This window comes from Carex rostrata, chromosome 4 (genome assembly GCF_964058835.1).
Source record: "Carex rostrata chromosome 4, lpCarRost1.2, whole genome shotgun sequence".
Taxonomy (NCBI): Eukaryota; Viridiplantae; Streptophyta; class Magnoliopsida; order Poales; family Cyperaceae; genus Carex; species Carex rostrata.
In genome coordinates, this window is record NC_135921.1 from 1,717,764 (window position 1) to 2,006,121 (window position 288,358).

Consider the following 288,358-nt stretch of genomic DNA (forward strand, 5'->3'; position numbering starts at 1 on the left):
TGCCTTATTATCTTGCCATCTGGAGATACTACTAGAGTGCTCCAAAAACCTTCAATTGGAGTGTTGTATTTGTGTAGTAAATGCTGTATTATCTTGCCTTATAGAGACACTACGAGAGTGCACCAAACACCTTCAATTAGAGTGTTGTATTAGAGTTGTAAATGGCCATTTATCTTGTTATTTAGAGAAACTACTAGAGTGCTCCAAACACCTTCAATTGGAGTGTTGTATTACGGTACTAAATATCACATTATGTTTCCATATAGAGACACTACTAGAGTGCACCAAACACTTTCAATTGGAGTGTTGTATTTGGGTCGTAAATGCCCTATTATTTTTCCATATAGAGGAGAGTGCACAAACACCATCAATTAGAGTGTTCTATTTGGGTTGTAAATGTCCTATTGTCTTGCCATTTGGAAGACACTACTAGAGTGCTTCAAACCCCTTCCATTAGAGTGTTGTATTAGGGTAGTAAATACCGTATTATCTTGCCATCTGGTGACAGTACCAGAGTGCTCGAAAATCCTTCGATTGAAGTGTTGTGTTAGGGTAGTAAATACCCTATTATCTTGCAATATAGAGACACTACTAGAGTGCTCCAAACACCTTCAATTAGAGTGTTGTATTAGGGTTGTAAATGCCCTATTATATTTTCATTTAGAAAATACTACTACAGTGCTCTAAAAACCTTCAATTGGAGTGTTGTATTTGGGTAGTAAATGCTGTGTATTATCTTGCCTTATAGACACTACGAGATTGCACCAAACACCTTCAATTAGAGTGTTGTATTAGAGTTGTAAATGCCCATTTATCTTGCTATTTAGAGAAACTACTAGAGTGCTCCAATCACCTTCAATTGGAGTGTTGTATTACTGTACTAAATATCCCATTATGTTGCCATATAGAGACACTACTAGAGTGCACCAAACACTTTCAATTGAAGTGTTGTATTTGGGTCGTAAATGCCATATTATCTTTCCATATAGAGGAGAGTGCACAAACACCATCAATTAGAGTGTTGTATTTGGGTTGTAAATGTCCTATTGTCTTGCCATTTAGAAGACACTACTAGAGTGCTTCAAACCCCTTCAATGTTGTATTAGGGTAGTAAATACCGTATTATCTTGCCATCTGGAGAAAGTACCAGAGTGCTCGAAAATCCTTCGATTGGAGTGTTGTATTAGGGTAGTAAATACCATATTATCTTGCAATATAGAGACACTACTAGAGAGCTCCAAACACCTTCAATTAGAGTGTTGTATTAGGGTTGTAAATGCCCTATTATATTTTCATTTAGAAAATACTACTAGAGTGCTCTAAACACCTTCAATTGGAGTGTTGTTTTAGGGTAGTAAATGCCTTATTATATTGCCATCTGGAGACACTACGAGAGTGCACCAAACACTTTCAATTGGAGTGTTGTATTTGGGTTGTAAATGCCCTATTATCTTGCCATATAGAGACACTACTAGAGTGCTCCAAACATCTTCAATTAGAGTCTTGTATTAGGGTTGTAAACCTATTATCTTTCCATATAGATATCCTACCAGAGTGCTTCGAACACCTTCAATTGGAGTTTTATATTTGGGTTGTAAATGTCCTATTAGCTTGCCATATAGAGACATTACTAGAGTTGACTAACCACCTTCAATTGGAGTGTTATATTTTCGTGGTAAATGTCCTACTATCTTGTCATTTAGAAGACACTACTAGAGTGCTCCAAACCCCTTCAATTAGTGTGTTGTATTAGGGTTGCAAATGACCTATTATCTTGCCATTTAGAAGACACTACTAGAGTGCTTCAAACCCCTTCAATTAGAGTGTTGCATTAGGGTAGTAAATACCGTATTATCTTGCCCTCCGGAGACAATACTAGAGTGCTCGAAAATCCTTCGATTGGAGTGTTGTATTAGGGTAGTAAATGCCCTATTATCTTGTCATATAGAGACACTCCTAGAGTGCTACAAACAGCTTCAATTAGAGTGTTGTATTAGGGATGTAAATGCCCTATTATATTTTAATTTACAAAATTCTACTAGAGTGCTCCGAACACCTTCAATTAGAGTGTTGTATTTGGGTTGTAAATGCCCAATTATCTTGCCATAGAAAGACATTACTGGAGTGCTCCAAATACCATCAATTAGGATGTTGTATTTGAGTTGTAAATGCCCTATTATCTTGCTATTTAGAGAAACTACTAGAGTGCTCCAAACACCTTCAATTGGAGTGTTGTATTACGGTAGTAAATACCCATTATATTGCCGTATAGAGACATTACGAGACTGCACCAAACACTTTGAATTGGAGTGTTATATTTGGGTCGTAAATGCCCTATTATCGTTATATATAGAGGAGACACTACAAGAGTGCTCCAAACATCTTCAATTAGAGTCTTGTATTAGGGTTTTAAATGCCCTATTATCTTTCCATATAGATATCCTACCAGAGTGCTCCGAACACCTTCAATTTAAGTGTAGTTTTAGGGTTGGGAATGCCATATTATCTTGCCATGTAGAGACACTTCTATAGTCCTCCTAGCACCTTCAATTGGAGTGCTGAATTAGGGTTGTAAATGTCCTATTATCATGACATATAGAGACACAACTGGAGTGCTCCCAATACCATTAATTAGAATGTTGTATTAGGGTTGTAAATGCCCTATTACCTTGCTACTTAGAGAATCTATTAGAGTGCTCGAAATACCTTCAATTGGAGTGTTGTATTACGGTAGTAAATACCCTATTATCTTGCCATATAGAGACACTACCAGAGTGCTTCAAAACCCTTCAATTAGAGTGTTGTATTAGGGTAGTAAATACCGTATTATCTTGTCATCTGGAGACACTACTAGGGTGCTCGAAAATCCATCGATTGGATTGTTGTATTAGGGTAGTAAATGCCCTATTATCTTGCCATTTAGAAGACCTAGAGTGCTCCAAACACCTTCAATTAGAGTGTTGTATTAGGGTTGTGAATGCTCTATTATATTTTCATTTAGAAAATACTACTGTTGTGCTCCGAACACCTTCAATTGGAGTGTTGTATTAGGGTTGTAAATGTCACATTATCTTGCCATATAGAGGCACTTCGATAGTGCACCAAACACCTTCAATTGAAGTGTACTTTTAGGATTTCAAATGCCATACATATTATCTTGCCATGAAGCAACTTTACTAGAGACCTTCAATTGGAGGGTTGAATTAGGGTTGTAAATGTCCTATTATCTTGCCATATATAGAAACTACGAGTGTGCACCAAACAACTTCAATTGGAGTGTTGTATTTGGGTTGTAAATATCCTATTATCTTGCCATACACTATGAGAGTGCACCAAACACCTTCAATTGGAGTGTGGTATTTGGGTGCCCTATTATGTTGCAATCTGGAGACACTACTTGATTGCTCCAAACACTTTTAGTTGGAGTTTTGTATTAGGGTTGTAAATGCCCTATTAATGCGCCATATAGAGATAGTATTAGGGTTCTCCAAACACTTTCAATTGGAGTGTTCTATTAGGGTTATAAATGTCGTATTATCTTGCTATATGGATACACTAGGAGAGTGCTCCAAAAATCATCAATTGGAGTGTTGTATTTGGGTTGTAAATGCCCTATTATCTTGCCATATAGAGACAATATTAGAGTGCTCCAAACACCTTCAATTGGAGTGTTGTATTTGGGTTGTAAATGCCCTATTATCTTGCCATATGGAGACACAACTAGAGTGCTCCAAAAACCATCAATTGGAGTGTTGTATTAGGGTAAATGTCATATTATCTTGTTATATAGAGACACTACGAGAGTGAACCAAACACCGTCAATTGGAGTGTTGTATTTGGGTTGTAAATGCCCTATTATCTAGCCATATAGAGACACTACTAGAGTGCTCGAAGCACCTTCAATTGGAGTGTCGTATTTGGGTGGTAAATGCTATTATCTTTTCATATAGATATACTAGTAGAGTACTCCGAACCCCTTCAATTGAAGTGTAGTTTTAGGGTTGCAAATGTCATATTATCTTGCCAGATAGAGACACTACTATTGTGCTCCCAACACCTACCTTTGAAGTGTTATATTAGAGTTGTAAATACCCTATTATCTTGCCATATAGAGACACTACGAGAGTGCACCAAAAACTTTCAATTGGGGAGTTATATTTGGGTGGTAAATGCCCTATTATCTTGCCATATAGACACCACGAGAGTGCACGAAACACCTTCAATTGGAGTGTTGTATTTGGGTGGTAAATGCCATATTATCTTGCCATTTAAAAGACACTACTAGGGCTGTCCAAACCCCTTTAATTAGTGTGTAGTATTAGGGTTGTAAACACGCTATTATCTTGCAATATAGACACTACGAGAGTGCACCAAACACCTTCAATTGGAGGGCTGTATTTGGGTGGTACATGCCTTATTATCTTGCTATTTAAAAGACACTACTAGAGTGCTTCCAACCCCTTCAATTAGAGTGTTCTATTACGGTAGTAAATGATCTATTATCTTGCCATATGGAGACACTACTAGATTGCTCCAAAAATCTTCAATTAGAGCATTGTATTAGGGTTGTGAATGTCCTATTATCTGGCCATATAGAGCCACTTCGATAGTTCACCAAACACCTTCAATTGAACTGTACTTTCAGGGTTGCAAATGCCATACAAATTAACTTGAGTGCTGCCAACACCTTCAATTAAAGGGTTGAATTAGGGTTGTAAATGTCGTATTATCTTGCTATCTGGAGACACTACTAGAGTGCTGCAAAAACCTTCAATTGGAGTGCTGTATTAGGGTAGTAAATGTCGTATTATCTTGCCATATAGAGACACTACGAGAGTGCACCAAAAACTTTCAATTGGAGTGTTGTATTATGGTAGTAAATGCCTTATTATCTTGCCATATAGAAACACTACGATAGTGCACCAAACACCTTCAATTGGAGTGTTGTATTATGGTAGTAAATGCCTTATTATCTTGGTATATAGAAACACTACGATAGTGCACCAAACACCTTCAATTGGAGTGTTGTATTTGGGTTGTAAATGCCCTATTATCTTGTCATATAGAGACACTACTAGACTGCTCCAAACACCTTCAATTAGAGTCTTGAATTAGGGTTGTAAATGTCGTATTATCTTTCCATATAGATATACTACTAGAGTGCTCCCAATACATTCAATTGAAGTGTAGTTTTAGGGTTGCAAACACCATATTATCTTGCCATGTAGAGACACTACTAGAGTGCTCCCAACACCTTCAATTAGAGTGTTGAATTAGGGTTATAAATAACCTATTATCTTGCAATATAGAGACACTACGAGAGTACACCAAAAACTTTCAATTGGAGTGTTGTATTTGTGTAGTAAACGCCCTATTATCTTGCCATCTGGGAAGACTACCAGAGTGCTCCAAAAACTTTCAATTGGAGTGTTGTATTATGGTAGTAAATGCCTTATTATCTTGCCATATAGAAACACTATGATAGTGCTCCAAACACCTTCAATTGGAGTGTTGTATTTGGGTTGTAAATGCCTTATTACCTTGCCATATAGAAACACTACGATAGTCCACCAAACACCTTCAATTGGAGTGTTGTATTTGAGTCGCAAATGCCCTATTATATTTCCATATAGTTATACTACTAGAGTGCTCCGAACACCTTCAATTGAAGTGTAGTTTTAGGGTTGCAAACGCCATATTATCTTGCCATATAGAGACACTACTAGAGTGCTCCAAACTTCAATTAGAGTCTTGTATTAGGGTAGTAAATGCCCAATTATATTGCCATATATAGACAACACTAGAGTGTTCCAAATACCATCAATTGGAGTATTGTATTACGACTATAAATGCCCTATTATCTTCCCATATAGAGGCACTACTAGAGTGCTCCAAAAACCGTCAATTGGAGTGTTGTTTTGGGCCCTATTATCTTGCCATTTAGAGACACTACTAGGGTACTCGAAACACCTTCAATTGGAGTGTTGTATTTGAGTAGTAAACGCCCTATTATCTTGCCATCTGGGAACACTACTAGAGTGCTCCAAAAACTTTCAATTGGAGTGTTGTATTATGGTTGTAAATGCCTTATTACCTTGCCATATAGAAACACTATGATAGTCCACCAAACACCTTCAATTGGAGTGTTGTATTTGGGTTGTAAATGCCCTATTATCTTTCCATATAGATATACTACTAGAGTGCTCCGAACACCTTCAATTGAAGTGTTGATTTAGGATTGTAAATAATCGATTATCTTGCCATATAGAGACACTACGAGTGTGCACCAAACTCCTTCAATTCGAGTGTTGTATTTGAGTTGTAAATGTCCTATTATCTTGCCATATGGAGACACTACTAGAGTTCTCCAAAAATCATCAATTGGAGTGTTGTATTAGGGTAGTAAATGTCCGATTATATTGCCATATATAAACACCACTAGAGTGCTCCAAATACCATCAATTGGAGTATTGTATTAGGGTTGTAAATACCATATTATCTTGCCTTATTAGAGACACTACTAGAGTGGACCAAACACCGTCAATTGGAGTGTTGTATTTGGGTTGTAAATGCCCTATTATCTTGCCCTATAGAGACACTACTAGGGTACTCGAAACACCTTCAATTGGAGTGTTGTATTAGGATAGTGAATGCCCTATTATCTTGCCATCTGGGAACACTACTAGAGTGCCTCAAAAACTTTCAATTTGAGTGTTGTATTATGGTAGTAAATGCCTTATTATCTTGCCATATAGAGACACTACAAGAGTGCACCAAACACCTTCAATTGGAGTATAGTTTTAGGGTTGTAAATGCCCTATTATCTTGTCATATATACTAAAGTGCTCCGAACATCTTCTGTTGGAGTATTGTATTAGAGTTGCAAATGCCCTATTATCTTGCCTTAGAAAGACACTACAAGAGTGCACCAAACACCTTCAATTGGAGTTGGAGTGTTGTATTTGTGTTGTAAATGCCCTATTAGCTTGTCATATAGAGACACTACTATAGTGCTCCGAATACCATCAATTGGAGTGTTGTATTAGGGTAGTAAATGCCCTATTATGTTGTCATATAGAGACACTACGAGAGTGCACCAAACACCTTCAATTGGAGTGTTATATTTGGGTGGTAAATGCCCTATTATCTTGCCATTTAGAAGACACTACTAGAGTGCTCCAAACCCTTCAATTAGTGTGTTGTATTAGGGTTGTAAATGCCCTATAATGTTGCCATATAGACACTACGAGAGTGCATTAAACACCTTCAATTGGAGTGTTGATAGGGTTCAAATTTGTCACGATTTTCTCTATTACTTAGCCTAAATTATTGACATTTATCATATTACAATTATGCATTTTCTTAAGAATCAGATTACTTTTGTCATGTTACCCTAATTCTGGAGAATTGCATATTTCTATTACTTTAGGTCTAAAACAGGGGAAGAAAGAAGTATTCTGGACAACAAGTATTTGCCATACGGATTTGACGCAAACCATGCACAATTGAAGCAAGGAATTGGAGGAAGAATCTGAAGATTCTCAGTAGCACACGGATGAGCCAAACCGCACGCCCAACCGCACGTTACTAAAGAAGTCATCTGCATAGAAATGACACAGTATATTGACTTTGGATCACTTCCTGATACCTATATATTCCGAATCTGAAATTTAATACTTCATGAAAGTTGTAGATCTCATTGTCTAGCTTCCAACCCAACTTGAATCAACTCAATCAGAGCTCGAATGACGATTCTGTAGCCAAAATACTAAAGGTCGACGAGTCTGCGCGGTTCAACACATCTGTGTGCGTACCAGTACGCAGTAGCATGCGTTTTAGCATGCAACCGCATGCGGTTCAGCCAGATTCGCATGGACTGCAGTTTCCAAAAGGAATGACGGTTATAGAACAACTTGGACTCTAAGTTACTTGCTCTCCAAGTACCAATAACTCCAGAATGCGTCCCCCTCTGCCCCAATAAGTCCAGGAAGCCTGTAAATACCAATCCCTTTGTATCAATCTCTCATCTTTCAATTTAGCAAGTTAGGGTTAGTTATAAGACATATTAGAGCAGCGCAATTCTGCCTAAGGGCAGAATTGGTCAAGGACAGAGGCAAGACAGCAGTAAGAAGGCAGATGAGACTCTCAAGGTGTACTTCTTTCATTTCTCTTCTTCCCTTTTGTTGTATCATGTCTCTTCTATTTATTTTCTTTGTGTATTTGCCCATGAGAGGCTAGATAGAACCTTTTTAGGGCAAAGGCTTGTAATCTTGAATTCTTATGAGCTTAATCTAGTTGTTCATTTATAATTATCTTTGCACTATGATCTGAATTCTTACTGAGATTTTATGCCTTATGATCTTGCTTATTGTGTGCTTAAAGTGACCTCGTATGTGTGGAGTGCGTGATCCACTCATACCTAATTGGGGTTAACCAATATCCGAAGAACATAAGTTATCTTGGGTACAAGTAGAATAGACTACCCGTTGACTGCTTGTATTCGAACCACAGTTAAGGGACCTATTAGGATATGGTTTACCAGACGAATGTCACATTCCATGACCAGTAATGGGGTAATATTGATTATTGGCATCGTGAGATATTAGTAATAAGAACTTATAATTAATCTTAATGCAACTGAGCCTTAAAAAGTATCTGACAAGCACTTCCTCAGTACCCAATTATCTTGCCCATATAGAGACACTACTAGAGTGCTCCAAATAGCATCAATTAGAGTGTTGTATTAGGGTTGCAAATCCCGAATTATCTTGCCATATAGAGACACTATTAGAGTGCTCCAAATACCATCAATTGGAGTACTCCAAATCCCGAACTTATAATTAATCGTAAATGCCTTATTATCTTGCCATATAGAGACTTTAACAATTTTTGTTTGCATCGCTGTGTTGAATTAATAATATATATAATAGCTATATTGTATTCTATATTTTTGAAAATTACCGTATCCTCGTATCCGTATTTTATTTGATATGATATCAACCTGTATTCATGCAATATAGTCTACAATGTAAATATTAGTACATAAATGCATAGGTCTGAATACTTTCCATATTACGTATTAATAGAATTAAGAACCAAATAGAGTAATTTGTGAAAAATATTAAATTAAGATACTTTTCAACGTAACAATTCATACTTCAGTTATAAGTATAAGTACTTACATTACGAGGTATGAATACTTACAATACCTGATATTAATACTTTCAGGACGATGTATAAATACTTGCAATACTTTACATTAATACTTTCATATATCATCCAGTGCTATATGAAAAAAAAATTAATAGAATTTGTTAGATACATATATTTGATGTATAAAATATTTACACTTACAATAGGAGGTATGAATACTTGATATTAGTACTTTCAAACGTCATCTGATGTCATAAGAAAAAAAATTATTGATAAAATCTTTTAGATAAAATGCTTGATACATAAACTATTAACATTTGCATGACGAAGTATGAATACTTGCAATATTTGAAATTAATACTTTCATACATCATCTCGTGCCATATGGAAATAAAAATAAAATTTTCATAGATTCTGTTAGTTACTCACACTTGACATATGAACTATTTACACTTGTATGACGATGTATAAATACTTGCACTACTTAATATTAATATTTTCAAACGTCATCTTTTGTCATATGAAAAAAAAATGATAAAATATGTCAGGTACAAACACTTCAGACATGCATTATATACACATGTATTACGAGATAACTTGAACAAGAAGGTATTAATACTTGCTCGACAAGATATGAATACTTACACAACAAGGTATTCACGACGATGTATGAATACTTGTATGACGAGTTATGAATATTTGCACGACAAGGCATGAATACTTGCATGACAACGCATGAATACTTGCACGATGGACAACCCAAAAATACATCATCATGGATCTCATTTGAAAGAAAAAATTACGTAGAAGACGTCTATGGTTTTAGATTTGCAAATTTTCTCACAGATTGTCAGAAATATTGACGAGATTGAACGGAGAAAAAAAACTCAACTCTAAAAACGTGTAGAAGATGTGTATATGATGTGCCCAGTTTTTTATTTCTAAATACTTAAAATCTTAGGTATGAATACTTGATATATTATATATTAACACTTGTGCGCATAGGTATCCATATTTGCACGCGTCAGTTATAAAATCTATTAAATATTAGGTGGTCCCCAAAGTAATTAATGAAGTACAGTTAGTTGATGGTCCCCACAAGTAGTTATTGACTGGGGGATGAATAGGGGAAATTGACTGGGAGATAGTTAGTCGATTCCAAAAAAATATGGTATGTATTTTGACATTATCTTAATAAGGATAAAACGCTAGAGAAAACAATATCTAAAAAATTGCAACATCGAGATAAAATACAATCTTTTAATGTCAATCTAAACAGATCGACATATCTTGTTTTTAAATGTTTTCATTAAACGATGTAGATTACAATTAAAGGATTCATTTTAAAATTTTAAAATTTTAAATTAAAGTCATCAAAATATTAAATTATAAAAATATTTAAGGTACTAAAAATAAAAACAACTACACCCACCTTTATTTTAAACGTCATTGAATTGTTACGGTAACCGCAAAATACAATCCTTGTACAATTTCAATAAGAACTAGACATTCAAGCACTTCAAAAATACCAAATAAATTTAAACTCGTACTTTTAGTCTTTTAGTTTTTACCATTCTACCTAAATGAATTTACTCTTACCTCCAAAATGTTATCAATTAAATATTTATGGATGTCCATGTTACAACTCTCCTGAGCAATTACTTCAAAACTTCTCTTTAAAGAAGTATGTTTTTCTCCCATATTTATCAATAGAGTTAATATTAGATGACTTGTTATTTATATTTTCTAGCCTATAAATAGAGATTTTGTATGGATGTATTAGACACAACAAAATCATATGAACTGCTTATATTCTAGCCTTCATTAGGATTCGCACGGTGCTCAAATCTAACGGATCAGGTAAGTTACACTTTTGATCAAATAATCAACTACTTATATTCTATCACATGTAGGGCTTGTTAATTTTATAAGAAACAAAGAGATGAGAGAAGTTGATTTTTTTTTTTCTTATATTTCTCTAAAGCATATACTGGGGGGTATATATACCTTCCTTTCTATTTTACCGTTGACATTCCAACGGTTCATTTCTAACTATTATAAATTACAATTTTACCCTTTTCTTTATTTTACAATTTAACCCTTCTAGTTTATTCTATTCTTTAACACTCCCCCTCAAGCTAGAATTATAAATGTCAATTAATCCTAGCTTGCTTGTTATTTTTTTCAAATATTCTCAGAATTAGTCCCTTAGTGGAAGATGTCAACTAATTGGTCTTGACTCTTCACATAAGGTTTCAATCTCCTTTGCTTGTACTTTCTCTCTTATGAAATGACAATCAATTTCAATATGCTTTGTTCTTTCATGAAATATGCCGCATTGTTATCACAAAATATCTTCATTGGCTTGTCAATTTTGAAGTTCAACTCTTCAAGCAATTGTTTAATCCACGTGAGTTCACTTGCGGTGGATGCCATGGCACGATATTCCGCTTCCACGCTTGATCGTGCCACGGCATTTTGCTTCTTGCTTTTTCATGTGACTAAGTTTCCGCCTACAAATGTGCAATAGCCAGTTGTTGATTTTCTATTAAAGCTCCTAGCCCAATCTGCATCGGAATAGCCACACACATTATTAGATTTATTGTTTTTCATCAATACACCATTTCTGGGTGATTTCTTTAAGTATCTTAAAATTTATCGATTGCATCCAAATGGGGTTTTTTTGGTGCGTGCATGAATTTGCTAATTTGGCTTACCGCAAATGATATATCTGGTCTTGTTACCGTTAGGTAAATTAGCTTACCTACAAGCCGTTGGAATTGGTTGATATCTTCCAACAGTTCCCATTCTTCAAAATTTAACTTACAATTGCTATCAATTGGTGTTGAGGCTGATTTGGATCCTAATTTTCCCGTTTCTTTTAGAAGGTCAATGATATATTTTCTTTGCGAAATAAATAATCCCTTGATAGAATGAGTTATTTCAATTCCTAAAAAATATTTAAGTCTACCAAGATCCTTTATTTCAAATTTTTCTTTGAAGTGTTTTTTAATATTGTCAATTTTTTCATAATTATTTCCGATAATTATTATGTCATCAATATAAACAAGAACAATAGTTGAATCATTATTTTCATGTTTTGAAAATAGTGATGTATCGAATTGACTTACTTTAAAATCAAGAAAAAATAAACGTTGAGAGAGTTTTTCATACCAAGCTCTTGGAGATTGTTTGAGTCCATAAATTGATTTGTTTTAACCTACAAACAATTTTATATTTTTTTCTTTTATATGACCTGGCGGTAGGGTCATGTAGACTTCTTCCTCAAGTGTTCCTTGAAGGAATGCATTTTTAACATCTATTTGGTATAAATTTTACCCATTATTTACCGCTATTGAAAGCAAGATTCTTATGGTATTCATCTTTGCTACCGGAGCAAAGATTTCTTGGTAATCAATACCATATGTTTGGGTATACCCTTTGACATCTTTGCTATGGATCCATTGCTTTGATATTTTATTTTGTAAACCCATTTGCATCCAACGGGTTTTTTTATTTTTTGGTAATGTTACAATGGTCCATGTGTCATTTTTTTTCTAAGGCTTGAAGTTCTTCTTTCATAGCCTTATACCACACCGATTGATTAATGACTTCCTCAAAATTTCTTGATTTTTTTATTCTAGAAATTGAACTAAGAAATGCATGGTGGGATTTTGAAATATTTTTATATGAAATACAATTTTCAATAGGATATTGAACATTATATGTTACAAAATCTCGTAACCTTGTTGATGGTTGTCTATGATGAGTTGATCTCCTCCTAGGTTCTGCTTTCATATTCTCGCCTTCTTCATGAATTTCATCTTCTTCCTCCCCGGCTCCATTTTGAGGAGTGTTATCTTCTTCTTCTTCTTCTTCTCAATTCTTTGCTCAATAATTTGATTAGTAGACATTGGAATGACAGAATCATTTGTGATAATTAACGTTACATCTCTAGAGATGTAAAATTTTTTATTTATAGGATCATAGCATTTATAGTCCCTTTTTTGAGATGAATATCCTAGAAAAATAGTTTTTATAGAAGAATGATCTACTTTATCTCGTTTATTTTGGTGTACATAACATGTACATCCGAACATTCTCAAGTGATTAAAAATTATTTTTCTTTGGTAAACAATTTCTAATGGACTTTTATTTTTTAAGATGATACTTGGCAATCTATTTATCAAATATGTCGTGGTAAGAACAACATCCGACCAATAGACTTTTGGAACATTAGTTTGAAACATAAGTGCTCTTGTCACTTCAAGTAAATGATGATTTTTCCTTTCGAAAATCCCGTTTTGTTGTGGAGTATAAACATAAGTTGTTGGATGTATAATCCCTTTTTGTTTCAAAAATCTTGAAAATTTTTTATTCACAAATTTTGTTCCATTGTCGGTTCTAAGAATTTTAATTCTAGTATTGTATTGATTTTCAACAAAATTTGAGAAGTCTTGAAAATAAGAAAAAACTTCACTTTTATTTTTTAACAAATATAAGTATGTTATTCGTGAATAATCATTTATAAATGTAACAAAATATTTGAAATTATTGTATGAGTCTACGGGAGCGGGTCCCCATACATCGAAATGAACAAGTTCAAATATTTGACTACGTTTTGAATTTGAGCTTGCAATATGGAGTCTTGTATGCTTAGCCAATTTGCATAATTCACAATTATAACAATCTAAATTGGAAAAATAAAAAATGCATTTTAAAGTTCTATCGGAAGGATGCCCAATTCTTCTATGCCATAAGTGTCCCATGTCTTGCACTTGGGTGTTGAAATTGTATTTTTCGGCTATACAAAAAATATAATCCATTTTTGAAAACACCTATGTGATTGGTTGCACCGGAGTCTAAAATCCAATCTAAATTATTTTTGGAAAAATTGTTACTTAAATTTCCTAAGTTTCTACATTTTATTTGCTTCACTTAATTTCTTTTATTTGGTATAATGTACACATTCTGATTTGGGCTTCTGTTTTCAAATGAAATTTGAGATTTAAAGAAACCTGGATTGGGCCCTCTATTTAGAAGCCCACTTAGTTGAGAGAGGATGGCCCCCAATTCGGATCGGTTTGGACCAGGCCCAGTTGGAGCCGCCAGAGCAATGCAGACGGATCTCCTCTGCTGGGTGGGTGTCGGACCCGTTAGGATGAGAAGGCAGACCCATTAGCAGCGCTATTGGTTCATTTGGAGCAGATATAATACGTTGGGAGGCGGACCCGACTTCATAATTCGCTGCATCGTTTCCTTCTTCGCGAGGCAGAGTCTCCCTAAAGGAATGTAGTTGTCTCTCCCCCTTAGGGTTTTTTTTTTTCCTTTATCATTGTTGCCCCACCATTTTGGCCTTAATTCGGGATGGAGAAACCAACACTTGCTCTTCTCATGCCCCTCTTTCTTGCAATGTTCACACTTTTTGGTGATTCCTCCTCTTTTCTCTGAATTAGGGTTTCGGCCAGAATTTTGGAAAATCGATTTTTTGGCCATGGCAAATCTGTGGGTCTCGTGTCCCTCATAAACAACTTGTGAACCTCCCATAGCTTCTCTCATACTCTCTTCTTGTTGGATCATATTTTTGATTTGGAAATAAGAAGGAAGAGCGATCGTATTCATAATCTGAGCTCTTACGGTCTCATAACTCGGGTTTAATCTCGTAAGAAACTCGAATATGTGATCTTCTTCTTCTTATTTTTTTTATTATGGCCAGATCAGTGGTTTGCGACCGATACAAGCGAAGCTCGTCTTTTTTCTTTTGAAGAGCACCGAGGTACTCTACAAACTTTCTCTCACCTTGTTTTTCTTGCTGAATTTCTTGTTTGAGTTGGTAAATGCGAGAGTAATTATTTTCTTGACCATACATAGCTTTGACGGCTTCCCATAGTTCAAAAGTCGTGTCGGGAAGGAGGAATAGCTTCGCAATGGATGGCTTCATTGAATTTGTGAGCCATGTTATGATTTTATCATTTTGGGTTCTCCATTTTCTCATCGTTTTTTTTTCTGCTTCGGTCAACGACATCAAATTTGCGACCTCGGACACTTTATTATCTCCTGTGATGTATTCTCGTATTTCTCGACCGCTGAGCGCTCTCGTCGCAGCCTTTGCCCATGTGAGATAGTTTCTGCCGTTGAGCAAAGCATTGGTGAGCTTGGAGGCATTATTGGAACCCTCGTGAGCCATTTTTCTCTCTTCTATTTTTCTTTGCTGTTACGGGTTTTTGTGTGTATTTTTTCTGATCTCAGGAGCTTAGAGCTCTGATACCATGTTAATTTGATAAGAAATAGAGAGATGAGAGAACTTGAGTTTTTTTTATTTTTCTTATATTTCTCTAAAGCATATACTGGGGTTATATATACCTCCCTTTCTATTTCACCGTTGACATTCCAACGGTTCATTTCTAACTATTATAAATTACAATTTTACCCTTCTCTTTATTTTGCGATTTAACCCTTCTAGTTTATTCTATTCTTCAACAGGGCGGCAAACAAATCAAACTTACCCTAGTTTGAGTTTGAGTTTGAATAAGATTTGAATCGAACTGGTTTTATTTGTTTTAGAAAGAACTTCAACCGAATGAGTCAATAACAAATTGGCTAACTCGGACAAGTCAAACACTGTTAAACCGAGTTTTGCTGTAAAATCGTATCGGACTCGGGTGAAAATCGTATTAGACCCGACCGTTACCGAGTTGACTCGGCCGAGTAGACTTGGAATCCGCAGAGTTTCCAAATCATGCTCAATATCTATTCACTTCTCCCTGAAAGAATGCTTAAAATACTAATTGAAGCCTCAGATCCGTAATACATGGAGCCTGAAAATTCCTGACCGAAAACAGATATTCATATCTGTGAGCAGTTGGTGACCCTAGTATGAATGCATGGCAATAATAATTTTCTAATATTGACAATTAATGAAATTTATTTTGGGATTGGTTGCTTATTTAAGGAATATCGAAAAATATCTTCCTAATTGTGTTCTTGTATTGTTGCAGAAAAAACAGAGCAGGAATTCCATTGCATTGAAATTTCGAAGTCAATACGATAATTGAATATTCCAGTTATCCAATTCAAATATATGCCAACAGTTATGATTAAAAGATTAAATTTCGGATTTAATATCAGCCCTACAATCAAATAATATGCCTTCTTTTGATTAAATACATCTTTTTTACATGTAGAAGTCTAAATTTAGTTAGAAACATACTCGTCACACATACTGCCACACGATATGTTACAATATTGAATAGAGAACAAAATTAGAGAGAAAATCAATTTATTCATTTTCTTATTTCTCCTCTCTAGGTATATTCCATTCCTTATTTTCTTATTTAAGAATCATGATGGATGTTTAATTTATTTTTAAGAATATCAAATGACATCTTTTAAAAATATTTTATCAGCATTTGATATCTCCAAATTTAATATAATAGTCAATTTGAGCTATAATGAATCCTTTTACAATTTTACTTTTTCAATTTTGATAAGATAAATTTTTATTTATTAGTATGTCTAGATTCAATCTTAATTTCAGTTGTTAATTTTATAAAGAACATATATTGAGGAGGCATTTTAGACATTTTAGTATGGCAAGGAAATGTCACCAACCGACAGCAGAGTAGATGCAATTAAAGATTTTGCTCAAAATTCAAACAGTCAAAATCAAGGAATTTAAAGCTGCTAATCGAATTTCCATGTCTCACAATTTCTGGTCACTTCTCACTTCTTTTTAATTCCTGTTCATTCAACGCCATCTCAGAGCTTTCCTATCTCTCTCCATCGATCCCAAGCCTCGATTCCTCTTGATATTAGGCCAAAGAGTAACAAAAAAGGAAAAAGAAAAAGGACAAGTCTGCATCAACAACTGGTGCGGTGGAAGGGCTTCTAACTTACTCTTTTGTTTCTCCAGATCTAAGTTGGTAATCCCATTTTAGTTTTATTAATTTGCATTTTTTATTTAATTATGATTTCTATAATATAACTTCTTAAAACGATCCATCAGCTGGTACTTTGACTTCGCACCTTGCTTTTTGAAATATGATATTATAAACGATCAAATGTTATGAAGGGCTAAGTTTTATATTTATTTATTTATTTTCTTATCATATATACTTTTGGAGGAAAAAATATAATTATTTTTATTCAATGGTTATTTTTTAAATTAAATTATATATATCTATCCCAATTCTTAAAAGATTGTAAAATATTTTACATTGATAAAAAAAATCTAATTTTCATACAAAAGTTCAATATATTAGTTATAGCAATCTTACTTGTCTAAATCATTATCAAATACCATATTGGAAGTGGCATATTAGTTCCTGCATCGCAAACCCTGGTTCAGTTAGGTTAGCACCAGTTCAAACTATATTTTCTTGAACAGGATACAAATAAAATCTCACTCACAAATTTCCTCGAATACCTATTGCGCACTACATCGGGACGTGACCTTGCCTATAAATTACCCACCATAACTACTATTGTATTAAGCAATTGAGCATAAAGTTTTGTTAAAGTAACACCATGATGGACAGATTAGCGTCAGTACTTTTAAATTTATAACTCGGCTGTACTAGATCTGATTGCAAGTGCATAATTCTATCAAGTAGTATAAACGAGTGTCGATCCGTTGGAAATAAGATTTAATGTCTTGAGCAATTAAATCACAATCGTTCGAAAGACTAGACAAAATCTTAAATCAAAGAGTTGTTGTTGTGATCAAAGTGTTGGGAAATGGTCTAGGCTAGCAGATACATTTCTAAAATTTCTTTAGCGATCTAGACCAGATCTTGCCATAAACGGTTGAGCGTTAAACGGTTGCCTGTGCCTTTGTCTCCCTTGATGAAGTTTTCAAACAGGAAACCTCAAGTTTCGCACACCAAGGTGTTGTCAAGAACAGGAGGAGATCAATGCTAGTTGCTTGGATCCTCATGCCATTGCGAATTTGAAAGCTAGTTCACTACTTCAAAACACTTTGAATAGATCTCACGTAGCACATCAACACGATCTCGCACGCTTCTCGATAATCCAAATCTCAACTCGAATTGAGGAGGTAAGGAGAGATCAAGATCAAGATCGAACAGATCTAGATCAATCTCGAAGGAGAATGAGAGAGAGATTGATCTCAACCTCTACACCAGGAGAGAAGAGAGAGAGAGAGGGGCGGCTGATGGCCACTAGGTGGCACGGGTTCGAATTGGATCTTAACCAATCAGACGGTGAGCAGCGGTGGCGCACGGCCCGAGGCGAAGCTCGGGTGGCGGACTCACGGCGGGGCTAGACTCCAAGTCGAATCAGCGACGGGTGGAGGAGAGGCGGCCGGCGGGTCCTAGTGGCGGCGCGGCCAGGAGGAGGGAGGGGTGACGACCTCGGCTTGGGGCGTGCCCTTGCTCACTTGCTCCTTGCTACTTTATCTTGATTTGATCAATGGAAGAGAAAGAGGAATAGAAGAGGAACTTTTTAGGAAATAGATCTTGTCAACTGAATTGTGTTAGTTTAGAATGGAGGGATACCCTTCTTAAATATATTTTATGAATTATCTAAATGTCCTCATAAATACCTAACTCCTAGTTAAATAGAAGAGGCTGATTTAGTAATTATATCTTTTATTAGTACAATTGGCCAATAGCCCATTTAAGAATGTAGCCAAACATTGCTTAAAACTCCAAGCAACCTCTCTCCCTCACATTTGATTGACCAATCAACCAAATGCCACCTCATCTTAGTCAAAACGTGTTTGACCAGATTTGACCTGAGTTTGACTCGGTCAACATTCTTACATCTTCACTAAAATGACTATATCTTTTGAACTGTAAGTCCAAATCGCAACATATCCACTCGCTCGTATGATAATCCTCTATTTCATGGTATCATTACATCAACCAAAATAGTAGGATTAAATCATCTCACATAATCAAAACATCATTTGTACAGCTGGTTACAAACTGCTTTGATTATGTCATCATATCTCTCATAGTGTTGAACAGTATAATAACTTGTATTATATAATTCGTTGTGCATGTTGTTTCCAACATATCTACACAATGTCATAAACCCATATAACATCTCGACCAAGGGACCTTATAGGTGTGACTGGCTTGGATCTGTATTATGTTGGCAATCTAGAACAGCTGGTTTCCAGTTGATAAAGGTTATGCCTTGACTATCCACTTATACATACGATATGTATCCTAACAGTATCATAGATCCAATATAGGCAATGCATAACACTACCTGTGTTGTTTCCAATATCTCACGATTATTAAATGATGAACGCGAAACATAATGTTTGTCATTCTAGTTGTATCATCGAATATGTTTCCTAACACGTGAGCATCATATTATAATACATGATTGCTGCTAGTCAATCATGTTATGCACATATAATATAATCTCTATCAAGGGGCCCAAGGATATCGTAGCTTACTCAATAGACACCAGGATGTGAATAAAGGATATTAGTCCCGTTGACATATGTGTATTATCTAATGTAAGTAGTGTACATAGAGAAGATGTCTTTATGGGTCCTTTTTACAGAGAGCATTGGACACCAATCACTGATGCACATTCCCTAAGCAGGCATACCATAGTCTCAGACATAAGACAACAACACTGTGAGCCATCAATGATAAAACACAAAATCCATAGTGATGTTCACGTGTGGTCAAATCTGATGACATGCACCTGTGACATTGAACCGGCAGCTAGTTTGAGTTGATTTGTGTTAGCTTAGATCACAACATTCAATCGTCACACTAGCCTCACATGCAATCAGTGTTCCTTACTGATTACCTTGGCCAGTGATACTTTAAAGTTCATTACTTTTATCATTTAGTTGCTACACAATCTAAGCATTTAGATAAACCATAAGCAATGCAACTTTAAGCAACATATTGTAAACCGTGTCGGTCAAAGGTTCAATCTAAGTGTAAACCGTGTAATCTCAAGGACTTGCTACAAATTAAATTAGAACTTTGGTTTGCTACAGATGATATGGTCATGCAAAAATTTTGAACTTCAAAATTATTCATGATCTCTCCCTTGAACAATTTATTCACCCCATGGTTGATCTTATTATTCTCTCTTTAGAATAATTACCTTGAACAATTTATCCCACAAATATCCCTAAATCCAAGAGTGTTAATTTCTCCTTCGATTATAAATTGATCCCTTCCAACCAATAGGAATTCTAGTGATATAAATTTTAATTTTCATTTCCAATTGATTGGAGCAAAGTATGACAACTAAGTGTATTGGTATATGTGACGATTTTTTCAGAAAAATAAACTTTGTACAAAAACTAAGATTTGGGAGGTTATGTCGAGCCTATTGGTAACCAGTCTTGTGTAGGCACCCATACTCATTTTTCTAACCTCCATTCTTTATTTTATTTATTTTTTTTTTTTGCCTCTTCTTGGTTTTCTATTTTTTTTTGTATTTTTGTATTTTTCTGAAAATTTAAAATTTGCAAGAAATAAATATTTTTGTCTCACAAGTACCATGATTACACACAATTTCAAGTATTTATTCATATGAGGAATTATTGTATAGTTTCGCTAGGGGTCTATCCATAATAAATGATTATTCTAAAACACTCTCAAACTTAGAAGACTTTGTAAAATAAATTACTCAAAAATAATTTTCTAAGGTTATCTTTTTTTATCAACATTCATGGTTAGCAATTAATTATTCACTTTGAGATCACTAATTATTTTTAAAAATTCAGAATTTTCGTACCATGCTCAATTGTCTAAACCTTAGCCTAAATTGATTCAAGCAATTCCTTATTTCATTATCTACTATAAAAATGGAAAATGCGGAAGCTAGCTAAAAGGCTCAATTAATCCTTCAAGAATTTTTGGTGAAGTCTCTAATTCTAGTCATAATTGAGTAAAACTACTAGCACCTAAGAAAGTAAATATGCGAAAAATTTAAAGATACATGGTTAATTTCCTTACCGGCCCCTACCCCTAAGTTAAAATTCAGCATTGTCCTCAATGCGTGAAAAATGTAGCGGTTGGCTTCATGTGTCGCGGGCCTTTCTTCTTCTGCCTCGGCTTTAAGCTCCTCAAAGTCGACACAATCATCACTACTATCCTCTGCACCTGGGTTGACGGAGGTTGCTTGTTTCCCTGTTTCTGACCGTTTGAGATTGAGGGGCTTACAGAGCATCAGAACTTTGATTCCCCTGGTCTTGTATTTGTATGGTCCGGGGCTCTGCCGTCAATTATGTCCATCGCTGCAAGACACTTGATATCAAGAGATGTCATACCTGTGCTCTCCATAAGATGAATATATAAGCATTTTTTGAAAAAAAAAAAATGTACCAATATCTTGCAAGTATTATATTTAATTAAGTTCTAATAGTAAATTAGTAAAAAAAATTAATTTATTACTATGTTATTACTACATACTATATTACCCATGTTCCCTCAGCCGATTTTTTTATTTTTACCCAAAAATATTATTATTTTAATTAAAATATCCAACTTTTCGCCGAAATTTTAAAAATACCCAACCCGTGGAATTTTTCCACGGGTTGAAATTTGAATTCCCACCGTGGAAAAATTCCACGGGCCAGACCTAAATTTTTTTTTTTTTTTTTTTTTTTTTTTTTTTAAAACAGAAATTTGTATTTATTTTTTATTTTTTGTATTGAAATATTAGAAATATTGGATATATTTCTTTGAAAATAGATGGAATACAATATAATTTGATTTATTAGAATGACTGCAACAAATAACCCGGATCAATATTTTTCAGATCGGATTTTTCGCGGCTGTAAGAAAAATTAATATATTTCTTTATGTGTTATTGGAAAAAAATAAAAATGCTTAGATTCCGAGTTATTGATCCCGGTTCAAAAGTCACTTCTATGTAATCTAGAAAATATTATGATCTTTCTAGTACATTTAATTTATTAAAAGTTATATCTATTTTGAAAAAAAAACAAAAACTTTAATTTATTTAATTATTATTATTCAAAAGTTATATCACGGGCCAGACCCAAATTTTTTTTTTTTTTAAAAAAAAACAGAAATTTGTATTTATTTTTTATTTTTTGTATTGAAATATTAGAAATATTGGATATATTTCTTTGAAAATAGATGGAATACAATATAATTTGATTTATTAGAAAGACTGCAACAAATAACCCGGATCAATATTTTTCAGATCGGATTTTTCGCGGCTGTAAGAAAAATTAATATATTTCTTTATGTGTTATTGGAAAAAAATAAAAATGCTTAGATTCCGAGTTATTGATCTCGGTTCAAAAGTCACTTCTATGTAATCTAGAAAATATTATGATCTTTCTAGTACATTTAATTTATTAAAAGTTATATCTATTTTGAAAAAAAAACAAAAACTTTAATTTATTTAATGATTATTATTCAAAAATAATTCTCAAAATAGATAAAACTTTTAATAAATTAAATGTACTAGAAAGATTATAATATTTTCTAAATTACATAGAAGTGACTTTTGAACCGGGATCAATAACTCGGAATCTAAGCATTTTTATTTTTTTCCAATAACACATAAAGAAATATATTAATTTTTCTTACAGCCGCGAAAAATCTGATCTGAAAAATATTGATCCGGGTTATTTGTTGCAGTCTTTCTAATAAATCAAATTATATTGTATTCCATCTATTTTCAAAGAAATATATCCAATATTTCTAATATTTCAATACAAAAAATAAAAAATAAATACAAATTTCTGTTTAAAAAAAAAAAAAAAAAAAAAAAAAATTTAGGTCTGGTCCGTGGAATTTTTCCACGGTGGGAATTCAAATTTCAACCCGTGGAAAAATTCCACGGTTGAATATTTTTAAAATTCCGGCGAAAAGCTGGGTATTTTAATTAAAATAATAATATTTTTGGGTAAAAATAAAAAAACCGGTTCCCTCAGTCTGCACACTAAACTAAGCTGGTGGGCACCCTGGAGAAGGGTACAATTTGATACTCTATCTAGGGAAGGGTACCATTCGGTTCACCAAACTAGTAGATTGTATATTGTGTTGTAGTATAATTTATTTGTTGTGATCTTATTTATTCTATATTTTAGGTAGAGGTTTGCTCTCGGGTAGGGTACGGGTATCTCGGGTAAATCCGGGACGGGTAACGGGTATGACGGGTACAGGTAGGTGGGTTTTTTTTTCAAAAACTCTACCCTACCCGTTTCATACCTATGCCCGTCTCGGGTAGGGGTAACGGGTATCTCAGGTACGGGTAACGGGTACCTCGGGTAGGGTCCGGATTTTTTATTTTTTTCTGTTTTTTTTACAGTGTCGTATGAATATTATTACGTGTTTATAATTCGATTTTTAAAATCTGAATAGTTCAATATCAAATAGTGTGTGTATATATATATATATACATGAAATTATCAAGTCGCATCTTTATAATTTCTAAATAAATAAAATTTGTAACTTATATATAAAAATTATTCGTGCGAAAATTTGTATATTTATACGGCTAAGTACAAATTTATTTATTTATTTATTTACATGAGTCATTTTATTTTATTTTCAAATTCTCATTATAATTAAAACAATAAAATATAATTCAAATTTAAAAAAAAAAAACGGGTAGGGTACGGGTATCTCGGGTAAACCCAGGACGGGTAAACAGGTAGGATACGGGTGGGGGGGTATAGGGCTGTAAAAAACGCTCGCGGCTCGTGGCTCGCTCGTGGCTCGCCTCTAGCTCGCTCGCTAATAGCTCGCTCGGTAGTGGACAGAGCTGTTAACGAGCCAGCTCGGTTCATGCTCGGGCCAAAATAAACGAGCTGAGCCAGAGGTCAGCTCGGACCGGGCCAGCTCGGCTCGTTAAGCTACTGTAGATTTAGGGTTTAGCCCCGTATAATTTTAAGTCCAATCCCATTTTCAAAGGCGCAATTATACAAAATTGATGTATTTTTGGTTTGAGAAGAAATGATATGGGCTTTAGTTGCTTGAAGATGTGCCTGCTGAACGATTTCTTAAATTTTTTGAATGAGTTTTCTTATTTTTATATTTTTGAATTTGTATAATAGCAGCCTAATAAAGCTTAGCCAGCCAGCTCATCAGCTCACGAGCTAGCTCGGACTGGCTTGTCACGAGCGAGCCAGGGGTTTTTGGCTCGGATGACCTAGGTCCAGCTGGCTCGGTCCAGGCTCGGGCCAAAATAAACGAGCCGAGCTAAGGCCCAGCTCGTTTACACCCCTAGGCGGGTACGTCCGTAACGGGTGGCGGGTACGGGTATGGGCGGGTTTTTTTCAAAAAAGGTGGATCCGACCCGCCTCATACCCGTTTATACCCGACCTCGGGTACGGGTACCCCGGGCAGGTACGGGCGGACCGGGTTTAGGTAACCCGTTACAGGTTTTAGCAAACCACTAATTTTAGATAAAACTAGCTAATTTTTATTTTTTATGTCATTTAAGGAAAATAAAATTATAAAGCAAATAAAATTCAGCATCCAAAACAAATTTCAAAACAAAATTCAAAATTCCAAAATAAAATTCATAATTCCAAAATTGCAAAACTAAACATAACGTAACAAAAAAAAAAAAAAAATAAAGAGTTGGTGCACACTCTGAGAAAGGGCACCATTTGATACCCTTTCTCAGGGTGCACACCATCCTTATTTAATGTGCGGACTGAAAAAGCGTGGATGGTAACTCTGAAAATAAGTTAATTAGCTAGGGTAGTATTTTTTTAATTAGAAATTAACTAGGTGGTAATAAAAAAAATTCAGTTCTTATTGTACTTGTGAAAAATAATTATTATTTTAAACGGACAAATTTAAAAAAAAAAAATGATCTGTCTATATTCTTAAAATATTATAAAACATATTAATTAATTTGTAAAATTTGATTTTTTTTTATACAAATATTTATAGGGCACTAGGCGGCTCAGATGATTTGAATTTTGAAATATCAAATTTGGGAGTCCAAATATTGTCGATCTATATTTTGTAAGTTATATTATAACGTAACTAGCTCTTAATCAAAGTCAGGCTGGCCCTAAGTCAGGGCCTACGATCGAGGACCAGCGGATTAATTAGGACAGATGTTCATTGACCATTTTATGCATGGTGATATTTCCTATTGTTACTATTAGTTTTGTTTCTTTAGCACAACTCCTTTTTAGTCCAGTATCAATATATATCTATAATTGTCAAGAAAATTAGAAATACTATGCTATTGTTATGAAAATTATGTAAGCATTGTTTTTATTTATTTTTTTATGTCAAAAGAAAAGTATAATTGTTGCTTGCAGATGGAATAATTTGAGATTGGATTAAAATTCTCTATACTAAATTTTGCAGATATGACTGTTGTGCTCGACCTTCCATTCTTTTCTTGGGCTTGATCTTCACATCAAAATGTTAGCAGGGCCTCCATAAAAATTCATACCATCACATATTGGGATCTTCAACACATCTTGGTTTCGAGGTACCTCAATTAAGTTCTTTGATTTCGTTGCTTTCTACTATGTTTCCTTTTTTTCATTTTTCTATTTTTAGATTTATGCGACATCTATAATTAATATGGGGGTAGATATAATAAATATTTTTTTCTATATATTATGAGTAGAACTAGAGTGTTTTTAAGCTCATCAAATGATTAGTACAGCTAACTCTAAAACTTATTGGAATAATTTTAAATGACGAATCCAAACCTTTGAAACCGATCTATATATCAAATTTATAAATTTTTGAATTAATTTAGTATAAAATCAAGTGGTAAAAAAAAAGGTTTATAAGCAAATTTCTTCTTTTTTTTGGAAGTTAGTGGCTTTTATGCGTACTAATAATTCAATTGATAAAAAATAAAGAGTGAGTCTATGGTACTATGCATATCACGGGTTGGTCCGTGCTACGGCTCAATATTAGAATTTTCAATATATATATATATATATGAGTAAAGCTAGGGTGTGATGTGCTCACCAAGAGAGTTTGGTAAGCACAACTCTAAAAGTTCATCAGATCGATTTCAAACGTCAAATTCAAACCGTTAAAATTCATGTATTTCATGAGTGATGCATGTGCATGCAAAATTTTGAAATTTTTGAGTTTATTTGCTACACGGTCAAGCGGTCAAAGAAATAATAAAAATTGATTATATAAAAAAACTTATAAATTAACTTAATAAAATGTTCATTTCTTTGACCGCTTGACCGTGTAGCAAATGAACTCGAAACTTTCAAAATTTTAAATATTTTGTACCTTATAAAATTTCTATTTATGACGTTTCAATATTTACTTGTAAATATTTTACAAATTGAAACCAATAAACATATTTTATTAATCAAACAAAACTTCTAAATAATCAGATTCATAGTAACAAATTTCAAAGCAACTTAATTATCTCACTAATATATTAAAAAGAAATGCCACTTGTTCTTTGAATGTAACATATTTGACTGAAAAATATATCCAGACATTTTGTACTTTATTTTCATATATTAATCTCATATACGTATTTTGCGTAATGTTACAGTGAGCCACCCGCACTGGGCTTAAAACAGAACTTTCAGAAAATTGACTAAGTCCTCAGTGCGAGGGGTTCACTCGCACTGGAAGCTCAGTGCGTCCGCACTGCACTCGGACTTTTTCTTTGCATTGTTCTGAAGTTCCCAAAAATTGGCTAAGTACTGAGTGCGTCCGCACTCAGATCCAGTGCGGGTGAGCCACCGACACTGGGCTCCGAAAAGCTCTCCAAAATTTGGCTAACTCCTGAGTGCGTCCGCACTCAGATCCAGTGTGGGTGAGCCACCCGTACTAGGTTCTCAAAAGACAGTTTTCTCAATTGGAAATTTCATAATCAGTCTATCAATGATTTGATTTTTGCCCAAATTGTTCTACACATTTATGGACCACATCCTATTGAATACATTGATTGTCTAATATCTTAAATCCATATTATATCACTTTAATTGTGACAATCTTATATGACAGTAAACAATTCATAATTATATTACATATATGCTCAACGTTGGATTAAGATCCAACATTAAACCTATAAACCTCTAGCTAGTTTTTCAAGTGAAGAAACAGGAAAGTACAATTAACTTACATAATTCATCTGATGCATTAATTGCTGGTGATATACGGAATGGGATTTTGGAATCGACAAAGTAATTTATTGAACCCATACTCTGTTGGTATGTATTGGAAATTTAATGAAAAGAATGTTCGGTTATACCTTGGAAATTACATGAGTATACTCAGTCCTCTAACATTGGGATAGTACAACTTACTCGGACATTATTTTACAGACTAATTACAGCAAGCTAGCCCATTAAGTGCCTACAGTCCTAATTCCTAAATTGTCAATATATTTAGCAGCAAGGCCAAACGTACAGTGAAAGCTAGGCAGTCAACGATCCATCCGGCTCCGTATTAATGCATCTAAAAAGTATATCCAGTAATTAATTTATTAAACCCGTACATAATTCTTGAAATATAAACTATTTTATTTGTTGAATTTACTTTTAAATCTTATGCGATTCAAATCTGAAATCTATGTAGGATTTGATATGTCATACAATTAATTAAGCTACTTGAAAACTAAATTATATAGTATAAAATAATTATATTCACTCGTATTATGTATATATTATTTTATTCAAAAGTTTTTTTTACTAAAATATCTTATATATATATGATTCAAATACAATCCAAAATTTGCTACCATAATGAATATAGATGCACACTTGGATCCTCAAATTCTTATCTAATGCATATGCATTACACAAGAATCTGATCCGAATCCTAATCCTAATCTGATTCATTACCAGCACTGAGAGCACCCATAAAACAAAGACAATTTATTATAACAAAATACTAGAACACAATACCAGTAATACTGGACACTAAGAAAGTGCTTAAATTACATAAGATATTTCGAGTTACATTTTTGGTTTACTTGCAATTAATACCATAGACAAACTTGACAAGAAGTCTGTGATGAACTTCAATGCAAGTTATCAGATCCATTAGTATGCATCTGTAAATTTTATAATTCATGTCCTTGTAATACTTGAATTTCTATTTTTCAAACAAGACAAAAAAAAGCTCTTAATTTAACTTGATTGGGAACATAAAACAGGTCCTAGTTTATTTCAAAGTAACGGCAAAAAACAAAGCCCGTTATGACAATAATGTTACAAATTAACTAATCCCAAAAAAATGTCATCTGAATATTATTTATTAATCAGTACACTCAGGGAGGGTGTCAACAAGCAATTTAACAAAAATTATATTTTGATTATACATTGGTCCATATTTTAGTTTAATTAAATTTATTTTGTTCATTAATTATGTGAGTAAAGACTTTCAAGTTAATGATTCTATTCAACTTCCTTTTTTCTCTGAATGCGATGCACTTCTGTATGTTAAGCTATGTACAAGATTTGTTAATAAATCTTTCTCCAAAAAAATTGAGCAGATTTTTAATTAAAGCCTTCATGTACGCCAACTAGTGTGTTGTTGTGTCTATGTATGGCTTAATTATATGCATAGAAGTGTAATTCAAACCCTCATAAACCTGGCATGCTAGACTCATTCATGAGTGAATTTTGTCAATAGAAGTTTTACTGCATGGCCTTACGATTGTTTCTACTTTCAACAGCTCAAAAAATTGTGCATCATATATGAAGTAGTAGTTAAGCCAGTTACGATAACGCGCAAAGATTGAGAACCATGGCTGAGGCTGCTAACGAATTAGTGAGGCTAGCAGTCTCACAGACTTCCAATATTAGCCTCACTTTCACAGACCTCAGAGAAAGCATCAACAACATCAGTCGAGAACTCAGGGTGATGAAAGGGTACCTTAATGAGATAGATGATGAGGACAGTGAATCTCATGAAGCCTGGGTAAAAGAGGTACAAAATTCAGCAAACTATATTGAAGATATAGTGTCTGAATTTTCATACATAGTTGGTAACAAGAAATTTAACGGAATATTGTTTCATGTGAGAACAATGGCAACAAAGCCAAAGGTGTTCATTAAGTTGAAACGGATTGCTTCTGAACTGTCAGAAGTAGAGAAAAGTCTTAACCATCTTGCCACATTAAAAGAGCGATGGGTGACAAAAAGAAACACCACGATTCGCAAGAACTTAGAGTCTAATAATGTAGCTGTCTCTGCTCATTTCATTGATGAAGATAATATTGTCGGAATCGAAGAAAATAGACTGGGTAATTTGTGAGAAACCACAACTATCTGTAATATCAGTTTGGGGAATGGGTGGCGTAGGAAAAACTACATTGGTTACCAATGTTTTCAGGAGAGAGAAAAAAAACTTTGATTGTAATGCATGGGTTTCTATATCTCAATCATATTCCACTGAAAATATTTGACGGAATATAATCTTTGAAATTGATTTTGTTCCACGAAACTTTGATTGTGAACCGAATCTTCCTATAGACACAACTAACATGGATTGCAGAGGATTAAAAGAAAGATTAAGGAAACTCTTGAAAGAAATGAAATATTTGATTGTCTTAGACGATATGTGGAATCCAAATTCATTTGAGGAAATAAGAGACACACTTATTGATAACCATCGAGGCAGCCGAATTGTGATTACTAGTAGAAATGCTGTAGTAGCTAACCTCTCTCTAAAAAACAATAGGCTGCAACTAAAACCTTTGTCACAAAAGGAATCATGGGACTTGTTTTGTAGAAAGGCTTTTCATCTTGAAAATAATAATGAATGTCCTCCTCCCCTACATAAGTGGGCAACTGATATTGTTTCAAAGTGTGCTGGCTTGCCTCTGGCTCTTGTTTCATTGGGTGGTGTATTCTCATTGATTGAAAATACAGAACCAGAATGGGAGAGGGTATGTGGTCAACTTAGTTGGGAGCTAGCCAAGAACCCAAACTTGGATTCATTGAAGAACATATTAACTCTAAGCTTCAAATACCTTCCAAGATACCTAAAAAATTGCTTTTTATATTGTTGTATATTTCCCGAAGATTCTTTGCTTGCAAGAAATAGACTTGTAAGGCTTTGGATAGCGGAGGGTTTCATAGAACAAAAGGGAAGAAGCACATTGGAAGAGGTGGCAGAGGGATACCTCCAAGAGCTCATACAACGCAGCATGTTACAAATTGTAGAAAGAAATACATGGGGTAGGGTGAAGAAAATTCGAATGCATGATACATTGAGAGAAGTGGCCACTAATCTATGTAGGAAAGAAAACTTTAGATTGCTACAAGAGGATTGCGAGATAGTAGATTTCAGCAACTCTGTTCGTCGGCTCTCAATAGTCAAATTAAGAGCAGAGATCAGCCATGAAGTTTACTTACCGCGACTCAGAACTTTTATGTCAGTTGACCCTAATGTACCCTCATCTCTTTTGAGATCTTTTATTTGGGATAAGTCCAGATATCTTGCTGTTTTGAATTTAGATGGCCAGAAAATAAAAAAGGTAACGGATGCAATTGGGGATTTGTTCAATCTCCGTTATCTAGGTCTGAGGGATACAGAGGTGAAATTTCTACCAAAATCTATAGAAAAACTTACAAACTTACAAACCCTGGATCTCATGATTTCTAAAATACAAAAACTACCAGATGGCATAACAAAGCTAAAAAAACTGCGTCATCTCTTTGCTCAGGTACGAGTTGATCCCACATATAGAATATTTCAAGCTCTTGCTGGAATCTCTTTGCCTAAGGGCATATTTTACCTGAAAGATTTGCAAACTCTTCAGGCCTTGGAATCAAATGCTATTGTTGTGAGAGAATTGGGAAATTTAACTCAGCTGAGAAGCTTCCGAATATTGAATGTTAAAGAAAACCACTCAGCAGAGTTATGCAGATCATTATCAAATATGAAATCTCTTTCCTACTTATCTATTCATGCGAGCAATGAGAATGAACATCTTCAATTAGAAGGTTTGGAAAACCTGCAACAACTTCAGAAGTTACGTCTCTTTGGGCGATTGAATGAAGAAATACTTAAATCACCTTTGTTCGAAAGTTCTGGCAAACCTATTCAGATAAGGCTCGCATGGTCTCAACTACAAAAAGATCCCCTGCCCTCTCTTTCACATTTGAATAACCTTACGTGGTTGACCCTCCAAAAAGCATTTAAAGACCCAAAACTAAATTTTAGAGCTGAGTGGTTCCCCAAACTGAAGTTTCTGTCATTGATGCAAATGCCAAATCTGGTTCAAGTGGAGATGGAGCAGGGCACCATGGTGATCCTGGAAAAAATTCAGCTATGGGAACTGGAACAGCTAAAGGATATCCCAAAGGGCATCGAGCACCTCATAAACCTCAAGAGGATGGTCTGCAAAAACATGCCTGCTGATTTTGGAAAATTGGCTAGTGGAGTACACCAGCTATTTCATTTCAAATGTCAAGTTATCCCGCTTGAAGCCGATACCACATAAATAAGGTTTGCCTGCATATATTTACTATCATTCTTTATTTTGCATTCTGAAACTTGTACTTTGAATATCTGAGTCCGGCACTTAGAAGAAAAATTATGAATTAGCACCAAATATGCTAGCAACACCAAATGAATAAAAAAGCCTTTTATGTTGCTCAATTATGCAAGCAACATAAAATGCTCAAATTAGCTTATGTTTAAATTGAATGAGAGTTGATTCTTTGTGCTTGCAACGATTCCACCTATCAATGAATATTTGTTCTTTTTCTTCTGGAAAATGTACTCATTTTCCATTCAATTTTCCATTAGACAATGTTTTTAATAAGATTATGAGAATTAAAGAAACAACAAAAGACAGCTTTTAGGTTGACTTGCTTTTAATAGATCCATGAAATATACTAATATGTTCCATTTTACCTAGAAGTGGCCTGGAACTAGGTAAATTAATGTTTCTAATATTTAAATCTTATATCCTTGTGATTAGTACTCTGAGACTGATCAGCAGACCAACTGCAATCGCTTCATGCTTTTTTTAAACATATCGTTATATGTTTTCATCCATTAGCTATTCTTCACGCAAGAGGTTCCCATAGAAAATTGTTTACTATCCTGGATGTATATCATCTTTCAGAATGGACGAGAATGTATATTGAACCTTTTTCATCTTTATGATAATATTTTTGAGTTTATTATTATAAAACCTGGTCGATTGTAAAGTATCTTCTACTTTTCATTGTTGAAAGTTCCCGTAAAACTCTTTGATTGACAAAATATGTAATCCATTTCATATCGTAGGCTCTTCAGATATGCAAGCGGCATCTATATATCGTCTAGGAGCACAGTTGGAATGTTGTTGTAACGTGATGGATATTTCTTTTTTTGCTTTTTGTGGCTTAATTTCTTCCAGTACGTGTCGAACCTTGTTTTTGTTTTCTTTTTATACTTTTATTATTTGGACTTGGATTTGATTATTGTAAGTTTAACTGTCATGCTTATGTACTGCGCATGCTAAACATTGGTTGTGTTGAACATTTTGTGTTTGCTTCCTATATTTTTTTTCTTTCTTTTTTTTTTTTTTTTTTGGGACTTGGATTTGATGATTGCAAGTTTAACAGTCATGCATATGTACTGCACATTTTAGTGCTTGTGATAAACATTTGTTTGTGTTGAGCCTTGTTTTTGCTCTCTGTATTATTTTTATTTGGACTTGGATTTGATGATTGTAAGTTTAATTGACATGGATATTTACTGTACATGCTTTGGGATGCTTGCGATAAACATTTGTGTTACTACTACCACCACCACCACCAGTACTACTACTAATACTACTACTACAATTTTGAATATAAAGTGAGGGTGAGGTCATCGATCTGTTTAATATCACAGACTACTTTCATGAAAAGCTCGATCTGCCAGTACCTCAGGCTGCACCAATCTCCCTCCAAATAAGTCCCTCAAGTTGAGACCTACATTTTATACAAAAAATGAAAACACACTATGTTCCTCCTTACTAGGGTATGAAATTTGCATGTTTGAAATCTTGTTCCCCTTACCAGGGATTGAATATTGTTGTCTGACATATAATTTAACAGCACCGATCTTTATATGGTTAATGTTGAATAATAAAATCCTAACACAGAGGGTGCTCAGCAACAGAGGTTGCAATGTACAGGCAGGTTGTCACCTCTGTGCAGGAACAAACTTAGAAACAAGAGACCACCTAATGTGGGATTGTGCCTACGCAGTGAATTTTTGGACAGGGTTGCAAGCGCAGCTAAATATCATGCCTTGTGGGGGTGATGCGGTGGGGCAGGCATGGATCAGGGCGAGAAGGCCTCTAGGGAAAATGGGTCGGAGGCGCTGGGATGTCATATGGGCTGCAGAAACATGGGCATTATAGAGAGAGAAATAGAAGGTTCTTAGCTAATAAGAGGAAAATGGTGCCGCATTTGATAAACGATACAACACGAGATACAGATGTGGCTAGCAAATGGCTAAGCTTTTTAGTATAATATTATAGACGTGTAAATTAAATAATTATTACTGTAAATGTATTTGTATTTGTAATGTGCACAAAGTTTGGAAGATGAAGGTGCCCCCAAGAATGAAAATTTTTGCTTGGCTTGTATTTTACAACAAAATATTGACTGGGGACAATCTTGCTAAAAGGGGATGGCAATTAGCAAGTATATGCTTCTTATGCAGAGATGCTTGTGAAAACATTAAACACATGTTTTCTGAGTGTACTTTAACTCTGGAAGTATATGACAAGGTCTCTTTTCATTTCAAGTTTCCACAAAGGGATTGGAGAAGAACATTGCAGGAAATGCAAGCTCAAAACTGGATTGTCAGAAAAGGAGGAGGAAGTAAGATGGAGGACATAATTTTAATTACAATGTTTATTTGTTGGAGGGAGAGATGTAGAAGAATATTCAAGGAAGAGTCTAAATCTACAGAATACATGAAGCAAGAAGTGATAGATCAAATGTCATGGTTGAAATGACAGAAAAAATAGTAACAGCTGTGATTTCAAGGCTGGTTACTCAGAAGAGTTTTAATTTTTAGAATTTTATTTAAAATTTTCAAAGCTAAGGTCAAGATTCAGTATTTTGAATCTGTTTAGTTTTGTAATCTGTTCAATTAGGTTCCAATTTGTAACCTAAAACCTTCTTATCATCAATAAAGTAAATAAGGACTTTGATCCTTATTTTTTTCTCAAAAAAAAAATGTATTTGTATTTGTATTTGTAAACAATTTTTTATCAATATATCATGTTGACGGCATTTGCCGTCAACCATCAAAAAAAAAAATTAACAGCACCAATTCACTCACTGGGCTTCCATACGCCAAAGAAATAGGAGCTCCAAATTATATAACAGTATCTTTTTCCATACTTATTATAATTTGCAAATTCTTTCCTATTGAAACGAAAGATTTTTTCACTTATTATAATAATAATAAATTATTTCTTCTTATTATTCTTATTCTTATTCTTATTATTATTATTATTCTTGTTCTTATTCTTATTCTTATTCTTATTCTTATTCTTATTCTTCTTTTTCATCTTATTCTTATTTTCATTATTATTCTTATTATTATTCTTATTCTTATTATTATTCTTATTATTATTCTTATTCTTATTATTATTATTATTCTTATTATTATTATTATTCTTATTATTATTATTATTCTTATTATTATTATTCTTATTATTCTTCTTATTATTCTTCTTATTCTGATTGTTATTCTTCTTATTCTTCTTATTCTTCTTATTCTTATTCTTATTATTCTTCTTATTCTTATTCTTATTCTTATTCTTATTCTTATTCTTACTCTTATTCTTATTATTGTGTTTTTGTTGTAATGGTGAGGAAAGAATGTATAAATATTGTAACTTTTTCACTGCGATGAGGAATTTATTGACTGGAAGGGGAAAATACTATTGAACTTCATAACAATATAATTCTTGCAAATATGCCCTCAGAGTCTGAGAAATAACAAACTCTATTTGCCCCCTTACCAAGGTTTAAAATTTGTACGAAAGAGTATTACGCCTACTACAGAACTTTAATTAATGTTGTTGCCTAGTTCTATTTAACTTTTTCAGATTGGGATGAAGGGTTAAATGGCTGGTAACAAGCTTGTTATTTTTATTTGCTTTGTGTATTATTATTTGGAGTTAGCTTGGATTTGATATTTGCAAGTTTAACAGCCCGTTCACATATACTATGTATGCCAAACATTTTTAACTTTTGGTGATAATTTCAGTAGATTATCCTTAAAAAAATATCATTCATAATTTTTTTTTCTTTTTTTAAATGCGAAGGAGTACGAATATTAATATAAAAAACCTTGGAGACTTTCTTAACTGTGATGAGAAAGTGAGTCTGGAATGAAAACAAAATTGTTGCAGTGAACTTCATAACATTGTAGTTCATAAAAATAGGGCCCTAAGGTTGAGGCCTACATTTTTATAAAAAAAAATCAGAGTTTAAGAAATAAAAACACAATATGTTCCTCCTTACTAGAGTTTGAAATTTGCATGCATGATTGAAGTCTGGTTTACCTTTCCAGGGTTTGAATATTGTTTGGCTGACATAAAATTCATCAGTACTATGCATGGGAAATAGGATCTCCAAATTACATAGGAGTAACTTCTTCAATTTTACTACTGTCCATGAGATTGCCTATTACAATTTGAAAATTCTTTCCTCAATTAGTTCAAACGGAATTTTTGCAATTATACGCACTATATTATATAATGAATTTGTGAAAATTTTCTAATTTGTTTGATGCAGTAGTGCTACATGATAAAATATGTCATCGGTAAATTATAATTCTTGATTTTTGAAGAGGAATTATTATGTTGTTTTCATTCACCATCAAGTATCAACTAATTAACTGTAATTTTTGAAGATGAACTGTAATTATTTGTAAATTTAGATTTAGAGGAACTGTAAGTACTTTTTATCTTGGTTTAATATAAATCGTTGCTAGGGCGGCTTGCCCAGCAACCTTCAAAAAAGAAGTATCAACTAATTAACAAAATATAAGAAACATCTTCATTATTTTGTTATATTTAAAAGCATAATAAACTTTACCAAAATACAGCATTATTGAGTATTGACAATAGTACTACTGCAGCTTTGTTGATAAAATTAAAGTAGTGCTTACTTCTGTATTTCGTTACACATTAATGATCAAAATTGAAATGCAGAACGTTTCAGGTTGTTTTTTTTTCCGAAACATGTCAGTGGTCTGTTCTCTGGTAGTTTACAGTTTAACTGAGAATAAAAATTAACATAATTACAATCAGAGAACACTGAAAATACCAGATATATGGAACTGCCATTGAAGTTGGGCCTTTACATTGGTCCGGAATTCTTCATTGTTTCTTGAAGTTTCTTTAAACACCTGCCGTGCATTAGAGCTGTTTTATCATACCAGTAAATACATGCCAAAGCAACTGCAAGTTCCATCAATTCACAGGGATATTAAACCAACCGATTCATCATCAATCCCAACCAGATGTCTTTCTACCAGATTGCATGCCCAGTGACAAACTTAGGGGAAACTGTTATCGCTGGATAGCAAGTAAACAACAGAGATACTTAACTGCCAAATTTAAGGGCTCTTCTCAGTTGGGAAGCTTAGTGATGCCTTTAGACGTGGATAAGGCTTAACAAAAACAGAGCAAAAGCACACAAAATACTTTTGGTTGAGACGGACACAGCGTGAATCACAATAGCAGCGCTGATGGGGTGGATGTATTTCCTCTGGACCAAAAACAGAGCAAACCAACTGGCATTGAACAGAACAAAAGGTCAAACCGCTACAAAGAGTTGAAGCAGATGGTCAAATGTGATTTAATTCTCATCGACCGTCTTAGCTCAATGGCCAGCTGGAATCGTACATAGGCAGGTGTTGGATCATTTGCTTCAGAGAAGGAGAGAATTAAGCTATGCGTTCAGCAAGCTTTGATCATAGTAGGAAATATCGGCCGATACTGATCCGTATCGGTATCGGCCGTGACCCATCCGCTACTGGTCCGATACTCGCGATAGTGTGTTAAGCTTCAATCCATAGTAGGAAAAATCGGTATCGGTATCGGGATCGGTCCCGGCCGATACCGATACGGGATCGGAGGATCGGATCAGAATCGGCTCAGGATCGGCTTAGAATCGGGTTTTTTTTTCTTTTTTCTTTATGATTTGCTATGTGAGGATTGGCTCAGGATCGGATCGGGGCCGGCCGATACCGATACGGATCGGCCGTATCGGATCGGTATCGGCCGATTTTGCCTACTATGCTTCAATCTATGGTATTGGCCAATACTGGTCCGATACGTATCGGTATCGGCCGTGACCGATCCCGATACCGATACCGATATTTCCTACTATGGTTTTAATGCATTTAACATGGACCCCGCTCATCTGAACTCACATGCCCCGGTAACACATGCATCATCATCTTTGTAACTATGTTATCAAGAGGAAACAAGGTCTCAGCCGCCTGTAACAGATCAGGTATATGTAGCCACGACATGACATTGAGCATCAGCTCATATTGGCCCAAATATGGTAATGTTTACTACCAGGTAAAGATCGTAATAAAACCAAAGACATTTTTTGTTTCCTGACCAACCGTCCATATCGGCCTGATACTCCTATTGGACTTGGCCCAAATTTGTGGAAGATGTTATAATACCAGCAAGAGAAAACACACAACAATTTTTACTTAATATGTAGTTATGCCCTGTATGTTAAACCGGTTTTAAAAATTAAAACGAACCAATTCATTAACTGGAAAAATATTCACAATTCATCATGGACCAATATTAGACTACAAGTGGTACTTTTATCTATTCATAACAAATCCAGCTTTGATATGATTGACAACATTTCGAACTAATACTTTCCGGATCCTAACACAAACAGAAACCTCCCATGGAAAATACCTTGAATGTTTTCTCTGCATTAACATAAGTGAAATTAATTACAAGTAAAGTACATGCCACAACCTACTGTAAATTCCAGAAATTCAGTGGAAATCTAATCTAAGTGGTCATCCTTATACCAATTTGCTTGCCCAGGCATGAACCTACGTGATATCTCCCCTACTGGATTGTAATAAAACAGTAGTTATGTCTATTAGTCAAAACAAAACCTTCAGGTTTTTCTTTTGGCAAATAGCCCGTAGGCAAACCTTTAGGTTGATTTCCTTATGAGTGGGTGAGTAGTGTGTTGGGGTCAGCTCAATCCAGTCAAAGCCACTGAGGGGCAAGATATAAGGAGGAAACTCAGACAACTTGCTACTAGTTAAGTAGCCTTAGGAACATTAAGAACCAATACCACACTAAATGCAGCACATTAATCCTTGTATATTAAATCAGCTTCAGTAAGATTGGCACCAGATCATAGTTATACTTACAAGACCAGCAAGTACAGGCCAAAGCTACTGTAAATTCCCTCAATTCACACGGACATTAAACCAACCAAAACAGCATCAATCCCAGGAAGATATCTTTATATCATATTGGATACGCAGTCACGAACTTAGGGGAAACTGCTAGTGCTGGATTGAAAGAAAAAGCACACATACTTATCTGTCAAATCTGAGATACCTTCTCAGTTGGAAAGCTCCCTGATGGCTTTAGACGTGGATAAGGCTTACATACTTTTGATTAGAGTGCACACAGCGTGAATCACAATATATAGCAGCGCTGTTGAGGTGGATGCATTTCCGCTGTACCAAAAACAGAGCAAAAGAACTGGCATTGAAAAGAGGAAAATCTCAAATTGCCACATAGAGTTGAAGCAGATGGTCATATGTGATTTATTTACTATTCTGTAGGTCATCACCAGATGTCTTAATATTCAAAATTTACAAATGTAACATATGATGATGATGATGATGATGATGATGATGATGATGATTAATAATAATAATAATAATAATAATAATAATAATAATATTGATTTATTTAAAATTTCAGGCCCATTGCAATATAATATATTTATATAAGTTATTCATTACATTTTTATTATGTGATTATTACGCTAACTTTGAACTTTTTCCAGAAAATATATAGACTATTTGCCCATAACATTGTACTATTTTGTTACTAAAAAACAATAATTATTAAATATTCAATTAAATATTTGAACTAAATTAAATGATATATCAAAATTTTGTAAATATATCCTACTTAAATTAAAATAACATATCTATATTTCTTATTTTGATAAGTTATATGTTGGTTGTAATGGGATGTTTTGTTATAAATTGAAAACTCTATATTATTGAAAATTTTATGGTAGAAATAGCTACATGACCTCTGGTAAATAAATTTAGATCATTTGGCAAAAATTGAAAAGTAAAATATTATAAAATAAATTAAAGAAAGATAACAAAATTTGTACTTTGTAAAGTGCCAAATCTAATCCATTCCGAGCTAAATGTCATTTATTTATTTTCATGTGTTTTGTCATGTCTTATTTTGGAATAAAATTGGTTGGGACACTATGTGCTACCTATTTCTTAGAATTACTCATAAATAATTTCTAAAATAATATATTAGATTGTTAGCAGGAAAGCGGGTTTGACCTTAGAATTGGACCATAAGGCCCGTCAACCAGCCCAATCCCATCTGGTCATCTCTTGAGAAACCATGTTTGAGAACTTTTGTTTGAGCTTGCAAATATAAATTATTTTATAAATATTATCTTATGTAGATCACTACATGCATAAGAAAATATCAGATCCATCTCAATTATTATTTCATTGCAACGAGTGCCATATTAACTTGTCATTTTGCACAAAAAAAGGAAGAAACGCAGAAGAAAATTAATTTTGTTCGTCTAGAAAATTTTCATTACAAAATTAAGTATAAAGTATGTAAAAATATTAATTAATTATGAACTTAATTTTAAATTCAACTTTGTAAAAGATCCATCTATATATATTGACACTACAGCAAAACCAACTTTTTGGGACCGGCATTTGGGATCAGTATGTTAGCTGGACGCAGAAGATCCACCGGAAAACCAAAAAAAAAAAAAAAAATTCAGCTGGGACGGATTTGGTGCACAACTTTCTGGGACCGGCACCCACACCTTCTGGGACCCATTTGGCCCGGTCCCAGAAGGATCCCCTGAAATAATACACGCGACCATATTTCTCTCAATAGTCAAAATAAAGAACGAGAGGACAGCATTTATACTTGTGTATTGACATGAAGCAAGTGTTCTTAAAAGACGAGAAAAGAATAGAACAAACTTGAAGCAAGTGTCACCCCTCCGACAGCAGAGAAGATGCAATAAAGAATTTTCATTTCCCCAAACAAAAAGATGCTTGTATGTATATATATATATATCAGTATGTTTGAGCTTGTTATATATTTTAAATACTACAAAAATAACGGATTCATGTGATTAATTATGGCTTGTACGATGAATATCATATTAAGTCCACAGCTTGTTCAAAATTGGAGGAAGTACGAAAGAAAAATAATATTGTTTGTGTGAAAAAGTTTTTTTGTAACATAATTAAGTATAAATTAAATTAGGTACAAATATAATTATGTACGAACTTAATTTCTATTTCAAAATTTTATATCATTTATATATACAGAAGAAAATATGAATTGACAACTGTAACTGTTATATCATCTCTCCTATGTAAAAACAAATACAATATTATATATGAGAGTAAAGCATCTATACTTGTGTATTGGCGTCAAGCAAAGCGTTCTTAAAAGAAAAGAAAAGGATCAAACATAAAGCAACTCTGGGGTAATAGATCAGAATCTGAGCTCTTCTTTCTTCAAAGTTCACACCCCATGACTTCAAATTAAAGAGTTGTAATAGTTAAGAATTCCCAGCAAGTCTGCAAGGCTGTAGCAACACCTGGTGTGGTTCAAGAGCTGGCTGCTAGTTTATTACTCTCTCTCTTTTTTATCTGGATGTAAGTCGCTTATCCCATTGATTTATTTTTATTAATTTGCATTTTCAATTTATTTTAATTAAATAGTTGTGCTATAATATTGTTTCGCAAAGTGTTCTAGCTATCTGCTATATATTACTTTGAATTCGCATCTTTATGTTTGAAATCATATACGATGAAATGTTATCCATGGCTAATTTTTAATTCTTTTACCTTTTGTTATTATACTTTTAGAGTGAAAAAGAATTATTGTTATTCAATGGTTAGTTATTGAAATTAAATGATCTGTCTATATATTCTAATTCATAAAAAATTGTAAAATATTTTTAATTGACAAAATTTTAATGTTTATACAAAATTTAATATTTAGCACATTAAGCGGCTCAGATGGATATATAGTTTGAATTTAAAATTATGAAATTTTGGAGTCAAAACAATATATGCTGATTTGTATATATTTAACACATCAAGCGGCTCAGATGAATGATTTTAATTTCAAATTATCAAATTTTGGAGTCAAAATATACTGTCAATCTGTATTTTGTAAATCACTATAACATAACTCTTAATTTATATAATTAAGTTGATCAAAGTGAGGGCCCAAGCTAGGCAACAGGACCAGCGGATAATTAGGACAGGTGTTCATTGAATGTTCTATGGAATGGGATAGATTCTTATATGTGGATTCATGTTCCTCCTTATCATCACCATCATCATCATCATCATCATTGTTATTATTATTATTATTATTATTATTATTATTATTATTATTATTATTATTATTATTATCATTATTTAATTTTGCAAAAATAAGTCATATTGCCAAAATCAATTGTTTTGTTCTATAAAAAAAGGTATAGAAGTTGGAAAACATAAAATTTAATTTTTAACAGGATTAGTTTATAAATCACATTGAACGGTTGAATTGGTCAATCAAAACACTAACATTGAATTTCATAACAGCAACACCGGATGATTGCTATATTATAATATTGTTATGATAATTATATAAGAACTTTTTTTTAGGTAAAAAGGGAACTATATATTTTATCGTTAACTTGCAGCTGGAAAAAATTGAGACTCAACTAAAGTTCGCATATATACTAAAGTTTGCTGATATGGTTGTCGTGATATCAAATAAAAGATATATCAAAACAACAAGGTTTACTGCCAATCCTAAAGTGCAAGAACAATCGAACAATAAAAGACTAAACAATGATCAAATAAAATATATATCAAAGCATCATGAGTAACAAGATTTATTGCCAACCCTAAGCACTATACTTAGCTGCTGAACGACATGTTTACAAGAGATAAGAGGAGCAATACAACTATACACAAGTACCTGCCTACTTAGTCTCTACACACTCCTCTCTACTAAACTATTGAATATGAAATACAAAAATGATAAGATGAGTTCTCTTTAGTCCAGAGGGCTTATATAGGAGTGAGGGGGCGCTTGGAGATGAGTGGAGTCCAAGTTATCTTATCTAGGTACAGCTGAAGAGTTATTCACCAAAGGGCGCCTCAGTTACGGACCTTATGGAGTCATATGGCTTGCACCCATATGGTGTCGCTGTTGGATTTGGCTATCTCCTGGTCCGTATTGGGCTTGGGTCCGTATGGGGTCATACGGCCCATAATAGAACCCTAAAACCGATTCTGCGCTTTTCCAATCAACCCGATTCTTGCTTCACATGATGTTAAATAGTCCCAAAACATGGTTGCTGCACTAAAACACAAACTTAGGCAATAGTAACTTGTTTCATTAATTAATTAAACATAAAGGTGAGAAAACAACTAGGCTAAAACCCTACGTAATTTATTAACAAAATTAGCTTGATCACGCCTCCCAACTTGCATTGTTGCTTGTCCTCAAGCAGCAACCTAACTGGTCAAAGGTCCGATCTAAGGGTAAATCGTGTAATCTCAATGACTTGCTACAAATTAAATTGGAACTTTGGTTTGGTACAAATGATATGGTCAAGCAAACATTTTGAACTTCAAAATTATTTATGATCTATCCCTTGAACAATTTATTCACCCCATGATTGATATTATTATCCCTAAATTCAAGAGTGTTAATTTCTCCTTCGATCATAAATTGATCCCTTCCAATCAATAAGAATTCTAATGATATAAATTTTGATTTTCCTTCCCAATTGTTTGGAGCAAAGTATGACAACTAAGTGTGTTGATACATGTGACGATTTTTTTCAGAAAAATAAACTTTGTACAAAACTTATGATTTGGGAGGTTTTGTTGAGCCTATTGGTAACCAGTCATGTGTAGGCACCCATACTCATTTTTCTAACCTCCATCTTTTTTTTTTTTTTTTTTTCTGATTTTTCTATTTTTTTTTCTCTTCTTGGTTTTCTAATTTTTTTTATTTTGTATTTTTCTGAAAATTTAAAATTTGCAAGAAATAAATATTTTGTGTCACAAGTACCATGATTACACACAATTTCAAGTATTCATTCATACGAGGAATTATTGCATAGTTTCGCTAGGGATCTATCCATAATAAATGGTTATTCTAAAACACTCTCAAACTTATAAGACTTTGTAAAATAAATTACTCAAAAATAATTTTCTAAGGTTATTAATTTTTTATCAACATTCATGGTTAGCAATTAATTGTTCATTTCGAGATCACTAATTATTTTTAAAAATTCAGAATTTTTGTACCATGCTTAATTGTCTAAACCTTAGCCTAAATTGATTCAAGCAATTCCTTATTTGATTACCTACTCTTAAAAATGGAAAATTCAGAAGCTAGCTAAAAGGCTCAATCAATCCTTCTAGAATTTTTGGTAAAGCCTCCAATTCTAGTCATAATTGAGTAAAACTACTAGCATCTAAGAAAGTAAATATGCAAAAAATTTAAAGATACATGGTTAATTACCTTACCCCTACCCCCAAGTTAAAATTCAGCATTGTCCTCAATGCGTGAAAAATGTAGTAGATGGCTTCATGTGTCGCGGCCCTTTCTTCTTCTTCTGCCTCAACTTTGAGCTCCTCGAAGTCGACATTATCATCACTACTATCCTCCACACCTGGGTTGACGGAGGTTGCTTGTTTCCATGTTTCCGACCGTTTGAGATTGAGGGGCTTATAGGGCATCAGGACTTTGGTTCCCATGGTCTTGTATTTGTATGGTCCCGGGGCTCTGCCATCAATTATGTCCATCGCTGCAAGCCACTTGATATCAAGAAATGTCATACCTGTGCCTTCCATAAGGTGATTCACCCGGATGTTGAGCTGGTTGGCGAAAATTGTTGCAATCGGACCAATTGAGATTTGCCCCCTGGCTTCTTGTTATGGCTGATAGAGAGGATGTGGTTGCAGAGGAAGTGATCAATGTGCGGCCTGTCCTCCTCAGGGAAGAGCATGCACTTAAGAATGGAGAGCTCGGGGAAGGTCACTTTTGAGGTAGACTCACCTCTAGCAAAGACTGAGTTGCTCAGAGCCACCTGCAAGTAGCGGAGCACGAGATGAATGATGTGGCTCGCTAGCCTCCTTTCGCAGTCCCGGTCATTAGTGATCATGGACCATAAATCACTCTCTTCGTTATGGCCTTGAGCTCCATCATTCTTTAGGCAGAAGAGAGTGCAAAAGTTGTCCATGCTGATGGTTTGATCTTCATTCATGAGCTGGACTTTAATCATGTCATTTTCTGATGAGAAGGAGGCTATGAATTCTCGAGTGAGGTCCTGGTAGACCGGCACTCCAACTAGCTTGTTGAGAAAATCCCAGATGTGTACCCTCTTGGCCAATGCCCTGAACTGGCTGAGTAGGCCGAACTCGGTGAGGGTGTCAATGTCTATGGCCTTGTGGTTGATGATTTTGCTGAAATCCAATTTGTCCCAGAGTCTTGAGTGAGACAACCTCGAGAATTTGATCGCATCGGGATCATGCTCGGGTTAGTTCTGTTGACATGCCGGCATTACTGGTTCAGGTTGTTCCAGTATCTCGTTATCGGATAGTTCTTGTGTCGGGTTTCAAGAAGTGGACTCTCATTTCCTCTTCTTCCCTTTTCCTGTTAAAGCACTGAGAAGGCCTCGTGTTTCTGGGGCCATTAGTGTAGGTTTTACCCCTCTGTTACGGACCGTATAGGATGATACGGACCTGATACGGAGTGGCTAACCAGCAGAATTGGCTAAATACAGGACAGGTTACGAACCGTATGAACTGATACGAACCGTATTCACTGGTGCTACAAGACTTAGAGTATTTTTGGGTTTTTCTGGTATTTGGATGCGGACTGTATTGGTTGATACATTTCGTACTGGTACTGGTAAACTAGTAATTTGGTATTATTTTTGTGTTTTTGTGAATCGAAATATTTTTTTATTTTAGGATTTTTGAAATTGAAATTTGAAATTTAAAAATTGAAATGAGATTAAAAGATAAATGAAACCGAAAAGATGAAGAGTTGCGAAGCTTGTGGGCCTGGACTGTGTGTAGTCCGTATCGCAGGCATTGGCGGAGATGATGGAGATGGAGTGGTGAGGAGAAGGCAATGATGGAGGCGGATCACGTGAGGCCAGCGGCTTCGGTTGGTTGTGCTCGGTTCGTTCAAGAGGGAAGAAGGGAAAAGAAAGAAAGAGGGTGGAGAGGAGAGAAAGAGAGCAAAGAGAGAGAGAGAGAGAGAGAGAGTCGGGAATGGGGTTAGAAACGGGGGTTTCTAACGGTTATAAGACGTGATTCCTGCGGGAATCAAACATCTCTTTGCTAACGAGTTCGCATCCCCCCAGATTGTGCTTGGTTATGGACCGTATGTGTTGATACGGTCTATATGCAATCCGATAAGCTGATTTCCCGCTAACTCCTTTTGTCTCTATCTCTTGGTTACGGACCGTATGGAGCCATATGGTCCGTATTCAACACTAAGCTTCTTTTTGGCTTCTTTTTTGGCTCTGTATCCACTAGTTAGGTCCGTATAGCGTCATACGGACCATAACAGAGGTTAATTTCCTGTCTTCCGTAGTGTTTTTTATGAGCCCTTCCTCTGACATGTCCACCCGGTCATAAGAAAAGGGTATGCATGAGTTGTTTCCCATTTAAGGTTCTAAATTAATTCTAAATAAATAATTACTAGAAAATATTAAAAATGGCCTTGGATTGCCTCCTAAGAAGCGCTTGTTTACAGTCTTTAGCTTTACTTTGTTGCGTTGCTATCCTTCTTTGGACTTTCCCTTGTAGCTGCATGTCTCTTTTTTTAAGGTTGCACCTACAGGGGGTGTCCCATCAAGAAGATAAATCACTTCTTCATGGGTTTCTCCCTTGAACCGCTCAATGATGAGTTGCCTATATTCGATTTCTCCTTTAATGGTCTGCACAGATATGAAGGTCTCCTCCCTTGAGTTGAGTTTGGTTGAGTTCTACTCTTCATCTTCTTCATCGCCTATTGCCAAATTGTTGTGGTTGTGTCCAATTGTCAAGTCATTTATGTATCCTTTGTCTCTACCGCATAGGGTCCTAATTAATAAGTTCAGTTCTTTTCGAGTCTCTCAAATTCTCTTGACAGTCGAATAGACTTGTTGGCTTGAATGGTAGGGAGTCACTAGTACCATGTCGGTCTTCCCTGGCCCGAGGTACATGAACCAAAGGTTAGGTGACGAAGGTTTCTTCATGGTTTGATCATGGAGAATGTATTGGATCACAAGTTTTGATCGAGACGAGCCAAAAGGTTTTATCAGCTAGTATATTGACTTCGAATCTTGATTTTTGAAATGTGATATATATATATATATATATAGAGTGACCAATATGCTTTCGGTAGCATATGGACCGAAGTGCTACCGGTTCAAATTTGAAATTTCAAATTCAAAAAGTCAATCTGAACCGTTAGATGTGATCTCTATATTGAAATGTGCCTGGAGACCAAATTTTACATTTTTCTGAATTTTTTTTGCTATTTATTAAGCCACTTTGAAAATTGATGATCCAACGGTAGCTTAACAAAACAGTAAAATCAGAAGTCACCGTTGGATCGGCGATTTTCAAAGTGGCTTAATAAATAGTAAAAAAATTCAGAAGAATGTAAAATTTGGTCTTCAAGCACATTTCAATATAGAGATTATATCTAACGGCTCAGATCGACTTTTTGAATTTTGAAATTTCAAATTTGGACCGATAGCACTTCGGCCCATATGCTACCGAAAGCATATTAGTCACTCTATATATATATATATATATCTTCATTCTTATATTAAGTAATACTTAGATGCCACTATCAAGGTTTCACAAAAAAAATATTTATATATATATATATATATATATATATATAGAGAGAGTACGGCTAACGCGGTTCCTCTAGCATATGGGCCGAAATGCTTCCGGTGGAAAGTTGAAATTTCAAAATCCAAAAAGTCGATCTGAACCGTTCATCTTCTTCTCCATATTAATATCTGCTTGGAGACCAAATTTTACATTTTTCTGAATTTTTTTACTATTTATTAAGCCATTTTGAAAATCGCTGATCCAACGGTAGCTTCTGATTTTTACTGTTTGGTAAGCCACCGTTGGATCAGCAATTTTCAAATTGGCTTAATAAATAGTAAAAAATTTCAGAAAAATGTAAAATTTGGTCTCCAAGCAGATATTAATATGGAGAAGAAGATGAACGGTTAAGATCAACTTTTTGGATTTTGAAATTTCAACTTTCCACCGGAAGCATTTCGGCCCATATGCTAGAGGAAGCGCGTTAGCCGTACTCTATATATATATATATATATAGAATGGTTAATATCAAAATATTTGTTTTTGGATTTTGGAGCAACCAAGTGTTAAACCGTTTGATCTCATTTTAGATTTGTGCTTGATCAGATTTAATGGAGCGCTGATATGAGAAAACGAAACTGAGAATTTAAAAATTACGCTATGTTAGGTCTAGGTTTCTCCTATCCATCCCACCTCCAGGCCCGGCCCTGGTGCTGTGCAGCCAGGGCAATCGCCTTGGGCCCCAAATTTCAAGGGGGCCTCCGAAAAAAAAAGTTTGTATATATAAAAAAAAAAGATGAGGAATCAAGTTACAACAATTTTTGAGTTATAACAAATTACCACAACCATTTTCTACATTTCCAAAGTCTAAATCGTCGATCCAAACCATTAGATATGATCTCTACAGTAAAATGTGCTTGGAGACCAAATTTTATATTTTTTGAAATTTTTTTACTATTTATTAAGATGGGTACAAAATTCAATGGTCTGAATTTGACTAGTTTTTGTACTCATCTTAATAAATAGTAAAAAAATTCTCAAAAATGTAAAATTTGGTCTCCAAGCACATTTTATTGTAGAGATCACATCTAATAGTTTGAATCGACGATTTGAACTTTGAAAATGTAGAAAATGATTGTGGTAACTTGTTGTAACTCAAATATTGTTGTAACTTGATCCCTCCTCATAAAAAAAATTGTATATATAAAAAATAAATAAAATATTAGAGCTCAAATTTTGTACATATAAAGGCTCAAATTTGTCTATAAATAGATATGATTTATTGGCATATCAATAAAAAAACAAGATCAGCTAATCGGTTTTAGGGGTGTTCATTGGGTCCGGTTTAGTCGATTTTGAACCAAACTGAATTAGTTTGGACTAAACAGTTTGGTTTTTTCGATTTAATGGTTTGGTTCGGTTTGCTTTTTAAAATTGAATTATAACTTCGGTTCGGTCTGAAAATTTTCAAAATCAAAATAACTGAACTGACCAAATTTTTATATATTCTGAATTTAGTCTGAATTACCTCGGTTTATTTCTTGATACCCCGCTTTATTTCTTAATCAATTGCTTTAGATACTTTGGTTTATTTCTTAATATCCTGATTTATTTCTTAATACCCTGGTTTATTTCTTAATATACTTCAGTTTGATCCGAAGAAACTAAATAAACCAAAATAAAACTTTAGTATATTTTATTATAAATCAATTGCCTTAAATAAACAAATTAGTATATTTCGGTTTGATCCGAAGAAACTGAATAAACCAAAATAAAACTTTAGTTCAGTTAGGTTGTCACACCCCAAATCCACCGGGGGTCTGACAGCCTGCCGCGTGTATAAATCAAGCGTCACATATACACGCAAGGCAGTGGATCTTTTATATGCATTTCCAATATCCTCATTCGCTGCGTCCGAGTAACAAACCTGAAAAATAATCGGGAGGGTGGGGGTGAGAATAAATTCTCAGTGCGAATTTGCCACAGTTGAATTATTGGACTTGCAATCAAACTCTATATTCAAAAATGAAACCCAAACAATAAACAATTCAAACAGATATATATTCATAAACATAAATAACAGAATGCCAATGCACGACAACAATTAAATCAACCTGCAACACAGTTTACGGAATTTCCAAGATGAATTTCAAACACAACATATATTTTGGCTTAACTCGATTCATAACTCAGTTCATTAGGGCTTGTAGCAATTACAAATGTTCTTTCGAGCTGAACCTTTATCAAACCCACATCTGTAGGGTTACTGACACCTACAGATGGCCAACCGCTGGACCCTTTATCTGACACCCATTTGCAATCGCTTGGCTTAACAGTTTATTAAGGTCTGGTTCGAATCATATAAAGAAAATCCACTTTGGAATCATTCCAATAGTCGTAATATTCAATTGACCTTTCAAATGCATTAACACGTAGGAAAATGCCACCGAGCCATAGACGTTACACATGTCACCCACGATTTCCAATCACACATCTCATAACATAATCACCCTCCCTCGTCCCAACCGGTACTGGGAATATCGAGGGCCGTTCACCTAAGGCCATTAGGATCCTGGGAATCCAAGTCAGCATACAGCCCGACTTGGCAAATTCATTGGATCCAAGTGCTTAACTTCGTAAATCCATTCACATACATTCACATATTCAATCCAATCGTGGTGACTTTCAATCAAGATCAGATCACAATAGATCAACATAACCTATAACCATACCAGCATGCAAGTCATTCAATTCAGATCAATTCGAGTTTAATTTGATTGGGCTATGCACATGCTTTACACAATTCAATGATGCAATCAATGATATTCAACATGACAAACGAATACACAGTTTAATTCCTGAAAATAAAGTATCAAACAAGTCCAAGAATCCCGCACCTTATTATGACGAGCGTACCGCTTAATTTAAAGATCAGGCGTCTCGAATTGCCTCGCGAAATCTGGCTCGACTGAGCCTACACCTATATTATACGATTACTTGGTTTAGTTCGGTTACATTCTCAAAACTTAAATTCCAAAAGCCGTCTTTCAATTCGTCAATTCTTTTATACCTTTCGGCTCATTTATAATCATTTTAATTCAAGTCCAATTCCAAGTTTACATATACACATCATGTCATATTCATTTCAATATTTCAAGGCTTATGAAATTACAAGCCCAATTCACCTTATTTATCCAATTAACCACTCAAAGGCCCAATTTACTCAATTATTTCACTTTGGCCCATTTACGGATCAATTATTTATTTCCAATTCAATTTAATTAAAGACCCATAATTTAGTAAAGGTTTAAGCCTCTTATTTAAAATTTACAATTCATTTCGAGTTCATTATAACTCTTTTCACTTTCAAATCTCATGTATAAAATTCTCATGCATGTCTTACATTTTTAATCCAATGGCCTACTTATTTAATTTATTTACATTTTTGGTCCCTGTCAAGTCAAGGTCTGGTACATAACAATTCAGCACAGTACCAGCAGTTCACTGGGCTGGTACCCACACAAAGTCAGCACCATAAAACCAGCAAAACAGAGACAAGCCACAGGTCAGATCAGAACAGGCACATCAGAAATTAATAACACGACTCAAGCCTCAAGTCAGCACCATTTACCGGGAAAATCAACAACCCGAGCAAAGGTGTAATTAACTATAATTCCCTTTACAAAATCCTAACTACAATTCCCTTTAATTCATACAATCACTATGGTCATATATTTTACCATTCCGACCATTAATAAAATCATTTTGCAATATAACCCCTTATACTTAATTTATTCGAGCAATTCGATCGAGTCGGGAAAATCAACAACCCGTACTCGAAACTTAACAAATTCACATCTTTCGACATTAATCAATTCATCAATACACACAATTCACGAATTTTAGAAATTAACCGCAAGAGAGGATGTCAAGAAAAGTGATCGGTTCTGAGGGTTTCGCCTCGCCTCGCGGTCGTCTAAAATCAGCGAGCACCACATGAAATGAGCACTTCCAAGTACCGGGACAGCACCAATCGAACCGAGGCACCACCAATCCTAAACCCTAGTTTCTAGGGTTTCAAGGAAGGGGAAGGGGGCAGAAACCGAGAGAGAGGATGGGGGCGGGCTGGGGTCTTCCGAACCGAGAAAGAGAGAGAGAGGAGAGCAGTGGGGCGGCAGCGGCGCTGCTGGCCGTGGCAGCGGCGGAATGGGAGGGGGCCGCCCTGTTTTTGGCGGAGAAAAGAGGAGAGGGGGCGGGGGCTGCAGCCCTCACGGCCAGAGAAGAGAGGAGAGCAAGGCGGCGGGTTTGGTGGGGTTAGCCGGCGACGGGAGGGGGCGGAGGGAAGAGGGGGCGGAGCCCCTCTGTTTTCTTCTTTGGCGTAGAAGAGAGGAGAGGGGACGGAAATGGGGAGGGGCTGTCACGGGTAGGAGGGAAGGAGAGAAATAGAGAAAAGGGGAAGGGGTTGGATTAAATGGACTGCTTCGAGATTCGTGCTGGATCAAGATGAGGGGTTCTTATAATTCCAGCATTTAAATTACAATATTTTAAGATCCGTGTTAGATTAAATCCAAAGGTCCAAACAAATCCAGAATTTCAACAAGGTTATTTAATTGGTTTAAGAAATCTGTTTCTACTCTAATTCGAATCGAAAGTTCATAATATTTTTTTGTAACTATATTTGTACATAGAATTCGTATTTTTATTCTCTTATTTAGAATTAAATTATTTATTTATTTACACGGATCTAATTAAATAAATTTCTTCCTTTCTAAAATTTCAAAGGAAATTCTTTTAACGGGTTTTCTGAGTTGCTATTTTACCGAGTAATTATAATTTTATTCATATTGCTATATTTTATTTTATTTCTAAATCTCTAAATTTTATTATACATAATTTTATACATTATTTATATTACGAAATTTTACTTTCGTTTCAGTCGGTCAGAAAATTTCTGAACGATCGTTAAGTTAATTAAACTTTTTATTTAAGCCAAATGATCGATTTATCAATTTAAAAAAGTTTTAAAATTTCAGAATGTAACATAGGTTCAGTTGCAATGCTAAATCGGTTCGGTTCTATTTTTGAAACCAAATTATAACTTTCGTTTGCTTAGTTCAGTTCAGTTGAAACCGAACCAAACCAATGAATAGCCCTAATCGCTTCTATAAATACTTCAACACCATATGCTTATAAGTAGTTTTTTGCATTTTAAAAGTCCAAATAGTCGATCCAAACCATACATGATACCATATTAAAATGTGCTTGGAAACCTAATTTTACATTTTTTGAATTTTTTTTTACTATTTTTTAAGGTGAGTAGAAAATCATTGTTTTCTATAATTCAGAATCTTCTGAATCAACGGATTTTCTACCTATCTTAAAAAATAGTGTAAAAAAAAAATTCAAAAAAATGTAAAATTTAGTCTCCAAGCATATTTTAATATGGATATCATATTGAATGGTTCGGATGGAATTTGAAAATGCAAAAATGACTCGGGCCCAAATTTTTTTCTGCCCCAGGCCACAAAATCTTCAGGATCGGCCCTACCCACCTCTCAAACTCTCTTCCTCCAGCTCTTGCCCCTCGCTCTCTCTCGTTCTCTTTTGCACCGCCTCCGCCCAGCTCGATCCGACGCCAGCGCCCTTCATGTCTCTCTCCTTCTTTATATTTCTCCTGCTTGCTGGGTTCGAGCCACCTCGTTACAACCACACTCTTGTTGTTGACCTTCCCCCTCGATCCAACGCTAGTCCCCTCCTGACATTCTCCTTCTCTCCTTCTGTAGCTGAGGACACTTGCAACTTGGTTCTGCAAGTATTTTAAATCTTTGATTTTGTTCTATTGAGTCTTACAAAATGGGAAAGTTTGGAGCTTAGTTAGTTGTTGTTATTCATATTTAGTGTTCTCAAGTCTTGAATCACTTCACCTGTATCCAGGGGCTGGTCCATAAAGACCCATGAGTAGGCAAGTGTATGCCCCTCAATTGGAAAAAAAATATTGGCCCAGTGCAGTTTTTCTCTTGTGCCTATCCTAATCAAGAATTGTGCCTACCCGTGGGCCCAAAAAAAATTAACAAGGCCCATGCTCTCTTCTATTCCTGCTGGCTTGCTATTGCGCTGGAATTTTTGCCGCTACTCCACTTGGTAGTGGACTGGGACTAGGGCTGTAAATGAGCCGAGTTTGAGTGAGTTATTCTCAACTCGAACTCGGCTCGTTTAATAAACGAGCGAGCCAACTCGAGTTGAGATGGTAATAACTCGGCTCGTTATCAACTCGAGTTGGCTCACAACTCGTTTAACCAGTGATAGTATTACAACACAAGTTCAAACTCAGCTCGTTATCAACTCGAGTTGGCTCACAACTCATTTATAACTCATTTAACTAATGATAGTATTACAACACAAGTTCAAACATATTTTGCACGAATCTCAAAGCACAAATAATAGTCTAGAGATTCGGGTTTGATTATTTTGGAATTTATTATGACCAATAATTTGCAACTCGAGTTATAAATGAGCAAGTTGGGGCCAACTCGAACTCGGCTCATTTATTAAACGAGTTGGCCAACTCGAGTTGTAAATGAGTTGAGCTGTAAATGAGCCGAGTTAAACGAACTGTAAATGAGCGAGTTACGAGTTCGAGCTTTTTTGTCCAGCCCTAACTGGGACAGGCTTGGATTTGGTCTGGTTCAAACCAACTATAAGTATTTTATGCAATTTTTTTCTGACGGGACATTTAATAAAGGTGAATTGTTGCCTTTCAGGCCAATATAGTTGAAGTCTATTCTATTGGCTGCTGAAACTTTTTAACTGCTCCACTTCGCTGAATTTTTGGTCCAGTACAAACTCTAGAGATGACTAGGGTGGCAATGAATCAAACCGAATCGAACTAATTATCTAAGTTTGAGTTTGAATAAGATTCGAATTGAATTAGGTTTGATTTGTTTCGAATCGATCTAATTGCGAACTACACAATTTTCGAATCGAATTCCGAACTACAATTTTTTTTGGCAACTCTAGTTATACCGATAGTTTATGCATTAGTTTTCTTCTCGCGGAACAAAATTCACACGGTTTCTCTTTACCTTTCACGAATTCACACTAATGGATTATGGGCCAATTCAAGATTTACTTACCTTTTACGCTGCTGGATTGATTAAAATCATGGCATAGACTTAGTCAAATGGAAGTTATTCCATTGTTAATTTGTTACGCTGCTGAAACATTTTCCTATTATAAGTTACCATTATGTTAACAATTTTGAGCTGTGATATAAGTTTGGTTCCTACATTATTAAAGATTAATGGTTGAATCCATTAGTTGTATTATTTGATATTCGAACCTAAATAGTTCGTGAATCAATTTCGAACAAATTTACCCAGTTTGAGTTTGATTTGAATAAGATTTGAACCGAACTTGTTTGATTTATTTCAGAACGAACTAATTTTGAATCAAACTAAACTCAAATCAAGCTAAAATCGAATCACGAACTACGAATTTTTTTGCCACCCCTAGAGATAACTGACATTCATCGTTTTTTTTTTTTGGTAGATCTCAAAGTATCTCGTTCCTTTTATACACTATTTGATGAATTGGTTATATGTATATTATTGTAACGAATTACTATTATGGTTGAATTTTCTTTTTATTCTTTTGGTCTTTACATGTTTTATCATGTTAATTGTTTTAAACAAGGTTTTAAATAGCGATTATAGCGGCATAGCGGGGAGACAAAAAAAAAAAGCTATTGCGAATAGCGTAGCTATAGCGAAAGCTATCACACATAGCGATTTTCCCTTTTCAAACTTTATATTATATATTTCTACTAATTATCAACATAATCAATATTAGAGAATTGATGTAACAACTAAATGACAACTAATCTAAGTCTATATTTTTTATCAATTATGCAAATAAGAAGGAAAAAAATCTAAAAAGTAACATTATTTAATAGTTTATACTTCATGGTATTACATATTATAATAGACAAAGAGCAATTAATTTTATAAGGTAAATGAAGTCAAAATACATATTTAAATATTTTATAATTATAATAATAATCAAAATCAGCTTTCAATTGAAATGAACGATAATAATTTTACAAATTAATACTATAAAAAGAGTAATCAAAATGAAGAATTAGTATTTGAATATTTCTCGATATAGAATGATAGAATAAATCACAAATAAAAATAGAAGCATATAGTTTGGTTTAGTATACTTATCGTAGAAGACCATGTAGCATTAGAAATAAGAATATAAGTACAGAAGTCCATATAAATTGCAAAAAAAAAAAAACCATGTAGCATAGCGGTAGCTATAGCGGGTCTCATATAGCGGTAATAGCGGTCAGCTATTATAGCTATAGCGGTCGTAGCTGAGTTAGCGCAATTTTATCTCATAGCTTAGCGTTTATGGTCCGGAAAAGCTATTGCGTAGCTATAGCGCTGCTATAGCTAGCTATTTAGAACCCTGGTTTTAAATCTAATATCCAATAAGTTAATAGATTTGAACCCATTTAACTATTAGAATCCGATTAGTGCCCTACACTGATGAAAATTCTGAATCCGCCTCTATTTGTACCTACTATAAGCTGGTTCCACACTGGTTTAGCATGCAAAGCTTCGACGCCTCTTGATATTAAGCAAAAAGTTAACAAAAACGAAAAAGATAAAATTAAAGACAATAAAAGACGCGCAAGCTAGTCTGCAGCAACACCTGGTCCAGTTGAGGGCTGCTAGCTTACTCTTTTCTTTCTCCAGATGTAAGTTGGTAATCCTATTTTATTTTTATTAATTTGCATTTTTAATTTAATTATAATTTTTTTCTATAATATTACTTCTTTAATCGATCCAACAGCTAGTATTTTGGCTTCGCATCTTGATTTTTGAAATATGATATTATAAACGATCAAATGTTATCAAGGGCTAATTTTATATTTATCTATTTTACCTTTCATTTTTATACTTTTGGAGGAAAAAATAATTATTGTTATTCAATGGTAAATTTTTAAAATTAAATAAAACTATCTATCGCAATTATTAAAGAGTATGGCTAATATAACATCAGTGTCATTTCAGTCTACATAACACCAACTCCAAAACTTATCAAATCGAGTTCAAATGGTGAATCCAAACCGTTCAAACCGATCTACTTCATTAGTTGTGCGTGTACATGTAAAATTTATAAGTTTTTGAGTTTATTTGGTATCAAGTCAAGCGGTCAAAAGTGTGAGTTTTTAAGTTAATTTTAATACATTCATTTTAAAATATTTTTACCGCTTGATTTGATATTAAAATAACTCGAAAATATAAAAAAAATTGTATGTAAACACATCACTCGTAATGTAAATCGGTTTGAACGGTTTGGATTAGTCGTTCGAAGTCGATTTGATAGATTTTAGAATTGGTGTTATATAGGTTAAAATGACACTGATGTTATATTAGCCAAACTCATTATTAAAATATTGTAAAATATTTTAAATTGACAAAAAAAATATAATTTTCATACAAAAGTTAAATATCCTAGTTCTAGCAATCTTACTTATCGAAATCATTATCAATTACCCTATTAACCATTGCATTGCAAACAAACTCTAGAGATGACTAACATTCATCGTTTTTGTTTCTCGTAGACCTCAAAGTATCTCGTCCCTTTTATACACTGTTTCATGAATTGGTTATATGTATATTATTGTAACAAATAACTATTTGGTTGAATCTTCTTTTTATTCTTTTGGTTTTTACATGTTTTATCATATTGATTGTTTTTAATCTAGTATCCAATAAATTAATAGATTTGAACCCGTTTAACTATTAGAATCCGATTAGTGCCCTACCCTGATGGAAATTCTGAATACGACCTTGCCTATACCTACTATAAGCCGGTTCCACACTGGTTCAGCAGGCCAGTAATCAAAATCATTTTAATTAGGGCATATAAGTGTACCAACCATTTCATTTTTTGGCATGTTCATTTGGGCATATATGAATATGTGTGTGTGTGTGTTCACGTGGGCGCGTGTCAGGGTTTCAGATTGAATATCAACTCTCCAATCAAACAATCTGACATTTCAGATTATATGTATCTTTTTGATGTTTTTTTACGTGTAGAAGTCTAAATTTATTTAGACAAGTACTCGTCACATACAAATTGTATTATCTTTCTGATTGGTTATGATTTTTTCTATTTTTGATATGTCATTTAAGAAATTTTTTAATTGATTGATCATGTCTACATTTATTTCTATTTTTTAATATCATTTAAAGAATATTAGTTGTCATTTAATATGTCATTTTGTATGAGATTTTTAATGAAAATATGTCAGAAAAAGACATGTGTCATCTAATATGCCATTTAAAAATATTATATACATTTAAATAAATATAATAGTATTTACATGTAGATGTTATTTAAGGAATGTTATTTGTTATTTAGTCTAATTTTTTATATGAAATTATGTCATTTTGTATGAATGTTTTTTTGTTCTCTTATAATATGTACCTGTTGCAATTACTATTATTAGTATTACTATTACTATTGTTAGTATTACTGTTATTATTATTGTTACTACTACTACTATTATTATTATTGTTATTGTTACTGTTATTTTTATTGTTTTTATTGTTACTATTATTACTATTACTATTACTATTATTATTATTATTATTATTATTATTATTATTATTATTATTATTATTATTATTATTATTATTACAGTAATATTATTATTATTGCTATTTTTAATTATTACTATTGTTATTGTTATTAGTTTTATTTTTTTCCAAAATAAATGTTTTTTTTTTGTATAAATGAATAGGTTTTCTTCTATCTGAAAAATAGTAGAGAAGTACAAAATTATATGTACATATAATTTTTAACAAGACTAATCTATAAATCTAATTGAACAGTTTGAATTGGTCAATCAAAACTCTTTACATTAAAATTTGGAGCATCTCTGTTTATCTCAGCTGGTAGCTTCTACCATACTTTCAAAAAAAAAAAAAAATTGGAGCATCAACGCCCGATGATTGTTATTATTTGTTGGAGCATTAGCACAACCATTTTAAGTCTAGAATATATCTGTAAATTGTCAAGAATATACTATGCTATTATTATGAAATTATATAAACATTGTTTGTTTCTTTTTTGAGGTAAAAAGAAAAGTATATTATCGTTACTTGCAGCTGGAGGAAATTGAGATTGAACTAAAGTTCTATATACTAAAGTTTGCAGATATGGCTGTTGTGATCGGGCTTCCATTCTCTTATTGGGCTTGATCTTTTAGCTAAGGCCTCGATTGCAATTCTTATCATCACATATTGGGCTTCGAGGTACCACAAGTTCTCTGATTTTGTTGTTTTCTACTATGTTTCCTTTTTCTTTTTTATTTGTAGATTTCTATAACATCTAATTAAAATGGGGTTGATATAATATACAAGGGTAAGGCTGCGGTGCTATGGGTTGCATAGAGGGCTACGGTGCTACGGCTCAATATTCGAGTTTTCAAAATTATAACGGTGGATCCGAACCGTTCATCTTGTTCTCCATAATAATATGTGTTTGGAGACCAAATTTTACATTTTTTGGAAATTTTTTACTATTTTTTTTAGATAGGTAGAAAATTAAATATCTGAATAGTACAGAATTTGTTAGATCAACTGATTTTCTACCTATCTAAAACAATAGTAAAAAAATTCCAAAAAATGTAAAATTTGGTCTCCAAACACATATTAATATGGATAACAAGATGAACAGTTCGGATCGATCGTTAGGATTTTGAAAACTCGAATATTGAGCCGTAGCACCGTAGCTCTCTATGCAACTCATAGTACCGCAGCCTTACCCAATATATGGGTAAGGCTTCATTGGTGTGAACAAATAAATGAATTGTGATTCTGACCTATGTAATTGTGCACATACTATCTGCCAACTAAATGAATTATATACAATTCATTGTTGTGAACATCTGGCCTCGATAAATGCATACTTCCAAATAAATGAGTTGTATACGAAATTTATTGCAAAACATAAAGAAAAAAATTGTTGCGCATACCCAGTCATCGCACCGAATTGGTGCGCGTCCCCAGTCTGGGCACCATTTCAATTTGGTGCGTCGACTGGATATGAATGGGTGGTATGATTTTAAATATGACTTATTGGATGAGATTTTAAATATGACTGATTGGATAGTAATTGTTTAATTCAGATTTAATGAGGTGTCAATTAAAAAAAATTCGGCCCGAATGTCGAGGGGACAATGGGGGTGGAAAGAATTAGAATTGCCCCTAAAAAGGGGGAATTTCACATATAGCCTTATAAACTTTGAAATTATCTACTTTCTCCTTTCTCTAATAGCAAACTTTCACATATATTCTTATAAACTTTTAAATTGCAAACATTCACAAATTTACCTATTTTATTATTTTTTTCACTAAAATTCATTTAAATTTATAAAATATACATTTTACTATTTATTAAAAAAAAGTTATGTTTAAGATAATTGTCTGTATTTTAATTTATCAGTTTTCAAGAAAAAAAATGTTCAATTGTCTACCGAAATGTTAGTATACACAAGTATATACCTAAATAATAGTATGTATCCGTCCAAAGTAGAGAGACAGACCATTTGCTCTCGGATACCAATCAACATTTATCTTAAAGAGACTACATATTTTTATTTTATTTGTAATGAAGGGTATAATGGGTAATTATATATATAATATGAGTTTTAACAGAAAAGGCAATAAATTTGGTAAATTTATGATTTTTACTTTAGAAAGGTAAATATGATATTATGAACTTTGGCGGGGCAGTACGTAATTTCGAAGCTTTTAAAGGATATACATGAAATTGCCCCTACAAAAAAAAAAAAATAAGTCTGTCGCTTATTATTTTTATGAACATATGCTCGGGAATAATAGCAATTTTTATTTTAGAAAAAAATATCTCTAAGTTATTTCCGTGATAAAAGAGAATATTAGTGTCAACTACAACACCTTTTTACTTTTTAATTTATGAGGTCCACTTACACTCTTTTTTTGTGACAGCAGATTACACTCTACACTTTCAAAGTCCAAACCGTCGATCCAAACCGTTTAACATGATGAATATATTAAAATGTACTTGAAGATCAAATTTTACATTTTTTTTGAATTTTTTTTGCTATTTATTAAAATGGGTACAAAAACTCAATGGTTTGAAAACAACGATTTTGAAAAATACTTAATAAATAGTAAAACAAATAAAAAAAATGTAAAATTTGATCTGCAAACACATTTTAATATATCCGTCATGTTGAACAGTTTAGATCGATTGTTTGGACTTCAAAAACTTTGAAAATGTAAGATGTAATTTGGTGTCACTAAAGAAGGGTGTAAGTGGATCCCTCCTCTACATAAAACTCCAACAATATTTGTCTTAACATATATTTAGAATAAAAGTTATTAGTTTTTTAATGAATAGAAAATCAATTTTCAGTAATAGATAAACTTGAAAATTGTGTATATAATGAAATGGTAGGTTTAATTCATACGATTGCCTAATTTTCATATATATTTGCTTTGAACAGCTGACGAATGAATGAATAAATAATAGTACAGTTGAACCCGCGGATTAACTGAGCATGGCTGAGGCGGCCATTCTTGCAGCCCTCGGGGTCCTTGGAGAAACCTTAACTAATGAAGGAGCCAAGCTGGCAATCTCAAAATTTTCAAAGTTTTCCTCAACTTACAAAAACCTTGAAGCAAACATAAACAATATTAAGAGTGAACTTCGGGTGATCCAAGGATTTCTTGATGGGATAGAAATGGATGATCAGAGCAATAAACCTCAAGTAGCTTGGATAAAAGAGGTACATGAGTTAGCAAATCACATTGAAGATGTCGTGTCTGAATTTGCATACCTAATTAACAATCAAAAGTTTGATCGAACATGCATTTATGTTACCAAACTTTTTAAATATCCAAAGCTATTGTCAGACCTTAAACGAGTTGCCTCTCAATTGCTCGTAGCAGAAACTGGGCTTGTGAATCTTGTGAGGGCAAAAGCGATATGGGTGCAAACAACAAATGTCAGTATTGGGAAAAACTCAAACTACTTAAATGAATACTCATATAAAATGGCCATCTCTGCCCATTTCATTGATGAAGATCAAATCGTGGGAATAAAAAATAATAGCGGAAAGTTGACGAGCTGGCTAAATTCTGAAAATCTAGAACTCTCTGTGATATCTGTTTGGGGAATGGGTGGTGTAGGCAAAACAACCCTTGTTACTAATGTTTTCAAGAGAGAAAAAGATAACTTTGATTGTCATGCATGGATTAATATCTCTCAATCTTATACTGTGGATAATCTTCTCCAAAATATGATCTCCGAGATTTCTAAAGATAATTCAATCAACACAGGCAATAAGGATCTCAGAGAATTAAAAGAAATCATGGTCAAACTCTTGAAAGAAAAAAAATATCTAATTGTGTTAGATGATATGTGGGATCTAAAAGCGTTTCAAGATATAAGGGACACGCTTGTTAATGACCATCGAGGAAGCCGAATTATGATTACGAGTAGAATTGCAAATGTAGCATCTCTTGCTCCAGAAAGAAATAGGTTAGAGCTAAAACCTTTACCAGAATTAGATTCATGGGACCTGTTTAGTAAAAAGGCGTTTCCTAATGAAAGAAACCATGAATGTCCTCCTTTCTTGAAGAAGTGGGCAAAAGAGATTGTTTCGAAGTGTGACGGGTTGCCATTAGCACTTGTTTCATTGGGTGGTGTATTATCTTGCTCTGAGAAAACGGAATCTGAATGGAGACGTGTACATGATCAACTAACCTGGGAACTAGACAACAACCCAAATTTGGATCCACTGAAAAATATTCTTAATCTAAGCTTCAAGTACCTTCCAAAATACCTCAAGAATTGCTTTCTACATTGTAGTTTGTTTCCAGAAGATTTTCGCCTTCCGAGAAAAAAACTACTAAGGCTTTGGATAGCCGAGGGCTTTATACAACAAAATGGGAGAAGCACATTAGAAGATGTGGCAGAGGGTTATCTTATGGTGCTCATACATCGCAGCATGTTACAAGTTGTACAAAAAAATTCTTTTGGTCGAGTAAAGTGGTGCCAAATGCATGATATATTGAGAGAGTTGGCCATCTCTTTATGCAAAAGAGAAAATTTTGGATTGATACATGAGGACAACAAGTCAGAAAGTACCTATGGTTCTACTCGTCGGCTCTCAATAATCAATCTAAGGGAGACAGTCAAGCATGATGTTTGTCTACCAAAACTCAGAACTTTTTTGTCATTTGACAATCATGTGCCCTCATCTTCTTTGCTATCCATGATTTTTGATAAGTCAAGGTATCTCACTGTTGTGGATTTAGAAGATTTGCCAATTAAAACGGTTCCAAATGCAATTGGGGATTTGTTCAATCTCCACTATTTGGGTCTGAGAGGAACAAAGGTGAAATGTTTACCAAATTCTATCAAGAAACTTCAAAACTTGCAAACACTAGATCTCCAATTTTCTCATATACAAACACTACCAGATGGTATATCTGAGCTAAAAAAGTTACGACATCTATTTGCTGAGGTGGTGGTAGATCCTACATATAGGTCATTTCGGACTCGTGCTGGAATCTCTTTACCTAAGGGCATATTTTACCTGAAAGATCTGCAGACTATACAGGCATTAGAATCAAATGCTATGGTAGTAAGAGAACTGGGTAATTTAACTCAACTGAGAAGCATCCGAATATGGAATGTGAAAGAAAACCACTCAGTAGAGTTATGCAAATCATTATCAAAGATGAGTTCCCTTTCCTACTTGTCTATTTATGCAAGCGATGAGAAAGAGATTCTCCAATTGGAAGGCCTGAACCACCCACAACTTCAGAAGTTAGCTCTCAGAGGGCAACTAAAAGAAACCATGCTTGAATCACCTTTATTCAAAATATCTGGGAATAGCATCCAATCGCTATGGCTTTTGTGGTGTCAACTACAAAATGATCCTTTGCCATCTTTTTCCCATTGCAGAAACCTCACGTTCTTGAACCTCACAAGAGCATATAAAGGGCAACGACTAATTTTTCAAGCAGGGTGGTTTCCTAAATTGAAGAGACTGGAATTGGTACAAATGCCTAATCTGATTCATGTGGAGATGGAGCAGGGCACCATGGAGGGCCTTGAAGAGATTTGGTTGGATGTACTGGAACAGCTAGTGGAGGTCCCAAAGGGCATCGAGCACCTCGTTTCCCTCAAGTTGTTGGGCTGCACTGATATGCCTGTTGATTTTGGGGGGTTAGCTGAAGGAACTCACAAACTATTTCATTTCACCTGTCGTGTTTTCTAGCTGGCAGCCAATATCACATTCAATGATTCTAGTGCAAGGTATACCTCCACTTATATATATATATATATATATTTTCATTTTGCATTCTGAAACTTGTGCCTATAATTTTTTTTGTCCATTAAATGAAAAAAAGTTGAGGATTTGTACCAATTATTAATGTGTCAAAATAAATAAAAAATTGTTGTGTCCTTATTTTTTTTTATTGATTTAATTATGAAAGTAAAGTAGAGTTAGCTTCTTTATGATTTTAATAGTTCTACTTATTATTTATTCACTATTTGTATTTTTTTTTTTTTTGTTTCTGCACGCAGCATTTACCCCACTGCCATTTATTTTTTCATCATGAATATTTTATGTAATGAGATTACAAGAGCCTGTGAAACCACAAAATAACTCCTTTTGTTATTATTTTGCAAAATATATATGTTGTATGTTTTTGTAATAAATAAGTTTTGCCACAAATAAATTTTAAATTACCATGATCTATTTTATTGCTACAAATTAGTTTTAGATTTTTTTTTTTTTTTTGCTATTTTGAATATACTCAAACTGATTAAACCATGTTGCAATTCCACCATGTTTTTTTCTTTGAAGTTTACCTTCTATATTTTTTCACCCATGCATTAATTAATTAAACACATGAGAGATACTCTAGCTTAGAAATTATTATTGGCTGTATATTAAATAATCGGTATAAAATAACCACTATTTTACATTTATTTTTCAAGTTCCCTTAAAACTCCTTGATTGAGAAATATGTGCTCAATTTCATATCGCAGGCCTTTCACACATTTAAATTTCGTGCAGCATCAATCAGTTCGGAGCTATTTGTTTAAGAAGGTTGTTATTATGTAATGAATAATATTTTGTTGTGTGTTTTTCCTTCCAGTTTGGATCAAAATAAGAGTCTTTGTTCCTTGTAGTGCTTATTTTTGGCAAACATATGTGATTTGCTAAGTTGTAGGCTTCATACTACCATAGCAACTTGCTATATAGTTTTCAATTCTAAGCGCACTATTCAGGAAATTCATGACTCAAGGAACCTTGTTTTGTGTTTGCTTTGTGTATTATTTTTATTTGGAATTGAATTTGATGATTGTAAATTTACTACCATCCATGGTCTGCGTATGCTATTGGTATGCTTTACTAATTGGTGATAAACATTTGGAACTTTTATTTGCTTGTAACAATCTTGTAATTTTTATTTGCTTTGTGTATTATTATTTGCTTTGAGTATTATTATTTGTACTTTGATATTGATATTTGCAAGTTTAACAGCCCGTTCACTTATACTATATATGTATGCATGCTATTGTACAGCTTTAATGTGGTTGTATGCTAAACATTTTTAACTGTTAGTGATGATTTCAGTACATTATCCTAAAGAAATAATCATTCATCATTTTTTTTTCTTTTTAGTAATGATAAGGAGGATGAATATTAATATATATAACATGAAAACTTTCTCAACTGTGATGAGGAATTGATAGCTTGAAGGGAAACTAAATTGCAGTGAACTACATAATATTGTGATTCATGCAAATAAGCCTCTAAAGTTGAGGTCTACATTATTTTATAAAAAAAAAAGAGTTTAAGAAATAAAAGCACATTATGTTCCTTAATTCTTAATAGGGTTTGAAATTTGCATGATTGAAGTCCGGTTTACCTTACTAGGGTTTAAATATTGAAATTTGCATGATTGAAATCTTTGGACTGTCTTTCATATGCATGGGAAATAGGATCTCCAGATTACATAGGAATAACTTAATTCTTCCATTTTACAACTGTACCATGAGATTACCTATTATAATTTGAAATTCTTTCTTGGAATTCAAATAAAAATGTTGCAATTACCTTGACTCTATATAATTTGAAATTATGAGAATTTCTAATTTGTTTGTCACGGTAGTGCTACGTGATAACATATGTCATATTTTCCTTATATATAGTTTTTGACTTTTGAAGGAAGTATTGTCTCTTCCTCTTCTTTCACCATCAACTATAAACTAATTAACAAAACAAAAGAAACTTCTTCATTAATCATTATTTTGTTATATTTAAAAGCACAATAATATTTACCAAAATACTGCCTTAGTTGACAATGGCACTACTACAGCTTTGTTGACAAAATTAGAGTAGAGTTGATTTCTGCAATTCATTATTTATAAAGGGTTGTATTATCCATTTTGTTGAGGAGTACAAATTACAAATTCAGATTAAACTAGTGGCATCGTTGTTGCGGCTCCGCCGCAACTATTTTTTTAATTTAAGTTGACGTATACAGGAGATAATTTTTTGTTCTTCTATATGATGGTGCCACATATATCTCAATATTAAAAAAATATTTACATATAAATGTTATTGCACCTAACATTATCTAACATTATCTAGCATTATATTGATTGCCCAGTTAAAAAGAAATATCAAACAACTTGATACTTTACAAACTCATCCTGACTATTTGATGTTGCCGCTCTCTTTGCCATCGTTTATGTTTCTCTCCATCTCTGGAACATTAGAAGGCATATACAATCTCTATTATTTTCCTTTAATTATACTGTTAGATAGAGAGGAAAAGAGAAGCCCATGGATCAAACAAAAGATCACCAACCTCTTGAATAATCACAACTCCTGCAACAATGTCCCTACATAACCAATGAAATCAATTATTGCTCTTCACAAACAAATAGTACAAAATAGATTTTAAATAATTGTAAAATCCAATCCCATAGCATAGATCAAGCCTATTGCATGAAATATCGAGTGGATACCAGTGGTATGCATTTCGCTTTACTGGTAAATCCTTAGCAGATAACTGAATAGAAAAGCTGGTACAAATTTTATTTTTTCCCTTTATTTTTTCAGGATTTCAAAATCAAAGAAGGATTATTGTTAGTGTGCCTTAGTGGTAGCAACGAAATAAACTAAAATCATCACTGTGCAATCTAATAATTAGTGCATTTTGACATCGTAAGAGTCAAACTAAGCAAACAGGAAAATCAAAACCTAGTAAAGCAAAACAGGGAAAAAATTCAGTGGAACTTTGCAGCAACAAAAATCAGGAGGCAATAAAACACAAAGTATAAAATGCATTGTGAAGATGTACTTTTCCTAGGTTGTGAAAAAAAAAATCCCGACAGAGATGGAAATTGGTAGTGTGTGTTTCAAATCCTCAAATATTTTTATGAATCCCAGTTTATAAAGTGTTGTATTGGAAATAGTAGAGAAAACAATTACCTTGAACACTGTGGCAGTTGTGGAGAATAACATTGCTCTAACTGTTACCTACCAAACCATTGGAAGGTCGATGCTGGGAGAGAAAGAACCAAGAAAGATACAAATAATCAATTACTTTTGAATTTCTTTGTTCTCCCAAATATGAAGTAAGAAATAGAGACACAATTATGTAACTAATACCAGATTTTAGTATCAAAAATAAGGGAAAATGAAGACAGGGATGAATGATAGAAAATTGAAAGCAAATCCTTCACTTTTTTTTTTTTTTTTTCAATTACGAGTAGACTGAATTTTGACATCTACTCTCTTTAGGAGGAGTTATTTGAAGGAAGAATATTAAAAAAATATATATAGTAACTGTTGAAGAAAAGCCAGCTATACATTACAAAATATGCACGGGAAATTTTATATTCAAGGTCTTGTGCATTTCAGGTGTGTGCCAGCACGTAATTCACACTGTAATTTTTCCTTTTTACATGTATGGGATTCAACAGATAATTAGAAAGGTATAGAAATTCCAATAAATGGGAAATCTTAAACGTAGATAATTGGCACGTTACACCCTAGCTACATGCACAATTTGGGGACCTTTTATGGTCAGCAACTGCATTTTTCAATTTGTTCTCTCTTAAGTCTATTTTTTGGGTAGTACAATGTACCAGTGAGATACCTACAACATCTCTCTTAGCCATATAGGCATGAGATGACTGATACAATGGCTTGAAGTTGATATCAATGTTTTACACAGTACCTAACACCTATTCTCAAATTCAAACACAAATTCAAAGAAAGCAGTATACCAAAAAAAAAAGGATAGAAAATTATAAAGAGAGGTGCAAATCTACTTTTTGTCTGACTCAATAAGTGTAACTATGCACTTTAGTCCTTGCTTATGAATATGTGACTTGTTTTATCCATGATAGTAGGCTCAAAGTGGTGAAATAAAATTCACACATGACATTCATTGCCATGGCAGAAGGTTTTCCATGAGGGAAGCTATGCTGTTATGCATAGCACCAAATTGGTATGTACTACGGATAAATATTTTTCTTCCGAGAATCGCAACGGTCGATCCGAACTGTTCAACATGGTCTCCATATGAATATGTACTTGTACAACAAATTTTACATTTTGAGAAAAAAATTGGTAATATTTTTTGTATGGGTAGGAAAAACACTCAATTATGTAGACTGGGCTGGAATGGAAAAAGAGAGTTAACTAAACTACCTCTCAGGGATGCAGTCAGCCAGCTTCGTACTCTACTGTTCGGTAGTGCAACACATCATTCAGCCTTAATAACATTAAAAAATATATTATGTAAGCCAGCTATAATTGGTATTTTATTTTATTTTATTTGAATGAAAATGATAATAAATCGATACATTGTAACATGCATTGGCAATTTGTCGTTTTTTCTTTCAGTTAAATTCAATTTTGTTCTTATATATATGCACCCCTACCAAAAGCAATAGCAAGTGAGAATGAGACAGTGAATAAGGGTGTATTACCATACGGCAATGGCCTAGACACTTCAGTTATAGTCAGATAGGTCCAGCTAAAAAAAATAATGGTGCTTCTAGATCTGTCGCTTCCACTTCGGAGACAGTGGCTCCAGTTTCTCCCCTACCCGTTCTCCTGCTCTGCCTTCTGTTCTCCTCTTAGTGCAATAGCTCATTGGTGTAGAGCAAATCTTCGCCTACAACTTCTCTGGTGTCCGTTTCAATCGTCTGGTAAGATTCTCCCATTCTAGCATCGATTTGTTTGCTCATTTCCTATTTAACTTTGGAAATCCTACCACTTCGGAGACAGATGTCAATACACAACCTCCACAATTGTAATTGAACCCAAATTAGAACTCCGACATATCCCTGTTTGTTCCTATAAATCCTCAGCTATCCAATTAAGCGATGGCTAAAATTTAAAACATGAGATACGGAACCAATTACAGTTTAATTTAAATTCAACATTTAGTTCAAATTTTATTCCCCAAATTGATAAGAAACTAATTATGCTTGGCTAGTTCAATATTTCAATTTGTGTGTTGTTTACTGCTTATTTAACCAAATTTGAATAAAAAACAAAAAAGCTAGAAAAAAATTACAAGAACGAAACCAAATATATAGCTACAACCGCAATTAATGGTTATAAGAATCGGCATGAACATTTATTTGAACTTAGCTATAAGAATTATGAAATTATTCTCAATCCATAATTGACAAATTTGTGAGAAATCATACCACCGGGAAGAACAGGAGCCAGCAGAGGTGGGAAGTGCCGATCGCAGTGAGAAGCGAAGGCTCTGAGCCGAATAGCGACAGAGGAGATAAGAGGAGCGGAACTGAAGCGGTCGGGGTCACTAAGAGAGGAGCAGGAGTGGAATGAGGGAGAGGAGTAGCTTTAAAGAGGTCGTTTTGTACTCCGAGAGACTGGAGCAAGAGCAACACGTAGCGGCAGAGCGGAAATAGGTGGCGCGCCAAGAAAAAGGGGGCGAAGGACAGGTAGCGGGGGAGGAGGTTGAACCTGCGTTTGACAGTAGATGGAGAGGAAGTTCATCGAACCGCAGGAGAAGAGGGGAAAATGCACACCGAGCAGAAAAGGGAAAAACGTGGAGGGCGGAAAGGGAAACACACAGCGGGGAGGAAACACGTGGCGAGGGAGAGTGAGCCTGGACGACCTTGTAAGCTGAGGAAGCAGTGTGGTTTCCTTTTTGCGGAGAAAGACGGTCTAATATTTGGGTTTTTTATTTTTTTTCTCTGCGGAGTGACGTGAGCTGACATCAGCTGAAAATTGATTGAGCCATCCATCTTGTATCAGACGGTAAGGAGAGGGCGTGACACTGTTCATCCCCGCATCCAAAATTAAGGTATTATAATAAGCCCATGTGTCCCAATCGAGTTAAAGTTTAACTTGGCCCAACCTGCCTTAGGGTGTGCTCCGCAATTGAGAGTGAAAACCTTCATTAATGGAAGGGGAAGGAAGACGCTCACTCCCGAACAGTAATCTTTACACTCCGATTTGGGGTGAAGATTGTCGCTAAAAATCACTACGCATTCACCTCCGCACAGTACGCGTTCACCTCCGCTTCCTCTCCGCTTCTTCAGTTCTGGAGCAGGTGAAACCTTCGGGCAGCTGCGGTCTGAGGCACCGTTCACCTCCGCACAGTGTATTTTCCTTCCTCTCCCTCTGCGTAACCTCAACTGGAGCACACCCTTAGGTGGAAACCACTAATAGATTGTACGGGACTCCAATAAATTATAAAAAGGTGAAACATTTAGCAGTTATAGGAACTATATGATATTTTGTAAAGCATACATATAGCTATGTGTGTGTGCTATTACTATACATGCAAAGATGCACACATAGCTTGAATATGAAATCCAGTTCAGAAAAAAAAAATATATATATATATATCTCATGAAAATAATAATTGGAACTTTCAGTAGGTTAACAAACAAAAACATTGATAAAATGCATATTTAAATTTCCAGTTATTTAATTAATAATCTAGGTTATTGTGCCAACCTAATTTTTGCAATGGTATCAGTGTCACAGAGTACTGAAAATTAATTTATGTTCAGTACTGAAAATTGTTTTATTTTTCTTTATTGTGATAAAATTCTCTGAGCTCAAATTAGTACTTTCAAGCCATGACGGTCAAAAATACGTTGGTGGTTTGATCATATAAAATTTTCATGCTGTGTATGAGATCAATTTTGCAGTATATATCAATAGTATTTTACTATAAACTGTATAAAAAATTACGTATAAGTACATAAATTTTGAAAATAAATAGAGGTCAATAACCCTTTTCAATCTACATGGATCCGTCTCTAAACTAAGAGCATCATATATGGGACCAGTTGATGACCCTAGAATCAATGCATGGCAATAATAATTTTTCAATATTAACAATTAATGAAAAATTATTTTAAGACTGGTTGCTTATTGAAGGAAAAATATATTTCCTAGCTAATTGTGTACTGATATTGTTGCAACAAAACTGCAAAACAGAGCAGAAATTCTTCATTGCATTGAATGCCAGTTATCCAATTCAGAGATATCTGCACAAATTCTTCCAAATTAGTACGGTACTCATTAACCTTTCCAAATTCTAGTTTCACAATGCAACAACTTTTTTAGTTTTTCTAAGTAATTGAGGGTTAATACTCAAAAAATTGTATGAACAGGTTGTTCCATGGTAAACGGATGTCAGTTTCTATCACATTTTTTTTTCCAAACAAAAAAATGTTAAAATAAAAAACATCCCATCTCAGAGGACTATACAATATTATCATGAAACTCTATGATTAATAGTCCAACTAAAATTAGATAGCAATAATAGGGACCCAAATAAACATTCTTAGTGCATTGCATACAGCAAAGGTGTCAAGTTTCTTTTTACATAATTAGATGAACCTGCTGCAATCCCTGAAACTTGTTTTCTTCTTAATAGGAGTGAACATTGTCACATGCACCAACAAAAATTGGAAGGGCCCATTTTTTCTAGTGTACTAGCTGTCCCCATACAGCATATAATTGCATATGACCCTCTGGCCTCTGCAGTTTATTGTACTATAGAGAACCAAATCACCAGTAGTTTTTATTGAAAAAATGTATATATATATATATATATATATATGAGGAGGGATCAAATGACACCGTTTTTTGGTGACATCGGATGACACCGTCCATTTTCAAAGTCCAAACAGTCGATCCAAACCGTTCAACTTGATGGATATGTTAAAATGTGCTTGCAGATCAAATTTTACATTTTTCTGAATTTTTTTTGGGTTTATTCAGAGGGGTTCAAAAATTCAACGATCTGAATATAGCGATTTTGTTAAATACTTAATAAATAGTAAAAAAATTCAGAAAAATATAAAATTTGATTTCCAAGTTACTCTTAATATATCCATCATATTGAACGGTTTGGATCGACTATTTGGATTTTGAAATTTCAAAAATGGACATTGTCACCCGATGTCACCAAAAAACGGTGTAATCCGATCCCTCCTCTATATATATATATATATATATATATATATATATATATCAACAAATTTGACTATAAAATTTGTATTTTTATTGATTTAGAGTTTCTTTGGTTGTAGAAGAATTACATCATATTTTGACAAAAATGATATATAATTTGGTTTGGTTTATTCCTTTTTCTTTAGCATTGTAATGGTTGAGCAAGTTGCTTTTTGAGTATGGTTATCATTCCATTATCTCTTCCACAAAATAGATCCACTTGGAATATGAGAGAGTTGAAACTAAACCAATAAATGTAGGCCTTGTGTCACATAGCTCTGGAAAGTCTAGGCTTTCTGGTAATAAAAAAAAAAGAAAAGGAAAGGAAATTTTTCTTTTTTGTATTAAGAGATCCCAGAATCTTCCAACCTGGTTCTGCAACTGGTGCGGTGGGTCTTGTTGCAATTAACTATATATGATCGCAAGCATTTATTGAATGAACCTGGTGTCTGAGTTTTGACTAACGGAAACATCTGATTCCTACTCTAAATAGTGTGCTCTTGTTGTATCAAGTGATGGTATTATTTGAGAGGCATGAGTCAAATACTCAAATCACTAGGCTGAGTGACTGAGTGATCTATTTTTGTTTTAATTTAATTTCTTCTTTTGAGAGCCTTAGTACCATCATGTATTATTTTTTAATCATCTCCAGTTCCTATAATATTTCTTCAGTAAAATCCACCTAGAATCCTAATTTTTTTTTATTCACTACAATTAATACAGCAAATCAAATATTTTTAGTAAGAAAAGCATAATTGGTACATTTCTATATTTTTCAAAATTTGCTAGTTATTCCCCCATTTATTATTTGCAATGAACTATCAATGTAAACTTAGTTATAAAAAATGTAGTGAATTGCAAGTGGTTTCTACAAATTATGATTGTAGAGGGATTAGACAAATATCCCAAAATGATGGCGTAATGGTCGGTGATGCTGCCAGATCAAATGAGAAATCATTAAAATACAAAATGGAGGTACTAACTTCTATTTACTGTTCAGTATTCTAATTTTGACACTAGCTCACTGTTACAAGTTGACCCAAAAATTTATACTCCTTTGGTTTTTGTGTAACATATAGAAATGATATTATTTCACTGTTTTTAAGTTAAATGGAAAATAATAGTGTACTAAAAAAATATTCATTTTATTCATTTTTCTTTTCGTTTTCAATGAATGGGTTGCTAATTATCAATTTGGAATTCAGGCTTAATTTATAGACTTCTTATTCTGTGGAAATTAAGCCGATTGAAGTTTCAGACATTAATGATACTTTTTATTAAAAAGACATTAATGATATAATTGAATAAAATTCAAAAATGCCTCTATGACCGTTATAGCTGACCTTTAAAGCCGATTGCAAATTGCAATGGTCCCTTCGTCCTTTTTTTTTTTTTTCCATTTTAATTCTAAGGCATGACACATATAACTTCATATCATTTTTCAAACTTCAATACGATGTGTTTTTATGTAATCAAGCTTGGCTTTATCTATAACACGATTAAATTACCAATTAAACTTTTAACCGCAATTTTCTATAATTTTACACTTCCTTTGTTGCATCTTGCATTGTCTATCTCTGTCATGGTCACAGCGTACATTGAAAATTAGAGTGAGACTATAGTACTATGCATAGTGCATATTAGTCTATAATATATATAGATTAATATTTTTATTTTTAGAATTCAAACAATCGATTTGAACCGTTCAATATATATGAATCTCCATATGAAAATATACTTGTAAATAACATTTTATATTTTTTAGGATTTTTTTTCTCTTTTTTTAAATAAATTGAAAATTACTTGATTAATATTAGACCACTAAAAAGTAGCGATCTCTACTTAAAGAGATAGTCAAAAAAATTTATTAGTATGTAAGTAGTAAGTACATTTTCATATGACAATTATGTTAAATGATTGCAAACAATTAATTCAATTTTAAAATATAAATATAAATTTTTAGTACGGACAATTAATGTGCTGTGCATAGTAACATAGCCTCACTCTGAAAATTATTATATTTCATTTCATGCATCTTCCTATTAACACAACTGATCGTCACCCTTAATCAGAAGATCTAAAACTAAAAAGCTAATTTTGAAAGCAATGATAGAATATAATATTAAATAACTACTAATCAACTTGACGGCTTTCTTATGGTACTTCATCAGCTACAAATTAATATAATAAACTAAATCTCAAATCATCAGCATATCATTTTCAATTACTTTTGTTATCTATTACAAACTTGAAATTTGATGTAATTTAATATTTCAGATCAATGTTTAAAGCATATATCTTAATAAAATATGTTATGTAGGATAATTTTCATGATATTCCGGCTGTTGCTATATATGTTTGTCAAAATTTCTAACAGCTATCTGCAATGTTCTAAATAGCTAGCTATAGCTACGCTGTAGTTTTTCCGGACCATAAACGCTAAGTTATGACATAAAAGTGTGCTAATTCAGCTACGACCGCTATAGCTATAATAGCTAACCGCTATTACCACTATATGTGACCCGCTATAGCTATCGCTATGCTGCATGGGCTTTTTTTTGCAATTTATATGAACTTCTGTATTTCTATTCTTATTTCTAATGCTACATGATCTTCTACTATAATTATACTAAACCAAACTGTGGTTCTGTTTTTATTTGTAATTTATTCTCTCAATCTATATCAAGAAATATTGAAATATTAATTCTTCATTTTGATTGCTCTTCGCATAGTATTCATTTGTAAAATTATTATCGTTTGTTTCAATTGAAAGCTGATTTTGATTATTATTATTATTATTATTATTATTATTATTATAATATATAAAATGTTTAAATATGTATATCGACTTCATTTACCTTATAAAATTAATTGCTCTTTTTCTATTATAATATGTAATATTATGAAGTATGAACTATTAAATAATGTTACTTTTTATATATATTTTTTCTTCTTATTTGCATAATTGATAAAAAAGTATAGATTTAGATTAGTTATCATTTAGTTGTTACATCAATTTTCTAATATTGATTTTGTTGATAATTAGTAAAAATATAGAATATAAAATTTGAAAAGAAAAAATTGCTATGTACGATAGCTTTCACTATAGCTACGCTATTCGCAATAACTTTTTTTTTTGTCTCCCCGCTATACCGCTATAATCACTATTTAGAACCTTGGCTATCTGTGATGTGACTTATCATTGCAAAATAAAGCAAAAGACTCTTTTTGAAAAATACTTTCAATGAAAACTTTATTGTTATATATAAAAATTTTCAAACCATTGAATGACCTTTCTACAGATGTTGAAAATTGACTTATCATTGCATTGTCTAAATGAAACAAACCATTGAATGACCTTTCTACAGATGTGATATATTTTGGCAAAAATGTTCTTTCCTTCTTCTCTTTCCAAATATTTTTTGGTAATTAATTATCTCTCAGTAAATTATAAATTATAAGTGGAGTTTCATGCATACTCTTTAAAAACTCAAAACTTACGTATTACCCTCTACATTTTATAATATCATATTTATCCTTCTAAATTTAAAAAATTCACGAATTTATCCAATTTACTGTATTTTTATTAAAACTCATTTTAAATTTATAAAGTACCCATTTTACTCTTTATTAAATATACTAAAAATATGTATTACGTGTGAGGAAATTGTAAAGCCTTCTAATTGATCGATTTATGAGGACAAATGGTTTATTTCTCTACTTGTGAAGCGGGCACAGTGCAATTTAGTTATGTGAAATTATATTTAACAAATTTTTATAAGAATATATATTGTCAAATGTAAATTAATAATATTGAAATACAAATTATGCCATTAGAATTCAAATTACTAAATAAAAACATGAAATGTTACTACATATTAATTTTACAACATCATAGAAAATAAAATTACTAAATAAGACTAGAATTGTCACTACTATAAATTGAAAATGCAATAACATAAAAAAATAAGAAACATCATCGTTGGTGTCTGTTTGAAAAAAGATCCTCTTGCAAAAGAAGATATCTTCTTGCTGATCTTCTTGAGAAAGATATTTTTGTTTCTGCTTGTCTTGTTATTTCCTCTATATTATAGGTATAAAACATATATAAATTAATTAATATTTGTTAAAGAGAAAACCAATAAAATTAGTATATGTAAATAATTAAATTATACATTTTACCTGCTGCATTTTTATCAATAGTCTCACGATGAGCTTGATGTCTGAGACTCCGACCTTATATACGGTCCATTTTCATCGGTATGCGGTTGTACCGTCTCATTCCCTTTTTAAATAGAAAACCCTCTTCTCTTCTGCCGAGATCCATATTTTATAAAACAAACCCCTCTTTCCGGAAAATAATTTTTCGGAACTGCTGATCTGAAGAATTATTCTTTGGAAAGGGATTGTTTGGAACCGGAGAATTATTTTTCAGCAAAAGGCCTACATCCGGAGAATAATTCTCCAGTTTGGGCTGATTTGGAATTCTCTAGTAAAAGAGTGCAGATTGTTAAATTTTTTATTTTATTCTTAATATTAATAAAAATTTCGGATCCATTCAGCTATGCAAAAAGGCTGAATTTTATTTTTGTATGTCGATAAATAAATAGACTGAACATAAGGCTCTGAACACGTGTTCAATCCCTTGTATTAGTTTCTTAGTATACGAATTCAATTTAACTACTAAACGAACATATTTAAAATTATACATATAGTTGTCAAACTTATTAGATCAAATTTATTGTTTTTAAAAATTAACTACTAAATGCATGCACATATTAGGTTGTGTACAAGAAAAAATATAATTGCACGGGTTGTGGAAAGTTCGGGCTACAAAAGATCAAATCAGTAGGTTCATGTTTTTTTTTTTTTTTTTTAATAAAAGATGCAAGAATAGGCTGGTAAAATAAATCGTTATCCACAGAAGGAGTCTCGCATCTAGTAACCCAGATTATGAATGAATCTCCAACATATTTTCACAAAAAATTATGGCACAGAGAAATTTTGCTTGATTTTATCATACATATGTTGCTTCATTTTTTATTAAGTATTTTCTAAAACTTACTTCATTTGTTCCATCTAGAAAATTTCAACAGCTCAATTCTTTTCTTAGCAGTCCAATTTGAACATTTTTAAAATTCTTTACAATAATTAAACATTTGTATTATTTTTATTTAATGTTGAATATTAAAAAAAATCGGATAATTTTGACTAGTTTCCATTCAACAGAGGACACAAGCATATCAACTTTGAATTATGCTAAAGAGCACACAACTCCTCACTTAAGAGCTTCTCAACTTTTGCATGATAACGGAATCGACTTATTCTTGCCAGGGCCATATTGCCTGTGCTGTTGCCCTGTTACAAATTCTAGTTTCAAACAAAATTTTATTGGCCATCTGATCAAGATTCTAGAGCCCGACATGAAATATAGCAAATATTTGCAATTTTTCAAAACCAAAACCTGGAACGTCCGATGAAGTTCCAAGATGCGAAATTTGCTGAAACAAATTTAAATTTTCGGCAACACAGAGAAAAACAAGGGAAGCGTTACAGAAAATTTCTGAAAATTGTGATACCTTGAAAATAGTTGAAATAAATCACATGGGATCCACCACATGTTAAACTTATTCTGCTTTTATTTTCTGCGAAAGAGAAAAAGGAACTGGATCGGAGAAACTTATGATTTTTGGTTTTAAATAGAACAAGGAGATTTACTCACAAAAAAATAAAAAAATAAAAAAAAAATAGAAGAAGGGTTCAGCTGTTATTTTCTGTGTTTGGCCCCCCCAACTTTTTCAGAAAACGTAAATGAAACATGGTTATCTACTACTTTCTACTTAAAACAAGTTTGAACGAAGTTCCTGTTTCCCGTACACAAAGATGTATCTATTAACAAGTGCGGATTAATTGCTTATGCTCCCCGGACTCCACAGTGCAGACCGATTAAAATTGCCCCTCTACAGAAAAAAGAAAGAAAAAAAAAATTAAAATTAAAGAATCCGCGATTAGTCGTATAGAATTTTCTATGCCTGTGAAACAGAGAATCTGAAGCTTTCTTATTTGACACCCAAATTACCCTAACCGCGCGTTGACTTAATGAGAGCTTAATTAGCAGCTGCTAATCAAACTTTCGTCTCTCATCACTCTTCACATTTTTATTGTTTTCCTGTTCATACAACGCCATCTCAAAACTTTCCTCTTTACATCGCTAGCTGCGATATTACTCGAGATACCGATCGATCTCTTCCGATACATAGCGAAAAGGTGAAGAAAGGAGGAAAATACACAAAAGTCTGCGAGACCTGCTGGGGGTTAAAGCCTTAAAGGGCTGCAACCTTACTCTTTTGTTTCCCCAAATTTAGGTCGGTAATCCCATTTTATTTTTATTAATTTGTATTTAATTTAATTTTTAAATTATGCTCCGGTGCTTCGCAAAAGATCGATCAATGGTAGTTTGACTTTACATCTTAAACGGTTCATTCAAGATTCGGTATTATATGATGTTTACGGTCAAATATTATAGAGTGCCAATTTTTATATTCCTTTGCATTTCTCTTATATATTATACTTTTAAATGAAAAAAAATGTTGTGAGTTCAATGGTCTAAATTCTTTTAAAATTAACTGATTTTCTGTCCATCCTAAAAAATCTTAAAAAATAAATTAATTTGCAAAATTATATTATTTTTTACACAAAAATTCAATATGTATAGCACATGAAGTGGCACATATTGAATCGTCATTGCTGATCTGCATTTTGTAAATCACTATAATGTAAGTCTTAATTTTGATAAGTTAATCAAAATTAGGGCCCACCAGGGAATAAGAACAATGAGATAAGAATTAAAACATTACCGACCAGTCGACGGAGTTTATAATAAAGTTGCTTCAGGCTCCTTAATTATTTTTATCTGGTTGTTTGAATTATTATTATTATTATTATTGTTAATATTATTTTGTGAAATTAGGATCATATTAGCAAAATCAACGGAATTTAGTTTTTGACAAGAACAATCTATTTATGACAATTAAACGGTTCAGATATTTAGCTGATCGAAATTCTTAACATTGAAATTTGGAGCAACCATGATTTCTATCTTAAAAACCTCTCCCAAGATTTTTAAAATGAATATAAGGAAAAAAAAAAATTGGAGCAAGCACACCGGATGATCCGTGTATTAGGCTTAACTCCTTTTAAGTCCAGTACCTGTAATTGTCAATAAAATATTATGATATTGTCATGAAAATTGTGTAAGCACTTTTTCTTTTTTTTAAGGGAAAAAAGTTTATTATTGTTACTTGCAGATGAAATAAATTAAGGATAAACTGAAGTCATCTATAAAGTTTTGCAGATATGTATGGCTGTGTTCTGATTGGGCTTCTATTCTCTTTATCCGACTTGATTTTCACTTCCAAATGTTAGCAAGGCCTCGATAACGATTCTTATCATCTCAGGTCTATTGGCATCCTTAACAGATCTTGGTTTTCAGGTAACTTAATTTTTCTTGTTCTGTTGCTTCTACTATTTTTTTTTTTTTTTTTAATGTCAATTTGGTATTAGAACTCTACAACATCTATAATTTGGGGTAGAATATATCCGAAGCACCATATATATTTTTTAACTATATATATCATGGCTGGCAGAGTCTTTAATTGACTATTTATTATTTACAGATGTCTAAAAGATAAAAGAAAAGCCCACATGAATCATTTCAACCCAGCGTAGTGTAAAGTCTTGTTGAAATTAATGCTTTTGATACATTGTGTGTGTTAAGTTACTATTTTTGTTAGAGAGATCTATGGATCGGATTTTGTCCATGCTAATTAATTAGTTGGGGTGTCAATAGAATTCAGATCCTCCCCAGTACCGTAATAGGGAATCTTTTAGGCTTATTGGATCTGGATCGTTCTTTCTAACTTTGCATGAATCTCAAAGCCCAATAACACTGCCCCTGTGCTAGCCCGAATCTCAAAGCGGCTGAGAGTTAATCTCAATCAATAAAGTGAAGGGAATCTTTTTTTTTTTTTTTTGAGAGAAAACCCGTAGGTATATGTATTAAAATTGAAAGCAACAAAACCTTATATTGAAGACTAAATTAAACTAGAAATGATAAACGGAACTACTTGAAAAACATATAAAATTGTCCTATCTTAACTTATCTAAACTACCAAACTGGAATTTAAATCTCCTAGCTAGCGCCCTTTCTATTTTGTGAATAAAGAAAGGATGAGGAGCTCCTGGTAAAAGGTTCTGCCCCCATTTTCTGACAAGCTGATTCCTTACCAGTATCTTCGAAAATGCCCATTTCCTTCTCCGTTGAAACTGGTTAGCTTGACAGTATCACCCATAGCCTTCTGAAAGCCCCTTGTCTCTAGCATACACCTTGTTGTTTGAAGAAACTTGCATTGATTATGTGATGAATCTGCATCTGTGCTGTGATTGCTGTGATGCTTATTCCTGCTCCCCTTTGGCTATGCATCTGGCCCAGTTTGCCAACTTGTGTGAACCCGTTAATGCCTCCGATGTAATGTATGTAAGTGACACTATCTCCCTTAACTCTTGTATCAGATTGATGCATTCTGCCACCGTTTGAGCCGCCTCCCATGATGGTAACGACTGAGTATTCTTGTCATGTACTGCATTCACTAAAACCTTGCAATCCGACAAAAACATAACCTGGTTTCTTTGACCCCTTTTCACCCTTTCTTGTCCCTGTTGCAGCACCTGTAATAACACCATAGCCTCCACATGAAAAGGGTCTGACAAGGTCATGAAGTCAAAAGCCAATTCCCTGAGACATCCTGTTTCATCATAGAAAATAGCTCTCCATCCTGCTTTCCCCCCACCTGCCCATGAGGCATCAATTAACAGGATCTGAGTACAGTTGGTACCGGTTCCATCACATGCCTTGCCCGAATTTCTATCTTGTCAGATGCTGACGGCGGTTCCATATGTTTTGCCTTTATCAGTATTGATTGTGGTGTGCTCTTCTTTCCTTGAAATATTTCTTCATTGCGAACCTTCCACAAACACCATAGAATATTACAGAAAACTGCCATATCCGTATTCTTTAGAGTATCTGTGATTGCTAGGAAGGCTCTAGTAAAATCCAGAGGAAGGAAATCTGTTCGGAGTGCAAAATTGGAGATGTACAGGTGGCCCTTGATAACTCACAGGAGAAAAGTACATGGACCAAAAATTCATTTTCCTTCCCGCATCTTGGACAAAGCACACTGATTGAATTTATTCTCTTGTGCATTTCTCCTGCTATTGCCAATCCCCCATGCACTGCATGCCACAAGAAAGCTTTCACCCTTGGAATTATGTTTTTCAAAGCCCAAATTCTGTGCCATGCCCTGACCTTAAACTCACAGACAACCATTGGGATATTGTTTTGCTGAACCAAAATTGCATATCCTTCTTTTGTCGCATAGTTTCCTGTTTTACTCTCCTTCCATATTAACCTATCACTAAGAAGTGCATTCCGGTTTGGTTTTTGTCCTGTGGCTCTTATGTTTTGCAAAGCTTGTGTTCCCAACAGGCTTGTGATCATCTCTATGCGCCATTCATCTTGTTGCTCATCAAAAATTTCCGCCACTATTGTATCTCTTTGCAAATTTGTAGTTACCCTTTGAATCTCATATCCAGGGAACCAAGGTTCGTTTATGGCCTTGATCTTGATACCTTGTCCCACATGCCATCTGATTTTGTTGTTGAAAAAATGCTTTAAGTCTTGAATTGCACGCCACAGAGGGCTTGCATCCCTCTTTCCTTTAACTGCCCAGAATTCCCCTTTAGAAAAATACTTATCCTTGAAGATTTGTACCCAAAGTTTATCACTATTGGATGCAAGTTGCCAAACCAATTTAGGGATGAGTGTCTGGTTAAAGATTTGACATCCCTTATTCCTAGGCCTCCATTTTCTATGCTTTCACATACCTTTTTCCAGGAGATAAAGGACATATATCTCTCATGTCCAATTTTTCCCCATAAAAACCGCCTTAGCATTGAATTGATTTTCTCGATGGTCTTTGCTGGTAACACCGAAACTGACATGTAGTACACTGGTATTGAGATCAAAACAGATTTAATTAAAGCAACTCGACCTGCCATTGATAATGAAGGGAATCTTTTACAATAATGTAGAGGATACTTGTCCATGTCAATAAGACCTTTTAACCATATTGTAGAGGATACAATATTGTACCGGATCTGTATTGTATCCAATGACACCAGTAAGAGTACGAATTTTATGTTGTGAACTTTATGGATATGGGTAAGAAAAAAATTTCATTAGTTTATCAAGTACAGATATTAGTAAGAGATATTTTAAATCTGTTAACCTATACTATAATTGATAAATTTAAAATTTAAAATCCATTAACCTATAGGATAATTGATAAGGATTAAATTTTATATGATACTTTTAATTATGCTGTTAACTAACTATATAATTAAAATTTCTTCATAAATCATCAATTCCCAAAAGTGCTGTGATAATGAAAATCTGTGACCAACCAACTGAGAGATATAAAGAACGAGCAATGGGGTATCCAGTGAACAGGTGACTTATATTTTCATTATCTTGGTTGCATAGCGCAGCCCCTTTTCACCAAATTTTCTGCCACTAATATTTTCCCAATACAGAGCAGCCACGCGAAAACCTTCACCCTTGTAGAAGCATTTAAATCCCAGATCATGTGTATCCTTGAATCAATACGCGGGCTGTCCTTCATGCCTAGAACACCGACTGTACTGAGAAAGCCCCTGCTGCTGTTAACCTCCATCCAACATCGTCCTATGTTGTGTGCCTGTTTGCCCCCACTCTGTACCTTTCCGGTTTCATGTCCATCTGCCTTAATTCTGAAAAATGCCATAGACCCATTTGTTAAGAATAGCGCCGATAACACTTATTATGTTAAAAGTATTTACTATTTAGGAGCGTAGGAGGTAATATTATTGAATTTAAATATTTTAATTTGATTGAAATGTATGTATGTAGAAACATTTTGTTAGTATTTGTGAATGCCCATAAGAGAGTACTTAGACTAAGGATCGTATTACTATATTATACTTGACGCAATAGTTTCATGTGAGGAGTCGCTTGATTCATGGTTGGGTTCACGAGCTCTGAACCGTTTGCTTCACACTGAACCAACTTAATGCCCCGACAACAGAGTAACCTAATAGATGCTCTTGATCTTTGACCGAAGCATAATAGTGCAAACTACAATCCTTAACTGAACCCCTTTTATTTTAAAAAAAAAAAAATTGTTCCTGATAGAGGCTGCCAGATTATGATGGCACATTTTGTTCCATACCCGGAAATCAATCAGTTTAGACATCAATCCAAATCAGTTAGAAATTAGTGATTTAGAGTATTAGAAAATACATCCCATACCCAAAACTCCAACAATATTTATCTTGATATATATTTAAGAGTAATTATTATTAATTTTTAAATAATAGAAAAAATTGAATTTTTTATATAAAAAAATGTAAATTTTTAAGATTGCCTAATCTTTATGTTTGTTTTGAACAGCTCACGAATGAATGAATAAATAAGAATTATATTTGAAGCTGATTAACTAAGCATGGCCGAGGCAGCCATTCTTGCGGCCCTCAAGGTCCTGGGCGAGATCTTGGCTAAAGAAGTAGGGAACCTAGCAATCTCAAATATTTCAGAGCTTCGCTCAACTTACGCAAACCTCGAAGTGAATATTAACAACATTAGTAGTGAACTTCGGGTGATGAAAGGATTTCTTAATGAGATAGAAACAGACCATCCGAGCAATATGTCTCATGTAGCTTGGATAAAAGAGATACAAAAGTTAGCAAATCATATTGAAGATATCGTGGTTGAATTTGCATACCTAATTGGTAACCAAAAGTTTGATCGAATATCATTTTATGTGACAAAGCTTTTTAGAAAGCCCAACTTATTGGTAAACTTTAAACGAATTTCCTTGCAACTGCTCGAAGCAGAGAAAACCCTTAAGCATCTTGCAGAAATGAAAGAGCGATGGGTGCCTACTACAAATGTCAGAATTGGCAAGAATTTAGACTACTCAAATGGATACTCACACAATGTGGCTGTCGCTGCACATTTCATAGATGAAGATCATCTTGTGGGCATCAAAGAAAATAGGGTGACATTAACAAAGTGGCTAAATTTTGAGGAGCCGCAACTCTATGTTATATCCGTTTGGGGAATGGGTGGTGTAGGGAAAACCGCATTGGTTACCAATGTTTTCAAGAGAGAACGAAAAAACTTCGATTGTCATGCATGGGTTTCTATATCCCAATCATATGCCATTGAAAACATTTTACGTAAGATAATCACTGAAATTAGTAAGCATGAGCAGAACCTTCCTATGGACACAACTAACATGGATCTTAGAGGATTGAAAGAAAGTTTAAGGGGTATCCTAAAAGAAATGAAATATGTGATTGTCTTAGATGATATGTGGGATCCAAAAGTATTTTTGGATATAAGAGACACATTTGTTGATAACCATCGAGCTAGTCGAATTGTGATAACAAGCAGAATGGCAGAAGTAGCTAACCTTGCTCCAGAAAGAAATAGGCTAGAACTAAAACCTTTGCTAGAAAAGGAATCATGGGACTTGTTTTGTAGAAAAGCTTTTCATCTTGAACAAAACCATGAATGTCCTCATCCCCTAGAAAAATGGGCAAGACAAATAGCTTTCAAGTGTGATGGCTTACCACTAGCTCTTGTTTCCATAGGTGTCATGTTATCCTTGTTCGAGAAGACAGAATCTGAATGGAGACGATTATTTGATCAACTTAGCTGGCACCTAGACAATAACCCAAGTTTGGGTCCATTGAAAAATATTCTAAACCTTAGTTTCAACTATCTTCCAAGGTACCTAAAGAATTGTTTCTTGTATTGTGGTTTATTTCCTGAAGATTCTCTACTTGCAAGAAAAAAACTTATAAGGCTCTGGATAGCTGAGGGTTTTGTAGAACAAAAGGGAAATAGCACATTAGAAGAGGTGGCAGAGGGTTATCTCATGGAACTCATACATCGCAGCATGTTACAAGTGGCAAGAAAAAATTATTTTGGCAGGGTGAAGAGGTGCCAAATGCATGATACATTGAGAGAGTTAGCCATCTCTTTATGTAGAAAAGAAAATTTTGGATTGTTACATGAGAATAACATGTTAGAAAATATTGATAGTTCAACTCGTCGGCTCTCAATGATCAAACTAAAGGAGAAGATCAAGCAAGATGGTTATCTACCAAAACTCAGAACGTTTCTGTTAGTTGACTATGATGTACCCTCATCTCCTTTGCTATCCATAATTTTTGACAAGTCAAGATATCTTACTGTTTTAGATTTAGAAGGCTTGCCAATTGAAATGGTTCCAAATGCAATTGGAGATTTGTTCAATCTCCACTACTTGGGTCTGAGAAGAACAAAGGTGAAAGTTTTACCAAAATCTATTAAGGAACTTCAGAACTTGCAAACACTAGATCTCTGGTGTTCCAAAATACAAAAGCTACCAGATGGCATATCAGAGCTAAAAAAGTTACGCCATCTCTTTGCTGAGGTAGTTGTTGATCCTACATATAGTACATTTCATTCTATCATTGGAATCTCTATACCTAAGGGCATGTTTTACCTTAAAGAGATCCAGACTATACAAGCATTAGAATCAAATGCCATTGCTGTAAAAGAATTAGGCAATTTAACTCAACTAAGAAGCTTTCGAATAAGGAATGTGAAAGAAAATCAATCAGCAGATTTATGCAGATCATTATCAAAGATGAATTTCCTTTCCCACTTATCTATCAATGCAAGTGATGAGAAAGAGATTCTCCAATTGGAAGGCCTGAATCTCCCACAACTTCAGAAATTAGAGCTCTACGGGAGATTGAAAGAACAAATGCTTGAATCCCCTTTGTTCCAATTTTCAGGAGAAAGTATTCAGAGTCTAATTCTCAGTTGGTCTCAACTACAACATGATCCTCTGCCATCTCTTTCCCATTGTAGAAACCTTACATTCTTGTACCTAAGAAGCGCATATGTAGGACACCAACTAACATTTCAGGCAGGGTGGTTCCCTAAATTGAAGTGTTTAATGTTGGGACTAATGCCTAATCTGATTCAAATGGAGATGGAGCAAGGCACCATGGTGAGCCTTGAAGAGCTTTACCTTTGGGAATTGGAACAACTAGTGGATGTCCCAGTGGGTATGAAGCACCTTGTTTCCCTCAAGATGATGTTCTGCACAGAAATGCTCGTTGATTTTGGGGGTTTAGCTAAAGGAAACCACCAACTATTTCATTTTACCTGTGTTGTTCGCTAGCTCATAGCCAGTAACACACTCTCCTTAATTAATTTGACTGAAAGGTATGCCTGCACTTAATTTTCTCCAACTGTTATTCTAAAATTTGAGCTTATAATTTACTTTTGTTTGCCAACAAAAATTTGAGGATTTACATTAATTGTTACTGTGTCAAAATGTATAAAAAGCTTGATGTGTCCTTATTGCTTATTTATTATTCAGAAAAAGACCAATTGCAATTTCACCATTTCTCTGAAGTTCATTTTTTATATTTTTTCCAACCTTAAATTAATTATTGTTATTCAAACGAGGGGTTTCCTCGCTAGGAAATTGGTTTACTGGGTGCATACTTAGAAAATCAGTATAAAATAACTATTGATTTACATTTTGTTCAAGTTTTCTTCAATAGAGAAAATATTAAATTCATTTTATATTGCAGGTCATTTGAATTACAGGCAGCACTAATAATCCGAGAGCACTTTTGTGTTGGAAGGTTGTTGTTATATAATGAATAATTTTTTGGTTGTGTTGTTCCATCCAATTTGGATTGATATGAAGTTGAGCCTCAGTTCTTTGAACTGCTTGTTTAGAGAAAAAAAAAATGTGTTTTGCTAATTATCTGTAGGCCTCATACTACCTTTTGCAACTTTGTGACACCATTTGCAATTGTACGTAAGAGCACTACATCCTGGTATTTCATGACTCACGGAACCTTGTTTGTGTTTAGCTTTGTGTATAATTTTTATTTGAATTTGGATTTGATGATTGTAAGTTTAACTGAATTTCACATGCTATTCGGGTACTTGGTGATAAACATTTGGAACTTTTGGTGATAAAATTCAGTTTGTGTCCTTTTTTATTAAATGGTTCGTCCTGCTACACCCATCATCTTTAAGATGCTATCTTCGAGAATCAAACCTGTATTTCTTTCTAGAGAGACAGAGCTCGTGAAATTGTGCTAAGTTCGCAGTTTCTGTCCTTATAAATAATAATATTTTGTTTACTAATTTTTTTAATTGTTGTTGTTGCTTATTTGGTAATGGTGAGGACATATTGTACAAACATTGGAACTTTCTTGCAGGGATGAGGAACTTAATGGCCGAAAGGGGGGGAAAAAAAAAACACTATTACAAAGAACTTAATATAACAGTATAACTGTTGCAGATATGCCCGCAGAGTATGAGAATAACAAATTCTATTTGCCTCCTAACAAGGGTTTAAAATTTGCTTGAAGTATGGTGCCTATAGTACGCAACAGAACTTTAATAATGTTGTTACCTAATTCTATTTAACAAACTTTCAGACTCTAACGAGGAATTGGATGGAATGAAATAAATTGTAATTAACTTTGAAAGCACGCCAGGGCCGGTCCTAAAGTTTTTGGGGCCCGGGGCGGGATAAAATTTTGGACCCTTTATATATACAATTTTTTTTATGAAACCATATGTCTATTAAGTTATTTTTGTATTTTTAAAGTCCAAATAGTCGATCCGAACCGTTCAATATGATATTCATATTAGAACGTGCTTGGAGACCAAATTTTATATATTTTTTTTGGATTTTTTTAGTATTTTTTAAGATAGGTAGAAAATCCATTGATTCAGAAGATTATGAACCATAAAAAACAATGATTTTCTACCTACCTTAAAAATAGTAAAAAAAAATGTAAAATTTGGTCTCCGAGCACATTTTAATATGGATATCATGTTGAACGGTTTGAATCGACTATTTAGACTTTTAAAATGCCAAAACGACTTAGAAGCATATAGTGTTAAAGTATTTATGGAAGCGATTAGCCGGTCTAATTTTTATAAAAAAAATCATACTTATTTATAGAAAAATTTGAGCCATTTATACATACAAACTTTGGGCCTTAATATTTTATTTATTTTTAATATATAGAATTTTTTTTTTCATATATACACAAACATTTTTATTTTTTGAGGCCCCTTGAATCTTGGGGCCCGGGGCGGTCGCCCTGGCTGCCCAGCACCAGGGCCGGCCATGAAGCACGCTGTACAAAATAACCCTCTAGGATATTTTAGAAATTCTACACTCTGTATTACCCTTGCCACTTGGCAGGGTTCCGAATTTGCATGGAAGAAGTCTATTATTTCCTCAATAGAATTTAATTTGAATGAATGCGATTTCCTAAAGTAAATATCTAAGGACATACCCAGATTAGGTAGTACTCAGTATTCATTTCTGGCATTTTCCTTTCATGCATGACTAACCATCATGATTTCAGTTCTTTCATGGTGTTCAAATGGAGAATTTATAAACTATATATGTTGTTTTAATAAGTGTATGCCAAGTCTATCACTAGAATTTGTGATGTGTTTGGCAGAATAGTGTAGAGAAATAAACTATATATTTGCTCTCATAAAACTGACCAATTAAAAAATTAATATTTTTCTTACACATATTACATATATATTTTTTTAATAAAGAGTAAAATAAGGACTTTATAAAATTAAAGAAAATTTTAATAAAAAAAATGCAATCAAATTTTCCTCGTGTGTTTTCAAAATATGAGGTATTGTATGCGTTACACAAGGATTACTGTGCCGTATGTACCAGTTCATTGCGGGTACCATAATATCTTCTACAAGATTTGGGCCAAGTCCAATAAAAGGATTTTTGGGTTCGTGACTGTGATCCATTATTCTTGGGTCTGATTTGGGCCAATATGGACGGTTGGTTAATGGTTATAGAAGAAAAAATGTGCAAATTAATTTCTTGTGAGGGGCGTGCTCCCCGGGTGCATCAATTCCAGTTAATTTTCCATTACGAAATAATGCTTAGTTTTCCCTATCTATTTTAATTATCTTCTTGTAATGTGGTATGTCATGTATGGGGTGTTACACGACTCCTTGCCTGGGCCGTTACCCTGATGCAAATTTTGCATCTGTTCAGGTTTCAGAAATCACGGGGATTAATAGTAGAGTAGAAGGATGTTTTTTGCAAAGGACAAAAAGTAACAATTTCTAGTTTCAAACAAAATTTCTTGGCCATCTGATCAAGACTAGTAGATCAAGACATGAAACTAGACAAAATTTTGCAATTTTTTAAAGCCAAAACCTGTTGAAACAAACTTAAAATCTTCAGTAACACACAAAAGAAACCAGGTTGGGAGAACTTTTGTTTCATCTTGCTACGTGCTTCAAATAATATTTTTTGTACATCACTACATATATATATAAGAAAATATTATAAGAAGAAACATAAAGAAAAATAATTTTGTTGGCCTAGGAAATTTGGATTACAAATGAAAGTACGTATTAGTTAAGTATAAACTCAAATTTAAATTTAAATTTGTACAAGATTTATACATAGAGATGAAATGACAGACGACGTGATCTCCATGAGCATTGTTATCAACTCTCAAAAGTCAAAACAAAAATTAGAGGAGAGCATCTTGACTTCTTATAATAACATCAAGTGTGTTTTTAAAAAATAATATAAGAAAGAAAGAACAAATTAAAAAGAATCAAGCAAGGCTGCAAGTGTCACCATCCGACAGCAGAGAAGAAGCATTCAAGGATTTTTTTGTTCCCAGTAAAAAAATGCTTCTATGGACCAGTTAAATATGCCCCTCTACGAAGATCCATAAATATGGTCCAATCGTATTAAAATTTCTTTTCAAGAATCCGTGCAGCGGTAATAGAAAATCTGAACTCATCTTACTTGACAGATCAATAATGTTATAATTAATGTTGCTTCCATCAGCTAGTACTTTGACTTGGAATCTTTATTTTTTCTAATATGATATATATATACGACCAAATATTATCGAGGGCTAATTTTTATATTCTTTTACCTTTTCTTATTATACTTTTAGAGTTGAAAATAATTATTTCTTAATCTTAAAATTAAATGACCAAGCAAATCTTAATTCTTACAAGATTGTAAAATATTTTAAATAGATAATTAAAATTTAATTATCGTACACAATTTCAATACATTATTTTTAGCAAGCTCACTAATTATCTAAATTATTATTAAATACCATATTACAAGTGACATTTTAATCCTTGTATAGCAAGCTCATCAGCTTCGATATTTTGACACCAGTTCGAACTATACTTTCCAGAACATGATACAAACAAAAATCTCATTCATGGTTTCCTCGAACACCTTTTGAGCATTAAATTAAACAGGGTGACATTGCGAGCTGACCTTGCCGGGAAATTACACACCATAAATTACTATAATTTTATGCAACTCCACATAAAATTAAATGAAACAACACTAATTAACACCCGGCCCAATCAGCCATCATTTCTGAATGCATCACGAACTCATAGTAGAGATGTGTCAATGTAGTGAACACTGCATGCATTACAATTTTTCTTAATTTTTGTCACGATCCCACTGCCGGGCCGAAGATCACGACAAGAGAGGCACCCTCACATTCATCCATTGTCCCGTCAACCTACGTCGTCACAAAAAAAATAAACATAAACAATACGGAGTCAGCTACAAAGCTCGGTAACCGGTTATTTAACAACGCGCTTCTCTATAATTGACTTAATTAAACAACCATTCAAACAGACTGGATTAATCCATACCAATTCACAACAAATTATGAATACATATTTAACCGGCAATATCACTTACGTCTGAGTTATCAATAAAACAAGTCACACAATATCCGTATCATTTCATTTCACAAATTCTCATAACACACAATCATATCATTTCACAATGAAATCCGAACCTCAGATCCGCTATCTTGTTAAATATGCCTTTATAACTCAATGCTCAATTCAAAATCCAATTCAATCAAACAAAACGGAAACACAAATTATAGAGAAGTCCGGTTACCTGGTATAGAGAGACATTCAAAAATCCAAATCAAACTGCAACAATTGTTCAGAATCACCGCGACGTAGTTGAAATTCCAATCGAACATAAAATCAAATATTAATCAATATCAAAATATTTAATCACACTATTTCTTTTCGTTCCCTCATTTTTTTCTTTTGTTTTTTTTTTTTTTTCCGGTTTTCTTTTGTTGTCTGCTGAGTTGAATTAGGAGAAGAAGGCTTTTAATTAGAGGGGCTAATAGGGTGGGGGCATCATGCATGGCCACGTTACCCTTTTTTATTTATATATTTTAAAGGTTGTTATTTTACAGAATGCACCTTAAAATTTATAAATATCATATTTAAATCCGAAATAAATTTCAAAAGTAATATAATATATATCGGATGTTACAAATTTTTTTTTCCAATTAATTTGTTAAATTCCTCTCATCTGAATCGAGAAGTTCATTTCCTTTTGTACCAAGAACATGTCAAAACAGAATATTTTTACGATACGTTGACAAGAAAATTAGGACACTTTCTCGGAAAGATCTTTTGGGCATTTTGAATTGGGCAAAATTGTCCGAATAAAGAATCTGACCTTTTGCGAAGTAGTTTACAATAAATAATAGAAATAATATAAGCAAACAATAAATTGAAAACTCTTTTGCCTAGGCATACACGTTATTTCAAAGTCAACGCTTTCTATTAGACCCAATTCACCTTCTCACATTTCCTCTTCATATCTCCTTTCTTGGCTTTCATTTCTGTTCAATACAACTGTCATACCAAATCCCCAGTTTTGGAGTTTTCTCATCTACACCCTCTGGTTTTTGTTGCTTTCTTCATACACTGAGCCATAAGAAAAGGAACAACGGATACACAATAAAGCGTGCAATGGGTTAGCTGCAAGTAAGCATACTCCTTATTTCCCTACATATTGATTGGTAATTGTCCCCCCCATCCCGACTTTATTTTAAATAACCAATCCACTAAATTTTTTGATTTAATTTTGTAGGTATTGTTTGTATTTTGTATTTAATTTTAGCTAATTTACTCCAATTTGTGAGAGAAACTAATAATCATATATATGTTTCAACTTGCCCTACAAGTTTTATAACATTTGAAATTTATGGCTTACTTGAGATTGAGTCAGTTGGCTCAAACTGTACCCGTTTGCAATTGAAGTACTATAGGTAAATTTGTTTATTTATAATTGTGAATTCAAGTAGCATTTATTCGCAATCAGAAGCCAATTTACAATGCATATCTGGTTTTAATTAAGATTAGTTGATTATTTGCTTAAATTCTTTCAGGGTATTTCAAGAAAACTTAAATGCAAAATATTCATGTTGCCAAGTTGATCGAGTCGGCATGCAGAATCGGACAAGAACCGGGCAATAACTTGTTTAATTTGACAGTCTCTAGCTCAGGTATGTGTGCACTCACTTTCCAATCTTGAACTTTTCGATTTATATTAATAGCTCATTAAATATTACAGATAACTAGTTAAACATTATTAAATCGGATAGGAAAATGTTGAATGAAGCAAAAAACTAGCTCGTTAATAATAAATATAATAACTTCAAATTTATAGGTCATACATATTTGTTAATTAAAAATATATTTGTATATATGATAGACAGAATGTCATATATGTTAAAAAAAATTATTTTGACATAGATTTCTTAATTGAAATTTATTTCGGCGATGGAAAATGAGTGGCGACCTCGGCTAGATGGCACTACTTCTTTAGTTCGGTCAAGGAGAGAAGAGAAGGGAGAGAGAGGGTTAGTACTTGGTACTATATTCATATTTGAAACTAACAAAATAATTTGGACAAAGAGAGAGAAAGCTCTACTTGAGATTATAAACATAGTAGGAAATATCGGTATCGGTATCGGAATCGATCACGGCTGATACCGATACGTATCGGACCAGTATCAGCCAATACCATAGATTGGTATTTAACACATTATCGCGAGTATCGGACCAGTATCGGATCGGTATCGGCCGATATTTCCTACTATGATTATAAAGGCATGAGATCCAATCAACACGTGTAATTACCATCATATCGTTTTAATCAACGAATGCGATATCATATACAACAAGAATGAGACACTTTTCGCGAGGATAAAAAAGTGACTTTTTGCGACGGACTACTCTCATTGTTCAGCTTTTTCTTTTTGCGACGGACGACCGTCGTAAAAGCGCTTTTTCTCTCGCAAAAAGTGTCTACTTTGTTGTATATTGGAAAGACACTATGATAACTTTACATGAGGATGGTCTAGTAGACCATTAGTCTATCCAAAAAGAAAAAAATCAATTAGACTCAATATTGACTAATTCAATTACTTCCTCTTAAGTAAATTAAGTCATTCTCTCTAAAAATGTTGACCAAGTCAATATATATTTCTCTCATCTATTTACTGAAACCGGAGTTTATGACGTTTTACCACGGTTAAATTAACATCCTTGAAATAGGCATAACTTTGAATTTACATGTCCAAATCACAGGTTCCACATATTGATGCGCTCATCTACTAGTCCTCTATCATTTGACACAATCCAATTAGCGGTGACCGGAATTCCATTTTTTTTATTTCTCATATCTCCGTCGTTGATGCTAGCTCTCTTGTTTATATTATATCTCTAGGTAGTTTTTCTCGTGTAGTCTTCCAGTCTCCAACTGAACAAACAGGGAAGTACAACTTAGTATCTCTCTTGTTTATATTAATTGAACCTCTAGCTAATTTTTCAAGTGTCCAACTGAAGAAACAGGAAAGTACAATTAGCTTACACAATTCATCTGATACATTGCTGGTGATATACGGAATAGGATTTCATGAGTATCAGAATCGACAAAGTAATTAATGAAGAATGTTCAGTTCTACCATAAAAATAGTTGTGGAAAATCCTGATTTATTTTTTAAAATGTGTGTGTGTTTGTGTGTATATATATATATTAAAATTTATTATTTATATTGGTATTAAATTTACTAGAATAAAAATAATATATTTTCAATTATGTTACAATGATTCAAGTAAAAACAACCGAATTTTAAATTAAATGATGCAACATACAAATTGAAACATTAATTAGTAATTTTCGTATGAAGTATGTGAAAGAAACAATCATATTTGAGAAAAATAGAAGATTAAGCAAACTTGAAAACAATGGACGTACGAGAGAGATTAGAGTTGCGGTCCATGTGGGACAGTTTTCTTAATGTGACATTCAAATTAAAGATAACACTTTGTAATTTTTTTTACAAGAACAGTACAATATTATTTTAGCAGATCACTAGATGTCTACATCAATGAAATATACAGATATGATTAGTGTATATGTCAGTTGGTTAATTTAGGTTTTTCCCTTTAGCAATGAACTAGTATTAGTTTTAAACCTCTTGCATTGCAATATCTCATGGCATCTTTCTGGTTGGTTCCGGGTATATATTCATAACTGACTCAGTCACCTTCAACTTTTGCACCAGACCGCTTATATCACTGACTCGTCCTCTAACATTGGGATAGTATAACTTACTCGGACATTATTTTACAGACTAAATACAGCAAGCTAGCTCATTAAGTGCCTACAGTCCTAATTCCTAAATTGTCAATTTAGCAGCAAGGCTAAACATACAGTGAGAGCTAGGCAGTCAACGATCCATCCGACTTCTAAATTTTGTGCGATTCAAATCTGAAATTCATGAAGGATTTGATATGTCATACAATTAATTAAACTGCTTCAAAACTATAACTATATAGTATCAAATACTTATATTCACTCGTATTATGTATATATTATTTTATTCAAAAGTTTTTTACTAAAATATCTTAAATATATGATTCGAATACGATCCAAAATTTTCTACCATAATGAATATGGATGCACACTTGGATCCTCAAATTCTTATCTAATGCATATGCATTACACGAGAATCTGATCCGAATCCTAATCCTAATCTGATTCATTACCAGCACTGAGAGCACCCATATAAAAAAAACAATTTATTATAACAAAATACTAGAAGACAATACCAGTAATACTGGACACTAAGAAAGTGCTTAAATTACATAAGATATTTCGAGTTACATTTTTGGTAGTAACATATAAGTTACTCGTATACAGAAGTCTATGATGAACTTCAATGCAATTAATACCGTAGACAAACTTGACAAGAAGTCTATGATGAACTTCAATGGAAGTTATCAGATCCATTAGTATGCATCTGCAAATTTGATAATTCATGTCCTTGTAATACTTGAATTTCTATTTTTCAGACAAGACAAAAAAAAGCCCTTAATCTAACTTGATTGGGAACATAAAACAGGTCCTAGTTTATTTCAAAGTAACAGCAAAAATCAAAGCCCGTTACGACAATAATGTTACAAATTAACTAATCCCAAAAAAAAATGTCATCTGAATATTAGTTATTAATCAGTAGACTCAGGGAGGGTGTCAACAAGCAATTTAACAAAAATTATATTTTGATTATACATTGGCCCATATTTTAGTTTAATTAAATTTATTTTGCTCATTAATTATGTGAGTAAAGACTTTCAAGTTAGTGATTCTATTCGACTACCTTTTTTCTCTGAATGCGATGCACTTCTGTATGTTAAGCTATGTACAAGATTTGTTAAAAAATATTTCTCCAAAAAAATTGTGCAGATTTTTAATTTTTAATTAAAGACTCCATGTATAGTGTGTTGTTGTGTCTATGTATGGCTTAATTATATTCATAGGAGTGTAATTCAAACCCTCATAAACCTGGCATGCTAGACTCATTCATGAGTGAATTTTGTCAATAGAAGTTTTACTGCATGGCCTTACCATTTTTTCTACTTTCAACAGCTCAAAAAATTGTGCATCATATATGAAGTAGTAGTTAAGCCAGTTACGATAACGTGCTAAGATTGAGAACCATGGCTGAGGCTGCTATTCTTGCCGCACTCAACGTCATTGGAAATGTGCTGGCTAGCGAATTAGTGAGGCTAGCAGTCTCACAGGCTTCCAATATTAGCCTCACTTTCACAGACCTCAGAGCAAGCATCAACAACATCAGTCGAGAACTCAGGGTGATGAAAGGGTACCTTAGTGAGATAGATGATGAGGATAGTGAATCTCACGCAGCCTGGGTAAAAGAGGTACAAACTTCAGCGAACAATATTGAAGATATAGTGTCTGAATTTGCATACATAGTTGGTAGCAAGAAATTTGATGGAAAAGTGGTCATTGCATTGAAACGAATTGCTTCTGAACTGTCAGAAGTGGAGAAAAGTCTTAGGCATCTTGCAGAAGTAAAAGATCGATGGGTGACAAAAAAAACCAACACAATTCGCAAGAACTTTGACCACTCAAATGAACATTCATATAATGCAGCCATCTCTGCTCTTTTCATTGATGAAGATAAAATTGTGGGTATCGAACAAAATAGACAGGTGATAACAAACTTGGTAAATTGTGAGAAGCCACAACTCTCTGTAATATCAGTTTGGGGAATGGGTGGTATTGGAAAAACTACATTGATTACCAATGTTTTCAAGAGGCTAAGAAAAACCTTCAATTGTCATGCATGGGTTTCTATATCTCAATCATATACGATTGAAAATATTCTACGAAATATAATCTTTGAAATGTGTAAGCATGAGCATAATGATCCTATAGACACAACAAATATGGATCTTAGAGGATTGAAAGAAAATTTAGCGAAACTCTTGAAAGACATGAAATATTTGATTGTCTTAGATGATATGTGGGATCCAAATGCATTTCGGGATATAAGTGACACATTTATTGATAACCATCGAGGCAGCCGAATTATAATTACTAGCAGAATAGCAGAGGTAGCTAACCTTGCTCCAGAAAGCAATAGGCTAGATCTAGAACCTTTGTCAGAAAATGAATCGTGGGATTTGTTTTGTAGTAAGGCTTTTCATTTTGAAAAAAACTATGAATGTCCTACTCCCCTAGAAAAGTGGGCAAAGAAGATTGTTTTAAAGTGTGATGGCTTGCCTCTGGCTCTTGTCTCCTTAGGTGGTGTATTGTCATTGGTTGATAAGACAGAATCCGAATGGAAGAGGGTACATGATCAACTTAGTTGGGAGCTAGACAACAACCCAGGCTTGGGTCCATTGAAGAATATTATAATGCTAAGCTTCCAGTACCTTCCAAGGTACCTAAAAAATTGCTTTTTATATTGTGGTTTATTTAAGGAAGATTCTCTGCTTACAAGAAAAAAACTTATAAGGTTTTGGGTAGCTGAAGACTTTATTGAACAAAAGGGAAGAAGCACATTAGAAGAGGTGGCAGAGGGATACCTCCTGGAGCTCATACATCGCAGCATGTTACAAGTGGTAAAAAAAAATTCATGGGGTAGGGTGAAGAGATGTCGAATGCATGATACATTGAGAGAAGTGGCCATATGTTTAAGTAGGAAAGAAAACTTTGAATGGCTAAAAAAGAATAGCAGGATAGTAAATTTCAACAATTCTACTCGTCGGCTCTCAATACTAAAACTAAGAGAGGAGATCAGCCATAATGTTTGTTTTCCACAACTCAGAACTTTTATGTCATTTGATCCTATGGTATCCTCATCTCTTTGGATAACTTTGATTTTGGACAAATCAAGATATCTTGCTGTTTTGAATTTAGAAGACCAGCTGATCAAAACCATACCGGATGCAATTGGGAAATTGTTCAATCTTCGTTACCTAGGTCTGAGGGGCACAAAGGTGAAATTATTACCAAAATCTATTGGAAAACTTAACAATTTGCAAACACTGGATCTCATGGATTCTCAAATACAAAAAATACCTGATGGCATATTAGAGCTAAAAAAATTGCGTCATCTCTTTGCTCAGGTACGGGTTGATCCCACATATAGAACATTTCGAGCTCTTACTGGAATCTCTTTGCCTAAGGGCATAGTTTACCTGAAAGAGTTGCAAACTATTCAGGCCTTGGAATCAAATGCTATTATTGTGCGAGAATTGGGAAAGTTAACTCAGTTGAAAAGCTTCCGAATACTGAATGTGAAAGAAAAACACTCAGCAGAGTTATGCAGATCAATATCAAAGATGAGCTCCCTTATCTACTTATCTATCTATGCAAGCAATGAAAATTATCTACTTGAATTAGAAGGTCTGAAATTCCCACCACAACTTCAGAAGTTAACTCTGTTTGGGCATCTGAAAGAACAGATGCTAAAATCACCTTTGTTCCAAAATTCTGGCGAAGGTATTCAGACACTAAGGCTCGGATGGTCTCAACTACAAGAAGATCCCTTGCCATCTCTTTCGCATTTGAAAAACCTCACATGGTTGAACCTTCAAAAAGCATATAATGGCACAAAACTAAATTTTAAAGCCGAGTGGTTCCCGAAACTAAAGTATCTGTCATTGAGGCAAATGCCTAATCTGGTTCAAGTGGAGTTGGAACAGGATACCATGGTGATCCTTGAAACGATTCAGCTATGGGAGCTGGAACATCTAGTGGAGATCCCAAAGGGCATCGAGCACCTCATAAATCTCAAGTGGATGGTCTGCAAATACATGCCTGTTGGTTTTGGAGAATTGGCTAGTGGAATCCACCAGCTATTTCATTTCAGATGTCATGTTGTCCAGCCGGCAGCTGGGATCTCATAAATAAGGTTTGCCTGCATGTACTATCATTCTTTATTTTGCATTCTGAAACTTATATTTCGAATATCTGAGTCCGGTACTTAGAAGAAAGATCATGAATTATCACCAACTACGTACCAAAGTGCGAAAATGCAAAAAAAAAAAAAAAAAAAAATTGTGCAAATATTTTTCTTTAGTTTGTTCCTTAAGAACAATTTGACCAATTTTTATTTGCTTCTGAAACTGATCTAGAGTTGCTTTTTTACGATGGTAACGATTTTGCTTATGTCTGTTCCAATATTGCCATTTTTTTCATTATGAATAGTTTCTGTAATCAGATTACAAAAGCTTGTGAAACAACAAAATTACTGCTTTTTTTTTTGTCAAAATATATGTTGATGTATGTTTTTGTTTAGATTGTCACGAATAATTAGTTTAAAATTATTATCATCTATATATCTTTTAAATTCTTTTGTAGTTTTGAATACACTTAAAGTACTTATTAGACCTATTGCAATTCCACCATGTATTTTCTCAGATGTTTGCTTTTATGTATTTTTCCAGCAATTAATTAGTTAATTAAGGTTATTCTAGTGATTCCCTGGGTTAGAAATTGATTTATTGGGTTTTATTAAATAATCGGTATAAAACAACTACGGTTTTACATTTTTTTTTAAGTTTCTTTAAAACTCTTCAATTGAGAAAATATGCACTATATTTCATATCGCAGGCCTTTCAGACATTTGAATTACTGGCAGCATCAATCAACACGGAGCACTTCATTTTAAAATATTGTTATCATGTAATGAATAATCTTTCAGTTGTGTGTTTTTCCTTCCAGTTTGGATCGAAATAAAGTTGAGCCTCAGTTCCTTGTAGTGCTATTTATGGCAAAAGTATGTGAGTTGCTAATATGTAGGCCTCATACTACCTTAGCAACTTGCCATATAATTTGCAATTCTAAGCGCGCGCACTATCCTGGAAATTCATGACTCAAGGAACCCTGTTTTGTGTTTATTTTGTGTATTATTTTTGTTTTGAATTGGATTTGATGATTGTAAATTTAACTGCCAACTTATGTGCATGCTATTGGGGTGCTTGACTACATGACGATAAATTCAGTCCAGTGACCTTATAAATAATCATTTCTCATTGATATTTTGTTATCGTTGTATTTTTTGTTGTTGTCGTTGTTGTTGTTGTTGTTGTTGTAATTGCGAGAATTTGTTATTGTATAAAAAAAAACTATTACTGTAAACTTCATAACAACATAACTCTTGCAAATATTTCCCTCAAAGTCAGAGAAATAACAAGCTCTGTTTTCCCCCTTACCAAGGTCTAAAATTTGCATGAAAGAGTATGATGCCTACTACGCAACAGAACTTCAATTAAGTTGTTGCTTAATTCTATATAACATTTCCAGATTGGGAAGAAGGGTTAAATGGCAGCAAAGAAATAAATTTTAATTAACTTTGAAAAAGGTACAAGCTTTTTATTTTTATTTTCTTTGTGTATTATTATTTGAACTTGGATCTGATATTTGCAAGTTTAACAGCCCGTTCACATATACTATATATGTATGTATCCTATTGTACAGCTTTAATAATGTAGTTGTAAGCCAAACATCTGTAACTTTGCTGATGATTTCAGTTCATTATCCTAAAAAATAATCATTTATCATTTTTTTTTTCCTTTTTGGTAATGCTGAGGAGTTTGAATGCATATAACATAAGAACTTTCTAAACTGCAATGAGGAAATGAGTGGTTGGAAGGAAAACTAAATTGCAGTGAACTACATAGCAATGTAATTCATGCAAATAAGTCCCCAAAGTTGAGGCCTAAATTATTTAAAAAAAAAAAAACAGAGTTTAAAAAATAGAAACTCATTATTATGTTCCTCTTTACTAGGGTTAGAAATCTGCATGATTGAAGTCTAGTTTACTTTACCAGGGTTTGAATATTGTTTTCCGGACATAAAAATTCAACAGTTATTGGAGATCCTCTACTATTTATTAGAAGTTATTGTTTTCCCTTGTTCGATCATCAACAACTTGACAAAAAATAATATTGACGCACCAAGGATACTAATTTTTGGGTTTAAGGTGGTTAGCAATCCAATAACAGAATATTGATGCATGATAACTTGATAAAAAGAGGATGCAGAATTATCAGTGGATGCACCCTTTCCAAGGTAGATCTAGAAACAATTAATCACCTATTTCAAGTGTACATTCACAATACAACTATTTCATGAACAAAAAAATCAGGAGCCATCCAATGCAAGGCTGGCATTCCCAATAATCGACATCGCAGACACGGACAGCATTGGAGCACTCATCAAAAAGGTACAAACTACAGTAGATTCAGAAATTCAGTGGAAATCTAAGCCAACCAACACAAACATAGATCCTTAATGGTCATCCTTGTACCAAAATTGCATGCCCAGGAATGAACTTATGGGATACCTCTCCTACTGGATTGCAATAAACCGGTCCAGTTTATGTTTCTTAGTCAAACTAAAACCTTTGGGATGATTTCCTTATGAGTGGGTGTAGGTTTCTCTTTTTGTGTTTCGGTGTGTGTGTGTTGTGGTTTGTTAGTCGGTGGGTCAACTCGATCCAGTCAAAGCCACTGAGGGGCAAGATCTAAGGAGGGAACTCGACAACTCGCTACCAGTTAAGTAAGGTTACAAACATCACAAACCAATACCAGACTAGCTACATGTAGCACGCTAATCCTTGCATAATAAATCAGCTTCGGTAACATTGGCACCAGATCATAGTCATTCTTGCAAGGTTGTGATATCCAACAAAATCTCATTCAAAAATTTCATTGAACACCTGTTATGCATTAGAAATGTTTTACCTTAAATTCTGTAAATTCCATCAATTCACAGTGACATTACTCTAATTTACATAACATCAATACCATGCTTTTATCTTTATACCAGATTGCAAGCCAAGCGACGTAAGTAAATCGCTAGTGCTGGATTGCAAGAAAACAGCAGAGGTACTTAACTGCCAATGTGAATTTTCTTCTCAGTTGGAAGCATTTCCTCTGTACCAAAAACAGAGCAAAAGAACTGGCATTGAAAAGAGGAAAAGATCTGACCATTAAAAAGAGTCAAAGCAGATGGTTACATGTGACTTAATTCTCTTCGACTGTCTCAGGCTCTTAGCTCAATGGTTACATGTGACTTAATTCTCTTTGACTGTCTGAGGGCTCAGAAGCTTTGCAAATTCAAGTTATTATTTTTTAACAGCTCAAAAATTTGAATTGCCATCAGTTTTTCTTTTTGATAATAAATAGTCAGTGCCTATATTTTTGTTAGGCTTGGGCAAAAAAGGTTCAAATAAACTAAAATTGATTTGTTCTTCTCGGAATCTTTGTTTTTAACTTTGCTCTTGTCCAATAAATCAGAACTAAACATTTCCTTGGGGAAAAATTGGCATCGCACCTCTTCATTAGCCTGTCCGTTATTCTCTCTGTTATGTCCATTAATGGAATCATGCCACTGATTAAGATCGAGTTTAAGACTGTACCAATCATCAATATCTCTCATGCTATCCATCATGTAATCATGTGATGGAGAGAATATTTATGAGAATTAAGGAGTAATTAATTTTCGAGATGCAAGTCAGCTTAAAACACAAGTACCAGACCAATGGAAATAGCATAATGATAAAGAAATGAAAATTAGTTGAATTTCATTACTTGCATAAATATATTCTTATAATAATGTCCCAGTTTATATCCTACAAAACATCATAATAATTACAGAAAAACCATTTGCCAGTTGTCTATGAACATACACAACTCTATCCTTCATAGCAAACCCAGCCGCCGTAAGGTTGGCAACAGTTGGAATTATATATACTTTTCAGGACACGATACCAACAAAAATCTCAGTCAAGAATTTCCTCGAACACCTTTAGAGCATTAAAACCGGGTGACATTGCGAGCTGACCTTGCCAGTAAATTACACATCATAAACTGGAGCCTCAGTCATCTCGACAACATTCTCCCTTGCATCCATGAATCCGCCTTTGCATTTTCTCAATTAGAGGTAGGAAGACATGTCTACTCGGCTTCTTAATCGCAAGTGGCATTCTGAGATATGATATAGGCATTCTTAATTATCAAAAATAATATTGAAAGTGTAGTAAAATATATTTATATATTGAACGCATTTGGGTATAGAAAATAATATTAACATATTGCTATGCAGAAATCATTACATATATTTGATCGAAATTCTAACATATACATTACGGACGTTCGATCTAATTACAGTATTACACTTGTTGCTGTGAGATAGCCGTGAATTATATGGCCGTGAATATATTTTTTATTCAAAGCGAAGCTCCAGTATTAAAAAAGAAATGGTCAAAGCATTGGACAAGAAGAGAGCCCTATCCCATGCGTCTTTGTTCTCGGACTGAACTTGCCCACATCTGATCCAATATGAATTAACTTTGCCACATCTATCCGGATTTTCAAATCCATTTCCAGGTAAATATAAAAATAAAAAAAATTCATGTCTTATTAGTATAAAATAGGTTGTTTAATTTGTCCTACTTATTTCTTAAACATATTAAATACAAAAATTCCAACAATCCGGGATGTGGTTTCTTAAACTTTTTTTCATGTCTTATAGAGATGAATAGCGGGCTTGACCAGGTGGGCTTTTACCCACTTTCTATCTATTTTTTTTAATTACGGTACAAATAATAATTTCGGCTTTTACCCACTTACTACTTTTCCTTTTTTTTCTTTTCTTTTTTTATTTGAGAACAATAACCTACTTTCTCCAATTTTTGTTCCCGAAGACCCAAGTCAAACCGAGTTTTTTAAAAATATCCAAATTTAAAAATATTTTATTATAAATAACCACATTTTTGTCAAAATTTTATTTTTGCCCAAACCATACAGATTATTTACGGTTTCAATTAAAAATTCAAACCATAAATATTCCTTACAGTTTGAATTTTTTTTTATTTAAAAATTCGGACCGTATATATTATTTACGGTCCGATTTTTTTTTTTTAGCCCAACTTTGCACCTCTGGTTAACATATCAAAACACCTTCAAAAATCATGAAAAATTACCGACATGCATTCTTGACATCATAGAACAAGACTGTGAAGTTTCATACAAAATCTCAGAACAGATCGTGAGATATCGGCTCTCAAAAATTGTCTGAACTTCTGAAGGAGTACTTCTGAGCCCAAATTTGCACCTCTGATTAACATATCAAAACACCTTCAAAAATCATGAAAATTTACCGACATACATTCTTGACTTCATAGAACAAGACTGTGAAGTTTCATACAATATCTTAAAACAGATCGTGAGGTAATGAAACATAACAAAACTGAAAACTCAAACATAATAAAACATAACATAGCTAAACTGAACTAAAACTCAAACATAATAAAACATAACATAGCTAAACTGAACTAAAACTCAAACGTAATAAAACATAACATAGCTAAACTGAACTAAAACTCAAACATAATAAAATATAACATAGCTAAACTGAACTAAAACTATATTAAAAAAAAAAAAAAAAAAAAAAAAAAAAAAACGCTCTATCAATGGTAATCCAAAGGGCTATATCGGTTAGGTGCTTGACAGGCAGAGTGGAGGCATGTAGGCAGGACACTGCAAGGATACCAATTAGTTTCGTTATATTTTATTATGCTTTGAGTTGAGCTATGTTATATATTGTAATCGTTCTTGGGAAGTATTTATACAACAAAAAAACACTACACTAAAACAAGAAAATTAGGAATAGCAATACGACTTGTTCAATATTGGAATGAAATATAATCAGGGTTGAATGCTACATACCTCGACTCTACTTGTCAGTAGTGAAACAGAGAGGACGGTGGCCCTGTTGTCTACCTTGCATTTCATGATTTTTGAAGGTGTTTTGATATGTTAATCAGAGGTGCAAATTTGGGCTCAGAAGCACTCCTTCAGCAGTTTGGGTAATATTTTAGAGTTGATATCTCACGATCTGTTTTGAGATTTTGTATGAAACTTCACAGTCTTCTTTTATGAAGTCAAGAATGCATGTCAATAAATTTTTATGATTTTTGAAGGTCTTTTGATATGTTAACCAGAGGTGCAAATTTGGGCTCAGAAGCACTCCTTCAGCAGTTCGGGCAATTTTTGAAAGCCGATATCTCACGATCTGTTTTGAGATTTTGTATGAAAATTCACAGTCTTCTTCTATAAAGTCAAAAATATATGTCGGTAAATTTTCATGATTTTTGAAGGTGTTTTGATATGTTAACCAGAGGTGCAAAGTTGGGCTCAAAAGCACTTCTTCAGCAGTTCGGGCAATTTTTGAGAGCCGATATCTCACGATCTGTTTTGAGATTTTGTATGAAACTTCACAGTATTGTTTTATGAAGTCAAAAATGTATGTCGGTAAATTTTCATAATTTTTGAAGGTTTTTTGATATGTTAATCAGAGGTGCAAATTTGGGCTCAGAAGAACTCCTTCAGCAGTTCGGGCAATTTTTGAGAGCTGATGTCTCACGATCTGTTTCGAGATTTAGTATGAAACTTTACAGTCTTCTTCTATGAAGTCAAGAATACATGTCGGTAAATGTTCATGATTTTTGAAGGTGTTTTGATATGTTAACCAGAGGTGCAAAGTTGGGCTAAAAAAAAAAAAAAATCGGACCGTAAATAATATATACGGTCCGAATTTTTAAATCAAAAAAAAAAAAATCAAGCCATAAGGAATATTTACGGTTTGAATTTTTAATTGAAACCGTAAATAATCTTTACGGTTTGGGCAAAAATAAAATTTTGACAAAAATGTAGTTATTTATAATAAAATATTTATAAATTTGAGTATTTTTAAAATAATCTGCAAGTCAAAGATTCTTTCATGGATTAGTGTGTAATTAAAAATGCCACTTGCAGAAAAAAGAATTAAAAAATCAATATAGGCCGACCAACCAATTGTATTGAAGATTAGTTTCATGCATCAAATATTGTAATAGAGAGTGGGGACGCTTCTTACTTTACAGTTCACATCACTTTGACACCCACAGACCTTAAAAATAGTTTAATTAGATTCGCAGCTGCTAATCTAACTTCCGTCTCTCTCAATTCATGGTGACTTTTCACTTCTTTTTCTTTCCTATTCACACCTCGCCCCATCAGATTCAGAGTTTTCCTCTCTACATCGATCCCAAATTTTTATTTCTCTCGATATGGCCGATAAATAACCAAAACATAGACAAAAAGAAAAGGACAAGAAAAGACGCGCATGTATGCAACATCTGGTGCGTTTGTAGGGCTGCTATACTAGCTTGCTCTTTTGTTTCTCGATCGAGAGGTATGTCCGTAGTTCCATTTAATTTTTTTTATTTTGCATTTTTATTTAATTAAAAAGTTGTGCTACAATATTGCATCGCAAAACTTTCCATCAGCTGACTTCGCATCTTGATTTTTGAAATATGATATATACAATCACATATTATTGAGGGCTAATTTTCATATTCTTTTATCTTTTCTTAATTCTTATTATACTATTATAGTGACAACAAATTGTTATTGAATGGTTAATTATTAATATAGCATGGTCTACCTATATATCCCAATTCTTAATTAAAAGATCGTAAAATATTTTAAATTTGACAAAATATAATTTTCATACAAAACTTAAATACAATAATTTTAGCAAGCTTACTTATCTAAATTATTATCAAATATCATATTGCAAGTGGGATTTAATCCATCCATGCATAGAAAACTCAGCTTCAATAAGGTTGGCACTAGCTAGGGGCTCTAATGGGCTAACCTTTGAGCCAAATCATAACCAATTAAGAAATTTAAACAACATAACCGGGCCCTGTCCAAACTGAATGGTAGGAGGAAAAACCCGGACCCTTCTAAACCAAACTCAATTTGAAAAGTTCGGACAAAGAAAAATGTCAATATTTTAATTTGTCAGTTTTTAAGAAAAAATTGTTTATTTCTCTACCTAAATGTTAGTATACACAAGTATATACCTAAAAAATAGTATGTATCTGTCAAAATTAGAGCGATAAACCATTTGTTTTGGATGTGGACCAACATTTTTCTTAAAGAGACTATGTATTTTTAAAATTTTTTTAACGAAGGGTAAAATTGGTAATTATAAATTTAATATGAGTTTTAAACTTTTATTTGGAATGACAATAAAATTGGTAAATATGTGATTTTTTAAGATTTAGAAAGATAAATATGACATTATGAAATTTAGAGAGGAAATACATAATTTCGAAGTTTTTAAAGGATATACATGAAATTTGTCCCTAGAAAAAAAAATATAGAATAAATCTGCCGCTTATTATTTTTATGGACATGTGCCAAGGAATAATAGTAATTTTTATTTTAGAAAAAAAATATATCTAAGTTACTTCTGTGATAAAAAAAAAATATATATATATTAGTGCCAAGTACAGAACTTTTATACTTTTTAATATATTTTGAACCGATATATATTATCGCTATAGTTATAGAGGTATTTTTGCCGAGACAATTTTTTGGGAACTATGGTTGCCTTATCATCGTTGTAATTCCAATATCTTACGGACTTAAAACATTTTCTTATAATCGTGCCCTGATAACCAGACACTGACTGCAACTCAAAATCTATTAATTTCTCCTCGATCAGATGCTTAAATGATCAACTGATCAAGCTCTAGATCCTTGATCGAGCCTCAAAATTCCTTATGGATCATGCCACCCTTTATTTGAGTCTTTCAAGCCTATGCCAATCCAACTCATCTGACATCAATACAAATCAGTTGAGATTTTTTAAAGCTTCCAGTAAACACATCACCAATAGGGATGTTCAAACGGTTCGGGATGATTGGTTTTCAACTGAACCGAAAAATTTTGATTTAAATTTTTCGATTTTTCGGATTAAATTAATCAATTCGGTTTAGATTTTTCAAAACCAACTAAACCGAATCGATCAAATTATAATAATTCAAGTATGATTTATATTTTATTTGGTTCAATCATCATTTTCTTTCTTTCATTTTGGTTTGAATATTTTAGAAAATTTAATATTCTGTATAGAATTGAAGAGCTTGTGTAGTAAAATATATATCTTTTGTTAATAATGGTGTCAATAGGTTTAATTCAGTTTGAATCAAAAATCTAAAATTTACTTCGGTTTGTTCAGTTCAATTCTATTTTTGAAAACTGAGAAAAAGTTTGATTTAATTTACTATTTTACTTCGGTTTCAACTGAACTGACGAACACCCCTAATCACCAATTGGTTCCATACATACAATTCCAACAATATTTATGTTAACATATATTTAGAATAATTGTTGTTAATTTTTAATGAATAGAAAACCAATTTTCATAATAGAGAAAATTGAAAATTGTTTATAAAATGATATGGTAGGTTTTATATGATTGCCTAATTTGGATATATATTAACTTTGAACAGTTCACGAATGAATGGATAAATAATAGTACAGTTAAACCCAATTAACTGAGCATGGCTGAGGCGGCCATTCTTGCAGCCCTCCGGGTCCTTGGAGAAACCTTTACTAATGAAGGAGCCAAGCTAGCAATCTCAAAATTTTCAAGGCTTTGCTCAACTTACAAAAACCTTGAAGCAAACATAAACAATATTAGTAGTGAACTTCGGGTGATGCAAGCATTTCTTGATGGGATAGAAATGGACGATCAAAGCAATAAACCTCAAGTAGCTTGGATAAAAGAGGTACATGAGTTGGCAAATCACATTGAAGATATCGTGTCTGAATTTGCATACCTAATTAATAATCAAAAGTTTGATGGAATATCCATTTATGTTACCAAACTTTTTAAAGATCCAAAGTTACTGGTAGACCTTAAACGAGTTGCCTCTCAATTGCTCAAAGCAGAAACAAGGCTTGTGAATCTTGCAAGGATGAAAGAAAGATGGGTGCCGACAACAAATGTCAGTATTGGGGAAAAATCATACTCAAATGAATACTCATATAAAATGGCCATCTCTGCCCATTTCATTGATGAAGATCAAATTGTGGGAATAAAAAATAATAGGGGGAAGTTGACGAGCTGGCTAAATTCTAAAAATCTAGAACTCTCTGTGATATCTGTTTGGGGAATGGGTGGTGTAGGTAAAACAACCCTTGTTACTAATGTTTTCAGGAGAGAGAAAAATAACTTTGATTGTAATGCATGGATTAATATCTCTCAATCTTATACCGTGGATAATATTCTCCAAAATATGATCTCGGAGATTTGTAAAGAAGGGAAAAATAATTCAATCAACACAGGCAATAAGGATCTCAGAGAATTAAAAGAAAACGTGGTCAAACTCTTGAAAGAAAAAAAATATCTAATTGTGTTAGATGATATGTGGGACCTAAAAGCATTTCAAGATATAAGGGACACGCTTGTTAATGACCATCGAGGAAGCCGAATTATGATTACGAGTAGAATTGCAAATGTAGCATCTCTTGCCCCAGAAAGCAATAGGTTAGAGCTAAAACCTTTACCAGAATTAGATTCATGGGAGCTGTTTTGTAAAAAGGCGTTTCCTATTGAAAGAAACCATGAATGTCCACCTCCCTTGAAGAAGTGGGCAAAAGAGATTGTTTCGAAGTGTGACGGGTTGCCATTAGCACTTGTTTCGTTGGGTGGTGTATTATCTTGCTCTGAGAAAACAGAATCTGAATGGAGACGTGTACATGATCAACTAACCTGGGAACTAGAAAACAACCCAAATTTGGATCCACTGAAAAATATTCTTAATCTAAGCTTCAAGTACCTTCCAAAATACCTCAAGAATTGCTTTCTACATTGTAGTTTGTTTCCTGAGGATTTTTCCCTTCCAAGAAAAAAACTACTAAGGCTTTGGATAGCCGAGGGCTTTATACAACAAAAAGGGAGAAGCACATTAGAAGAGGTGGCAGAGGGTTATCTCATGGAGCTCATACATCGCAGCATGTTACAAGTTGTACAAAAAAATTCTTTTGGTCGAGTAAAGTGGTGCCAAATGCATGATACATTGAGAGAGTTGGCCATCTCTTTATGCAAAAGAGAAAATTTTGGATTGATACATGAGGACAACAAGTCAGAAAGTGCCTATGGTTCTACTCGTCGGCTCTCAATAATCAATCTAAGGGAGACAGTCAAGCATGATGTTTGTCTACCAAAACTCAGAACTTTTTTGTCATTTGACAATGATGTGCCCTCATCTTCTTTGCTATCCATGATTTTTGATAAGTCAAGGTATCTTACTGTTGTGGATTTAGAAGGCTTGCCAATTGAAACGGTTCCAAATGCAATTGGGGATTTGTTCAATCTCCACTATTTGGGTCTGAGAGAAACAAAGGTTAAATCTTTACCAAAATCTATCAAGAAACTTCAAAACTTGCAAACACTAGATCTCCTTTTATCTCATATACAAACACTACCAGATGGTATATCTGAGCTAAAAAAGTTACGACATCTATTTGCTGAGGTGGTGATAGATCCTACATATAGGTCATTTCGGACTCGTGCTGGAATCTCTTTACCTAAGGGCATATTTTACCTGAAAGATCTCCAGACTATACAGGCATTAGAATCAAATGCTATGGTAGTAAGAGAACTGGGTAATTTAACTCAACTGAGAAGCATCCGAATATGGAATGTGAAAGAAAACCACTCAGTAGAGTTATGTAAATCATTATCAAAGATGAGTTCCCTTTCCTACTTGTCTATTTATGCAAGCGATGAGAAAGACATTCTCCAATTGGAAGGCCTGCACCTCCCACAACTTCAGAAGTTAGGTCTCAGAGGGCAACTAAAAGAAACCATGCTTGAATCACCTTTATTCAAAATATCTGGGAATAGCATCCAATCGCTATGTCTTTTGTGGTCTCAATTACAAAATGATCCTCTGCCATCTTTTTCCCATTTCAGAAACCTCACGTTCTTGAACCTCACAAGAGCATATGAAGGGCAACAACTAATTTTTCAATCAGGGTGGTTTCCTAAATTGAAGAGATTGGAATTGGTACTAATGCCTAATCTGATTCATGTGGAGATGGAGCAGGGCACCATGGAGGGCCTTGAAGAGATTTGGTTGGATATACTGGAACAGCTAGTGGAGGTCCCAAAGGGCATCGAGTACCTCGTTTCCCTCAAGTTGATGGGCTGCACTGATATGCCTGTTGATTTTGGGGGTTTAGCTAAAGGAATTCACCAACTATTTCATTTCACCTGTCGTGTTTTCTAGCTGGCAGCCAATATCACATTCAATGATTTGAGTGCAAGGTATACCTCCACTTATATATATATTTTTTTTTTTCATTTTGCATTCTGAAACTTGTGCCTATAATTTTTTCATCATGAATATTTTATGTAATGAGATTACAAGAGCTTGTGAAACAACAAAATAACTCCTTTTGTTATTATTTTGCAAAATATATATGTTGTATGTTTTTGTAATAAATAAGTTTTTCCACAAATAAATTTTAAATTACCATGATCTATTTTATTGCTACAAATTAGTTATAGATTTTTTTTTGCTATTTTGAATACACTCAAACTGATTAGACCATGTTGCAATTCCACCATGTTTTTTTCTTTGAAGTTTACCTTCTATATTTTTTCACCCATGCATTAATTAATTAAATGTTCTTCACATGAGAGATACTCTAGCTTAGAAATTATTATTGGCTGTATATTAAATAATCGGTATAAAATAACCACTATTTTACATTTATTTTTCAAGTTCCCTTAAAACTCCTCGATTGAGAAATATGTGCTCAATTTCATATCGCAGGCCTTTCACACATTTAAATTTCATGCAGCATCAATTAGTCCGGAGCTATTTGTTTAAGAAGGTTGTTATTATGTAATGAATAATATTTTGTTGTGTGTTTTTCTTTCCAGTTTGGATTAAAATAAAGTTGAGTCTTTGTTCCTTGTAGTACTTATTTTTGGCAAACATATGTGATTTGCTAAGTTGTAGGCTTCATACTACCATAGCAACTTGCGATATAATTTTCAATTCTGAGCGCACTATTCAGGAAATTCATGACTCAAGGAACTTTGTTTTGTGTTTGCTTTGTGTATTATTTTTATTTGGAATTGATTTTGATGATTGTAAATTTACTACCATGCATGGTATGCTTTACTAATTGGTGATAAACATTTGGAACTTTGATTATAAATTTAGTTCAGTGACCTTATAAATAATCATTTCTCGTATATCAATAGTAGTAGTAGTAATAGTATTGTTGTTGTTGTATTTTTTTTGTACTGGTGAGGAAAGAATGTATAAATATTGTAACTTTCTCACTACGATGAGCAATTTATTGACCAGAAGGGGAAAAAACTACTAAACTTCATAACAATATAACTCTTGCAAATATGCCCCTCAGAGTCTGAGAAATAACAAACTATGTTTGCCTCCTTGCCAATGTTTAAAATTTGCATGAAAGAGTATTACGCCTACTACAGAACTTTAATTAATGTTGTTGCCTAGTTCTATTTAACTTTTTCAGATTGGGATGAAGGGTTAAATGGCTGGTAACAATCTTGTAATTTTTATTTGATTTGTGTATTATTATTTGCTTGGAGTATTTTTAATTTTACTTTGATATTGATATTTGCAAGTTTAACAGCCCGTTCACATATACTATATATGTATGCATGCTATTGTACAGCTTTAATGTGGTTGTATGCTAAACATTTTTAACTGTTAGTGATGATTTCAGTACATTATCCTAAAGAAATAATCATTCATCATTTTGTTTTCTTTTTAGTAATGATAAGGAGGACGAATATTAATATATATAACATGAAAACTTTCTCAACTGTGACGAGGAATTGATAGCTTGAAGGGAAACTAAATTGCAGTGAACTACATTATATTGTGATTCATGCAAATAAAACTCTAAACTTGAGGTCTACATTATTTTATAAAAAAAATCAGTGTGTAATAGAAATAAAAACACATTATGTTCCTCCTTAATAGGGTTTGAAATTTTCATGATTGAAGTCTGGTTTACCTTACCAGGGTTTGACATAAAATTTAACGGTACTTTCACTCTTTGGACTGTTTTCCATATGCATGGGAAATAGGATCTCCAATTACATAGGAATAACTTAAATTCTTCCATTTCACAACTGTACCATGAGATTACCTATTATAATTTGAAATTATTTTCTGGAATTCAAACAAAAAAATGTTGCAATTACCTTGATCCTATATAATTTGAAATTATGAGAATTTCTAATTTGTTTGGCACGGTAGTGCTACATGATAAAATATGTCATATTTTCCTTATATATAGTTTTTGACTTTTGAAGAGGAAGTATTGTCTCTTCTTCTTATTCACCATCAACTATAAACTAATTAACAAAACAAAAGAAACACCTTCATTAATCATTATTTTGTTATATTTAAAAGCATAATAATATTTACCAAAATACTGCCTTAGTTGACAATGGCATTACGTACTGCAGTTTTGTTGACAAAATTAGAGTTGATTTCTGCAATTCATTATTTAGTGATGATCAAAGATTCAAAATAAAATGCAGAACGCTTTAAATTGATTTTTCCAAAACATGTCAGTGATATGTTCTCATCAGGTAGTTTACAGTTGCTGAAAAAAAAACATATATATATATATTATAATCACAAACAGAAAGAGCTGAAATATCAGGTCTTTACATTGGTCCTGAATTCTTCATTGTTTATGAATGGGTGTGTTATCCATTTTGTTGAGTAGAGAATCGAATTAAATAAGCCAATGTGGCTCAATCGATTCAATGTTCAACTTGGCCCAGCCTGCTTGAGGTGGATGTGGAAACCACTTGGAAACAGTACGGGGCTACAATAAACTATAAAAAAAGGTGAAACATTTAGCAGTTATAGGCACTATATGATATTTTGTAAAGCATACATACAGCAGTTATAGGCACTATAAGTTGGGTCTTTACATTGGTCCAGAATTCTTCATTGTTTCTTGAAGGGTTGTGTTATCCATTTTGTTGAGAAGTATAAAATGCAAATTAAATAAGCCCATGTAGCCCAATCGAGTTAAAGTTCAACTTGGCCCAGCCTGCCTTAGGAGGAAACCACTAATAGATTGTACGGGACTCCAATAAATTATAAAATTCTCTGAGCTCAAATTTAGTACTTTCAAGTTTCAAGCCGTTGCGGTAAAAAATACGTCGTACGGGACTCCAATAAATTATAAAAAGGTGAAACATTTAACAGTTATAGGCACTATATGATATTTTGTAAAGCATACATACAGCTATGTGTGTCCGTGACTGTGCTATTAGCCTATTACTATACATGCGAAGATGCATATACAATTAAACCCGATTTTTTTATTAATATCCAAAAAATAAATAAAATTTTAAAAAATATCCAAATCCCGAGTGAATTTTGAAAACTATCCAAACCGGTTATCCAATAACCGGATTTGGGACCAATTTTCAGTTAATGGATTCCCGGACTCAAAACAATATATCCTGTTAACCATTAACCGGAAAGTTATTTTTTTTTTTTTTAAAATAACATATCCGGTTAATGGTTAACCGGACTTGTATTTTTTTTTTTTTTTTGTATTGAAATATTAGAAATGTTGAATATATTTCTTTAAAAATAGATGAAATACAATATAATTTGATTTATTAGAAAGACTGCAACAAATAACCCGGATCAATATTTTTCAGGCCGGATTTTTCGCGGTTGTAAGAAAAATTAATATATTTATTTATGTGTTATTGGAAAAAAATAAAAATGCTTAGATTATGAGTTATTGATCCTGGTTCAAAAGTCACTTCTATGTAATCTAGAAAATATTGTGATCCTTCTAGGACATTTAATTTATGAAAAGTTCTATCTATTTTAATAATTCTTTTTAATAACAATATTAAATAACTTAAAGTTTTTGTTTTTTTTCAAAAATAGATACAATTTTTCATAAATTAAATGTCCTAGAAGTATCACAATATTTCCTGGATTACATAGAAGTGACTTTTGAACCGGGATCAATAACTCATAATCTAAGCATTTTTATTTTTTTCCAATAACACATAAAGAAATATATTAATTTTTCTTACAGCCGCGAAAAATCCGGCCTGAAAAATATTGATCCGGGTTATTTGTTGCAGTCTTTCTAATAAATCAAATTATATTGTATTTCATCTATTTTGAAAGAAATATATTCAACATTTCTAATATTTTAATACAAAAAATAAAATAAAAAATTTCTGCTTTTAAAAAAAAAAATACAAGTCCGGTTAACCACTAACCAGATATGTTATTTTTAAAAAAAATAATTATATATATATATATATATATATATGAGTACGGCTAACGCGCTTCCTCTAGCATATGGGCCGAAATGCTTCCGGTGGAAATTTGAAATTTCAAAATCCAAAATGTCAATCTGAACCGTTCATCTTCTTCTCCATATTAATATCTGCTTGGAGACCAAATTTTACATTTTTCTGAAATTTTTTACTATTTATTAAGCCATTTTGAAAATCGCTGATCCAACGGTAGCTTCTGATTTTTACTGTTTGGTAAGCCACCGTTGGATCAGCAATTTTCAAAGTGGCTTAATAAATAGTAAAAAATTTCAGAAAAATGTAAAATTTGGTCTCCAAGCAGATATTAATATGGAGAAGAAGATGAACGGTTCAGATTGACATTTTGGATTTTGAAATTTCAAATTTCCACCGGAAGCATTTCGGCCCATATGCTAGAGGAAGCGCGTTAGCCGTACTCTATATATATATATATATATAGGGCTTGGCTACGGTGCTATGGGTAGCTAAGAGGCCTCCCATGCTATGGCTTAATATTTGACTTTTCAAAATTCTAACGGTTGATTCGAACCGTTCATCTTGTTCTCCATATTAATATGTGCTTGGAGACCAAATTTTACATTTTTTGGAAAATTTTTACTATTTTTTTAGATTTATTGAAAATCGCTGTTTTTCAGACAAATCTGGACCATAAAAAACAGCGATATTCAATAAATCTAAAAAAATAGTAAAAAATTTTCAAAAAATATAAAATTTGGTCTCCAAACACATATTAATATGGAGAACAAGATGAATGGTTTGGATCGACCGTTAGGATTTTGAAAAGTCAAATATTGAGCCGTAGCACGGGAGGCCTCTTAGCTACCCATAGCATATTAGCCAAATCCTATATATATATATAACTTTCCGGTTAACCGGATATATTTTTTGAGTCCGGAAATCCATTAAGCGGAAATTTATCCCAAATCCGGTTAATGGATAACCGGTTTGGGTAGTTTTCGAAATTTCCTCGGGATTTGAATATTTTTAAAAAAATTATTTATTTTTTGGATATTAATAAAAAATCGGGAATTAAACATAGCTTGAATATCCAGTTCAGAGAAAAAATTAAATATGTCATTAAAACAATAATTGGAACTTTCAGTAGGTTAACAAACAAAAACATTGATAAAATGCATATTTAAATTCCCAATTATTTAATTAATAATCTAGGTTATTGTGCCAACCTAATTTTTGCAATGGTATTAGTGTCGCACAGTATCGAGCCTAACTACAATATTCAACTGTTGGAGCACAAAACAGACAAACCAGCCATCAGTGTAGAAATGAACCAAATATTTATGTTCAGTAATGAAAATTGGTTTTATTTTTCTTTACTATGATAAAATTCTCTGAGCTCAAATTTAGTACTTTCAAACCGTGGCGATCAAAAATACATTGGTGGTCCATCATATAAAATTTTCATGTTGTGTATGAAGTCAATTTTACCGTATTCATAGCAGTTTACTCTAAACTATATAGAAAATCACATATAAGCACATAAATTTTGAATATATATGGAGGCCAATAACCCTTTTCAATATACATGTATCCGCCTCTGAACTAAGAGCATCATATATGGGACAGGTGCTCATATTGATAACACTATTTCTTTTATTAACACAACACCTTCAAATAATTTTATTGTTTAGACAAATTTACCCTTCATTAATTATTTCCTTTTAAAATTAAATCTTTCACTTATATTGATGTCTATCAATATTTCCTTCGATATTTATTTTTCTTTTGTAAAACTATAAATTGTAGATGCATTACCATATATATGGCTTTATAGTAAAAGTAAAATGATTAACAATAAATTCATTAGATGAAATATCATGTTTTGTATGTGACCTTCTATTCTGTTCTTTCTCCACAAAAACAATTGTCTCGATTCTTCAATCAACACCATAATTGAATTATTGAACTTCAATCCCGTCCAAAAACAGAAATTATATATTTTTTTTCAGTTTTATTGAGATACACGTATAGATTTAAAAGTGCATAATTAGAAGAATAACTAAAATAACCTCAAGCAATATAACTGTGTTATTTCGGATCAAATAAAATACAAGAGTAGAACTAGGTTGTTCTTAAGTTTGTCAAAAAATTTGATGAGCTTAAATTCAAAATTTATCAGATTGTCTTCAAACGACGAATTTAAAGTTCCAAACCATTAACACAGATCAACTTCACAAGTGATATATTTAATGTCAAATTTTAATTTTTCAGATTAATTTAGTATAAAGTCAAAAGGTAAAAAAAATAATTTATGAGTTAATTTTTATTATTTTTGTATTGCTTGACTTTATACTAATTTAATTCAAAATGTTATAAATTTGATATGGAAACGCATCACTCGTGAAGTAAATCATCTTGAACAGTTTGGACTTATTATTTGAAGTCAATCCGATAAGATTTGGAGTTAAACTTACCAATAGATTTGGTGAAGTTAAGATCAGCTAGTTCTACTCAAAATACATATACTAAATTATTTATTAAATTTGTTAAAAAAAAAAAAGAGCAAGATAATAGATTGGTTCATTCTCCTGTCAATCAATACTTACGATTTTAGATAATTTTTTTCCTCTTTTAAAAGGTTAACAAAATTAGAAGAGACGATTCAACAATTATAGAAATTAATAAGTAATAAATGATCATAGCATATAATTTGCATAAAGAAAAGATATAACAACTACAATAATAATTATGAGGGGATAAAATTGACCATTCTATAAAGATATTTGAAAATGTTGTGTTAATAAAATAAAAAAGTGGTGTTAATATCACTGCCCATATGGAACCAGTTGGTGACCCTAGTATGAATGCATGGCAATCATAATTTTTCAATATTGACAATTAATGAAAATTTATTTTAGGACTGCTGGTTGCTTATTTAAGGAAAAATATCTTTCCTAGCTGATTGTGTACTGGTATTGTTGAAATTCTTCATTGCATTGAATGTCAAATTGTCAATATGACAATTGAATTTTCCAGTTATCCAATTAAGAGATATCTGCACAAATTCTTCCAAATCAGTACGGTACTCATTTAACCTTTCCCAATCTAGTAACTAGTTTCACAATGCAACAACTTTTTTTAGTTTTTCTAATTAATTGAGGGTTAATATTTAAAAAATTGTATGAACATGTTGTTCCATGGTAAACAAATGTCAGTCTCTATCATATTTCTTCCACATATAATAAATTAGTTATGATTAATAATCCAACTAAAATTAGATAGCAATAATAGAGACCCAAATAAACATTCTTAGTGCATTGCATACAGCAAAGGTGTCAAGTTTCTTTTTACATAATTAGATGAACCTGCTGCAATCCCTGAAACTTGTTTTCTTCTTAATAGGAGTGAACATTGTCACATGCACCAACAAAAATTGGAAGGGCCCATTTTTTTTCTAGTGTACTAGCTGTCCCCATACAGCATATAATTGCATATGACCCTCTGGCCTCTGCAGTTTATACTTTATAGTACTATAGAGAACCAAATCACCAATAGTTTTTATTGAAAAAATATATATATATATCAACAAATTTGACTATAAAATTTGTATTTTTATTGATTTAGAGTTTCTTTGGTTGTAGAAGAATTACATCATATTTTGACAAAAATGATATATAATTTGGTTTGGTTTATTCCTTTTTTCTTTAGCATTGTAATGGTTGAGCAAGTTGCTTTTTGAGTATGGTTATCATTCCATTATCTCTTCCACCAAATATATATATATATTGAAAAATCCACTTGGAATATGAGAGAGTTGAAAAGGCTTTCTGGTAAGAAAAAAGAAAAGAAAAGGAAATTTTTCTTTTTTATATTAAGAGATGCCAGAATCTTCCAACCTGGTTCTGCAACTGGTGCGGTGGGTGTTGTTGCAATTAACTATATATGATCACAAGCATTTATTGAATGAACCTGGTGTCTGAGTTTTGACTAACGGAAACATCTGATTCCTACTCTAAATAGTGTGCTCTTGTTGTATCAAGTGATGGTATTATTTGAGAGGCATGAGTCAAATACTCAAATCACTAGGCTGAGTGACTGAGTGATCTATTTTTGTTTTAATTTAATTTCTTGTTTTGAGAGCCTTAGTACCATCATGTATTATTTTTTAATCATCTCCAGTTCCTATAATATTTCTTCAGTAAAATCCACCAAGAATCCTAATTTTTTTTTTTTATTCACTGCAATTAATACAGCAAATCAAATATTTTTAGTAAGAAAAGCAGAATTGATACATTTATATATTTTTCAAATTTTGCTAGTTAAGATTCTAATTTTTTTTTATTCACTACAATTAATATAGCAAATCAAATATTTTTAGTAAGAAAAGCATAATTGATATATTTATATATTTGTCAAAATTTGCTAGTTATTCCCCCATTTGTTTATTTTCAACATATACTATGGGCAATTAATTAAGACAACAATCATAACATTTATTTTATTTGCAATGAATTATCATTGTAAACTTAGTTATAAAAAATGTAGTGAATTGCTAGTGGATTCTACAAATTATGATTGTAGAGGGATTAGACAAATATCCCAAAATGATGGCGTAATGGTCGGTGATGCTGCCAGATCAAATGACAAATCATTAAAATACAAAATGGAGGTGCTAACTTCTATTTACTGTTCAGTATTCTAATTTTGAGTTTTTGACACTAGTTCACTGTTACAAGTTGACCCAAAAATTTATACTCCTTCGGTTTTTGTGTAACATAGAAAATAATATTGTTTCACTGTTATTAAGATAAATGGAAAAGAATAGTACACTAAAAAAATATTTATTTTATTCATTTTTTTTTCGTTTTCAATGAATGGGTTGCTAATTATCAATTTGGAATTCAGGCTTTCTAGACTTCTTATTCTGTGGAAATTAAGCCGATTGATGTTTCAGACATTAATGATACTTTTTATTAAAAGACATTAATGACGGCCATTTTTATTAATACCCCAAAAATAAAACATTTTTACCAAAATAACCTGAAAATTGGTTTTTTTTTTAAATCTAACCAGACTGCCAGGATCACTGGCGGTCCACTTCCATATCAGACCGCCAGGGATCTGGGCGGTCCACTATGGACCAGACCGCCAGTGATCCTGGCGGTCCACTATGCTGCATATAATCCCTCTCTCCAGCACACAGTATCATATTAAACCACAGAGAAGAAATATTTTGGCGATTTTGGCGATTTTGGCGATTTTGAAGCGATTTTAGGCGATTTAGAGGCGATTGTTACAGGTATTTTATTTTTTATTTAATTATTTTCTGTTTAATTTTTAATTAAGAATTATTATACCCGCAGTCTGTAAAAAGTATAAATTAGTCTTTAATTAATATTATAATTAACTTTTAAATTGCAAAAAATAATGAATCTATTATACTGTAATTCTTATGAATGTTTTTTTTTAAATGTAGTTTGTTAAGGACAAAATGCTGGTTGCACTGTACGTGGGCGGTAGGCTAACTAAGGGTGTAGAGGGCGTGTATTACTCGAAAGATGCCTCATTCGGCTTGCAGGTTAATGAAAGAACCACATTTATTGAACTTAAGCAACTAGTATATGAAAAGACTGGTGTGAATCCCAACCGGTATGACTTAGAATTGGCTACCCGAATTGACACACAACGGGCTGGGGCGGGTAGACCTTACTTTGTGAGTTTTCCTATAACAGATGAGGAGTTGTGGAAGGTTGTGTACCAACAATTTGAGTCTAGGGGGGTCGCGATGATAGACTTATATTCCAGGAGGGTTCCCCAGGCCGGGGCTAGACCTTTTAGTGCGACTGGGGCTGGACCTTCTAGGGCTCCCCCTGCTGGACCTTCAGGTTATGACAACTCCCCTCATGACAGCCAGGGGTACCACCACTCCCCTCATGACAACCCGGGGTACCATAACTCCCGTGAGTTAACTGAAGTTGTACCCCCACCACCACCACCCAGACATGCGCCCATAATCCCTACATTTCCAGCTATACCAGAGTCAGTACCAATACAGTTATCCGTTAATCGAAATGATACTAATATTGATGTTGATGCTATTGATGCCATACCGGAAAGAGAAATGGAAACTGGAGATGAATACCAAGGAATTTGGGAATCTGATGACTTATCAGATGGTGATGCAAATGTACCAGGTTTGTCCAGGGAAGAAAAATTCCCAATCAGGGGTCGGGGGAATAGGCATCATGTCGCCACATTCAACGATACCACAGCTTTTGAAGAGGCTGACATTAGTTTCTTTGGTCCTCGTGTTGTATACAATCGTGAACTTGCCCCAGGGCAAGTCTATACCAACATAGATGAACTTGTAAAGAAAATCTATGAGACTCATGTTCACAGCAACTGGGAATGTATATTACAAAAAAGGGAATCAAAAAGATTGGTTGTGATATGCAAAAATGCCCCTCGTTGCGAGTTTCGCCTTTATGCAACCCCTGCGGGTTCGAGGGAAGCATGGATAATTAAAAGAGAAATTTATATATATCCCCATCAAAACTTCTCTTTTTAGATATATCCCCATCACAACTCTAAATTTAGTTATATCCCCATCAAAACTAAATGATTTTATTTATATCCTCATTTCTTCATTTAATCTCTTAAAATTTAAAATAAATATTAATAAAATATTTAAAAGACTGTTTTGCCCTTTATCAAAATTACAGTCCTGATTCCTCATCTTTCTTTCTCCCGCCAAACCATTTCTCTAGGTGACGTTGCCCCTTCCTCTCAATTCTTCTCCGCACACTCTAATTCTTCATCTACGGAATGAACTTTTTCTTTGGGTTTTCTAAATTTAACAACAAATAATTCATCTACGGTATGCATGGGTTGCTGTGCTTCTAAGTCTCAAAAGCAATTCCTGTCCAACTTGCCTCTCAGACTACTAGTAAGTTCAGAAACATTATTTTGTTATGAGTTTCAATTAGACAATTTACTATTTACCGAACTTAGAAGCCAAAAAAAATTGGTTTGACCGTTTGCTGTCGTCCTTATTCTGAAAATTTCTGTCTCCTAATAACTATCTGTCTTTACCTGATATTAATCAAGTCAATTACATCTATTGGGTTGAATTGTTCTAATGCAATTGTCAATGAAATACGAAAGAGGGCTGGATTTATCAGAATTATTTTTGTTCATGGTTTATTGAAGTAATTCATGTTCTGAGCTCCGGCAATTGAAGGCTTATTGAAGCAGTTCATGTTCAAATGCCTATTTGCAGGAGGAGTTTTATCTCGCACTGTTTAAGGACAAGAAAAAAAAAGATAATCTCTTTGCAAATAGGGTGAATTTTGAGTCTATTTGTACCCTTTCGTTTTTCTAAATTTAACAGCAAATAATTCATCTGCGGTGTACACTTATTTATATCCCCATTTTTTTTTTTGTACTAAATCCAACTTTTTCATTATTGTCACAGCTTTTTTTATATGATCGAGATTATAAGAGTAAAACTGGAACAAGAATTTTTCTGTTTTATTTGAATTTCACAACCAGGTGAATTTCAAAGGGTCAAGTTGTTGTCATTTGACTCTACTTTTCTTTGAATTTGATGAGGAACAAGGTTTTTAAATGTGAGAATCATACAAGAGTACAGATGATTTACCTCGGAGAATAATTAACATGGGCTACTGGTATTACAAGACACAGTACTAATACGGCTATGATCGGTACTGAAATAACATGGCATGTGCTGGAGGCGGACTGGGATTTTACTGATCCAATTCACAAATCACCAATCAGATGTGAAATGATAGTGCTGGTACAAAAATTGTTTTTTTGTTTGTTTCATGCAAAATGTAAATTTCTGTTTTTTAAGGTGTCAAACTAGAAGATAGGCAAAAAACAAAGGGACAACTTGTTATACCAGTCACACTATATTGTCAGCACTACCAACAAAAAAAAACAGAATGGATTACTTCCTAGCACCTAAACAAGAGAGATAGAGACAGAGGCATCGACCATGCTGGTGGTGCCAGCAAATAAAAAAAATATTCTAATGATATTGCAATATCATTATAAAAACAAATTAAGGATCATCAAGAGAGCACATAATCTGACATGAATGTCAACCTAATATCCAGATAAATGAATTCTAGCAATTAGACCAGATGTAAGAAATGAACTTCATATTTTGTGATTTTTTTTTTTGTCCGAATTTTTTTTTGGAAAAACATTACAGTTCATCCTTTTATTGGCCTAATAAGTGAGCTGATAGACAAGGGCTCAATATGGCACATGTGCTTTGTAATTGATCAAAGAGCGCAAGAACTGAACAAAAGAACAAACAAACTCAATTGATTAAAATCTCAGAAAATCGATACAAATGGCGTAACTGTCAAGTCTTAGGTGGAACTCATACAATCACTTCATAATTCGCTAAATTGACTCCACAAGTACATTCCTTATTTATACACGATCCTAATGCAACAAAAATCACTAAATTTGGTTTACTACGTCTCTCTATTTAGTATTTACTGATAGGAGTCTGACCAGCCGTCTCCAGCCCCTTTCCTCATCTCCTTCAACGATCTCTGACTGGATCTTCTATTTTTTTTTTTTTGCGAGCTTGGTAGTGACTACGATCTCTGACTGGGTCGAAATCAGAAGGGAGATACTGGAGATGTAGTAACGATACTTTCCGTATGGAATTAGTGGGAAAGAAAGATGAGTAGTAGGACAGTAATTATGATGAGGGCAAAACAGTCTTTTAAATATTTTATTAATATTTATCTGAAATTTTAAGAGGTTAAATGAAAAACTGGGCATATAAATAAAATCATTTAGTTTTGATGGGGATATAACTAAATTTAGAGTTATCATGGGGATATATCAAAAAAGAGAAGTTTTGATGGAGATATATATAAATTTCTCTAATTAAAAAGTGTGAACCACCTCATACATGCAAGTCTGCCTCCACAAGGACAGACCATTCAAATCTGACAGCATCACTAATTGCCGATGCAATTGAGGCAGACATTAAGTTGGACCCATCGATGAGCATCAAGGCGGTGGCTATGGCCGTCAGACACAAATACATACATGTAATCCCAAAATATAACAGGTTGTGGAGAGGTCGTGAACTTGCGATTTGCAGAATATTCGGTAGTTGGAAGGATTCATACAACTATCTGGCACCATTGCTCCAGGCTATGGCAAGTACAAATCCCGGCACTGTATTTCAGCGGTGGCATGACCCCATTTATGACAAGAATGGAGTACTAATAGAGGGAGTTCAACAATTCAAGGGCATAGCATGGGCTTTTGGTCCTTATATCCAAGCTGTGCCATTCATCTGATTCTGGCAGAAGTGAGCCCGGAGTGACTTCAGAGAAATACAGTAAGTAGAAGACCGGGCCTCTTCCTCCTCCCCCTTCTTCTTGTTGAACTTCTTCTGCAGCTGATTCGGATGACACCCTAACAACTCTGGTATCATCCTCTGCAGGTCTGGATGGTCTGAGACGCCACCTATGGGCTCGCCATCGATAGGCAATCCCCACAAGGCGCTCACATCGCCGAGGATGACTGTCATCTCCCCAGGCGGGAGATGAAATGTATGCGTCTCAGGTCGCCATCTCTCCGCTAGACCGTGCTTCAGATACGGATTGATATTACTCTGTGGCATCATGGCAATCTGATACAACCCAAGCTGCAAGAGGCATTGGATCATCAACGGATGGGGAACAAACGGAATCTCAGACCTGCGGTGCCTCACCGTAAGTAAGCCATCGTCCTGTATTTATTATAAATTTCTGAGACTCAAATCGTGTTATTTTTTTACTAATGTGTACATTACGCATAATAATCACGTACCTCAAGAGATGCCAATGAGACACGGTGCTTGACATGATGGGTCCACATAAGAGGACTGAAGGTGTCAGGATCGTGGCAGCGATAACTAGGCTCGGCCTCAGACGACTGACCCGCTGCAGTCGGATGCTCAAATCCTGCTCCATCTCCAGCCATATCCTCATCAGACGACGGGCCCACTCCACCCGGACCCGCTCCAGGCGTAGGCCGTGGTCCCCACCGTCTAGATCTAGGCATACTACATTTACAAAAAAAAAATATTAAACAGTTCAAAAAATAAAATATTATGCATATGTGTATGGGTATGCCAAAAAATAAAATATTTGATATATATACGAAGTGATGTCGTAAATTTTTATAACTTTGATTTTTTTTATTTTTATTTTTTTGGTGAACTATATGTATAATATACGCATACACAAACACTTATTTCTAGCATATTCAAAAATAATACAGTACTAAATAATACACATACCCATGTTCAACCTAAATACCAGGAATTTAAAATTCATAAAATCCAAATACATTACTAAATAATACAGTACCGTCGAGTCCATAGAATAAGGTAACATAAAATTCATACAGCAACAACCAGTTCACATAGCAATTATACAAACCGTTACAGTTAAAAACATAAAATACTACAATAACATACAATTGGGGTCTAAGCCTTACGAGATGAGGAGCTTGCTCCCTTTTTTTCCTCAGCCCGACGGACGCACGCAGGACACTCCCACGTAGTGAGACGAGCGTCATTCAGCAGATCTGCATGCGGGTCCATGCAATTGGGATGAACAACTTTGCCACATTTATAACAGAAGAACATATCCACCATATCTCCCTTCACCTCACATAAGCAGCACTGTCCCCATCCAGGTGGAGGGACCCTGTCCACCCAGCCTTCCATCAGCATTTTTCTAATTTATGGATCAAGAGTGCTCAGAAATTCTTTATTATTTTTGGGTGAAAACAATATTTCCAAATTCCTCATCGCGTAGGCTTCAGCCGTCCAAAAATTATTAATGAGTGCTATTTTTGCTTCGCGTTCGGTTTCAGTTCTTCCTCTATTTTTCCCAACTTTGGGTGCCATTATAACTAGGGTTTCAAGTGACAGCAATTGATTAGGAAGGCTAATTATGTGCGTAATTAAATACTAACTGTACAGTAATCAACGACTAATTAGAAAATAATTAGAAAATATTTAAAAAATAATCGACATAAATATTTTAAAAATAATTAAAAGAAATATTTAAAAAATAATTAACTAAATAACATACTTACAATTTTTAAATTTTTAAATTCAAACAACAAGGTTGCATAATATAAAAAAAATTATGATTTTGTTCATCAAAATTCTTAAAAATTATCAATTTTGTTCTTCAAAATTCTTAAAAATTATCAATTTTGTTCTTAAAACCCTAAACTATCAATTTTAGTTTTTAACCGTAAACCCTAACCCTAAATTTTTATTAATAATCCAAAATTGAACCAATTCGACAAATTCGACCATAATTTTACAATTCTAAAGCCGATATCCAATTAATTTTATTCAAATATAGCCCAACAACAAAGTCATGGCCCCAATTCCATACAAATTCGACCAACAACAATCTTACGAACTAAACCAATTAATTTACAGATTCAACCGATTAATTTACAAAACCAACCAATTAACACAATTCATTTACAAATTTAACCAATTAACCCTAACCCTAAACCCTAATCGGGTCGCCTTCCGGGAAAATCAACAACCCGGGAAGGTCACAAGCAATTCATAACGAGTTTTGATTTAGATAATTACCTGAGAGAGCTTGAACACACAACGAGTCAGCGGGTTGCAGTCGGTTTCGAGATCCTTCGCTTCGCCTCCAAACCTTCCCAAAATCACCAAATCACGAACAATGTACCACAAAGACACCACTACGAGAGAGAGAGGGGCAAAAATAGTCAAAATGGGTTAGAGAGAGAGAGGGAGAGAGAGAGGCAGAAAGAGAGAGAGAGAGGGAGAGAGAGAGGCAGAAGAGAGAGAGAGGGAGAGAGAGGGGTTCACCTGGGCGGAGCTGGGCGCGGCGCTGGGCGGATCGCCGTTTTTTTTTTTTTTTTGGGTCTGGTCTGGTTCGCTAAACAGAGAAGAAAGGGAAAGGGGGCGGGGCGGATTCGGATCCGCTGCATTAATCCCCACTGGACCGCCAGGGATCCAGGCGGCCTGGTCCCTACTGGACCGCCCAGGGTCCTGGCGGTCTGGTATGGAACTGGACCGCCAATAATCCTGGCGGTCTGGTTAGATTTAAAAAAAAAAAAAAATTTCAGGTTATTTTGGTAAAAATGTTTTATTTTTGGGGTATTAATAAAAATGGCCGCATTAATGATATAATTGAATAAAATTGAAAAATGCATCTATTTCTGTGACCGTTAAAGCCGATTGCAATGGTCCCTTCGTCTGAATTTTTTTTTTTTTTTTACTTCTAAGGCATGACACATATATCTACATATCATTTTTCAAACTTCAATACGATATATGTTTTTATGTAATCAAACTTGGTTTAACTTTAATCTATAACACAGTTTAAATTACCAATTAAACTCTTAACCACAATTTTCTATAATTTTACACTTCCTTTGTTGCATCTTGTCCATCTCTGTCATGTTCACGTGTATATTGAAAATTAGAGTAAGACTATAGTACTATTGCATATTAGTCTATAGTCCGAGATTTTTATTTTTACCCAAAAAATAAATAATTTTATTATAAATAACCACGTTTTTCGAAAAATTTTATTTCTACCCAAACCGCATATATTTTGTGCGGAATTAAAAATTCGGACCATATAGAATATATGCGGCCCGATTTTTTTTTTATTTAAAATTTTGGACCGCATAGAATATTTCCGGTCTGAATTTTTTTTTTTTGCTTTTTTCAAATGGTCGAGGCAATTTTTGAGTGATAATATCTCACGATCTATTTAGAGATTTTGGATAAAACTTCACAGTCTTGTTCTACAATGTCAAGACTACATGTCGGTTAATTTTCATGAATTTTAAAGATGTTTTCCTATGTTAATCAGAGATGTAAACTTGGACTCATGAAAATTGACCAACATCTAGTCTTGACCGACATCTATAATCTATACTCTATATATCAATATTTCCATTTTCAAAATCCAAACAATCAATCAGAACCGTTCAATATAATCTCCATATAAAAATGTACTTGTTGATAACAATTTACATTTTGTAGAACTTTTTTATATTTTTAAATAAGTAGAAAATTACTTGATCTAAAAATATTAGACCATTCAAAAGTAGCAATCTCTAGTTAAAGAGATAGTCAAAAAAATTAAAATTTAGTCTGTAAGTACATTTTTATATGAAAATTATGTTGAATAGTTGTGAACAATAAATTCAATTTCAAAATAAAAATTATTATATTTCATTCCATGCATCTTCCTATTAACACAACTGATTGTTACCCTTAATCAGAAGACCTAAAACTAAAAGGCTAATTTTGAAAGCAATATGATGGAATATAATATTTAATAACTACTAATCAACTTGACGGCTACCTTACGGTACTTCATCAGCTACAAATTAATATAATAAACTCTCTCTCAAATCAACAACATATCAGTAATCATTTTCAATTACTTTTGTTGTGTCACAACATTATTTGCCAATGTAATTCCTAGTTAACATATATACCTGTCATTATTATACCACGCTGTATTGATATTTTTTTTTTTATCATTTTGCACAATAAATATAGCAATGTAAATAAGGATAATAGCATATTTCATCTGTTATGATTTTTCAGTACAAGCTTTATGTTAATTATCTATTCAAAACTTGAAATTTGTTATATAATTAATATTCTAGATCAATGTTTAAAGTATATATCTTAATATAATCTGCTATATTGTAGGATAATTTTCATGATATTCCGGCTGTTGCTATATATATATCTTTGTCAAAATTTCTAACAGCTATCTGTGATGTGACTTATCATTGCAAAATAAAGCAAAAGGCTCCTTTGGAAAAATACTTTTAATGAAAACCTTTATTCTTATAAATATTTTCAATTAACTAACTTAGAACAAAGTCGGTCTAAATGAAACAAACCATTGAATGACCTTTCTACAGGTGTGTATATATTTTGGCAAAAATGTTCTTTCCTTCTTCTCTTTCCGGAAAAAAAGTGGTAATTAATTAATTATCTCTCAATAAATTATAAGGGTTTTATGTATGAATAATTGCGCATTTCCCCTCTAGATTTCATAATATCATATTTGTCCTTCTAAATTGAAAAGATTCGTGAATTTACCCAATTTATGTTTTTTTTATTAAAACTCCTTTTAATTATAAGGTACACATTTTACTCTTTATTAAATAAAATAAAAATATGTATTATGTATAAGAAAATTGTTCAGCTTTCTAATTGGTCGATTTATGAGGACAAATAGTTAATTTCTCTACTTGTAATGTGTGCACAATGTGATTTAGGTATACGCTCGGTTGTGCGTTACAAGAAAATGAACTACTTGTATTCACAAACTGGCTAATTAGAAGACTGGACATTTCACTTAATCATGCTACATATTTTTTTTTATTTCTTTAATTAAGAGTAAAATAGGTACTTTATAAATTTTAAAATGATTTTTAATAGAAAAGATGATTAATTGGATAAATTTGTAAGTTTTTAAAATTTAAAGGAAAAATATGATACTGTTAATTTTATATGAAGAAATACGTTAATTTCGGAGTTTTTTTTTTAAATTCGTGTTTACGTCATTACAATTACTCCACATTTTTAAAAATGAAAATTACAATTATTACATCAACATTTACAATTACCATACAAATAAAATAAAAATGCTTCTAGCACCAAAAAATTTGATTTGAAATTACTTCTATCAGTTGCATTCCGATAACTTTTCTTATGAAGCAATCAAACAATTTCCTAACAACTCAATTTTCATTCCCCAAAAGTATATGCTTCAAAAGGAAGAAACAAATTATCCGGTTGATACCATTCAATACAAATAATAAATAAAATCCTCTACATTACTAATATCAAGACAAGAGCTGGTTTGACTTTTGACAAAGTACAAATTTTCTCCTTGTTTTCATTCAATTTTGGAATTTGGAAACAAACCAAACCAAACATGTCTTATTTTGTTTTGTATCTCAAGTAACTTCGGCCACAAACCACAAGTTAAAAGGCAAATAAAAGCAAGGCTCCAGCTGTGGTTGCATCTACCTTGCATGTTCTAGACAACCTCACAGTTATCTCCAGTACGTCACCACTGGAGGTGTCCTGTTCAAGTCTGTAACAGCTAATTTATACCAACAAAAGTACACAGATGCGATGCCATGTACAGTTGTACTTTCTACCTTAAAACATACTTCATTTTTACTCAGAAGTTACGCTAAAATAACTTGCGTATCCTTTTCAAATTTTAAAAATTAACAGTTCATCTAACAGTCTAACAGTCATGTGAAAAAGACAATTTATTAAGCACTAACGGTCAATTTTCCACGTGAGATTTCAGGTTTGGAAAGAGCAATTTTTTATTATACATTCAATTATATTAATATTATTTTACAAAGTGCATACCGTAAATAATGCAAATAATCCTTGTGTTTAGCTATCAAAGTTAAATTAGGCCAAAATATAAATGCCAAATTACTTTTAAATTTCTTAAAATATTAGTGTTTGATAGTAGAAAAAAATATTAAATAAAAAAATTATCTTCATGTATAATGTTAGTAAGTGAATTATTTGAGATTAAAATCACTGACAATTAAATTGGTCTTACCAATATTCAAATTCAACTTCTTTATATATTAAAAAAGTGTTAATGTTAATCCTATGTGTGTTAAGAAATGCCATGTCAAAGGGGATAATTTATGTATGTTCTTTATCAAGGCGGAGGCAAAAGTTTATATGGAGTAAGAAAAAAATATTATATTTTCATTATGGAACATAATTTTTATAAAAACTTTATTTTGCAAAAAAATAAAAATAAATTCAAACAGTCATATATTCATGATAAATTTGACTAGTATTGTTGATCAGTCAAATTTAGGTTGGATGTCACTCGAATCATTTGTCTCAAATCTCAAAATTGACCGATCTTTTTAAAAACTATCAAACATTTATTAAACAGTTTGAAATTATTGTCTATCTAAAACAGGTATGTACTTCAACAGACTTCCTATTAATTAATGAGCTATTAATTAATTGGATTTTAATTAAGCTTTATATACTACACCATTCATTATTGTTTGAGTTAAAAGAAAAAAAATATTATATTTTTTATAATGGATGTGTTTTATGTGAATTTATACAATATTTCATAGGAATTTAAAGTTTGGTTAACCCTTCAAGTGGCCAAAAGATTATTGATCTCTCCATGTGCAGAAGCCAACAAAATTGCAAACTATTAATATTTAATTTAATTTAGATAATTATAGACTTGGAATGGTTCACTGATAAGGGATACACCTAACCAATCATTTCTCTCCTGTCATTATTTAAAAAAATATTAATTAGTTCTGATTGTTACCACTTGTTTTATCACTATCACCAATATTTTTTTATATTTAATACGTGTAGCTCTCCGCAAGGTGATACGTTACAATCCCCAACGGCTAGTATAATCAACATTTTGAAAAAACCATGTGATACAGATTTCAAAAAATATATATATAACAATAACGAATTTTTTTTATAAACCGTAATTAAAAAAAATTATGAAACCAACATTATTATTATTTTTTTTTTACAAAAATCATAAGAACGAAAATATTATTTCGGTCCGAAATTGTTTTTTGGGGGGGACCGAAATGGCAATTTGGTCCGAGATATTTTCACAAGTTTTTAATGTATTTTTTTCTCAAAATCTGTGAAAACGGTGGAACCAAAACGGTAACTCGGTTCTTATAATTTTTGTAAAAAACAAAGCACAAGTTGGTTTGGTAACATATATTTTTTTTATTTATGATTTCTAAACAATCAATAACATGCTAAAAGAGTACCTAGAATAGTTATATTAACCACTTTTAAAAAGGAATAAGGAAGATCTAAGAAAGATAACTTTCGGGGTTTAAATTGGAAAAAATGTAAGAGGATATCAATTTCCTTTTTTTATATTGAGGGCAAGAAATTTTGCTTTAAAATAAAATTTTCACAAAATTTTTTCTTTAAAAGTACATTGCTTGTAAAATTAACAATTTTGTACTCTATATTTTATAATTTTTATAAATACTTAAAATTCTTAGCTCTCTTTATGAAACAAAATTATATTATAATAACTTATTTATTTTCTCCAATTTTAATTTTCTAATTCCGTCCCTAACATTATTTTGTATGACATTTTTTATTTTAAAAGTCACACTAAATTATCCTCTCTCTCTATTTGCGGTAAAGGAATATTTTTCATCCAACGGTTGTCTGTACTTCCATCTTATTATTGTATTGAAGTCTTGAATATTAGCAATTTATGTGGATGTAATTTGTAGTATTAAATACTTCAGATAATGTATTAAATTGTTTGAAATAAATTAATAAAAAAATTGGGTTGGTGAAAGCAAGGCCAGCTTTCTAGCCAACCACCGAGCAATTGAACAATTATCTCGTCTTTATTTAATCGTGCATTTTGTGCATTTAATCATGTCAATTTTATCATTATCTGTACGTTTACTAGTTTTAAAAGTAAAGAAAAAGAACGCACGAATTTATTAGTCCAAAACCAATTATGTTCTCAAAAATTATAATTAATATTCAGAATTCGAAAATGATTTTGTCACATTGACAATTCATGATTCAAATGTGTTGTAAATATAAGTCAAAGATAATTCAATTTTTTCTATAATTGCTAAATAGTACATTTAACAATGACATTTGTATAAAATACATTTGGCAGTCACTGTCAATATATTTTTAAAAAATATATATTTCTATTAAATAAATCAAATGTTTTACAAAAATTAAGAATAATGTGGGACAAATATAAAAATACGGCAGTTATTCAGAAGTAAATGGTAGGGGGTCCCAATGTCAGTAGCACGCTTTTCCCGTTAAAGATATTAAGTCATTTGGTTCAACACGGAACTGAAAATCAAAGAAACAAACAAAGGAAACCACCGCAAACAACACACACCACAATCCTCTCCAGCGGTGGAAGCACGTCCCTCACCGTGCAATTACATTCGTTTTGATATAACACGAATCACGAGGAAACCAATCAGGTGATTTTAGTGAAGTAAGTGTGCCTCGTTGTAGAGGATATATGGACAATGGACACACTGATCGAGGCAACAAAAGAAACGCCGTACAAAGGGAGTAAAGGACCGACACCTTCAGTGGAAAGTACCTGGAACAACAACGCTACACGCCGAGTCCATGTAAAAGACAGATGCTACGATTCTGGCCTTCTAGGAATTGAATCGGTCAATTTGTTATCCAGCACCAAATTGTCTACTATTTTAACTAAGCCACCTTCTATATTATGTGCATTGTATTTTAATAACATTAATGATAAGTTGAATATTGAATGTTGTATGACATAGCTTGTATAACAAGGGTCAATAATGACTAAACCACGTCTCAATAATTTATTTTATTTTATGTGCATTGTATAGTTTGATAATTATATTTCTTCCACAATTGTGTTATGTGATATAACAACAGTGATGCTAATATCTTAATTTAAAATTCATTGTATATTTTTACAGAGCTTATATCTTAACTTTATTTTTGCATTTGCTAGATTTTCCATAATTTAATAATATCGATTTACCTTACACTGTACGTAGATCATTTAATCCTGTAATATTACCTTGGACAGCATTTAATACACCCATGTAACAAAGCGCGTAGTTATGATAATATAATATCACCTTTGGTTCCGATCGCACCCCTCTATATATACCCTTTTCAGCACCACTCACACCTCCTCTCACTCTAAACCCTAACCCTAGATCTACTCTCACTCCATTATCTCCCCCTCTCACTCTCTACAACAGATCCAGACAATGGCGCGTCTACACTTCCTTGCTGCGGCTCTCGCCGTTCTCTTCATCTCCGCCACCGCTCAGGCCCCTGGCGCCGCTCCCGCCGCCGCTCCGACCACCGCCCCACCTACTCCCGCACCCGTGTCGCCTCCTCCGGCAACTCCACCAACTCCCGCTCCGGTGACACCTCCAACTCCCGCACCCGTGTCACCTCCTCCGGCGACTCCACCACCGGCCGCAGTCCCTGCCCCTTCAACCGCGCCCGCTACTACCCCCGTAGCCACTCCTACTTCGACTCCTGACGGCTCTCCAATCGCTTCTCCTCCTGCTCCTCCATCAGCAGAGGCTCCTGGCACATCCTCCACAACACCAACAGGGGCTCCTGGCACCACCCCTAGCGGGTCGAACGCAGCTGGATTCTCAGCCTCCTGGATCGCCTCTGCTGCGGTCGCTGCCGCTGTTGCCTATGCCTTCTAAGTCCGGTGGATGTGGATCTCGTGAGATCTGTTCTTCGAGAGGGGGTGGGGTTTTAATTTTTCGCACATATAATTAATGTTTGTTATTATCATTATTTGTTCTCTTTCTGGAGATCATTTTTAGTTTGTGGATCGACATTTGCTGATTTCATTCTGATCTTTTTTATTTATTTTGTTTGAGACTTGTCAGAGAGAGATCGGGAGAGTTTAGTGGTGCCACTGTTTGTATTATTTCATTTTCTAGTGGATTCTTTCTGTAATTTCCTTTTGTCTTTTTCCTTTTTCTTAGTTAATTTCATTTCACATTAAATTTTCCTGTATTATTGCCAGATCTAGACTTAGATGCTGAACACTGTCACCTTAGTTTACTGATCGCTGATCACTGATCACTGATCAACTGTTAGTTTTTGTTAAATGTGATTAATCTAATTAATAAAGTAATTAAAAAATCTAATATGGGTGGGGTGACGTCACCATAGCATGAAGGCCAGCTGTAACGCAAACTGGGAAACACTACCAGTGGAAAGCACGTGCATTGCATATTTCTAAAGCAACAAATGGACGGTCGTGATGCTTTCAGATTTAGAGAGGATGAAAGGAACGATCCAGGTGGCAGATGATGGGATTGAGAGGGTACTTCCTACTTACTAGCTTTGTCTTTTTTTAAAGGTTTAGGGGTTGAAAAGCGAGACTGGACTGATAGTGTGACAGCTATAGTGTGGATCTGATTTAATTTTAAATTTTAGTTTATCGGTCGGGTCGAATAATTCCTGTTCGGTAGTTAGGTTTATTATTATTATTAGACAAATGCCAATGGCCAATGCCATTATTAGCATGGCCAGCTAAGAGGATGCACTTTAAATATGTTTTTTAGCGTGATTTGAAGTGTCATGCTGTCAATTGCATGTGAGGTTAAACTTTGTGATAGTGTTTTTGTGAACCCCACATCTAGAAAGTGACCTACTCTACTCTCTCTATTTTGTATTTCATATTCCATGATTAGTATTATAAAGTTGGTGGTATGTGGCGTATAAAATGGGTTCCACCGTATTTTAGCAAATCCATATTATGTTCAAATATAGTTGTCAATTTGTCATGAAGCAAAGGAAAAACCAAAAACTAATAGAAGGAAAAGATGTGGATATGTATTATACATTCACAGGAATAATAAGTAGGTTGTGAGTAGTTGGTTTATTTAAATTTTTAATTTTTTACAATGCCTGTTGCTATCAGTGAATGTCCACCGAATTGTTGTTGGGTTAAGTTAAATTCTGAATTTGCAATTTTGCCTGGTTTGATTTATACCTTCTATAATTGACCCCAAGCTCGAGATCTGATTTTTCATGTGAAAAGGGAGAATAAAAGACTATGATCTTGGCTGATTCCATGATTGAATGAATAATTGGATTAGTGTTGAGCATGAGAGGAATAGTAACATTTCACCTACCATGACCAAACCCTATATTCTCACCATCAAAATGGGTTGTACAGATTGAGACCTAATTCTAATCATGTTGTCAAACTTTCCAACCCATGTTTTTTTTTTTATGCAACGTGTCGTTATCTTGCTTTTCGGATCGTACATGGGTTACTGATCAAATTTATTTATGTAATTGTTATAATTTTGTTTGTTTGGCATATTTTGGTTACTTTTTGCAAATTTTGGCTAATAACATCAATAAATATGGTAATGCATTATAATTGAAAAGCTAAGAAAATATATTATATTTTGACTTGTTGACCTGATACTAATTGTCATTGAAAATTAAAAAATTTGCATGTAAACACATCACTCATAAAATAGATCAATTTGAACTGTGTGAGTTTATTATTTGAAGTCTCCAACTCATATTTCATAAAATTGATCAATAAATGAAATATCTCAAAATAAGATAAGAACAATGTCATTGTACAAATATGCAGCTACCAAACAATTCCAAAAAATGGTAAGATCAATTTTCATACAACTATGCAAGTTGGCGTGAGTTGAGAGGTCTAGTTCTACTTTGCTTGTGCTATGCAAATGGAAATCCATTGCTATCTTTTCTTGTGCTCCATACACATGAAAATATATATATATATATATATATATATATATATATATATATATATATGTATGTATGGACCTACCTAATTTTCTCTTTTTCCAGATTCTATTGTTTTTCTTTTCTGAAATTCAAAACATGACTCTTATCTTTACCAGTTATAGATTTGCAATTACGATTCTTTATAGACTCACTAAAAGTCTAAAGCATTAATTTGACTAATAATGAAGTTCCGTATGTTACTAATTAATTAAAAAGGCTATAAATATGGAACCAATTGACCTGAAATTTAAGTTTGGTGTTGAAAAAAAGAAGCCCAAAACCTAATTTGGACTGGTTCGGTCTGGTTTTTTAACCAAACACAGTTGGGCTGTCTGCCAGATATTTTCACGGGACCACATCCATGTAAACTATTTCTGAGCACACAATCCAAACTTGCGTTCATTAAACAGAATTTTTTTATTTAGAGAAATTTATTGAAAATATTACAGGGAAATTGATGATTATTTTCTGAAATATTTAACTTATATAGAAGAAATCAAATCATTAATTTAATTCTTTGAGAAATAAAATGCGGGTAGGGAGGAATTTTTGTGACATCTGAATGAGATGGTACAAAACCGAATCTCTTGCTAACAACGTCCATCTGTCTATTCATCCATAATTTGAACGGTCATGATTTAAATATGGAGATTATTTGGTTTTGAAAAGACACAACTCATACTAATAATACATTCTATTTCGGAGAGAGTAAGCCGTACGCAAAAATAACTGTGTTTTGGGCTCGTCCTATCTCCGGAAGACAAGCCGAGTGTGAGAATGTTGATACCAGTTTCCGAAGTGGGAAGGTTAGGTGGTATTTGAAATCTATCCTGTATGATATCTCGCTTGGAAGTAAAAAGTTCGACCCCTCATTAGTGGGCCTTTCTGCCTTAAATAGATCGTTCCCCTAACTGTTATTCTACGTTGTCAAAGCAGTTAGGGGAGATTGCATAAAAGCGGTAACGCTCACTAAATCGCATCTGCTGTGTACGGACATGAAATAAGCTAAGTCCGAGCTGGACTCCATGTTGGGCGAGGCCTTATTGGGCCTTACTGGGCCTAGTTTTTACCGGATTATAAGTTCTTCATATTTGATCTCGGGCTGGCCCATGGGTGAGATTCGAATCCCGGTCTATTCTTGGCTCATGAGTAATTTGTGAAGGCCCTTGGTACATGATCCTATCACATACTTTAATCATAATCGTTCATATCATGAATAAATGAAAATATTGACTTCACTGGCAGAAATTTCATATCCACATGTGAGCAGGAGATTTAGTTCCGGACAGTACACCAGAGCCAGAGGACCCAATAATTGATGCAGGAGCACTTGAATCAGGAACTTAATTTCAGCAAGTAAATCAGCAAAATATTTAGTTACTTTAGTCTTATAGTAATATTTTATCTTTAGATTTTATTTCTGAATTTTGCCTCTGAACAGCAGCTCGCTACTGTCTAAATTATTATTTAGGAATTTGCATTATTTCTATATTATGTTACCAAATATTGGTAACTTTCCCTATTTAGTTTCTGCATTGAGTAGTAGTTACATGGTGAAGGTCATTTTGGGCGAGACAAAACTTTGGCCTTGTTATCTTCTTATTATTATTGGCCAAAGTTGACCAGCGACGTTTCCAAGTACGTTGAGCGATGTTATGTGTGCCAGCGGTCGAAGGGAGTCCTCCCTAATGCAGGCCTTTATACTCCTTTACCTATTCCTGAAGGCCCTTGGCGTGACGTCAGCATGGACTTTGTGCTGGGTTTACCTCGCACCCAACGAGCCAGTGACTCCATTCTGGTGGTGGTGATCGTTTTTCCAAGATGGCGCATTTTGTAGCATGTAGAAAGACAATGGATGCGGCCCAAATTGCACACCTCTATTTCAAGGAGATTGTGTGTTTGCATGGTGTTCCTCAATCAGTTACATCTGATCGTGACACAAAATTTGTTAGTAATTTATGGAAGAGTTTATGGGGAAAGTTGGGAACAAAACTGAATTTCAGCAAGACGGCCAAACTGAAGTGGTGAACCGGAGTTTGGGCAACCTTTTGCGGTGTTGGGCAGGGACTAAACCCAAGCAGTGGGATTTGGCATTACCTCAAGCCGAATTCGCGTACAATCGATCGAAGAACAGAACCACAGGATTGAGTCCATTTGAGGTTGTTCATGGTCAGAATCCATTAGGGGTGCTGGATTTAGCTCCTATTCCGCGAGTCGGTCGATTGAACCCGAAAGCAGAAGAGATGACCAAGCATCTTCAGAGCATACATGAGCAGGTGAAACTGACCATTCAGCATAACAATGCTAAGTATAAGGCACAGGCGGACCGTCATCGTCGTCAAGTGCTGTTCGAAGTTAGTGAATTTGTGTGGGCAGTGTTGACTCGAGACCGTTTTCCTGCTAGGGGTTATAACAAACTCAAGGAGCGAAAGATTGGACCCTGTGAGATACTACAAAAGATCAATGATAATGCTTACAGGTTGCGTCTTCCAAGTCATATGAATACCTCTGACGTGTTTAATGTGAAGCACCTGAGCCCTTTTCTTGGAGAGCCAGTTGAAGCTGATACGAACTCGATGGCGAGTTCTTTTCAACCCGGAGCGACTGATGCAGGAGCACTTGAATCAGAACCTGAATCAGAAACTTAATTTCAGCAAGTAAATCAGCAAAATATTTAGTTACTTTAGTCTTGTGGTAATATTTTACCTTTAGATTTTATTTCTGAATTTTGCCTCTGGACAGCAGCTCGCTACTGTTTAAATTATTATTTAGGAATTTGCATTATTTCTATATTATGTTACCAAATATTGGTAACTTTCCTTATTTAGTTTCTGCATTGAGTAGTAGCTATATTACCCGGCTTGTGGGTGAATAATATAGACAATTTTTGCTAGAAATTATTTCTGTTATAAAAAAAATTAAGGAGAGACATATCTCCCCTTTATTTTGGTGATCTCTGAATTTTAATCTCTGAAGATTATTGGTATCGCACGCCTATAGAACAAATTTCTGTTCTGTACGGCGTCAATAATTGATTCAGTTTACTTAGAAGTTCATAAACGAATCGTCACAATAATTTGATTCCTTTTATACTATCGAAATATTACCGCATCAATCTATTTTTCTATATTATTTTTTATTAATTTCTATAAATAAAACATTATGTTCATTAAATGTAGCAACCAGAGTTAAAAAAAATATATATAAAAAAGATGAAATAAAAGATAATAGGATTCAACAATTACTATTTAGTACTTTTTTTTTTTGTCTCCTTTCATATATTATAAATTCCAATAATTAATTGGATCGTCTAATTTTAATTTGACCAGAACCTTAACTTTTTTGGGCACTTTTGTCCCTTCCTCCCTCCAATTGATTTTATTTTCATTCGAAGGCCACACAATCACATGTTTGATGTTTTCGTTTCCAACAAAAAGTATGAGCATGAGCATCTATTTGTTGGCATATTTAAGTATTTAACACATACAGATTAAGAAGTAGCACAAAAATAAGATGAGGATTAATTAAGCTCTATTTGTTGGCATCAATTTTGTCCCTCCCTAGACCCTACTCCCTAGCTACCTTCACTACTTTTGGCGAAGTTGCACAAAAGGATCGCGTACTAATAATGGCACTCAACTTTTCTAAGAGATCGATTGATCTGCTCAGAATGGCATAATTACAAAAAAGTTTGTAGTCGGACCCATTTGGAATTATTTTTATAAACCATATTTAGAAAAAATATTTTTACGAAACCAAGATGATTTTTATTTTTTTTACAAAAATCATAAGAACCAAAATGCCATTTCGGTCCTCCTTTCTTTATTTTTTAGAACCGAATTGCTATTTCGGTCCCAATCGTTTTGAAAGATTTCGAGAAAAAAATACGTTGTGAAATTATAAAAATACTTGTGACCGAATTGCCATTTCGGTCAAAAAAAAAAAATTTGGAATCGAAATGGCATTTAAGTTCTTATAGTTTTTGTAAAAAAAAAATTATTATCTTATCAGGTCAGTAGCTGACTAATATAAATTCACTGTATAGATTGGCTGGAGAATTTTTATTTATAGAAATACTATAATATATTAGAGAGAAAGAGAAATAGTATCTTGAAATTTTCATAACATAAAAGGATCGGTAAAAATTTCTCTGTTAAAAAAAAAAGGTTTCAAGTCGAAATATTATTACAGAGAATAGAAAACAACTGAAAATAAAATAAAAAAGGAAACACTTTGATCGGAAAACTTCCACTTATTTTCTATGCATCCAAAAATAAAGATAACTATTTCTCTTTTCTTCTATTATTTTACAATATTTTCTATTAATAAACAATCTCGCTTGGCTGCAAAGCTATTTTTTCGTATGACCGTTGATTTGTCCACTTTTAGCTTAGATCATACGCCGGTGACCTGCTCAGCGTGTACATCATCGATCGCTCGACTCTATTATAAAAGCTTAGATCCAACGCTACGAGCGCCGTTCGACGTGTACTTATATCCACCGTTGCTTCATTCGCCATTTTAAACCTCGCTTTTTTTCGAACCGTCCGATTGGCAAGATTGTAGTTATCCCTTGCGCAAATCACAGGCATTTTGTCGAGCACCTCGTGCGCACTCGGCGGCTTTCGCCTCTCTACGACCTTCGCTACTCTAAAACCACTAGTAGGCTTTCTACTGTTTATCTTTGATTCTTCTTCTTAGTTTCTTAAAACTTTACGGTTAGGTTGTGCTTTTTAGTCGATCATAGGAAGAAAAATGTAAGGCTTTCTTTCCTTTTTGTTCCTATTTTTCCGCGATTATACCCTTCTTTAAGTGGCCTTACCTATCATCTGTAAAGATGATTCATTTTCTTTGCTTCTGATTAGAATTTGTTGGTTTCATTGTCAACTAGTGCTGCTATTCACCAATATGTCTGGAAATCCGATTTGGTTCCATTTTTTTTTGCTTAATCATGAATATATTTACTTTTATTATGTAAGTATAGTTTTAGTGCTTTTGCAAAATCCAAATAGAACATTTTGTTGTAGGTACACTTTCTATCTTGTTGTAAGTTTATTTTTTCTTAGAATGGCCAAAACAATGCTGTTAAGTATTGCAAATGTATGAAATGCAGGGTTTATGTTATGGTAAAATTGGTCATGAGTTACCAAAAGAACAGTTTTGTATGCTTTCTTTTGGTTTTTGTATATGTTCTTTTATTTTGAATTTGCAATTTTGGAATGATATTGTGCTTAATTTCATTTGTTGACTGTAGGCTTTGTGAGAAATAAGATATGGCATTTTCAAGTCTTAGTACTGCTGCGACTAACGTCAACCCAAACAAATCCTTCGAGGTATAATTTGTATATATATTTATTTAGTCCTTGTCAAAAAAAATTGCACTGTGTTTCTATCCATTCTACCCAGATAAAATTTTCAAGGTTTTATATTATATTGGTTTTTTAAATAACATAAATGTGAGGATATCAACTGTTCTGCATTTTTTTTTTCTACCCGATTATTTTTTAACTTATCGAAAGCAAATAGTGGTGTATAATTCAGTAGCAATTCACTTTTTTTGTATTCCAGTGGTGTATAATTCAGCGTGAAAGTAAAAAAATAAAACAGAAAATTAGTGAGATCCTTGTACTGTGCATTTCCTATATCTTCTTGTATAAATTTTAGTACCTGTAAATAATTCAGGTGACACCTTCTCCTAGTGACTCAATTTCTAGTCTAAGCTTCAGCCCAAAAGCGAATCATCTGGTCGCAACATCTTGGGATAATCAGGTGTGTTTAATTTTTCAATTTTGTTTGAATTAGGCAAAGCACTGATTGTCTTGTGCTTGCTAGATCTTAATATTTCAACAGCTAATTTGTGCCACACAAGTTCTATTTTTTAGATATTCTTGAATACTGTTTTGGATGGGGAGAAAATCATTGCTCTTGGATGGTATAAGATTGTTTAGAATTAATGGTCTTTATGTCCTATCCAAAGGGATAACTAATGAAAATGTAGAAGTATAAAATGTATGAGTGGCTCGGATTGTCTTTTTGTACCTCAGAAATCAAGATTTAGACCTGAAGCACAAGATATTCATTATTCAAGATATTTGCTGTATATACTATGTAGGTCAGGTGCTGGGAGATTCATTCTGGAAGTAGCCAGCCTAAGGCATCAATTTCACACGACCAACCGGTACAACCACTTTCACTTTTATTTTATTATTCTCATTTCTAATATTTTTTTTTCTTAATTCATTTTTGTTCATAAAATAAACCTTTGAAACAGTTTTTTTGACCGAACCTTGAAGTATATATTTATAAAACCAGAATATCTTTAGAGACCCCCGGAAAACATCACAAAATATTATACATACCGCCCCTCTCTTAGTATTTTCATAACATTTACACAAACTAAGTTTGGGACTAAAGGCTTGGTGGTGTTGTTGTTGTTTGTTACACAAACCAAAAGAAGCAAACAGTAAAATGGTTTTGTTGTGCATTTTTGGTCTGGTAATACCAGTCTACAGGATCTCAAACTGATACAAAGATGCTATTTATTTGAATTTGTTGATGGTACTCGTAAGTTGCATTTTATCTCAACCAGTTGGACCATCCAAAATTCCAAACATATGAACCGAAGTATATGGACAAGTCTATTCGTAATTGGCCACATTAAAATATATAACCCTAGAAATCACATGTACCTCCAATTTTCAATAGTCAAGTGCTATCAAAACTAAGCTTCACACACAGGGGTGAAAGTAGATAGAGGAACCTATAAATTGGAAATTTTCAGTTGTCCTTTAAAATTTTTAATTTTTACAAAAAAATATATCATTAGCTCCCCTCATAAAATGAAATCACAGAAACTTATTTTATCCAGCCTCCGCTATCTCAATTTTCTGGTTCTGCCCCTGTTCACACACAAACATTTATCCAAACTCTCTCTAGTTTACCTAATAGAAGAGTGACGCTATGGTACTATGCATAGCGCACTTGGTTCATACTATGGATTCATATCTCTATTTTAAAAATCCAAACAGTGAATCCATTCTGCTCAACATGATCTTCATATGAAAATGTACCCAGATGTCAAATTTTACATTTTTTAGATTTTTTTTAATATTTTTTTAAATAGGTACAAAATCACTTGATCTAAAGATTTTAGACCATTTGAAATTAGTGATTTTCAACCTCTCCAAAAAAAATAGTAAGCAAATTAAAAATAATGTAAAATTTGGCCTCCAAGTACATTCTCATATGGAGTTTATGATGAATGGTTCGGATCGACTATTTAGACTTTGAAAATGAAAATATGGTTCCTTAGTACGGACCAAAGTGCACTATGCATAGTACCATAGCCTCACTCCTAATAGAATATGCATTCTCCCCATATTTTAAGCTTGTTCACATTCCCATTTTCGCACGAAGTTCAAACGACTGTAATTTCAATTGGTCTTATTTCACAGGTGTTATGCTCGGCATGGAAGGATGACGGGACGACAGTGTTCACAGGAGGGTGCGACAAGCAGGTAAAAATGTGGCCCCTGCTGTCAGGCGGGCAGCCCACTACTGTTGCCATGCATGATGCCCCGGTCAAAGAGGTTGCGTGGATCCCTCAGATGAACCTCCTCGTTTCCGGCAGCTGGGACAAAACTGTCAGGTGTTTTTTTTTTTAAGGTTAAACAGGCAAGGTGCCCATTAAGAATTTCATTAATAAAAATGAATATTTACAAAGTCGTAGGTTAACCTAGTGTACAGGAGTTACTACAAGTTCTCTAAATTGTAAATAATACACAGGTAGTTTTTTTTATCAAACACTTTCATACTAAGCAATAATTTCATGTTTGCCCTTACAAAAACCTCACAATATTACGTCATCTGTAAGACTGTAACAGTGGGTTTGTGGATGGGCTAATTTTGTTGTCTGGTAGGTATCTTGTCTGATGCTTTGCATTGAATTTTCTATATTTTCAGTGTTACCCATAATATCTCTTGTTTTGAATGAGTACTTATTTTATATTTTGCACGTCTGCATTTGTGTGCACTTGAAATTGCTAATTGTTTCCTGAACTTAAAGTCTATTTGCTAATCACATCCAGTCCAATATACTGTGCAGTAAACTTATCGACCGATTAATAATACAAATCACAACTTGTAGTAATTCTCCACTGATGTAATAAGGTTAAAGGGTTTAGGGTTTAGTACTAATCTAAGTTCCAGTGGTTTTCAGCATATATTCTGGCATTTGCTTATGTACTGGTTTTTGTGAAATAGGTACTGGGACACAAGGCAAGCCCAGCCAGCCCATGTACAGCAGCTGCCAGAGAAGTGCTATGCCATAACTGTTAATTATCCGCTCATGGTTGTGGGGACTTCTGATCGGAATCTCATTGTTTACAACCTGCAGAACCCTCAGGTGAGATTATTTGACCTTTTCAATTGGACAAAAGAATAAATGTTGTAATTGTCTGCTCGGAATATGCATAGGTTGTATAATCAATTGCATTGCAACAATGCCATGTGCATTTTTGGTAATTTTGTTGAATATAAGCATGTGATATAATGTAGTTACTGATTTGTTTTATTAGAATACATTTATTTACTTGTATGTGGATTATTTATTCTTATGGCATATGAAGACGGAGTTCAAGCGAATCCAATCTCCTCTCAAGTATCAAACTAGGTGCCTTGCTGCTTTTCCTGATCAACAAGGTTTTCTGGTATGAGTCTTCTTAGGCCGCTAAATTGGTAATTTTATTGTGGTCATTAGTTAAGCAATAAATGACTAGAATTTGATCTATATATGACAGGTGGGGTCAATTGAAGGCCGGGTTGGTGTGCACCACCTAGACGATGCCCAACAGAGCAAGAACTTTACTTTTAAATGCCACAGAGAAGGACCCAGTGGCAGTGAGATTTATTCTGTCAACTCTTTGAACTTTCACCCTGTGAGCTCCTTGAATCTGAATTATATTCAAATATAGAACACTTATTATTATCATATTTTGTGTTTCCTATAAAAACGGTTTGTTCCTGCAATTAATAGATAGAGCCAAATAATATGACTTTTTTGGTACTTGTTTTTCTTTTGCTTTAATTTTATAAGGTGCATCACACGTTTGCCACTGCTGGATCCGATGGTGCATTCAATTTTTGGGACAAGGACAGTAAACAAAGACTCAAGGTCTGATTTTGTCACTTTGTTATTAACCTTAGTTTCAAAGAATATTGATTCTCTTACTTGTTACTATTATACCCTCTCTTTATCATTGTTCATTTATTTTTATCTTTTAGGCTTTCAGCAGGTGCCCTAATCCTATCCCATGCGGTGCATTCAATGCGGATGGTTCAATCTATGCATATGCCGTGAGTCACACAATCTCTTGTTTTTTAGCATGGTTTCGCATTACCTTTCTTTCTTTTTTTTAAACTGCTGCACTTCAGATTTTAGAGTATGCACAATATTTTTATTTTTGAGTCTCACATTATCTAATTCCAATCATAGACTTAAAACCAAAATCTGAGGAAGGGGGAAGAATTAACAAAGAGAGATTTTTTTGGTACTTAGTATGTAATATTAATACAGGAATGCAATTTGAGGCTAGTATACCATTAAATCGAACTCTCAAACTGATAATATTTCATCGTGCAGGTTTGTTATGACTGGAGCAAAGGTGCAGAAAATAATAATCCTTCAACTGCAAAGTCATACATCTACTTGCACTCCACACAGGTCAATTTTAATTTTTTATTACAGTAGTGAATATATTATTGTATGCCTGTACTGCATTATATCATGTGTAGCCTACACTAAACAAAAACAATTATATGCTTGGATACCCTTCCACTCATGTATTCCAGCAAAAGTGCACAAGTATCCAACCTTCATTTTTTAGAGATAAGCATCAGGGTACTCTGGATATTATACTTTTCGGCTTTTATACGAGCACAGAACATGTATGTTTTTGGGGTGATTCCCAAGATTTCTCATTTTTAGAGGGTATCTGTGTCATTTTTAATATATTCTAAGGGTTAAATGGGGTTGCCCTTAGAAGGTATCCTAAAGCTACTAAATATTTTAATGTCGGGAAAAGTTCTAATGTAGACACAATATTTTGTACATCAGATATCTGCTCAGGATGCATTGGAATCAGTTTAAGACCAAAAACTGGGTTTCAAACAGAACATCTGTTCACATAATATCTCCAAAACAAGTCATCTGGCAGTTAACTCAAATATTTTGGGCAAATTATTACAAAGTGGGGTCACAATTTGTGCCCTTATGGGGGCAATAAAGGTTGAGTTTAGCATTTTCGAAAGGTGGGACTACACTTGTAATCTAAATTGATTTGCTAATGGTGTGTCGCATCTATAATTGCAACGTGTTCTCTTTTTTGGCCAAATTTTATGTAGTGGTCTTTTTCATTGTCATGAACTGTTACTAACATCTTTATTATTTTCTCTGAGCAGGAATCTGAGGTTAAAGGAAAGCCCCGTGTTGGCACAGGAAGAAAATAGACGATGCTACTGTGAATTATAAAACAGTACTCTGCTTAGTCTTTTGGGTTTTAGTTGCATGTATTGTAGGCCAGATTTACAAGAGAAAGTGTTGTTATGTTCTCTTAGTCCTCTGTTAGTTTCCAGTTTGTTGTTGTTTTTTTTCTCTCTTCCTATTTGCGCATGTAAATGGTGCAATAGTAATTGTTTAGTTCATTAGCTCATATTAACTGCCTGAATTCATCATTGTTTTTCCCCAGTTTTTTCCTTAATTTTGTTGCATATTTGAATATATGAATTGTTTAATAAACTAACTAACAATGCAATAGCTGATCACAACACCCAGTAACCACTTATTAGGTGAGTGCATGTGTGCACACACTTAAAATATTACATAAAAAAGTACATCACAAGCGTAAATCAGGTTGCAACAGTACATGAATTCAACAACGAACCTCAGTCAAAATGAAGCAAAACAGCATCACTAAACAAATACGCATGATATCAACTATGATATTCATCACATATTCACATTAGATACCAGAAATTATCTAGGCCCAGGAAAAGCCCAACAACAACATTACGAGTCCGGTAAGAATCGCCGCATTGGACCCGACTGGTACGAGGTTTGCTGCACTATAGGTGTTGGTGTATGTTGGAGAGGTTGTACTTGTACTATTCGTTGACCCATAAGTCGAACCCGATCCGCCGACCGTAACAGCGAGCTTTTGGCCAGAGCTGCAATGGCCAGGCACGCCACAAATGAAGTAGTGGGTCCCAGCAGATGTTAAGGGGACTGTGGTTGGTGAAGTGTTGCTGACGGTATTGGATGACGAGCAGGAATCGTAGTCGCTCTGTGTCACCTCTGTCACGGTGTGGGCCCCGGTGGCAAAATTGAATACTGTATTTTCAAAGTATAAGGAATTGATATAATATACTTTTAATGTACACTATTTTGTATTAAAAAAAGGAAAATGAAAATTAGTGATGCATCTGCTTGAAGTGCAGCTTGTTTTGTATAATCTGCCAATCAATATGTCCATCAATGGAGCATGGGTTCATATTAGCTCGAGTTCTATCTTAATTAGCTATTATTTGGTGCTCTTAGGCCTAATTATGTTGTCTTTATACTCTTGACATCAATAAAAAAAAAAAAATCAACTTTGGCAAACCAAAGGCCAGATCAAGTAGAAGGTAATTTGCAAGTAAAATCTAGCAATAGTTGAGGGTAATTAGCTTGTGGACCAGTATGAACCAGTTCTAGGCTACTAACAAGGTTCTTGTTGAAGGGTAAACATTTTGACATAGCGGTTTTTAATTCGTGCAACACACGAGTCATGTGTAGCACTGTTTTGACTCTATTGTCTGTGCGTTGCATGAATTAGAAACTGCTCTGTCAAAATCTTCACCCCTTGTTGAAGTTGTATCACTTAATTAATTAGTAAAAGGCAAAGTTCCTTTTCACCTCAACTGTGGCGATGCTTACGGAACCTTTATATAATCAGTTGGTAAATCATATATTTATATAGTGTGTCTGATCAATTGTGTAGTTAGAACAGCATAATTGCACTAACTAAAGCTGAATTCATCATCTCCTGAAATGAACTGTTCATGAATAGCCAAAACCGAAACAATTTGTCAGAAAAAAAAAAAGCTTACAGAGGTTATCGCCAACTTGAAAATTTTGCGCATTGGCCCACTTGGTATAATCCTCACCAGCGGTCCAGCCAGACATGTCACCGACAGTGTAGTCGGTTGCCGAGGCCCACATGGCAGTATTCAAGAGAACAAGCATGCCAAGAGCTAATGATCTAATTAAAGCCATTTCTGTTGGTTCTCTGAGTTAGAAAAAAAATGAAGATGACAAGCTGCCTTTATACTTGTAAGAGCTATATAATTAAAACTAGGTGCCTTTGTACAGGTGTTAAGGAATAAGGTGCTTTTAGTAGACTAATGACATAAATATTTCTCCATATAAACTTTTTTATCTAAATTCTTTATCTTGTGTCTTGTTCTGGTAATTAAAGAGGTGGGAATCCCTGATAGACTATAGAGACTAAGATGCCTAGCTTGAGGAGATGGAGGTAGCATCTTATTACCTTCACATATTTTTATTTCTTGCTTTTTTGCTTCCTTTTTCCTTGCCAATAAAGAACAACTTTTTTGGGATGGTTTTTCTCAGAGATAAATTTTTATACAGTGTAAAACCACCTGATTGTTCTATTCTTAGTCAAAGTTGCTTTTACTTCTACATTTTATTCTTTTTTGTTTTTATTGGCCATTCTTCATATTTTGGTAGATAATTAATATTAATTGCAGTACCAAATGAACTATTCTTTTATTAAGAGGCTTTCAATGTATAGCAAATGGATAGAGCTTGGATTAGAACTAACCGATGAGGGTTATTTGCTCAAGAACCAAAAAATTAGAGAGAAAAAAAAGAGAGGAGGTAAATGTTGTGTATAAATTCAGTAATTTTCGACACCTTCGAATAAAGATGTAGAGAAAATAAACTTTTACGATATCTTCTCTTTTCTTCTTCATCTTTTTAAACACGAACTATTCATAAATATAGTCTTTTTTTAGAACATATTTCTTTTATTTTCACATGATTTTTGGGCGAATAAGATGTACATGCTCTGGAATTTATTCTGTTTAGTTATGCTACCTTTAATTAGCCGACATGTTATTTAAATAACACCATATGAACATATCAATTGCATGGCAACAGCATGCTGTACTGGTAAAAAATTTGTAACCTACCTATTCCATTTTGATAATTTAATATTATTGAAAGTTGATTCATGACAACAATGACAACAATGAGCTCTGATTTTGCATCTTTTGGATCCTGTTTTTGTGCAACATTTACTTTTTGGATCTTATGCTTTCCTCTCCTTTTGACAAATTTAACAAAATCCATTGCTTTCCCTTAAGGGGAGAATTTTAGCTTTTTATAATAAATTTACTATGGTCATGGGAGTGTTAGTAGATATCTCTGCGTCGCTGCAAAAATTGAAATGCTTTTTCATTAAGGTTGTTGTCATTTATTCATGACTATAATCATCTCAACTTAGATTAATACCATGCATTTAACGTGTTATTTGTCTGGCTTAACATGCACATATATTTATAATCGTAAAGTAATTAATATAAAAAAAACAATGTGCAAATACATGGCCAGCATTTACAAAAGGAAAGTGCAAGTGTGTTTTAATCTTCCCCCAATAATATTTCATCGAATTAAAAAGTTGAAGCAGTTTTGACAAATTATTTTGGATCTGGTTAGCAATAATTCTTTACAACTACATCACTTAAAGTGAGCAACCATTTTTTAAACCATATTACAAAATTAGAAAGGCACTGTTGCTATTTTTTCTAAAAAAACTTCACACATTAAAGAAAAGTAATTTTGTGTAAGATAAAGGTAATTGTTTTAGACATCTGATCAAAATTAAAAAATAAAAAAACGTGTAAGTTGCAGAGAAAGTTTTACAAACCAAGTACAAAATTCCTTTTTCCATCTAATAAAATCAGACTCCTGGATTAATGTAAAAGTTTCACAAGTCAGCAATACAGAGACAAACAGAAAACCATCCACAGAAATACCCCGTGCAGGTGTGACACGAGCCACTGGTCTGTGGCTGGGTCCCTCTCCACGTGTAATTTGATCGGCTTTTGAGATCTTCTGTGGAAGGGCGTAAGATTAAAGTCAGCGCAGATTACTTTTCAGGACAGCTGACGGTCACATGTACGAATTATTACACAAGATACGCAACAGAAAGGTTTAAAAATCTAATCCTTCTCTAAATATTTTTTCCACCTGTCATATCTTTTATTTTCGTAATGTAATTTATATTAGATACACTTGTCATTTTTTTTCTCCTAATTTTGTATTTAGATATATTAAAATTTTAGACCAACTCAAGAGACATATATAAGAAATAAATATTGATTTTACTTAACGAACTCTCATTTATTTTAAGCTATATATTAAAACTCATAACAATATAACTAAATAAAATTTACAAATATCTTTTGTCAGTGTATGTATTGAAGGAACTAGTGAAGCAATACGAATAATTCAAGCAAACTACACCTAAAACAGTATATTGAATTTTAATTATGAAAATTACAGAATTGCATGTAGTTAATTCAAAGAAAGTAAATATGACGTCATTATTACTTTCATTTACTCATATTGAGTTCATATATTGTTTTAGAATTAATGTAATTTTTTTAATGCTTAAACTAATGTAAAATTAAATTACTTGTTTTATTGTGAAAATAAAGATAAAATGTTACTAGTCATTTTTTTTTAAATTGATTGTCAATAAAACTTGTGAAGCTTGATAAAATACATCGATACATACAATGTGGATAGATCATAATAATATAATAAATCTCACTCTTATATTATCTATAAAATCTTTAAAAAGTGATCAGATATACATAACGAATACAGAATATTGATTTATTTTATAAATTTAATTTTCAAGGAAAATAAAAACATATAGTAATGTATGTGAGAGCAACAAATATTATGGATTTTTTTGTTAATAACATATAAGAGAGAAGCCGCTTTTAAAAGAAAATAAATAATAAATAATAAATGATAAAATTATACATATATTATACATATATAGATAATTCTGTGTTAATAAAAAATATGAATAATGTCAATATCAACTTCTCTAATGAAAATCAAATCCACTATTCTAGAATAGTAGATTTTCTTCATTCCAGACTTTTTAAATATTTTTTAACAGCTCAAATTTGATGCTGCTTTTTTTTAAGATCACTTCAATTCAAATCTGAATTATTATTAAAAACGGTTGGGACGAACAAAACAAAAAAAATCTCATAATCGGATCCGACAGTCAAATACACGTGTCGCTGTCTCTTTCGCTTAAATATTTTTCTCCCATTCTCCAATAAAGTAAACGTGTCGCTCTGTCTTTCAATGTGCCCCCACGTGTCAGTGGTCCCAACTCACGTGATCGCGGCACAATTCTCAATGGATGGATTGCGACTACTAAAGATGAAGCAAAATTTAGTGCCTCTTATTTTACCCATTTCTATCAGTTTAGTCACTCGTTTCATGTTTCGTCTTAAAGAATCCGATTCAGAGATTCTTTATGGTGATATAAACCTAAATAAATTATCTCGATCTGAGTTGCTAGATGCCTGGCTCGGATCTAGAAATCAACGGCTCAAAATAAAAAGCTGATTCTTACTCTGGCCGACTGATTTCTCCCCCAAATGTTTGGTGCCACGTGTTGCCAAGTTCATTGTGTCTTTTAATAAATTTAATTATGAAAATTTTAAACGATAAATAAATATATTTCTATATAAAATTTCTAAATTTTTGAATTCATTTAATATAGAAGTAAGCATTAAAAAAATTTATAAAGTACTTTATTTATTCATTTTTAGCATTTAATATTTTAATATATGTATATATGTATTTGAGCATCAAATTTGAGTAGCAGTAAATGAGATGTTTGTCCGACTAAATATGGAATTTGTAATCATTAGAGAAAAATAGCAAGAACCAAGGTGCCAAGGTGGACAGCACAAATCCACTTGCATTGTAAAAAATAGTTTAATAAATTTATAATATGTAGATATATAATAATGCCAGTTTGTGGGAAAGTAAGCCGGAAACAGACCAAATTTAATTTATTCATTCTTTTAAACAATTTGGTATTGCTCCTAGATCAGAGCACCAATAATATAATAATGCACATAGAACCTTTTATTTATCTTCATTTTTTTAATAGAATGGTAAACACACAAATTATACAGAAGTAGGTATGAAGAACTTGATTAAATTTCAATTAAGTACATAAATATATATTATATGTACAACATCTCCAAGTCTAATAATACTGGTACTATATCTAGAATTCAATTCTCAAATAAAAATTCATTGGCGGGTTGGATCGAGTTTGTATCCTCTACGGTACCGTAGGGGGTCTAATGAACTAAGATTAACTCCCAACTGAGCGATTGAAATTCGTTGTCTATTTAAATATAGAAGGTATATATGTCACAATTAAAGAATAGTTAGAGTTTAGTAATTCTAATTACGATACTGGAGGTGATCCGAATTCGAGTTGGAGCAGGGGATTCGGTGATTTTTAGAAACATTCACGATTTTATGGTCGAAATTTTTTAGTTTTCATATTATAAAATACTGGCCTTTTGATTTGTTGAAATATGATGAAAATTTGTCAAATTTTGGAAATTAGGAAGGCAAAACCTTAGACTGCATTTTTAAAGTATCAAATTATTTCATCTCATATTTTGCAAAGCCAAAATTATATATTGAATTTGCATTTTGATATCTATAAGTATTAGAAACATTAATTTTAAAATTTCAAAACTGAAATATTGAGAAATTCTAAAATTGGAATTATTTTAAAAGTAATAATTTAAATATAAAAAAATAAAATTAGATTGTAAAACATACTGTCTTAGGCATTTATGTTTGTTAAAATATAAATGTGAAAGTTTGAATCTTGAAATATAAAAATAAAAAGTTTGAATTATTGATTTGCGAAAATTTATAATTTTGACTTCTGATAAATGTAATATTACATACTGATTAGTATTAGCATTTATAGGAATATTAGTTTAGAAAAGTCCAATTTGGAAGATGTGGAAATTGGAAAATTTCATATTATGGAAACATATTTGAATCATGAAAATTGTGAGGTGAGAGAGGGAAAAAAAGAAAAGAAAAGAAAAGGTCATTACGGCTCCTCCTAATCCCCATTCATAGCATGGACCTTACTTGATCTGGATGCATGTATTTTAAAATTAGACGGTCAAGATCAAATGTTGTCATTTACGCATTAAAAAGGTAGATAAAAATAGTTACTCTGTCAAAAAAGATATTACGGAGACATTGAAAATAGAAGCATTTGAAACATGCACGACGAACATTGTCTCAACTAATTGAATTTTACATGACTCTTTTTGTTAGAATTGTTTTCTACAATTATAAACAGGGAACTAATTGTCCTAAATATTATTTTTGATATGTAAAAATAAAATCCATCAGGCGATAATTTATTATATACACTATACGGATAAATAGGGGTGAAGTCGAAAACTGTCATTGAGTAGAACAAAAATTTAAGATGTAGTGTAATTTTACTATTATTTGAACTACAAGTATATATTGCAATTTGTTTTCAGAAAATTATAAATAAAAAGAGTAAATGTTTTGAATTTTCTGCGTTGAAAAATAATTGCCGATTTTTGTATTAATAGATAAAAATAAAAGTAAAATAAAAATATTGATTATGGAATACAATTTCGTGAAATGTCAAAAAATAGAAAAACCGTTATGGTTTATAACGTTTAGGACACTGTAGCTGGATGTTATAAACCATAATGTCTAGTTAATCCGATTGTTAATAATCATTAATTAATAAAAAACACTGTAGCTGGACGTTATGGTCTATGAAGTCCAGCACATTGGTTTTTGTTTTGTTTTTTGTTTTTTTGCTATGATTTGTTGTAAAAAAAAAGAAAAGAAAAACACTATAGCTAGACATCATAACGTCCAGCTACAGTGTTTTTTTGTTAATTATAAATCATTTGTGATTAAATTAGCTGACTGTTATAATTTATAATATCCAACTACAGTGTCCTGAACGTTACAAACTATAATATTCTTTCTATTTCTCAAAATCTAGTGAAACAATTTTTCATTGTGGATATTTTATTTTTATTTTTTGTATTAATAAAAAAACCGGATTTGATTGTCCACTAGAGGGCAATCTGACGATTTGGGTTTTGGACCATATATTTTATTTTCTTGAACAAAGGGTGTTTTCCTTACGTATAACACAATTTTAACATTTTAAAAGGGGGCATACGAATAATTTTCTTATAAAATTAAACAGGCGACGTGGCCTCTAATCGACCCTTCAGATTCCCATTTTTTTTATTCATCAAAGCGGGTGATATTTTCTTTTCGCTGCCTCTATATCTCTCTCTTCTCTCTCTCGTATCTTCATTCAGTAGCTCGATCTTTAGCCTCCGACATTCCCAAGTAATTTAATTCCCCTTTGTACCAGATCTAAAGCTCAAACCTTTACTTCTCTATATCCATTCAAATTTCTGAGAATTTTCAAAACCAGCCATTATTTTTTCTTTGGAAGAAGTGGTGCATTGGATGCCTACCCTCTTTTGGTAAGATAATTCTCTTTGGAATTGTCTTTCTTTTTAGTAGTTTCAGTTGTATTAATGGTTTAATAATCTTTGGTATTTCAGCTTTTAGATTACTAGGAATTGTGTTGCTGCTTGGTTCCTTTTCAGCTAAACTAGGGTTTACTTTGTCACTCATAATTAAAAGCATTATGCATATCATGTAAGATTGATTAAATTGTGTATTGAACTGTTATTTGTGTTTGTTTGTTTCCCTGTCTGAGGGAGAGAGAGTAAAAATTTACAAAATTTTGAGTGTTGTTGTTTTTGATTTCATATTTCATGTAACTATGCATTAATTAATTTACTATCTTGCTTAATTTCTCTAAATGAAAGATGTTCCAATTTAGTACAACTTGCATACATTAATTAAGTTGAAACCAGAAAAGATAGCATCAATGTTCCCAGCAAAATACCATGTGTTTCCTTCATTTCATATCGAGTTGTTTCATGACTTTGGAGTCTTTAGTTGCAACAAGCTTATTAATTCTTGTATTAATGGATATCATTTTGATTATAGCAATATACCATGTGTTTTCATTAGTAAGTAAATGATCCCCACATCCCTTGCAACTCACTAAAGGTAATTTGAAAAGTTACACAGAAAACAATTTGATAGATAATTAGTAGATATATTATTATGTCCAAATTACAAATTGAACTTCAAATGCAGTGCATCACGTAACCATGAAAATTTTACTATTTGCTTCCGCTTTCATATACAAGATTGATTCCACCACGTATCCATGCATACAGTTTGCAAATTTAGTTAAATTTTTGGAATTGGACATTACATGTTAAAACTTTATTGGGCAATATTTCCTCATCATCTACAACAACAACAACAACAACAACAAAGCCTTTCGTCCCAAACAACAACAAAGCCTTTATTTCCTCATCATCTAATCTAAGCAAATTATTATGGAAACAAGGTATTGTTAAACTTAAAACACATGCACATCAACGTGCATGCACGTGCACAATGACTCAATTTTTTCTACATAGTAGATTTTTTTCTTTTGTGAGTTAATTATTATTGAAATTCATGTTAAATGATATTTATCACATGATTTAATCAAGAACAATGATACATGCAAGACACAAGTGCCCTTGCATTTTTGCAAACAATATCTCCCTTTGACACACATGAATGATTTTATTTTTAAATCATTTTTTCCCAAACTGGATTAAATACCATAAAAAATGATGATTAGGTTAAAGTATGGAGTAGTTACGAATGGCAGATGAATATTCAGTTGTGTTAATTGCAAGTAACATCTGTTCGTCGTATCTTTGTTTGCTGGATATTCAGCCTATAATCTGTTCATTAAATAATAAAACATCTCTATTTTTGTATATAACTTATCCTTGTTTGGTAAATAAATTGATTTGTAATTTTTGACTCCTTTCTCAAATGATTTTTGTAACAATGAAGTTGAAACCCTAAATAATAAGAGATTACCAGACAAATTACATGCTTATAAAATGAACTTGGCAAGTTGGCATATGATATGAAGGGATAGTATTCAAAATTTTTGGGAGGTTCTAGTGATGCTGTGTTGTTGTTCTAAATCTTATAAAAGTTGTATAAAACTAATTTGGGGTTAGGTCAAAGGTCCTAAGCTTTTAAGATAGCATATATTTAATATGATTCGTCGCCTAATTTACATTTAATCATTGTATGAATTGGTTGCACTTTCAGTTGCAACAGTGATATCATGTTGGATATATTATGTTTTAGACAATAAAATAATTATTTTGGTATTTACTACTTGATCTTCTTGTTGTTTTCATCTTCTTATCTGTGTGCTAATCACTTGAACCCAATATCTGAAGTAATTAAAATACTCATATTTTGGTTCTAATAATTGTAAGTTGGCACTTGCAAGATAATTGACCAATATCTATTGAATTCTCCAAATTTGGTCCTTACTATTGTTAATTCTGTCCGGGCCAGAAGTGAAATTCTCTTTTTGAAATAAGTGGTAAATCCACCCGTTTCATCACTGAAACAAAAGTTTTGTTTCCCGTGCGCCAGTATCCTTGATAGATCTTATATTCATGCTTTGTAGTACTAAGCTAGTGGTAGGTTATAGCAAGTACATATGAGAGGATTGAATAATCTTTCTGGTCTTGATTGGAATTTTATTCTTGATTTCCAAATTGGCAATGCTAATTTATGGCTCTAATTTTGACTGGACAATTGTTTTGCAATAGTTTGTAATATAAACATTTTTTATTATTTTAAAATTCTCCAATATTTTGACTCAAAAAGGAGACCTGTTTTAAATTGTAGTGGACCAGTGGTCATTGAATCTTTTTTCATCATAGGTTCTTTTGCATTTTATGTGATTGATATTCTGTAGCTCAAACCAGTATCTAGTACAATAATTATACAAATAGGCCTTGCTGGGTTTCTGTAACCAGCCAGTAAGGTGTTACCAATTGTATGTATTGGTTCTACCAGTGTACTTCTTGGAATTAGAGTTGATAATAACATCTAATCTGTTTTCTTTTTCTCTATTAGGTTTTACAAATGGTGTCAGCAGGCTTGAGGCAACAGCTGCATATCTTGCAAGATACTGGTAAAAACCAATCCTCTATGATGTGCACTTTTGTTAAGCAATTAGGGAGTAGCAAATCATGAGTAAATAACCTTGAATAATTGTTATATTTGCCTAGCATGCTGTTTTGGATATTGTGGAGGAGAGAGAGAGGGGCTTCTTTGCAAATTAAACTCATATAACAACGAATGTTTCTCATGTTTGCAACTGAGACCAAAGTTTTTTATAGATTTACGCTAACGATACGTAGCTTTAGGCAGTCTGATGGAAAATATTTCATCTGTCAATTATGGACAAGTATAACCCTGCATAAGTTGCATGTCTAAATATTATCAAATAAATAATCTTTATTATTGCGGTAATCAAATGGAAAACCATGAGTGTGGAACATATTATTACAATAAATACTTTTTGTTAACTTGCTTTTGTAGTAACAGTTGGTTCATTTTTTTGGTAACTTGTTGGATCATATAATTTCACAAATTTGTGTTGGTGGTTATCTTTTGCACATAGAGTTGAAATTTTATTAATTTATAGAAGGAATTTTTGTACTTTTCAAGGATGAGGTTTCTCCTAGTTTAAACGGAGCCCAAATATATAATTTAATTATAAGTATATTTGTGCCATACTTTGTTGTTAGTTTGTTTCATATATTGGTCCTCCAAAAGTTCAACAATGGTTTACATGCTAAGAAGAAAAAAGAATAAGCACACTACCATAAGATAATCACAAATTAATTATAGTTTACTACGCCATGACTGGTATTGTGATTTTTAGCTGTAACATGAGTGTCAGGTTCTATTAGGCCCAGAATGCATACAACATATCATCTCAAAAATAAAAAGAAAGAAGAAAAGCCCTCGAGCTAGCAACACAGTAATGGAGAAGTATCATAAGAAACATATATAATTTTCTTAGTGCCACTTCATTTTGTTGTCTACTTATTACAAATCAAATTGTCAAAGCAAGCTTTACAGTTCAAAATCTAAAAATTTGAACTTAGTGTTCTAATGAATAATAGAGAGGTTGCTTGACATGCTGACAATTTCACACTTCGCTGCCTCAGTTCAGTCGAAGCCTGTTGAAGTTAATGGAAAAAAAGGCAAAGATAGTTGTGTTAGTTATCACTCATTGAATTTGATATAGGTAGAGAAATTGAGCTAAGATAAAAATATTGGAGTGAGGCCATGGTACTATGCATAGCGCAGATTGGTCCGTACTATGGACTAATATCTCCGTTTTCAAAGTCCAAATAGTCGATCTGAACTGTTTAACATGATCTCCATATGAAAGTACTTGTAGATCAAATTTTACATTTTTTTACATTTTTTTTACTCTTTTTTTAGATAGGTAGAAAATCACTTAATAAAAATAGTGATTTTCTCCTATCTAAGATATTACAAGTCCACAAAGTGCTGGCCCACACTTGATCCATATTGTAACCATTTTTTTATTGGTCACCAATCAATATACTTATATAACAATAGTGAATAATAACAAATTACCCTAAAATCGGGGCATCGCCGCTTGTGGTCTGTCTAGTGCTTAGTTCGAGATGGACTGGTACGCTTGCATCACCACTGTTTGTTATTCTATAACCACCATCAGAATTGTTTTGGTCTGAACTTTGTTGCTGGACCCCACTTCCTCCTGCTTTATTCAACTGTCAAAACAAAAAGAAATGGGAAAAAAATAAAAATGTGCACACTTCTTAACTTAGGTACCAGCACCATAAGTTCTACTGGTGCTGTGATCTTGTAGGTACCATATGCTGAAATTATCGATTCTATGAAGTGTCATGTCTGTTTACCTTCTTGTAGAGATCCATGTTTTCTTGGCGAGCTAGGTTTAATTTTTTATAGAGGTCGGCATTCTCCTGTTGTTTTAAGCTCCCCTGTTAAATTAGGCGCAATTATATGAGATCAGTGCACTGATATACATTTTAGAGGTATCATATGTGCAGCCTAATAATTTTTGGGTGCTTTTGGTCCTTTTAGGCTTTTCTATAATATTGTAACTTATTGCTTGTGGAACCTTAGCTTGATAATTTAGATATAAATTTATAGGCATAATTGCGGACTTGGGACTTTAGTTGTACTAAAGTTGGGCTGCAAAATTAATGACCTAAATGTTGGTTAGAGTTGGGGTTTCAATGCATGAAAGGGCTGGTTAAACGGAAATTTTTAACATATTTAGAAAACAAATAAGTTGGAGTTCTAACCTCCCTATTTAGCTCCTGGATCTCATTAATCAGAAGATTGTCCTGTTATAAAAAGAAACAAAAAATCTTTTTGGTGAGTAACTTGCTTAAAAGATGTAATATCATTAAGAGTTCTTTGTAGGGCTTTAAGTTTAAATAATTATAGGAACAACCTTTTTGGCACGCACAGCATGCATGCTCATCTCCAGCTGGCTTTCTAGGCTTTGAAGCTCTTTTAAACCTAGCCCAGACAACTCCTGTCCCATCAATTGCCTGTTTACCATTTTGTAGAACATAATTTATGTATCATAAGTATATCCTTTTTCCAATTAATAAGCATATGTATTTTGTTTGGTCATTGTAGCTGTATACATACAAACGATTATTGCTAAATATTTGACTCACTAACATATATATATATTTTTTAATAGGTTTGATGAAGTACCTATGATTTTCTTGCAAAGTTTGCAGTTGTTGTCTCAAGCTTGCTGCCTCCCTTTGCCAGATCTGCACACAAATTCAAATATGTTTATAATTTATACAGGTTTAATTAAATTTGTTCTCTCCACTAGTTAAATATAGCCTGAGAAAGATTTATGTGGATGGGTTTTTATACCTGGTATATAGTACCAATATTGGCTACATAATACCACAAAAATACCAGCTGTGGTTGGGCAAGGTAGTCTTAATATCCTTTTCGAACAAGCCATGTTAAATGTCCTGTATTTTACCAAGAGAAGCTTAAAGATTTCATGTGAAAATCATGTGAAAGGGACCTGACATTATGCCATATGAATAACCTTTAGTTTAAGCCATTCAAGCAACCCTTCATTTATTACAGTGTGGGAATCTTAAAAAGAGATAGTTTTTGTGCACGAATCTCAAAATATATAAACGGCTGAGATTAGAATCGCAGGGACCTGCGATCCGGTAGGATCGCAGCAGATTTATTTCCTCAAGCAAGAAGTATGTCAGTTGGTCATTTTTAGACTAAAATGCCCTTAGCAGTTTACTGTCAGGGTATAATTTCTATACTATCGTTTTACATTTGGCAATTTGAGTATACTTGTTAGTTAACTGAAGCAATAGCTAAATGCCAGGATTCACTTCTGTAGTTTTCAGTCCAAATGGGCTTGTAATTGTAAAGATGTGCATTTTTTTTTAATAATTTCCTTCTGTTTTTCTTGCATTTTTTTTCTTCCTCTTTGTCATATATTTATACATACTATTCTAAACAAGAGTGTGTAAATTCATTATTCGTACTGCTGGTTATATATTCTACGTGCTTCATGTTCTTTTGTTCCATGTGTTTTTTTGTGTGTGTGGTAATAACACCCAAAAGAGAGCATGACAGGTGATTGTAATTTGGCTGAGCAGTGAATAAGACATGGATTATTAAGGGTAGGGAGGAACTGAATTTAATATTTTCACATGCTTTTATTCAATTTACATATTACGGCAGAAAAGAATATTCAATCTGATATTCTCTTGATAATGGTGAAACTGATTGGAGGATCTGTGTTTTGGATCATCCAGCTAGGAAGGAATATTTTTTGCTTTAACCAAGGCTCAATTCCTTCACTAAAAACATTAGGCACTATTTACTCGCTCTGGAGCCAGGTTGAAGTGCACCAGGGTCAGGAAGAATTACTCAGCTCCGGAACCAGAGATACTGGTAAACAGGCTTGGGTTTGGAGAAGGAACAACTGATTTTTGATCAAATTAGTTAAATGTGATCCGACTAGTTTGTGTTAATAGATATATTAGTTAGAATTGTTAGGTTCCTTGTGCCTTTTTGTATTATCTCAGTTTATGTGCTGCTATGTCTTTAGATGCCAAGGTTAAAAAAATTACTCAAGTATTATATTAGTTTTTTTTTTTTTTTTTTGTAACAACAGTCAAACACCTGTGGTGTTTCTCTGTTGATCCTATGATTTCAATGAAATAGGTGGGTTTCTCAAAAAAATATCATTCTCTTGATGTTTGGTTTAAACATAAAGGAATATTAATATTTTTTATTCATCTTGAAAATTTTCATTGTAATTTCTCAACAAATTCCCAAGATATGATGGTCGGTATAATCCTCCTTTGTCCTTTCTATATCTTTTGCAAGGGGAAATTCAGTGTCTGTGGTCAAACAAAATGGGAATTCAATGACCTCTAAAACTTCATAGAAGACCTAGACTAGATAGGGGGTCGGCTTGAAGTTTCGTGCCAGATTAAAATGGACGATACAGATCTCATTCCATAAGGTAGGGTACCGTACTAGATCTGAACTCCGAAACTTCGGGGAGTTGTGAGTTAACTTTGGTACTCCGTACTTAGTACACGACACGTACAAGGCACGGCGTGTCGGGCCGTGCAAATTTCATAAATTTTTGAAATGACATGTCACTTGTAAAGTTACTATCCGTAGTATGTTACACTCGAGTGCTTGACATGTGGAGCCACAACACGAACACGGGAATAATAAATAATACTAAAATTTGTTCTTAAATAATAAATAATACTGTGATGGGCCTTGTTAAGCCCATAATATTGGGCTGGGAAGACCAAGCGATAAAAGCCCATTATACAAATGGACCGATAATTGTATGTTCATATTCCCATTTTATTTATATATATAGCATGCTTAGTTAGAATGATGAGGTATGGACCACAAGTTGTCGCCCTCTGTTTAGTTTTAATCAGATATGGACCACAAATTGTACGTTCATTTTCCCATTATATATTTATATTTATATAACGTTAGACAATGGACCACAAATTGTACGTTCATTTTCCCATTATATATTTATATTTATATAACGTTAGACAATGGACCACAAATTGTACGTTCATTTTCCCATTATATATATATATATATATATATATATATATATATATATATATATATATATAGAGAGAGAGAGAGAGAGAGAGAGAGATAGGCTAATATACAATCGATTGCACCACGCCTCCTGTGCAACCAAGTGGTTTTCCGATTTTTAAAGTCCAAATGATCGATCCGAACCGTTAGATGTGTTCTCCATATTAAAATCTGCTTGGAGACCAAATTTTACATTTTTTGGAATTTTTTTACTATTTATTAAGCCACTTTGAAAATTGCTGATCCAATGGTGGCTTGCCAAACAGTAAAAATCAGAAGCTACTGTTGGATCAGCGATTTTCAAAGTGGCTTAATAAATAGTAAAAAAAAATTCCAAAAAATGTAAAATTTGGTCTCCAAGCAGATTTTAATATGGAGAACACATCTAACGGTTCGGATCGATCATTTGGACTTTAAAAATCGGAAAACCACTTGGTTGCACGGGAAGCATGGTGCAATCGATTGTATATTAGCCTATCTCTATATATATATATATAGAGAGAGAGAGAGAGAGAGAGATGGGCTACGGTGAGTTGCAAAGTAAAGCGACTATTTTACTTCACGCTCATATTTTGCGATTTTTAAGTTCAAAACGTCGATCCGAACCGTTCATCTTGTTCTCCATATTGAAATGTGCTTGGAGACCAAATTTTACATTTTTTGAAATTTTTTTACTATTTATTAATCAATTTTGAAAGTCGCTGATCTGATGGTCCAGAAAATTTTACTGTTTTTTACTGTTCACAACAAAACAACAATTTTCAAAAATGCTTAATAAATAGTAAAAAATTCCAAAAAATGTAAAATTTGGTCTCCAAGCACATTTCAATATGGATTAAACATCTAACGGTTCGGATCGGTCATTTGGACTTTCAAAATAAAAATACGGCGTGAAGTAGAAACGCGTTTTACTTCGCAACTCACCGTAGCCCACCTCTCTCTCTCTCTCTCTCTCTATATATATATATATATATATTATATAACGTTAGACAATGGACCACAAGAGGTTCTTATCTATCTCTTTACACCCCTAATGATGATTTAGGCCAAAGCTGCTAAAATCTTCAAAACCAAAAGGAGGATAATGGCTGTTAGTTAGAAACAATTCTGTGTTTCACCAATTCTCCTATAAGTCCTGGAAAATAGGATCAGAGCAGAAAATAAAAGAAAAGAAAAGAACAAAACAAACAGTCATGGTTGTCAAATGTGAATAAAACCGAGTTCTCCTATTAATTAATTCAATACGAAATCAACTGATTGGCCAAGAATTGTTTTGCTAATGAATATAAAATATCAAGAAGAAGGGTGAGAAGAATTGAGGGCTTTTTTTCTGGTTAAAAATTTAAAAAGAGAGAAGTGACAGAATTCCACTAATGAGGATGATCACTTGATAATTCTTTATTTTGAAAATTTTGACAATTTTAAAATATAAAATTTAAATTTGAAATCCAATATTATAGACATGGAACTATATTATGCATATATCATGTTTATAGAAAAAAAGAGAATTGATGTATATTTGCCATACATCAATTGAATTGAAATTTCAACAATTTTAAATTAAAGGTTCTTGACGCATCATCAAATAATATTTAAAATACATGAAACTTGATTGTTAGGCTAGTATTACCATACTTATAAATTTACTTTTTAATTTTCAATTAATTTATTTAAACTTTTATGGAGTTTAAAAATTTCTCTTGATACTCAGCTTTGAACTTAATTAACTTTTCTGAGATAAAAAACACAAATAAGCACATTCAAAAACCTTGTTATAGTTCAACAAATTGATTTTATTTATTTATTTTAAAAGTTCTTTAATTCAATACTTAAATTTGACCTTACTTGGGGTGTAATTCTTTACAACAAGTTAGGTCCTTTTTTTTTTTGAAGAATCATATATATCTGCAAAATCAATAATAATTTGGTCAATTTTTAACAAATTACTTGTTTTGTGTCAGTTCCCTACTTTTTCTCCAAGCCTAGCTAATTTTCCTCTTTGTACCTCCTTTCTCTTAAATCAATCCCTAATTAAAATTATACATTGCAACAGGTGTGATTAGTAAGCCCAGTTCATTACTGTATACATTCTCAGATACTAATTAAGAGGCATCAGAAAGCTCAGAAAATATTGAAGTATATGTTTGTTTTCAAGTCAAGCTGGAGATTAAGTTAAAAGGTGATCAATGCGACCGTCTATAGCGCGCTAACCGTTACAAGTCTCAATTCAACAACAAGTCACACAAACAGTGAATTAGATCAATGCTGTGGTGAAGTATATATAATCATTTGGGAAGATGAAATATATAATGCTCTTCTTGTCATGTAATAATGGGATGATGCAAACTACCAATATTTATATGGTTTCGTAGCTAATCTAAGCTTATGGAAGGATGAACTACATCTAATGGAATATTCAAAATGGAACAAAAATCTAGAAGAAATACCCAGAATATGTTAGAGATACGTTTTAAAACACTTCCGACAAGTTGTATAGTTTCAACTTTTCAAACCCTTAAAATACTTGGCTACGGCTCTTGCTCACAAACACTTGCGTATTCATTTTAAAAGACAGCTTATTGGCAAGGCTATTCAGAAATTGCATGACTTCTCTGCTTATTTTCACTTATTTTAATTCCATAGACAATTCTACAGGATCAAATTCTGTGGAGATGGACATCAACATAAACAATTTATGTACACTCTTTATATAATTGGTTAAGACTGTGAAAGAGTACCCAAATCATGATTATGATACTATCTGGATGAAAACAAATAACGTTCCTTTTAAAAAAAAAAAAATACTTGTAGTTAGTCACAATATAAGAGAAGCTAGCAGGGTGATGTTGGTTATCTTTTTGTGGTTACCCTAACACCTTGTTTGGATGGAGAGTTGAGGAAGGGAGGGAATGGAAAGAAAAGAGTTTTTTTTCCTCAAATTGTGTTTGGTTGATAAAATTATGTTCGAGGTGAATGGTAAACGAGGGTAAAGCCGGAAAGGTTTAACCTTGCATAATTATAATCAATAGAATTAATTTACCTCCCGATTTGGAGTGTAACAGATGGAAATAAATTTTGATGCAAACATTTTCAGAGAAAATATGGCACAAAATGTTCAACCTTATATCTTACCTATATAATTTACTTCAAGCTTCTTTGTCATAATCATACAACACCCACTGAATTTCTCATTAACCTTCTAAATTTTAACTAACCAAATAAGAAATATAACATAAAGAAAAATTAAATATATTTTTTCTAATTAATCATCCAAACATAAAAAAGTTAAATATGATAATCTTTCTTTCTATTCCAATCCATTTCATTCTATTCTTCACCTCCCCTCCCTCTACTCTCCATCCAAACAAGGTGTAGGTCTCCTAATTAACTCTTTTTAACTTGTTATGTTATTTCTTATATATGGCAATGGATTGCCTTCTAAGATTTAGAATTAATTGATTAATTGATGCTTACATTTCCTTAAATGATAGATTAATTGTTAGTAGAATTATTTAGAAGAGCAACTTTGTGGACAATATTGCTTGAGAGAGAAATTATATTTTAGGGACTAGATCTTCTACAAAATCTCTAAAAGCTATTGGCTCATCTATTATAACACTAACTTTCTTTTGGTGTAAGATTAAAAATGATGGTTCATTTTTTAACCTCACTTTGATTTTGCCTTTATGATACTAATGACTTGTCGGATCAGGTCACTATGAGGGTGGTTTCAGCTCAGCAAGGTCAGGTGGAGGGAATGGAGGAGGGACCTAGGCTTGTTTCCAACTCTTGATGGTTTCGGTCGGATTATACCCGCTTTTATTTATACAGAAAAAACAGTTGTATGCATTCTTAGTTGTGCATGCCGTTCTTTCTCTTTGAAATTTGATATTCAGGTAAATAATGAATAAAAAAGTGATATATATATCCACTTTCTTTGGTATGTTCACCTCCCAAATATAATTTAGATGAAACTTGAACATTCAGTAACATTTCATTGCTAGTAATGAAAACTAATTTAGGCAAAGAAACAAAACAAATGAATGTTCAAGTAATGTAATTTCACATACCATAAGTTCAGAATTAGGATTCATCATGACTTGTTGATGCTCTTCTTTTGCTTTGCCATATCTTTCTATAACATTTTTCATGCTGCCAGTAACAACAGAGAATATAGTAAATAAAATGGCTCTTATATCTGACTTCTGACATAACCTTTTTATTGAAAACTAAGGTACCCATTATTTGACTTGGTATCAAACAAAAGGGTGAAAATGGAAATAATCAAATAAATAAAGAATGTATTACTAATTTATGTAAACCTAAACTAGATCTGGATCTTATATATATTGATGCTCTTCTTTAATTTGCTTTGCCATATCTTTCTATAACATTTTTCATGCTAGCTGCCAGTAACAACAGAGAACATAGTAAATAAATTAGCTTTTATATCTGACTTCTGACATAACCTTTTTTATTGAAAAGTAAGGTACCCCATTATTTGACCTGGTATCAAACAAAAGGGTGAAAATGGAAATAATCAAATAAATAAAGAATGTATTACTAATTTATGTAAACCTAAACTAGATCTGGATCTTATATATAGAGTTAGGCTGGGGTGCTATGGATAGCATAGTGGCCTCCCGTGCTACGGCTCAATATTCAAGTTTTCAAAATCCAAACGGTCGATCCGAACCGTTCATTGTTTAATCCATATTGAAATGTGCTTGGAGACCAAATTTTACATTTTTTGGAATTTTTTTGCTATTTATTAAGATGGTTTAAAAATCGCTGTTTTTATTAAAATTCTGCACCACTGGAAAACAGCGATTTCAAACCATCTTAATAAATAGCAAAAAAATTCAAAAAAATGTAAAATTTGGTCTCCAAGCACATTTCAATATGGATTAAACAATGAACGGTTCGGATCGACCGTTTGGATTTTGAAAACTTGAATATTGAGCCGTAGCACGGGAGGCCACTATGCTATCCATAGCACCCCAGCCTAACTCCTTATATATATATATATATATATATAGAGGTAGGCTAATATACAATCGATTGTTCCTAGCCTCCCGTGCAACCAAGTCGTTTTCTGATTTTTAAAGTCCAAATGATCAATCCAAACCGTTAGATGTGATCTTCATATTAAAATGTGCTAGGAGACCAAATTTTATATTTTTTGGAATTTTTTTACTATTTATTAAGCTACTTTGAAAATCGCTGATCCAACGGTAGCTTAACCAAACAGTAAAATCAGAAGCTACCGTTGGATCAGCGATTTTCAAAGTGGCTTAATAAATAGTAAAAAAATTCCAAAAAATGTAAAGTTTGGTCTCCTAGCACATTTTAATATGGAGATCACATCTAACGGTTTGGATCGATCATTTGGACTTTAAAAATTGAAAAATGACTTGGTTGCACGGGAGGCAAGGAACAATCGATTGTATATTAGCCTACCTCTATATATATATATATATATATATATATAGAGTTAGGCTGGGGTGCTATGGATAGCATAGTGGCCTCTATGCTACGGCTCAATATTTGAGTTTTCAAAATCCAAACGGTCGATCCGAACCGTTCATCTTATTCTCCATATTAATATCTGCTTGGAGACCAAATTTTATAATTTTCTGAATTTTTTTACTATTTATTAAGCCACTTTGAAAATCGCTAATCCAACGGTTTTACCTATTTTGTGCAGCCACCGTTGGATCAACAATTTTGTAAAATACTTAATAAATAGTAAAAAAATTCAGAAAAATGTAAAATTTGGTCTCCAAGCAGATATTAATATGGAGAATAAGATGAACGGTTCGGATCGACCGTTTGGATTTTGAAAACTCGAATATTGAGCCGTAGCATAGAGGCCACTATGCTATCCATAGCACCCCAGCCTAACTCTCTCTATATATATATATATATATGACATAACTGGATTAATGAAAGATCCTGATAAAATATTTTAGCAGATAGAGTTTCATACAAGTAATAAAAAGTTCAAAAGGCTGACTGATAGATCAGTGGCAACTTACAAAAGGGTAGACAGAAGTACAGGAATCCAAAGCAAACCATTAAATAAAAATTAATTTTCAAGTAGCATATTTTTTTATGTGATGGAAGTACTTACGAAAAGAAATGTTGGATTAAAGTAAATAAATCCATGCTGGTAAGAGATGTAATATGACAACATTTATGTTCGGTTGATATATTATTATATATCTATAGCAATGAAAGATAATGAAATAGAAATAGCAAATATATATTTACTGGTGGAATCACTAAAGTAGGCTTCTTGAGAAATTAAGATTATAAGTCTATAGTACTCAAACTAAAATAGAGCCATAGAGAAAAATCAAAGAAAATTAAATAACTAAGAAAGGAACTGATAAAATCCTCTGATCAGTTGTGCGGTATCAAACTCATACAATAAATTCTCACTGACTACGAAATAAAAAGAGAGAGATGGAAAGAAAGATCAGAGGTAAAATAAAAAGAAAAAAAAGAATGATTGACAATTCAATGCTTACTATTTGCATAGGCATAGTGGGATCTAATTATTGAATAAATATAACTGGACATGAAATTAAGGTCCGGAAACAAAAAACAATCGTATAGATTGTGAGAGATCAAAAGGAGATCGATCTATAAGAAGTCAGAGACATGATGCATGGTTGTACCTATAAACTGTCAAATACTGAAATAATAAATTCTTGTAAATGACACCTAAATCAAGAAAAAAAAAATTAATAACCAACCTGATCAAATTAAGGAAGTGAACATGTTCTAAGGAATTTAGTTCTCATATACAGAAACAAACACACACAAACCTGGAGCTGGCATATTCATAGAGGCGGCTAGTGCTGGAGAAGACGACAAGACCGACCTCGGCATCACAAAGGATGGCCAATTCCTTGGCCTTCTTGAACAAACCACCGCGCCGCTTTGAGAAAGTTACCTGACGACTTGTCGAGTTGTCGATCCTCCTGATAACTATCTTCCCCCTCCCCATATGTTCCTTCTCTTTAATTTTTGTTCTAGATCTTTCGATTTCTAACTTGTGTCTGGGAGGAGAGAGAGAGAGAGAGAGAAAGGAGGAAAGAAGTCTTTCTGAATTTGGTGCTTCAAGGTTTCTGATTCAATCAGTACCCTTTTATTTTATGTACACAAATAGAAAGAGGCAGCTGTTGCTTTTGCCCTAATGGTCAATTCATTTCTCCATTTCGTTTTTGAAACGAAGATCTCCATTTTATGGGTTGTATTTTGCTGTCCTACACTCCTACTTAATTACAGAACACTACTGATGCATAATTTTTTTAGTCAATTTCAATTAGAATGCATTTCAGAACATAATGATAGGTCTCATCTCTTATGTAAAGAATATAAGTTTAACATTTAAAAAAAGACAATTACATAATACTGAAAACACGGAATTTAATAAGAATCTATTGGTTTAGAAAAAAGTAATGTTCAATTGATGATTTTTTTTTTAGTTTTTAATTAATTGAGTACATTTCTAAAGATATTTATTCACGAATTAGAGTTCTAGATGTTTTGACATTAGAGAGAAAATTATTTCAAATAGAAAAAAAAACCATTAATTATGAAAGTTCTATATGGGTAAGGTAAAACTGATGTTTTTTTTTTTTTTTATTGTAAACTAATAATAAAGAATTCATATTTTCATTAAATTATCATCAATTTCTAACAAAAAACCAAACTAGTATATATTGCACCAATAGATTTATTCCTTTGGAAGAAACCAAAAATAAAAAAGAGAAAGCTGGTGGTTTGTTTTTTTTTAATCTCCATTTTTGTGAGCAAATGGAGGCAAGGATAGGTAGTTCAACCAATAACCTGGCGGTACTAGTCTCTTTTCTATTTATACCATTAAATACTTACAAAATGACGACACTGCTCGGTTCCTTTCTCTAATAAGAAATAGAAGTGAGGAGCACGATGGCATGATCTATGGCATCTCCCATGACAGCAGTCTCTACATATGGATCGCCGACGCGTGTCCTTCCCCAAAGCACAGTTCATGCCCTCCCAAGTTTCTACCTTTTCAAATCAAGGTTGATTAGACATCCAACAGAATTAAAAAAAGCAATGAAGTCTCCTTTTCTTTAAATTTTATTGCTTAGCTATTCCGCTTTTTTAAACATTTGACATATGCATATACATAGGAGGAGGGATCCACTGCTTGCAACATCTGAAAGTAACAACATCTTATAATAATTTGGTTTTGTAATTTTTAAAGTTTAAATAGTTAATTCAAACCGTTAAACATGATCTCTATATTAAAATGCGCTTTAAGATCAAATTTTATATTTTTTTGATTTTTTACTATTTATTAAGTATTTTACAAAACTGTTATTTTTAGACAATTTTGGACCACTGAAAAATAATAGTTTTATAAAATACTTAATAAATAGTAAAAAATTTAAAAAATATGTAAAATTTGATCTCCAAATACATTTTAATATAGATATCATGTTGAATAGTTTAGATCGACTGTTTAGACTTTAAAATTTGTAAAATCAAATTGTTGTAAGATGTTGTAACTTTCAAATGTTGTAAGTGGACCCCCTCCTCTAGATATATATACTTTTAAAAAATTTCTAAGAGCATCTCCAATCCAGCAATTGAAATTAATTGCTAAATAACGGTTATGAAAATTTTAGCAATTTATCTGCTGCATTGGTGCAATTAAATATTTGCATTTTTTTTAGTTATACTAGATACATTTATATATATACCTGAAAAATATTGATTATTTTCTTTTGTTGTTTCGAGCTATTCCTTGTTTGCCGTTTTTAAAACAACAACATATGAATTTAATATTTTTATTCCAAGTTTAATATGTTAAGATCTGTATGTCACAGTTTTGGAAGGTGATTGCATGCTATTCCAGTGTTATTTTATTTTATTATCATGTTTGACAAAAATAGTAATGGAATGAATATGGTAACATGTGATTGCATTGCCATTACGATTTTATTATTCATGACTATTGTGCCGCCTATTTATTGTAAATGTGGATTTTTTTTCTACTCCCCTTGACGGGAATTAGTTCTTTTGGAAATAATTTTTATTTTGGAAATATAAACTATCATTGATTTTTTGTTGTTGTTGTGAATTTCAATAACCATTATAATCTGTACTAAATAAAAAACTATAATAATATATTTCCTAAAATGATGAAAACAATAATCATTCAGACTTTGTTACATCTTGTTAAGTATTTTGTTAATTTCAGCAAACCCACATTTTTATTCCATCACGTTAAACATAAATTAATCAACTACTTCATGTGGATTCTTCGATCCTTTTCATTTCTACAAAATCTTCAATAATCTCTTTCTATCTTATTAAGCATGTAGATGAAATTTCAAATTGAATATCACCCCTCCAATCAAATAGTCTGCCTTTTTTTTTATTCTATGCATCTTTTTGATATTTTTTAATATGCAGAAGTCTAAATTTATTTAGACACATACTCACTGCACTTATCTGATTTCTTTCCATTTTTAATATGTTATTTAAGAAATTTCTGAATTGATTGATAATTGATTGGTCATGTATTAATTTCTTTTTATTTTTTATATCATTTAAGGAATATTATTTGTCATTTATTGATCTCATTTAATATCGTGCCCGTGCCCGTGCCCATGATCTCATTTAATTAATGATCTTATCTCATTTCTTGTAAACATGATTGTATCTTATCCAAGACTAGTATCGTGTCTGTGTGTTGCAACGGGATATATTATAAAATTGAATATAATATGAAGATCTTATCCAAGAGACATTTTTGTTTGACATTCACACAAAATTAAAAAAATATATATTTAAATGAAAATAAAAGACACAAATGAAAAAAAATCCAAATAATAAATAGCAATATAAGAAACGACAACAAATGAAAAAAAAGGATCAAATATAACATAAAAAAAATCTTGAAGTATCATTGCGATTTAATATCTAATTTTCTTCACAAACAAGACATGTCATTAAACAATTTAGAGGAGAAATGATCTGAAAAAAAATAAAATTGGAAAAGATATGATTAAATGATTTAAATAAGAATTTTCTCTACATATATATATTCTTGATGGAAACTATTTTAACAATGGAAATTTATCTACATATCATTTCTCTAAATGAAAGTTTTAGATATTCTTTATTTTCTCTCCAGATCGAAAAGATATGATTGTTTCTATTAGCACAATATCTGCTATTCATCCATTCACAAAGATACAGTAGCCTTAAACAAAATCCGGAAAGGTGTGATTGTTTCCATTTTCATTGTCGAAACTATAGAGGAAGATAAGAAATGAAATGGAGGAAATGGAGAAATAAGAAAATAAGTTAATTATAAGAATCAAAGATAGCTGTAAGGAGAAATAAGAAAACGTATCGCTAGGAATTCATTCAATTTTAATGTGACAAATCATGTAGCAGTCTATGTAGATGTTTTTAACTAAATTTAGATTTTTTACACATAAAATAAATGTATGTAATAAAAATAAGACATATTATGTGATTAGATGGCTGATATTCAATTCAAAAATCCATCTTTCAATCTCAGCCATTGGCGGATCAGGACAACTACGTGCATAAATATAAGAATGGAGATATGTGCCATTTAAAATTAATGTATTTAATACACTACATTTGTTATCATGACTATTTATTTATTCAATTAAGTTGAATCTTATCAGCCTAAAACACGGTAATAATTAATATTGACAAGTTGTAACATGTTTTGAACCGTTCAAAAGAGAGGGGTGCACGACCTATAACTTTTTTTTTTTTTTTATAAAATACTAGCGCCTATTTAAATTTATGTGTTATGTATCAACTTAACTTTTTTATAACTAAAACATAAATTTGAAATTTAAAGGATTATTTTTGTCAGTTACATTCTATTAGCGAAAGAAAAGAACATGATTTGGATTCCCCAAGAGTGTATATCAAAAATATAGTTTACTGAGAGATCTTGAGCGACGAATAAGATATGAACCATATTAATTTAATATTTCTAATTTTATTATATGTTTTCAATTGTAGTAATTGAATATTTTCTTTCTCTTTGACTGCAAATATAAGTACTACTATGATATCTTCAATTTGCACTAATTGACTTTTCATTTCTAATTTGAATTTTGAATCAATCTACTTTAATATCATTCATGGATATTGTTGAATAATTATTCTTTTCATTAGTACATTTTTATGAAAATATGTCATTTTATTTATACTGAAATTTAGAGAATTTGACTTTGGACGTTCTCTATAAAAACCGATCTTCATCCAGAAGTGTGAAGTGCTAAAAAACTTCAAATTTTATGATGCTTAATTAAAAGAATATACATTGCCATAATCTTGGGTTTGATCTCATCTTGCTAAATCTTTTAGTCTAGTCTCAAACTCACTATTCTGACAAGAAACCTTGATCATGAATATATTGTTGTAATCTTCTTGTTAGACATTTCAATAGGTCATTGAGAGATCTAACTTGGTTGATGTACAACCCATAGATCATTGTGAGAGGTACAACCAATCTTATAATTGTTTGAGAAATACAAAGGCACATCGTTAGTGGTTGCAAATGTCCGAAAACATAGGTACTTAGCCGAGTTGGTCAATTGGCTAGTCCGAATTCCGTTATCAACTCTTATGTTTTTTTTTTTTTTTTTTTTTTTCTGTATCTTTATTTAATTTACAGCATATTTAGAATTAAATCTTTGAGTAAAGATTTTAGTCCCCGCTGATTAGTCCCCTATTAGTCTCCCTAACAACCTATTGTCATTAATATGCTTGACTCCTCTCTCTCTTCCGATCAACAAAAAAGCAAAATCATATTCACGCTCTTCACGGCCTTCACGGCCTCCGCCTCTTCTCTTTCTCGGCGTGGTGCACCGTCGAGATTCGACAAGGAGAGTGTGGTGCACTGTCGAGATCTGGCGATGAGAGCGTGGTGCACCGTCGAGATCTGACGAGGAGAGAGTGGTGCACCGTCAAGATTCAGCGGTGAGAGCGTGGTGCACCATTGGAGGGGGTCCATGCTAGCCCAGCGAAGGTTGTCACAGTGGAACATATAAATACTTTATTAGTTAGATATGAATGTTTCATTTATTAGATATGCATACTTCATGTTAGATATGAATACTTCTTGGAAGAGGTGAGGTGAGAGAGATGGATCTGACTTTTGAATTTTGAATTGTATAAATTATTTCGAACATGTATGAATACTTCATTTGTTAGATATGAATACTTCGTTTGTTAGATATGCATTCATGTTATTTAGATATGAATATTTCTTAGAAGAGGTGTTCAAGAAGAAGGGTCTAACTTTGAATTGTATAAATTATTTCAAATATGTATGAATACTTCATTAGTTAGATATGAATATTTCTTAGAAGATGTGTTCAAGAAGAAGGGTCTGTCTTTGAATATTGAATTGTATAAATTATTTCAAACATGTATGAATACTTTGTAATCGTCAGTATGAATACTTCATTTGTTTAGATATGAATAATATATAGATTCGCTGTAGTGGTCCCCAATCTTGGCAAATGTCATTTTCAGACGGTTGTGGTCCCCAATCCAGGCTGTCACAAGACGTCAGCGGTCCCCCTGGTCGTTACTGGTCCCCTCCAGCTTGTGTTTACATATGACGAATGGTTCTGATAATAAGTATGAATACTATACATTCATAGGTATGAATACTATATGTTTTGACTATTAACTCAGAGTATAAATCCCCCATATTAGATGTTGGAGTCAGTTAGTGGTCTCTTGTCGAAAGTTATTTGTCTTTTAGTACGGAGGACGTTTAGGGGACTGATATGGGGGTACTGTTAGTCGTTCATCATCTCAACTATAGAATCCAGCTGCATGAACACACGAAAGCTTGCATGCTTGAAGCATGCATTCAAACTTTGTTGCGTTCATTCTATACCTAGAAAATTATTTTCAGCATCTTTTAAACATTTAAGCATATGAGTTTAGTCAAAAGCTATTTAATAATGTGTTTGAAAACTTGATATAATTAATTAATCTAGTCAAACTTTTGAAAACTGGGATAATCGTGTGCATTTTGAAGAGAGACAAAAAAGAAGAAGAAGAGATTCAGCTAATGAATAAGTTAATGCTTTCACCGGGTCACCAATTAATGTCCCAATTTTGTTCTTGAAATCCGAAAACTGAATCGTAAAATTACTTTAAAATCACTTAATGCATAAGTTATATATTGATTTTCAAATTACTTAATATAATAATCCTTATATTCATGGTTGATGAGATGACATATTTATAATTTTATTACTTTACTTTTCCATTTTTGAAATTAGTCATGCATATGAATGGTTGAAGAAATCTAGAAGGAGAATTGTTATTTTATTATTATTATTATTGCCAAATTATATATCTAATGTGACCCAACCTATGTTACATCCTATCTATAGAATTCATGTGTAGTTTCTGAAATTTAATTTTATTGTAATTAAAAAACATTATATATATATATAGAAGAAAATATAGTTAGTCAAGCATTAAACTCTTCATCGAATTGTTTAACGCCTCGAAAGCAACTGATCTGGTCATGGCAGCAAGATTGAACCAATTGTTCTGTGATGGATAAACTGATTTACTGCTCCCAAATAACAACCTGAGTTAAAAAAAGAAAAGAAAAGAAAAAACTATGTAAATATTGGTGAACTTGAGTATTACTCTTAACAAGTAACATTTCGATTCACTGTTTCAACAAATTGTGCAAAGAGTAAAAACATTAAATAAAATTAACTTGTAATTTTTTTTACCACTTAATTTTGTACTAAATTAATTCAAAAATTTATAAATTTTGCATGTAAACACATTAATTATGAAGTAGTTCAATAGTTTGGATCAAAGCCATTTGCATATATAGGTTTTGGAGTGAAGGTCACCAAAAGCTTAAAAACACCCTAGTTCTAGTCTAAGTACATATATTATTGCTTGACCTCAAATCATTGATGGCATGAGCCTATAATTAATATATCATAAGTGGAACTGGAGAAACTTGAATTCAATTTAATCATTGATGGTGTGTACATATATATGACCAATTTATATGTTCAATCAATGCTTAATGAGGAAAATGACATGATAAGGAGGGTCCACTATATAGAAATTAACAGGGAACATATATAATCCTAGCTAGATAAAATAATTAAGTGAATATTAAATGTATATAGACTCTTTGTGCGCACTCCTCGATCTCCAACGAGGAAGATTAAAATAGAATAAACGAATAACGTCAAGAGAGAAAAGGCTATAAGATATTTAGCCTTAAAATTAATAAAGAATTATAAGATTGTTGTGGCAGGTAAAGTATCAATTAATTCCAGAATTAGAAAAGCGGAGAAAGCACAAATCCTCTTAATTTCCAACGTTGTGCAAGTTGCACATGGATCCAAAACTAATCATATAATTTCTCTATAAAGTTTTATTTATTAGGTGCCGACCTAGCTAGAGCAGTACAACATGTTTAGCATCCCATGAAAATCACCACATGATGAACCTCTTGGGTACAAGTCACTTTTGTTCCTACTCCCTAAGAAATTCAATGAATATCTGGATTTTTTTTTCTTCTATACCCTATAAAAATCCAAATATGACAGTAACCTAGATATATACACATGCCTGATCATAAGTTCATAACCCCCATAAAAACTACGTTCCTACTACTATTCATTTTTTTTTTTAATGAAAACCTACTACTATTGATTTTATTTGTCTAAAGTTATCAAAATTATATAGTTTATTCATTTATGTTTAAATATAATATTATTCATAGGCTGAGTTATCTTTTCTACTAATTCATGAAGGCGTTTTTTTTTTTTTTTTTTGATAACTCAACAAATATGTTGGAACTGCGAGCTTGATGCAGTGGCACGAACCCTCATCTCTCGTCTAAGAGGATGCAGATTCAATTCTCGAGAATAGCATCTACAAAATATTGGGATGTAGGCCCATTATTAAAAAAAAAAAACTCAACAAGTTAGCATGCTATTTTATCTATGACTTCCTAATATGATACGTAAATAAATATAGATGCACATCACCCTTCTTATTAAAACTTACAGCTTAAAAGGATTTGCATCTTTAATTCCAACATGCAAAATAAAGCTCAGGGGAAATCTATCCAATATTGTTAAGAGGGCTTGATCACAAATTATTCAACAAAATATTATCAATATTTGCTATGATGGCTTGATCACAAATTATTAAGATATGTTGGCCAAATAAACATATGTTATGAGGGCTTTTCAAAAATTATTCAACAAATTATAATCAATATTTGCTAATGACTCCGCGTGACTAACTAAGTAAAGGCTGGCCAATGAGACAACAGATTAGTGCTCACCTAATTAATTAGTTGCCACTATTGGTTGGGAGACTTCTAAACAAAGCACAATTTATGGAAACCTGTACACCCTAGTTGTACTTTTAAAATGACTTTTCAGGGGTCCCCAAATTAGTAAATTGTTACAATTAATGCCGTAATCCACACTCCAGCGATGGAGGAGAAACAAGATGTATTTTTTCAAAATTAATTATATGTATGATACCTCAAGACTTAGCAATATATATGTAATTTACTATAAAAATAGTTTCTTTGTTTGCCTACTAAGTACTAATTAACACCCTTTTTCCAACAAGAAAGAAAGTAATATATGCATCCTAAAACTCACACACAAGCAATACAATATTCCTAGAAGATTTGAATTATATTCGTCCCTACAACTGGGAATATTTGAAATATATATGTTCCCTACAACTTGGAATAATTGAAAAATGTCCCCTACAACTTTGTCCCCAAATTGAATTCTTTGAATTGACACCTACATTTTTTAAAATAACTACCTCTGAGTCTGAGGTATAGTTTTCTTCACATCATTGCCTTTCTGGAAGGAAAATGAGATTTTGCAAAACTCAAATTTCCCTTCATTTATGCTTAAATTATTGAAAAGAAAAGAAAACATTCACTACAGCAAAAGCACCCTTCTGTGATCGTTCAAATCGATCGCAGAAGGATAAAGCGCCGGTCGCTGAAGGTTCAAATACGTGGTTGGAAGCCTATCAACGACCGATCGGGCGGTCGCAGAAGGGTCCCAAATCGATCACAGAAGGTTAATTTTTTTTTTTTTATTTTTCTTTTCCCCAATTGGTACAAAATGTATCAAACAAATATAACATTAAACCCATTTTGTTCATATATTTTTCTCTAGCCCCAATTGGTACGAGACGTAATTCACAAGCATTTAACATCAAATATCAAACAATTCACAAGCAATGTAATTGGTACGTACCAAACATTTAACATCAAATATCAAATAATTCACGAGCAATTTAATTGGTACGTACCAAACCATTCACAAGCAATTTAATTGGTACGTACCAAGCAATAATTCACATCAAATATCAAACAATTCACAAGCAATTTAATTGGTACGTACCAAGCAATTCACAAAATGACATAAACATTAAATATCTAAAGTACTACATAAACATCAAATATGAAATATCTAAAGTACGACATAAAAATAAAATATCTAAAGTACTACATAAATATCAAATATGAAATATCTAAAGTACAACGTACATAAAAATAAAATATCTAAAGTACAACGTACATAAAAATAAAATATCTAAAGTACAACGTACATAAAAATAAAATATCTAAAGTATGACATAATATCCTAAAACATAAAATATCTACTAGTCATCTTCGAGATCATCCCCGCTATTATCATGAGTATCAGAGGTCGATGCATGGTGCAAGCTAGAACCTCCTTGTGAGAATATAACTTAAATTTTTATGGTTCAATGTTAAGAGTTTACTGTTTAGGATTTAGGGTTTAGAATTTTTAGGAGTTTACTGTTCCGTTAGTTTATTTGCCATACTTAGTGTTCTTATTGGTTGTGGATGCCCTTATTGATTCAAACATATCCAAAAATTGGATTTCGTACCTGATGAGATGAAGAATGTCCCACGATATGCCTCAACTCCGGTCCGGTCGTCGGTTGCTGAAGGGTTCATCTCCGTTGCTTTTATTTGTTTATTTATTTTTGATTTTTTGGAAGGTCTTCAGCGACCGACGACCGGACCGGTCGCTGAATACCAGTTTTGTTGTAGTGCTTTACTGAAGCCATAACTATAAAAAATTATGAAGTAGCTAGATTGTCTCTTTCATGCATGTCTAGTCCTGTAAAAATTGAAATATCTACATTATTATTATAGTATTATCTTAGCGCATATTTCAAGAATCGGAAAAGACTAAAAAATTAATCTTTTTATTAGGGCTACTAATTAATATTAACAAGGGCCCAATTAAAGCCTCAAACATGGAAATCTTGCATTGGTCCAGTCTATCTTAATGTAATGCTGATAGACAATTAATCACAACCTTTTTTTTTTAAACTATTTTCCTTGTAACTGGAATTATATTCTTTCTTAGCCTAGATCTACTTATTCATACGATTACGCATTCATTGTTTAGAATAGTTAGTTTAAGATAGCTTTAAAGTGCCTTATAATAAAGAAAAAAAAAATTCAGTGTCTTCTTAAAAGAATGAAATATTTTTCTTAGCAAAAGGTAATTTTTTATTTGGAGGGAAACTTCTTTTAAATAATGATTGAAAATGAAAAGAATGCAACAAGTAAAATGAATATGTATAGAAAATAATAATTTTACCCTCAGAGGAATTCATCAGCTCCATGAGTCTTCAATTGATAAAAAAAAAAAAAAAAATTAGAGGTGAATAACCACAGAAATCTACTAATACAAAAGTTGCAATAAAATCTTTTGATCTCCAAGGGTCTTGACTCCATTTTTAGAAATGAAAAAAAGATTCTTCCCTTGGTGGAGGTCCTTTCGACTGCCCACAAACCGCACATTTGTCGATCATTCATTGGCTTCGAATTAATATAATCCTGCAATCCACGCCACCTAATCGGCAAATAAAGTTGAGCTATTTGTGTCTATCGTTACTACTTAACCAATAAACAAAGTTATGATTGAGGAAAGAAGATATGTTTTTGTTTATCTCTGTGTGCGTGTCGGTTACGATGCCGCGTTAGTTGTTAAGAACAGTTGGTGCGAGACACAACTACTGGCGTAAGGTACTTAACAATTAAACTTGTGAAATTAATCTACATTAGGCCATACTGTCAAACATAAGCTGTGTCATATTTGCAATATCACCTATATGCATGCTGCCATGATTACTTGATATTCAAATTATATTATATTCATCGTTCAATGTTACCAAGACATTTCCAACTTTCCCTCCTGACATTTCCTAGGCAATATTCCTTGTAAAGCATATATACTTGAAGTACAAAGGATGCAAGTGCATGTGTTAGTACTTCAGCAGCGATGTTGAGCATTTACATAGAAAAGGAAACCAGAAAGTGCAACTGAAGGTATAAGCAACTCAATCCCCCAGTAGAGAGAGAGAGAGAGAGAGAGAGAGAGCAAGGAGAGTTGAATGCTTGGCATGCTTTTACATTGGACTATGCATCCAAAGATAGGGTAAGAGATTCATGAGGTGGCGCCGATGTAAACGATAGTGTTAAATACTTAATTAAACAAGTCCAAAATAACAAATAGTTTTTCCTTTATGACAATGACACATTATTGCAGTAATTACTATTTAGTAATTATAACAGTAAAAACAGAAGAAAATTTCATGTTTTCCATAGCATCTTGGTACATATGTGGGACTTAATTTATGACAGCCATTCATTTCATCACAGAAACCAAATTACAACAATATGTATGTTTGGATATTATAAATTTTCTTAGCTTATTTCTAAATTTTTTGGTCAAGCATCACAACTCCGTTGAGGTTCAGATTTTAAGTAACTTGTGGTAGGAGAAAGGGGAGGTAGCACAGTTGGCTAGGAAAAAGTTATAATAGAGCTGTTGTAGGCCCAAAGGTCGAGACTCGAGAGTTCGATTCTCCCGCATTACTTCGTAGCTTCTACGAAGGTTTTTTACAAAAAAAAAAAATATAACTTGGGGTAGATTTTATTCCAGTTATATAGTTATTTCATCTCTCCTGAAGATGAAAAAATGAGGTAACAGCTAGCAAAATTTTGAAAAATATGGAAATGTATCAATTCTAACTTTCTTTCTTAGAATATTTGATTTGATATATTAATAGCTGTTGCAATCAGCTAAATAAGTACGTGTTTAATAAATAACTAGCAAGGTAATATTAGAACATTCCAACGGCTCTTTAGGCCTTGTATTGAGACTTGAAATAATAATAAGAATTCAATCAAATAATTCTTTAATTTATCAAATTTTAACACTCTCATATAATTAATAATGATTTATTAAGTTTGACAAAAGAAATTTAGTACCAGCATATACAAGAATGAGACAGTATATATCTGTGACCGATACTGCTAGTATACCCTCGTGGATACTACCGTCGCTAATAGAAAAAACACCTTTCTGTCGGTATACCCTCGTGGCTGTACATTTTGAGAATTTTTTTGTAGACCAGTACTCGCGGCTGTCATAAATATTTTGAGAATTTTTTTTGTAGGCCAGTACTCGCAGTTGCACAATAAATTTAAGTGCAAAAATAATTAAGTTGATATTTTTTGTCAAAAATAATAGAAATAATTAAGAACACAAAACTCTCAAGAAAACTCCCTTTCCACCCTATTTTTATTTCTTTCTTTCTTAATTAATTTTATACGGCTGCTCCTCTATATATAAGCTCAGCTAGATATTCTAGTAAATCAATTACATTTGTCAAACATAGAATACTCAATCTTTAGAAGGAAATCAACTACTATCTATATATGAAATAATATATATGTGCTACACATTCATTTTTCTTTCTTCATATCTTCTTTCCCTCTTTGAATAGATATGGATCCTATCATATCTTCTTTCCCTCTTTGAATAGATATGGATCCTATCATATCTTCTTTGATTTCCATATCTTCAGCTGCCAAGTGTATATATTCTCAACAATTTTCTTTTACCCAAAAACCCTACTTCACAAAATCTCCAAAGTATTCTTTATGCCGGGCATTCAAATGGCAAAATTTCAATGGATAACATATATATATATAGTGGTCCAAAAAGCGAGAGATTCAATCCCATTGGTTAGGTTCCACAATATTTTGTCTTATCAATTCAAGCTTGCCTTGCCACGTTGGATTCTTGTACCTTTTATTCTATCTCTCTGTTTTATTCCATAAAATGGTTATTTCCAGCGTATATTAAGTATACCTCGTCAGGGAAAACCAATTTCTGATTTAGCTATAAGTTGTTTTGTGAAGGATATTTAATAATTGAAACATTTATATGTTTTTTCTGCTGAGTTATATTTTTCAATTTCTAGTAATGGTTAGTATTGTATTACAATTAATGATTTTACTTGTTGTGATGGCTGATTTTTACCCAAAAAATTTGTGTTAATGTTACATATTGAGCAAGGAATGATCAATAAACTTTAAAAGTAGGGAGTTCTCTTTATTTGGCTTAAACTGTAGAGAAGCAACTTCTTTTTGTTAAACCAATGAGAAATCAAGAACTAAAATTTGTACCATTCATATATTTTTTTAAATAAAGCTATAACTGCACTACTGTTAGTTTTCTACTCGAAGTTTGAAACGCACCTGAAACTGAAAGGAGTTGAACACACAAAATGAGAATGAGAGGAAAGTGCTCCTCGTGCATTTGAGCGTGTGCATAGAAGACAAGTGTCAATCATCGCCTCATGATACATTTACTATTGCCAAGAATAGAAGGAAAAAAAGCTTATCTCCAAGAAATCTAAACATAGTTTCATGTTTATTTTAATGATGTGAACAGTTTTTTCATTTGATTCGGAGTAAATCCTCTTATTTTATTGGCAAGTAGGCTAACATGTTTAAATTTTTTTTCATTATCTTTCTCGATGTTACTGGTAGTATAGAGAAAATCCCAAAAACATATAGCACAGAGAACAAAACACAGTACAAGTGCACACCTCATCAGGAATGGCTTTAGTCTATGCAGCATCTAAAGGCATGATGCAAATATTAAAATAACCTATCTTGATTGTTTTGAGTAGTTGGTTTAAGAAAAAACAGGCGGCGGAGAAACAGTCGTTACTGTAGATTGTTGCTTCGTGCTTGACCACGCATTGCTATATGTGCTTCACATGACACCGGTACTCATGCTGACAGCCCCTAATCTCGGCATTAATTGCACAAGAAAACAGGAAAATTATTTATATATTCAAAAACTTCCGTCCCGTGTTAGCCTGACACGTGCAAAATGAATTGTTTCTATTCTACTACAGCTTATAGGGGGCAGGCATATGCACAATTGTTTCTATTCACATGAATTGTTTCAATAGGGGAGAATTGGACTAGATGGAAAAATTTTGGGTCGATTGGTGCATAATGGTGATTTGCACAAGTTCCATTCTATCATTTTTTTTTTCTTTTGCTTTCGTTAAGCTTGATCAGTACTAAATTAATCAAATGAAAGAAAAGTGCAACTCAACTAGGTAATTGTAAGCCTAAATACAATTTCTAGGGTTTCACTTAGCTTGTCGGAGAGAAAGCTGGACAAATCGGATCGAAGTAAGGTTCATGCTCCCGATTCTCTGTGAGGAAGGAGAAGCAGGGACGGGACAAAGCAACACATGCTGAGAGCATCGAATCGAAAGAATCGGAATGAGCACGACGAAGAGAGGAGAGAAGCCAGTGAGAAGGAGAGAGGAAACATAAGCTCCCTTCGCTGATGGCTAATGACTGATTTAAAATTTAACGGAACCGCTCCGTTAAGATAAAATCCAGCACTTCTGGTAGCACGAATATTAGCGTAAATTGGACACTCAGGATTTTGGAATAGATTTGGATTATATAATTTTGGTGCATTTGAACGCTCCTCTCTCTCTCTCTCTCTAATATATATATATGAGTTAGGCTAGGGTGCTATGAATAGCATAGTGGCCTCCCGTGCTACGGCTCAATATTCGAGTTTTCAAAATTCAAACGGTCGATCCGAACCGTTCATCTTATTCTCCATATTAATATCTGCTTGGAGACCAAATTTTATAATTTTCTGAATTTTTTTACTATTTATTAAGCCACTTTGAAAATCGCTAATCCAACGGTTTTACTGTTTTGTGCAGCCACCGTTGGATCAACAATTTTGTAAAATACTTAATAAATAGTAAAAAAATTCAGAAAAATGTAAAATTTGGTCTCCAAGCAGATATTAATATGGAGAATAAGATGAACGGTTCGGATCGACCGTTTGGATTTTGAAAACTCGAATATTGAGCCGTAGCATAGAGGCCACTATGCTATCCATAGCACCCCCAGCCTAACTCATATATATATATATATATATATAGAGGTGGGCTACGGTGAGTTGCGAAGTAAAACGCGTTTCTACTTCACGCCGTATTTTTATTTTGAAAGTCCAAACTATCGATCCGAACCGTTAGATGTTTAATCCATATTGAAATGTGCTTGGAGACAAAATTTTACATTTTTTGGAATTTTTTTACTATTTATTAAGCATTTTTTAAAATTGCTGTTTTGCTGTGAACAGTAAAAAACAGTAAAATTTTCTGGACCATCAGATCAGCGACTTTCAAAATTGCTTAATAAATAGTAAAAAAATTCAAAAAAATGTAAAATTTGGTCTCCAAGCACATTTCAATATGAAGAACAAGATGAACGGTTCGGATCGATGTTTTAAACTTTAAAATCACAAAATATGAGCGTGAAGAAATATGAGCGTGAAGTAAAATAGTTGCTTTACTTCGCAACTCACGTAGCCTAGCTCTATATATATATATATATATATATATATATATATATATAGAGGTAGGCTAATATACAATCGATTGTTTCTGAGGTCTCGTACAATCAAGTCATTTTTCAATTTTTAAAGTCCAAATGATCGATCAAAACCGTTCATTTTGTTCTCCATATTAATTTGTGCTTGGAGACCAAATTTTACATTTTTATGAATTTTTTTACTATTTATTAAGCCACTTTGAAAATCGCTGATCCAACGGTGGCTTCTGATTTTACTGTTTTGTTAAGCCACCGTTGGATCAGCGGATTTCAATGTGGCTTAATAAATAGTAAAAAAATTCAGAAAAATGTAAAATTTGGTCTCCAAACACATATTAATATGGAGAACAAGATTAACGGTTTGGATCGATCATTTGGACTTTAAAAATCGGAAAATGACTTGGTTGTACAGGACCTCAGGAACAATCGATTGTATATTAGCCTATCTCTCTCTCTCTCTATATATATAGTAAAATGAGTATTTTAAAATTTTAAAATGAGTTTTAATATAAAAAGACAACAAAATAAATAAATTTGTGAGTTTTTGAAGTTTAGAGGGGGAATATGTAAATTCAAAGTTTAGATGGAGAAATACGTAATTTTGGACTTTTTGAGTCTGATAGGCGTTTTATACTTTTAATAAATGACGATGGGTATTTTATAAATTTAAAATGAGTTTTATTATAAAAAATAATAAAACATATAAATTTGTAGGTTTTTAAAATTTGAAGAAGAAAATACATAATTTTAATATTTTTGAGAGGTATACATAAAATTTCCTCTAAACAAAAATCTTTGAGCCACTCAGTTTGCCTTTGTCCTTTTCGGCACATATGGTTAAGCCATGTCAGATTTTTTTTTTTTTTAAAAAAAATTGACATCAAAGAGAGGATTTTTTTTAAAAATAGAATTGTTTTTAATCTTTTTAACGGAACAAGTACTTTTTGTGATAAAGTTATAAAAAAAGACCACCGATTCTAGAGGTCAGTGGAGGCAAAAAGAACTATTTTCTCCACCGATCTTTAGAATTGGTGTACCATTTTCGGACAACCGATAGTGCTGATTTTAGATAAATGTGAGTTTTTTTTGGAGAAAATAGTTTTTTGTCTCCACCAATTTCTATGATCGATGGAGTCTTTTTTTTTTATAGCTTCTCTACATATAGTGTTCGTTCCATTAAAAAATTTAAAAACAGTTTTATTTTAAAAAAAAAAATCTCAAGGAGAACACGGGAGTGGTCTACTTGTCTTGGGCCCATTAATTTATTTGTGAATTTTTCTATTTATAGAAATTATTACTAAATCATATAGGTAAATAGAAGAACTGATAGGAGTTCCGAAATAGAGATAGTCCTTAAAAAAAATTTGTTGTTTGGAGCTGATTTTTTTTTTCCGGATTCAAAGTTATTTTAATTTTCTGATGGCCATAGTAGCACAAAAGACCACACCAGAAAAATGAAACACATTGGATCTGAAAAATAATTCGACTACAATGATAGAATCCAAATTTTTGTTTGAATCTAACATGGATCATACAACAATAAAAAATAGGGTAAATTTCGCTGGAGGTCACTAAATTTTGTTATTTGTCACGAATTGGTCACTCAACTTTGATTTGTCCTTTTTGAGTCACTCAACTTTGTTATTTGTTCCAATCAAGTCACTCAACGTTTTCCGTCCAAATTTTTAACGGAATATGCTAATTCCGTTAGTTTTTTGGATGGAATATACTAATTACGTTAAAATTTTGGAAGGAATGGGTATATTCCGTTAATTTTTTGGACGGAATAGGAATATTCTGTTAAAAATTTGGATGGAAAACATTGAGTGACTTAATTGGGACAAATAACAAAGTTGAGTGACTCAAAAGGGACAAATCAAAGTTGAGTGACCAATTCGTGACAAATAACAAAGTTTAGTGACCTCCAGCGAAATTTACCCTAAAAAATATCATAGCAACTTAAATACGTAATACGTACGGGCAAAAAATTTTAAAATTATGCGAGTCAAATAAAAATTAGAAATCAATTATATAATTTTTTTTCATACTTAATAGTAGTCAATTTTACAGTATTCGTAATAATTTATTTTAAACTATATAGAATATCATATAAAATTAATACAAAATTTTTGAAAATAAATGAGGATCAATTGACACATTCACTATACATGCTCCGCCCCTGAACTTAAAATTCAGATCTATTGAATCCAAAAAATAAGGAAAAAAGAGAGAGGGAGGAGGGCGGATGGAGTGGAAAAAAATGTGTCGTGCCGTGATCAAGTTAATTTTTCGTGTGTTGTGCCGTAATCAAAATATCATGTGTCATGTCGTGCCGTGTCGTGCCATGACCAAATTAATTTTTCGCTTGTAGTGTCGTAATCGAAATATCAAGGAGTGGTCACAGTACACGAATGATCAAGCCACGTGAGTCACGTTGTGCCCAAATGTGTCATGATCAAACGTGACTCATGTGACTACTTGATTATAATTTATGTTAGTTTATTCAAGATTCACCATTTGATCAAGATCTAACGATTCTAATTACATGTGACTTGCGTGACTGCGTATTGTATCATGCCATGCTTAAATATTTCACATGACGTGCCATGTCAAATTTTTAAAAAATAAACATAGCACGTGAATGGTCACATCACGTAACACACGAATCACGACACGTACCGATAGACGTGCTGTACAGTTATGTAATGAAGCCAACTCTGCCGTACTATTTTTCACTCTAAGTAGGCGGATGAAATATTTAAGATTGTAGCCTGAAATGTTTTCACAGATCCAAAGTTTTTGTGTTATTTTATATTAATTTTTAAAAATAAGAAATTCACCATTTATTTCCTTCTCATTAAATAACAAGCAAGTACGCGGTGACACCGATCCGCATTGACTCCATCTACCCTGGTCTGGTCTTCCGCATCTTTTCCTTTTACATTCGCATTGACTCCACCTACCCAGCCTGGTCTGATCTGGTCTTCCGTATAGACAGAACATGTGCTTTACTTTTCCAGGGGTGCTGAACTAGATAATTGAACATTAATTTATTATAAATCAATTATCAATGTGCATATATATGTTTTATAAAAACCCTCCAACTACAAGTATTGCTTCAACGATCCATTAATTCATAGAAACCAGAAGATTTATTTGATTACTCAAATTGAGACTGTCAGTATGATGAATGAAACGAAAAGAAATTCCTTATCCACAGTGGTGGCACTGATACTAACCCAACTTCTCTTCCTCCAGCAGTTCATCAAAAGCACTGAATCTACAAACACTATTGCTCTGCAGGGGTGCGCAGAGAGCTGCGGTGATATTCCCATCCCTTACCCATTCGGAATCGGCGTAAATTGCTATTTGTCGGAAGAATTCAATGTCACTTGCGACACAACCAATGGTACATGTTCTACTGCTTACTCTACTTACACACTTTCAGAAACCAATTCATATAGCTCTAAGATTCTGAATATAAGCCTGTCCTTGGGCCAGGCACGTGTAACTGCCCCTTTATCTTATCAGTGCTACAACAGCACCGATTACAATTCGATGGAATTTGAATTCAGTGTTTTCCGGCCAAACACTGAGGTGAACAAATTAACAGTAATTGGGTGTAATACACTTGGTTTTCTCAGCCTTGATTTCAGTCCTAATATCTCAGTAGGATGCCTTTCTACATGTGATAGCCTAGATACCCTAATTAATAACTCTGATTCCTGCTCTGGAATTGGCTGTTGCCAGGCAGCTATTGCCAAAGGAATGTCTAGTTTTGGGGTCTATATTAATGACATATCCAACAACTCGGAGGTATATAAATTCAGTCCTTGCAACTATGCTATGATAACTGAGGAAGCTGCGTTTAAGTTCAACACCAGTTACGCCACCACTAATGAGCTGAATGGCGCTAATATGCCGGTGATGCTCGATTGGGCCATAGGAAACACGACATGCGACATCGCACAGAGAAACAAATCTTCCTATGCATGCAAAAGCAGTAACAGTATTTGCTTGACTGTCAGTGGTCATGGTTATATCTGCAACTGCTCCAATGGTTATCAAGGCAATCCTTACCTTTATGGAGGCTGCCAAGGTCTTGCTCTCTTTTATTATTATTATTATTATTTTTCTTTTTATAACATTTGCAGTGGCCGCCACGACAAACTGCCTTATATATATCACAGTATTATGTTGACATCTTTATATTATGGCATATTTATGCAGACATTGACGAATGTGCCAACCAAGATGCATGCTCACAGCGAGGGAAGTGCCACAATTTTCAAGGAGGATATCGTTGCTCTTGTTCTTTCGGCTGGCGGCTTGAGCATAGAGATTGTCAACTCAACGTGGCACTAGTAATAGGTACATTAATTATTACCTTTAGATAGAGAGAGAGAGGACAGCGAATGCATATCCTTTGCATTAACTCAAAAGAGAATCTTTTGAGTTAATGAATCTCAACCGTTTGATTTTAAATTCTCTTTTGAGTTAATGAATCTCAACCGTTTGATTTTAAACAGAACCAATTCAACACCTGCTTTTAACATAGTGGGGTCTTTCAATATTAGTGCGAATTTAGTTTGCAAGAATCTTAAAATATATCGGACGGTTGAAATTCATTAACTAAAAATATTCTCTTTTGACTTAATGTAGAGGATACGAATTTGAGGACAGCCCCTGTCAAGTTTTAAAAAAAAGAGAGAGATATGGAAGATTAATTTGGTTTGAGTTGGGATTGGGATTGGGATTGGGGGTCTAGGTACATGCCCAAATATTTAAAAACTGAAGTTCCATAAGATGATTTTTTTTATTGAATCTGCACAAAAAAAATATATATATACAAAACTCAATAGGACATTGAGAAAAATTGAAGTTACATAAATAGTAGAAGTATTATGAGCAACATTTATAATTTTTTTTGTAGGAACTGCCGCTGGTTTTGTTGGTTTATCGTTTCTCGGAGTTGGTATGTATGTGTTCCTGGAAAGAAGAAATCTTTCTAAGATAAAAGGGAAGTACTTTCAACAACATGGAGGATGGATTCTTTTAGAAAAGATGAAATCAAACCAAGGATTCGGTTTTACAATATTCACGGAGCAACAAGTACAACAAGCAACAAACAATTTTGATAGTGCAAATATTATTGGCCAAGGAGGCCAGGGCACTGTCTACAAAGGAACCCTGAGAGATCAATTGGTTGCCATTAAAAAGTGTAAGATAGTTGATGAGAGCAAGAAGAAAGAATTCGGGAAAGAGATGCTTATTCTCTCACAAATTAACCACAAGAATATTGTAAAATTACTAGGTTGTTGTTTAGAGGTCGAGGTTCCTACGCTAGTATATGAGTTCATCCATAATGGTACTTTATATCATTATATCCATCACAAAAAGCAAGGATCAAACATTTCTCTTGCAACCCGTCTAAGAATTGCACATGAATCAGCAGAAGCACTTGCCTATTTGCACACTTCAGCATCTCCTCCAATTTTTCATGGAGATGTGAAGTCTGCAAATATTCTCTTGGACCAAAATTACACAGCAAAGGTATCAGACTTTGGAGCCTCAATACTAGCTCCAACGGATGAGGCACAATTTGTTACATTTGTGCAAGGAACATGCGGGTACCTTGATCCAGAATATATGCAATCTTGCCAATTGACAGACAAGAGCGATGTGTACAGCTTCGGTGTTGTTCTTTTGGAACTTCTAACCAGCAAACCAGTAATTGATTTTGATGCACCAGAGGAAGAGAGGAGTCTTTTGTCTCGCTTCCTCTGTACTATGGAAGAGAACAGACTAAAAGAGATTATAGATGATGAAATTAAACATGAAGATGACATGGAATTAATCAAGGCAGTTGCTGAGTTGGCTAATGAATGTATACGTATGAAGGGAGATGAGCGACCTACGATGAAGGAAGTAGCCGAAGAGCTTTACCGAATCATAAAGCTTAAACAGCATCCTTGGGGACAGGAGTACCATCTTGAAGAAACAGAGACTTTGCTCAGCGAACGACCCCAACATGACATTGAGATTGAGCATACAAGCTCTTATTTCAATGTAGATAAGGAAGCAGAGGAGAGCATTGCTATCGGTCGTTAATTAACATTCATTTCTTCAGGGGTTGTTTTTAAAAAAATCGTAGTTGATTCTAAGATATGTAATAGGAGATAAAAATCATTCTAATGTAATAATTGTAGGTACGCTAATACGATGTAATGTTTTTGTGGTCCTGGCACTAAATTATCCTCCAAAAAGATAATATCAGATTTCAACCTTCTTTTAGGGTAAGTGGGTAAGTATTGGTAGGGAAGGAGAGGAAGGAAAGAAAAAAAAAATAATGGTATGTTTTCTTTATGTAGTTCTTTTAGGTGGACTAGTACGTTTATGTTTTCTTTATGTTCTTTTAGGTAACTATTGGTAGGGAAGGAGACTGACCGGGCATCAGACCTCCCCTCCCCTGCTTCTTGAGAATTCACATCCTCTCTGCTCTCCATTATCATTGCATAAAGGAATCTTTTTGTGGAATCGGACACAATAAATCTCGAAGCTCAATAATACTGTCTCCTGCCCAAGTCCAAATCTCAAAACGGTTAAACTTTACCTCAACCTGTAAAGTGACGCCTATCCTCTACAGTACAGTATTGGAGAGAAGTTCAATCTGTTCCTGACTTCATCTGGCTCTGTTCCTTTTTAAAGAGATATGGAGTGGATCGAGGGGAGGGGATGAATAAATCAGGATCCATATTATCCTGGGTACCGTAGATGATTCCTCTCATATTGGGATTCAAGCTAGTGCAGAGATAATATTATTGGACTTTGAGATTCGTGCCAAGTTAAAAAAAATCGATCTGAATTTACTAATTGTTAAATATTCCCTTTTGCAGGTAACGAAAAGGATGTGAATTCAATAAATAAAATATGTTATTATGATTTCAATTTGTAATTTTCATTGAGATTCGTACATAAAGAAGTTTTTTTTGTTGGAATTCGCACAGAAAAATTTTGAACGATTAAAATTGGAATAGCAAGTTTCTATTATTCCTTTGAAATAACAACAGATTTATTTCTAAGGTGGCACTTGTATATGGATAAAGATAGTACTGTGGCAACCAGCTGACTCATCACAAGCTGGACTTAGCTCATAATTGGCTTGTTACAGTTACTGAGCGAGCTGAGATTAAGGACCTGAGCTAAAATGTTAGCTCATGGTCGTCACGAGTCAATTTAAAGCAGACTGAACTAACTCGTTAGCTCACTGAACTTTATTAAACAATTATCATACAAATTCAAAAAAATAAATACTAAAGCTCGTCAAACAAAGCAGGTTTCACTGTGGTTAACTAAAAGCTGAAAATTGCAATCTTTGTCAAGTTGTACTCGAGGGCGCATAGCACAAATATGAGGAAATAAATTTGCTACAATCCTTCATGAGTGAATAGTAACCCTATAATTTCTCTTTTTCCGAATCCAACCGTTAAATTATTTCGAGATGTGTGCATATAAAATATATGAAAAAGTTGCTTTGGAATTCGTTCTAAAATTAAATAGACGGTCTATTTTTAGTTTAAACAACAAATTTTTAGTTTAAACAAATTTGACAATATTTTAGTTTAAACAAATTTTTAGTTTCCAAATTTTTAAATCTTTAAAAACAATATTTTTAGTTTAAACAAATTTGACAATCCTATTTTGTTTTCATATTATATGCATTCATAAGTTATATTTAAGTGCAGCTCTAGTACTGTAATCACAATATATCAAAATATAAACATGTACTGAATTTCCAGGTTTAATTTGGACCAATTGCACATTTATTTTGAGAAAATTAATGTGCACTACCTGAGTTGTCCTTTACTCAATTAATACACAGATAAGATAAAGGAAAATTATGTTCGTGTTATTACTTCAATACTTTGAACAAAAAAAAAATTGCCAAGAAAAAACTAACATTACTTTCTAAGGTGCCACAGTTTGAAAAATAAGTACTTTTAGGTAAGTTTAGATCCTTACATTTTTGTTACAAAAAAAAAAAAATAAGCAGGCACTTGATGGGAATCAGTCATGATCTTCTTGAGTTGACAGAACATTTTTGTTTAAATTTAGACAGTTAACTAATTTGGTTCAATATGTTTAAATTTAGCACTGCTATCTATGTGAGAGATCATGAGCTTGAAACTTGAATAAAAAAATTATTTATTGTAATAACAAGAGTATTAAATAATTGGGTGACTTGATCTCCAACTTTTACTCAAAAAAAATATATATACGGAACTTTTTTTTCATATTGGTGTGGAGTATGATAGTAAGTGATATAAATATAAATATTCGTGAGTACTTTTTTGAACCAATCTGGTTCGAATTTAAATATAAATATTCTGTTATCTTAGGTGATATGAATTGTTTTTTTTTTTTTTTGAGGAATAGGTGATATGAATTGGTTGATATATAGTAAGTGGTAGCACATGGATTACAAATTTACAACCGACTAGACTGACAAAAAGGAACACAATGTCATAAACCTGGTAGCTCCAACTCTAGGTTTGAGGCCCCATGTAATAAATAGATTTGCGCTCATCAAGGTGGAAAGAGCAGCACTGCAGCAAGCATCTGGTTTTGACTAAAACCAAGGGCTCCGGAGCACTTCATTCTGCTACTGGGTCCGGATCCCCTAAAGTAACCCAACTTTTGAGTTTTGGATCAGGACCATCTGTTTTGAATCCATTGTTTGAGATAATTTCAAAATTTGAATTCGTTACTTGGGATGTGTGCGTTCCACTTCTTAATGCGATGCACATGGATAAAAATTACTTTGAGATTCGTGCGATCTAGATCAGCACGAATCTTGAAGCGAACATGCAATAATCTTATTGCAATGCGTGTAGATTGGACAGTAGAGAAACCCTTCAGATTCAAATTTGAGTTCGATAGGGCATTTTATACTTTTAATGAAGGGTAAAATATGTATTTTATATATTTAGAATGAGTTTTAATATAAAAGACAATGAAATGGGTGCATATGTGAGTTTTTGAACTTTAGAGGGGGGGAATACGTAATTTTAAAATTTAGAGGAGAAAATATATAATTTTTGAAGTTTTTGAGGGGTATCGTGAAATTCCCCCTATTTATTTTGTTGTTTTGTTATTTATTTTATTTGATTTTTATTATTTATTATTTTGTTCATTTATATCATTATCTCTTCACACAAACAATATTTCAAATAAACGATATTTTCAAAATAAACAATATACTCATAAGATAGATACAACCAACAGGTAACAAACAATATTTTCAAAATAAATGACATTTAACACAAAATAACAATTACACATAATATATATATATATATATATAGACACACATACAACATAAAAAAATAAAAACCATAAAACAAAGACAAAACAAAAAAAATATTTTATGTTTAAAAGAAAAACAAAAAGAGGGGTCGCAAGGGCATTGGGCGGCCTCAAAAATTGGGGACGCAGCGGTATTGGACAGACACCAGTCTTTGAGATTGCTCAGGCGTTTAGCGGTCCGGATAATTTTCGAATTTGCCCACAATCAGAGTAATTTATTTTTTTAATGCTATTAATAAAAATTTTGAATTCAAACTTTGTAATTGTTTAATAAGTACTAAGATAGATCGCTACGACTTTGATTTTTTTTTTTCAATATAATATAATTTTTAATTAATTTTGTTAAACTTAGCACTCCATGCAATTAATGTTTGAAAATTACAACTGTTCTTTTTGACAATAACGATACTAAATTGTACACAAATACAAGTTTCTACAAAATATGTTTCTACATCAAACATAAAAAATATATATATCACCAATCTTAGTTGTATTTTTTTTCCTATTAATTTAAATTAGAAAAATATGCTAGACACATCCAATGCATAAACTTGTACAGAATAAATATGTACATAACCTTAGTAATTTCGGCTCTGAATTTAGTAAATAGAAATATACGAAACAAATTTATTATATTTCCAAGCCCACCAGGATAGCACAAATTATGATCGCCCAACCAGGATACAACTGCGCCATTAAATACCCAGAGATCAGGAAAATGTGCAAGCCCACCACCTTGCTAACAGGGCGCGTATATATAGACAAGTTCTCATACGAAGAATACACATCTCTTCTCTTTTAGGCAGTAGCAGCAACTAAATGGGAATAAGGATAGCTAGAACTTGCTTACCTTCTTTTCTTTTCTATTGTATCAATGCTGCATGTAAAACACCTCTGTACTCAATAAAATGCCTACGGGCTTCAAACCAAAAAAAAAGAAATAATGTATGAAAAGGATAGAAATAATCATGTATATCTCATGTGTTCAATGCCAATTTTATGCAGGCAAATGAGAAAAAAAATGATTGGCCTGTATTTGCTATTTTATTTAAATGAGGAAAGTAAAAACTATTATTTTAACTTAAATGAATTATTGGAAGAAATTAAAAATAAAATATCTCAAATATCTTCACTTATCTTAAATCTTCTTTTTATGGTTACAACACTGATTTACACTTTACAGAGCAGATTCAAACTTTTGATTCACTCAGAAACTTTAGCTCTCCTTATGGCAATGAGAGCTGCACAAGGAAATCAATTGCAAAATTGCACGTTCCTCTCTGATTGTGAGATGCCAGTGGATTCGTTGCACCCTTCAAAAAGCTAACACCAAAAGTTAGAATCTGCTCTGTAAAGTGTAAATCAGTGTTGTAAATAACAGTATGCGGTCGTCGGACGAACAAGATACCGCAAGCGATTAATTGAAAATAATAAGAAATAATCAATCATAATCAGAAATAATCAGTCAATTAATCGGAAAAATCTATGACAGTTTGGTCACCGCCAATGACTAATCGGCTCATTAATCGGCCTAAACAGACGTCTTTTACAACACTGGTGTAATTTATAAACTATTTCGCTCTTTTATTTATTTGAAAACAAATATAATAATAAATGTATGCACCATTTCTTTGTATCAAATCAGAGGCATTGCCTAGTGAGTGTGGTTAGGCTCATAATACAAAACAGTTTTATAATACGATTTCATCAATGGAAGGGCTCTAATCTTACCAGTATATTACGATTTCTTCATAAAAACTATACTGGTAAAGCACTGCCTGAAATTCACTTATTTATTTGCATAGACACACACACACACACATAATTAAGAAAACCTCATGGAAGTAAAATACAAAGATTTTCTTGTTTTAGCTCTAAATAAAAGTTCAGTTTCCCAACAAAAGTACATCGATCCGGGTCATATAATTATGTTGACTAGAGATCATTCATTCTAAATCCACCAGGTCAACCTTTCCTCCTCATCAAAAGACAGAGAATGGGAGCTCTCATTGTTGTTATTACGATTGCTCCTTATATCAGCATTGCCATGGTTCGTGTTGTAGTAATGCAACACTGCAGCACCCGACAGCACTGCCAGCGTCAATGCTTGTGCATGCATCCTGGAAAATTGTATATCATCAATGGAGCTGATTCAAGCAAAGTAAGATTCATGAAATATATATGTGTCTTAGTTACCTGGCATGAATGAGACGAAGGCTAGGCTTTAATGGCGTTGTCTTGGCATTGTATGCGCAAGAGGCTCCAACTGCAGTTGCCCAAAATGCCCCTACAGTCAAATAACACAAATCAAAACAAGTGTTGGAGTTGGAGGTCACTTTCGTATAGTTCAATTTTCTAAATTGCTATTCTATTGTAATCCAAAAATTAAAGAAAATATAAAATAATTAAGTTTCCTTAATTAATTACCAATGCTAGTGAGCTTGTGCTCAGCAATCCATGCTTGCAAGGAGGCCATTTTCTCTATTGCTTGAGGTGTGTAACTGAAACTGAGATGGGAAAATTCTAAATATTAATTTGAGTGGGGTTTAAGAGGGAGAAAGAATTTGCATTTTATTTATAAAGGCTTACGAGCCCTTGGTTTTACTCTAAACCAGATGCTACGCCTTGGTAATTAATCTCTTGGATGCACCCAATGTTTTGGGACACCTGGTTTCTTTGGGGTCCCGGATCCTCTAAAGTAACTCAATTTTTGAGTTTTGGATCGGAACCGTCCGATTCGAATCCGTTGTTCAGGATAGCTTCGAGATTTGAATTCGTTGTTTCGAGATATGTGCGCTCCACTTCGAGATATGTGCGCTCCACAGGAATTTTTCATATCATATATCCAGAGTAATTTTGTGTGCAGTTTCCCATTTTTGTTTAAATAAACTAAAAATAAATAAATGAAAATATGGTTATATATATATATATATATATCTGTATATATATTTTTTGGACATAGAGAAATAAAACTCTACATCTCAAAATTTTGTGTTTATTGAGCATTATTTGATAACTGATTACAATTCGCTACATTTGGGCTATTGGAAACTTCAATTTTTATACTGTTCTTGAAATATATTATGTTTTCTTTTTTCCAACAAAATTAGGTTGAGATATTTAAGATAATAATGGGCTCTTAATGTCATGCAGAGCATCCATATAATTTTGACATATTTAAGTATATATACCAAAATCTATTATTGCATTAAAACAATTAAAATTAGACGCTTTTCTAGTTTGGAACTTGGATCTAGCTGGTTGACACCACAGTAATAAACAATTAGTTGATTGGACGTTTTTTTTTATTTGTACAATATATATATCTACAATTTTAATAATTTTGATAAAAACTAAATTAATATGTTCCTACAATTTAATGTATTTTTTTTGTCCATATAGTCTAAATATGTATCACTCAATTTAACCTTTCAAATAGCTATCTTTTGTTGTCAATAATGAAACAAACTATATATATAGAGAGAGAGCGAGAGAGAGATGGGCTATGGTGCATTGCAATGCATGGAGGGGTTTGTGCATTGGACCATAAATTTAAAATTCAAAATTCAAATGATTGATCCAAACCGTTCATCTTGTTCTCCATATTAATATGTGCTTGGAGACCAAATTTTACATTTTTCTGAATTTTTTTACTATTTATTAAGTATTTTACAAAATTGTTGATCCAACGGTGGCTTAACAAAACAGTAAAATCAGCAGCCACCGTTGGATCAACAATTTTGTAAAATGCTTAATAAATAGTAAAAAAATTCATAAAAATGTAAAATTTGGTCTCCAAGCACATATTAATATGGAGAACAAGATGAACGGTTTGGATCGGTCATTTGAATTTTAAATTTTAGATTTATGGTCCAATGCACAAACCCCTCCATGCATTGCAATGCACCATAGCCCATCTCATATATATATATATATAAATTATGTTTTTCTAATGTGAAGAAATTGTATGATTTTCAAAAAAGATTTCTCAACAACTAAAAAAACACATTTCACTAGTTTAAATTGTGATTTATTTTATTTAATTTAAAGTTACAAAAAACATTTAGATAAATCTAGCAAATAACTGGTAAAACTAATTTTAATTTAGCAAAAAAAATATTTACAAATCTAATGAATGTTTTTAATTAAGTTTTTCAAATTTTTTATTTTAGTCTTCTGTTGTAAAATAAAGATAAAGAAAGCAAACAAGATACTGACAATGTATAAGATAGCTATCTCTTATTTTTATGCTTTTCTTGTGTGTAAAATATAATCTTACAATCCTCTATTTATAGGTAGAAAATGTAAATAACAAGCCATTGTAAATTAATTGTATTGATAAATGAGAAGAGAATAACATAAATCTTTATGAGAAGTTTTGAAGTAATTACGGAAGAGTTGCAAATGAACATCCATTCATAACTTATTTTATTTATAACATCTTCCAATTAATATATTTTACTAACATTCAAGTTTTATATATTGTATCACGCATCCCAAAAGTTAAATACCAATTTTACCCTTTTCAATTAAATGACCCTAATTCATCCAAAAAAATTGAGCCTTTTTTTATTGGTTCATAGAAGCATCCTCATATTGTAAACTCAAAAAAATATTTTAGAGACAAAGTAAATGATTTGGGTTTTCTGTTTTTCATGATTTCCTCCAATATTTAATTTAAGTTGGAATAATGGATTTTACTTTCTTGAATAAATGAAATAGACAAAATAACTCAATGATTTATTGAGCAATTAGGTCCTCAAGAAAAATCCCATAAAATACGTGTTAAGAAAATCTGCAAACCAACCGAAACGGCCTGAACTTTATTGTCATAATTACACATTGAATGAACAAAATTTGAGCATTGTCTGCTTAAATTGATATTTTTTTTTCTCATTTGCCTACATAGAATTTGTATTGAACACATGATATATGCATGAATATTTCTATTTATTCATACATTTTTCATGCGTAAAAATATTTAGCTTTTTTAAGAAAGCAAGTGAGGGTGTTCAGCAAGTTGGTTATGCTTAAATTTTAAGCTCCACTAAGAAAAAGGTGTTTGACAACATAAATTTAAGAAAGTGAGTCTTGAGCTTTCTTAAGGAGACTTAATTGCTTAAATCATATAGAATGATGGCTTAAAAATTATGACAAGCTTAAGAAAGTGGATAAAATAAGACTTAAAAAAATAATTTTAAACTTTATAAATGAACAAGTATTTGACAAGCTTAAAACTCTTTAGTTCCTTAAAGAACTCTAAAGAGGATACGCCGAACACTACCAATTTAGAACTCTAAGTAGAAATTATATGGATTTGGGCTTGATAGGATAGTATTTCCTATAAGTTATTTCCAACATTATTCATTTCAATGCAATTTTTTGGGCCCAAAAAGCCCCAACTCTAAATCTCAGTGGTAATTATATGGATTTGAACTTGGTGGGATGATATTTCCTGTTGAGTTGTTTCATTTAACTCAAAAAACCCAAACTTGAATCACAATTTTTTTTTTCCCAATCGCTCTCCATTGTCTATAACAGAATCCTTTTTAAAAACTATTGACATTCTCTTTCCTTCATACACATACACACATGGAATATATATATATATATATATAAAAGCTCTTGCTTTTTTGCATTGTTCATTGTGGGACTACCAAAAAAGTATGGATCCGAATAGGTTTTTATTTTTTTTTATTTACAACTGATATAATAAATATTTTGTTTATAAACCCCAAACATGCGATACGAACTATATATTCTGGTCAGACCTTGATGCTGCTAGCTAGTAGTCAGATATATCAATTTTGTTTATAAACAAAACATACGAACTATTTTGGTCAAACCCAAACATATTGATCTGGGTCGAATCACAATCAAGAAATTTCTTATATATCAATTTCTTGATTTCATCTTAGATTATATCTACAGTAGTCAGAAATATTTGTTTTTCTTGGTTTGAGTCAGATAATGTTTATAAAATAATTGACAAAGTTTTATAAATATTTATGTTTTCTTAATTGTTTTTCTTTGTTTATAAATGTGCTTCTTATTTTATTTATACCCATTTCATTAAATATTTCTTATTTAATTATAAAAAATATTAAAATTTTATAAAATAATAACTAATAAGTAATGTATGTCACTGTTTAATCTATTTTATTTAATTGCATTATTAATAATTTTATTAATAAAAATAATTGTATAATATCAAATATTTAAAAAAAAAATTAAAATTTTTCACAACTAATTTCACATTACAACCGAAATTCCTACCTCAATATATTTCCATAATTAATTCTGTTCATGCCTGTACAGTTGTATTTATGAGTTTACATTCCAGTCAAATCTCATTTTGTAAAATCCGTGACAAACAAACAGATGGTGATGATTTGGCAAATTCTCCGAGAGACCTACCGTCCTGACTCCTGACCCACGTGTCGCGGCACGCTTATCGATGGATGGATTGCGAGTAGTGAGTACTGAAGATGCAGCAAATTTACTTTCTCTTGTTTTACCCATTTCTAGCAGTCTGGTCACTCGTTTCATTTTTTGTCATAAAGAATCAGATTCAGATGTTCTTTTTTCCGATATAATAAATTGTCTCCATCTTAGCTGCTAGATGCCTGGCTCGATCTAGGAATCAACGGCTCAAAATAAAACGCTCATTGATTGCTTTTGAAGCACGAATTCAGAATTGTTAAAATTAATTTATTTTACTAATGATATGTTTTATGTGTAAATTTTATAAGTCTTTAATTTACTAAATACAAAATAAAGCGTTAAAAAAATATATATATATATTTTATGAATTTAATTTATTATTTAATATATGTATGTATAATTAAAAAAAAATAGATTGTACATTTGAGCATCAAATTTGACTCGCAATAAATTATAAATGACATGTTTGTCCAACAAAAGTAGAACCGAATCGGACAGCACTAATCCACTTGCACTGTAAAAAATAGCATAATAAAGCAAAAATGCAAGACTTTGGAATAGCAAACACATATATAATATGCCAATTTGTGGTAAAGGCAGGCAGGCTGAGACAGACCAAATTTAATCAATTTTAAACACTTTCGGATTGCTCCTAGATCAGATCTGCATCAATAATAAATCATGCACGGAGAACCTTATATTTATCTTCATTTTTCAGGTAAACAACAAATGTGGTGTTAATCCTTCATGTCTCTCTTTTCTATTTTTTGTTTTCCTTTCTTTTTGCTAATAAAACAGGAAAATGGAATGTTCAATATGAGCACATAGCAGTTTTTTTTCTGGGGCAGATGTAAGGAGGTTGGGGGTCAATTGACACCCCGCTCCCCTTTTAAATTTTTAGTATTTATGTATAATTTTTTTTTTATAATTTAGAGTAAAATATCATAAAACTAAATAATTGATCTTCATTCTTTGCAAAAAAAATTTATATGATTGATCTCATAGTTTGAAAGTCTGGCTCCGCTCTTGATCGCAGGTCTATTTGTAATATATTTGTAATGGTAAGGGCTAATGAGTGTATTGGTATGGGATAATAGGTGTACTGAAACACAATCTCAGCATGTACATGTTTCTCTATTTTTCTGTATATCTAAATAATGTGAATGTGAATAATTGTTAATGTGAATAATGTGAAGGCTAAAATAATAAGCCCTCAAATATCGTAGCATGCTGCTATTAGTACAACAACTCTCATGTAATATGAACTTTGAAAAATAGGAGAAATAGGAGAAAATAGGAGAAAAAAAATAATCAACATAAGTTGTAACATTTATTGTTATCATATTATGACAAATGTTATTGTCATATTACGACTCTTGTTATTGTTATAAGGGTTAGCCTTCTCTCTCTGAAGTTTACACATATTTATGTACCCAAAGTAGATACTATAATTATGTTTACTTAAATGATATCATTAAATAATAAATAAGATTCCTTATGATATAAAAAATGAAAATGGAAAGAAATAAAGACTTGACTAATCAATTATCAATTAATTCAAACTTTCTTAAATGACATTTAAAAAAAGGAAAGATATTAGAATCAAAAGAAGGCAGACTAAATAAACTACTTGTGGTGAGTACGTATATAAATCAATTTAGACTTCTACACGTAAATAAATAAATAAAAAAGATGCATAGAATCAAAAGAAACTATACTGTTTTATTAGAGGGTTGATAGTTAATCCGGAATTTCATTCTTTAATTATAGCTATTAATGAATTAAATATTTATACGTATTTAATATAAGAACAGAAATATACTATTTTAAATAAAATGTGCGAAAATAATTAATACTAAGAGAAAAGGTTCTAATTTATGTCTGAAATTTTTAAAAATACCATTCACACAAAAAAAAAAGATAAATCGAAAAACCACAAAATTATCAGAATTTCACTTTTACCTTGGAAGTTGCGTCTATAAAAGCATAATTCACGCAGTTTTAATATATTTCTTTATTAATTTTCAAAAATAGAAGGAAAAATTTATAATTTAAATGTATTAGAACAATTTAGATGTACTAGAAGTACTACGAAATATTTTCCGAGTAGAATTTGTTGCGGCTATAAAAAATATTAAACTATTTATTGATGTATTATTGAAAAAAAAAAAATGTTTTGGATCTCAATTATTGATTCCTGTTCAAAAGTTACTTTTGGATAAATAAAGATATTATTGTTGTTCTTCTAGCAAATTTAAATTCTAAGATACACTCAAATTTTAAAATAGATATGATGTCTTAAAATTTGAATGTATAGAAAAACAACGATAATCTCTTTATTTACTCATAAATGACTTTTGAGCGGAGATCAATAAGCGAGATTTGAAACATTTTTATTTTTCTTTTCAATAATACATTTTAAGAAATAGTTAAATTTTTTTTACTACTGCAAAAAGTTATGCGTGAAAAATATTTTATAGTACTTTTAGTACATCTAAATTATAAAATATTTTATCTATTTTATTTGATGTTGTTTCTAGTATAAAAAATTAATAAAAAAATATATTTTCAATCGGACGCAAATTGAAGTTTCTTCGTTGATTCAAATTATATTGACGGACTTGAAGATTGAAGAAGCTAACGTTGGCGTCCATGTCGAATTCTGACAATTTTGTGGTTTTTTTTTTTGGAATGGTATTTTTAAAAATTTCGGGGTCTATGGTATTTATATTTTCTTCAACGCAGGGCATATGACACATATTTTGACATTTTATAAGGGTGCATACGGATAAGTTTCTTTTAAAATTAAACAGGCGACGTGGCCTGTAATCGACCCTTCAGATTTGCCTTTTATTTATTTATTATTATTATTTTTTTTTTGGTAGAAACGGGTGATATTTTTCTTCTCTCTTACAAATCTGCTGTTATTCTTGGGGAATGACAGGAACCTGACATTCCAATCTCATCCGTTCACATCTTTATAAACGCGAATCTTAATCAAAAAGCTTTTTAATACGCTCATCTCAATCTAAATAAACGGATGAGATTGGAATCGCAGGTTCCTCTGATTCCTCAAGAATAACAGCAGATTTATTTCCCTTTTCTCCGCGACTCCGCCCCTCTCTCTCTAGAGTGCGTATCCTCTGAGATATCTCAACTTTTGCGTGACCGACGTGTCCGGTGCCTATTCGGTGATAGCGCAGGGGGCTGTATTATTTGTTCTTTGAGATTCGTTCAGAACGTATTTAAACGGTTGGGATTTTCCATAAAGTCACGCAAAGTTTGAGATATCTCAGAGGATACGAATTCCTCTCTCTATCTCGCTTGTATTTTCTCTAGCTCTCGCTGTATCTTTAGCCCTCCGACATTCCCAAGTAATCTAATTCTCCTTTGTGCCAGATCTAAAGCTCAAACCTTTAGTTCTCTATTTCCATTCTAATTTCTAAGAATTTTCAAATTCAGCCATTATTTGTTTTGGACGAAGTGGTGCATTGGATGCCTACTCTATTTTGGTAAGATAATTCACTTTAATTGTTGGTATGTTGCTGCTTGGTTCTTTTTAGCTAACTAGGGTTTACTTTGTCACTCATAATTAAAAGCATTATGCGTATCATGTAAGATTTATTATTTGTGTGCGCTTATTTGTTTGTCTGAGGGAGAGTCAAAATTTTGAGTGTTGTTGTTTTTGATTTCATATTGCATGTACTATGCATTAATTAATTTACTATGGTGCTTCATTTCTCTAAATGAAAGATGCTCCAATTTAGTACAAATTACTTGCATTACCTAAATTGAAACTAGAAAAGATAACATTGATGTTCCAGCAAAATACAATGTGTTTCCTTCATATCATATTGAATTGTTTCCTTCATATCCTTCATATCATATTGAATTGTTTCATGACATTGGAGTTGGAGTCTTTAGTTGCAACAAGCTTATAGATTCTTGCATTGATGGATATGTAGTATATTTGATTATGGAATCAGAGGGATAATTTTTCAGAAGTAAAATGATCCCTATACATCCCCATCCCTTGCAACTCACAAAGACATTTGACAAGTTACACAGCAAGCAATTTGATTGATAATTATAGATGTTATTGTGTCCAAATTGCAAATTGAACTTCAAACGTAGTGCATCACATAACCATGAAAATTTTACTATAGCTCTTGCTTCATATATAAGAATGAATCCATCATGTAATCATGCATACATTTTGCAAATTTAATTTCAATTTATGGATTTGGACATTACATATTAAAAATTTATGAAGCTATATTTCCTTACCATCTAATCTAAGCAAGTTAAGGAAACAAGGGTATTGTTAAAATGATTCAATATTTTAAATTCATGTTATATGATATTTATCACATAATTTAAACAAGAAGAATGATACATACAAGACACTAGTACCCATGCATTTTTGCAAACATTATCTCTGTTTGACACAGATGAATGATTTTCTTTTTAACTCATGTTTTCCCCAACTGAATTGAATAACATAAGAAATGATGATAGGTTAAAGAATGGAGTAGGTACGAATGAATGGCTGATGAATATTCAGTTGTTTTAATTGCATGTAACATCTGTTCGTTGTTTCTTTACTCTTTATCATGCTTGGTAGATATTCAGCATATAATCTTTTCAATAAATAGTAAAACATCTCTATTGTTGTATATAACTTATCTTTGTTTGGTGAACAAATTAATCGATTTTTTCTATGTAACTTTTTTTGTTTGGTAAACAAATTTGATTTTTGACTCCTTTCTCAAATGATATTTCCAACACTGAAGTTGAAAGCCTAAATAATAAGAGATTACATTACAAACTACATGCATATAAAATGAACTTGGCATATGATATGAAGGGATGTAGTATTCAGAAAATTTGGGAGGTACGTTGTTCTGCTATATATATTTTTTTAAGTTGTATAAAACTAATTTGGGGATAAGGTTGAAAGATAACATATATTTCATTTGATTTCATTCTTGCCTAACTTGCATTTAGTCATTGTATGAATTGGTGGCATTTGCTGTTACAACAGTGCTATCATTGTGGATATATTATGTTTTAAAAATTAAATAATTATTTTGGTATTTACTACTTGATCTTCTTGTTGTTTAACATTTTCTCACCTGTGTGTTAATCACTTGAACCCAATATCTGAAGTAACTAAAATACTTCTATTTTGGTTCTAATAATTGTATGTTGGCACTTGCAATATAAATGATCAATATCTATTGAATTCTCTATACTTGGTCCTTACTATAGTTAATTCGGTCCGGGCTAGAAGTGACACTTCTCTTTTTGAAATAAGTGGTAAATCTACCCTTTATATCACTGAAACAGAAGTTTTGTTTCTAGTGCGCCAGTATCCTTGATAGACCTTAAATTCACTATCAGTCTTAGTAGTACTGAACTAGTGGTAGGTTATAGCACGTACATTTGAAAATTGAATAAATTTTCTGTTGTCCAATTGAACTTTATTCTTGATTTCCAAATTGACATTGCTAATTTATGGCTCTAATTTTGACTTTACTTTTTGATTTTCGATAGTTTGTAATATAAGAGTAGAACTAGGGTTTTCTTAATCTCCCTAAGTCCTTTGGTGAGCTTAACTCCAAAACATATCGGATTGACTTCAAATGATTTATCCAAACCATTGAAACCGATCTACTTCATGAGTGATCCATTTACATGTCAAATTTTAAAATTTTCTAATTAATTTAGCATAAAGTCAATTGGTAAAAAAAAGATGGTTTATAAGTTAATTTTAATGCGTTCATTTTTCATCGTTTTTTTACCACTTGACTTTATACTAAATTAATTCAAAAGCTTATAAATTTGATAAGTGAGCGCATCACTTGTGAAGTAGATCGGTTTTGAACGGTTTGGATTTGTCGTTTGAAGTTAATCCGATAGGTTTTGGAGTTAAGCTTACCAAGAGACTTGGTGAGCTTAAGAACACCTTAGTTCTCTCGTAATATAAATTTTTTTAATTTTTAATTTAAATTCTTTAATATTTTGGCTCAGAAAGGAAACCGGTTTTAAATTGTAGTGGTCATTGCATCTTTTTTCATCATAGGTTCTTTTGCATATATGCGATTGATATTATATAGTTTCAACCATTGTGTAGTACAAAAACTATACAAATAGGCCATGTTGGGTTTCAGTAACCAGCCAGTAAGGTGTCACCAATCACATGTATTGTCTCTACCAGTGTACTTCTTGGAATTAGAGTTGAATAATAAAATCAAATTTGTTTTCTTTTTCTCTTTAGGTTTTACAAATGGTGTCAGCAGGCTTGAGGCATCAACTGCATACCTTGCAAGAAAACTGGTAACTCCCAATCCTCTGTGATGCGCACTTTTGTAAATACCCTCGAATCATTTTTATATTTGTCTGGCATACTGTTTTAATAATTGAGGAGGAGAGAGGGTGTTTTTGCCAAATTCCACTAATAATATAACAACGAATGTTTCTAATGTTTGCAACTGACACCAAAGCTTTTTATAGGATGAAAGAGATTTCATTTGTCAATTATGGACAACTATACTGCATAAGTTGCATGCCTGAACCCAGAGATAGTGATTATCAAATGAAGAATCTTTATTATTACGATAATCAAATGGAAAACCATGAGTAAGGAGTAAGGAGTAAGGAGTTGGGAATATATTATTACAATAATCACTTTTTGTTAACTTGCTTTTGTAGTAACAGTTGGTTCATTTTTTGGTAACTTGCTTGTTGGATCATTTTATTTCACAATTTATGTTGGTGATTATCTTTTGCACATACAGTTGAAATTTTATTTATTTATAAAAAGAATATGGAGCCCAAATATATAATTTATTTACAAGTATATTTGTGCCAATACTTTGTTATTAGCTTGTTTCACATATTGGTCCTCGGAAAAGTTCAACAATGGTTTACTTGGTGAGAAGAAAAAGAATTATCTCGCTACCATAAGATAATCACAAATTTATAGTTTACTAGGCCATGACCGATATTGTGATTTTTTGCTGTAGCATGAGTATCAGGTTCTATTGGGCCCAGAAATGCATACAACATATCATATCAAAAATTAAAAAAAAAAGGAAGAAAGAAAAGCCTGTCAGCAACACAGTAGTGGAGAAGTATCGCAGAAACATATATAATTTCTTAGTGCCTTTTAATTTTGTCGTCTAACTATTACAAATTAAATTGTCAAAGCACGCTTTACAGTTCGAAATCCAAAAATTTGGACTTAATGTTCTAATGAATAATAGAGAGGTCACTTGACATTCTGACAACTTCACACTTCGCTGCCTCAGTTCAGTTGAAGCCTGTTGAAGTTAATGAAAAGAAGGGGCAAAGATATTTGTATTAGTTATCACTCATTGAATGCTAATTTTGGTAGAAAAATTGAGTTAAGATAAAAAAGAGTGAAACTGTGATACTATGCATAGCGCAGATTAGTCCGTACTATGGATCAATATCTTTATCTCTAAAGTTTAAACAGATGATCTGAACCATCAACATGATCTCCATATGAAAATGTACTTGTAGATCAAATTTTACATTTTTAATTTTTCTTTTTAGCTAGATAGAAAATCACTTGATCTAAAAATTCCAGACCATTCAAACGTAGTGATTTTATACCTATATAAAATAATAGTAAAAAAATTCTGAAAAATGTAAAATTTAGTATGCATAGAAAATCACTTGCTGTAACCATTTTTGTATTGGTCACCAATCAATATACTTATATAACAAAAGTGAATACTGAATAATAACAATTACCCTAAAGTTGGGGCATCGTCGCCTGTGCTCTGTCTAGTGCTTAGTTCGAGATGGACTGGTACGCTTGCATCACCACTGTTTGTTATTGTATAACCACCATCAGAGATGTTTTGGTCTGAACTTTGTTTCTGGACCCCAATTCCTCCTGCTTCATTCAGCTGACAAAAAAAAATGGAAGACATAAAAATTTGCACACTACTTCTTGGGTACCAGCACCATAAGTTCTACTGGTACCTTATACTGAAATCACCGATTCTATGAAGCCTGGTGTCTGTTCACCTTCGTGTAAAGATCCATGTTTTCTTGGTGAACTAGGTTTAATTTTTTATAGAGGTCGGCATTCTCCTGTTGTATTAAGCTCCCCTGTTAAATTCGGCCCATTAGATCAGTGCACTGATTTAAATTTTAGAGGTATCTTATATGCGGAATAATAATTTTTGTGTGCTTTTGGTCTTTTTAGGTTTTTCTATAATATTGTAACTTATTGCTTGTGGAAGCTTAGCTCAATAATTTAGATATAAATTTAGGCATAAGTGTAGACTTGGGGTTTTCAAGTTGTGCTAAAGTTGGTTTAGAGTTAGGGTGTTAGATGCATGAAAGGGTAAACTAAAACCCAATTGAGTATTTTAAGTAAAGCTTGGTTGGGCTGGTTATGGCTAAATAAGCAATCATTTAATTAAACTTAAATGGAAATTTTTAACATATTTATAAAATAAATAAGTTGTAGATTTTTCAACCTTCCTATTTAGCTCCTGGATCTCATTAATCAGAAGATTGTCCTGTTATAATAAAGAAATCTCTAGTTAATAACTTGCTCAACAGATGTAATACTATTAAAAGAGTTATTGTAGGGCTTAAAGGTTGAAGAGTTTTAGGGTTAAAAGAATTATTGGAACGACCTTTTTGGTGCGCACAGCATGCATGCTTATTTCCAGCTGGCTTTCTAGGTTTTGAAGCTCTTTTAAACCAAGCCCAGACAACTCCTGTCCCATCAATTGCCTGTTTACCATTTTGTAGAACATAATTTATGCATAAGTATATCCTTTTGCCAATTAATAAGCATATGTATTTTGTTTGGTCATTGTAGCTGTATACATACAACCGATTATTGCTAAATATTTGACTCACTAACATATATATATTTTTTGAATAGGTTTGATGAAGTACCTATGATTTTCTTGCAAAGTTCGTAGTTGTTGTCTCAAGCTTGCTGCCTCCCTTTGCCAGAACTGCACACAAAATTGAATATGTTTGTACTTTATACAGGTTTATTTAAATTTGTTATCTCCACTAGTTAAATATAGCCTGAGAAAGACCTATGATAACGGGTTTTTATACCTTGTATAGTACCAGTATTTGGCCAAAAAATACCACAAAATACCATTTGAGGTCGGACAAGGTAGTATTAATATCCTTTATGAAGAAACCATATAAATGTCCGGTATTTTACCAACAGAAGCTTAAAGAATTCATTTGTGATAAAAATGTCAAAGGGACCTGACATTATACTATGTGAGTTCAAGATCTATTGTAGTTAAACCTTTAGTGTAAGCCATACAAGCAAAAAGTATGTCAAATTGGTCATTTTTAAACAAAAATGCCCTTAGGGTATTTTTTTCTGTACTATTGTTTGAAATTTGGCAGTTTGAGTATACTAGTTAGTTAGCTGAGGCAATAGCAAACTGAGCTTGAGTCCAAATGATGTTGTTATTGTGAATATGTGCATTTTTTCAAAAAAAATTTGAATAATTTTTTTTTCTTGCTTTATTTCTTCCACTTTGTCATTTATTTACATGTACTATTCTAAACAAGAGGGTGTAAATTCATTATTTTTACTGCTGGTTATATATTTTACGTACGTTATGCTCTTTTGTTCCATGTGCTTTTTTTTTTTCGTGGTACTGGCACCCAAAAGAGAGCATGTCAGATGATTGTAAATTGGCTGAGCAGTGAATAAGAAATGGACTTATTAAGGTTAAAGGGTAGGGAGCAACTGAATTTAATATTTTCACATGCTTTTATTCAGTTTACATATTTTGGTAGAAAAGAATATCATTCTCTTTTTACCAAACAAAGAAATATCATTCTCTTTATGTTTGGTTTGAACAAAAAAGGAATATTAATCTTTTGATTTCTCTGGAAATTTTATAATTTCACAACAAATTCCCAAGATATGGTCGGTATAATTCAACTTTCTGTAGATTCAAATCTTCTTTTAAACAACAAATGGCAGAGATTATACCTAAGAAACCTTTATGTACTAGGGATCCGATCAAATGAAATCAGAAATATTGCCTATATCTTTTATAAGGCGAAATTTAGTGTTTGTTTTTCAACAAAATGGGAATTCAATGACCAGTAATTATTGAAACTTCGGGGGAGTTGTAAGTGAATTAACTTTGGTACCCAAATTTCATACATTTTGTGACGAATGTTACTTGTAATCCGCAGTGTATGCATGACACTACAACGACACGTCTGACAGACACTCGAGTGCTTGACATGTGGAGGCACAAGTGGGTAGAAGTAGATGAAACTAAAATTTGGTCTTAAAAATTGAGTAATACTGTGATGGGCCTTGGTAAGCCCATAAGCCCATAATATTGGGCTGGGAAGACCAAGCGATAAAAACCTAAATCAATTTCCCATTATACAAATGGACCACAAGAGGTTCTTATCTACCCGGAAAATAGGCCTATTATTATCTGTGAAGTCTCCAGATTTGTACTCCTTAATTCATGATTGTAATATATGAGACGCTACAATATTATGATCCTAAATTTGTAATGTAGCCATAAAATTAAAATTGCAAAAGCATTACATCACCCTGTTTTTGATATCTGTTGGAGTCAATGTTTTAAAATACGGTTTTGTTTACATATTTTAAAATGATCTGTTGTTGGACCCGAAATAGTTTTTGAATATGTGTAACAAATTTACCATATTAATTCCTTAAAAATTGGGTGAGAATAATACCGAAAATCCCAATTTCTTGAAAGTTACTAGTAATGGACAACTATTTTCATGAAATAAAATTCATGATAAAATTTTACATAAAAAATCATGAATTTTTATATAACGAAACCCTAGAAACTCAAAATGAGTGAATTTAATTATATGGGTGCACAGAAAGAGGTACTTCTAACATTAATCCTAATCAACTTCTAGGTGTCTGCATATGCGTCCATTATGAGTCCGCATGGACAACACCATACGGCTGCATATATGTAACTGCATGACATTTTGAACGCGGTAGCAGACTGCATACATATATCTGATCTTATATATATATATTTTTTTTTCCATGTGCCGCATTTAAAAACTACTTATAGAGTAGATAGAAGAACTATCAAATCTAAAAAATTGTCCTGTTTTCTAAAAAAATGGGAAAAAAAAAGGATTAATTATCCCAGAGTTGTGAGCGATGCAAGACTGGTGAAGGTCAGAATAGTACTGTAATTTCTTTTCTTTCTAAATTATTTAGGAAAAGAACAAAACAAACAGTCATGGTTGTCAAATCTGAATAAAACTGAGTATTTTTTTTTTGTTTTAAAAGCATCTATTAATTCGTTCAATAGGAAATCAACTGATTGGTCAAGATTCTTTTGCTAATGAATATAAACTATCAAGAAGAAGAGTGAGAATTGATGGCCTTTTTCTGGTTAAAAATTTAAAAAGAGAGAAGTGGCAGAATTCCACTAATGAGGAAGTTCACTTGATAATTTTTATTTTGAGAATTTTGAGAATTTTGAGAATTTTAAATATAAAATCTAAATTTAAAATCCAATATTATAGACATGATCTACATTATGCATATATCATGTTTAATAAAAAAAACAGAATTGATGTATGTTTTACCATACATCAAGTGACTTGAAATTTCAATAATTTAAAATTAAAGGTTTTTGATGAATAAAAAACTTGATTGTTAGGCTATCTATACATATGAACATACTTAATAAATTTAGTTTTCAATTTTCAATTTTATTTGAACTTTATTTTTTAAGTTTAAAAATTCTCTAGATACTCAGATTTAAACTTAATTAACTTTTTTGAAGCTAAAAAACACAAATAAGCACATTCAAAAACCTTTTTATACTTCAATAGATTGTTTATTTTAGAAGTTCTTCAATCCAATACTTAAAATTTGAGCTTACATGGGGTGTAACTCTCTACCTCAAGTTTGCCCCCCTTTTTTTTTTTTTGAAGAATCATGATATTTGCAAATCAGTAATAATTTGGTTCATTTTTAACAAATTATTTGTTTTGTTCCAGTTCCCTACCTTTTCTCTAAGGCTAGCTAATTTTCCTCTTGGTATCTCTTTTTTCTTAAATTAATCCCTAATTAAAATTATACATTGCAACAGGTGTGATTAGGCCCAGGTTCATTATTGTATACATTTTCAGATACACACTAACTCACCAAACATTGAAGTATATGTTTTGTTTCAAGTCAAGCTGGAGATAAGTTAAAAGGTGATCAAATGTGACTGTGTATAGCTAAACGGTATCAGTCTCAATTCAACACACACACACACACACAGACACTTAATTAGATCAATGCTGTGGTGAAGTATATATAATCAATTGGGAAGATGAAATATGTAATTCTCTTCTTGTCATGTAATAATGGGATGATGCAAACAACAAATATCTATGGTTTTGTAGCTAATCGAAGCTTATGGAAGGATGAACTACATCTAATGGAATATTCAAAATGGAACAAAAATCTAGAAGAAATACCCAGAATATGTTAGAGATATGTTTTAAAACACTTCCGACAAGTTGTATAGTTTCAACTTTTTCAAACCCTAAAAATACTTGGCTGAGGCTCTTGCTCACAAACACTTGTGTATTCATTGTGAAAGACAGCTTATTGGCAAGGCTATTCAGAAATTGAATGACTTGTCTGCTTATTTTCACTTATTTTAATTCCATAGACAACCTTTTTTTTTTTTGAAAACCCAATAGAATTCCATAGACAATCTACACGATCAAATTATGTGGAGATGGACATCAACGTAAACAATTTATGTACACTCTTTATATAATTGGTTAAGAGTGTGAAAGAGTACCAAATCATGATTATGTAATCCTGTAGCTGCTACCTGGTTCTCAAAAAAAGACACTATCTGGATGAAAACAAATATCCCTTTGAATAATAAAAAAAAATATTTGTAGTTAGTCACAATAGAATTTTGACCAAAGTCAATTTGTCTAAGAGAGGCTAGCTAGCAGGGTGATGTTGGTTGTATTTTTGTGGTTACCCTAACATCTTGTTTGAATGGAGAGTAGAGGAAGGGAGGGAACGGAAAGAAAAGATTTTTTTTTTTCTTGAAATTGTATTTGATTGATAAAATTATGTTCGAGATGAAGGGTACATAAGGGAAAATATTTGATCCTGTATGATTATAATCAATAGAATCGATTTCCCTTCCGATTTGGAGTATAACAGATGCAAGCAATTTTGAGCTAATATTTTCAGAGAAAATATGACACAAATGCTATTAACCAAACAATAATTATGATGGGAAGGAAAATTAAATTTATTTTCTCTCATTAATCATTCAAATATGAAGAAGTTAAATATGTTAATCTCTCTTTCCATTCCATTCCATTCTTTTCTTCACCTCCCCTCCTCTACTCTCCATTTAAACAAGGTGTAAGTCTCCTAATTAACTCTTGTAACTTGTTGTGTTATTTCTTATACATGGCAATGGATTACTTCCTATAATGGATCTAGATTTAATTGATTAATTGAAGCTTACATTTCCTTAAATGATAGATTAATTGTTGGTAAAATTATTTAGAATAGCAACTTTGTAGACAATATTGCTTGAGAGAAATAAATTATGTTTTAGGGACTAGATCTTCTACAAAATCTCTAAAAGCAATTGACTCATATATTATAGCACTAACTTTCTTTTGGTGTAAGATTAAAAATGATGATCCATTTTTTAACCTCACTTTGATTTTGCCTTATCATACTAATGGCTTGTCGGATCAGGTCACTATGAGGGTGGTTTCCGCTCAGCAAGGTCAGGTGGAGGAAATGGAGGAGGTACCTAGGCTTGTTTCTAAGTCTTGATGGTTCGGTCGGATTATTTAAAAAAAAAAAAAAAAATTGTATGTATTCTTTGTTGTGCATGCTGTTCTTTTTCTTTGAAATTTGATATTGAGGGAAATAATGAATAAAAAAGTGATATATTCACTTTCTTAAGTATGTTCACCTCCCAAATATAATTTAGAAAACTTGAACATTCAGTAACATTTCATTGCTAGTAATGAAAACTAATTTAGGCAAAGAAACAAAACAAATGAATGTTCAAGTAATGGAATTTCACATACCATAAGTTCAGAGTTAGGATTCATCATGACTTGTTGATGCTCTTCTTTTGCTTTGCCATATCTTTCTATAACATTTTTCATGCTGCCAGTAACAACAGAGAATATAGTTAATAAAATGGATATTATATCTGGCTTTTGACATGTCCTTTTTATTGAAAAGTAAGGTACCCCATTATTAGACCTGGTATCAAACAAAAGGGAGAAAATGGAAATAATCAAATAAATAAAGAATGTATTACTAATTTATGTAACCCTAAACTAGATCTGGATCTTATTAATGAAAGATCCTGACAAAATATTTTAGCAGGTAGAGTTTCATACAATACAAGTAATGGAAAATTCAAAAGGCTGACTGATAGATCAGTGACAACTTACAAAAGGGTAGACAGAAGTACAGGAATCCAAAGCAAACCCATTAAACAAAAAAAAAAAAAATTAATTTTCAAGTATCAGATATAATCAACACAGTGTCCAAGTGTCGATATTTTTTTATGTGATGGAAGTACTTACGAAAAGAAATGTTGGATTAGAGTAAATGAATCCATGCTGGTAAGAGATGTAATATGACAACAATTATGTTCGGTTGATATATTCTTATATATATAGCAATGGCAGATAATGAAAAAGAAATAAAACAAATATATATTTACTGGTGGAATTACTAAAGTAGGCTTCTTGGGAAAGACTGTTAGTCTATAACTCAAACTAAAATAGAGCCCTAGAGAAAAATAAAAGAAAATTAAATAGTTAGGAAAAGAAATGACAAAAATCCTCTGATAGTAGGATTTTTATCATGAGGAACATAAAAAGAAAAATAATGATTGACAATTAAATGCTTACTATTTGCATAGGCATAGTAGGATCTAATTATTGAATAAGTATAACTGGACATGAAATTAAGGTTTGCAAACAAAAACAATTGTCAAGATCGAACCTTAAAAAAAAGGATTGAGAGAGATCAAAAGGAGATCTATAAGAAGTGGGATACATGGAGGATGCACCTGTATACTGTCAAATACTAAAACAAATACTTGTAAATGACACCTAAATCAAGAAAATAAAAATTCATAACCAATCTGTTCAAGATGGCAAAGGTGATGCCAAGCTATTGATCAAATGAAGTGAACATGTTCTAAGTAATTTCATTAGTTCTCATATACTGACAAACACACACAAACCTGGAGCTGGTATATTCATAGAGGCGGCTGGTGCTGGAGAAGACGACAAGACCGACTTCAGCATCACAAAGGATGGCCAATTCCTTGGCCTTCTTGAACAATCCACTGCGGCGCTTCGAGAAAGTTACCTGACGACTAGTCGAGTTGTCGATCCTCCTGATCACTATCTTCCCCCTCCCCATATTTTCCTTCTCTTTATTTTTCTTCTTCTAGATCTCTTGATTTCTAATTTGTGACTGGGGTGAGAGGGAGGAGAGAGAGGAGAGAGACAGAGAGAGAGAGAGAGAGAATGAAAGGAGAAAAGAAGTCTTTCTGAATTTGGTGCTTCAAGGTTTCTGATTCAATCAGTACCCTTTTATTTTATGTACACAAATAGAAAGAGGCAGCTGTTGCTTTTGCCCTAATGGTCCATCCATTTCTCCATTTTGTATTTCAAAAGAAGATCTCCATTTTATGGGTTGTATTTTGCATTTTTGCTGTCCTACTTAATATGACACAAATAAAAATGCATAACACTACTGATGCATAATTTTTTTTTAATCAATTTCAATTAGAATGCATTTCACACGTATTGATATGTCTCATCTCTTATCACTTTTCTTGTATTAAGCATGTAAATGTCACGATCCTCTAACGATTGTGATTAAAAGATAAAATTTTAGATTAAATATCAATTTTTCAATCAAATACTCTGTATTCTTTTGATTCTATGCCATCTTTTAATGTTTTTTTACATGTGGAAGTCTAAATTTATTTAGATACGTACTGCCCACACGTACTTGTTGATGCCTCTCCAACACTCTCTATCTCACATAATATACTTTCCTAAACTCTTTATTTGATTGTCAGATACTCGATTTTTTTTATTGGGCATGATTTCTTTCTCTTTTGTAAATGTTATTTAAGAAATTTTTGATTTGATTGGTTATGTTTTCATTTCTTTCCGTTTTTATATCATTTAAGGAATATTATTTGTCATTTAATTATGTAATTTAAGTAACTTAAACATGATTATATTATATATTTTAGGTGCATAAATGCATATAAATGAGGGAGAGGAGGATAACCCTTGTATAACAATAACAAGAGCCATAAAATGACAATAGGAGGTGTCATAATATGATAACAACAAATAATACAACTTATTTTGATGATCTTTTTTTTTCTCTTGTTTCCCTTTTAAGCAACATAACAAAAAAAAACTAATATGTTATTAAAGAATGAACTTTACACATTTGTATGAAAATATGTTAGTCTATTTTTTTTATTATGAAAATATGTCATTTTGTATAATTTTTTTTGTTCTTTTAAAATATATTTCCGTTGCAATGTACAGGCACAATACTAGTATAAAGAATATAAGTTTATATTTTTAAAAAGACAATTACATAATACTAAAAACACGGAATTAATAAGAATCTATTGGTTTAGAAAAGAAATATTCAATAAATGAAATTTTTTTTAGTATATTTATTCACGAATTAGAGTTCTAGGTGTTTTTATATTAGAAAGAAAGTTCTTTCAAATAGAAAAAATTAACCATTAATTATGAACGTTTCATATGGGTAAGGTAAAGCTGATGTTTTTTTTTTATTGTAAGATGGTAATAAAGAATTCATAATATCATTAAATTACCATCAATTTCTAACAAAAAACCAAACCAGTATTGCACCAATAGATTTATTCGATCCTTTGGAAGAAACCAATTAAAAATAAAAAGAGAAAGCTAGCTAGTGTTTAATTTGTTCTTTTGATCTCCATTTTTGTGAGCAAATGGAGGCAAGGATAGGTAGTTCAACGAATAACCTGGCGGTACTAGTCTCTTTCTTTTTATACCAAATGAAATAGTTGAAAATGACGACATTGCTTGGTTGCTTTCTCTAAATAAGAAATAGAAGTGAGGAGCACGATGGCATGATATATGGCATCTCCCCTGACAGCAGCCTCTACATATGGATCGCCGACGCGTGTCCTTCCCCATGCCATATTGCCATGTACAGTTCATGCTGTCCCAAGCTTCGACCCTTTCAAATCAAGGTCGATTAGACATCCAACAGAATAAAAAAAAGCAATGAAGTCATCTCGACCCTTTCAAATCAAGGTCACTTGACGTGGCTAGTCCGAACTCTGTTATATATCAATTTGTAGACCGCTGCAACTCTTATAATTATCACACGGTTCATCAGGATGAGCACACGAAAGCTCGATCGCACGCTTGAATTCAAACTTTGTTGTATTCATTCCATACCTAGAAAATTACTTTCAGCGTCTTTTAAACATTTGAGCACATGAGTAGTTTAATTAGTCAAAGCTATTGAATTATGTGTTTGAAAACTAGATATATATAATTAATTAATCTAGTCAAACATTTGAAAGCTGGGATAGAACTATAGAAGGGTATATTTAAAGGATTAATGAATAAGTTACCGGGTCACCAATGTCCCAATTAATGAAATCCGAAAATGATAATACAAATTCTCAAACTTAATTCATATGTTTTAAACGTCGATCATTAATTAGGTTGTCAAAACTGAATCATAAAACTTCAAAATCACTTAATGAATAAGTTATTGATTTTCAAATTACTTAAAATTTTATTGATATTCTATTTAATGCATGGTTGATGACATATTTATAATTTTATTATTTTACTTTTCCATTTTTTTTAAATTTAGTCATATATATGCATGGTTGTAGAATCTAGAATGAGAATTGTTATTTTATATATATATATATATATATTGCCAAGTTATATATCTACTGTTACCCAATCTACGTTGCATCCTTGCGAATTAAAAAAACCCACCTTTCTCAATTTTAATCTCAAATAAGTCTTGCACGAGAATTGTAATCCGCGATAAGCTACCACTGGCAATGTTAGCCATAGCTAAAACACAAACAAGCTCCAAATTGAAGCATAATAAAAGACAACCAGTTATCAATTAATGTCTATTGTGGCCTTCAAAGCTACAAGCCGAGTGTTACAGCTGCTGAAAAAACAAGGCAAAACAGAAAGTACCAGAAACTCCAGAGAGAATTCAAGTGTAATTTCTGAAACTTAATTTTTTTGTAGCTGAAAAACATTATATATATACAGAAGAAAAAATATATATATAGTTCGATTCACTTCTTATATAGTACTATTTCAAAAAATGATAAAAATAAAAACATTAACTTATAAGTCTTTTGTTTACCGCTTGACTTTATACTAAATTAATTCGAAAATTTATAAATTTTGCATATAAACACAATAATTGTAAGTAGCTAAATGGTTTGAATTAATTGTTTGAAGTCATTTTCTTATACAGGTTTTGGAGTTAAGCTCACAAACAGCTTAAGAATACCCTAGTTCTATTCCAAGTGTGTGTGTATATATATAGAGAGAGAGAGAGAGTAAGGTTACCATACATTGCAATCCATAGACATTTTTGTACATTGGACTATAAATCACTGATCCAACGGTGCCTTTTGATTTTACTGTTACTGTTGGATCAACGATTTTCAAAGTGGCATAATAAATAGTAAAAAAATTCAGAAAAATGTAAAATTTGGTCTCCAAGCACATATTAATATGGAGAACAAGATGAACTGTTCAGATCGACTTTTTGAATTTTGAAATTTCAAATTTGGACCGTGTGTATTTCGGCTCATATGCTACCGAAAGCACATTAGCCTATCACTCTCTCTCTCTCTTATATATATATATATATATATAGATGGGCTATGGTGCATTGCAATGCATAGGCACCCTTGTGCATTGGACCATAAATCACCGATTCACAGTCCAAATGAATGATCCAAGCCGTTCATCTTGTTCTCCATATTAATATGTGCTTGGAGACCAAATTTTACATGTTTTTGGAATTTTTTTAGATTTTTGAAAATCTGAAAATCTGGGTGAACAGTAAAAAAAGTAAAAATTTCTGGACCACCGGATCAGCAATTTTCAAAGTGGCTTAATAAATAGTAAAAAAATTCCAAAAAATGTAAATTTTGGTCTCCAAGCACATATTAATATGGAGAACAAGATGAACGGTTTGGATCGGTTATTTGAACTTTGAATCGGTGATTTATGGTTCAATGCACAAGGGTGCATATGCATTGCAATGCACCATAGCCCATCTCTCTCTCTCTATATATATATATATAGGGATGGGCTACGCTACTCCATGGAGTAAAACACATTTGTACTCCACGCCGTATTTTCATTTTGAAAATCCAAACAACCGATCCGAACCGTTAGATGTGATATCCATATTGAAATGTGCTTGGAGACCAAATTTTACAGTTTTTGGAATTTTTTTACTATTTATTAAGCATTTTTCAAAATTTCTGTTTTGCTATGAACAGTAAAAAATAGTAAAATTTTCTGGACCATCGGATCAACAATTTTCAAAAATTCTTAATAAATAGTAAAAAAATTCCAAAAAAATGTAAAATTTGGTCTCTAAGCACATTTCAATATGGAGATCACATCTAACGGTTCAGATCGGTCGTTTGGATTTTCAAAATAAAAATATGGCGGCGTGGAGCACCAACTCATTTTACTCCATGGAGTAGCATAGCCCATCCCTATATATACATATATATATAGAGAGAGAGATAGGCTAATGTGCTTTCGGTAGCATATGGGTCGAAATACACACGGTCCAAATTTAAAATTTTAAAATCCAAACGGTCGATCCGAACCGTTCATCTTCTTCTCCATATTAATATCTGCTTGGAGACCAAATTTTACATTTTTCTGAATTTTTTTATTATTTATTAAGTATTTTACAAAATTGTTGATCCAACGGTGGCTGCACAAAACAGTAAAACCGTTGGATTAGCGATTTTCAAAGTGGCTTAATAAATAGTAAAAAAATTCAGAAAAATGTAAAATTTGATCTGCAAGCAGATATTAATATGGAGAATAAGATGAACGGTTTGGATCGACTGTTTGGATTTTGAAATTTCAAATTTGGACCGTGTGTATTTCGGCCCATATGCTACCGAAAGCACATTAGCCTATCTCTCTCTCTCTCTATATATATATATATACACGTGGAGACCAAATCACCGATTGGACCATAAATCACCGATGGAGTAGAGAGAGAGAGAGATGGGCTATGGTGCATTGCAATGCATAGGCATCCTTGTGCATTGGACCATAATCACCGATTCAAAGTCCAAATGACCGATCCAAACCATTCATCTTGTTCTCCATATTAATATGTACTTGGAGACCAAATTTTATATTTTTGGAATTTCTTTTACTATTTATTAAGCCACTTTGAAAATCGCTAAAACTAGATGAACAGTAAAAAATAGTAAAAATTTCTGGACCACCGGATTAGCGATTTTCAAAGTGGCTTAATAAATAGTAAAAAAATTCCAAAAAATGTAAAATTTGGTCTCCAAGTACATATTAATATGGAGAACAAGATAATGATTTGGATCGGTCATTTGAACTTTGAATCGGTGATTTATGGTCCAATGTATAAGGATGCCTATGCATTGCAATGCACCATAGCCCATCTCTCTCTCTCTCTATATATATATGTATATATATAGAGAGAGAGATATGAGCTAGGGTGAGTTGCGAAGTAAGGAAGTTTGTTTTACTTCACACTCATATCTCAGTTTTCAAAGATCAAATAGTCGATCCAAACCGCTCAACATGATATTCATATTGAAATGTGCATGGAGACTAAATTCTACATTTTTTGGAAATTTTTTACTTTTTTTTAGATAGGTAGAAAACCGTTATTTTTGGACGGATTCTAGACCATAAAAACAGTGATTTTGAAATATTCTAAAAATTAGTAAACAACTTTGAAAAAAATGTAAAATTTGGTCTCCCAGCACATTTCAATAAGGAAATCATATTGAGCGGTTCGGATCGTCTCTTTGAAATTTTAAATATATAAAATATGGGCTTGAAGTAAAACAAGACCCTTACTTCGCAACTTATCATAGCCCAACTCTCTCTATACATATATCTAATTTATCCTATCTAGTGTAGTAAAATGCGGTTTATGCGGTCGCACATGCTTATGTGGTTGGATTCTGCATAGAATCCTTATGCAATCCATATATACGGTTCTGTATGCAGCCACATATTATTAATGCATATGATTACCGCATATTCGTCCACATATTACCGCATACTTATTTGTTTGATATCACATATTACCGCATACTTGTATGCACGCATGTATGTACAAATTTTTATTTTAAAATCCTCATTTGTAAATCTGCATGAAAATTTGCACATGTAAAGCCTTTCGCAAAACCGCATACCGTATGAAATTAAACTGTATTTAAAAACATTGACCCTATTTGCTTTCTTGAACAGCTTTTACACACAGGCATGTCACACACACTATCTTTCCATCGCGTTTTTTTTATTTTTTTTTATTTTTATTTATTATTATAGCTCAACAAGCATGCTATATTATCTACGATTTATAATTAGTATGTTACATAAATATTTATGGGTGCACATCATCCTTATTAATTATTTAAACTTACAGCCAGAAGCGAATCTACCTTGATTGAATGGGGTCAATTGACCCCATTCAATTTCATTTTTGTTTTACATATATACCTTATTTATAATATAATTTAAAGGTTAATATTGTAGATAGTGTGAAATTGACCCCTATTTATACTAGAAAAATTTTATATGCTTGACCCCTATAGTTTGAAAGTCTGGCTCTGCCCCTGCTTACAGCTGAAATTTTTTGCATCGTTTGATCATGACCTGTATGAATATAAGTCCAGGTGAAATTAATCTATCCATTATATCTTAACATATTGACAAAATAAACATAAATATGTTATGAGGGCTTGTTTACAAATTATTTAATAACTTATAATAAATTTGCTAATGATTCCGCTTGACTAATTAAGAAAAGGCTGGCCAATGAGACAACAGATTAGTGCTAACCTTAGTTGGGAGACTTCTAAACAAAGCACAATTTATGGAAACCTGTACACCCTAGTTGTACTTTTAAAATGACTTTTCAGGGGTCCCCAAATTAGTAAATTGTTATAATGTCGTGATCCATACTCCAGCCATGCCGGAGAAACAATATGTATTTTGTCAAAAATAATTATATATATGACACTTCAAGACTTAGCAATATATATGTAATTTATTATAAAAATAGTTTCTTAATTTGTTTGCCTACTAACACCTAATTTCCAACCAAAACTAAATACACCATGCCCACTTTTTTCCAACAAGAAAGAAATTAACTACACTATATATGCATCCTAAATAGGGGTGTAAACGGTCGGATACGGATACGGATAGTTTCGAATACGGATATGGATTGGATATCGGACAGATACGAATATTTTTCATAATTAGCTTGTTAGTTACAAAACATCTATTATAAAATATTAGTCGCTAATTATGTCATAGTGTTATATTGTTCATCAAAATATATATCTATATACAATTTAATAAATTTTTCGTACAATATGCAATTTAATAAATCAATTTCAAAATATATATCACATTTATTATGGTTTAAAGTGTAAACGGTCGGATACAAATAGTAAAATGTCTTACTGTATCCGTATCCGTTATAATTTTTTAGATATGAATACGGATACATATATGGATACGGATCAAATAATTTAGATACTTTTTCGGATTCGAATTCGGACGAAATCGGATATTATCCGATCCGTTTACACCCCTAATCCTAAACCTCACACACATAAGCAATACAATATTCCTAGAAGATTTGAAATATGTTCCCTACAACTTGGAATATTTGGAAAATGTTCCCTAAAGCTTTGTCCCCAAATTGAATTCTTTGAATTGACACCTACAGTTAATAATTACATCTGAAGTACAGTTTTATTCATATCATTGCCTTTCTGGAAGGAAAATGAGATTTTGCAAAACTCGAATTTCCTTTATTTATGCCTTAAATTATCGAAACAAAAATAGCCTTTACTGATCAAGTAATAACTATACGGGTCCGAATCAATTAAACCACATTTGATGGAATAAGTAAGGCCTAAAGTCCTTATTCCACTACCCTCAAAAAAAAAAAAAAGTCCTTATTCCACTATTTAGTCCACAACCAAACGTGACCCGTATAATTATTACTTGATCAGTAAAGGATATACAATGTTAAGTCAAATAAAATTAAACCGCCTAGAGAGGTGGTCTAAACTAACCCACCTCTCTAGACGGTTTAATTTTATTTGGATAGAAGACCTAAATTTTCATTGTTTTTATTATTTTCAATCACTTTTAAGGAATGTAAATACACAATTAATTTTGTTTCCATTTAAATATAAAGGAACTTATAACTTTGTTAATTATAGAATCAACAACTTTTTAAAAAAATCATAACTTTCTAAATAAAAAAATATGTAAGCTGATTATTTTTGTTTTTAATTGTACTACAAATAAATAAATAAAATTTGTTCAGCAACACAACATATATTTGACAAAATAAATTGATATAGATATAATTTAATTAAACAAGATTCACAAAATGCAATGTCCGTCTCTAAGATATAGAGTAAAATTGCGCATAACTCATTTTCTTGTACAATTTTTTTTCAATCAAAATGAAAAAAAAAATACAAAGAATAGTTTTATATTATTGATATTACAAATATTGTAATATCAAATCATGCCTTATGCCACCAAATTCTTATCAAATAAAAAATAACTTAAGTAAAAGTATAACTTTAGACTTCAATCAAATATGAATAATTTAAATCAGAAATCTCATTAACTTTAATTCACAACCAAACACCTATATATACAAATTAATCTACAAGAATGGGAAGTATCTGCGGGAATACTCCCTTTCATATGTCTAGCCATGTGAATCGTCTCTTTCATGTATACAAATTATGGAGTAAATCGTCTCTTTCGATCATGTATGTCTAGCCATGTGAAAGTTGAAATATCAACATTATTTTAGTATTATTTTAGCGCATATTTCAAGAAACGGAAAAGATAAAAAAACGTAATCTTTGTATTGGGGCTACTAATTCATTTAAACAAGTGCCCAATTAAAACCCCACACTTGGCAATTAATCTTGCATTGGTAGCCAATCAAAACGCTTTTGAACTACTTATTCATACGATGACATATGCGGTTACGCATTCATTGTTTAGAATAGTTAATTAGTTTAAGATAGCTTCAAAAGGTAATTTTGAGTGTCTTCTTAATTAAAAAAAAAATATATATATATATATATTTTCTTAGCAAAAGGTAATTTTGTAGTGCTTTGGAGGGAAACTTCTTTTAAATAATGCTTGACAATAAAAAGAATGCAGCAAGCAAAATGAATATGCATAGGAAATAATTATTGAACCCTCAAAGAGATTCATCAGCTCCATGAGTCTTCAATTGATAAAAAATTTAGAGATGAATAATAACAGAAATCTACTAATTAAACCAAAAGTTGCAACAAAAATTTATGATCTCCAAGGGTCTTGACTTCATTTTTTGAAATGAAAAACGATTCTTCCCTCGGTGGAGGTTGCCATGACCTACATACCACACATTTGTCGATCATTCTTTGGCTTCGAATTAATATAACCCCGTAATCCACGTCGGCCACCTAATTAATCGGCAAAGAACGTTGAGCTATTCGTGTCTATCGTTACTACTTAATCAATAAACAAAGTTATGATTAAGGGAAGAAGATATGTTTGTTTATCTCTGTGTGCGTGTCGGTACGTTATGATGCTGCGTTAGTTGTTAAGAACAGTTGGTGCGAGACACAACTACTGGAATAAGGTACTGACTTAACAATTGAATTTGTTAAATTAATCTACATTAGGCCATCCTGTCAAACAGAAGCAATTAATATTGCTGTATCTATGTGTTATATTTGCAATACCACCTATATGCTGCCATGTAGACATGTGCTAACGGGTAACCCGTGACCCGTTCCGGGTTACCCGTTACGGGTAACGGGTAGGTCGGGTACGGGTAAAACCCGTAACGGGTAGACGGGTAATTGGGCCAAAACCTATATCCGGTCCGTTTATTACCCGTACCCGTTGCGGGTTGACGGGTACGGGTACCGCGGGTACAGGTCCGGGTATCCGGGTACGGGTCCGGTCCGCCCGTTTTTTTTTTTTTTTTTTTTCTGTTTTTTTCAAAAAAATTCAAATTTTTTTGAAGTGAAACGGGTCGGGTACGGGTAACGGGTACGGGTATGCGGGTAGATGGGTACGGGTAACGGGTACGGGTATGCGGGTAGATGGGTACGGGTAGGCGGGTACGGGTTGGCGGGTAGACGGATACGGGTACAACGGGTTATGTTTTAAATCATGTTATCCGGTCCGTTTATTACCCGTACCCGTCTACCCGTTTGTACCCGGGCAACGGGTACGGGTACCACGGGTAACGGATACGGGCCGGGCAAAACGGGTTCTACCCGTTCCGGGTTTAGCAAATGCCTACTGCCATGATAACTTGATATTCAAATTATATTTATATTCACCGTTTCAATTTCCAACTTTCCCTCTGTGCCATTTCCTAGGCAATATTCCTTGTAAAGCATACTTGAAGTACAAAGCATGCACGTGGATGCATTAGTACTTCAGCAGCGATATGGAGCATTTACACAGAAAAGGAAACCAGAAAGTGCAACTTGAGGTAAGCAACTCAATCCCCTAGCTAGTAGCTAGAGAGAGAGAGAGAGAGAGAGAGAGACAGAGCAAGGAGTCAAATGCTGGGCATGCTTTTACATTGGACTATGCATCGAAAGATAGGGTAAGAGATTCAAGAGGTGATCGATGCGAAGGATAACGTTAACTACTTAATTAAACAAGTCCAAAATATATAACATATAGTTTTTCTTTTATGACAATGACAAATTATTGCAGTAATTACTATTTAGTAATTATAACAGTGAAATCAGAAGAAATTTTCATGTTTTCCATATCATCTTGGTACATATGTAGGACTTAATTTATGAAAGCCATTCATTTCATCACAGAAACCAAATTACAACAATATGTATGTTTGGATATTATAAATTGTCTTACCTTATTTCTAAATTTTTGGTCAAGCATCAGAACTTCGTTGAGGTTCAGCTTTTAAGTAACTTGTGGTAGATTTTATTCCAGTTATGGTTATTTCATCTCTGCTGAAGATGAAAAAAACATGAGGGAACAGCTAGCAAAAGGAGAATGCATGCTATACTGAGTGTACCTATTCTAATTTTGAGAGCTTCATTTTATTTTTATGTTTCCTTTTTAGTGATGCAATGCTTTGAATAAGCAAATTTGTTGTAGATTATACTTCAAAAATTGTCGTTCTCCGTACTAAAGCTCAACGATGATACTTGACAAGTAAAAATATTGGTACCTAAAATGTGATATTTACATGTAATGGTACCAACACTATGATACATTGGTACCTGTGACGAAAAATATAATCTTTGGAAAATATACACAAACCAATGTAAATTATCTTTACAAAAAATAATGCTCACAAGGACAAATACATTAATATAAATATTAGTACATTAATACATTAATACATCCAGAAAATGAAAAATAAAAAATAAAAAAAAAACTTAGCCTTGAATAATTGAGGAACATTACCACAGCCCAAAAGGAGAAAAACAAATTAAAAAATATAATACATCATTTCTACGGTCTCAATTGAACAAAATGAAATCAGAAACTTCCCCTTTTATCTAATATTTTATTAAATGAGTGAGAGAAGAACTTTCTTTTATTTATTCTCTTATTAAATAAGTGAGATAGAGGTGAAGTGCAAAATTTGCATTTGAAGAAAAATATTCTCTTAGAATAGTTGCGCTTAGTATAGCACTACCTGTCTACCCATTTGAAAATATAGAAATGTATCAATTCTACGTTTCTTTATTGAATATTTGATTGATTTGATATATTAATATATCTATTGTAATCAGCTAAATAAGGTACGTGTTTAATAAATAATTAGGAAGGTAATATTAGAAAACTCTCCAACGGCTCTTTAGGCCTTGTATTGAGACTTGAACTAATAATAAGATCAATTCAATCAAATAATTCTTTAATTTATGAAATTTTAACACTCTCTCATATAATTAATTATGATTTATTAAGTTTGACGAAAAAAACTTAAATTAAACCAGCATATATAACTGAAGAAAATGAACTTCTAATCTGATATGTTCTGAGAATTTTTTTTGTAGACCATATTCGCGGCTGTACAAGAAATTTAAGTGCAAAAATAATTAAATTAATAATTTCCTTTTACCAAAAAACCCTACTTCACAAAATCTCCAAAGTATTCTTTATACCGGGCATTCAAATGGCAAAATTTCAATGGATAACATATATATATATATATATATATATATATATATATATATATATATAGTGGTCCAAAAAGCGAGAGATTCAATCTCATTGGTTAGCTTCCACAATATTTTGTCTTATCAATTCAAGCTTGCTTTGCCACATTGGATTCTTGTACCTTTAATCCCATCTCTCTGTCTTTTTTTCCCTTAGAATGGATGTATCCAGCTTAATTAATTATACCTTGTCAGAGAAACCCAAAATTATTAAAAAATTTAATGTCTTTGAAGGGGATTAATAATTGAAACATTAATATTTTTTTTCTGCTGAGTTACGTTATATATTTGAATGATCATTTTAATTTATAGTTATGCAATAATACGGCTAGTAAACTTAGTATTGCATTACAATGATTTTACTTGTTGTAATGGCTGATTTTTAACCAAAAAAAATGTGTTAATGTTACATATATATTGAGCAAGGAATCAATAAACTTAAAATGAAGGGACCACTCTCTCCATTTTGCTTAAACTGGAGAGAAGCTAAACTTCTATTTTCAAAACAATAAGAAATCAAGAACTAAAATTTGTACCATTTATATATTTTTTAAATAAAGCTATAACTGCACTGCTGTTAGTTTTCTACTCGAAGTTTGAAACGCACCTGAAACTGAAAGGAGTCAAACACACAAAATGAGGAAAGTGCTTATGCATTTGAACGTGTGCATAGAAGACAAGTGTCAATCATCGCCTAATGATACATTTAGTATTGCCAAGAATAGAAGGAAAAAAGCTTATCTCCTAGAAATCTAAACATAGTTTCATTTGATTCGAAGTATATCCTCTTATTTTATTGGCAAGTAGGCTAACATGTTGAACCATTTTTTGTTTATTTTTCTCGATATTATTTTTATTTCATTTCTGTTACTGGTAGTATAGAGAAAGTCCCAAAAAAATACAGCACAGAGAACCAAAAAAAGGTGTGGCACAAGCTTGTCAGTACCCAAAACCGGTACGATCAGCCACACAACAGAAACAAGCGCTCACCTGATCAGGAATGGGTTTAAACTTTTTTTTTTTTTTTTGCTTCTCTTACAGCCCGTAGGCCTATTACAAACTTCATCTAATTCTCAAAAATTTGGGAAACCAGTACCCTGTCTATCTAATCCTCTCTCTGACTCTACCCCCATTAGCTAGACCATGAGCAATTTGTATGAATTCATCCTCCCTTGATCTGTGCATAATCCGAGTAGAAGGGAAGCCATTTTGAATCCTCCAAGCATCCCAAATTTCCTTGCTAGCTCTTCAGTCTGGTATAATGGGTAGACTTTGAGAAAAGGCATGAACTATCTCCAGAGAATCTGAGTAGATAACACCTCCTCCATTAGTTTGCGCCAGACATTGGAAACCTGCCAGTACAGCCTGAGCCTCAGCGTGAGTGGCATTTATTGCTGTAGTTGGTGTTGACCTCCAAACAGCAAAGGTACCATCTTTGATCAAAATTAACCCAATACCGGCCTTCCCTTCTTCTTCATCCCAAGACCCATCTACATAGCAGCAGAGACCTCCACCTATCAATTGATTATTATGACTAATATTGCCCCCATTCTCCTGGCCCGATTCTACAGTCCGTACCAGTGCACCACGTCCCATATTTCGTACACACCTTTATAGACTGCCGTTTTCCGGAATAAAGGAGGTCGTTACGACTTCTCCACACTGCCCAGATTATAGCCATGAACATTAGGAGTTGTTGATCCCCTAACTGCTTCCTCATAACATTGACTATGTCAGACAGGTCTCCAACCAGTTCATCAGACCTAATGCCCAGGGGCGACGCCAGCCAAGCTGATCTTGAAAACTGGCATCTGAATAGAGCATGCACCACTGTTTCCTCCTCCAGATTACATATTGGGCACTGAGCAGATAGATGCACCATCCTTCTTGCCAGTACCGACTGGACTGGTATCGCCTTGAAACAACATTTCCAAATGAACAACTTGAATTTTGGCAGAAGACCTTTATGCCCCCACAACCAATCTCAGAACTCCTTTTCCCCGATGATAGGCTGATCTCCCCTTACCATTTGGTATGCCTTCTTAGTTGAGAATTTCCCATCCTTGGCATAGGTAAAGAGAAGACGATCTTCTGCCGGTGGTTGAATAGGTCTTATGATCTCGTTGGTAGTCACAGAGAGTGCAACAGAGAAACCAAAGAGGGACTGCAAAGCTTGGAAATCCCAGTTGTGGGTAGCCGGGTCTATGAGCTGTTGAACCTTCATTCCTCTCTGATGTGAATCAGCAGCCTTGAATGCCTTCCACTGGGGAAACCATGGTTGGGAAAAAATAGGGATTTTGGTGCCATCCCCAATTGACCATGCTAGATGTGTACTCAGTACTTCCCTCTGATCCAATAGCTGTTTCCACAGCTTTGAGCAATTGTTTTTCCTACATGTGGTGAAAAAGGAGCCTCTGGGGTAATACTTTGCCTGAATTATCATGACCCATAAGCATTGACTTCCTACAACCACTTTCCAAGCATTTTTCATTAGAAGAGCTTGGTTCAATTCCTTCAGACTTCTAAGACCAAGCCCTCCCATCCCCTTAGGTGCTGCAATTTTGTCTCAAGCCACATACCGCATATGCTTTCTATCTTCAGTAGACCCCCAGAAAAAATTTCGGACTATGGCATTTAATTTCTTAATCACCTTAGTCGGAAAAATAACAGTACCCATGGCATAGATAGAGAGACCCTCCATTACAGATTTGATGAGAACTAGACGGCCCGCCTGTGATAAGAGGTTTGATTTCCATGAGTTGAGTCTATGCTGGAATTTCTCAACTATGTAGTCAAAGTCTGTATCACAATTGGTTTTAACCGGGCAGCCCAAATATCTCTCATTTTCATCTGCCAAATTGACCTTGAATCATTGTAAGAAGGCATCCCTATCTTGCTGTCTAGAATTTCTACTAAACCATGCCTTTGACTTTTTCGGGTTCAACTCCATACCCGATAATTCACAGAACCCTTTGAGAATCTTATCAAACTCCTCCATTTCCCCCCTTGTTAGAGCTCCCATCATCAATAGGTCATCAGCAAACATTGAATTAGTGAGAGGAGCTGCTGTTCTTGTTAGCAGTAGTTAAAATTTTACCGCATGTGTAACATGTCGATGAGCTTGTTACCAGTTAAAGCTTAATTAGCATTTGAAACAACCGGAATAACCATGTTATGTAACTCAGTACAGTTTTTTTTTCTTCTTCTTCTTCTTCTTTTTGACAAAAAAATGTGGAGGTCCCCAGATTCCATTAATAGGGACATCATATTAAAAAAAATTAAACTGCAGAAATTAAAAGCAAGTTTCTACTTTTCTTTTTCTTCAAGTATTAATGGTTTTTATTGGCGTAGCAGATATATCATGCTTTTTAAATTAGGTGGTATTGATGTATGCTTTTGCAAACATACGCGTTAATATAGTTTTTAATTCATTGCCAGGATGTTAAAATTTTCTCACCTATTCATATGTTAAACTGCTTTTGGATTCTCTCTCTGTGCAACAGCCCTTTTATTATTCCTATGTTATTCTTTGACTAATATGAAAACTTTGACAGCAAAAGTGCGGAGATTTTCAAGGGGCCATATGCAATTTAGCAGATATTCTACCAAGCAGGCTACAAATGAGATTTTATTTTGGGCCATAATTTAGGCCTTCTTCTCCCACTAGATTTATGTCCCAAGACAGAGCCATGACAAACATATATAGCCGAGGGATTGGATTGCCCTGGCTTACTGGCCAATAGGCACGCGCCACGTCACCCAAAAAAAGCATTATCCAAACACACATTGTAGGTTTTAGAACCAAATAATGGTTCTTCATAATTTTGGGCACCAATTATGCTTTACAGCAAAGAAATTGTTTGTGTCCATATTGTAAAACAAATAGCACTATATAATGGCAAATCATAATTTTGATCATCAACTTTTTGCTTTACTGCAATGAAAGTGTTTTATCTCAAAATTGTAATAAAACAACAAGAGTGAGCCTAAGGCTATGCATAGCACATATCGATCCGTACTATGAATCAATATCTTTATTTTCAAAGTCTAAACAGTTGATCTAAAGCATTCAACATGATCTCCGTATTAAATTACACATGTAGATCAAATTATATATTTTTCAAAATTTCTTTACTATTTTTTAGATAAAATATTACTTGATCTAAAAATTCTATACCATTCAAAAATAGTGATTTTCTAACCGTTTAAAATATAGTAAACATTCGGCAAGTACATTTACAATTAACCGTTTAAAATTTAGTTTACAAGTACAGTTTAAAATTTAGTTTACAAGTACATTTTCATACAGAGATCATGTTAAAGTTCGGATTGATTGTTTCAACTTTAAAAATGAATATATTGATCAATAGTGCGGATCAATTTGTGCTATGCAGTACCATAGCCTCACTCAACCAGCAACAACCTAATGGCACTTCATAATTCTGAGCATCAATTTTGCTTTACATCAATGAAATTATTTGAGTCAAAAATTCTAATAAAATAGAAACAACCTATGAGAAATCAAATATCCACTAGCAACTCTTCAAACTAGTTTAACAGAAAAAATGCAATAATTTTAGAAACGAGAAAATCCAATTTGCCAAATTGTAATGAAATCAGACAACTATGAAATAAAAATAACTCGGGAGCAATCTTGAGAAAATGAATTGCAAAAGTATTAATATAAATACATACATCTGTACAACATCTCGAAGTCTACTAATATATGGAAGTACCAGTACTAAAATTCTCTAATCCAACTCCCCACATAACCCAATTTCGGTCTCTTGATTCATTTTAACATACACTATATACAATCAGCCCCTAATTACCAGAAAATATTTCTGTGTAGCACTCGTGATAATCCCAGAAAATATTGTTTAAACACACTCAATGCTTCCTCTAATATCACTTCTCCATAGAACCATACTACCTAAAAAACCTACTAATTTCATAATTTATACACAAGACCAAAACCCCGAATCAAAAAAGGCATTTACCTAAAGCCAGCCCCACGCCCGCTATGCCCAAACAAAGCGCAAGAGCCAAGCACCATGTAGCCATCTCAGCAACATTTGCCACGTCATCTCCGTTTCCCTTAGTCTTCTTCTCTTCCTCTTTTCTCATTTTGAGCACATTATTCTCTGTCTCAAGCATCCTAACCCATTGCCTATGTGCCGAGAGCCTGAGTGACTCCTCAAGCAAAATTGCCATCATTTGTTGGTTTCTTTCGGTCGTTGCCATGAATTCCTTCTCCGCCTCTCTTGCGCGAGTTTGTGACAGCTGGAGCGCTCTCAATAGACCAGTAATTTGATCTGAATTTTTATCTTGCCCGAATTCTAGCTCCTTAGTGCTACAATAAATAAAGCAAGGTCAATTAGGTGAAATTGGTAACTCATATTTTGCATAGTAAAAAAAGTAAATTGATAGTAAGAACAGTATATTGAATAGTATTTGGCTGGGTCAAAATGGAAAAATTCTCTTAACTGATGATGATAAATGCTTTTGGCCATGTGCATCCTTTCAAAAAAAAAAAATATATATATATATATATGTTTCCATCATGTGCTACTGTTGATTATTTCAGCAGCAAAATGTTATCTTACTTTACTTCTAGTCATAAACTACTAATGAAAAGTTAGTTGGAAAAAAAAAATTGTATAATAATTTTGGGTGAAAATAGTAAACACTGATGTTTGACCAATTTAATCCCCAACCATGAGTTTGAATTCGACCAGAAGCCATTGTTGATTTGAGGTGCTTTGCAAAAGGCCCTGAACTTAATTATGGGTACTTTTGAAAAAGACTATTAAGTGAAAATTCAGTTCAGTAATAACCGCTAATTTATATGAATTTTCTTAATTTGGTGATTGCTCTGCTTTTATAGGTGCAGATTCTTTATAAGAAGATAAATGCAGAATTAAAGAATCATGACTTGTTGAAATGCATCTTATAAGATTAATTAAAAGAAATGTACTTTTGACACCCCTGGTGTCTACATATCAATAGGAATTTTGGGGCTGGACCTCCATATTTCATCTCAAAAAAAAGATTAATTAAAAGAACAATTGAAACACATAAATATTTTCCACTAATTGAAAAATGACAAAACATAACCTTATCCATTTCACCTAAAAGTAAAATTAACAACAATATCCATTACAAAGAGACGTAATGAAGTGAAATTACAACAAAATTACGAATCGTACCTAAGAGGTGGATCAGGCGATGAGATCTGAGAGAGAAGAGACGCAGTGGGGCTAACATAACTAGACCTCGCCTTGAGCTTCTCATCGTCTCCGATCGGGGAGAAGAACTTGAGAGGAGGGGGCAAGTCGCAATTTTGCAACAAATCAGGGTTGGGTTTGCTAGAAACCACGTAACCACCCATGATCATTTCCTTCTCGTACTGCTCCAGCTGCCAATCCAAGTAACCTCTTTTGTTTATCGCCATCCAAGAAGATTGCTTCTCCTCCATTTTCCTTTTTCCTCACTCTCACAGATTCTCTTTATTCAGAGGTGAAATGGGGAAAGAAAAGCTCTGTACTTTGCGTGTAGAGAATTATTATATATATTTCCTCTTTTTTTTTAAAAAAAAAAAAAATTGGGGAGATGGGATGAGGTTAGGTGGCGACACGGTTGGAGGAAGCGTGGCGCAAGAGAGAGAAGAGAAATGGAAGGGAAGGGAATGAAAATGAGGCGGGTTTGGGTTTAATTGGATATAAAAGGAGGTAAACATATTGACAGATCTGATTTGTCTTCATGCGGCGCATAGGTAGTCTATCTTTTCACACTTTGTCTTTATTGATTGTGTGATGTGTGAAGCTGAAATAGCTCTGTCAATAAATGTTTTATTCTATAAAGAGAAGGAAATTTGTTGGGACTCGAGTAATTTTGGTTGTGTTTCTTTCGTTTGGGACAAAGCAATAAAAAATCTCTCTCAAGTGGCGTACTGTTGTTGCACTCGACGCGTTGCTCTGCAATTTCTGTTATTCTGAGATTTGAAATTTGCTAATTGAGATGTTTTATGGGTGGGAGAAATAAGAATAAGAAAATTTAATTTTGTTTCCGCAGCAAATTTTTCAGAGTTTTAAAGAAGCTTGTTCTTTTACCAAAACATAGTAAAAGGTATTATATTTTTATGGTTTATTTTGTAAGAAAATACTCAGACCAATAAGAAATTAAAACAATTAAAAAACCATACTAATATCACATTTATTTCCGATCAAACCACTCAATTTTTAGTGCATCTCTTAATACTTTTATGAGGTTTCCAAAAGTAGCATGTAATCTAAATTTTTTGAAAATTCAGCATGACACATGCTACACCACTTGAGCGTTATAGGGAAAATTTTGCCTTATTATGATGCACATTTTGGATGAATTATGTTACATAACATGAGTGGCATTTTTTATTATGATGTTCCATAATTTACATGCATGTGCTACATGTGACTATGTTAATTGTAAAAAAAACAAAAAAAAGGCAATGTGGCTATGAGTGAGTGAATAATGCTACATACAAGATATAATAAGATTGGAAATAAATTCTACATTTTTACAATTGTTTTTCTTGCATTTGTGTTGAGTAACTTTATGGGTAAGTTTGATGAAGGTGACAATTATTGTTTATTTTTTTATTTTTTTTAGAAATAAAAGTGACATGATAACAAGTTAACAACTATATTCATGATCTCTAAAAGAAAATTCTATTGATATACAAAAAGATAACTAAAGATGAATATTGTATGTTTTATAGTCAATATTGTTACCATCCAATTTTACAAATTCTTTCTCTACCAATCTATTTCATATTTATTAATTATAAATTCACTACTCTATTTAATTATTGTTTATTAATGAATACAAGGGAAATTATAGAGGTTTTATAAAGGAAGCTTACAAAGTTTTGTTTTGTTATCATTACAAGCTAGCTACGGAGGTTGTACCGGAGTAATTGTAGTATTTACAATTATTTAAATTGCAGAGCGTATTAACTCCGAATTAGTAGCTTTTCTAAACAAGGGATCCCATAGATTTCTTTTAGAAATGCATGTGGATTGATTTTTGGATGGCTCCAACTAGGGCTGGCAAAAAAATTCGTACTTCGTGATTCAATTCGGGTTTGATTCGAGTTTAATTCGATTCGAAATGGGTTTGAATTGAAACGAATCAAACCATGTTCGGTTCGAAATTAATTCAAACCAAACTCAAACCTAGCCTGGTTCGATCGAAATGGAGTTCGGTTACTTTTATGGTTCGAATCTCATAATAACATCGGTCGTCCATTTACCTGATGAAATTAAAATCCAAGATAGAGAGTCATAATTTAACTTAGCCGACACTCCCTCGCTCTCAAATCTCAATAACCTAGTTTTCTCTCCACCTCTCCCTAACTCACTCTCCCTCTAGCTCTAAAATCTAGTCAACGCTCTCGGCGACTGGCTGTCTCTCCGGCTGTCACTCCTCTCTCCGACCTAGATGACTGTCTCTCCTCTCTCTTCGGTCGTCTCTCATAGTTCATACCAGGAAAACCATCTCTGATGTATTTTTTCATGAATAATTTTTCAACTTAAAAACACTCATTTCATAGTTCATACCAGTGTTTTAAAATGCGGCCGCATGGGCCGCATATGCGTATACGGTCGGCAGCCGTGCTCAGAATGCCAATGCGGTTTTTCCATGCGGCCGCATATGCGATCCGAATATGCGGTCATGCGGATTAAAAATGTGTCCATGCGGTCCGAATATGCGGCCATGCGGACTGAAATATGCGACCATGCAGTCTTCCCATGCGGTTTTGATAATTTGATTGTATTTTAATTAAAAAATTTATTAAAAAAATCAAAAAAATATTGTTGGTTATGTTATTATGTAAAAATAAATTCAAATATATGAATATGAATATATATATATATATATATATATATATGAGAGTGGCTAATATGCATTCGGTTGCATATGGACCGAAGTGCTTACGGTCCAAATTTGATTTTTCAAAATCAAAACGGTCGATCTGAACCGTTCATCTTGTTCTCCATATTAATATGTGCTTGGAGACCAAATTTTATATTTTTCTGAATTTTTTTACTATTTATTAAGTATTTTACAAAATTGTTGATCCAACGGTAGCTGCTGATTTTACTGTTTTGTTAAGCTACCGTTGGATCAACAATTTTGTAAAATACTTAATAAATAGTAAAAAAATTCAGAAAAATATAAAATTTGGTCTCCAAGCACATATTAATATGGAGAACAAGATGAACGGTTCAGATCGACCGTTTGGATTTTGAAAAATCAAATTTGGACCGTAAGCACTTCGGTCCATATGCAACCGAATGCATATTAGCCACTCTCTCTCTCTCTCTATATATATATATATATGGAGATGGGCTATGGTGCATTGCAATGCATGGAGGAGTTTGTGCATTGGACCATAAATCTAAAATTCAAAATCTAAATGGCCGATCCAAACCGTTCATCTTGTTCTCCATATTAATATGTGCTTGGAGACCAAATTTTACATTTTTCTGAATTTTTTTACTATTTATTAAGTATTTTACAAAATTGTTGATCCAACGGTGGCTTAACAAAACAGTAAAATCAGCAGCCACCGTTGGATCAACAATTTTGTAAAATACTTAATAAATAGTAAAAAAATTCAGAAAAATATAAAATTTGGTCTCCAAGCACATATTAATATGGAGAACAAGATGAACGGTTTGGATCGGCCATTTGGATTTTGAATTTTAGATTTATGGTCCAATGCACAAACCCCTCCATGCATTGCAATGCACCATAGCCCATCTCTATATATATGTGTATATACATACATACATAAATCTATGGTGCATTGCAATGCATGGAGGGGTTTGTATATAGACATACATACATACATACATACATACATACATACATACATATATATATATATATAGAGTACGGCTAACGCGCTTCCTCTAGCATATGGGCCGAAATGCTTCCGGTGGAAAATTGAAATTTCAAAATCCAAAAAGTCGATCTGAACCGTTCATCTTCTTCTCCATATTAATATCTGCTTGGAGACCAAATTTTACATTTTTCTGAAATTTTTTACTATTTATTAAGCCACTTTGAAAATTGCTGATCCAACGGTGGCTTACCAAACAGTAAAAATCAGAAGCTACCGTTGGATCAGCGATTTTCAAAATGGCTTAATAAATAGTAAAAAATTTCAGAAAAATGTAAAATTTGGTCTCCAAGCAGATATTAATATGGAGAAGAAGATGAACGGTTCAGATCAACTTTTTGAATTTTGAAATTTCAAATTTCCACCGGAAGCATTTCGGCCCATATGCTAGAGGAAGCGCGTTAGCCGTACTCTATATATATATATATATATATATATAGAGTAAGGCTTGAGTGCTATGGATAGCATAGAGGACTACGGTGCTACGGCTCAATATTCGAGTTTTTAAAATCCTAACGGTCGATCCGAACCGTTCATCTTGTTCTCCATATTAATATGTGTTTGGAGACCAAATTTTACATTTTTTGAAATTCTTTTACTATTTTTTTAGCTAGGTAGAAAATCAAATATCTGAATGGTGCAGAATTTTTTAGATCAAGTGATTTTCTACCTAGCTAAAAAAATATAAAATTTGGTCACCAAACACATATTAATATGGAGAACAAGATGAACGGTTCGGATCGACCGTTAGGATTTTGAAAACTCGAATATTGAGCCGTAGCACCGTAGCCCTCTATGCTATCCATAGCACCCAAGCCTTACTCATATATATATATATATATATACACACACACACACATCTATATACGTATATATACGTGAATTTTTATTTTAAAATCCGCATGAAAATCCGCATATGCGTCCGCATACCACATATGCGGTATGCAGTGGCCTTCCGCATGCATGAACAAAACCGCATTTTAAAACACTGGTTCATACCGGTAAAAGGAAGCCATGTGAATTTTGTCCCGCGAGAAAAAATTAATGTATAAACTACCGGTATAACTAGGGCTGCTAAAAAATAATTTAGTTCGTGATTCGATTCGGGTTCGATTCGAAAAATGTGTAGTTCGCAATTAATTCGATTCGAAATGGGTTCGGTTCAAAACGAATCAAACCAGATTCGGTTCGAAATTAATTCAAACCAAACTCAAACCTAGAATAAGTTCGGTTCGGTTCGATTCGTTGCCACCCCTAGCTCCAAGATATACCAAATTCCTATCATATCATATCATCTTAGATATCTCATTCTTTAGAGTTTGAATTCAGTCCGTTCGTTATATATTAAAATAAATTTTAAGTATATTATACATTTGAATCGGATTGATTTGAAATTTAATCTGACGGTTCAAATTTAAGCTCAATTGGAGAGGTAATGCACTCAAGAGGATAGAAATTTGAAATTTCTGCACTTCAATCCTACTTCCATTTTAATTTTCGTTCCAAAAAATATATATTAATTGAATAAATTTTATTTTTAACAATAAACAAATTTTAAAAAAATTGCATTTATATTTTTTTCAATTCACAATTAACCAGTGTTTTAAAATGCGGTTTTGTTCATGCATGCAAATTTGTATGTGGAAGTACATATATGATTTTATTATGCTTTGTTAAAGAAATATAGATAAGATAAAACTAATTTATATCTAAAGACTTGTTTAGTTTAGTGATTTGTGCTCTTTACTATATTATAATCTTCTCCACCACAAAATAATTTTTAGGCTTGTTTTAAGTCCGCATGAACTATATATGGCCTGTATATTCAAAATCCCATGAACTTGACTGCATGAGGTTCTATATGTGGAAGACCACTGTATAAGCATATACGGTTCATGCAGCCGCATTTTAAAACACTGCAATTAACCACACATTAATTCAACAAAAGAACTAAAAAAATATTTTGTTTTATGAATCACATGACACTTTAACCATATCAAACACATATTTTTTTTTTTTTTTTAAAAAAAAAAACGAAGACTGAGATAATGATACAAGAGCAATCAGATCAAAATAAATAAGAAAAGTAAAACTGAATCAAAATATGCAACATAATTATAAAATTTGAAAATTTAACATTCCTTAATATATACTTTTTGAAGGCCTTAGAATGTACCTGGTCCTTTTCAATTAATTAATCAGATCCTACGGGTATTTCCACAAAAGGGGAAAAGACCAAAGTACAGGACATCTCCAGCTTATCTTCTTTTGATGTCCCTGTCAAAATTTGGTAATAAAAAAAATAATAATAAATAAAAAAAAAACTATGGGCCTTATCATGGATCATTTTCTAGGATCTAAAAAAATCACGGCGTGATTAGATATGGTACGGTTTCATCACAACACGATACGTGTGTTGGTCGTGTATCGTGATTTGTATGTCTTGTGCTGAAATTATTTGTATGATGTGATTATCTTTTGAAAACTTGGCACAACACGACACATCATGTGAAAGATCCCAACGAGTCATATGTAATTAGAATTGTTAGATCATGATTGAATGATGAATCTTGAATAAACTAACTTAAATTATAAAAAAACAATTAAATGTGACAAAAGATAATAAACTTGATCAAACATATTTGGACACGTCACATGTAATCATAGCATGACTAATGTATTGTGATCATCCTTCTAAATTTGTTCACAGTACGTAAAAATCTAATTTAATATATCATATAACATAACACGATACAACACGGTACATATCTTATTCACGGCACGGCACATGTTTAGATCTGTATCATTATCTCTGATAACGCAGAGAGGTTTGACAATCATTTATTTGTTAATTTTAGAAAGTTTAAATTTAAAATGAAGCATTGTATTTTGTAAATGTTCATCAAACATTAAGTTATTTGAAATTTCGCTGTTTTATCAAACAGTACTTAATTAAATCGTATGAATTTGACTGCTGGGCTGTCTAAATGTCCATTATTATACCTATAAATTTATTTTCAATTTTTTAAAATTCATTGTAAAGAGGTTAAAAAAAATATATTGTCAAGTAATCCTCTTCACTAACAAATTGGTGCTGTTTACCAGCGATCTGTATCATAGGTGCATTTTTAATTAGTGAATATATAGGTTAGAATTCTTCTGGAAATAAAAAATTTGTGTGAGAAAGCGTAAAATACACGAGTTTTCAAATACTAAGACTTGATATCTTAAGAAATACACATGCCATGATAGAATCCTCGGTCATTAATTTAAAAAATGTTAAAATCAAATTTTAAAATACTAACTCGTTTAAAAGAAGTAGGGTTTATGTGAGGTAGGTTGTAGGTTCAAAATTCAGCTTGTCATTATTGAATATTTATCATTAATTAATAGATGACTAACGGATTTTAAATTTTGCAAATTCTCATTTGTGCGAACAAATCAATAATTTGAGTCTGTTAATTTTGAAGTAATTTTTTACATCCACAGTCAAATAAATAAGTTCGTCGTGACATTTTGGCTAATACAAGAATTTTTTTAAAACATCATAAATAAATAAAATATTTTACCAAACAAACTTGATTGCTTTAGTTTTTATAGAAATCATAAGAACCTAAATGTCATTTCAGTCTGAATTTTTTTTTTCAGGACGATCTGAGGTGTTTTCACAAGTATTACCATTATTTTTTTTTGTTGAAATCTGTGAAAATGGCTCGGGCCGAAATAACATTTTGATTCTTATTTTTTTGGTAAAAACTAAAACAATTAAGTTGATTTGGTAAAATATTATTTTTTATTTATGTTTTTAAAAAAAAAAATCCTAATTCAAGGTGGTTATAAGCAGTTATCTCAAATAGAGAGGCATAGCCTTTTCGTTGACTAAGATAGAACAACTTCAATGCATTAATTATGTTGTCCCGTCCCTAATCATTCCCTCAAGTCACAAAGAGAGGGACATATAAGATTCCTCTCACTTTCCGGTTTGCGATTCGAGTTAGCGCTGAGGGCAGTATTATTGTGCTTTGAGATTCGTGCCAAGTTAAAAAGAATGGTCCTGATCAAGTAATCGTAAAAGATACCCTTTTCGAGTAATGCACTGGATGTAGTGTTTGGTAAATGCCCCCGGGGCTCAACCCGGACCGGTCCGCCTGTGCCCGGACCGGACCGTGCCCGTGCCACGGGTATGCACGGGTACACGAGCACGGGTATTAAATGAGCCGGACCCGGTTTTTCAAAAAAAACCGGTGCATACCCGGACCCCCGTACCCGTGACACCCGTGCCCGTGACTGTATACCCGTACCTGTTTTTTTCAAATTTCATTTTTTTTGAAAATTCCCTCCAAACCAATTCATTTTCACATAAAAAATAATATTTTAAACTAATTATATTAGACATGCATAAATTTATTTTATATAAAGTGACTAAAATATATAATTTAAATGACAATTTCATTTGCAATTTAATAGATATATGATAATTTCATATATTTTAATGAAATTACTTTCAAAACGTCATATTGTCAAGAATATTAATTTTTATTTGATCCATCTCATAAATTAATTTGATATATATATATTTTTTATTTTTAAACACTAAAAGCAATAAAAAAAATTAATTGCATGAGTACATTGCTTTGTTTTTTATTTATTTATAATTTACATATGTTTCAATGAAATTGAATTTATAATTTATTTATATTTCAATAAAAAAAAAGAAAATTTTTATTTATATTTGATTATAACAAAAATTATTGAGTTCAAATATACAACCATGTCAAATGAATTTTAATTGGTATAAATTTGGATTTACAATTTATTGGTTTTCAAAGAAAAAAAAACAGAAAAACAATAGGAAAAAAAAACAGAAAAAATAGGAAAAAAAAACCGGACCGGACCGCCCGGGCCCCCTGCCCAGACCGTCCTGCCCCCGAACCCATGACGAGCACGGGTATTAAACGGGCAGGGCAGGATTTTTGAAAAAAAAAACCGTGATGCCCGGCCCGTTGTACCCGTGTGCCCGTGATGCCCGTGACCGTGTCTACCCGTGCCCGTGCCCGGGTTTTGCCCGGACCGTTTACCAAACACTAACTGGATGTGAATTCTCAAGCAATATTCTAAATAGCGTGTTATAGCATTTTTGGACTTTAAACGCTAAGTTATGGCATCAAAACACGCTATTTGAACTACAGACGCTATAGCGGTAATAGCAGTCTGCTATAACGTATAGCGTGTAGCGCAAATAGTGCGCGCTATGCAACATGAGTTTTTTTTTTTTTAATTTATATGGGTTTTAAATAAAAACTCAAATTGGATTTTAACCGTGATTTTTTTCACAATTGACGTACTGAGCTTTATATTAAACTGTTAATTATTAAATGAGAGATCCATCAAACGAAATCAAATAAGGAAGCTACAGCGAGCTAGAAATAGGAACGTTTTCAATGAACAACCATCCCAACGAGAAACCTAGATAATTTTAAGTTTTAATATTTAATTGAAATCTTATATCACTTTGATTTTGACTTTTGTTCCTATTTTTTAATCAATTTTGGTACGAAGAATAGCCTGTCAAAGAGAAAAAAAGTTACAAGAGACCCCCTGATTTATTTTCTGTTCTGCGAACTAAGAGGAGGCAGGTAAAATGAGGACCTTTATTTTTTTTAATTTGGGTAATTTGTCTTTACTTTTAAATATGAGGTTAATTTTACTTTTTAACTAAATTAGCGAGTAATTCCGTTTTAGTGCAATTTATGTTACTGTTTTTTTTTTCTCTTTATTGAAGTAACAAAATGATACTTACTATAAGATAGTTGGAATATTTTAAATAGATAAAGATAGTTAATTATGTCATAATGTCTAGGTAGTATAGCTTTTGCTATAACAACACTATTTCCTATAACTTTTTTTGTAGGCTTTCCGCTATAACGCGATAAACGCTATTTAGAACCTTGTTCTAGGGTTTTTGTTCTCTTTATTCAAGTTGAATGCTTATTCAATCAGATAGATCATCTCAAAATTAAATTAAATTAAATGGGCATCTTATAAAATTTAAAAATTTATGCATTAAATTTTTTTTTTGAACAAATGCTAACAATTATATTGTCAAGTGGGCATCTTTAATGCGCATCCCAAAATAAAGTGTTTTTAAATTGAATAATTATCCCTGTAATTTTTTTTTCATCCTGCACAATTAGGGATGAAAACGGAGCAGATATCGAGCGGATGTAAAATTACGTCCATATTTTATTTTTATTTTTCGAATACGAATATAGATTGGATATTAAATAAATATGAATAAAGTTCATAATATTTATTAAAAAAATTACTAAAGTTCATAATATTTATTTAATTATAATAGTGAATATAAACTTTTTCATAAATATATTAAACTATGTGATATATATTTTTCGAATACGGATAACTAAAACATAAAAACATATCAATATTTATATCCACACAAATATTAGAATATTAAATATCTATATCTAATTTTTTAAATACAAATTGATACAAATCAGATATTAGCCATTCCATTTTTACCTACATATAACTCACACCTCTGATGTTGATATCAATGAAATTTGGAGGCTGGAGTCCTATGTTTCTCTTTCAAAAAAATTTAAATAATTCCCTCATAAATTTAAATATCTTCCATGATTTTTTTATGCATCTTAAAATACACATGGCACAATCAGTTGTTGAGTAGAACCGAAATTTGTATTAATATCCAAAAATTCTATCAAATTACCGAATCTATCCAATTTTGAGCAGAATCTCGAATAATGCCCTGTCCGGTCAATAAATAACCGGACTGATTGATTTTGTCCGATTAATAACTAACCGGACTCAATCTACCCAATTCAAGAATTTTGTCCGGTTATTAAATAACCGGATTGAGTTTTTTTTTTACAAAACAGAAATTTTTTAAATTTTTTTATTTTTTATATTGAAATATTAGAAATGTTGAATATATTTCTTTGAAAATAGAAGGAATACAATATAATTTGATTTATTAGAAATATTGCAACAAATAACCCAGATCAACATTTTTCATATTGGATTTTTAGCAGCTATAAAAAAATTAATATATTTCTTTATGTGTTATTGAAAAATAAATAAAAATATTTGGATTCTGAGTTATTGATCCCGGTTCAAAAGCCACTTCTAGGTAAATATAGAAAATATTGTCATCCTTCTAGTACATTTAATTTCTAAAAAATAGTATCTATTTTTGAAAAAAAAAACATAAACTTTAAGTTATTTAATGATTGTTATTCAAAAAAAATTCAAAATAGATACAACTTTTTATAAATTAAATGTACTAGAAGGATCACAATATTTTCTGTTTTACCTAGAAGTGGCTTTTGAACCGCGATCAATAACTCACATTCAAAGCATATTTTTTTTTCCAATAACACATAAATAAATATATTAATTTTTCTTACAGCCGCAAAAAATCCAATCTGAAAAATATTGATTCAGGTTATCTGTTGCAATCTTTCTAATAAATCAAATTATATTATATTTCATCTATTTTCAAAGAAATATATTCAACATTTATAATATTTCAATATAAAAAAAATTCTATTTTAAAAAAAATAAACTCAATCCGGTAATTTAATAACCGGACAAAATTCTTGAATTGGGTAGATTGAGTCCGGTTAGTTATTAACCGAACAAAATCAATCAGTCCGATTATTAATTGACCGGACCGGGCATTATTTGAGATTCTGCTCAAAATTGGATAAATTCATTAATTTGATAGAATTTTTGGGTATTAATAAAAATTTCGGAGTATAGAATGTCCATTCATCTACATCAGTTTACACACAAATGCTAACAATTATTATGTATTTTGGCCAAGCTAAAATGCACACATTTTTGTAATCATCAATATTTTTTTTGTAAGTTCAAATCTCATTTTTTTTTTTTTTACCTCCACAGTACACACTTGATCTAGTATAAAATATGCACTTTCTATAATAAACTTTAATTAATGGGGTTGGATTCATAAAACACATTTGACTAATTAATAATTACTGTCTTCAAAAATTAGCCAAAAATAATTTAAGAATATTTCAAAAATGTGAAATTCATAGAAACTATATTAATCATAGATATATATTATTACTATATTATTGGCTAGTTGGGGAAATATTATGGGCGCATAGTTTTGATTTACATATTTAATTAATATAGAAGGGCGGTTATAGTTTACTTTTGGAAGAGTGCTTGTATATACGCGTTATTTATTTTTTATTTTTTTTAGGCAACATGGTTTCTTTTGGTGCGAATATTTGAAGAGACCGTTTCAAGTCTACTGAGGTAACTAGGTCAAAAGCATGCTTAATTAAGATCGTGTACGAAATGTATTTACCAATTGGTATTGTTTGCTTTCATTAAGGTACATGATATATGGAGTTAGGCTGGGTTGCTATGGATAGCATAGTGGCCTCTATGCTATGGCTCAATATTTGAGTTTTCAAAATCCAAACGGTCGATCCGAACCGTTCATCTTATTATCCATATTAATATCTGCTTGGAGATCAAATTTTACATTTTTCTGAACTTTTTTACTATTTATTAAGTATTTTACAAAATTGTTGATCCAACGGTGGCTGCACAAAACAGTAAAACCGTTGGATTAGCGATTTTCAAAGTGGCTTAATAAATAGTAAAAAAATTCATAAAATTATAAAATTTGGTCTCCAACCAGATATTAATATGGAGAATAAGATGAACGGTTTGGATCAACTGTTTGAATTTTGAAAACTCGAATATTGAGCCATAGCATAGAGGCCACTATGCTATCCATAGCACCCCAGCCTAACTCTGATATATGTATGCTTTAATTAGGTACTTTAATTAATTATTTGCTTGTTGACAAAGATCCCTCTTTGCTTTGCTGCCCAATTTAGTCTAATATTTGCATTTTGTTGTGTTATGACCACATTTGTATCAACTCATCATATGGTCAAATTTTTGACAATTTTGTTTAGCCAATAAATATTTTGACTTTTGTGTTTCTCAAATTAGGGATGGATCCAACAAATTTGGAGGAATGTATATATGTGTTTCACAAGTTTACAATATTTTTCTTACTTCTAGTCTCATATGCTCTTCATTTAATTAGAAAATACTTTTTTTTCTTGTTGAGAAAAATTCCCTTCTTGCATAGTTGCCCAATTTAGTTTAATATTTGCATTTAATTGTGTTAACACCAAGGGGAAAAACAAACATTTGTATCAACTTATATGGTCAATTTTTGACAATTTTGTTTAGCCAAAAAATATATTGACTTTCGTAGTTCTAAAATTAGGGATAAATTAATCCAACAAATTTGAATGATATGTGTTACAAAAGTTGGATGTTTACTAGATTTTTCTTATTTGTAGGCTTATATGTTCTTCACTTAAATAGGTGCTTTTAGTATTATTTTTTTGCTTGTTGATAAAAATCCTTGCTTAGTTGCCTAATTTATTTTTGAATCCTGATAACAATCTCCACAGCTTTATTTTTGCAAAAAAACCCCGCACAAACTGTCAAAAAAATAATGGGGGGACCGCTCAGTCATTAATAAGCGTTTCGTAAACTGTTAGTATTTAACTTGAAACATCAAAGTATTTATCTTGAATTTGCAAAGTATTAATCCCTATACAATGATCTCTATTTATGAAAGAATAAATCAATCCATCAATTGTCCTCGCACAAAATTTTCTTTATTTTTAAATCGTCCCAGCACAACTGGGGACCATTAAATAAACAATCCTCTCATAAATACTTGTCAATTATCCCCGTACAAAATTTTCTTTATTTTGGATTGTCCCTGCACAATTGGGGACCATTAAATAAACAATCTCCTCACCCAATGATAAATATTTCTCAGACATAATGATAAATACTTTATGTTACATGGATAAATATTTTATGTTACATGGATAAATACTTTATGCTACATGGATAAATACTTCTCAAACATAATTGCAACTTTCAGTAAAACATCAATAATAAATACTTCTCAGACATAGTGATAAATATTTTATATTACATGGGTAAATATTTTATGTTACATTGATAAATACTTCTCAGACATAACTACAACTTTTAGTAAAACATCAATGATAAATACTTCTCAAGCATAATGATAAATATTTTATGTTACATGGATAAATACTTCTCAGACATAATTGTAATTTTCTTATGTATAAATGTTTTTTTATAATTTTGGATGAAAATTTTAACTGAGAATTTGTATTCTCTATTATGTATGTATGCATGCACATATATGTATGCATACACATTATAATTTTCTTATGTATGTATACACATATATGTTGATCCTTGTATTTTTTTCATTGGAGATGCAATTTTGTTGGAGACCTTTAACTAAGAGACATCATGTCATGGATCACATGCACACTCCTTTTTTGATATATTGGATCTAATACAACTAAGTATGTATGAAATTTCGGTCCAAACTAGATCATAACCAAGCGTTTTGGCAACATGAGCCCAACTTTTACAAATTTTGGGCCAAAACTTAATCACATGGTTACTAAGTGGTAAGGACATAACTTCTATACAAACATTGTATTAGATCTTGAGGAGTATATGTTATGTGGATCACATGGGATTGCATGTGTACAAAAGGCAATATGTATATATGTTGCATGAATTGAAATCTATTATGGTTTTATATGAATTCATGTATAATAATCGGCCCAACGGAAGTTTAATGTATATTTTTCATATAAATAATTTAAACCATGTGACGTTATTTTTTTTAATAATTGGTTGTTATTAATTTTTATCAACTTTAAATTGCAATTTTCAGTAAAATATGTATGTCAAAGACAATGATAAATTCTTCTTAGAAGCAATGATAAATGCTTTATGTTACATGGATAAATATTTTTTGTTACATGGATAAATACTTCTCAGACATAATTGCAATTTTCAGTAAAACATATGTACGTCAAAGACAATGATAAATACTTCTCAGATATAATGATAAATATTTGTCAGAACAATGATAAATACTTCTGAGACATAATGATAAATACTTGTCATAACAATGGTAAATATTTTCTTGAACATCAATAAACAAATCAATAAGGGTAATTATAATTTCCCCCATCTATCCATCCCCTATTTCATCCCCCAACTAACTTTCTATTTTAACTATAACTATAACTACTATTTATAACAACTTTTATTTATTTCCTCTTTCTCCCTTTCTCCCTTTCTCTTCCACCTCTATTTTCTTTTTTCACCTCCATCTTCTTCTCCCACCTCCACCTCCGCCTCCCTCTCCCACCTCCCTCTCTCACCTTCACCTCCCACACCTCACATCACCTCCGCCTCTACCTCCCTCTCCCACCTCCGCATCCCACCTCCTCCTCCGCCTCCGTTTTTCCATTGATAAGCTCCCCTCCCTCTCCCACCTCCCATCCCCTCCCATCTCGAAATGATAAATACAATAAGCTCCCTCCCTCTTACACTTTCGCCTCGATTTTTTCCCTCTATGCCTGCTGCTCCCACTCCAGCGAACGTTCTGCCGGAGATCATCCGTCACTCCATCCCAATCAAGCATGCGTGCCAGGAATGAATACTTCAACGTGTATGAATGAATACTTCAATGTGTATGAATGAATACTAGAGCACGTCTATACCGGGTCAGATCCGTCACTGTCAATCATATCAAAATAATTTTGTATATGTATATGCAATTAATTATTTTCATGTTTATGTTCCTCTTCCTCATGAAGTAGCGAGTTTTGCAAAGAATAAAGCTTTATTAATTGTGAATTAGGCCACTGCTTATTAAATAAATGACATAAAAAAAATTTGAAAAAAAAATAGAGATGTATGAATGAATACTTGATTTCTTAGATATGAATACTTCAATGTGTATAAATGAATACTTAATATCTTAGGGTGAATACTTGCGTGACAAGATATTAATACTTGTGCAACAGACAACTCGAAAGTATGTCATCATGGATCTCATTTGAAAGATAAAATTGTGTAGAAAACGTTTGTGATTTTAGATTTGCAAAATTCTTCATAGATCGTCAAAAATATTGGTTAGATTGAATGAAGAAAAAAAACCCACTTCTAAAAATGTGTAAAAAATAGATGAGTGATGTGTCCAGTTTTTATATTTACACTTACACGATGAGGATTAATACTTTCTCGATAAGAGATGAATACTTGTGCAACGGACAACTCGAAAGTATGTCATCATGGATCTCATTTGAAAGATAAAATTGTGTAGAAAACGTTTGTGGTTTTATATTTGCAAAATTTCTCATAGATCATCATAAATATTGGTTAGATTGAACGGAGAAAAAAACCCACCTCTAAAAACGTGTAAAAGATGGATAAGTGATGTGTCTAGTTTTTATATTTGCACTTGCACGACGGGGATGAATATTTTATTGATAAGGATGAATACTTGTATAACGAACAACTCGAAAGTATATCATCATGGATCTCATTTTAAAGATAAAATTATGTAAATAACATTCGTGATTTTAGATTTGCAAAATTCATCACCGATCGTCAGACATATTGATTAGATTGAACGAATAAAAAAAAACCCACCTCTAAAAACGTGTCCAGTTTTAAAAAAAAAAATACTTGATATGTTAGGTATGAATATTTGATGTGTTACACATGAATACTTGATGCATTACAGATGAATACTTGCGCGCGCCAGTTGTAAAATCTTTCAAATGTTATGTGGTCCCCAAATAGTAAGTGGTCCCCCTAGGTAGTTAGTAGTTATTGAAGTAGTTAATGACTGGGGGATGAAATGGGGGATTGTTACGGGGGGATAGCTAGATGCTCCCAATCAATAATTGTTAGTGAGGATTGTTATTAAAGGACAGTATAATTAATGCGGGGATTGTTATTAGAGGAAGTATAATTAATGTGATGATTGTTATTAAAAGGATAGTATAATTAATGCAGAGATTGTTATTAAAGGACTGTAATTAATGCGGGGATAAATGGAAATTCTTAGCGGAATTAATAGGGAAATAAAAGGTAGTTAAGGAAGTTAATTTGAAGAGAGAAAGTGGAGGGGGGGGGGGGGGGGGGGGGGGGGGGATAAATGGGGTACAAGAGTGAGGAGAATGATATAATTATTTTTTATTTTTTATTTGCATTTTCTTGTGTAATTATCTCCACGGAAAAAAAAAAACATTTATCAACTCAGGTCAAATTTTGACACTTCAGTTTAAGAAAAAAATATTTTGACTTGGTAGTTCTCAAATTAGGGATAAATCTAATAAATTTGGAGGAATACATGTTACACAATTTTCTTCAAAACCTAGTCATGTTGCTTCTAAACTTGAAATAGGAAAAAAAAACAGAAAGGAGAAAAGGAAAATAAAAATTAAAAATATAAAGCAAGTGCTCAACTTGATTTAATTAAATAATATGATTAGTGAACTGATCCATCAAGTAATCATTGACCCATAATTAGTGGGTAATTAATTAAGTACAATATCAACTTGCTCCGCTCCTTTGCTTCCCTACACTACCCATTCTTTACCAGAAAGGAAATAATTTTTTAAATCTCTAGCTAATAGATAACATCTATATTTTTTTTTACCACTTTCAGTGTATAGGCAAAAAATTTACGTTGTTTTTCTTATTCAATTGTAGTTTTATTTTAGAGACATGCTAATTAAGCAATTTTGTCCCAAGTTTGCCAGCAGATTCCATGCAACATGTCACACTTGTATTTTTATCCACAAGTGTGAATTTTATAAAAAAAATTTACATATATTATAATCTCCTTCTAGATTAAATGTGTGTCAAATTCTAGAAAATATAATTGTCATTTTGATATTTTTTTTCATCAAAGACATTAAACATGAACTATTCGAATATTTAAAAATTTGATGAATATTAAAACTTACATTACATTTTATCAATTATTTGTGTACGATGTACATAAAGAATATATCACAGTTTATTTGTCGGATTTCAAATTATAAGTTATCTTTCATATTTATCAAAATTAATTAAGTTAATATGTTGTGAATATATTCAACCATACATTTTAATATTAATTCGGACAGTGCAAATGAAGTATATGATAAAGGTTCACAGTTCACACACAACAAACACTGTTCAAATTTGCAAATGACTCAACGATATCTAATATAATTAATCATTGATTTATCATCAAATTATATTTAAACTTGCTAAATTTAATAGGGAGCTAGCAATCCATATGGCCAGTAATACTACATACACTTATAATTCAATAATCTTACAATATTTTTTGTTTGATTTGTAAAAAAAGTCAAGGTTGTCATTTTTACAAAATTTCAATGGATTTAATCAAAAATATATTCATAGACAAAACCAAAACCAAATAGACCATAGATAAAATATCCGGCAACAAATGAAGACAAAAACCCTATAAATATAGTATAATACCATAATTAGAATAATATTTAAGCCAAAGTGGAATTGAGAAAAATATTGTCTCCAATCAAATCACACCAAAGAAGTTGGATAAATTAAGTTAAGAAATTGACTTGAAGCTTCAATCCACATCTCCTCTCTGATTTTAATTAAAAGAGTCTCAATCTCTAAACCAACTGATATTAGGTCACACATCTCCAGATTATGTCACACTCAAAGAAAAGGATACAACATCGATCTTACAGGAATACCGACAGTGATTAAAAAAATGAATTGTGCATTGGCAAGCAAAAAGAAGGAAATAAAGAGTGAGCTCTGTATTATAAATTAATATCTCCATTAATTTTTAAAGTTCAAACAATGAATCTAAACCGTTCAATCTAGAGATCTGCGTGTAGATCAAATTGAACTAAACCGTTTAGCATGGTCGATCTCAATATGAAAAATGTCCTTGTAGATTAAATTTTACATTTTTTAAAATTATTACTATTTTTCATATATGTAGAAAATTACTTGATCTAAAGATTCAAAATTATTCAAAAGTTGTGATTTTTTTTACCTATCTAAAAAAGAGTAAATAAATTCTAAAAAAATTAAAATTTAGTATACAAGTACATTTTCATTTAGAAATCACTTTGAATAATTCAGATCAATTATTTATATTTTATAAATAAGAATATTAATCTATAGTACATACCAATCTACGCTATACATAATACATAGTATTACTCATAAATAACTGTAACATGCTTAATCCTGTAAACTTAAGGAAATTTATACCTTACATTTAATTATGCCAAAGAAATTGGATTTTTTTTTTCTGGGATCCTTTGTTCTGTATAAAAAGAATTGGAAAGATCCATCCAGAAAAAAAAACGAAGTAGCTTAGAAGAAAAGACAAAATATTCTTTTCTTTTCTTTTCTTTTTTTGGTTTTGGAAACAAGTGAAGCCTCCAGCACAGAAACCTATCCATAAACTTATGCACAGTTATTTTTTCTCTAGAAAAAAAGTGGGAAATTTTATCTTGCACTTTATTATTTGTGAAAAATTGATCTCAGCTACAAAACTAATAATTAATTTATAAACATGCTCCTCAAAACAAATTTATCTCTTCATGTTTTATACATTGACAGTCTTCTCTTCAGTAACACTGGTTTCATTTTCAGTATTTTCTTGACTAATCTCGGTTTTACTTTCAGTGGAATCGCTGTCAGTTTTCGCCTCAGTTGTTATTTCTTTTGCATATCCCATTTTCAGAGGCCTTCCCATAAACTCCTGTTAGCATAATTAATTTAAAGTTAATTACATTTAACAAGATGAAAACATGAATTGAGTGAAATTCCATAATTTATATACCAGTGTACTGTCTACCTGTTTTAGGTACAGTAAGTGGTATTATTAGTAAGAAAAAACAGCTATGTTTGGCATCTAATTGGAAACAGTACTAGACTGGTATCATGGTATCACATTGGTCAGAATAAATAATATGAATTTGTAGTAACATTTGGTGCATTATCAAGAAATTGCAGAAAACCCCCGAATTTGTTTTAGTTACCATCTTCTAAAAAATAATAAACAGAATTGTTATTATAATTATCCATTATTCGTTTCGTTATCCATTATCTTTAAGGGTAAGGGTAGTCTGAAAATGTCGCCACCCGATTCATAACATGTCCATTGACACCCCTAATCTGCAGTACAAACTTGGAGAGAGACACTAAAAAGAAGTAAATTTTACCTTTCCCTCAAATGTTTTGATAGCAACATCAGCCTCCTCCTTGGTGTAATAAGAAACGAACCCGTAGCCGGTCGACCTCCTGGGTTTACTATTGTAAATGATCTGAGCCGACACAACGCTACCATCTTTTTGAAAGAACTCTCTCAGATCCTGAGATTTGGCAGTAAAAGGCAAATTTCCCACAAACACCGAGTACTTGAATTTGGGTCCCGCTTGTGGCGCAGATGGTTGCTTCTTTTGAGATCTCGCGTAGTCGACATTGATTTTTCTACCACCGAATTCCTAATTAGGATAATTCAGCAAGACATAAATTCTGCTACTGTTGCTTTTGTTTGTCATTGTTGAAAATTAGTGGGGTAAAAAGAACAGTGATCTAAATCTTGAAAAGTTGATTATCCAATAACTTGAAATATGACAAAATTAACTCTTATTAGTGAAAGGTTCTCCTTCCACTAGTGATCAATAAGGAGGGTAGTTTGGGAAATTTCACAACAAAATGTGATTTGCACTAGATGGTTGCTTCTTTTGAGATCTTGCAAACTCAACATTGATTTTTCTACCACCAAATTCCTAATTAGGATAGTTTAGCAAGATATAAATTTTGGTGCTGCTTTCAGGGATGGAGGGATGTATAAGCAAAGGGGGCTTATTGAATTGAATTTTTATTTATTTTTGTTCTCTAAATGTTCTAATTTTTACAAAAATTAATACTATTAGCCCCCCTCATGAAATGAAATTACATGAAACTTTCTTATTCAGCCCTCCAAATCTCAATTTTCTGATGCTGACCTGCCTGCTTTTGTTTTTCATTGTTGAAACTTAGCGAGGTAAATAGAAAACTGATATAAATCTTGAAACCTTGAGTTTCCATTATATTGAAAATATGAGCAAACTATCCCGTCCTTACTGAAAGGTTCTCTTTCCACTAGTGAGCTATAAGGAGGGTAGTTTGGGAAATTTTACAACAAAATGTGATGGGAAGAGAACTGTAGGACATAATTTGCATTACATAATACATTGCTTATTTTATATGTAATGCAGGATATTTTGAGGCTCTCCAAGCAAGCATAGAAATTATTTTTTAAGACAGTTATGGTTGGTAGTGAAGTTACTAAAATGCCCCTTTTATTTATTTTGTTATCTATTTTTCCTCTGGACATGTCTTGCACAACAGATGGTGTTACTCCTTCAAACATAAAATTAGCCAAAAATGAAAAAAAAAGAAAAAGAAAAAGAAAAAGACAGCAGATTAAGATAGTGCATATAAAATATAATATAAATACTTACAGATTTATCAAGATTTTTAATTGCTGTTTGTGCCTCCTCTTCGGACAACATGTTTATAAATGCTAATCCTCGGTTTTTCTGTTTATTGTACATTGAAACCTGGAGATAAACAAACCATATATGAATTAAGCAATTGGTGTAATGATGATATATAATTAGTTTAAAAACAAATTTTGGTGGGGCACAATTAACCCAAAAATAACCAATCGTTTGCAATTTCATGCCAATAATTAAAAAATTCCCAAAATGGTATAATTACAAGTACCTCTATATCAACTACAGTGCCATGTTTTTCAAACAGAGCTCTGATGTCATCCATGGTAGAATCCCATGGAATATTCTGAGCACAGAGCCGAGTCTTCGGCATTTGTTCATTCTCTAATTCTTTGGGTGCTGCCTCAGCCTCGGCCACAGAGCATCTCAGAGAAGTCTTCAGCAAAGGTAGAAACTTTGCATTTTGATTGAGAAAGTGAGGAGAGAGAGTGTGAGTTGGGACAGTAAAACAAAGGAGAGGTGGTTTAATGGAGGCTTTGAGGAGGGAGGAGGAAAGTTGGAAGGGAGAGAAAGCCATGGAGTAACAAAATAGAGTATCCTAATATCCATTGAATTTTGAATGGATAGAGATAGACATAGAGGCATTTTTGTTCTTTTTATTTTCTTTTTTCTTTTTAATTTATGGTTATAGGTTTTACAGGTAGAGCCGTAGAAAGCACTGAGGATGACTGGATGAGGATGCTGCTACTGTTTGAATGTTAAAATGGGCTCTTTTTCTCCATTGAATAAAAAAGAAAATGAATGTTATACTAAGCTTTAAGGCCCAAATTGTCTGTTTTTAACTTCTCTTCTTGGTGGGTTAATGGGTTACCACTTACCCATAGGAGTGTTTAAACAGTCAGTTCAGTTAAAACCGAATTAAAATGGTCAAAAATAAAATTTTTATTTGGTTTACAAGAATCTAACCGAACCAATCAAATAATAACTGTAGCAACAAAAGAAGAAGTATATTTCAGCCTGTTTGGTTGAACTGAAATAAAAGAGATGAAATTTTAAAAAGTCAAAACTTAATACATACACAAAGATATTTAATAATCATAGCAACAAATATTAAAATATATATCAGTTGACCCAAAATTCAATATATTAAACTGAACCAGATATGAAAACCGAAGTGATTTAAGTAAATATTAAGTAAATTACGGTTTGCTTGACTGAACCGAATATGAGAGATTAAACCGAATCAAATATAAAAATCAAATTAATGTAAAAATTCAACTTAATTGAATAACTTAAACTGAAAAATCGAACCATTTAATTTAAAATTTGACGATTCGATCGGTTGAAAACTAATAAACTGGATGCAATGAACACACTAAGTTGCCTATAAAGGATTTAAAAATGAGTCTGGTAAATATGGCTTCTGTCTTTCATATACGAAGAATATAATATAAGCCTTTTTTGGTAATGAAGAATAATAGCAAGCATTATATGACAGTTAGAATCAATCAATCAATCCATTATCCTTGGTACATTAATAGAAATTCTAAAGAACCTACAAAAATGGAATAGTATCCACGAGAGTTACTATGAGTATATTCTCGTAGATACTCCTGTCGTTAATAGAAAAAATATTTTTCTGTCAGTATATCCTCGTAGATAGTTATTTTTTACTCTTGCGGATATTGTCACAATCTTGTATGCAGGTGTACTGTAGTACTCAGTAATTTTTTTGATAAAATAATGATAGATATATAACTTTGAAATTTACTTGATCCCATCCTAATAAAAGAAAACAACACATTTTCAAAAATGTCCACAAACTCTTCATTACCACTGCAAATTCGTCACCGCAAGCATGATGTAGCTTTACAATTAATTTTACCCTAAATTTTAAAATAAAATTGAATTCAATATACTGATAAGGAATATTAATTATTTAAGTGGTCAAATATTTGATATGACATTATAATTTTGCATCAAGGGTAGTGAGCTCCAATTGATCTTTGTTTTCCTTTTTCGCCTTCTTGTCTTCTATGAAAGTATCTCCAATCTTTATGAGAGGATTTAGGTACTCATCAAGCTCGTCGCCTAAATCGTCAACCTAAAATTTTCATAAACAAATTAAACCAAGCTGTTTATGAAAAAGTATATCAAAGCATCTACCATGCAAAAGATGAATCAGATATTATTGTTTTTTTTTGAGGGTAGGGGGCAACTTGCCAACTTTTTGATTAATAAGAAAGTTTTTTACAGGAGTCCAAGCGGACTTGTAGTACTAGAGTTATATAGATTAATTACAATCACTGTAACCGTCCTATTGTATAGAAGTAAAAAAGAGCAGTTATTAAACCGCAATATGTAATTCAGCAGTTATTAAACCGCAATATGTAATTCACATGTGATATTATTGAAAATCGCTGTTTTTTTATGATCCAGATTTGTCTGAAACATCGATTTTCAATAAAATTAAAAAAATAATAAAAAACTTAAAAAAAATGTAAAATTTGGTCTCCAAACACATATTAATATGGACAACAAGATGAACGGTTTGGATCGGTTTTTTAGACTTTGAATCACGTGATTTATAGTTCAATGTACAAAAATAGCTATACATTGCAATATACTGTAGTCCATCTCGCAAAAATAATTTATTTATTGATATAGGATAAGATCTACAGCATTTCCTCCCAAAAAAATTTTAGTTACCACCTTAATATTTTTCAAAATTTTGATCTTACCATTGGTATTTTTCAAAATTTTGATCTTACAATTTATTTATCTATATATCAGAACAAAATTTATACTCAATATTAACAAAGTTCTAATAAAAGATACAATGGATATTATATATATATACCATTTGGACAAAAGCTTGAGCAGTTTCAGCATCCTTTTCTACTTTCTGAGCAATCTGACTGACGGTCTCAACCGCTCCTTTCAGGTTGTGATCGCTCGGAAGTGCTTCGGCAATGTCAGTTGCCAGCTTCTCTGTCACCTGTGCCACCCTCTCAACAACCTGTAGCAGAGACTGCACTGATTCCTGCATTTCATCTGATAAATGTGCGTGTGCACATAACACATTACAATTCACATTTGCATAAACTGTGAAGCAGTATGTATTATGTATATTTGGAAGAACATATTATAGTTCTCTCCTTCTTTCTGAATTTGTTACCTATATTGTGAAAAAGAAAAAGTAAGGGATTCTGGCATGTATCTGGGAATATAAGCATGCATGTCTCGCGTACCTTTATCTAAGCGCCAAATTGATATATACCAGTAACATATCATGTACACACTTTTCTATTGTGTTCTTTTGAGTTGATTTGGTTTGTGCTTAATGGATGTTTTTATTTTTATTTTTGTTTGATGGATTATAATCTAGTTTTGTTTCTTGTCTGCAAATAAATGCTTCTGATTTTTTCTTTTGTGAAACCAGTAACTAATTAACTCGTACCTTCTTTCTTTCTTAAGCGCTGGTACAGAGGATACATGATCCAAGCTAAGCCAACAAGCAAATATTTCAACCTTCAAATAACCACAACATAATAATAATTAATCCTCAAAAATATTATCAAAATAAATGATCAGTTAAATGAGAGAATTTACCAGTCTGGAAGATCTTTGATGAATCTCACGACTTGTCCAAAAATAGTATTTGATCTTTTTAATATCACCGGTACATCTCTTGTGGTGTTCGTCTCTTCAGTTTTTAATTTCACCAGTGCATCACTTTTGGTGTTCGTCTCCTCTGTTTTCGGTTTGTTCTGTAAAATCTTTAACCTAGAAATAAACATCGATTGAATGAACCTCGAATCATTTTGAATTTTCTTTTGCAACTCAGAAGCAGCATCGCCGGTCCTGCAATCAAATAAGAAGATACATAATTCATCATCTTTAAATAATATGATTATACTAAAAAAAAAAAAACTTTTGCATTATATGCACTTACTCAATATCTCCATCTCTTGTGGTGTTTAATGCATCACTTTTGGTGTTCTTCTCTTCTGTTTTTGATCTGTTCTGTAAAATCTTTAACTTAGGAATAAAAATCAATTTAATGAACCTCGAGTCGTTTTGAATTTTCTTTTGCAACTCGGAAGCAGCATCACCAGTCCTTCAATCAAATCACAAGATACCTAATTAAATTCATCATCTTGACAACTTTGAATTAAAATCCTAATTCAAAAATCCAAAGAAGAAGCTTTGCATCATATGCACTTACTCAATATCTCCATCTTTGGCCTTCACCGCACCGTCCGATGATGGATCCATTGCCGGTATTGACGGCCGATTGAGAAGTAGAGAGATTGAGTTGATCATGGTTCCATGGGTCAATAGGCCATTGACAATAGCTATAAGAGAATGAAAAGGGTTGACAAAATGAAAATGGCAACATCATGCATAGTCTCTGGACGTGCCATTTTTAATTTAAAAATGTAAATAATTTTTCTCTTGTGTAGCTGGATATTGGAATAAATTATGATGTAAGGTTAGGATGTTAAATAATAAGGTAGACATATTTGTTCTATTCCTGTGGGTAAATTATTATTTAATTCTGACGGAAACATATATACTTGAAAACAATAATTTTTAATTACAACATTTGACCATTTGGAATAATTGGTACTTCACCATTTTTCTGGTGAATTTATTTTATTCTATGATAGGATACCTTTGTCGTCAAATATTCTTACTGTTTTGTTGGTTGTCATTTTTTTTTAATTTTTTTTTTCATTGTAGGCCTAGAATAGGAAGACGGCCCATTTTAGAAAACAAAATGTTGTTTACTAGACCGCTTTCGAGTTTCTTTTGTGAAAAATCTAAACCCATAAACAGAAGAAAAGGCCCAAAAGCCGACTGATTGAGAAACTGAGTTCGTTTTTTTATGGTTAAATGGGGTAATGATATTGACAGGGCTGCTGTGATTTCATCCAGCATATGATCAATAGGGAAAATGAAAGAAATATATGACTAGTGTGTTGCGTGAAGCTAAAATAGCTCTGTCAATATCCTCATCTCAAAATTGTATTGTCCTGGAGAGAAACAAAGTTCTATAGAAAATTAATTTCAAAAAGCCAGCCAGGAATTAATTTTTGTGTTTGGTTTATATAAATTTTCTTAACTTTTTTTTTTGTATAGGTAGTAACTTTTAACATCTACTAACAATTTCATTGATAAAAAATATTTTTACAATCTTAACTTACAATCTGAAAAGAAAATTACAAAAATTAAAAATATATAAAGCCGGACTTTTAGTCGAAATTTTCAACTAATTAAAGTTAATTTCAATACAAAAGGTGCATTTGAATTGTCTAAGGAATAGCACAAGAATAATAATGTTACTCGTATTAATCTGGTAGAATAGTGTAAAATAGTGCCAACCAACCAGTGAGCAAAACGTTAATTTTTTCTTATTAAAAATAGTGTAAATATTGTTCGATTTCATACTTGGAATATTGTTAATTTAAATATTGCTAACCTAACACAATTTTGATAAGAGAGAAACTTATAATTCAAATAAATGAGAATAATATTATTATTTATTAGCGTTATACTTGTCAGTTGTCAATAGGGCTGCAAACGAATCGAATCAAATCGAACTTACTCTAGTTTGAGTTTGAATAAGATTTGAATCAAATTGATTTGATTTGTTTCAAAACGAACTAATTTCGAATCGAAGTCAATCGCTTATAGTTGTCAATACTATGGTTGCAAACGAATCTCACTGGATCAAATTTAACCCAGTTCGAACCAATTTCGAACCGATTTCGAACCGATTTGGTTTCAAATTGAAGCGGGGTTTCGAACTGAAAAAAAGAGTTCGAATTTGATTCGGTGCCATTCGAACCAGTTTCAAACCAAACTGGTTCAAAATTGAAGCAAGATTTAGAAGTAAAAAGAAGAGTTCCGAATCGAATCGGACTCAGTTTGAGTTCGATTCGAATCAATTTTGAACTGAACTAGATTTGATTCATTTCAAAACCGAACCGATTTGATTCGATTCGTTTCAAACATATATTTTTTTCAAATCAAACTCAATCGAATCACGAGCTACGAGTTTTTTGTGCGCCCGTAGTTGTCACATTCAAAGATAACAGAATATATATCTATCGATAGCTGCAATTACTCATCATCTCATGACTCATGATCCATTCCATTAACAATTATATATATCATTGTTATATATCGTCATTATCACCATCATCATCATAGCATCATTGTCATAAATATTTCCACATTAATTGTTAATTGTTGTTACCATCGCCGTCGGATCGTTACATATATATTATTTTTATTAAAACTGAGAAAAAAAAAAGATTTATCAGTTGATAAAAATATAAGAGTGAGATTATGATAATTAATTTTTACGCATCTAACAAAATTGTAGAAAAAAAAAATATAAAAATATAAAATTAAATTAGCAAATATATTTTCATATAAAAATCATATTTAACATTTCGAATAAACTATTTAAACTTAAAAAAAAATAGAAGATAGATTTAATTATAACACGGTCCATTCGCCTTCTCCTTTTCTTTAAACATATATAGGCAATGGATTGACGGTGGAGCTGGTAGATTGGCAGAATTTTTCATCGGTACGCAAGACAAATATATATGGGATTCTTTCAATCAACTCATCTCATGATCAAGGGCTGATACGATGACTGAAACATGGAACAGATCATGGATTAGCTACATGCATGTCTCAAGTGCAAGACAGCATGCAAGCTGAGGGTACGAATTACTGGGTTTATGCATGGGAGTATTATATATGGAGAATATGGAGGCAGCACAATGAACAAATTTTCAGAGGCAAACGATCGAATATATGCCTTAATTCGTACGTATCTGCTTGCATCGAAGATCCGAGCTAGAGGAAACAAATTAATTAAGCTCTGGCTTTTATATATATATGTTGTAAGGCTAACAGGGGACAGAGTTATGATCGATGTCATGACGATCGAGTAACACCTTTATAATTTGATCAGTGATAATTAATTAGCATGTTGTCATTTAGTTCTGAGTTAGGCTGGGGTGCTATGGATAGCATAGTGGCCTCTATGCTACGGCTCAATATTCGAGTTTTCAAAATCCAAACGGTCAATCCGAACCGTTCATCTTATTCTCCATATTAATATCTGCTTGGAGACCAAATTTTACATTTTTATGAATTTTTTTACTATTTATTAAGTATTTTACAAAATTGTTGATCCAACGGTGGCTGCACAAAACAGTAAAACCGTTGGATCAACAATTTTGTAAAATACTTAATAAATAGTAAAAATATTCAGAAAAATGTAAAATTTGGTCTCCAAGCAGATATTAATATGGAGAATAAGATGAACGGTTCGGATCGACCGTTTGGATTTTGAAAACTCGAATATTGAGCCGTAGCATAGAGGCCTCTATGCTATCCATAGCACCCCAGCCTAACTCTTTAGTTCTTGTACAACATAAATTGCTAGCTAGCGCTGTCAAGTCTTTCAAAAAAAAAAAAAGATTGTCAAAATTTTCGGATTATTTTATTTTTCTCAGGAGACCAATTTTTGATTATAGGTATACCAAATACTTTATGTTTTAACTTGCAAGTAAAATTTTGCAACAAATAAAAATTCCAATCTGGACCGCGTACATGTTTTTACAACTCAGAAGCAATATATGTCATGCTCTACAGGGGTAGAAATGTAATTTTACAGCCTAGGTAGCCCAACAAATAATTTATGGCACTGATGAGGTAAACACGTATAATTAAACCTAGTGGATATGATTTTTTTTTTTCCTTATAATTTCAGCAAGAACTTAATTTATTTCATGTTGTGGATTAGAATAAGGTTGGAATTCCAAGGTATGATATGTCTTAACAATTTGAACAATAAAATCTAATCATGCTTGTTAGTTGTTAGTTACTAATCTGGAAATAAGAAATTTGTTTAATTAAAAATTAAAAATAAATATTTAACATTTTATGACAACATTATCACAATTCCAAATGTGCTTTCTTTAAGATAATATATGGTCAACTCATTAATTACCGTTGAAAATTTCTTTTGAGTATAAAATTGAAAGCAGGTTTTTACTCTTCTTAATTTCCACGTAAACTTAAAAAAAAAAAATATTGATCTTTTACTGGTAAGCGCACTGAACGCGGGTCAAAGATTTCTCATTTTCAGAAAAAAGATTACATCAAAAACATTGAAAATTGATATTCGCAACATTTATGATAGCTCGGCTCAACAAATATTTTAGGATTCTTCTAATTTATCATGGGATTGTTCAAAATATAATTTTTATGGATACAAAAAAGCATAAAATAGTTATATTATTAAAGGGGGCTAATATGATTTTATAATTTTTTGTGTAATCTGTTATTTTTAATAAAATATTATAATTTATTCTTCTATTATTAAATTGTTTGTTTAATTGAAACAATAAATATTATTGTCTCCAAGTATATCTTGAATATTATTTCTTATGAAATTCAGAGGTTTGTTACTATGCTAAGATTTTATTTTTATTAACATGCTCTGAATTTAGTAAGTTTGTTGAGAGCGTGGGGCCACATTGGTACCTAAAATGACACGTTAAAGGAAAACCAAGAAATATTATTTTGATTTATGGCCGTAGAAGATAATTGCCAAGTAGTTAATATATATACACACATCAATTTTTAAAGATAGCAATAAAAGATGATAGTCACATTGACCAAATATTTTCTTCCTACTATTTAATTTATGAAGGAAAAGAAATGGTAGGATGGTATATATATATATATATATATATATATATATAGAGTTAGGCTGGGGTGCTATGGATAGCATAGTGGCCTCCCGTGCTACGGCTCAATATTTAAGTTTTCAAAATCCAAACGGTCGATCCGAACCGTTCATCTTATTCTCCATATTAATATCTGCTTGGAGACCAAATTTTATAATTTTCTGAATTTTTTTACTATTTATTAAGCCACTTTGAAAATCGCTAATCCAACGGTTTTACTGTTTTGTGCAGCCACCGTTGGATCAACAATTTTGTAAAATACTTAATAAATAGTAAAAAAATTCAGAAAAATGTAAAATTTGGTCTCCAAGCAGATATTAATATGGAGAATAAGATGAACGGTTCGGATCGACCGTTTGGATTTTGAAAACTCGAATATTGAGCCGTAGCATAGAGGCCTCTATGCTATCCATAGCACCCCAGCCTAACTCTATATATATATATATATATATAGAGAGAGAGAGAGAGAGAGAGAGAGAGGAGGGATCAAGTTACAATAATTTTTGAGTTACAACAAGTTACAACAAGCATTTTTTACATTTTCAAAGTTCAAATCGTCAATCCAAACCATTAGATATGATCTCTACAATAAAATGTGCTTGGAGACCAAATTTTACATTTTTTGAATTTTTTTTACTATTTATTAAGATGGGTACAAAATTCAATGGTATGAATTTGACTAGTTTTTGTACCTATCTTAATAAATAGTAAAAAAATTTCAAAAAATGTAAAATTTGGTCTCCAAGCACATTTTATTGTAGAGATCACATCTAACAGTTTGGATCGACGATTTGGACTTTGAAAATGTAGAAAATGCTTGTTGTAACTTGTTGTAACTCAAAAATTGTTGTAACTTGATCCCTCCTCATATATATATATATATTCAATCTCATATTCTCATTCTCATTGCTTTTAAATTAAATAGCTGAATGGGTATATGGAAGAATTATCAATTGCATTAATTGAATAATTCTTGAAAAGTTGCTAAACAATTGTACCACATGTTTTAATTTTGGGATTGGCCACCACTTATCATGCTCGTTTGTTATGTCACAAAATGTGATTAAATGATTGTAATAGACTATATAGATTATATACCTCTAGAATTATATGAAATGAATTCTTATGTACGATACAAATTTAAACCTACTGAAGTCATACTTACTTTTATGCCTGACAAAATAATCATGGACGACCATGTAATTTATGGATTTAAAAAAAAAGTAGAACTGATTTAAATATTTAAACAGAACAAAGCACCATTGATTTCGCTTTTATAAAAAATAGCTCCACTCATCCGCAAGATCGGTGGAGGTACAAACATGTTTGTTCCACTGATCCACAAAATCGGTGGAGGGACAAATATGTTTGCTGCACCGATCCGTAGGTGCGGATCGGTGGAGCTATTTACTATCAATTTATGTGGTCAGATTGTATATATGGATCATAAAATGGGAAAATTTTATAAAGTGTCATTCTTTTTCAAAACATAGAACAAAATATCCTTCTAAAATTCTTAACAAAATGCCATTGTGGACCTCACTTGTTCCCTCTCTTTTCCTCCCTCTTCTTTTTTCTCTATTTACTCTCATCTATTCTTTCCTTATGTAAAATATACAATTGTGATCTTATTTAAATTTTGAATAACTTTTATTTTTTATGTGTATAAATGATTTAGAATGAAAAAATTAAGTGTGCAATTTTATTTGCTAAAATCAGAAAGGATAATATTAGTGTATATAAAGAATGTTTCCAACATATGAGTCTAAAAAAATATTATAAGACATGGTATTAACTTATTTGATAAAATATAACATATAAATATTTTTAACATACTATATTTTATCTAGTTTATTTGGTATAAAATTTTCATATTCATGGTTTTCACAATTATAAGAATTTTATCAATCACATCTTAAAAATAATTTAGTAAGATACTTATGCTTCAATAAAAATATACTAATTATGTATATGATATAATTTTAAGAAATTAAGAATATAAATAACAAATGCAAGAAATAATGCCAACAGCTTTGAATCAGTTACAATGCAAGTAATACGACTCGACAGTAAATACATTATGGTGAAAAATTTAAAACTGAAATTTGTTGAATCTGATAATTAATCTGATCAGATATGCACTTAGAAGGTGTAAAAAATGTAAAAATGTATCAGCTTCAATCTCCATATTTATTTGACCTTTTCATGATTGTGTTTTTGTGCAGAGGAAATACACACCAAAAATAATTTGTGATGAACTTGTTAAAATGGAATTTGATCAATAAACCTTCTTTGAAGCTTATGATATGCTTGTACATAATGCCAAGGAGTCGGAGTTGTTTTAGGATTTGCCACTCAAAGAGTTGTTAATGATGATAATTCTTGAAAGAAAAGTCTTAGAAATTGAGGAAATTAATTCCATATAAAAAAAGAAAGAAAACTAAATGTGGTCTAAAAATGCTCCCATTTGAAATATAACACCAAGAAAACTAAATGTCATCATTATAGATAACGAAGATCAATTCTTTAAATCTTGGAAAGAGAAACCGTGAAGACACCTGTATGATATTTTGAATTTTGTTGTTTACTGTTAATGAAATTGCTTAATAAAAAGTAGATGTTGATAAAAAAAATTGTTCTGTAAACATTTCAGTTTTAAAATAAAAATATTGTTTTGTAGACAAGATGATATTGATCTTACAATGCAAAAAAAAAAAAAAAAAAAAGCTGTGTTCCTTCTTTTGTATACTAATTGGTCATTGAAAGAAAAAAATACAACTTGACAAACTTTTTTATGTTACTTCTTTATTTCCGAATTATAGAGTAGCTAAATGTTATTTTTGAAAAAAAAAAAAAGTTAGTGCTATTACTTCATTATTTTCTAAATAAAAAGCTAGTACCGAATGAAATAGAGCTCTTGGCCCATTTAAGTAAAGAATAAATAGGAATAAATTTGGAGGAGGGAGAGGGAGGGAAAGAGAGGGAACAAGCAGGGTCCACAAGAGTATTTTGTTAAAAAATTTAGAAGAGAGTATTTTGTTCTATGTTTTGAAAAAGAATGACACTTTGTAAAATTTTCCGACTGATCCAACAGATTAGTGGAGCAAACTCGTTTGTGCAGGTTCGGTGGAGTCATTTTTTGTAAAACTTAAATTAATGGTGTTTGTTTTGTTAAAAATATTAAATTTGATTCTATTTAAAAAAAAATCTAATTTATGAATATGAATTTCAAATTCACTTTAAGGTTCGTAGAAATTTATATTGAACGGTTGAGAACCAATCTAATTCTGTCGAATATTTTTGACCTGATCTGAATTCATTGGCAAAATTAATTACAACCATTTCCCAAAACTTCAAATACTATGGCAACTTCCCAGCAGCTTCAAGCGAGAAACAAAGTCTCTGCAATAAATGCAATTAATAACGAAAATAAATAAAAATGAATATTTACCAAGACTTAAGAAAATTCCATACATGTCACCAACTAAGGTCACTGTACAAAACTTACTCCCACCCACCAAGCACCAATTAAACCATTCAAATAAAAAATTATAAAACCGTAGAAATCTTGCATAAATCTGGATCGTTCAATCATTCTCTTGGCCTTGATCAATAGAGAAATGGTAAAAGTTGCAATAAGGTCCAAGAGATCCAGCCAAACCATTGTCAACAAATGTAGCGGTCATAAAGGATTATTGATAAAAAAAAACAAAGCTTGTGGAGCATTCCTTGTTTCCACTTTTGATTCTTATGCTTTCTTTTCTAAGTAGAATAAGAAATTTCTCCGACCGATGGTGACAAGGTTTTAGATATGAATCAGTAGAAGAAATGAGAAGTTTGAAAACTAAAAAAGTAGTTCCTCTTGAGATAAATGGTGTTTCATGTTGGGGTGCAAACAAATTGGATATTATCTGTCTGTATTTAAATCTGTATTTAAATTTTTGTATATTCAAATATTCAAATATAAATAGTTTGCAGGTATGAATAAGAATATGATTTGTGCGGATGCGAGTACAAATATGATTTTAATTTCAAAAGCGAATACAAATATGAATACAGATAATGAACTGTATGATTTAAGTTTTTAGATATATGTTTGTTTTAGAATCATGTATGTTTCCAGAGATTAATATTTTTTTGTTGGTATATTTTTAATCAAGAAAAATTGAAATCAGGCACTTCTTTCTTAAATGATGAAATCAAATACTTCTAAGTTTGCACTGAATTTTTAGATTTTAACATTATTTGAATTAATTTTAGAAAATATTTAAATTGATTTAAAAGATATTATTATATTGATCGTTTTTTATTACTGTTAAATTAGTTAAAAGCCAAGTAGTTACATGACAAGAGGAATTGAGATATTTGGAAGATTTTTTTTTCAAAAAAAAAGATTGGTCTGGTAACTATTAATTGAAGATAAGATCATGAAAGTTGATAATTTCACTATTACAAAAAAAAAGTTCCTCATATCCTTGACTAATTAGTCATTTCAATTGTAGATATACGTGTTAATCACTTAATCCCAAATTTACTTGTTAAGAAAAATGAATAAATAATAAGAGTTAGGATATTTTGATGAGGTCTTATCTGGAATTATGCAGAACTTTTCTTTCAAAAATAGTAAAAAAAAAAATTGTAGACATGCTATTTGTTTATAAATTAGTTTTGTATCAATTTTGATGCAATTCTAAAATCATCTGTAGTTCCATCAGATATTATAAAATATAATTTATATTTTGATATGCATAATATGTATAAAATAAAATTTATATTTTACATACCGAAATTTAAAAGTTAAAATTACCAAATTAAATAATTAATACTCCACCCAACCACACTGAAGTAGTCACTGGGGATTACGAAGCAATTACTCTCTGAACAAATCCAAGTGTAAAACGAACCCTCTAGTCTAATTCTTATCCTCTACCCCACTTCTGATGGGCTAGTTCACCTAAAGTAACCCAAATTATATATTAGACTCAGACCGTCCGATCAGAATTATGACCAATCCGGTCCGATTTGGAATGCAAGGATATACTTTAATATTCGTGCCAGTGAAGATCTGACGGTCAAAATCAATATACAGAATTTGAGTTACTGTAGGAGATATGAATTACCTCCTAATGCTCTACGGCTCTACCCCACTCTTGACTTGATCAGTTGTTAGCCTTCCCCGAATAAATCACCATTGACTTCTCCCCACAACCCCTCTTCTCTTCTCTCCTCTCCTCTCCTCTTTCCCCTTGCACGATCATGCCTTTCCCCTTCCTCCGCCTCCTCCATCTCCCCCTTTCTCTCCACCGTCCGATATGATCTAATTCCCGACCTCTCTCTTCCCATGGCCTCCTCCCGTCAGGTGTATTACTTGGACTTCAACTACTCCGTTGATTCACCATCACCGTGCTTATCATTCCCTTGCTATCTATCTCCTCTTGCCCTTCCTACTCCCCCTCTTCCCTGCCCTCCCGCTATGTCTTCCCCTTCCCTTTCTGTCCCTGATAAACCCACCCCTATTGGATTACCGGAGCACAAGGATTTCTTCCATAACCATATGGTCCTTGTTCTTACTCTCCTCGCTTGCATCTTTGCCATCTCCCTCTTATCCACGGTTGCGCTCATCTTTTTTCGTCGGAGATTACAGAGGAGACGCGCCTTGGCTGCTGCCCTTATTGACCCACCTTTCTTTCCATCTGACCCGGATACCCCTGCACCTGGTGCTGGTCCGGGTCCTGGCCCTGGCCCGGGAGAGGACCCGATCCACCACGTGTGGTATATTCGTACTGTTGGGCTAGATGAGGCCACAATTGAGTCGATTGCGGTTACTAAGTATCAGGCTGGGACGGGATTGCTTGGATCTGCTGATTGTTCAGTTTGCCTAGGTGATTTTCAAGATGGGGATTTGGTGAGGTTGTTGCCTAAGTGTGGTCATGCTTTCCATGTACCGTGTATCGACACATGGCTCCGGGCCCATGTTAACTGCCCTGTTTGTCGGTCGGATGTGGTTGATCCCAAGGCCACTGCTGCAGATGGTGATTCCACGATCGTATCTTCCGAGGCGTCAGCTGGGGATATGGAGGAGACAAGAAGCGAAGCCGGGGAGAATGGTGAGGTAAGTTTGGATGTGCAGTCCAGAGATAGTGAAGTGAATGAGCATGAACACGAAGTGTTCGTTGAAATTCCTCTTTCGGATTCTTCGTCAGATTCAGGTATATTGACATTACAAGCTGATTCTGAGGACAGGGAACCGAACCCAAATCCAGTCAGGCATCGATCAGCTTCTGTAGATTCCCTGTTTTTGGTCCCCAATGTTGTTATCACAATACCAGAGTCTTATATCAGTGGCCAGGTTTTGAAAGAACAGTTAGAACAGAGTGGTAAAGAGAAGGAGAGGCCCAGTAATGGATCAAAAGCCGGATCTACCCGGTTTGAAATGGTGAGATCCTTCTCTAGACGTGGTCGGTCGAGGAGCTCTGTTCTTCCATTGTGAGATCCAATGGGGGGAGTCTATCTCAGTTTTGTTTCGGATTTTGGGTTTTGTGTTTTGCCAGTGTTGTCGGGTCATGCCCGGTTCTGATAAACTGTTTATAGAAATAGTATGGAGAGAATTTCTAAATACAGGAGAAAGCATGCTCCTGATGTCTCTTCTCTGTTATAAATGTAAGGTATAAATGCTGTAACACGAACACTATAATATAATCTGTTTCTCGCCAATTTATGGCTGAAGGATACATTCAAATAATATATATCGGGCTTCAATTTGCTTGATTTGTTTGATTCAAACTGAGTTTCAAATTTCCAAAAAATTTCTACATATCCTTCGTTGTATTGTTGAATTAGATACAGCTTTTGTGATTATACTGATATGTTGTTGATTGCATTATTTTATGGTCTGGTCATCTTGTGCCAAATCTGATTGCTACCTTTCATACTACAGGAAATTAAGTTAGTTTTTTTATTGAAGTGTAAATATATCAATTGTTGTTTTTTGCTTTTATTGCATCAAATGGGAGGCGTGTTTACGCGTAAAATAAAAGGATGAAAACAAGATAGAATGGTTGTTCTGTTTATTGATGCTCTGTTTCTGGTCCATGTATGTGCAAAATCTATTCGATGCACATTATATTGACGTGTCCTTACCGTCTTGTTCTCAATAAAAAATAAATGGTAGCCTTCTTTAGTGGATTTCTTGAAACTTTTCAGTTTTCCATCCACCGAAAAAGTGTAATTATTTACTTAGGAATTGTTTTGCATTGTTCTGTCATTCTGCGCCTTGCGGCCTAACTTGTATGGATGCGGTTACGGGTATCGTATCGTATCGTATCGAATACGAAACAGGATACAATAATATGACAATTTTCAACACGCCACTAGTATCTATATAGCAATACGATGTGTATCGGATATGAGTACAGAGCCATATATAAAGTATTGGAGTAACATAGTTTGCGGCTTACAATGCACCTCCTGCTTTTGGAGTCCGGATCCGCTAAACTCAAATTTTGGATCTTGATTCGGATCACTCAATCAGAATCCAAACTAATTAGGTCTGATGTAGAATGCACATGATCATTTTAATTGTCGTGCCGAAGCAGATGGAACGGTCCGGATTCAAATTCAAAATTGGATTACTTTAGGGGATCTGAAGTTCAAATCTTGCTGTTGTGAATTGTGAATTTGTATTAAAAAATTTGGCAAGTATATTACGATATCAAATTATATCAATGAAGCCCGAGACATCCTGTACATTGATGTTGTTTTTACCCGATTAGTCTGTTCCAATCTGGTCCCGAATGAAATCTGAAATTCTGAACTGAAACTAATTTGGACTGGATCAAATTAGAAGGTATAATTCGTAAAAAAATACGGTGGTAATATTAGTATTTCAATTCGAATTCTATCCGGATCCAACATTAGAGTAGATCGGGTATATGATTGTACTTTACCTATTTGACCCAAATCCGAATCGATACCCATACATTCATACAATGATACAAATACCCAAGCTGATTGTTCGGTTTGCCTAGGTGATTTTGAAGATGGGGATTTGGTGAGGTTTTTGACTAATAAGTGGGGTCATGCTTTCCCTGTACCGTGTATTGACATATGGCTCCAGGTCCAGGCCCATGTTAACTGTCCTGTTAGTCAGTCGCATGTGCTATATCCACATTACAAGCTGATTCGGTGGAGAGGAAACCAAGCCAGGATCCGGTCAGGCATCAATCAGCATCTGATGACTCCTCATTTATGATCCCCAGTGTTGTTATCACATGCAATACCAGAGACTTATATCAGTGGTCAGGTTTTGAAAGATTCCTAAGTTGGAGAAGAACAGTTAGAACAGAGGGGTAAGGAGAAGGGGAGGCCAAGCAAAGCAATGGATCAAAAGCCAAGCAAAGCAATGTAATAGCTAGTGGCAGTGGCAGGGCTTTCTTCTTCTCTAGAAGTGGTCGGTCCAGGAGCACTGTTCTTCCATTAATTGTGAGATCCAATGGGGAGAGTCTATGTCAGTGTTGTTGGGTGAAGCCCGGTTCTGATCAACTGTTTATAGAAATAGTATGGAGAGAGAGTTTCTGTGTACAGGAGAAAGCATGCTCCTCAATAGTATGAGTATCTCTTCTCTTTTATAAATATATGGTATAAATGCTGTAACACAAACACTACAATATAGTCTTGTCCCTCGCCATTCAAAATATATATATATATATATATATCGAGCTTCAATTTGCTTGATTTAAACTGAGTTTTAAACTTCCATAAGTTTTTATGCATCCTTGGTTGTATTGTTGAATTTGATACAGCTTTTGTGATTATACCGATATGTTGCTGTTTGCATTATTCTGTGATCTGGTCATCTTGTGCCAAATCTGATTGCTACCTTTCATATTACAGGAAATTAAGTTAGTTTTTTTCTTGAAGTGTAAATATATCAATTGTTTCTTTTTGCTTTTATTGCATCAAATGAGAGGCGTGTTTACGCGTAAAATAAAAGTATGATAACAACATATATAGAATGGTTGTTCTCTTTATTGATGCTCTGTTTCTGGTCCAAGTTTGTGCAAAATCTAATCGATGCACATTATATTGACGTGCAGTTGTGAACCTTTTTGGTAAAAACCAAAAAGATAGAAAGGGAATGTGCTTTCCGACTTAATCTCAATAAAAAATAAATGACAGCCATCTTTAGTGGACTTCTTGAAACTTTTCAGTTTTCATCCACCGAAAAATTGTAATTATTTAGTTAGGAACTGTTTTTGCATTGGTCTTGGCCTTGTGGTTTACAACGCACTTCCCATCTCTTTCCTATAAACTTTTGCTCTGTTCGTAAGCTTATATTTTCTCTGGAAGTAAAAAAAAAAAAAGAGAAAATATTTTCATCCATAGATATTTGTTCACGTTTCCACTCTTTGTCTAACTGATTTTAACAGACTTCACATTTCTTTTATAAATCAGCAGATCTCTCTCTCTCAATCCTCCGTCTCTCTCTACTTTTTTTCCTCTAGCTGCGCCCCCCTCTTGTGTGGACCTTATTTTTTTTAATGTTTACTTTTTATTTTTACCAAAAAGATACAAAGGAAATGTTCCTTTCCATCTTGTTCTCAATAAAAAATAAATGGCAAACTTCTTTAGTGGATTTCTTGAAACTTTTCAGTTTTCATCCACAGAAAAAGTCTAATTATTTACTTAGGAATTGTTTTTGCATTGGTCTGTGCCTTACGGCTTACAAGTTACAACGCACCTCCCGCTCTTGGGGTCTGGATCCGGATCCGCTAAACTCAAATTTTGAGTTTTGATCCTGATCGTCCAATCAGAATCCCGACTAATTATTAGGCCTGATGTAGGTAGAATGCACAAGATCGTTCCAATATTCGTGCGGAAACAGATGGGACGGTCCGGATCCAAATTCAAAATTAGATTACTTTATGGGATCTGAATTCATTGCCAAAAAGAACTTAGTTTTTCGAGAAACAACATCTAACCACACATACATTTCCATTGACCTGAGTAAAAATAAATAACCATGGCAAAACCAAATCCCCAGTATTAATTAACTGAATTCGAATCACCACAGGTACCTGACTCAAGCAAATTACAAACGGACGGTCTATATTAGTTCTTTTAACTTTGCACGAATTTCAAAATGGAACCTCTTTATAATTTCCATAGACACTGGATTGACTATGACTCGGCTGAGATTAATCTGGACCGTCCATTTATAATTTGCTTGAGTCAGGTACCTACGAGGATACGGATTCGTATTTCGACTCAGCAAACTCACCAATTTACATGCATATTTTTCTGGACAACAACCATTTCAGGCACCCATTAATTATCTCACAAAACACGCTTGTGAGTTTAACACTTACTGTACAGTGGAAAGTTACTCATAATTTCATAAATGTCATTGATAATTGGTATGCTAGGGTTAATTTCGAATTTCAGGAAAGAATTCAAAAGAATTTTATATGCGAAGACAAAGTTGGGGGATCAATCTCAATACAAAACCTGTTAAGAAACGGGTTTTTTAACTGAACGGTTCGTTTGTTTAAAAAAAAACTGTTCAATTAATTGGGAATAATCGAGAATAATTAATCGAAAAATTTCACTAATAGACCTCTGATAAGTGTATTCATAACGGTTTGACCGCCGTTAACGATTAAACAGACATATAATTGATTGTTAAGACCGTTTTTTACAACATTGGTTTATATAAAAGACCCAAAATTTTCTTCCGCCTCAAACCCCAAAATCTCTAAAATCGGCCCTGAATAACACTGCTTATAACAATAACAAGAGTTATAATACGACAATATAATGTATTATAATATGCTAATAACAAATAATACAACATATATGGATGATTGTTTTTGCTCTTATTTCTCTGTTCAGCAGCATAACAAAAAAAGTTTTTTACAAGCAAAAAGAAGTTCATAAGTATTTCATTAAAGAATGAGTTTTACATTTGTAAAAAAAATATGTTGATCTAAATTTTGTTAATATTGATAATTATTTTCTTTATTAATATTTTTTAATAAAATTATGTCATTTTGTATTATAATTTTTTTTCTCTTATAATATGTTCCTATTGTAATGCACATACACATAAATTCCTAAATCTTTAAGACAATATATCTGTCTAATGTTGATGACATTTTTAATGCTACTTTTATCATATAAAATAAAAAAATTGTTACTATTGCTTCTTTCGTTTTCTTTTTCTTTTTGAAGAAAATAATTTCAATAATTGCTTGTTATTATGTTATATATTGGCAACACATATCAAAATGATAAATTAATTATTATTGCACTCCATACTGCATCTCTTTTCTATGTAAGGATGAGTGTTCATACTTAAAATGGAAGTTGTTTGGATCTGACTTAACAAGTTCTTGTATCTAGTATGTTAGTGTTAATCATTTTTTATTTTTTTCTTAATTAAAACTATAATAAAGTTTATGTTGAAATTTTATCGAATAAGTAAAAATAAATTTTCACGGTCTTCATTTCTAGTAACGTAATATACAGGTATAAGTTTTGTTCGAAAAGATATCAACACATCCGTGATATAAGTAAAGAGCAAATACGAAATACAGTTATAATCCCTGGATGGAAATATATCAACATTTGCGTTTAATTAACCTTAATTTTTTTTAACATTGGAGGTCAAAGTCATGATGTTATTTTATATTTTTTAAATAAGTACTCCGAAAAATAACTATATGCGTTTTTATAAATAACATAGACTTATAAAAGTTAAAAAAAAATAAACGAAACTTTTTATCTAAAATAATAAAGGTCACACATGTATCACAGCCAAATAACAATTAATTCATTTTAATTATAAATTAATCTTTTAAACTTGTCTTTAAACTTTACAAGAAATATGAAATATCATGGGTTCATGGGTTGTAAACACTAAAACCTAAAAATATTCGATTATCGGAGATGAGATTTTGAAATAAAATTGAAGAATCTGAATGTAGAATTAAGAATAGAGATCGCTGGCGCGAGAGATGCAAGACCACCAGAACTAGAAATGTGAGACCGCCTCAAAATTGAAACAACATCGCCATTAAAAGAAAGAATCGTGGATAAAAGAAAATTCAATTTCAAAAATAGAAGCTATTAAAGATAGCAACGCGCATAACAGTTAGTAGGGAACACTTAAGTTCATTAGAAGCAGAAAGATACGCGCTAACTAATAACAGGAGACTATTAGGGAAACAAAGGCCAAGAGAATATAATTTCTTCTTTTCTGATTATTTGATTATTCTCTAATATCTCATTTTTTTTAATTATTTCTATTACTGATAACAAAAAAAAAATATATATATAAAACAATATGACCGATTCATATTTGTATAAAGGGATCAAGCGATCGATGTTTTTATCAATATTAACAAGCTACTCGTTGTGTATAAGTGTATACTTATTATTGCTCTTTCTTTCTTCTGTTATTTTAGAACATTGGAACAAAATATTGTTTTGTATGACAACAAACGGCATGATTCATTTAGTTTGCATTGCAATGTTCACAAGAAATGAATGATAATTTTCTAAATTGTGAAAATAATTGAGAAAACAACTGTATCTTGAAAATTGAAGTAGGCCAGGCCCAATTGCTTTCCTCCCTAATTAAGTTATAATTGAATTTGCAATATTCAAAGGCCGATTAATTAAATTTAACTTGTTTAGGTAATAGAGGCCCATCCTTGATTTGGGTTATGATAATATTAATTCAAATAAAGGTACTACTGCTATTAAAGCAAGAATAGGCCGAATCTAGTCAGGTCCCCACTCCCCAGTGTTGTTCTCACTATACCAGAGAATTATATCAGTCACCAGGTTTTCAAAGATTCCATAGTTGGTGAAGAAAAATTAGAACAGAGTGGCAAGGAGAAGGAGAGGCTAAGTAATGGATCAAAATCCGGATTGACCCGGTTTGAAATGGTGAGATTCTTCTCATCTGGTAGTGGCAGTGGTAGTGGCAGGGCTTTCTTCGGTGATCGGACGAGGAGCTCTGTTCTTCCAATGTGAGATTCAATGGGCAGAGTGAGTCTATGTCAGTTTTGTTCTGGTTTTCGGGTTTTTGACTTTTTGTGTTTTGTCATTGTTGTCGGGTGAAGCCCGGTTATGATAAACTGTTTATAGAATATTATGGACAGAGAATTTCTAAGGAGAAAGCATTCTCCTGAATGAGTATCTCTTCTCTGTTTTATATGTAAGGTATAAATGCTGTAACACAAGCTACAATATAATCTTGTTTAATTCTGACCAGTTTATTGCTGAAGGATTCATTCAAATTATGTTTATATTGAGCTTCCATTTGCTTGATTGAAACTTAGTTTAAAATGTCCAAAAAATTTCTATGCATCCTTTCTTTTATTGTTAGATTTGGTACTGATTTTGTGATCATATTGAGATGTACGAAATCTGTTTAGTACCTTCAGATTACGGGAATTAAACTAAGTTAGTTGTTTCTTTAAGTGTAAATATTTCAATTTTTAATTTTTTGCTTTTATGGCATCAAATGAGAGTCGTGCTTACGCGTAAAATAAAAGTATGATAGCAACATATATTGACATGCTCTGTTTCTGGTCCAAGTTTGTGCAAAATCTATTCGATGCACATTATATTGACATGCAGTCGTGCACTTTCTTCTTTTACCAAAAAGATACAAAGGGCATGTGCTTTCCGTCTTGTTCTCAGAAAATGGCAGCATTTGTTTTAGTGGATTTCTATGCTATTGTCACCGAAAAAGTATAATTTTTTACTTGGGAATTGTTTTGCATTGGTTTGTGCCTTGTGGTTTACAGCGCACTTCCAGCTCTTGCCTAGAATTATTGGCTCTGTTCGCAAGCAGGGAAACCAGAGACAGATCTGGATTGTATTATTCATGGCTGTACTATGGTCCATTTGGAGGCAACGCAATGAAGTTATTTTTCGAGGCATGAAGCTACCAGTTCGACTAGTTGCAAATAGAGCAAAGGAAGAGGCGCATCTTTGGCTGAGATTTTGCAAAAGGGGAAAGCAATTTGTGGTGAATTTGGAAATAGATCAAACCATGGCAAGGTTGGTTTAAAGGCTGTGTAATAACTTAGGATATGCGGTTGTAATCAAATTTATATAATGCGTCATTGGTAGTCACTGCCAATTTTTCAAAAAAAATATTTACTCCAAAGTTATATACAAAAAATTGGTAAAGTCCGAGACTAGCTAGAAGTAAACTGGATACATTTGTTATTGTTTTATCCGATTGTTCTGTTCTAATTCGGTCACGAATCAAATCTGAACTGAAAGTAATTTGGATCGATCAAATTAGATAGGGTATGATTGTAAGAAATATATATAATCGATTATATTATGGATACAGTTGTAACATTAATATTTTATACAAGTTTCAAATTATATTCGGACCCTATATTATAATAGATCGGATATGGTTTAACTTACCTATTTGATCCAAATCTGAATCCGATATGATCACAACAAGAATGAGACACTTTTCGCGAGGATAAAAAAGTTACTTTTTGCGACGGACTACTCTCATTATTCAGTTTTTTTTTTTTTTGCGACGGACGACTGTCATAAAAGCGTTTTTTCTCTCGCAAAAAATGTCTACTTTGTTGTAGTGGATATCCATACAACTATCCAAGTTCATTATAATATAATCTCTTATGACATAAATAATTAATGTTTAAATGGAAAGTATCAATGGTAATGAATAATATAATATTCAAAAATGAATCATAAGTGACAGTCTATGTTATAATTTGATCAAAAGATAATCGTATTACAATTTAATTTTACAGTTTTTGATTCGACTCAAACTTTAATAATAGAATTTGAATTGAAGTTTGACTTCTAATTGTGGAAGTTAACATTTACTCAATCAAATCTTGGTGTACTTATTTGGATGTTCTATTTTTTCGAAACTTGGATAATACAGCGAGGCGCGACCTAGCTTGCATGACTCTTGTTTTTAAATGACTTCTATGTTATATAATATTTTGCTACAAATTGTATAAAAAATAAGTTGTACATAAAAAAATTTGGAAAAAAAAATGGAGTCATTTGACCCCATTCTTATACTATATAATATCCGCCCCTCATTGTCTTTTCATATTAAAACTTATTTAAAATTTATAAAATATCCATTTTACTATTTTTTAAAAGCATAAAACACCAACTAGACTCAAATTTGAACCTAAAAGGTTCCTCTACCATCTTATCTACGCATGTCGCATTAAGATTTGTGCACGCCGCTTTAATATACATGTGTTTGCTTCAAGATTTATGCTGATCTAGCACACACGGATCTTAAAGTAATTCTAATCCACGCACATCACATTAAGATCAGTGCACGTCACTTCAATATCTGTGTGTGTTCGCTTCAAGATTTGTACTGATCTAGTGCATAAATATCTTAAAACAGTTCAGACAGTAGATGAACCATTCATATTTAAATATGAGTCTGATGGGCGTTTTATGCTTTTAATAAAGGGTAAAATTACTATTTTATAAATTGAAAATGAGTTTTAATATAAAAGACAATAAATTGAGTAAATTTGTCAGTTTTTGAAGTTTAGAGAGAAAAATATGTAATTTTAAAGTTTAGAAGGAAAAAAACGTAATATTGAAGTTTTCCAGGGTATACATCAAATTTCCCTTGATTAAAAAATCACTTCCCTCTCCCATTTCATTGTTCATTCTGATAGAGCTTTTTTTCATTAGCGAAACCATTAGCGACATGAATATGCTAAGATACCGATTGAGATTCATTTTCTCGCCACCAACTCGCCTCCCTTTAGCCGATCGATCCAACCGTACCAATGTGAACTCTAGTGTGCTTCAGCCGATCCGTCCTATAATATTTGTCGTCCGGTAGGATATGCACTTTTGTGTGCCTGAAGATTATCTCTGCACCGTTTTCAATAAAATAGGTTCATTTTTAGAAATGAGAGGAATGGAATCTCCAATCTGGATCAAAGTTTATGCCAATTACAGCAACTAGGTATCAATTTCGGCGCAAGAGGCTCTCAACTTATTAGGGGTTTGTCTGATTCATGTCCCTGAATGTAAGATTTCTTTTAGAAATTAATGATTACATGATCCTAGTTTCTATGACTATTTCATTCTTGTTTACATGACTCTTTATATATTATATATACAAAATTAATGATTACATACAAAAAAATTATTAAAAATGCAAACAAAATATTTCAAAAAAAGATATTTAATTATTCTCTGATATCTTATCAACTTTTTTCTGTATATATGATTAACAAACAACAATTGACATATAACAAGAAAATTAAATTTTATGGAATCCATTATTAGACTTATTCACCGGTAAAAATAGTGATTAATGATTAATCTTCAATATAAAGAGGTCAACAAGCTACCCGTTTATATAAATTAATGTGTAGGTGGAAATAAGTATAACTTTTTTTGCTCCCTTTTTTCTCTTATTTTAGAACATTGGACACAATATTAATTGCTTTTTATCACAACAAAATTCATTATTCATTTAGTTTGTATTGCAATGTTCACAAGAAATGAATGATAATTTTCTAGATTATGGAAATAATCGAGAAAACAACTGCACCTAGAAATTTGAAAAAGGCCAGGCCCAATTGTTTTCCTCCTAAATTATGATGCCTGGTACTTATCTATTAACATTATTATTTGTTGGAAAAATCATGTAAACAAATGAAAAAGTTTCATTAGGTAAAACCAGTAAAATGTAAAATGTGCGGAATGATAGCCGGTGGGTGATCGGGATGACAGTAGGGGGGCAGTATTATTTGTGCTTTGAGATGTGTGCCAAGTTAAAATTTCTATTTTCGGACCGTCCGATTCAATTCTACTCATCAGTCAGGATTACTGGTGCAGTATACTGGATCATCTGGAATTAATGTCCAGTATACTGGATTACTGGTGCCAACATCATCAACATATATATAGTCTAATAAAGAGCAAATGTACAAAGCAGTAGACAAAGCTAACTGTCAAAAGTAATCTAAATTTGCAAGTATTGACCCACGTAAGAGGCGTAAGAGGGCTGAGGATTTCAACGACAACAACAAAAAAAAGTCTTCTTGGTACCACAAATGGAAATCATAAATTATTTTTTGCACTACACTTACTGCATCTTTTTTCTATGTAAGGATTAGTGTTTTATTTTAATGTGTAAGTTGTGTGAATCTGAATTCACCCGACTATGTAAAGTTTATACCATATTTTCTTTTCTTAATAAAAAGTTTTAGTTAATAACTTTGCCGAATTTTCTTTTTTCATGATTTTCACTCATGGAAATGTAAGATATAAATATAGTTGTCATCAAGTAAAAGTTTATATAGAAAAAATATCAATATCAACCAGGCTTCTAATTAAATAGCTAGCTATAGCGGCACTATAGCTATGCTATAGCTTCTCCGGACCATGAACACTAAGCTATGAGATAAAATTGCGCTAACTCAGCTACGACCGCTATAGCTATAATAGCTGACCGCTATTACCGCTATATGAGACCCGCTATAGCTACCACTATGCTACATGTTTTTTTTTTGCAATTTATATGGACTTCTGTACTTCTATTCTTATTTCTAATGCTACATGGTCTTCTGTGATAAGTATACTAAACCAAACTATATGCTTCTATTTTTATTTGTGATTTATTCTATCATTCTATATCGAGAAATATTCAAATACTAATTCTTCATTTTGATTACTCTTTTTATAGTATTCATTTGTAAAATTATTATCGTTCGTTTCAATTGAAAGCTGATTTTGATTATTATTATAATTATAAAATATTTAAATATGTATATTGACTTCATTTACCTTATAAAATTAATTGCTCTTTGTCTATTATAATATGTAATACCATGAAGTATAAACTATTAAATAATGTTACTTTTTAGATTTTTTTTTCCTTCTTATTTGCGTAATTGATAAAAAGTATAGACTTAGATTAGTTGTTACATCCATTCTCTAATATTGATTATGTTGATAATTAGTAGAAATATAGAATATAAAGTTTGAAAAGGGAAAATCGCTATGTGTGATAGCTTCCGCTATAGTTACGCTATTCGCAATAGCTTTTTTTTTTTTGTCTCCCCGCTATGCCGCTATAATCACTATTTAGAACCTTGATATCAACACAAAATAGAGGAATAAATCGTCAGTGGAAATATACTAACATTTATGTCTAATCTTATTGTTGTCTTGAATATTAGAGGTCAAAGTCATAGTGTTTGTCTTATATTTTGTAATAAGTGTTCTGATGAATAACTATATGTGTTTTCTTTAACAACATAGACATATAAAATTCATAATACTTTATATTATTCACGATCAATCGTTTTAGTTAACAAACAAATTTATATAAATTAATAAAGCTGATACTTTTACAATTATGTTACATTTGTACGTCAAAATAAAAAAAGAATAATTTAATTAAATATACAATAAGGTAAGTACCGTATTGGCACAGATATGTAAATAAAATATTAAAATACAAATGAAAATATTTCAAAAGATATATTTAATTGTTTATTATAACTGATATATTTTCATTCCTTTATAACTAATCAATAATAATTGATATATAAAAAGAAAAATAAAGACTGTCAAGTGTCAAGACATATCGATGTTTTATTTGGTTATTCTCTGATATCTCATCTATTTTTTTTTTTTTTGCTACATCTCACTAATTAACAACAATCACTACTAGAGAAAAACACTTTAGTCTAAAATCAAGCAAACGCAGTAACTTGATTCTAGATGTATTATATTAACTTTATATTCAAAATACAAGATATTTGATGTTATTTTATGATAAAAACTAGATCGAATATGCATATAATTTATGCTTATCATAAAAACGTCCATCTACTGTAGAGGTATAACCCAACAATGATTTTACACTCCAATAGAATTTTACTGTCTCTTCCATTAGTAATTTACACAAAACTTTAAAAAAAAAAAATTATAGGTGACTAGAGGCTGTACCTTTGGAGGTTTAAACAGAGCCACAACTGCTTAATCAGTAACAAGGTCAGCTTCCTTAAGATGTTGCTTGTATTGTTTGCTTATTCGTACGTATAGTTTGGCTTGAGCAGTATTAACAATAAGACGGGGTTGATTTGCACTAAAATTAGCTATTATCATTATTCAGACAGTTTTTGATTGATTAAAATATAATCTACGTACAATGATACAGTGTCTAAATTTTCTGAATTTTGGCATATATGATACATATATGCCAAAATTCCAACAATTCTGTACGGTAAAATATGTATCATATATGTATAGTTTTTTCAAATTCCAATAATTCTGTACAACTTGAAATTCTTGGTATATAAATTAACATTTGCATCAGTACGGCAATGTACGTATGAGAATTAATTAAACTGCAATATATATTTTTTTTCAAGTCCCTCAGCAAGAACCTTATCAAAAGATGTAAATTATTTTAGAACCCAAATATCAATACCATTATCAAATCCTAGAAACACTGACTAATTTCTGTATAACCATATTTTATCATTCTTATTGTATTAGATTTTTTTTTAATCATTAACACACTTCATAATGTTGTATATATGTTTATTTCTTTACTGTCTTTTTTTTCCATAATGTTGTATGTTTACTTCTTTACTATCTTTTTTTTTTTTCCTATTGTCATACTATCTAGGCACCTTCAAATTAAAATGTCTTATTTTGGTTAACTTCGATCATTTTGCGTTCATGGTACTAATTATGTATTGTGGCTTTTACTTAATTTAAACTAGGTATGAAATATTTTCATATATTGTTGTAACATACTAACACATCTAAATTAACCAAAATTAAACTAGGTTATTAAACATTTTCATATATTGTTGTAAAACATACTAACACATTTTCTTTATTTTGTAGCAGTAAAGATAACAAATCAAAGGTCAAGAAAGAGTAAATGCATCCTCTACACACAAAAATGTTAAAGCATTTTGCTGATTGTAATTTGCAAATAACTTTTTATTTAGTGTCTCGATAAAGAGAACATTTATTGTTGTTTGAACAAAATAATCTACTAAGAACATAGTTGATAGGTCAACATTTAAAATGCAATGACCAGTAACGTGATTGTACAGTTTTTGTTATGTATGTCTACCATCAATGTAACTTTATATATAGTTGCACATTTATATAAACAACAAATTCTTTATTTTTTTATTAAATGTCTTGATACAATTTTTTTACTCGACAATTGCCGCCGAAGCAAAGCGAGTCCGACCTCTAGTTATATATAAGTATTGAGGTGTAGATAATTATATCATATATATTTGATTAATTGATTATTCTCTAATATCTCATTAATTAAAAAGCTACACCTTGATATAAATACTGAGTTGGAAATAAATATAATTACTATATATTGCTCTTATAATACGTTGTAACACAATATTGTTTTATATCACACAAACTGCATGATTCATCTAGTTTGCAGTGCAATATTCACAAATAATGAATGATATTTTTCTAAATTATGGAAATAATTGAGAAAACATCAGTACCCGGAAAACTGAAGTACGGCAGGGCCAATATTGCTTTCCTTTGAACTTAAAGGGTCGTTCGGCAACAAAGGATTAAGAACTTAAGGAGTGCTAAGGAACCGATGTTCAGTTGTCTTAATTTGTGGGTTTTGCTAAGGAAGCTAAAGGAAGGGGTATAAGTGCCTTAAAGTCCGGGCAGAGAATTAAGATCTGGGCAAAAGGGAGCTAAAGGAGGTGTTCTTAATCCGCGATAAAGAATCGGTGTTCAGTAGGATTAAGCGGCTAAGAAAGCTAAAGGAAGCGGATTAAGCCTTAAGGAGGCTTAATCCTTTGTTGCCGAATGGCCCCAAAGTTCTTATTGAATTTGCAATGTTGAAAAGCCGATCCATTAAATTGTTCTTGTTTGGGCGATACAGAAGCCAGTCCATTGATTCGGGTATGAAAAAATTTCTTCGTTGAGATTCGCAAATGAAAAAATTTGAACGGTTAGAATTACAATAACAGGTTCTTGTTAAAATAACAAACATATTTATTTCCCTACTACTAAGTATGACATTCTTAATTATTCAATTCAAATTTTGTTTTCTTTGCAATGAGATGATGATTAAAATATTCTAATTTAAAATAAGTTTTAGAATAAAGATTTTTTTTTTCCCATCTTCTATCCTCCATTTATCCCCCATCGACCTATCTTTCTATAACTAACTCATTAATCACTAAAGACAAAGACTTAACTGTTTTTTTTTTTTTAGTTCCAAACCCTTTTCTTTCTCTCTTCTAACAATTAATGTTGCTGAACCAGCTGGATAAGAAACCCAGTTCAAAATATACTAACGTAATTCTCCAAAATATATATTTCTTCTCTCTCTAGAGATTTGACCCCACCAGCGACATTAGAGCAACAAGTTCACCCTTCTCTTTCATCTCTAAGCACGGATATTCATCTTATCTCCTTTTCTTACAGAAAATTCGAGTTGCGCACCCATAATTAATCTCTTGGAAGCAAAATCTTTAAACTTGCGAAACTTCATTTGTCACGCTTTTGATTTGGCTGTACTCCATTAATGATCTATTAGTTTTAGTCAAATTCTAGATCATCTAACAAAGAATTTTATATACATGGCATCGGATATTTTGATAACCCTTACTTCTTATATTTTGTTATTTTGTCTTTTATTGTTCATTTGTATTCTCCTACTGATATCGATATTGTGCTTACATACAACTAAAAAAAATAGTGTTTAAATACCATGCATTAAGACAGATATTTAATAGGCGTACTGGAGTGATCCAATCAGAATGAAGTAGAAAAAAAAAATGTAACTTTTATGAAAAAAAATATACCGACTAGTGTTTTCTATATGTTTTTCGAGAATTTGAGACTTTATAGGCTCAGTGCGTTCGCACTGGTGGTGAGTGCGGGTGGCTGACCCGCACTGGCCTCTGTTTGCTTTGGATTGTTTTCTGAATTTCTCCTCAGTGCGTCCGCACTGGTGTGAGTGCGGATGGGTGACCCGCACTGATTCCAATTTCTCTTTTCCTCCAATTCTGACCAAGTCCTGAGTGCGGGTGACCGACCCGCACTGAAATTGAGTGCGTCCGCATTACGCTCATACTTTTCCCTTGTTCAGTGTCGTTTTCATGAAAATTTGACTAAGTACTGAGTGCGTCCGCACTGGGGTATTATTTTATGTGTTTTCCAAGCTGTCGAAATTCTACCAAGTGTTGAGTGCGGGTGATCGACCCGCACTGAAAATGAGTGCGTCCGCACTCGTGTATATTTCTGTGTATTTTCAACTGCTGAAAATATGTCCCAAATACTAAGTGCGAGTGGTCGACCCGCACTGAATTGAGTGCGTCCGCACTGGAGGTGCCTTTTTAACCAACACCAGATTTCTTTCCTTTCTCTCTCTTCCCCTCCGCCCCTTTCCCCATTTTTATGTGATTTTCGCCCAAGAGAGAAGAAAAAGAGCGAGAGAGCTTCCTTTCCCTCTCAAGCCCCCGATTGTTGTGAGAAATCGAAGTTGGAACCGAGCAAGCGGCCGTAGATCTCTCCTAGCTCTCATATTCGGTATTTCTTTCTCTTCCCGTTTCTCTCTAAAATCTTGAATTTCTCGATTGCTCGGGTTTTCGTTTTAAACCCGAGATTTGTGTTTGAATTGCTTGTAGACTAGCTCCTTGAGCTTCTTTGATTGTTTATTTGCCGATTGTTTCCCCGATTTCACCCCGGTTGCAGATTTTGATTTCTAGGGTTTCGTGCCAAAACTGAAATTGGGCGTAATCGTGAATTGATTAGTTTAATCCAACCGATTAGACTTGTAATCGGTAGGGTTACCTCTTGATCTTGAATTGCTAGAACGTTTAACAGCTAATTTGAGGTTTTGACCAAATTAGGGTTAACCAATCGGTAAACTGAATTATGGGAACCGAGTTTGTGAACCAAGGTTAAACCAAGTGTATGTGTAATATAGGCGTAGGCTCGGTCGAGCAAGACTTTGCAGGACATCTCGAGACGTCTGATCCATAAGTAAGCGGTACGCTCGTCGTAATCAGGTGCGGGATTCTTGGACTTGTTTGATATT

The 288,358-nt window shown here is 32.6% G+C and overlaps 13 protein-coding genes, 3 long non-coding RNA genes and 2 pseudogenes across 19 annotated transcripts; 12 read left to right on the top strand and 6 right to left on the bottom strand.

Moving 5' to 3' along the window:
• The first annotated feature begins 16,759 nt into the window (after positions 1–16,759).
• LOC144552633 (uncharacterized) lies at positions 16,760–60,819 on the top strand. Of its 2 annotated transcripts, none has more exons than XR_013511183.1 (3): positions 16,760–17,075; positions 58,445–58,549; positions 60,787–60,819. It is a non-coding gene; the product is annotated as an uncharacterized LOC144552633 (long non-coding RNA). The 2 variants fall into 2 exon arrangements; XR_013511182.1 differs by lacking the exon at positions 16,760–17,075 and adding an exon at positions 55,836–55,988.
• Positions 28,743–32,720, top strand: LOC144552630 (disease resistance protein RPM1-like; annotated as a pseudogene). Its single transcript, XR_013511181.1, has 2 exons — positions 28,743–31,556; positions 32,346–32,720. The product of XR_013511181.1 is annotated as a disease resistance protein RPM1-like (transcript).
• A 508-nt stretch (positions 60,820–61,327) lies between the features above and the next one.
• LOC144552631 (disease resistance protein RPM1-like) lies at positions 61,328–99,699 on the top strand. Of its 2 annotated transcripts, none has more exons than XM_078300620.1 (3): positions 61,328–63,608; positions 64,350–64,476; positions 99,452–99,699. In XM_078300620.1, exon 1 carries the CDS (start codon positions 61,336–61,338, stop codon positions 63,568–63,570), a length of 2,235 nt encoding a protein of 744 aa, XP_078156746.1. In that variant the 5' UTR covers positions 61,328–61,335; the 3' UTR covers positions 63,571–63,608; positions 64,350–64,476; positions 99,452–99,699. The 2 variants fall into 2 exon arrangements, with proteins under 2 accessions (XP_078156746.1, XP_078156747.1); XM_078300621.1 differs by having other exon boundaries at positions 64,350–64,443; positions 99,415–99,699.
• LOC144553327 (disease resistance protein RPM1-like) lies at positions 77,995–86,974 on the top strand. The gene is made up of 4 exons (XM_078301434.1): positions 77,995–78,203; positions 79,193–79,330; positions 83,384–86,218; positions 86,593–86,974. The coding sequence occupies exon 3, from the start codon at positions 83,436–83,438 to the stop codon at positions 86,172–86,174; it is 2,739 nt and encodes a 912-aa protein (XP_078157560.1). The 5' UTR covers positions 77,995–78,203; positions 79,193–79,330; positions 83,384–83,435; the 3' UTR covers positions 86,175–86,218; positions 86,593–86,974.
• On the top strand, positions 96,410–99,699 carry LOC144552632 (disease resistance protein RPM1-like). Its single transcript, XM_078300622.1, has 2 exons — positions 96,410–98,622; positions 99,324–99,699. Exon 1 carries the CDS (start codon positions 96,473–96,475, stop codon positions 98,615–98,617), a length of 2,145 nt encoding a protein of 714 aa, XP_078156748.1. The 5' UTR covers positions 96,410–96,472; the 3' UTR covers positions 98,618–98,622; positions 99,324–99,699.
• Positions 99,700–105,650: 5,951 nt separating this feature from the next.
• Positions 105,651–111,728, top strand: LOC144552629 (disease resistance protein RPM1-like). Its single transcript, XM_078300618.1, has 3 exons — positions 105,651–105,953; positions 108,067–110,891; positions 111,403–111,728. The coding sequence occupies exon 2, from the start codon at positions 108,118–108,120 to the stop codon at positions 110,851–110,853; it is 2,736 nt and encodes a 911-aa protein (XP_078156744.1). The 5' UTR covers positions 105,651–105,953; positions 108,067–108,117; the 3' UTR covers positions 110,854–110,891; positions 111,403–111,728.
• A 21,998-nt stretch (positions 111,729–133,726) lies between these two features.
• On the top strand, positions 133,727–134,523 carry LOC144552636 (uncharacterized). Its single transcript, XM_078300626.1, has one exon. It carries the CDS (start codon positions 133,809–133,811, stop codon positions 134,262–134,264), a length of 456 nt encoding a protein of 151 aa, XP_078156752.1. The 5' UTR covers positions 133,727–133,808; the 3' UTR covers positions 134,265–134,523.
• Positions 134,524–140,798: 6,275 nt separating this feature from the next.
• Positions 140,799–147,071, top strand: LOC144552637 (protein RAE1-like). Its single transcript, XM_078300627.1, has 12 exons — positions 140,799–141,012; positions 141,605–141,683; positions 142,033–142,119; positions 142,463–142,528; positions 143,805–143,998; positions 144,613–144,754; positions 144,978–145,058; positions 145,149–145,286; positions 145,445–145,522; positions 145,633–145,704; positions 145,991–146,071; positions 146,809–147,071. The coding sequence occupies exons 2-12, from the start codon at positions 141,624–141,626 to the stop codon at positions 146,854–146,856; spliced, it is 1,047 nt and encodes a 348-aa protein (XP_078156753.1). The 5' UTR covers positions 140,799–141,012; positions 141,605–141,623; the 3' UTR covers positions 146,857–147,071.
• A 103-nt stretch (positions 147,072–147,174) lies between these two features.
• LOC144552638 (mavicyanin-like) lies at positions 147,175–148,728 on the bottom strand. Its single transcript, XM_078300628.1, has 2 exons — positions 148,495–148,728; positions 147,175–147,736 (listed from the first exon to the last, which is right to left on the bottom strand). The coding sequence occupies exons 1-2, from the start codon at positions 148,658–148,660 to the stop codon at positions 147,387–147,389; spliced, it is 516 nt and encodes a 171-aa protein (XP_078156754.1). The 5' UTR covers positions 148,661–148,728; the 3' UTR covers positions 147,175–147,386.
• A 6,077-nt stretch (positions 148,729–154,805) lies between these two features.
• Positions 154,806–161,096, top strand: LOC144552641 (uncharacterized). Its single transcript, XR_013511184.1, has 3 exons — positions 154,806–155,043; positions 157,586–157,643; positions 160,254–161,096. It is a non-coding gene; the product is annotated as an uncharacterized LOC144552641 (long non-coding RNA).
• On the bottom strand, positions 158,518–169,823 carry LOC144552640 (MADS-box transcription factor 23-like). The gene is made up of 8 exons (XM_078300631.1): positions 169,525–169,823; positions 166,762–166,843; positions 160,268–160,329; positions 159,996–160,095; positions 159,844–159,885; positions 159,433–159,516; positions 159,128–159,285; positions 158,518–158,700 (listed from the first exon to the last, which is right to left on the bottom strand). The coding sequence occupies exons 1-8, from the start codon at positions 169,704–169,706 to the stop codon at positions 158,685–158,687; spliced, it is 726 nt and encodes a 241-aa protein (XP_078156757.1). The 5' UTR covers positions 169,707–169,823; the 3' UTR covers positions 158,518–158,684.
• Positions 158,518–217,028, bottom strand: LOC144552639 (MADS-box transcription factor 23-like). Its single transcript, XM_078300630.1, has 9 exons — positions 216,692–217,028; positions 215,514–215,595; positions 210,333–210,394; positions 210,065–210,164; positions 209,903–209,944; positions 209,445–209,528; positions 209,166–209,323; positions 208,684–208,708; positions 158,518–158,674 (listed from the first exon to the last, which is right to left on the bottom strand). Exons 1-8 carry the CDS (start codon positions 216,871–216,873, stop codon positions 208,693–208,695), a joined length of 726 nt encoding a protein of 241 aa, XP_078156756.1. The 5' UTR covers positions 216,874–217,028; the 3' UTR covers positions 158,518–158,674; positions 208,684–208,692.
• On the top strand, positions 190,552–191,773 carry LOC144552929 (wall-associated receptor kinase 3 pseudogene; annotated as a pseudogene).
• On the bottom strand, positions 196,716–197,492 carry LOC144553172 (uncharacterized). Its single transcript, XM_078301272.1, has 3 exons — positions 197,367–197,492; positions 197,136–197,226; positions 196,716–197,059 (listed from the first exon to the last, which is right to left on the bottom strand). Exons 1-3 carry the CDS (start codon positions 197,413–197,415, stop codon positions 196,891–196,893), a joined length of 309 nt encoding a protein of 102 aa, XP_078157398.1. The 5' UTR covers positions 197,416–197,492; the 3' UTR covers positions 196,716–196,890.
• Positions 204,751–211,212, top strand: LOC144552642 (uncharacterized). The gene is made up of 3 exons (XR_013511185.1): positions 204,751–204,895; positions 207,664–207,722; positions 210,319–211,212. It is a non-coding gene; the product is annotated as an uncharacterized LOC144552642 (long non-coding RNA).
• Positions 217,029–233,687: 16,659 nt separating the features above from the next.
• Positions 233,688–235,725, bottom strand: LOC144552779 (uncharacterized). Its single transcript, XM_078300772.1, has 2 exons — positions 235,246–235,725; positions 233,688–234,389 (listed from the first exon to the last, which is right to left on the bottom strand). Exons 1-2 carry the CDS (start codon positions 235,512–235,514, stop codon positions 234,020–234,022), a joined length of 639 nt encoding a protein of 212 aa, XP_078156898.1. The 5' UTR covers positions 235,515–235,725; the 3' UTR covers positions 233,688–234,019.
• Positions 235,726–254,436: 18,711 nt separating this feature from the next.
• On the bottom strand, positions 254,437–257,071 carry LOC144552644 (RNA-binding (RRM/RBD/RNP motifs) family protein). The gene is made up of 4 exons (XM_078300632.1): positions 256,722–257,071; positions 256,457–256,555; positions 255,170–255,451; positions 254,437–254,706 (listed from the first exon to the last, which is right to left on the bottom strand). Exons 1-4 carry the CDS (start codon positions 257,025–257,027, stop codon positions 254,551–254,553), a joined length of 843 nt encoding a protein of 280 aa, XP_078156758.1. The 5' UTR covers positions 257,028–257,071; the 3' UTR covers positions 254,437–254,550.
• A 13,346-nt stretch (positions 257,072–270,417) lies between these two features.
• Positions 270,418–274,052, top strand: LOC144552857 (uncharacterized). The gene is made up of 2 exons (XM_078300867.1): positions 270,418–271,688; positions 273,644–274,052. Exons 1-2 carry the CDS (start codon positions 270,575–270,577, stop codon positions 273,841–273,843), a joined length of 1,314 nt encoding a protein of 437 aa, XP_078156993.1. The 5' UTR covers positions 270,418–270,574; the 3' UTR covers positions 273,844–274,052.
• Positions 274,053–288,358: the final 14,306 nt, after the last annotated feature.

Excerpts from the sequence above, each read along its gene's own strand:
- LOC144552639 (XM_078300630.1), bottom strand. The coding sequence starts at position 216,873 with ATGGGGAGGGGGAAGATAGTGATCAGGAGGATCGACAACTCGACTAGT. Across the intron at positions 210,165-210,332 it reads ACTTTGCAAGAAAATCATAG|GCAATTGATGGGACAGGAGT; the intron begins GTACTTCATCAA and ends AATGGTAAACAG. Across the intron at positions 209,945-210,064 it reads ATGCTGTGCGCACCAAAAAG|GACAATCTTCTGATTAATGA; the intron begins GTCGTTCCAATA and ends TTATTATAACAG.
- LOC144553327 (XM_078301434.1), top strand. The coding sequence starts at position 83,436 with ATGGCCGAGGCAGCCATTCTTGCGGCCCTCAAGGTCCTGGGCGAGATC.
- LOC144552631 (XM_078300620.1), top strand. The coding sequence starts at position 61,336 with ATGGCCATCTCTGCCCATTTCATTGATGAAGATCAAATCGTGGGAATA.
- LOC144552644 (XM_078300632.1), bottom strand. The coding sequence starts at position 257,027 with ATGGCTTTCTCTCCCTTCCAACTTTCCTCCTCCCTCCTCAAAGCCTCC. Across the intron at positions 256,556-256,721 it reads GCACTGTAGTTGATATAGAG|GTTTCAATGTACAATAAACA; the intron begins GTACTTGTAATT and ends GTTTATCTCCAG. Across the intron at positions 255,452-256,456 it reads TTAAAAATCTTGATAAATCT|GAATTCGGTGGTAGAAAAAT; the intron begins GTAAGTATTTAT and ends TATCCTAATTAG.
- LOC144552638 (XM_078300628.1), bottom strand. The coding sequence starts at position 148,660 with ATGGCTTTAATTAGATCATTAGCTCTTGGCATGCTTGTTCTCTTGAAT. Across the intron at positions 147,737-148,494 it reads TCAAGTTGGCGATAACCTCT|TATTCAATTTTGCCACCGGG; the intron begins GTAAGCTTTTTT and ends TTGAAAATACAG.
- LOC144553172 (XM_078301272.1), bottom strand. The coding sequence starts at position 197,415 with ATGGCCTCCTTGCAAGCATGGATTGCTGAGCACAAGCTCACTAGCATT. Across the intron at positions 197,227-197,366 it reads GCACAAGCTCACTAGCATTG|GGGCATTTTGGGCAACTGCA; the intron begins GTAATTAATTAA and ends ATTTGACTGTAG. Across the intron at positions 197,060-197,135 it reads CTTCGTCTCATTCATGCCAG|GATGCATGCACAAGCATTGA; the intron begins GTAACTAAGACA and ends ACAATTTTCCAG.
- LOC144552779 (XM_078300772.1), bottom strand. The coding sequence starts at position 235,514 with ATGGAGGAGAAGCAATCTTCTTGGATGGCGATAAACAAAAGAGGTTAC. Across the intron at positions 234,390-235,245 it reads TCGCCTGATCCACCTCTTAG|CACTAAGGAGCTAGAATTCG; the intron begins GTACGATTCGTA and ends TATTTATTGTAG.
- LOC144552640 (XM_078300631.1), bottom strand. The coding sequence starts at position 169,706 with ATGGGGAGGGGGAAGATAGTTATCAGGAGGATCGACAACTCGACAAGT. Across the intron at positions 166,844-169,524 it reads TATGAATATGCCAGCTCCAG|CATGAAAAATGTTATAGAAA; the intron begins GTTTGTGTGTGT and ends TGTTACTGGCAG. Across the intron at positions 159,517-159,843 it reads TCCAGGAGCTAAATAGGGAG|GGGAGCTTAAAACAACAGGA; the intron begins GTTAGAACTCCA and ends CTAATTTAACAG.
- LOC144552629 (XM_078300618.1), top strand. The coding sequence starts at position 108,118 with ATGGCTGAGGCGGCCATTCTTGCAGCCCTCCGGGTCCTTGGAGAAACC.
- LOC144552636 (XM_078300626.1), top strand. The coding sequence starts at position 133,809 with ATGGCGCGTCTACACTTCCTTGCTGCGGCTCTCGCCGTTCTCTTCATC.
- LOC144552632 (XM_078300622.1), top strand. The coding sequence starts at position 96,473 with ATGGGTGGTATTGGAAAAACTACATTGATTACCAATGTTTTCAAGAGG.
- LOC144552637 (XM_078300627.1), top strand. The coding sequence starts at position 141,624 with ATGGCATTTTCAAGTCTTAGTACTGCTGCGACTAACGTCAACCCAAAC. Across the intron at positions 142,529-143,804 it reads CAATTTCACACGACCAACCG|GTGTTATGCTCGGCATGGAA; the intron begins GTACAACCACTT and ends CTTATTTCACAG. Across the intron at positions 144,755-144,977 it reads ACAACCTGCAGAACCCTCAG|ACGGAGTTCAAGCGAATCCA; the intron begins GTGAGATTATTT and ends TGGCATATGAAG.
- LOC144552857 (XM_078300867.1), top strand. The coding sequence starts at position 270,575 with ATGGCCTCCTCCCGTCAGGTGTATTACTTGGACTTCAACTACTCCGTT. Across the intron at positions 271,689-273,643 it reads GGTGAGATCCTTCTCTAGAC|CTAGTGGCAGTGGCAGGGCT; the intron begins GTGGTCGGTCGA and ends GCAATGTAATAG.